General features: G+C 43.7%; 1 protein-coding gene across 1 annotated transcript; it reads left to right on the top strand.

Annotated features, from left to right (window-relative positions):
* Positions 1 to 133,366: 133,366 nt before the first annotated feature.
* CALB1 (calbindin 1) lies at positions 133,367 to 287,672 on the top strand. The gene is made up of 11 exons (XM_069220451.1): positions 133,367 to 133,820; positions 134,189 to 134,265; positions 170,410 to 170,484; positions 212,704 to 212,784; positions 212,884 to 212,940; positions 252,428 to 252,505; positions 268,175 to 268,230; positions 274,478 to 274,517; positions 278,465 to 278,518; positions 285,767 to 285,838; positions 286,213 to 287,672. Exons 1-11 carry the CDS (start codon positions 133,742 to 133,744, stop codon positions 286,324 to 286,326), a joined length of 783 nt encoding a protein of 260 aa, XP_069076552.1. The 5' UTR covers positions 133,367 to 133,741; the 3' UTR covers positions 286,327 to 287,672.
* Positions 287,673 to 288,358: the final 686 nt, after the last annotated feature.

The following is a 288,358-nucleotide window of genomic DNA, read 5'->3' as shown; positions in this document are numbered from 1 at the left end:
CCCATGGTATGCCCCCTTGGCGCTAAGTAACTGAAAGCAGTGCTATCCGCTACTTACTAGTGAATTTCCAGAGCTAATTAGTGAAAAAAGATTTTGTGCCGTTTTGGGTCACTTTTGTGATGCAAACATAGTGCTGAAACTTAGTAAATAGACCCCATAGTGTCCGGTTGAGAGCTGTCGGGCAAAGTATCTCATTGTGAAGAGCCTAATGAGATGGCTTGCTTGGTGTAATTAAGGCCATCCCAGGAACATTGCCACTGTCCAGTATGGTTATGATGTCGTCGGTGGCGGCGATTAAGGCTGTTTTGGTGCTGTGGTTGCTGTGGAATCCAGATCGGGAAGGGTCCAGGGTGTGGTTCTCCTCTAGGAAGCGGGTTAGTTGTCTGTTGGCAGCCTTCTCAATGACTTTTGCCAGGAAGGGAAGAAGGGAGATAGGTCAGATGTTCTTGAGGTCCTTTGGGTCCGCCTTGGGTTTTTTGAGGATGGGGTAAACCAAAAAACCTTTCTGTTGGTGCGTCTATTGGAGGGATTCCTGATTGTGGTGAGAGTATTGGCACAGGTGTTGACCCATTGCTTAGGGGTGATGTGATCATATTTCTTCAGGTCCTTGATGATATTTAGCACAGCTTGTAAGATGCCTTCAGGTATAATCAGAGTCTCAGAAGCTATGGAACAAGCCACTACGATTATCCTGAAGAGAGAGAAAGATGGCTTGAGCAGCATTTCTGAAGTTGCTTTCTAAGAGGAATGGTTTCACGGTGGCACCAGGTCATGGATTTCTTCACAATGTGTTCCTTAAAAGTGAGTTAGGTGTCCAAAGTAAATTTGTGTGGCTTGACTTAAACTGAATGTTGGGGTGCAAATCTATTCGGGTTCATATGATTGAACCTGGTTTAGACTAGCTTTTGCCTGTTCTGCGCAAATAGTAGGAATTATTCTCTCTTGATGTTAAGCTTCAAGTAAATTTTTGATGAGGTACAGACAGGGTTTGAAGCATGGATGTTTGGAACGAAGGAGACATTCAATTAAAGATGTGTGTTATTGTCATATTGATGAATTTTGTTGTGTCTGAAGTAACAAACGACTCAATGTAGATTTAGATTTATTTAAACAATTGCACAATTATTAAAAATCATTGCAGTCAAAAACCCTCAGCTAAACCATTTCTAAAGGTGCACACTCTTCAGAACTTAACAATATCCCATCATGATTCAATCAATGTAATAAATATAATGGCTACTAAATCATAACATTGTCCATTGGCATACGGGATCAGAAGATGGCATAGCTAATATAGTTGAAAAAGTGTTGCAACAGTGAAGCCACAGAGTAAACATATAGAGCCAGATGTAGAAAGCCGTTTGCATGGTGCAAACTGCGAAAATCGCAGTTTGCGCCATGCAAACAGCCTAACGCGATGCTCATTCACAATTTGCGAGTCGGTTACCGACTCGCAAATTGTGAATGCGACTCGCAAATAGGAAGGGGTGTTCCCTTCCTATTTGCGACTCGCATCGCAATTCGCAGTTACCACCTGTCTCACACGTTGGTGGTAACTCATTCGCAAAAGGGAAGGGGTCCCCATGGGACCCCTTCTCCTTTGTGAATGTGGGCAAAAAGGTTTTTTCAGAGCAGGCAGTGGTCCAATGGACCACTGCCTACACTGAAAAAACGAAACCAAATGGTTTCGTAATTTTTTCATTTTGCAACTCGTTTTCCTTTAAGGAAAACGGGCTGCAAAATGAAAAAAAAAACTGCTTTATTTAGAAAGCAGTCACAGACATGGAGGTCTGCTGACTTCAGCAGGCCACCATCCCTGTGAGTGCAGAGACTCGCTATGGGGTCGCAAAATGCGACCCACCTCATTAATATTCATGAGGTGGGTCTTTGAGACCCCATAGCGAGTCCCAGACGGCGTCTGAGACACCGTTCTGCATCCGATATTGAGACTCGGAAATTGCGAGTCGCACCGTCCCGCAATTTCCGAGTCGCAATATCGGATTTTGCTACATGTGGCCCTTAGTTCGGAGGACGGTAGTGAGTACCAAAACCGTCTGAACTATTTAAAAACTTTGCTCTAAGCAATCATAAACGTGCAACTGCAGAGTCTGAATTACCTAAAAAGGGCTGATGTGAATATAGGAGCTGAACAGCGTAAATTAAAACTTTACAATGGATACTACAATTAAAGCACTGATCACGACGGAAGTAAGTGGCTTAACTAGCTGAAGCCAGTACAGAAGGGAGTGAAATTGCAGATGCAGCAAGCTAGTGCTCTACTTGAAGTGCAGATTCAAAGTGGTTTTAAAAAGCAAAACATACAAGCTGTGTGAGATAATCAAGTAATCCCCATTAAATGGAAGATAGCTTAGTTAACTACAACTAGCGCAGGGAGACATGGAACTATGGTGGCAACCGGCTAATACTCTGTTTAATATGCATATTTAAATTGCTTCAGGTTAAAGTGCTACAAAGGTGTGAGTTAAAGTGCTTCTGGCTGCTTCATGAAGTACTATAGGTGCCCACCCAGTGCCTTCTTGTTGGTTGAATGAAATGCCAGGCAGTTAGCTCGGTGGTAGGACTGAAATCCCCTTATCTTTTTTCCCGTGGGTAGCACGGAGATGGGGATGCACAGTGCTTATGAAAAAATAGAGTGTTTCAGGCTAATATGTGATGTTCTCTAAAGACCGCCCACTGCCCTCTCACTAATTCAATGGAGTGCCGAGCAACTGATTCAATAAAAGGAGCTGAAGGCCCCTCTCTCACTTTCCCCTGAATCACCTAGAATCAAACTGCACTGGGAATTGGGGAGGCCTAAGAAACCCATAGTCTCAGAGGCAGCCTGGAGAACAGAGAAAGCGACTTTTAAGAATTTCAGGAAGTGAGCAAACAACTGGGTAGATCTCTCCTATAACCCCTTCGCTGCCAGGCCTTTTCCCCCTCCTGTGCCAAGCCTTTTTTTGGCTATTTGGGGCAGTTTGCGCTTAGGCCCCCATAACTTTTTGTTCACATTAGCTACCCACGCCATATTTGCGTCCTTTTTTTCCAACATCCTAGGGATTCTAGAGGTACACAGACTTTGTGGGTTCCCCAAAAGGAGGCCAAGAAATTAGCCAAAATACAGTGAAAATTTAGTTTTTTTAAAAAAAATGGGAAAAAGGGGCTGCAGAAGAAGGCTTGTGGTTTTTCCCCTGAAAATGGCATCAACAAAGGGTTTGTGGTGCTACAATAACCAGCTTCTCAGCTTTCAGGAACAGGCAGACTTGAATCAGAAAACCCAATTTTTCAACACAATTTTGCCATTTTACTGGGACATACCCCATTTTTACGATTTTTTGTGCTTTCAGACTCCTTCCAGTCAGTGACAGAAATGGGCATGAAACCAATGCTGGATCCCAGAAACCGAAACATTTCTGTAAAGTAGACAAAATTCTAAATTCAGCAAGGGGTAAATTGTGTAGATCCTACAAGGGTTTCCTACAGAAAATGACAACTGAAAAACAAATATTGAAATTGAGGTGAAAAAATCTGCACTTTTTCTCTACGTTTTACTCTGTAACTTTTTCCTGCAATGTCAGATTTTTTAAAACAATATACCGTTACGTCTGCTGGACTCTTCTGGTTGCGGGGATATATAGGGCATGTAGGTTCATCAAGAACTCTAGGTACCCAGAGCCAATAAATGACCTGCACCCTGCCTTGGGTTTTCATTCTATACCAGGTATACAGCAATTCATTTGCTGAAATATAAAGAGTAAAAAATAGCTATCAAGAAAACCTTTGTATTTCCAAAATGGGGACAAGATAAGGTGTTGAGGAGCAGTGGTTACTTGCACATCTATAAATTCCGGTGCGCCCATACTAGCATGTGAATTACAGGGCATTTCTCAAATAGACGTCTTTTTTACACACTGTCTTACATTTGGAAGGAAAAAATGTAGAGAACGACAAGGGGCAATAACACTAGTTTTGCTATTCTATGTTCCCCCAAGTCTCCCGATAAAAATGATACCTCACTTGTGTGGGTAGGCCTAGCGCCCACAAAGGAAATAGCCCAAAACACAACGTGGACACATCCCATTTTTTTTACAGAAAACAGAGGTGTTTTTTGCAAAGTGCCTACCTGTACATTTTGGCCCCTACTTCAGCCGGCACCTAGGGAAACCTACCAAACCTGTGCATTTGTGAAAACTAGAGACCTAGGGGAATCCAAGATGGGGTGACTTGTGGGGCTCTGACCAGGTTCTGTTACCCAGAATCCTTTGCAAACCTCAAAATTTGGCTAAACATTTTTTTTTCCTCAAATTTCAGTGACAGAAAGTTCTGGAATCTGAGAGGAGCCACACATTTCCTTCCACCCAGCGTTCCTCCAAGTCTCCCGATAAAAATGGTACCTCACTTGTGTGGGAAGGCCGAGCGCCCACAAAAGGAAATGGCCCAAAACACAACGTGGACACATCCCATTTTTTTTACAGAAAACAGAGGTGTTTTTTGCAAAGTGCCTACCTGGAGATTTTGGCCCCTAGCTCAGCCGGCACCTAGAGAAACCTACCAAACCTGTGCATTTGTGAAAACTAGAGACCTAGGGGAATCCAAGATGGGGTGACTTGCGGGGCTCTGACCAGGTTCTGTTACCCAGAATCCTTTGCAAACCTCAAAATTTGGCCCAAAAAAACTTTTTCCTCTCATTTCGGTGACAGAAAGTTCTGGAATCTGAGAGGAGCCACAAATTTCCTTCGACCCAGCGTTCCCCAAAGTCTCCCGATACAAATGGTACCTCACTTGTGTGGGTAGGCCTAGCGCCCACAAAAGGAAATGGCCCAAAACACAACGTGGATACATGCCATTTTTTTTTACACAAAACAGAGTTGTTTTTTGCAAAGTGGCTACCTGTAGATTTTGGCCCATAGCTCAGCCGGCACCTTGGGAAACGTACCAAACCTGTGCAATTGTGAAAACTAGAGACCTAGTGGAATCCAAGATGGGGTGACTTGTGGGGCTCTGACCAGGTTCTGTTACCCAGAATCCTTTGCAAACCTCAAAATTTGGCTAAAAAAACAATTTTTCCTCAAATTTCGGTGACAGAAAGTTCTGGAATCTGAGAGGAGCCACACATTTCCTTCCACCCAGCGTTCCTCCAAGTCTCCCGATAAAAATGGTACCTCACTTGTGTGGGTAGGCCTAGCGCCCACAAAAGGAAATGGCCCAAAACACAACGTGGACACATCCCATTTTTTTTACAGGAAACAGAGGTGTTTTTTGCAAAGTGCCTACCTGGAGATTTTGGCCCCTAGCTCAGCCGGCACCTAGGGAAACCTACCAAACCTGTGCATTTGTAACAAACTAGAGACCTAGGGGAATCCAAGATGGGGTGACTTGTGGGGCTCTGACCAGGTTCTGTTACCCAGAATCCTTTGCAAACCTCAAAATTTGGCCCAAAAAAACTTTTTCCTCTCATTTCGGTGACAGAAAGTTCTGGAATCTGAGAGGAGCCACAAATGTCCTTCCACCCAGCGTTCCCCTAAGTCTCCCGATAAAAATGGTACCTCACTTGTGTGGGTGGGCCTAGCGCCCACGAAAGGAAATGGCCCAAAACACAACGTGGACACATCACATTTTTTTCACAGAAAACAGAGGTGTTTTTTGCAAAGTGCCTACCTGTGGATTTTAGCCTCTAGCTCAGCCGGCCCCGGGGGGGGGGCAGAAATGGCCTAAAATAAATTTGACCCCCCCCCGGAGAGCGACCCTTGCCTATGGGGTCGCTCCCCTTGCGTGACGGCGGAAAAAAAATCGTCCGATTTGCCCCCAAGGAGGGCAGAAATGGTCTAAATACAATTTGCCCCTCCAGGGGAGCGACCCTTGCCTAAGGGGTCGCTCCCCATCTCTAAAAAAACAAATAAACAAAAAAAAAACACCAAAAAAAACTTGCCCTGGCGCCTAGAGGTTTCTGCCCCCCCGAGGGCAGATCGCCTAATACCAATAGGCCGATCTGCCCCCGGGGGGGGGACAGAAATGGTCTAAAATAAATTTGCCCCCCACACCCTCCGGGGAGCGACCCTTGCCTACAAGGTCGCTCCCCTTGCGTGATGGCGCAAAAAAAAAGATCCCTGGTGCCTAGTGGCAAGGGGGGCAGATTGACCTAAAATCGGCCGATCTGCCCCCAAAGCAGGTAGAAATGGCCTAAATACAATTTGCCCCTCCAGGGGAGCGACCCTTGCCTAAGGGGTCGCTCCCCATCTCTAAAAAAACAAACAAACAAAAAAAGAAAACAAAAAAACAATTTGCCCTGGCGCCTAGAGGTTTCTGCCCCCCCTGGGGGCAGATCGGCCTAATACCAATAGGCCGATCTGCCCCCAGGGGGGGCAGAAAAGGCCTTAAAAAAAATGCCCCCCTGGGAGCAACCCTTGCCCAAGGGGTCGCTCCCTTATGTCCATTTCCTTTTTTAGAAAAGATATCCCTAGCGCTCCCTCTGGGCTGTATGCCTAAGACGTAATGGTTATGTCCTGGGCACAGCAGCACTGTGCCGCAGGACGTAACCATTACGTCCGCGGCACAGAAGGGGTTAAACAACATTCCAGTGCCTCGTTGCAGGGGCACATATTCAATTACATTAGGATGGGGGTAATTAATATTATTGGTGCAGTAGTAGCATTTTACAAATGAAAATCATATTAATAATGGGACTCTGCTCCCAAGGTGCATAGCCTGCACTGTGTGCCCTTTTCGCTTTTTCGCTTCCCCTCCTGCCATGCCAGTAGGCTTTTAGGGGAATCAACCCAAACCTTATTCTCAGAACCAGATGTTGTTGTGTCAATTTAAATTCTAATCAAACTTGGCCTTAGGCTATTGAGGGCATTTGCATACTTATAGGATGCTAACTTCCCAAATGGACTCTCTAAAATGAACCAAGACCCTCTCTAGGCAATTTCACATCCGGTCAATTAGCACAGGGTTGTCCACAGACAGAAGCATTTTAATTTATGGCCGGCTATCTTGGGTAAGAAAGTTCTTGCTTCTTCCAGATTCTCTTTTAGGTCAGCTAGGTACAAATTATTTAATAAAAGGATGAGGATGTACCCTTGTTTTAACACTTTATTGGCCTGAATTTTGGTGGATGTAGCCCAACTAGAGCTGACTTTTATTTTTACCCATGTGTCTGTATGTAAAGCTACTATGCCATTAACCAAAGGTGGTGGAATGCCCAATTTATTTATTTTTGGCACGTAGTGTACCTCCTGAGAGACTGTCAAAAGCAAATGAGAAGTTGATGAATCCCACTTGCAATAGACTGTCTTTGTGCGCCATAGTTTGATCTACCAAATGAGTAAAGCAGATCAGGTTGTCCTCAATATTGCAGCCCCTTTGAAAGTCTATTTGAAATTGGGGAATTACTTGCTTATTCCCGCCCATTTTTCCTACTCCTGATTTATAATGCTCGAATAGCGGTAGCCCTTGATGTCAAGAAGGGCGATCAGTCTAAAGTTCTTAGGATATGAGATGTCCCCTTTTTTATGGATTGGGACTAGCAGGGACCCTCTCCATCTATTGAGAATTAGGCTAGCTCCCTAAGATGTAAGAGTGGAATAGTTCACCCACTTATTGAGCCCCAGTTTGAATATCAAGGATGACAGACTGTTCAGCTCTGGGGCACCATTGAAGAACATAAGGTGAATTGCCTTCTGCACATACTTCCTAATGACTTCAATGTTAAATCCCTTTTCATCGGGGTCAGACAGGGCTAGCGGGAAGCTTGTGGTAGTGAGATCAACATGTAATTTTTAATGCATTTTTCCCATCAGGAAGGAGTGATGTTGGACACAGCTGAATGGGATTTGGCAGCTACCACACCATTGATCAAAGACCAAAACTTCATTGAGTGATTTTATTTTATTGTTTTGTGAAGTGTGTCCATTTGATTTCATTGTCTTTCTTTTTATTGCTCTGTATCAAACTCCTGCAGGCTGTTCTTAAAGTTCTAATGCCCGGGGGATCTGGTTCACATTTCAACAAGGTGTGATCATTAACCAGAGATAGAAGGGCCTCAAATGTGTTTATTAGACAGAAGTGTGCTATTGATTTCCCTATGTAATCAAGGGTGGCCATTCTGTTACGGGGGACGTGGGTTTAAGCTGCCAGGGAGTCTGTCTTAAATCCACCATTCAATAAACCAGCCCCATATAATTCAGTACATAGCTCACTTTTTGACTGTCGTTGTTCGGGCTTTGAAATTGCATATCAGATGGAGAGATATTTCAGTTTTGATTGTCGTAATCCCTCTAGATGGAGTTTGTACCAAAATCTATTAAATTGATATTGAAATCACCCATATTAAGCCATGTAGCCTTTGAGTTGCTAATTTTTAGCTGCCTCAATGCTGACAGCAAGTGAGCTAGTGCCTCAGATCTTTTGGCTTTTGCAGGCTTCAAATAAATACTACAGATGACCTAGGATAATGGGCTATCATTGTTAGATTGGTTTACCAAATTGAATTTGATGATCATAGAGTTAGCATTTCCCATGGCACATATAATGGCAACCACTGTAAACTTGTTTTTCACAAAAATTGACCACCCACCTTTGATCGACTGGTGAGGGATTCATATACAGCGTGGTCGTGCCAGGGAGATGAGTCAAGTGCCCAAACTTCTTGTAAGGAGATGATGTCCACTGGTCTTAAGTTTATTATTGCCTCTTTTTTCCCTCTGCAATTGACAAACCATTTACGTTCCATGAGGATAGTATGATAGGATCCAGACGATTACAGTATGTTGTCTAGGGATGCTGGGGCAAAGAACCTGGAAGCCAAGCAGAGTCCATAATGATTGGTTGATAGTCTGTGCGTGTTCTGCCTTTCCCAGGCATCTGGGTACTGAGTTTCAATTCACCCGTGGTTACAGTGGGATAGCTAAAGGCACGTTTTGCACTAATTAAAATGGAAACATGATCCTTCATTTTTTTGTTTGTAACTCCGGTCCCTTTCCAGGGGCTCCTGCTTGATGTAGGGGACTCTTGCATGGCATTTTATAATGGACTTTGCTAATTTTATACCCCATTGCTCTTTTTGTGTCTGATGTTCCTCTAGAACTTGCACTGTTTTTGAACTGGTGAAGGTAATTTCTGAGAGCTCATTAGCTTTGCCTGTTGCTGGAGAAATAAATGTAATGGATTTGATATCCTTAGTGCTGAAGACTTCTAGGCCAGCGAGGTTTGAGGAAAGTCTGATAACATTGCCTCTGTTTAACAAGTTTCATTTACCACGGGAAACATAATCTGGATAGACATGTATGAATTCAGAAACAGCCAACACGTGTTTCGTCCTTGCGGACTTTTTCAAGGCTGGAAACAGAAAAACATAGGAACTATTTACAAATAGTAACACTACCATCCGGTAGGTATGAATAGTAGGGATGTTAAATATAAAAGTTGGAGCACGCAAGAGGGTTTAAAAGTTCTTATGCATAGGGCGAAAGTGGCAATGCAATGCAAACTCTATAAATACTTCTACGACACCCCTGCTCAGGCCACTACTGCCGTGTACCACACCCCCAGTACAATGACCATCAGGGATGTTAAGGATATTCAAACTTTGCTATCTATTGAACATAGAGAGGGTCAAGTACCTTCACTTGCGGAGAGTCTCACCGATTTAAATCTGGAATCCAACATTAGGACTCCTAGTGGTCTTAAAACAACTTCCAAATTCACACCTATAATACCCAGGGATTATGCAATTGACTCTTTTTGCAACAAAGTTACACATGATCTTTATCGCATGGAGGAACAATATATTTTGGGACACAAATCCATCCTTACACACAACATCACTTTAGCTGAAAAGCAAGCTATTTCCATACTTGGATCCTGCAACAATATAGTCATCAAGGAGGCAGATAAGGGTGGGAACATTGTGATTATGGACAGGATGGACTACGTATCTGAACTGGACAGACAACTGTCAGACTGTACTGCGTACCTTAAACTTACTTCCAACCCTGTGCCGGGAGTAAACAGGTGCATTCTACAAAAACTACAAACTTGTTTGAACCTTGATCTTATATCTGATATGGAATTTAAATACCTGTACAACAATACGCCCACCTCACCATGTATCTACATTCTACCAAAGATACATAAAACTGGCCTATTTCCCCCGGGCAGGCCTATCATTTCTGGCATTGGCTCCCCTACGGAGATATTGTCAGAATACATAGACATTTTCCTTCTACCTTTTGTCCAGAACCTACCATCGTACATCAGGGACACCAAAGACCTACTATGTAAAATTGCGGACTATGACTGGACGGAGGGCCATTACCTAGTCACTTTGGATGTTGCGTCATTATACACTAGCATTCCGAGATTAGAGGGTCTTACGGCTATCCAACATTTTCTTGACACTAGAGATGCCTCATTATTAGACCATACGAATATGCTTATGGACCTCATAAGTTTGGTCCTGGACAATAACATTTTCCTACACAATGGAGACTGGTATCGTCAGATACAAGGAGTAGCTATGGGGGCCAAATTTTCTCCATCATATGCCAATCTTTATATGGGATACCTGGAAAAAACACATGTGTGGCGTTCCTGCCCTCCGCTTTTAACACAGCACATCCTTTACTGGGGCAGATATATTAATGACATTTTGTTTTTTTGGTCAGGTGATGCACCTTCCCTTACAGCGTTTACGGAGCACCTTAACAACAATACTTTTAACATCAAGTTCACTCACGAGGCCAGTCAATCCTCCATCAACTTTCTTGATCTCACTATTTACATTGAACATGGTAAAATTTGTACAAAACTATTCAGAAAGCCCACAGCATGCAATGCCCTTTTGCATGCCAATAGTTCACACCCTAAGCCACAAATCAATACGATTCCTTATGGGGAAAGTACAAGAATCCGCCGAAACTGTAGTGAGGAGCAGGTATTTCATGAAGAGTTGCAAAATATGAAATTACGTTTTAGAAACAGGGGCTACCACACTCAGACTCTCAGCAAAGCCTGTAACAAGATCATGAAAACCATACGCCATGACTTACTCACCAACACCAAGAAGAACAGTCCACAAAAACGTATCTCTCTTGTTATCAAACACAGTGCACTAAGCCCGCAAATTTTTAAGACTATACGCAAACACTGGTCTTTGCTATTAACAGATGAGACCTTAAAGAATGGTCTTACTGCAAAACCCAGTGTTATTTACAAGAGGGGCACCACCCTACGGGACCAACTGTGCCACAGTTTCATGCCTCCGGATAATAAGGATACTTGGCTGCCAAAACCACCACCTGGCACATACAGATGTGGACACTGTAACATCTGTGGGTATATTAAAGATAAAACAATAAGGTTCCAATACAACACCTTGGTTACACATGAACTAAAGCACTTTATTAATTGCAACACAAGTTTTGTGGTATATTGCATTGTTTGTACATGTGGGCTCATCTATGTTGGAAGCACCATTCGACCACTAAAAGAGCGAATTCAAGAACACCTGAGAGCCATTAGGTCTTCTAACATCAACTATCCTTTTGCGATCCACTACAACGAAACACATGGACACAGGGAAGCCCTGGACATACATGTCCATGGGATTGACTCTCTGAATAGAACACCTCGGGGAGGCAACCGCACTTTGGCTTTAAGACGCCTTGAGAGTAGATGGATCATCAAACTACGAGCGGTAGAACAGGGACTCAACATCCACAAGGACCTCCATGTATTTCTCTGAATAGGGATGTTTTTTACGTATGTTTTTTACGTATGTTTTTTACATTCCTTAGCTTTAATATTTGTATCTTGTAATTCAGAAAAAGTCTTATCCACAATGCTACAACTTGATGACCCAGCTTCCCTTTTTTCGTTTTATCTCTTAAGGAGGACATAAACTAGATCTTTGTGGTATACCAATAAGTCATTAGGGAGCTATTCATGTCTAAACTTTCAAGTCACCAACCTTTTTTCTGTTTCACCATCCTCTTCCCCCCCCTATTTTCGTGTACTACATGACTATCATGTTATATACTATGTGACAACTCTTACATGATGGTGCCCTGATGGAAAGTATATTTAGTTCCTATTGTATTATATAACTCTTGGTGTTTTGGGGATTTTTCTTTGCCCCATAACGTGACCTGTATCGTGCCCAATATCCTGCATTAGTATGGTATATAACGTATGTTTTATGTTTCATCTAGTATTCAATTGTTCTCTATGCTATGTACATTGTGCCTTAATATCTCAAATACCTTTGGAACTTTTTGTCAATTTCATAACCTCTCATATGTGCGCTTTGTGTGCCCTTCCCATCAAAAAAGTATATATAGATATAATGTATGTTTAATGTTTTATCCAGTATTTAATTACTCTCCATGCTATGTACAGTGTGCCTCAATGTCGTGTATACTTTTGTAACTTTGTGCCAAGACTGTAACCTTGCTTATGTATGCTTTGTATGCCCTTCCCATCAAAGAGTATATATAGACATAATTCCTTTCTTAACAAACTCTGGTAATGGGGTCTCATTAATTGTTACTCGTTTTTTTTTTCTTATGCACATTTCCATTCTTCTTGGTGTTTTCATACTCCTGGGTATCTACTTGTGTTTTTTTCACCACTTAACACACACAGCCCTGTTTCTTTTAAACCCTTCAGGCTACATTCCAATATGGCGCCCATATTTATTATCTGTAACACAAGCTTTTCCTGCTCGTCTCTTGCAGGTTTAATACTAGTCCTTTCTTTATTTTTCGGGAGTGCGCGTTTATAGACGCCGACACTCCGTGTGAAACTGTCTTCCAAAAGGAACACGGCAGCCTTATCACGGACTGCGACCCACTACTCGCGCTGTTTTCTCGCCGACTCCCGTAGTCAGGGAGTATCACAGGTAAAGGAGAAGGCTATCTATGCCTTCTCCTTTATTTTAGTACATTTATGTCACACGCTGCAGCTCCCCATAATTATTATTATTTCTACTAAGGTAACCTGATCTCAGAGGACTTTGCTCCATTACAATTCACTACTTGCATGGTTCGGATTTACGTGCTCGAGTAGAGCATGACCTAGGATAATTAATTACTATTTTTGTACTAAGGTATTCTGTTCTTAGAGGACATTTCTCCATTAGAAATTACGACTTACATGTTTTTCGGTTTTACGTTGCTCGAGTAGAGCAGGACCTTGGATATATCACTTTTGTAAGCCGTTTCATGGGCCAATCTTACTTACCGCGTTTTCTTGACATTCACCGCTTCCATTTGTGGAATTTAATAACGCGGTTAATGTCTGGGCCCCGGCCAATATATAGCCATTATTTAATCACTATCCCCACAACATTATGTGGTACTCAGGACCCTTCTTTTCCACGGTTTTTAAAAAAACGCCTGTTTCCTTTTCTTTTTCCTCTCTCGTTTAAAACTACAGGTTGGGTCTACTTGGCCCCTCCAACAGTGTGCTCACATACTACGGATACCTCTAAGGATAAAGGATTAATGCTGCAGTAATAAATCTCTGTCCCGTGACTTTAAGGGACAATTTTTGTACTTTATTGGATTACTCTCTGATATTGGTAGGTTCACTACCACCTTCCCTTTCCCTTCTAGTACTCAGTGCTTTACCTATATATTAATTACTATCCACTGATAGTAACTATGTGATTTGTTTTTCTTTGTACGTTGATCCTCCCTTTCAGATAAAATAATACCATTGGAGGGATAACAGGAGTTATTGTTGTCATCCTTATATGAGTTCTGAGGTAAAGCAATTCAATTTCGGGCGCCGTCTGTCTCACTTATTTTCTAGGGTGTGCACTAGGCATATGCTCACTCTGGTTGTTTTTTTAAGCACACCCCTCACTACATCCTTCCTCCTTGAACATTTTTGGGTTCTTTGCATCACCACTCTTTAGTCGCTAAATAATTTTCTTTCTTATCCACTGCCTGTCTATATTCACTAATTGTATTAGGGTGTTTTTTCTTTTATTTTCTCGCCTCAACAATATGGGTTTCCTCCTCAATGTGGTGTACTATCTAGTCACGCCAAATGGCCACTTTCGCCCTATGCATAAGAACTTTTAAACCCTCTTGCGTGCTCCAACTTTTATATTTAACATCTCTACTATTTATACCTACCGGATGGTAGTGTTACTATTTGTAAATAGTTCCTATGTTTTTCTGTTTCCAGCCTTGAAAAAGTCGGCAAGGACGAAACACGTGTTGGCTGTTTCTGAATTCATACATGTCTATTCTTGTATGTGGACTTAATTTTTTGGAGATGTTATTCGACTAATCATCAAAAAGGATTAAACAATTCTACTGAATTTTCACTCATCTCGGACTCATTCTTTTGGAGTGCCCTGGTTGCTGCCTTTCCTGCATTTTGTATTCTACAGCACTCAACATAGACGGTGTCGCTCCGCCTGTGTTTGTTGTGTACTTTGAAACCCTAGGTGGTTGGGTTTCCTGCACCAGGCTGACACCCATCATAGGACTGCATTTAAAACTCATTACCTGGAACTTTGTTGTCTCAGATGTGCGACGTTTAGCATCAACCACGTTGTTTTTCAGGAACATTTATTATTTGTTAAGTAGATGCTGTCTGCACTCTGTCACTTTTTTACTCTATGTTACTTTGTTTTGAATTCATGATTGCTTCTTAGCTGTACACCTATATATTGATTACTATACACCTCTTTTTGACACTATCTGTATATGTTCAACTATGGCAAACTTTGACGACAATAGAGATACTCTGCTTAAGGAACTATTTCAGACCACTGCTCAGACTAGTGCACATATTGCATCTAATCCTACACAAGAGGGTCGTAGAAATAAATTCATCAAACTTGAGCGTCTAAAAAAACAAGAACTCTCACGTTGGTGGGATTACACTATCCTACAGAAATACATGGAAAACAACCAAATCCCGAGGGGTCTCAGGGTCATCTTATTTCCATCTTTTGATGACCTCAGCCCCGACTTACTTAAAGAGTGGGAACAACTACTTATCACATCATCATATGGCATGATGGATATACTCATTCGGGATGCCAAGGCCAAGCGAGATAGACTGTTACATGACATTGTACTATTGGAAAAAGAAATCAACGACATTGACGCTTCTGACAATAAAACCAAAAACTTTAACATTCTTAAGGAAGTCCTACTGAAACACCAACTTTATATAAAGGACAAAAAACTACGAAAACTTAGGAGAGACGACAATGACTATAAGAATGGGAGGGTTTTTACTTTTGCACGCAAGTATGACAATTTCAAAATAGATAGCAACAGGGAATCCCTAACCACCCAAAAAAATCTTTCTCCTTCTAATCTCACTACCAGTGACACAGACATATCCAGCATCTCAAGTGGGACTAGTGAAGACACAAGGGACCAAACACTACTGTCATCCTCCACACATAGATCACCTTTTTTATTAGAATTGGAGAGATTTCGGAGAGGCCAGAAACAACCCCAGAGGAGAGAAGAAACAACCATAAGACCATTAGACGGGGGAAACACAAGCTCAAATACAAACAGATGACCAGAGGGCGTTGCCACGCGTTCGATAACCCGCAATGCTCAACAATGACAGACAAACATGCCTCTACTGAGGATACTCCCGAAACCATCTCTATTGTTAATCTATCCTCTTTAATCCTCAATCCTGATCAAATTAACATCCTTAGGAAAGGTTTAGGGTTTGTACCTACCACACTTCCAGACTTCACTCAACTACACATCAGTCTGTTCAAATTCATTCGGCAATGCAAACTCTATAAATACTTCTACGACACCCCTACTCAGGCCACTACTGCCGTGTACCACACCCCCAGTACAATGACCATCAGGGATGTTAAGGATATTCAAACGTTGCTATCTATTGAACATAGAGAGGGTCAAGTGCCTTCACTTGCGGAGATTCTCACCGATTTAAATCTGGAATCCAACATTAGGACTCCTAGTGGTCTTAAAACAACTTCCAAATTTACACCTATAATACCCAGGGATTATGCAATTGACTCTTTTTGCAACAAAGTTACCCATGATCTTTATTGCATGGAAGAACAATATATTTTGGGACACAAATCCATCCTTACACACAACATCACTTTAGCTGAAAAGCAAGCTATTTCCATACTTGGATCCTGCAACAATATAGTCATCAAGGAGGCAGATAAGGGTGGGAACATTGTGATAATGGACAGGACGGACTACGTATCTGAACTGGACAGACAACTGTCAGACTGCACTGCGTACCTTAAACTTACTTCCAACCCTGTGCCGGGAGTAAACAGGTGCATTCTACAAAAACTACAAACTTGTTTGAACCTTGATCTTATATCTGATATGGAATTTAAATACCTATACAACAATACGCCCACCTCACCATGTATCTACATTCTACCAAAGATACATAAAACTGGCCTATTTCCCCCGGGCAGGCCTATCATTTCTGGCATTGGCTCCCCTACGGAGAAATTGTCAGAATACATAGACATTTTCCTTCAGCCTTTTGTCCAGAACCTACCATCGTACATCAGGGACACCAAAGACCTACTATGTAAAATTGCGGACTATGACTGGACGGAGGGCCATTACCTAGTCACTTTGGATGTTGCGTCATTATACACTAGCATTCCGAGATTAGAGGGTCTTACGGCTATCCAACATTTTCTTGACACTAGAGATGCCTCATTATTAGACCATACGAATATGCTTATGGACCTCATAAGTTTGGTCCTGGACAATAACATTTTCCTACACAATGGAGACTGGTATCGTCAGATACAAGGAGTAGCTATGGGGGCTAAATTTTCTCCATCATATGCCAATCTTTATATGGGATACCTGGAAAAAACACATGTGTGGCGTTCCTGCCCTCCCCTCTTAACACAGCACATCCTTTACTGGGGCAGATATATTGATGACATTTTGTTTTTTTGGTCAGGTGATACACCTTCCCTTACAGCGTTTACGGAGCACCTTAACAACAATACTTTTAACATCAAGTTCACTCACGAGGCCAGTCAATCCTCCATCAACTTTCTTGATCTCACTATTTACATTGAACATGGTAAAATTTGTACAAAACTATTCAGAAAGCCCACAGCATGCAATGCCCTTTTGCATGCCAATAGTTCACACCCTAAGCCACAAATCAATGCGATTCCTTATGGGGAAAGTACAAGAATCCGCCGAAACTGTAGTGAGGAGCAGGTATTTCATGAAGAGTTGCAAAATATGAAATTACGTTTTAGAAACAGGGGCTACCACACTCAGACTCTCAGCAAAGCCTGAAACAAGATCATGAAAACCAAACGCCATGACTTACTCACCAACACCAAGAAGAACAGTCCACAAAAACGTATCTCTCTTGTTATCAAACACAGTGCACTAAGCCCACAAATTTTTAAGACTATACGCAAACACTGGTCTTTGCTATTAATAGATGAGACCTTAAAGAATGGTCTTACTGCAAAACCCAGTGTTATTTACAAGAGGGGCACCACCCTACGGGACCAACTGTGCCACAGTTTCATGCCTCCGGATAATAAGGATACTTGGCTGCCAAAACCACCACCTGGCACATACAGATGTGGACACTGTAACATCTGTGGGTATATTAAAGATAAAACAATAAGGTTCCAATACAACACCTTGGTTACACATGAACTAAAGCACTTTATTAATTGCAACACAAGTTTTGTGGTATATTTCATTGTTTGTACATGTGGGCTCATCTATGTTGGAAGCACCATTCGACCACTAAAAGAGCGAATTCAAGAACACCTGAGAGCCATTAGGTCTTCTAACATCAACTATCCTTTTGCGATCCACTACAACGAAACACATGGACACAGGGAAGCCCTGGACATACATGTCCATGGGATTGACTCTCTGAATAGAACACCTCGGGGAGGCAACCGCACTTTGGCTTTAAGACGCCTTGAGAGTAGATGGATCATCAAACTACGAGCGGTAGAACAGGGACTCAACATCCACAAGGACCTCCATGTATTTCTCTGAATAGGGATGTTTTTTACGTATGTTTTTCACGTATGTTTTTTACATTCCTTAGCTTTAATATTTGTATCATGTAATTCAGAAAAAGTCTTATCCACAATGCTACAACTTGATGACCCAGCTTCCCTTTTTTCGTTGTATCTCTTAAGGAGGACATAAACTAGATCTTTGTGGTATACCAATATGTCATTAGGGAGCTATTCATGTCTAAACTTTCAAGTCACCAACCTTTTTTCTGTTTCACCATCCTCTTCCCCCCCCTATTATCGTGTACTACATGACTATCATGTTATATACTATGTGACAACTCTTACATGATGGTGCCCTGATGGAAAGTATATTTAGTTCCTATTGTATTATATAACTCTTGGTGTTTTGGGGTTTTTTCTTTGCCCCATAACATGACCTGTATCGTGCCCAATATCCTGCATTAGTATGGTATATAACGTATGTTTTATGTTTCATCTAGTATTCAATTGTTCTCTATGCTATGTACATTGTGCCTTAATATCTCAAATACCTTTAGAACTTTTTGTCAATTTCATAACCTCTTATATGTGCGCTTTGTGTGCCCTTCCCATCAAAAAAGTATAGATAGATATAATGTATGTTTAATGTTTTATCCAGTATTTAATTACTCTCCATGCTATGTACAGTGTGCCTCAATGTCGTGTATACTTTTGTAACTTTGTGCCACGACTGTAACCTTGCTTATGTATGCTTTGTATGCCCTTCCCATCAAAGAGTATATATAGACATAATTCCTTTCTTAACAAACTCTGGTAATGGGGTCTCATTATTGTTACTCGTTTTTTTTTTTCTTATGCACATTTCCATTCTTCTTGGTGTTTTCATACTCCTGGGTATCTACTTGTGTTTTTTTCACCACTTAACACACACAGCCCTGTTTCTTTTAAACCCTTCAGGCTACATTCCAATATGGCGCCCATATTTATTATCCGTAACACGAGCTTTTCCTGCTCGTCTCTTGCAGGTTTAATACTAGTCCTTTCTTTATTTTTCGGGAGTGCGCGTTTATAGACGCTGACACTTCGTGTGAAACTGTCTTCCAAAAGGAACACGGCAGCCTTATCACGGACTGCGACCCACTACTTGCGCTGTTTTCTCGCCGACTCCCGTAGTCAGGGAGTCCCACAGGTAAAGGAGAAGGCTATCTATGCCTTCTCCTTTATTTTAGTACATTTATGTCACACGCTGCAGCTCCCCGTAATTACTATTATTTCTACTAAGGTAACCTGATCTCAGAGGACTTTTCTCCATTACAATTCACTACTTGCATGGTTCGGATTTACGTGCTCGAGTAGAGCATGACCTAGGATAATTAATTACTATTTTTGTACTAAGCTATTCTGTTCTTAGAGGACATTTCTCCATTAGAAATTACGACTTACATGTTTTTCGGTTTTACGTTGCTCGAGTAGAGCAGGACCTTGGATATATCACTTTTGTAAGCCGTTTCATGGGCCAATCTTACTTACCGCGTTTTCTTGACATTCACCGCTTCCATTTGTGGAATTTAATAACGCGGTTAATGTCTGGGCCCCGGCCAATATATAGCCATTATTTAATCACTATCCCCACAACATTATGTGGTACTCAGGACCCTTCTTTTCCACGGTTTTTAAAAAAACGCCTGTTTCCTTTTCTTTTTCCTCTCTCGTTTAAAACTACAGGTTGGGTCTACTTGGCCCCTCCAACAGTGTGCTCACATACTACGGATACCTCTAAGGATAAAGGATTAATGCTGCAGTAATAAATCTCTGTCCCGTGACTTTAAGGGACAATTTTTGTACTTTATTGGACTACTCTCTGATATTGGTAGGTTCACTACCACCTTCCCTTTCCCTTCTAGTACTCAGTGCTTTACCTATATATTAATTACTATCCACTGATAGTAACTATGTGATTTGTTTTTCTTTGTACGTTGATCCTCCCTTTCAGATAAAATAATACCATTGGAGGGATAACAGGAGTTATTGTTGTCATCCTTATATGAGTTCTGAGGTAAAGCAATTCAATTTCGGGCGCCGTCTGTCTCACTTATTTTCTAGGGTGTGCACTAGGCATATGCTCACTCTGGTTGGTTTTTTAAGCACACCCCTCACTACATCCTTCCTCCTTGAACATTTTTGGGTTTCTTTGCATCACCACTCTTTAGTCGCTAAATAATTTTCTTTCTTATCCACTGCCTGTCTATATTCACTAATTGTGTTAGGGTGTTTTTTCTTTTATTTTCTCGCCTCAACAATATGGGTTTCCTCCTCAATGTGGTGTACTATCTAGTCACGCCAAATGGCCACTTTCGCCCTATGCATAAGAACTTTTAAACCCTCTTGCGTGCTCCAACTTTTATATTTAACATCCCTACTATTTATACCTACCGGATGGTAGTGTTACTATTTGTAAATAGTTCCTATGTTTTTCTGTTTCCAGCCTTGAAAAAGTCCGCAAGGACGAAACACGTGTTGGCTGTTTCTGAATTCATACATGTCTATTCTTGTATGTGGACTTAATTTTTTGGAGATGTTATTCGACTAATCATCAAAAAGGATTAAACAGTTCTACTGAATTTTCACTCATCTCGGACTCATTCTTTTGGAGTGCCCTGGTTGCTGCCTTTCCTGCATTTTGTATTCTACAGCACTCGACATAGACGGTGTCGCTCCGCCTGTGTTTGTTGTGTACTTTGAAACCCTAGGTGGTTGGGTTTCCTGCACCAGGCTGACACCCATCATAGGACTGCATTTAAAACTCATTACCTGGAACTTTGTTGTCTCAGATGTGCGACGTTTAGCATCAACCACGTTGTTTTTCAGGAACATTTATTATTTGTTAAGTAGATGCTGTCTGCACTCTGTCACTTTTTTACTCTATGTTACTTTGTTTTGAATTCATGATTGCTTCTTAGCTGTACACCTATATATTGATTACTATACACCTCTTTTTGACACTATCTGTATATGTTCAACTATGGCAAACTTTGACGACAATAGAGATACTCTGCTTAAGGAACTATTTCAGACCACTGCTCAGACTAGTGCACATATTGCATCTAATCCTACACAAGAGGGTCTTAGAAATAAATTCATCAAACTTGAGCGTCTAAAAAAACAAGAACTCTCACGTTGGTGGGATTACACTATCCTACAGAAATACATGGAAAACAACCAAATCCCGAGGGGTCTCAGGGTCATCTTATTTCCATCTTTTGATGACCTCAGCCCGACTTACTTAAAGAGTGGGAACAACTACTTATCACATCATCATATGGCATGATGGATATACTCATTCGGGATGCCAAGGCCAAGCGAGATAGACTGTTACATGACATTGTACTATTGGAAAAAGAAATCAATGACATTGACGCTTCTGACAATAAAACCAAAAACTTTAACATTCTTAAGGAAGTCCTACTGAAACACCAACTTTATATAAAGGACAAAAAACTACGAAAACTTAGGAGAGACGACAATGACTATAAGAATGGGAGGGTTTTTACTTTTGCACGCAAGTATGACAATTTCAAAATAGATAGCAACAGGGAATCCCTAACCACCCAAAAAAATCTTTCTCCTTCTAATCTCACTACCAGTGACACAGACATATCCAGCATCTCAAGTGGGACTAGTGAAGACACAAGGGACCAAACACTACTGTCATCCTCCACACATAGATCACCTTTTTTATTAGAATTGGAGAGATTTCGGAGAGGCCAGAAACAACCCCAGAGGAGAGAAGAAACAACCATAAGACCATTAGACGGGGGAAACACAAGCTCAAATACAAACAGATGACCAGAGGGCGTTGCCACGCGTTCGATAACCCAGCAATGCTCAACAATGACAGACAAACATGCCTCTACTGAGGATACTCCCAAAACCATCTCTATTGTTAATCTATCCTCTTTAATCCTCAATCCTGATCAAATTAACATCCTTAGGAAAGGTTTAGGGTTTGTACCTACCACACTTCCAGACCTCACTCAACTACACATCAGTCTGTTCAAATTAATTTGGCAATGCAAACTCTATAAATACTTCTACGACACCCCTGCTCAGGCCACTACTGCCGTGTACCACACCCCCAGTACACACGCTGCAGCTCCCCGTAATTACTATTATTTCTACTAAGGTAACCTGATCTCAGAGGACTTTGCTCCATTACAATTCACTACTTGCATGGTTCGGATTTACGTGCTCGAGTAGAGCATGACCTAGGATAATTAATTACTATTTTTGTACTAAGGTATTCTGTTCTTAGAGGACATTTCTCCATTAGAAATTATGACTTACATGTTTTTCGGTTTTACGTGGCTCGAGTAGAGCATGACCTTGGATATATCACTTTTGTAAGCCGTTTCACGGGCCAATCTTACTTACCGCGTTTTCCTGACATTCACCGCTTCCATTTGTGGAATTTAATAACGCGGTTAATGTCTGGGCCCCGGCCAATATATAGCCATTATTTAATCACTATCCCCACAACATTATGTGGTACTCAGGACCCTTCTTTTCCACGGTTTTTAAAAAAACGCCTGTTTCCTTTTCTTTTTCCTCTCTCGTTTAAAACTACAGGTTGGGTCTACTTGGCCCCTCCAACAGTGTGCTCACATACTACGGATACCTCTAAGGATAAAGGATTAATGCTGCAGTAATAAATCTCTGTCCCGTGACTTTAAGGGACAATTTTTGTACTTTATTGGACTACTCTCTGATATTGGTAGGTTCACTACCACCTTCCCTTTCCCTTCTAGTACTCAGTGCTTTACCTATATATTAATTACTATCCACTGATAGTAACTATGTGATTTGTTTTTCTTTGTACGTTGATCCTCCCTTTCAGATAAAATAATACCATTGGAGGGATAACAGGAGTTATTGTTGTCATCCTTATTTGAGTTCTGATGTAAAGCAATTCAATTTCGGGCGCCGTCTGTCTCACTTATTTTCTAGGGTGTGCACTAGGCATATGCTCACTCTGGTTGGTTTTTTAAGCACACCCCTCAGTACATCCTTCCTCCTTGAACATTTTTGGGTTCTTTGCATCACCACTCTTTAGTCGCTAAATAATTTTCTTTCTTATCCACTGCCTGTCTATATTCACTAATTGTATTAGGGTGTTTTTTCTTTTATTTTCTCGGCTCAACAATATGGGTTTCCTCCTCAATGTGGTGTACTATCTAGTCACGCCAAATGGCCACTTTCGCCCTATGCATAAGAACTTTTAAACCCTCTTGCGTGCTCCAACTTTTATATTTAACATCCCTACTATTTATACCTACTGGATGGTAGTGTTACTATTTGTAAATAGTTCCTATGTTTTTCTGTTTCCAGCCTTGAAAAAGTCCGCAAGGACGAAACACGTGTTGGCTGTTTATGAATTCATACATGTCTATTCTTGTATGTGGACTTAATTTTTTGGAGATGTTATTCGACTAATCATCAAAAAGGATTAAACAGTTCTACTGAATTTTCACTCATCTCGGACTCATTCTTTTGGAGTGCCCTGGTTGCTGCCTTTCCTGCATTTTGTATTCTACAGCACTCGACATAGACGGTGTCGCTCCGCCTGTGTTTGTTGTGTACTTTGAAACCCTAGGTGGTTGGGTTTCCTGCACCAGGCTGACACCCATCATAGGACTGCATTTAAAACTCATTACCTGGAACTTTGTTGTCTCAGATGTGCGACGTTTAGCATCAACCACTTTGTTTTTCAGGAACATTTATTATTTAATAATCTGGATAGAGTATGATCTTGTTACTGGTCTTGGTGGTATAGTAGCATTTACTAGCGTGTTCCTATCTGGTTGTGTTACTGGGATCATTCATTCTCTGATGATAACATCTAAATCCTCCGTCTTTCAATCTTGTAGTCCCAGGCTCTGTCTCTGCTGGCCTTGCACTAGGCTTTGTATATATGGCCCATGCCCACTGCCAATATTTATACTCGGGCTACTTTTTGGAGACTCTGCCCGGTTCACTACTGGGCGTGCTTCAGAAAATCCTGTTTGACTGCCAGCTACCCATTTACTGATGAGGGTGCTGGCGGTGGTCTCAGGGATCGGCTATGTTAGACCTGGCATCCTTGGAATGGTCTTCCCTCTCTTTTTTGCCTCTGCTTTCCATGTTTTGACTGTGTGCTGGATGCTGTTTTTTATTGTGTTTTGGTACTCTGAGCACTTTACCACTGCTGACCAGTGCTACAGTGCAAGTGCTCCCTGTGTAAATTGTATGTATAATTGTTTTTTCCATGATTGGCATATTTGATTTACTAGTAAGTCCCTAGTAAAGTGCACTAGAGGTGCCCAGGGCCTGTAAATCAAATGCTACTAGTGGGTCTGTAGCACTGGCTGTGCCACCCACATGAATAGCCCTGTAAACATGGCTCATACCTGACACTGCAGTGTCTGTGTGTGCAGTTTCACCCTGCCAATTCGACCTGGCAAGTGTACCCACTTGCCAGGCCCAAACCTTCCCTTTTTATACATGTCAGGCACCCCTAAAGTAGGCCCTAGGTGTAGTGTATGTTAAAGGTGGGACATGTACTTTATGTCTTTTACATGTCCCAACAGTGAAATACTGCCAAATTTGTTTTTTACTGTTGCAAGGCCTATCTCTCTCATAGGTTAACATGTGGTCTGCCTTTGAATATCTTTCACATGAAGTTTCTCTTTGGGAGCAGATAGAGATCTGAAGTTTGGGGTGTCTGAACTCACAATTTAAAAATACATCTTTTGGTAAAGTTGGTTTTTAAATTATCAGTTTGAAAATTCCACTTTTAGGAAGTGGGCCTTTTTTTTCTTAAAGCAATTCTGTGACTCTGCCTGCTTGTATATTCCCTGTCTGGGTCATACTGAAAGTTAGACTGTTTGTGAATCCCTTCTAGGCAGTGACTGAAAGGGAGCTGGGATGTAGCTTGCATATCCTGACGGGCCATCTGGGCTGGAGTGGAGAGAGGAGTGGTCACACCTAAATGGACTGAATGGACTGTGTCCGCCCTCACACAATGCAGACTCCAACCTCCTGGTGTGAGCCTGGAGCCAGGCCTGGGAATGTCAGGATCTTGTGAACAACAGAGACTTTCCTTTCAAGTTGGCCAACTTCAAACATAGAAAGGGGTATGAGCAGTGGACCCAAAACCCCAGATTTTCAGATTACTTCTGGAACCAAGAGGAACCTCTGCAAGTAGAAGAGTTGAAAAGCTGGAGGAGAAGTACTGCCCCTTTTTCTGTGACTGTGCTTTGCTGGGTTGGCCTGCAGTTGCTGCTTCTACCTGAAAGAGGACAAAGACTAGACTTTGTGGTATATTCCTGCTTGTGAAGAATCTCCAAGGGCTTGGAATGAGCTTGCCTCCTGTTTTGAAGTCTCGGGCCTTCACGGAATTCCCTTGCCAGCACCTAGACTCTCTTCTGAGACTCCTGCCCTGCCAAGTGGTGCCCTATCCAGTCCCTGGGCCCTTGAAATGTGAAGCTGGTAGAACAAGTACTGAAATCCATGCACAGGAAGCTGTGCGGGGAAACTTTAGATGCACCACCTGCAATGTGGCTGTAAAAACAACGTTCCACCCGCTTTGCGGCTAAAATCGATGCACCACCTGCCTCACGACTGGGAAATCTAAGCATCACCTGCAGCACGGCTGCATAAACAACCAAAAACCCACTTGCAGCTGCTGAAAACGACGCAAAGACCACGCACTGTGAGGCCGGATTTCTCATGCATCATCGCTGGGCATCAAAATCAACGTAAAGCTTCGTAGATCTGAAATGCCCTGTCCAGAAATCAATGCATCGTTTTCTTGCAGGAGAGAAAAATGACTCATCACTTACCCGACCAGAGAAGAAATGACACATGGCTTCTTTTGCGAGTAAGGAATCGACGCATCGCTGAGTTTTTCCCCCGTGCAGCTTTTTTTCCAAGCAACCCAGGTACTTTGTGTAACAACAATGTTTCTATTGTTTATTATCAAGTAAGACTTGTTTTATTTTTAAAATTCATATCTTGACTTGTGTATGTTGTATTTTTGTTGTTTTGGTCTTGTTTGATTCAGATAAATATTGCCTATTTTTCTAAATTGGTGTGGTGTCCATTTTGTAGTGTTTTCACTATAGTAATGTGTATTTTGGTACATATTCTTTACACATTGCCTTTGAGATAAGCCTGACTGCTTGTGCAAAGCTACCAAGGGGGTGAGCAGGGGTTATCTAAAGTGTGTATCTCCATTGCCTTTTCTAGAGTTAGGGTCCCTGCTTTCACAGAGTGCAAACTGACTGTCAAACAGAGACCCGATTTCTAATAGGCAGATTGATGGGAGCTGACGCAGTTTTAGGGAGAGGCATGTTCTAATTTCCTGCCATGTTCGATGAGCATCAATGAGATCTCTTACAGTACCATCAAGGACCGAATCCTGATTGGGGCTACTGTTCCCTATTGTCGTCCTCTGCATTGGTTGGTCTATTTCCTCACCCAGTGAAGCTGTGCAGACGTTTGTGATTGAGCACATACTTATCTTTTGCTGGTTTGAGGGTAGCCGTTTTCCCTTACTTTTTTAAAATCCTTAAGTCTTTTTTATTTTTCCTTGACAGAAGTGGTGCCTGGTCAGCTGGTATTGCCTTGTTTTGTGGCGAGGATTCACTCCCAGGTCCAGCAACATCTGTTGTCAAGCCCCAAGTTAATGGTGCCAGCTATTATTCACCTGGATTAAACATTCTGTAGTGTCCAAGATGCTGGGATGCTGCATTTGCGCATTTACTTCTACGTCTGATAGTGCAATGGTTGATTGTGTCGCATAGAGGGCATGTGCTCTATTTTGGTTGACACTACCTTGGCTGTTGCCCCAGGTCACCCTTGCCCTTGCTGTTTCATCTTTCAGATCGTAGATCATGGTTGCCATGATAAAGGGTAGGGTTGCCAATGTTTCAATCAAGGGTTGCAATGGCATGTAGCCACCTCTGCCATCATTTTCGGGAGCTCAAATTATCAGTTGATTTTGAATATCCAGTTTACCATCAACAGCCATGATTAAGGAGGCTATGGTTTGTAAAGATGGGATTTGGATGACTCATTTCTCAGCATGCAGCAAGGCAGCCTGCATCATAGAGTTCAGCGTGATGTTCCTACTGTCCAAAAGGTACATCCTTGGGGGCTCCAGGTTCTAGGACTCTTCTGGTTTCCAAGGGGTGGATGCAAAAGCTGACTTGTAGTGACCCCTGATTTGTTTAGGCAGCTGAGCTGTTTGTCTTGGGAGTTGGGGAAATAATGTAGGGGTGCAGGATTTACAGGGAGCCTGCTCAACGGACTATAGCCCCCATCATAGTGGCCTCTTAGCCTCAATTACCATACCAGCTTCTGGTGAGGACGTTAGGATAGAATGCAGGTCTCATTGCAGTCATTGGTGGACTGAGCGGTGATCACTGTCAGGGAGAAGAAGAGTCAATTTCTGATCCTGAGTTAAGCTAACTGGAGCTTGAATACGCTCATTCACTAGGACAGAGGAAGGCATATAAGGTGGCAGGCTTCCCCCAGGCAGCGGGCCCCTTTATACTTGTCTGCATTACATAACAGTGAGCCATTGTTGACCATTTTTACTTTGAGGCTCAGAAGTGGAGGGGGCTGCTGGTTCCAACCAAACCATAGCCACTGGCTGCTCTCTTGACTGGTCATATAAGGATAGTCGCCCGGTGTTAATACTTAAAGTGGAGGGTTAACAGGGAAGGATCCTGGTCCCGGAATCCAGAAAGATTATGGCCCTCATTACGACCCTGGCGGTGGGTGATGAAGTGGCGGTAATACTGCCAACAGGCTGGCGGTAAGTACCGCCAAATTGTGGCCATGGCAGTGATAACAAACATAGACAGCCAATGTACCACACCAACCGCCACGGTAGAAACAACAGCCACCACAGCTGTAGCCGCCAACAGCCAGGTGGGAGACAAAGTACCGCCCACCATATTTTGACCCTGCAATCCGCCACCCTTTACGGGGCAGTACCAACGGCAAAAAAAGCCTGGCGGAAACAGAGCTCATAAGTAAAAGGACTCACCATTGGAGACACAGGGAATAACCATGCCGCCATGGAACCCGAACTGCAAGTTTTCCCGATGATCTTCTACGTCATGCTCCACCTGGAACACCAACACCGACGAAGATGACAACGGTGAGTACAGCCACCTAGCAAACAAGGGAGGGTGGGAGGAAAATGCGAGTGACACACACAAGCACGACACACACCAGAAACACACAACCAGCTGCATACGAAAAACAATTTGGACAACAGGAATTGACTTGAGTGATTGTAATCAGATCAAATTCAAAATTAATAATTTGATTTGTCAATGGAACAGATATGTACATATGTACACAAAGGGACACTGCCCAGTCCAATGTTCAAGGGCCCACATGGCCACAGGGCACAATCTAAGGCCCAACTCGAGTCCTGACCACATCTGGGTACTACTCTGCAGGGGCATCAGTTTGCAAATAGGCAGGCACCTCGGGGGGCACCTCAGCCAGATGCAGGAACAAGCCCACTGGTTCTGGATGGGGCTCAATGCCCATTGCTCTGTCCTGTGGACTGCAAGACCACAGTCTCTCAGGTGGGTGACTTTCCCACTGGTTCTAGAGGGGGAAACATGCCCATTGTTTTGTCCTGGGGAGTGCAAGGCCACAATCTCTCAAGTGGGTGACTTGCCCACTGGTTCTGGAGGGGGCAACATGCCCATTGCCCTGTCCTGGGGAGTGCAAGGCCACAGTCCCTCAGGTGGGTGACTTGCCCACTGGTTCTGGAGGGGGCACCATGCCCATTGCTCTGTCCTGGGGAGTGCAAGGCCACAGTCTCTCAGGTGGGTGACTTGATCACTGGTTCTGGAAGGGGCAACATGCCAATTGCTCTGTCCTGGCAGTGCAAGGCCACAGTCTCTCAGGTGGGTGACTTTCCCACTGGTTCTAGCGGAGGCAACATGCCCATTGCTCTGTCCTGGGGAGTGCAAGGCCACAGTCTCTCAAGTGGGTGACTTGCCCACCGGTTCTGGAGGGGGCAGGCCGCACAGTAGCCCCTGGAGGGTGGAAGACATGGCATCCGCTGACTGTGATAGCTGCACTGTGGTGGTAGTTGGAGGAGGCTCCTGAGCAGACCCTGCACTCACTGATGGCTGCATGGTGGTGGATGTTGGAAGAGGCTCCTGGGCAGCCCCTGCACTCATTGATGGCTGCATTGTGGTGGGGGTGGTTGGAGGAGGGTCCTGGGCAGCCCCTGCACTCATCAATGGCTGCATTCTGATGGTGGTTGCAGGAGGCTCCTGAGCAGCCCCTGCACTCACTGATGGCTGCATTGTGGTGGTGCTGGAGGAGTCTCCTGGGCAGCCCCTGTACTCACTGATGGCTGCACATCTACAGCTGGCAGTGGGGGCCCCGTGACAGCTGGTGGTGGTGGCGGTGTTAGCCTGACAGCTTCCGCTGGCATAGAGTGCCTCGTCTCCTCCTGTTCATGGGTCAAGGGTCCCTTACACCTCCTGGCAGGGATGGATGGACTCTTCCCCTCTTTGCCTGGTAGTGCAGGCTCCTTCCCCTTCCTCAAAGCTGGTGCTGGCTCCTTCCCCTTCCTCACAGCTGGTGCAGGCTCCTTCCCCTTCTTCACAGCAGGTGCAGGCTCCTTCCCCTTCTTCACAGCTGGTGCAGGCTCCTTCCCCTTCCTCACAGCTGGTGCAGGCCCCTTCCCCTTCCTCACAGCTGGTGCAGGACTCTTCCCTTTAATCCCTAGTGGTGCTGGCTCCTTCCCCTGCAGTGTTGTAGTTCTGGTATCCTTACCACCATTAGTAGGTGGTGCTACCACTGTCCTGTGGACTGTTTGGCTGAGGTTCTGGGCTGGGTCCTTGGTACCTTGCCCATATGTGCAGGACGGGGGGTGAGGGGTAGGGAAGAAATCAATTTGGGAAAGGAAACGCTTTTTAAGGGCATTGGGGCAGGAGGAGGGAGGAATAATGGGAGTGGAGGATGAGGGAGTAGTTGTTGGAGGTGTATGTCTGCTGGATTTGGGTGCAGGTGCATAGACTGTATGCTGATGTGAGGTGGATGGCTGTTGGGTGTTTGGGTGCTTGTGTCTGTGTCCTTTAGGAGGGGGGATAGACAAAGTGGGAGAGGACACAGGGGACACGTGCATGGCTGTTGTGGAGGTGTCTGCCAGTGAGGTATGTGTTTTGCTTGGTGTGGTGATGCTGATAGTGGTTGTAGATGTAGTGCATGCATGTGTGAGTGTGAACGTAACTGGGAGGGAGGTGGAGAGGGAGGAGGAGGGGGAGACAGTGGAGGCAGTGAATGTTGTCGTGTCTGAACTGGTATGGTGTTTGTGTGAGTGCCTGTGGAATGAAGTGTGGTGCCTGTGTTTGCCTGTGCCTCTCTTGTGTGTTGCATTGTGTGCATGCTCATCTGTCTGTGTGCTTGGGAGGGGTTGGGGTTGAGGAGAATAGGACTGGGAAGTGGAATTTGGAGGGGGGACGTTAGAAACCGGGACAATGGCTGCCATCAGAGAGGAGGCCGGGGCCTGAATCGATCTTTGTTGGGCTGCCAAACCACCATGAATGCCCTCCAGGAATGCATTGCTGCATCTGGGGTGCCAGACCCTGGATGGCATTCTGAATGGTTGACTGCCCTACAGAGCTGGATCTCAGGAGGTCAATAGCCTCCTCACTCAGGGCAGCAGGGCTCACTGGGGCAGGGCCTGAGGAGCCTGGGGCGAAGGAGATGCCCACCCTCCTGGGTGAGCAGGCATGGGCAACTCACTGAGGGGCTACTGGGAGGGCAGTGCAGGAACTGAGGTGACGGCTGTACCTGCAGCTGGGGTGGTCACAGAGGTGTCTGCCACCATCAGGGAGCTTCCATTGGAGGAGGTATCAGAGTCTGTGTTGTCCCCTCCAGTCTCCGCCGAGGTGCTCCCCTCACCCTCTGTCCCACTGGTTCTCTCGGCGTCGGTGGACTCTGCCTCCTGGGTCCTGTGGGATGCAGCTCCCTCTGTCGCCGGTGCCTCTGCTCCTCCGCCAGATGATGCCAATGCACACAAGGACAGGATGACTTCTGCCTAGAAGTGAATACTAACAAGCTAGGTTACCTGTATTTGCCATGCAACCATTACCCTTCAGAGGACCCATGCTGCAATATCTGGCCTGGCCTTAGGGGCACCCAATAACACACAACCACCGCCCGGATACCACCCCACCAGCCATATGTTGCAATAATGCCCACTGTACTCACCCCCTCGAGGCAGCTCTGATTCTCTCAAGCGCCCACCCTGCTCAGGGTAGGCCACTGCCAGTATGCGGGCCATCAGGGGGGTCTGGGTCCGACGGGCACCCCTTCCTTGTTGGGCAGCCATCCCCAGCTGGGCCTCCGCGGCCTTCCATGCCCAGCGTTTCAGGTCCTCCCACCGTTTCTGACAGTGGGTGCTCTGCCTTCCATAGACCCCCAGGGTCCGCACATCATTGGCGATGGCACGCCATAATCCCTTCTTTTGATTCACGCTGACCTGCAGAGGTAATACACACAGGAGAATTCCATTAAACAAACAGTCCAGCCTTTCACACACATGGCCCACCATACCCGATCCCATCACCATTGGCACATACATACTCCAGCTCACAACATGTACACCGCCAACAGACAATCCTCCCAGCCACCCTTACACAATGCCTTTACACACATCTCCATTCATCCGTGCCACATGCATCGTGCCCACAGTGTACTCACTTGTTGGTCTGGAGGCCCATACAGCTGTCCCTACTGTGGTAGGACCCCATCCACCAGTCGCTCCAGCTCCTTCAAAGTGAAGGCTTGGGCCCTTTTCCCGGTCACATGGGCCATGGTAGGTTCCAGACACAGGTCACAGCAGCACATGCATTGTAGGTCTTCTCTTGTGGAAGGTCAGGAAACAAGTGAGCAATCAGATAGAAAATGGTAGTCACGTCCACGGCGGTGTACACCATCACCTCTGGGGTAGCTCCCCATTGGCCACTGTACCCCATAGGGTCCAATATTATTCAATGAGGAATTGCACAGTGGTTCACGACCGCCTACCGCCACGGTGCACAACGTCGGCTGAATTACATCACTTCCACCTGTCCTTCCACACAGGACAGGCAGTCGCCATTTCAGGACAGGCTTATCGATAATTGCTGCGTCACAGGATGAATAGGCACATACTTTGAAAATAACACTGTCCCAACAAATATATTCACGATGTGGACTGCTGTTGTGGTATAGTTGTTCCAATTGTGACAGCCTTCTCCCTCTTGTGTCCTTTAGATACCTACCGCTGCGGATGAATAGGAGATGGAGACATACCCCTGCGTACAGATCCCTGGTGGATTTAGCTACACTGGAGGAGAGGCACATAATACTCACCTAATCAATGCACAGGGCCACAGTCACAGAGCTGTGTGCCCAGTTGGAGCCTGACCTGATCTCAGCTATCCATCATCCAACTGTAACCCCCTCTCTTGTGCAGATTCTATCAGTGCTCCATTTCCTTGGCATCAGGTTCTTTCCAAGTGATAGTGGGCTTGGCAGCAGGAATTTCACAGCCAATTTTCTCAATCATGCTGGCAAGGGTGTTGTCTGCCCTGGTAAAACACATGTGCAGCTACATTGCTTTCCCCCAGGTGGAAGATTTGGCCACAGTGAAGGCCGGATTCTGTGCAATTGGACATATCCCCAATATGGCTGGGGCAATTGACGGAACACATATTGCATCTTTCACCCCCGGCAGAATGAACAGGTGTACAGGAATCATAAGAGTTTCCACTCCATGAATGTGCAGATGGTGTGCCTATCGGACCAGTGCATCTCCCACGTCAATGCTAAATATCCTGGGTCGGTGCATTATGCCTTTGTCCTGAGGAATAGCAGCATCCCAAATGTGATGGCCCAACTACAGAGGCACAGGGTGTGGCTTATAGGTGAGCCTTGGTCCCCACCCAGTGTATGTTGGTGTATGACTCTGCTGTTAGACAAATAGAATAGTGTGTGGCTAAATGTTCTCCCTCGATACTTGCAGGTGATTCTGGCTACCCAAACCTATCTTGGCTGCTGACCCCTGTGAGGAATGCCAGGACAAGGGCTGAAGAACGTTATAATGAGGCACATGGGCGAACCAGAAGGATAATTGAGAGGACCTTTGACCTCCTGAAGGCCAGGTTCTGGTGCCTCCATCTGACAGGTGGATCCCTGTGCTACTCACTCGAGAAGGTCTGCCAGATAGTAGTGGCATTCTGCATGGTGCACAACCTGGCCCTCAGATGCCATGTACCTTTTCTGCAGGAGGAGGATACTGGAGATGCCCCTATGGCAGCAGTGGACCCTGAGGACAGTGAGGATGAGGAGGCAGAGGATGAGGATGTGGACAACAGAATATTAGTGATCCGTCAGTACTTCCAATGACACACAGGTGAGACAGTGCAACTTCACATTTCTATGACCATTGTTGTATTCTGTGTGGCAGTGGCCTACTGGCATTACCCACTTGTTATCTTTACTTCTTGTCACCTATGGATTATCATTTTACAGATGTTGGCAATATGACAACAATGACCTGATGTGATCACTACAGCTAGCAACAGGTCATTCATCCTATGCTCTCACTATGTACAGTTCCTTTGCAATGGATGTAGCTGTTTCAATCAATACAAATTTGCAATACATGAAATACTAGTACTCGAGTTTTATCCGAGGGTGTTTATTGTAGTGCTAAAAATAGAGGGGAAAGTGCAATGGAATGGGGTGGTGATGGAGGAAAGTCCAGGGTATTGTTCCAGTCTGTTTGTAGCACAGGTGCACTGTCCAGGAGGCCATAGGAAGGGGAGCAATGGCAGTTCAAGGTGGGCAAGGTGACTGAGTGGGACACATGGGGGACAATCAGGAAAGTCTCATTTCCTGGTGGTGGTCTTGGCAAGTGTCTCTGGCTTCTGTCTGGGTTGCAGGGAACATTTGCAGGGTGGTTCACCTTCTGCATGGGGAGGGATCCTGGTGGCCTGTGGGTCCTGTGGTGGGGCCTCCTGGTCACTAGTGGCAGTGGAAGTGGAGGGCTGTTCAGTTGACTGGCTAGTGGTAGGGGCCGGCTGATGTGCTGTTGCCTCCCTCATGATGCTGTCAGCCAGCACCCCTGCTATGGAGATCAGGGTATTCTTAATGGCCTGCAAGTGCTCCCTGATCCCTTGATACATTCCCTTCTGCAGCCGCCTGTTCTCCTGCACATTGTCAAGGATCTGGCCTATTGTGTCCTGGGAATGTTGGTAGGCTCCCAGGATCTCGGAGAGTGCCTCCTGGAGAGTCGATTCAATGGTCCTGTCCTCGTCTTGGCACACAGCAGTCCTCCCAGTTGGCCTGTGCCCCTGTCCCCTGAACAGTGTGCCCACTGCCACTGACCCCAGGTCCCTGATTGTCTTAGGTATGAGGTGTGGCCTGGGGTCCCTTTACAGGTGGGCACACTGCTGATTGACGTGTCCTGGGGACAGGTGTGGGGGTACGCTGGGTGGGTGCTGTGGTGTGGGTTCCTGATGAGGGAGGCTCTGTGGTGGTCTGTGAGTGGGCTTAGGTGACCAGGTGTCCAGTGGTCCCTGATGGGCTAGGTAGGTCCTCCAGATCCAGAAGTCCTGAGTTACTATCATCACTGGGGGCCTCTTCTATTGGGGTACTAGATAGTGGTGGCACCTCCTCTCCAGTGACATTGGCTGGGGTACCTGTGGGGATGTAAATTATGTATCATGATTCAAGTGTATGACATTTGTACTTCTGTAGCTTCCCCTCTATGTCCCCTGCCAGCTTTTTACTGGTATGGTGATGTATTGTGGTTATGTTAGTTTCCCTATGCTGTGCCTGCTTTAGTGATGTGTGTCCATGCAGGGCTATGAGGGGTGTCCATGCATTGGTATGGCATTCAGGGCTTGGCATTGGGATTAGTGAGATGTGTAGGTGCAGTGTGTGGGATGTAGTGGAGTGATGGGAATGAGGGTGAGGGAGTGAGATGGCATGCAGGTACGGGGGTGATAAGTGTTAAATGTGACTTATCAGTGTCCAGTCCTCCAGCTACTCCAGTGAGTCCCTCAGGAAGCAGTAATGCCAGTACTTGCTCCTCCCATGCTGTGAGCTGTGGGGGAGGTGGTGGGGGTCCACTGCCAGTCCTCTGTATGGCAAGCTGGTGTCTTGCTGCTATGGAACGTACCTTCCCCCGTAGGTCGTTCCACCTCTTCCTGATGTCATCCCTTGTTCTTGGGTGCTATCCCACGGCATTCACCCTGTCCACGATTCTCCGCCATAGCTCCATCTTCCTTGCTATTGATCTCTGCTGTACCTGTGCTCCAAAGAGCTGTGGCTCTACCCTGACAATTTCCTCCACCACGATCCTAAACTTCTCCTCAGTGAAATGGGGGTACCGTTGTGGTGCCATGGGTGTTGTGTGATGTGTGTTGGTGAGGGTGTGTTGGGTGATGTGGTGGGGTGTGTGATGTGAAGTGCATGAGGGGTGTATGGGTGTCAGTGGTGTGTGTGTCTAGTTGTCTATGTGCTCTTCTTCTCAGTCTCTTGGCAGCAATTGTTTTTTGTATGGGGTTTTGGGTGATGTGGGTGTGTGTTTTATAGTGGCGTGGTGTGCGTATGTGTGTCACGTATGTGTTTTTGGTATTGGCCAATATAGTGTTGTTTTGTATGTGGGTGTCCATTCTGAGCGCGGCAGCATGTACCGCCAATACTTTACCGCTGTTGAATGTCCACCGTGGTGATTCATGGGTCATAATGTGGTGGGCGTTGTTCTGTTGGTGTAAGAGTATTGGTTTTGGGACCGCCACTTCATCACTGACCTTTGGTGTGGCGGATTTGTTTTTGTGGCTGTATTCTGTCGAATTGGTGTGTGTGTGTGTCATAATATGTTGAACGGATATCTGCCACCGCTGCGGTAAATTGGAGGCTGTTAGCGTGGTGGTAAGCAGAATTTACCACCAGTGTCATAATGAGGGCCTATATTGCTTTCACTCCGAGGGTATTTCTTCATGATCTTGGGATGAGTCACTCTGTAGTCCTACACTGGTGTTGACGTTTTTGGCATGATAGAAAAATATCCCTGAATATCTTTGGCGGTCTTCGTTGAAGCCAATGTCGCCATAATTGAAGTACAGTGGGTTAGTCTATGTTGGACTTTTTTGCTTATGCAGGGTCATCCTCCATCTTTTTGCCTCCTGCTTCCTATTTTTTCTCACCTGTTGTTGGCTTTTGAACTCTGAGCACTTTACCACTGCTAACCAGTGCTAAAGTGCATATGCTCTCTGTGTAAATTGTATGGTTAATTGGTTTATCCATGATTGGCATATTTGATTTACTGGTAAGTCCCTAGTACAGTGCATTAGAGTTGCCCAGGGCCTGTAAATCAAATACTAATAGTGGGCCTGCAGCACAGGTTGTGCCACCCAAATAAGTAGCTCTGTAATCATGTCTCAGACCTGCCACTTCAGTGTCTGTGTGTGCAGTTTTAACTGTAAATTTGACTTCGATTTAGCAAGTATACCCACTTGCCCGGCCTAAACCTTCCCTTTTCTTACATATAAGACACCCCTAAGTTAGGCCCTAGGTAGCCCCAAGGGCAGGGTGCAGTGTATGGTTAAGGTAGGACTTATAGTAATATGTTTTATATGTCTTAACAGTGAAATATTGCTAAACTCGTTTTTCACTGTTGCAAGGCCTGTCCCTCTCATAGGTTAACATTGGGGCTACCTTTAAATATTATTAAAGTATAGATTCCCTTTGGGAGCGGATAGACCTGTGGAGTTTGGGGTCTCTGAGCTCACAAATTAAAAATACATCTTTTAGTAAAGTTGATTTTAAGATTTTATGTTTGAAAATGCCACTTTTAGAAAGTGAGCATGTTCTTGCTTAAACTATTTCTGTGACTCTGACTGTTTGTGGATTCCCTGTCTGTGTCAGTTTGACAGTTGGGTTGGTTGCACCTCTCACTAGACAGTGACACAAAGGGAGCTGGGATGTAGTCTGCATTTCCTGATGAGCCATCTGTGCTAGGAGGGAGGGGAGGAGTTGCCACTCATACCTGAAAGGGCTGTGCCTGCCTCACACAATGCAGTCTCCAACCCATTGGTGTGTTTCTGGGGCCTGGCCTGGGCAAGGCAGGATTTCATAATCAAGAGAGACTTTCCTTTGAAGTAGGCCTACTTCAAAGGGCAAAATGGGTATAACAAGGGCACCCAAAACCACAGACTTAAGAACACTTCTGGAAACCAAGAGGAACCTCTGCCTGGAGAAGAGCTGAAGAGCTGAGGAAGAGGAGCTGCCCTGCCTGTGACTGTGCTTTGTGGAGCTATCCTGCAGTTGCTGCTTCTGCCTGTGCTAGAGGACAAAGACTAGACTTGGTGTTGCCTTCCTTCTTCTGAAGAACTCTCCAAGGGCTTGATTTAGGGCTTGCCTCCTGTTGTTTGAAGTCTCCGGGACAGCAAACACTTCTCTCTGCAAACACCTGGAGTCTCTGGAGAGACTCCTACTCTGCAAAGTGGTGCCCATTCAGTTCCTGTGACCTTGAAAGGAGAAGCTGGCAGCCCAAGAGTGAGAAATTCACGCACCGACCGCCATGCGGGGAAAAGATCGACACGACTCCGATCTGCGGCCGAAAAATCGACGCTCCACCAGCTTCGCGCCTGAAAATCGACACAGGCCTGCAACACAACTGGAAGATCGACGCCCCAAGCTGGATAAACAACACATTTTAAACGCGATCTCCGTTAGCACTGCTCTTTGATAAGTTCTACGTCGGGAATGTAGGTGGTTGGATTTGTTCCATTTGAGCACTGTGTTTAGCTGCATGATGCTTTTACTGACTCAGCGGCACTGCAGTTTATTTATTTATTTGCCCTAAGGCACGGTTTCCATTGTCCTGAGGAGGCCGGATTTATTAAGGCCGAAACGCGTCGACTATAAACTCGGAGGAGTGACTGTTGGAATTTCTGAAATATTGGATTTAATAATTTTGGACTGTATCGGACACTTATGCCAGTGATTGACTTTTCTCACTGATGGAAGATACTCTCCGTGTACAACTGTCATTACCTCCCATTGTTACTGCCTGCCACTGGATGGCTAAGCAGCCTATGCTTTATGTATTACGGTGCCCTAAGGAACTGTTGGCTTAATTGCTTTGTTTGTGTGTAGTAATTGTATATAATTAGCTAATTTGTTTTCATGTTGTATATATTGTGTATTAGTGATTTCTAGGTGAGCAGGTGTGTTTTGGTGACTCTATGATTTAATTGACTTAATTGTAATAAAGAAACCACTTTTCAGTGAAAAATTTAGGTTTTCACTTAGATATTTGGTCGTATATTCATCCCTGCTCGATATCTTTATTTTAGGATAAACGACACACAGCATCGCTGACGGAGGCTGGGTGAGATCGCAACCTCCGCTGCGTGGTTTTCGGACCATCGTGCAGCTGAATTTCTGACACAAACACCGCTGGGCGTGTAAAAACAAAGCAAGGCCTGCCAGGACCCGGGAGTGCTGACCGGATTGACGCATCGCTCTCCTGCGGAGAAAAGAAATGAGGCACACTGACCTGACTAAAGGAGAAACGACGCAAGGTCTCGCTCATGACTGAAATCGACGCATCGCAAGCCCCTTTTTGACACACACTTGCCCGTGCGGGGTTATTTTTGATGCCCCCAAGGTACATTTTAACACTAACAGTGTTAGCGTTGTGTTTAAAATTACATAAAGACTCTCTTGACATTTTTAGTGATAACTTGACTTGTGTATTGTGGATTTTTTTTTTTCGGTCTTTTTTTGTTTAGATAAATATTCTCTATTTATCTAAACCTGTGTTGTGTCATTTTGTAGTGGTTTAATTAAGTTACTGTGTGTGTTGGTACAAATACTTTACACCTAGCACTCTGAAGTTAAGCCTACTGCTCGTGCCAAGCTACCAAGGGGGTAAGCAGGGGTTAGCTGAGGGTGATTCTCTTTTACCCTGACTAGAGTGAGGGTCCTTGCTTGGACGGGGTAACCTGACTGCCAACCAAAGACTCCATTTCTAACTGTCTACTGGAGGGATCCTGTTGACGAAAGAGACCATGGATTGTTGAAAAGTCATGCCTTGTACTTTGCTTAGAAAGGCGTTATTGCATTTTTTGTTTCTATCATCTTACTAGGTCTGGTCATTATTATTATTTATTTATGTGTATGATTAATAAAAATCATTCTAAAACAATTCTCTTATTCTGCATGCAAAAAACATTAGGAGAATGACTTGCATGAAAAATAACTTGCAAGTTAAAAAATACAAGTTAAAAAATGAACATCAAAATGTGCCAAATTGAGCGTGAGTGAGTTGCAACGGTGGCTTGCATTAGAAAAGCGCACATGTGGAGTACTGTCTTGACTTTTATGAGCCACAGGAGTTAAAACGTGTGTCGTAAGATACTGATACATCTCACCATGCATTCCTGGTGAAGCAGTTAAATGACTATGAGTTTAAAAATATCAATGAGAAAACGTGCAAACTGGAGCATGAGTGACCTGCCAGAATGGCTTACCTGGGACAGGAACAGATGTTGCGTGCAATGTATGGTCTTGACCCATCACACTGCAAGTTGCGAGCATTTTCATGAGCCACAAGGGTTAGGAAGAGAATTGTAAATGACTGGTAATTCTCACCATACATTCCTGATGAAGCACGAGTGGGATGCTATATGGGTGAATTAGTCCAAGTGGGCTAGATTGTTCAGAGTTCTCTCAAACACCTGAATGAATTTCAAGAATCTTGAATAGGATGTTCAGCAGAGAGGCAGGCAGTTATGGCAGGTCTGCAGTAACCAATGCCCAAGACCGGGAATTGTAGTTTTAAAAGTGCCCGTCATTCTTTCAGCTGGGCACGGTAACTGCAAGTGATTAACACAATAATTTCCCTGCAGAAGAGGCAGAGCCGGCATAGGTTATTTGATGTTTCCCTTTTAAATGCAGGTTGGCAGTCCAAGGTTGGTAGCCCCCCAAGTCTGTATCCAATAAGCTGTTGTTTAACGTGTGCAGGCAGGCTTGATTTAGCTACCTAGAATCGCCCACACGTGCGAGCTTAAGGCCGTTTTTTGTTTATCGGCCTGCCATGAAATCTGATGCACCATTTTGTTAAGTATCATTTCGAAGTTAGCAAATGAGGTTTGGGTTTCCCATAGTGCAATGACCTGTAGGTTCTTGGCTGACTGGTCCTGGAATCTCCGGCAGTGGAGGGCTAGCCGCTTTGGTTGTTTCAGTCCAGAGTATCTTCTCTAAGGTATCGGAGTCTGCTGAGCATACCTTAAAACAGATTTACAGGAAGGTGGCTTGTCTTTCCACGACTTGACTGTACATACCAAATTTAAGCCGGGTTTAGGCAGGAGAGGGGTGTTTCGGTAAACGGTATACTGTTTTGTAGATGCCTAGGGCCGGATCTGGGCCTCCACTTGCAGTAATAATCGGCTTGTCCGAGTTCTCAAGTCTGTATTACTCCACTGATGATACATTCAAATTCATTTTGATGAAGGGGCGCAGCAATGCTTACATAGAAGAGAGATATCCAATGATGATGTGGCTGGCGGTAGGCTTTAGAAATGCTGAGACTTGGTAATTGCTTGCAGCTGAATTGTGGATTAGCTTGACAAAAAGAAGGTAAAAGAAAGGAGGAAAGAAAAAAAGGAGAGGGGCATCCACAAGTGTCTCATGGGCTGCCAGCCAGGCCTTCCTGACTAAGGAGTTAAAAATGGACGCACACATGGCCTTATGCCGTGACCTTGGCCTGATGCTACTATCCTCTCCCCACCTGGCTGCCCCAGACTCCCAACCCTCACTCACCAGAGCCTGCTCTCCCACAGAGTATCAGGGCAGCAGTGAGGAAGTGAGGAGGCAAGGCAGTGATTTGAATGCATGCGGTCGAGGCACCAGACTGGGGGTGAGGGGTGAGAGGTGCTGACCGGGCCAGAGGAGCATGTGGACTCTGGAGTATCCGAGGCACAGGTGCCACCACCCACTTCCATGGCCCCATGTGTACCATAGAGCCCTCTTCAGCTTCCCCCGCTGCACACAGGCACCACACTTCGAGTTTCATTCTGGAATGGAAGTATCTTGTCTCTCTTCAGATAGTCTGTGACTCTACCTGAGGGAGGAAAGTGTTGATGATGATGAAGAGCAGGGGTAAGAGAGCTTCATAGATGACAGCTTTGATGAAGGAGAATGGTAAGACATCATCTTCATAGAAGAAAACTATGAGAGAGTCGAAGATATTTGCCAAGTCTACAAGAGATAGTAGTTTGAAGGATGACAATTGTCAAAGAAGACGCAGGCTTGGAGTTCTTGATGCACTGTTAGATACTCTGTATTCTTTCACTGAAAAATAGATTGATGCTATTGCACTTGTCTGTGGCGTGTGGGACTTGGGGTTGTCAAAGGGGGCTGATACAGTGGATGATTGTCTTGAAGAGTTTTCTACTTCTGTTAGCAGCATCAGTGTTGTAAGTACTTGGCTTTTGCAGATGTGATGCTTGGAGGGACTTTAGTAGTGTGAGGATGTTAGGCATTGGTTTGTTCTCCCGTTTTATTTCCTGTCTGCAGAGAGAATTTGTTGCTGGCAAGGTCTTTGGAATATCAGAGTGCTGCAATGCTCAGCTTGCACTGTAGTGTTTTAGTTTGAGCATGTGCATTCATGTGGTTTTCCAGAAATGGGATCAACTTGTTTTTAGAAGTGTGTTTATATCAGATGTGGGATGGCAGAAAAACAATGAGTTTGAGCTTTAGATGGCTACGGAGAATTCTTTGAGGGACAATTGCCCCCTTCTGGTCAGACCTTGGTATGAAGGTTGGAAGGTGAACAGCATAATGGAAATGACAAGGTGGGTGGTCTAGCCCAGTTGTATGGGAGTTTTGTATTGCCTGGATTGAGAAGACAACATTGAGGATTTGTCCTTTGGAGTGAATTGGCTGAGTGACAAACTGTAACAAATTGAATGTGTTTGATTTTTCAAGTACCTAGATTCCATGTCTGGGTGTGAATGTCCATCAATCTGGCTGGATTCTGTTATCCACCATCACTCATTTATGCCCCTAGATGGCACATTTCCACCTCTATGTTTCAGATATGAGTTCATACGATAATGTTTTTTTAAAATAAGTGCATCATTATTTTCAACTGCATTTACCTTCCAGTCCTGAGGCTTAAAAAATGTTCTTTTGCATAATTCACCAGATGTTTTTGGTAAAATTTATGTTCCTTTGCCAAACCAAACCTGGACATTATTTATTATAAGCTTTCAGGGTTGGAAATTATCCACTTAATAATGCCGCTGATATTTTGGGTGTATTGTACTGTCAATTTATATGGCAAAACTATTCTCACCATTGTTCCTTTGGTAAATATAGAGCCCAAGTCACAAACTGCATTTTATTGTGTAAATTAATGTAAAAGAATTTGTGGAGCTTGAGCTAATCACCAGTGAAGGTCTCTAGGCACTGAGTAGGTGTGGAGGGTCATGAGTCTCAAACGAAGAGCCAGATCTTCAGTTTCTTGCAGAATGTTTTGAGCATGGTGGCTGTTCAGATATCCTAGGGGAGGGTGGTCCATGTCTTAGCAGCCAAGTAGGAGAATGAGCTGCCTCCTTCCCTGCTTTTGTGACTACAGGGATTGTGTGTGAGTGACAGCGAAGCCAATCGGAGGTTGCGTGTTGGCTGGTGGTAGTGTAAATGGTGGCTAAGGTAGGGGGGTCCATTCTGGTGTAGCGCTTTGTGAGCTGGGAGAGTATATTGAAGTTGCAGCATTTCTGAATTGGGAGGTACTGGAGTTCCCATAGGTAAGGCGAGATGTGAGTCATCAAGGAGTTTGTGCTGTCCAATGAAGAGGGAAAGATGGTTGTTGATGGCTTTTTCCAGGAGTTTTCGGAGGAAAGAAGCAGGGAGATAGATTGGTAGTTGCTGAGGACTTCCAGGTCTGCAGATGGTTTCTTCAGGAGAGGGATGCCCTTAGTGTGTTTCCAGGTGTCTGTGATTGTGGCTGCAGTGACGAATGTGTTGATTATGGACTGTAGTACTGGGCCTATAGTCATGATGCCGAGGTTGAGAAGGCAGTGTGGGCATGTATCCGTGGGGGCACCTGAGTGGGTGGATGCCATGAACGCTGTGTTTTTTTTGCTGGTCAATGGGATCTAGTGAGAGAGGTTTGGTGCTCCTGAGGTGAGGTTCTAAGGTGCAGGCAGGAGGATCATGGGTGGACGTGGCTGGTTGAAATTTGCGTATATTTTGTGGAAGAAATCTGAGAGTTGACTGCGGAGGTCCTGCAATGGGGTGATGGAGTTGTATGTGGTTTTTGGATGGGTGAATTCCTTGATGATTGTGAAGAGCTCCTTGGCATTGTTGTTGTTGGCTTTCATTCTCTGGGACAAGGCCCTCTTCTTGGCCTCTATCAGCTTGTGGTGGTAGGTTCTGAGTGCGTCCTTGTAGGTACTCCTGTCTGAGGGTTCTTGAGAGGAATGCCAATTACTTTCCAGCTGTCTGTAGTGTCTCTTGGGGTTTCTGAGGGTGTCTGTGTAACCGTTTGCCTGTTTTTGTGTTTTCATGGGTTTGTTGTCTTTGAGTGGAGTGAGCCTGTTGCTGCAGCTGGTGAGCCAATTGCTGAGGCATTGGGCATTTCTGTCAGCATCTTAGGGGAGAGTCAGAGGGTGTAGGTTGAGGGTGTTGATCCATGCTTGTCAGGTGATGTTTTTCCAGTTGCGGTTCAGGGAAGAAAGTGTCACTGCTTTCATGCTCAAAAGGGCGAAGATGTTGAAATGGATGACATAGTGGTCTGTCAAGGTGAGTGGGAGGGTGTGGTTGATTTTGAATATGTTGCAGATGGCGAAAATGGGGTCCAATGCGTGGCCTGCTGTGTGTGTGAGGCCGTTCATGAGCTGCGTGAGGCCATCGTTGAAGAGGCTGTCCAGATGGCCGGTGGTGTAGAGGTCGGTGGCATCATCTAGATGGAAGTTGAGGTCACCAGTGAGGAAAAAATTATTTGAGCTGAGGGCAATGGGGGGGTGATGAGGTCAGTGAAATTCTGTCATGGGCCCAGTGGTCAGTAGGTGAGGCTACCCTTGGTAGTTGAGCTGCTGTCTGTTTGGATCTTGAAGTGGAAGTGTTCAATGAAGGTGGTGTCCGGATCATTGACGGTGATGCACTTTATGTTGTCTTTCTGGATTATTACGATGCCTCCTGGGGTTTAAAGGTTCTGTCTTGGTGCAAGATCTTGTAGCCTGCTGGGACAGTGTTGGCGATGTCTGGGGCAGATGGCGGGTTGAGCCATGTTTCTGTGAGAAAGGCGAGTTCAGGTGTGTGTGTGGATGAGGTCCCAAACCTCTGTGGTGTGTTAGTAGAGGGAGCAGGTTTTAGTAGTATGCATGCCAGTGGTTAGTGGTGGATGTTGGGTGCGTGAGTGTGATGGACAGAAGTGGGGCTGGATGCTGGATGAAGGCTGGGATGTGGCTGGGAAGAGAAGTGACAGTGTGAACATGAGAAAGGTCCTGCCGCTGTGTTTAGTTAGCTTTGAGTCCAGGGTTCAGGAGATGGAGTTATGGGGACGAGGACCTGTGGGTGGTGAAGGGACCAGGGTTTCTGGCACTGAGTGTGATCCACACAGATGGGCACTGGCGGGATTGCCTTTGGTGTGCCTTCAGTATAGTAAAGTAGTGCTACATTAGTAGTGTTTACTACTACAAAATGCAATTCATAAATCTAGGAATGTAAACATCCACCTCTCCTTTCTTTTAAATAGGGAGATGGCTACATTTACTACTTAGTAGTAAATGTGGGAGGAACCAGGGGGAGTGGTGGGAATAATGGGACTCGGGAAGGGCAAGGAGGAGTTTAGGTTGGTGTTTGAAAATAAAAACTCCCACCCATAAAAAGTAAGCCTATTGCTATTCACAAACAACACTGCTAAGGTTACTACAGGCCAGAAGATCACACAACAGTCTTAAATGTACACCAGACCAGCCATGTAGTAGATGTACTTACCCATAGAAAATAATGGAGGCAGGGAATTAAAATAACACCCTATAGGAAATAATTTTCACATAACTATATATATATATATATATCTATATATATATATATATATATATATATGGATAGATAGATATAGATATATGTGTTCACTTAAAAATCTAAAGGTTACAGGGACTTTATAGTTAATGTCACATTTTAAACGTACAAAATCACAGAAATTCACCAGTTATAGTTATAGTTACCTCAAGTAACTATAACTCTTGTCTTAAGGTAACTATAACTCATGTCCCCGCCATGCACAACTTATTGATCAAAAATTTTACTGCAAATATTACATTGATATTATCAAGGATGTTATCAAAGATGTCATCAGTGCCGTGTTTTTTTGGGTGGATAACAGTGTATGGCGTGGGTGCGAGTTATAGTTACCTTATGGCACGAGTTATTGGAGGTAACTCTAACTATAACTGTGAACTTCTATGGTTTGGGACGTTAAAAATGTGAGCCTAACTATAACATTCCTGTAACCTTAGATGTTTTAAGTGAATTTCTATTTTTTTTTTTTAAATATATTTCCTAACTATAACGTCCCTGTAACCTTTGTTTTTTTCAGTGAATTTCTATGGTTTTTTAATGTATGGTAATTCTCATTACTATAAGTTAATCTAATCACAGCTGCACAAAGCTTGGGGCCATGCGATGCAAATGTTGCCCGCAAGACCTGGCTTGCAGCCAGACCCTGCAGCCAAACCCCCACTAACCACCCAATCAATTGTTGTGCACGGCCCTATCGGCGTGCACGGCGGGACTGGGTCGCGGAGTCTCTGGGTGTGAGAATAGGTGTAAAAGGATGTATCTGGGGGTGAGAGTGGCTGTGAGAGTGTCTGCCTGTGTGTGAGAATGCATACATCAGTGTTTTAGTGGGTGTGTCAGTGAGCCCAGGTCTGTGAGTGGCTGCATCAGGCTGTCAGTGGGTCTGTGAATTGGTGTGTGAGAGTCTGAGTGGGTCAATGAGTGGGTGCATAACTACCTGAGTGGGTCTGTGAGTGGGTGCATAAGGGTATGAGTGGGGCTGTGAGTGGGTGCAGGAGGGTCTTAGTGGGTCTGTGAGTAGGTGTGTAAGTGTTGAGTGGCTGTGTGAGTGAGAGAAAGATTGAAAGAGAGCAGAGACAAAGTGAGAGGGCGAGAGATAGAGAGTGTTTTAGGCTTTAATGTCTGATACACTTAGAATGTGATATTTCTGCACCATTGGAAAAGAAAAATGCAGTTGTTATTTAAAAAGAGTAAGATCACCTTTCAGTATGAGTCTTTTTTACAGAGAATAACATAGGGAAATGAGTCTGGTTGGACTCAAACTCTGAACGCTCAGCGTGAAGGTCTGTGACCTTCATACTGAGCTATTCAATTTGTGTTTTTTAATCTTTTTTTTAACCCTTTATGGGCTGTCTGGGCTCAAAGGCTCCCCAGCCGTCCCTACATGTTTTTTATTTTTTTTATTTTTTTTATTTTAGAAAAATCCTTTTACAGGCTATCTGGGACTGCGAGGAAAGCCTAAAGTCCTCCCGAGCGGTCCCATTGCTTCAGCATCCACTGAGCTGCTTTAAGTAGCAGCTATGTGGTTGCTGAAGCAAAATTTTAATCTCTGTTACCTGCATGCATACCTGCATGCAGGGAACAGAGATATAAGAGCCACTTTTTTACAGCAGGACCTGCTTTACAGATCCCTCTGTCAAAAAGTGGTGTGTTTGCTATGACTTGGCTGCAGCTTCAAAGCTGCTGCCACGCCACAGCAAACAACTGTGTCCTTGGGAGGGCACCCTGGGACATAGCAGGAACCGGCCATGGGGGGTGGCGGTACCTAGGGCCATGAGTGGCTTCATGAGGGTTGCCACAGGCCCCCCCCCCCAAACCTCCACATAGCCCTAGGGAGGTGGTGATCCCCAGGGCTACTGGGGGACTGAAGCGGACCCTCTTTACATTATTTAGTATGTGCCCTGGGGAGGTGGTGCTCCCCGGGGCTGTGAGGGGGGCAGGTGCCCCCTCCTCCTACAAAAAAAAAAAGAGTGCCCTCAGGCCCTGGCCAATCCTGTTTTTTTTTTAAAACAAGCACGAAAGGACTGCACTTGTTTTTAAAAAACATTTACCATGGATTTGTGACCCCATCGTGATTCCACAGTGAAAATGTTTTAAAAAATGCCCAGCACCAGAGATAAGGGGTCAGGATGTTCATACCGTGGCCATGTTTAAATTTTTTATTCTTTTTTTCTGGGACTCGGCTCAAACTGAGTCCCATGATGGCTGTCAACTCTTCCTGGTTTGAAGTGTTGGCAGCCAATCAGATCTCAGCACCAAATCGGGAGGGATCGCGAAACCTCCGCATCCTTAGATATACAAATTTGGATTTCCCTAGATTTCTCAAAAACTGCTAAATGGATTTAGACCAAATAACAAACAGGTCTCTTTCTTGACCAAGAGCTACTTTTTTGACAAATTTGGTATAATTCCATCTAGTGGTTTTTGCACTATCGCTGTTCAATTTTTTCTGTGGGAATTAACAGTGGAAACGCTCAAAATGTGCTCCCCCTCCCACTTATCTTGGCTCCTGCTTGACAGATCACCGAAAACTTTTCAGACAGCAGCTCATTTGACTGTCAAATTTTTCGGGAGAATTTCGTGAAGATTTATAAAGCTGCACCAAAGCTATTGGCAAGCAAAAAAAACAGCTTTTTCTATAGAAAAGAGGTCCTAAATATTACAATATAACTACCACCACCACTAGGTGTTTTATGTATATATATATATATATATATATATATATATATTAGACTTTTCATCCTTGGCGTGGTCTCCCTTAACTTTTTGCCTCTGTTGCGAAGGTTGCGAATGTTTGCTGTACCCTTGATTTTGCTGTTTTTGTTACTCTGGGCACTTTACCACTGCTAACCAGTGCTAAAGTGCAAGTGCTCCTTTACAAAATGTATATGTAATTGACATATCCATGATTGGCATATTTGGTTTACTAGTAAGTCCCTAGTAAAGTGCACTAGAGGTACTAGGGCCTGTAAATCAAATGCTACTAGTGGGTCTGCAGCACTGGTTGTGCCACCCACATAATTAGCTCTGTAATCACGTCTCAGACCTGCCACTGCAGTTTCTATGTGTGCAGTTTTAACTGTAAATTCGACTTGGCAAGTGTACCCACTTGCCAGACCTAAACCTTCCCTTTTCTTACATGTCAGACATCCCTAAGGTAGGCCCTATGTAACCCCAAGGGCAGGGTGTAGTGTATGGTTAAGGTGGGACATATAGTAATGTGTTTTATGTGTCCTGACAGTGAAATATTGCTAAATTCGTTTTTCACTGTTGAAAGGCCTGTCCCTCTCATAGGTTAACATGGGGGCTACCTTTAAATCTGATTAAAGTGTAGATTCCCTTTGGGAGCAGATGGACATGTGGAGTTGGGGGTCTCCGAGCTCACAATTTAAAAATACATTTTTTAGTAAAGTTGATTTGAGATTGTGTGTTTGAAAATGGCACTGTTAGAAAGTGAGCATTTTCTTGCTTAAACCATTTCTGTGTCTCTGCCTGCTTGTGGATTCCCGTCTGGGTGAGTTTGAGAGTTGGGCTGGTTGCACCTCACACTAGACAGTGACACAAAGGGAGCTGGGGTGTAGCCTGCATATCCTGATGGACCATCTGTGCTAGGAGGGAGTGGAGGAGTGATCACTCACACCTGAAAGGGCTGTGCCTGCCCTCACACAATGCAGTCTCCAACCCCCTGGTGAGTGTCTGGGACCTGACCTGGGCAAGGCAGGATTTCACATTCAAAAGAGACTTTACTTTGAAGTAGGCCTACTTCAAAGGAGAAATTAGGTATAAGAAGGGTACCCAAAACCACAGACTTTAGAAACCCTTCTGGAAACAAGAATAATCTCTGCCTGGAGAAGAGCTGAAGAGCTGAGGAAGAAGAGCTGCCCTGCCTGTGTCTGTGCTTTGTGGAGCTATCCTGCAGTTGCTGCTCCTGCCAGAGTAGGGGGGCAAAGACTGGACTTTGTGTGCCTTCCATCTTCAGAAGAACTCTCCAAGGGCTTGATTTAGAGCTTGCCTCCTGTTGTTTGAAGTCTCAGGGACAGCAAAGAATTCTCTCTGCCAGCACCTGGAGTATCTGGAGAGACTCCTACTCTGCCCTGTGGTGCCCATCCAGTTCCTGGGACCCTGAAAGGAGAAGCTGGCAGCCTAAAGAAAAGGAAATCCACACACAGAGTGCCATGCGGGGAAAAGATCAATCTGCGGCTGAAGAAACGACGCGCTGCCAGCTCCGCGGCTGAAAATCGGCGCTCGCCGGAAACACGACCGAAGAGTCGATGCATGGAGCAGGAGAAATGATGTGCAACATCACTGACGGAGGCTGGGAGATCGCAACCCACACTGTGTGGTTTTCGGATCATCATGCAGCTGGATTTCTGACTCAAGTACCCCTGGGCGTGTAAAAACAACACAAGGCCTGCCTGGATCCGAGAGTGCTGACCGGATCGATGCATCACTCTCCTACATAGAGAAGAAACAACGCGCCCGACCCGAGAAAAGTAGAAACGACGCAAGGTCCCGCTCGTGAGTGGAATCGACGCATCGCAAGCCCTTTTTGACGCACACTCACTGTGCGGGATTATTTTTGACACACCCGAGGTACTTTTCCATGCTAACAGTGTGAGTGTGTGTTTAAAACTACTTAAATACTCTTTTGGCATTTTTAATAATAACTTGACTTGTGTATTGTGGATTTTTGTTGTTTTGGTCTTGTTTTGTTTTGTTGAAATAAATATTTCCTATTTTTCTAAACCTGTGTTGTGTCATTTTGTACTGTTTTCATTAAGTTACTGTGTGTGTTGGTACAAATACTTTACACCTAGCACTCTGAAGTTAAGCCTACTGCTCTGCCAAGCTACCAAGGGGGTAAGCAGGGGTTAGCTGAGGGTGATTCTCTTTTCCTCTGAATAGAGTGAGGGTCCTTGCTTGAAGAGGGGGTAACCTGACTGTCAACCAAAGACCCCATTTCTAACAATATATAAATATATATACATAAATATATTTATACATAAATATGTATAGATATATACATGTATATATATATATATAATAATTGTTGACAGAGCCATTTCCAATAATCCAACCTCACAGGTGCCGATCACGGAGTCACACGGACCCCCCAGGTACAGTACCTTTTAGAAACAAAGAAGCAAAGACCTCGCACAGAGTCAGGAGATGAAGTGTCGCTGAGGCTGGTGCGCCGTCAGTCCCTTGCGGCGTCTAGTGAGATGAGGCATTGGTTCCGCACTGCGAGGCAGGGAGAGGTGAGGAGTTGGTTCTGTCCAGTTGCAGGAGGTGCTGGTGTGGCATCGGTTGCGATGCGTCGGTTCCTTGTGACCTGGTGGGGTCGATGGATCGAGTCAGTCAAGACACAATGTGTCCACTTCGCAGTGTTGCGATGATCCTGTGTGACATCAGTGATTCCAAGGCAACGTCCGACTTGCATTGCAGGCCACAGTCGTTTCGTGCAGCGATGTCCACAGAGCAGAAGCATGCTGCAGCATCATTCCTGGCATCATTGAAGTTGTTCCTTGCATCGCTGAAGTCAGAAAACTAGCTACAAGCTAGCTGCTGAAGTTTTGTTGATCCTGAGACTTCAGAACAGGATGCAAGCTCAATCCAAGCCATTGGAGAGCACTTTTGTAGAAGGCACAGTCCTTCCAGCAAAGTCAGAGGGCAGCAGGGCAACAGCAGGGCAGCAGTCCTTCTCAGCAAAGCAGTCCAGATGAGTCCTTTAGGCAGCCAAGCAGCTCCTCTGACAGAGTTCATGTGTGAATCCAGAAGTGTCTGATTTGATCAGGTCAGATAGCCAGTTTATATACCCAAAATGCCTTTGAAGTGGGGGAAACTTCAAAGAGGGGTTTTGAAGTGCACAAGTTCCTCTTTCAGCCTAGTCTTGTCTGTCAGGATCCCTGTGGAGGATTATCAGTCTTTTGTGTGAGTGCAGGCCACTGGCATTTGAAGTGTAAGAGAGAGCCCGTCCAACCTACATGCCCAAGGAGACCCATTCCGTAGGCAGATGAATGCAAATGTGACTGAATATCCTGTGTTTATGGCTGTCTGGGTGGAATACACAAGGGGAGTTGTCAACCAGCACAGACCAGACGTGGATTGGAGACAGGCTGTAAGGCACAGATGGCAGTAAGTGCAGAGAAATGCCCACTTTCTAAAGGTGGCATTTCTAAAATAGTAATGTTAAATCCAACCACACCACTAAGAAGGATTTTCTATTACTATTCTGGCAATATTAAACATGACAGGGGTACTCCTTCCAGATCAGAATCTACCACTTAAAAGTATACGAGGGCAGTTCTAATGCTAGTCTATGAGAGGAGTAAGCCTCACAGTATTGGAAAATGAATTTGTGAGTTTTTCACTACCAGGACATGTAAAACAAATAAACACCTGTCCTGCCTTTTATTTACATAGCACCCTGCCCTATGATTTACCTAGGGCCTATCTCAGGGGTGACGTATATGTAGAAAAAGAGGAGTTTAAAGCTTGGCAAGTAGTTAGAAATGCCAAGTCGGAGTGGCAGTGAAACTGCACACAAAGGCCTTGCAATGGTTAAGAGGGAACTTATATAGTAGGCACGATAAGTACTGTAGGCCCGCTGGTAGCATTTAGTTTACAGGCCCTTGGCTCATGTGGTGCACTTTGCTAGGGACCTACAAGTTAATTAAACATGCCACTTGCGTATGATCCAATGTTACGATGTTTTAGGGAGAGAACACATGCACTTTAGCCCCGGTTAGCAGTGGTAAATTGTCCGCAGTCCTAAAGCCAACAAAAATGAGGTCAGAAAAATGGGAGGAGGAAGGCAAAACATTTGGGGTGACCCTTCAGAGAGGGACATTTTTCAACAGCGTTCTATAGAGCGCAACTTAGAATTGCAGAGTATTGGAGGGGTGTTACCACATGGTCACAGTAATAACATATGAAGAGTTGGCACCCCAGTAGTACCATGCAGCTTGTGTCAGGGCTCAAGTTTGCAAAGTTTTTTGCTTTACGACATCTTTGTGAACATCACGACTTTTGGGCTATGTTATGTAGCTTACACTCTTAGATAGCAAGAACAGCAAAGCACTGTAAATGATACACTGTTCATTGTCTATACAATGATATTATACATAGATAAGCTCCACTAAAGGTGATCAATGAACATGCAGAGGAAAATATATTTCTGGCACTACTGCATTTGAGTCCTGTGAGCCCAAAGCTTTACTGAAAATGTGGTATTTCCTGAACTGTACGAAAACACAAATACTGCACATTTCTACCACTAAAGAATTGATCCAATGAGCCCACCAGCATACGATCATAAGCACAGCAGCAGCCACTGCAAATCTAAAGGGGAATCGGGGGGCAGTTGGGATGGGGGGAAATAAACAATAAAAAAAATTACCATTCCCAATGCTTTGCTTCTCTTCGCTTCTGGTGTCCCAACATTCCCTGGGACACCAGCACAGGCTCCCCAGCAATCCTGGTGCTACTCTCATGCTAAACCTAGCATGAGATTAGTGCCATGATTGGTCTGAGAGGCTTGGTCTGCCACTCAGACACTGCACTGGAGCCTGTGCAGTTTCTCTAACCTGACTGTCTTGCACGGCTGGATTGGAGAAACCTAAGTGTGCATGTGTGTTGGGCCAGCCTGAGACAGCCTGCCAAACACACATGCGCACTTAGGGCACAGACTCCACACCCTCTCTCCTCCCCCTGTCCCGTGGCCCAGCCCTGCCCCTTCCTGCACATGCTGATGGCTGAGCCAGCAGCTGTAAAATAAAAAGAGACAGAAATATTGTTTTATTTTGCAGCTGCTGGCTCTTAGCCAGGGGAGTCGACGATCCTCTGCCATTGTGGAGGAGTCGCCACTGCATGATAAGCAGGAGTGTTATATCAAGAGAGCGTTAAATAAATATTTAGCGTTGCCAAAACAAGTTCATTGTTGAAGTGAATACTGATGGAAACATAATTTATGTTAAGTTTAGGATCCATAAATCACATGCACAACATACACCACGCCTAAAACAGCAGGTGCAACATGAATGTGAGAAGAGGAGAAACCAACGCCCAGTAAGGTTAAATTCAAGGTCAACATTTAAGTGTACTAACCAAGCTACTGCAAATATGCGTAGCCAAATAAAGCAATGAGAACAAAACAGTAAACTAATGTACAAACTAGTCCGTTACTTAAAAATATTATGTAAAATGCCCTGTACATTCAACCCTATTGTGTTGTTAAAATGACTGTATCGTAGGAAAACATTTTCTTCCAGACATTGAGCATAAAATGCACGTTTAATTTTCAAATAAGTTTGCTGAATCCAGTAATATTAACACAATAGGTCTGGATTATTCATTTTATTTAGATGCCAGAAAATGGGAATATGTTCATTGGGGTAAACAACACTGCCCATTGTTTTATCATTTGGCTGGCCCACTCTCAGTGGTTCAAAAAAAAGTTAAAGGTCCTCATTCCAATCGAGAGTCCAAGACCTGTGATATTTATGCACCACTATATTTTCCCCTGCACAATTTTCGCCGGGTAATACCTGATTAAATTTGTGCGGGGAAAAAAACATGTGATTAAGAGTTTCACATCTCCGATGGGGGAAAAACTAATGGTTTTTCTGTGTGATACCATACGGCGAAGTGTGGAACTCAGAATGTTGTGCTGGCGAATACCGCATTACTTGTAGTTAGGAGTCTGGAATTATTCTAGCAAATAACAGAGGACAGAGTGTATAACGTGTCCATGATTCCCCCACTCTAGTATAATCTAAGAATTGCTGATTGCGAGCTATATGACATCGTATCATGCACACTTTAGCTAAAATTTAAGAAAAGTGGCGCTTCATGTCATGAAGCGCCACTTTTCTTGCGGCCTATTGCAACCCCCTAAGGCCACCATGTGTGCCCTGAATCTAACATAGCATCATAATTTTTGACGGTATTGTTGTACTTTTCAGGACTAACGCCAAAAATGTTGGCACTAATCCTGCAAAGTACAGAGAGGCCCATTAAAAATATTGGTGTGCCTCCTTTTAATGCCTGTCTGTGCAGGCGTTAAAGATGATGCTAAAAATGCTACAGTGGAATTTCATAGATTCCACAGCACCATTTTGCTGGCCCCCTAATGTAGGAACGCCCCCTTGCAAACATTATGCCTGGTGCAGGCATAATGTGGTGCAAGGGTTTACAAAGTGGAGCAAATATGGTGCTGTGTTTTTGCCACACTGTTGCCATATTAGCATAAAAAAATTGATGCTAACATGGCGATACTTGGCGCTACGCCCTTCTTAAATGTGGGCCTTTATTTTTAGGGTCGAGCCTTCGTTGCATGCGCTTGCGCATGCGTTTCGGTTGCGGGACGCTTTAGGAGTTAGAAAAGGGCTCGGAGCCCCGTTCACGTCACGTCACGTCAGTTGTCTTTCATTGGTTCGTGGGCTTGCCTGCTAAAATCTGCTTGCTTTCATTAGTGGAAGGCACGCATACGTCATGCATTTTCCAGTGGTTAGCCCTCCTCAAGCGCAGCGACCAACTACTGAAAACATGCAAGGCTCGCTGTTTCCCGTCAGGTTTGTGGACTACTTTTTATCTGTTGTTCGCAGCGCAATCTCGCTTGGCAGAAGTCGAGCGCTTTGCATAACATCGACCTTGTTACATGGTTAATTGCACTTTTGCCGGTTATGTAGATAATTGCACTTTTGCCGATAGGTTTCATTACGAGTGAATTGCGCTGTTTTTTTCTTTCATTGTGGAAAGAAAAATCCGGTTGGGAGTTTACAACTGCTAATAGCTGTAACTCGGAGAAATGCGAGACCCTAGTGCATTGCAAATGCTTGTTTACATTGTATCAGCTACCAGTTTCTCAGTCACTCCTGCACCTTCACTCTAAAAAATATGAAATTCCTTTTTCCCCTTTTTAGCGAGATTATTATAAAAAAGGGGAATAGTTTGCTTTTGCACATAGAGACACCGAGGAAAAAACATCAAGTGAAGTGTGTTTCCAAGCACTGGACACCAGTAATAAACTGGAAGCACCGAGGCCTTACCAGTAATGGCTGTCTCCTTCCCTCTTCAGACTGCTAACAGATTCCACCACAAGCCTGTCATAAATCCACAGCCCATCTAGCCTCAAAAGCCAATCGCGTGGGAGATTCTGGCTCTTTGTGCTGACGAGTTCCTCTGTCTACACAGCTCCCGGGGAGTCCCACATTCCACAAAGCTGCGCTGTCTATCAATAACCAATGTCTTCTATTGATCCTGTTTTCATATATGTGCCCCTCATTACTCACTCTTCTTCTCTCCATGTCGCTCCCTCCTACTTTTTCTTCACTTTCAGTGCCTAGGGGTAAATGTGTTTTTCAGTGTGTGTTCTCCGTAACTGGTTCAGTCGTGTAATTGTTATCATTTTGAAAGGCAGATTTGGAAATGGGAACATTTTACTCCCTGAGACAACCATGTAGAATAGTGGTAAAGTGGGACAGGGCAAGTAGGTGAGAGGGCGGTGTTTACTGATGGCACTAGGGGTCTTAAAGAAAAAACAGCACTGAAGCACTGTGGCAGGCAGTTGTTGTACTCTGGCCTTGAAAAACAACGAAATACCAGAAGATATATAACATCACGTTCAAAAGAAAATAATACAAAGTAAAAGAAAAGTGGGGCTTTCAAGCTTTCATAGACTGCCATTTGACAGCAGAGATATTACTCATGTTGCACTGATTTCACAGATTATTGCCGTAAACAAAAATCCATCAGTTAAACCACACTGCATTGGGCATCAAAGCTGTTTAAGCACCTCATCTGAAATCCGACATAAAATCAAAGCGCTTCAGAAATGGGACTTTTATTGAACTTTTACTTGAGGCTCTAATTCACTTCTCCATGAAACTCCCAAGCAATGATAGAGGGAAGAGAGGGAAAGAAGGACACTAAACATGCAGGAGATACGAAGGTGGCATCAAGGAGCCTAGGAATAGAGGTATGTCATTGTTTTTCCTGTAGCGTGCAAGTGAGATGAGGCATGGACAACTCAGGCTGAGGTACCTCTTCAATAATCAGAGTTCACTAATTCATCTTCACTGGTTTCCCGAAGAATATGATAGACAAATTGAAAATAATTTAAAACTAAGGGCCTAACTTAAAGTTCAAGGATGGGTTATTTCATCACAAACATGCGGGATATCCTGTATTACAAGTGCCAATGAATATACCATTTGTGATGGAGTAACCCGTTTGTCGAACTCTAAATCAGGCCCTAAATTGCAAAGCTCATTTGCTACTGTAGGTGCAAAGATCATATCACCCTCCAAGTCAGGTCTCCCCTCTGTATGCCTATCAAAATGAGAGACTATTTTAGAAAACTGCTAATCATATTTAATCTGTTCATGGTCATGCACCCATTTACCTGGTAATCTGCTTCAGCCCTGTCATACACCCAGGCACTTGAGGTGCTCCTCTGCTTATCCACTTAAGCTGAAAAGATTTTTGACCAGAGCCTTACACATACAGGGTACCTCCCTCTCCAACTTCCTTCATCAGTTATTGAGATTGGAAGAACGACTTTCTCAAGTTTAGAAGATGTGTTAAGTCTCATCTGTTCTGCTCTATAGTTGCCATCTTCCCTAGAACATCAACATCTTCTGCCAATGAGGCGTCTAAAACTAGGCTATTATAATTCAAGACATGCCTTCAATGCTTTCCCATCATTTCGAGAGATTGTTAGATTTTTATTTCAGGATTTCCTTATGGCAATGTATTTTCTTCCTCAACTGAAAGTCACTTCTTTGCTGTGTAAATTCTATGTCTCTTCCCACCCCAGTTTTCTGAGACAGCAATTTATAGCTTAACTTAACTATGTCCGAATGTCTGGAACTGAAAACAAACAATTCATAGGTGCATACAAAAAAGACACACATATGTGTTTGGAGACGATATGTGAACTGCCATAAGTCATCAGTCGAGACCAACATTATACCACTTAGAGTCGAGGCAGCAAGGTCAAACTCACCTTACCGCTGGGCCTCGTTTCAGGGCTAGGAAGTCATCATCCTTAAAGACTTGAAAGAGATTGCTCCCTAATTTAAGATTCTCGCATTTTGTCTCCACCCACTGCTCTCTATAAGGGGCAATAAGTACTAAAGAGAATAGTGAGTAGAAATAAGGTGGCTTGTGTCTTAAACTTCATGTAGAAATATTTGTGGTTGATAGTAGGGGAAGCGAACTCCATCTTACCAGCTATGCTAACACATCATACGTTTTGGGGTGAAATCAATTCCAATGAGGTTTGACAAAGATACACATTTGAACTGTGAAATGATTTGCTCATATGGTTGTCATTATTATAATTTTAAGTTTATAAAGTATTTGCAATCTTGTTAGGAAAGTATCTTTTCACATAGGTTGTTCAAAAACGTACAGCCCATAATGAAAGCGAAATGTCCACCTGTCACTCCACCTATATAGGTAGCTCTGAGTCACCTACACAGCAGAGGGAACACACATGGAAAACTGAGGAAGCAGCAACAGCTGTGGTTGACACATACCATCACCTTGTGTGTTTTATTTCACTCTGCAACAGAACACTCTGAAGGGAACAACACAGAAGGCAGGCAGGTGCCCTTTACAAGAGCCACCACCCCAAGCTATTTCAAAAACAAATAAGTGTAAGTCAGCATTCAGGTCATTTCATGGACACCGGCAGGCCTTGGCTACTGTATCTGCCAGAATACAATTACGGATGGAAATGGTACAATAGCAAATTAAGTAAGAGGAAAAATGAAAGAGCACTTCCCACATTGAGAACACACAGAATTCAGGATATAGAAAAATAGGAATTGAACAAAGCTGTTTCGTGTTTCCACATTACATATTGGCCTATGGTTTGGAATCTTGGAGTCCATCGAAACAGTAAGTGTTGTTGAAAGGACAGACAGTCTATGAAGGTAACCCAGGGACAGGGCTTGTATTGAACCTGACACTTGATTCCATTTATATAAACCGCCAAGAAGAGATTTTATGAGAGAGGGGGTAAAATTGATGATCATAGCCTCACAAGGTGTTTGCTTTTCACAAATACCCATCCAGGGAGTTCTTCTAACCATAAGCACTTCTGCTAAGAGATCATTAGACCATCCAGAGTTTGATTTTAGCCAGTGAATTTTCTTGTTTTTTAAGGCACAGTAATCTTCCTTCAAAGTCAGTTATACTATCGGAATATCCTTTAGGACTATTATAAACGGGGTACACCAGGAGGGGAGCTGGGGATAACCATTGTTACCGTTCACATGAACTCTCGAATCTCCAGGTTTGACTGTTGTATGATGAGGAAACCTGTGTGTGAGTTCCCAAGAATGAGTGTTGGTGGCCCCCTGCAACCAATGGGCCAAGACGAGCCTTGATGCGCCCTAATAACTAGTTGCATGGCATTGAGGTGATTTTATGAACTCTAAAATGCATGTGTTTTACTATTCGGTAGAACTGACGCAGGACACCGCAATAATGAGAACAACTCCATGGTATGGGGAGTAACCCTGTGGGGGATATTTTAATGGCCATAAAAGCATACGGAATCCCCTATTCCATGTGATTTTACAGCATACATTTACCACTGCTCTGAGCAGACGGCAAATGTATGTAGTTTGCCAGTGCTTAGGAAGGGAGCTGAGGGGAGATGGTAAAGAAAAGAAGAACCTATCTATTTTATCAGTGGGAAGCACTGTTTCCTTAGGAAAAAAGGCAAGGCTGTCGCTGCAGTAAGTCTCAGGTGAATTTTTCGTCAGGGTCAAGTTCTTCCACAACCGGTAAATGTAGGTGTTGAAAAATATAACCACTAATAATCAGGCTTCCATGCATTCATTTTGCTCTGCCTGACTTGTAACGAGACCTTGGCTTCAGCTGCAGCCAAAGTGTCATGCGATTTTTCCAGTCAGTTGTTTTAGCTGGAAAAATCAGATCAGGCTCTTACACACTGGATAAATCCGGTTGTGGAAAAACATAACCACTAAAAATTAGGCAGAGTGAAATTAACTCGTGCTCTTTTGTTCGGAATGAATAATAATCAGACCGATTACGTAGTGGCCCCATCTTTGCATGGTGACTGTAATTATTGGGCGCTAAAACCACCTGTGGTAAATACCATGGATGCACAGTTATAATATACCCCGGGCACCGTTACTGGCTGATTCCATTTTCCCTACGGATCTCTGAATGAGTTCTTGTGTTGATTTATTTTTAGGGAAACAGTCACTACATAGGCGTGATCAGTAAACTTGTTCAATAGTCATTGTTGCAACACTGTCTGCAGTGAAGAGCACGCTGGGCACAAGTACCACACAAACCCACCATGAAGGTTACCATCACCGAAAATGTTCGAAACATATTAAGACTATCTGCTCATTGCATCTGTAGCATGCTAGTAAATTGCTGCCATTTCAGACATTTCATGACTTTCAAGGTTCAAGTTCAAGTTTATTAATCAGGCGTAGTTAATTAGTACCATTACATGTCCATTAAAACACATTAAAAGAATGGCAATGTCAATATAATACATCCACTAAAACACATTAAGAGACAGGCCATATCACATGCAATCAAGTTAAGCTGTGCATGGTTGTATGACAGAACCATGCATGAGAGAACAATGCATGCCTTAACAACTCGGTTGGAACCACAACCTTGTCATTTCCACGCATGCTTTTACCACGCATGTCTTTACAACTAATTTCATTGTAAAAGCATGCCTAGTAAATGCTTAAGTGGAAACGGCATTGTGGTTCTGTTATACAATTCCGCACCTGCCCTGAGGCCGAAAACTACTCCCACCTCTAATAGCTAAACTATCCTGACCCCCCACCCATCCTAAGTCCTAAAAAAAACTTCACCGACTACCCACCCCTGCTCCTAAAAACTAAACTACCCTAACACCCCCCACCAGCCCTGAGCACTAAAACCTTCTCCCACCCCTATTAACTAAACTACCCCAACCCCCCACCCACCCAAAGCCCTAAAAAAATAAAACCACCCGACATCAGGCATTTCTCTTGGTGGACCAGCAGTGTCTTGGGGAAACAGGGTCAGGGAATTGCTGACAGGTAAGGTAACAAGCAGAAATGCAATCCTTTGAGGGCAACAACAAAAGAGCAGTCCAGATGAGATCTATGTGCAGCACAGCAGTCCTTCTGACAGAGGTTCAGCCCCAGTTCCAAAGATGCTCTAAAATCATGGGGTCAGAGACCCTGTATTTATACGCAAAAATGTATTTGTTCCGGGGATGACTTTAAAGGATCCATTTCAAGTGTAACACAAACCTCTTTCAACCCAGCTCTGGCTCCAGACATCAGCAGGGGGTAAATCAGCCCATTGTGTGAAGCAGGGACACAGCCTATTGACATGTAAGTGTGCCCCGCCTTCCTCTCGACCAGCCCACGGAGACTATCAGTATGCAGAGGCATCCAGCCCCTCCTGTGTGGCAGCTGTCTGGAAAGTATGCACAAAGTGTAGCTGTCACTCTGCCCTAGACGTGGATTGGAGTCAGGCTGAAAAGCACACTGAGAGCAAACAGAAATGCCCACTTTCTAAAAGTGGCATTTTTAAAATAGTACGGTAAAGCCCAACTGCACCGGTAACCAGGATTTCTCACTGTCATTCCAAATATACCTAACATGCCCACACTACTCCTTCCAGATTAGAAATTACCACTTAAAATATATTAGGGAATTCCCAATGCTACCCTATGAGTCGAGCAGCCCTCACAGTAGTGACAAAAGAACTAGACTGGCACTACTAGGACATGTAAAACACACCAGTACACATCCTACCTTTCACATACACAGCACCCTGCTCATAGGGCTATCTAGGGCCTACCTTACCGGTGACGTAGGTGTAGTACAAAGGGAGATTAGGCCTTGTCAAGTAGGTTGAATTGCCAAGTCAATGCAGCAGTAAACTGCACATGCAGGCACTGCAGTGGCAGGCCTGAGACAAGTTTGAAAGGCTACTCCTGTGCGTGGCGCAATCAGCGCTGTAGGCCCACTAGTAGCATTTTATTTACAGGCCCTAGGTATATGATATACCACTTTACAAGGGACTTACAGGTACATTGAATATGCCAAGCAGGCGTAAGCAATCATACCACGTTTTAGGGAAGAGAGCACATGCACTTTAGCACTGATTAGCAGTGTTAAAGTGCTCAGAGTCCTAAAGCCAACAAAAAGAGGGTCAGAAAAATATGAGGAGAAAGAAAACTAATTTGGGGATAACCTTGCAGAAAGGGCCATTTCCAATGTTTCCTAAATGAATGGTTGGGCGAACTGTGAAAAGCCTGCAGACAACCTGTGTGAGCAAGTACTTCTAAGGGTTCGAACACCTAATTTGTTCCTTAGAACATAACAAGGACCCTGAGGTGTAAAGGCCTGATCTGAATGGTGTTTATGGTTTATTCTAGTGTCGCTGACCTGATCAGGTGTCTGTGTAAAAGTGTGAGATTGATAACAGGTGCAGGAGTTCAAAATGCTATGTGCTTCCTAAGGGTGTCCATTGTATGGCCCTCGACTGGGAGAACAGATCGGAGGAGAGTCAAGTCAAGCACTGGACTTTTCCAGCTCCTTGGCTGCGAGGTTCAATAACCTCATGGCCTTGCATGCTAGTTGCACCGAGTCCCCTTCCAGTAAGGCTATTACAGCTGGATGGCATGGTCTGATTTGCAGAGATCTTAAAGATGGACTTAAGAGTTTTTGTCTGTGTGTTAGCAAGACCAGGCAGAAGCACAATACGTGAAGAAGCATTTTGTTGATGTATCCACAAAGATGGCACTCAGTGGTGGACCACAGCAGCGCCCAGGAAGGCACTAGGTCCTTCAATATAAAGAGGCCAAGTCGGTTTAGTGTTAGATCATGTTTCTTGGCCTTGGAGAAATGGGAACACAGGTATGGCTGGGGACCACAGGTAGCATATGAGTACCCACATATGACATTTTCTCGCCAAAGTGGGCTTGTCTGTGCTGAATGATAAAAGATTGCCTGCTTTATTGGTAGTTCATTTGAAGATGGCATATTCCATTGAGGAGTGCCAAGCTTCCTCTAATTGCAGGGCTGAGACTGACTGTTGTAATGCAGGGAACACAGAATTATTTTAAAGGGCCTGCTTTTCTATTTCCAGCCAACACTGACGTGCTGCAAGTTCGTTTCAGCTGCCCTCGTCCTCCAGCAGAATTTCACAAGGGCCCAATGCCTGGATGGGTCCTGGTAATGCAGACCAAACTCAAGCCTGATTTGCGATTGCGAGACATACCATGAAATCGTTGTTTGAAGAGATTCGATTGTAAGGTGTATAAGGTTGCTGCATCATTCCCTTAGAGCAATTCAGAGCCTTAGGATATCAAATGGATGAATCTGGCTCCCACAACTTAGAGGAAATGATGAGTTGAGGTGTTTTGTACCTTTTGTTGTAGGAATTTGAATGCGAACAACAGACTGTTAGCAGTGGCTCCTCTTTATTGAAGGTGCAGTTTGTAGGTTAAGTGTGAGCCTAGATGGACTCTGCGGTACTTATAGGTACTTATGGGTTTTTACCAATTCTAAGATGTTGCAAATGGCCTGTTAGGTAAATTTGGACTGCCTGCTGTTGCCTAGGCTTGTAAAGCACAGTACCTTGGATTTACTGTAGTTAAGTCCCAGTCACAAGTTGATAGTTAACCCAAGTAAATGGCCTATCAACTGCAGCAGCCCGATGGGTGTTTTACTGAGTAGGACGATGTGGACTTTTTGTAGACTTCTGATATGTTCCTTGTCCAGCCTAGGAGGATCACCCTAAGCTTGTGCCAGGTGTCTGTTGAGGTCAGCCGTGTAGATGTTGAATAGGCAGGGTGCCAAAACACCCCCCTGTTTTATGCCAGTATTGGTATACATTATTTTGGTGGTACTTCAACCGTCCTCTAGTTTTATTTGTCCCATGTGTCGGAATCAAGGTTAATTATTGCCTCCAGTAGTTTTGTTGGCACCCCCCACCAAGCCATATTTTCTCACAACTGAGCCCTTGGGACTTTATCTAAAGCTCCTTTTCGATCGGTACAGCAAACATATATTGCTGGATTTAGCAATTGCTTGCACAGCCAGGAGAGAAACCCCCAGCAGATTGGTGAGAGCGCTCATTCCTGCTCTGAAGTCAGTCTGGGTTTTTAGGATTAAGTTTGAACGAATGACCCAGTCCTCTAAATCGATGGGCAAGTTTATAGCATAAATCTTGGCTTCAATCTCTATTAAGTTAAGTAATCTGTAGTTGGTGGGATTCGAACACTGGCCCGATTTATATGTTGGCTGGAGGATGCTGCCTCCCCAGGATTCCAAGATGCTGTTTGTTGCCATGGCATAACTGAATAGAGGGGTTAAGTACAAAGACCAAAAGAAGGAATCCTTTTTAAATAATGCATTTTGGAGCCCGTTGGACCCAGGATCCCCCTCGATCTAAGCCTTCTTAGCATTTGGGCAACCTGCTTGTGACCAAGCAGAGGATGGTCCACCTCTGTCGGATCTGGACTTTGTTACACCTCCCAGCTTGCCTCTGCATGTGTTGGCAGAGGGAGGTCTTGGTCAGCCTGATTATAGATAGTGGCGATGTGTGTTGACCAGGCCACTGTTAGCCAATTTATTTATTTAAGGCTAGAAGAGTTCTTATGCTTGCTTGTATGGAGAAGTTTGGTCCAAAGACCCATGCTGAAGTTGAATTTCACAGACCAGATTGCTTTTTGTAGGTTTGTTTCATTTTGGCTATTTTAGAGATTGAAGCCTGGCTGAGGTGACCACTCCGCAGGAGGGCACGCCTGAGCTCTTTGTTAAGTTCCATTTTCATGGTCAGAAGTTGTGAGGTAAACTAATCTGCTCCAGTCGGGCCAATGCTATGTTTTCTAGAAGGTCTGGTAGGAAATTTTGCAGTGAGGGTTTCAAAGAAGTCCTCCCATGCCTGCACGGGTGACACACTGGAATTGAAACTCAGTGAATTTCATGTGATGTGAGAGGTGATGAAGTCCATGATGCTCCCTATCATCATGTCCTTCCATATGAAGCGCATTATGTTGAACAGCTGAGGGGCTGACAGGCCTTGGGCTTCTAAGACCTAGGGTAGTGTGAGCCACAGGGTAAATATTTGGGTGAAGTGGTCACTGTCTGGCCTTGCTTTTATAGGAAGTGAGTAATTCTTGTAAACAAGTGAAGGTTGGCTAAGGTGTAGTTTAGGGTCGTCTAGGGTGGAGCATGGCCTGTCTGACACTCAGGTGAAGGCTGCAGGATGGTCCAATGGGCTTCACCTGTTAAGTGTGTAAAAGTCCAGGGCTTTGAGTGCAGCTATGCATGTCTTGCCTGAGAGGTCACGTCTGGTCTGATTTCTGATTATTTCTGGGATTTGGGTGAGTGGTTTGACATCTGAGCCTTGCAGTAGGTTCATGTTGAAGTCGCCCGCCAGTGTTATAAAAGATTGTGGGGGTTATTCCAACTTTGGAGGAGGTGTTAATCCGTCCCAAAAGTGACAGAAAAGTGACGGATTTACCACCAGCCGTATTACGAGTCCATTATATCCTATGGAACTCGTAATACGGCTGGTGGTATATCCGTCACTTTACCGTCACTTTTGGGACGGATTAACACCTCCTCCAAAGTTGGAATAACCCCCTGTGTTTGCATGGAATTCAAGGCTTTGGGTAGTCCAGTCAAGACCTGGATCTTAGTTGGTTTGTGCTTCTGGGCTGAGTTGATGTAGAGGTTCAGGATTATTAGTAATGAGTGTATAGTGACTGTGAGCTTGACCCATTGATTCCATAGTAGGCCCAAATCCACCTCCTCATGGGCCACAAGATAGATCTGCTACTTGATGACCCAATTTGCTGGTGTCCATCAGGGGTGACTAGCTGATGTGCTTCATTAGGTGGCGATAATGGCCTTGTTAGTTGTTTTCCCTATGCTGCCAGACTTGGGATGCAATACTTTCACTGGACCAGGTGATGGTGGTGATATTGTTCCCTGCTTGGTTGGGGCTGGGTCTAAATTTGACTGCTTCTATGTTGTTGGACCTGATATGATGCAGACCTTGTAATGTTCCAACAACCTTAATACTGTGCTCTAGTTTAAGATGTCATGGTAGCCCCTTGATTTATAATGAGGGATCAGCTCGATCCTTGGTTCTCGTGGGTTGTGGTACCCAGCCCCTGATGCACTGGTACCACCGGTGGCGTGCTCAGATTTGGGAGGGTTGGGTGATGGAGGGATGGGTCTGGGACACTCTTTGAAGTTCAGTATGAGGGACCACCAAGGTGACCCGTCTTTAAGCAATGTTCCCACCCAGAATGAAGGATGCCTGTTTTGTGACTCGGACCTGCCAGTGGGCCAGACCTTTTGCAATTGAGATGGTCGCCCATACTCAAATCACTGTCTTGTGTATCCTGGCTAAAGTGACTACGGAGCTCCAAGGTGAAGCTGGTGGATGGGATGTGTCAGCCGCAGACTACTGAGTATGTGTTTTCGGGTTTGGGCACTGATGAAGCTTGTGGCACAGAGTGGCTCGGTAGTAGAGGCTGGTTCCAAGGCTTCTAAGTGCTCCTCTGGCTGCCGAAATATCAGATACCGAATGGTGTTGGGAGCTGTGTTTTATGCCTGCTCTGTGGCAATATTTTTCTCAGGGTGGTGACAATGTACTTGGTTTTGGGTGGATCTGGTGCACTTGAATATTTTTTCACCATTGCCTTTTCTGCCTTTTCTCAAGCACTTGCGATACCTCTTTGAAGGTGAAGCTTGTGGGCTTGTGGGCAGTAAGACCTCTGCTGCTTCTTCCTGAAATGCTAGATGTGCTCAGGGGCTGCTCCTTCAGCCAGCAGTGCAGGGAGGGGAGGGGCTGGGCCATGGGAGGTGGGGGGGTGGAGAGTGTACCTAAGTGTGCTTGTGTTTCATCTGAGGCCGGCCAAACACACATGCGCACTTAGGTTTCTCCAGCTCACTGCACAGACCCCAGGGCTGTGTCCGCTCAGACCAATCCTGGTGCTGCTTTCATGGAATGTTTTGCATGAAAGCAGCACCAGGATTGCTGCAGAGCCTGTGCTGGTGTCCCAGCAGTGAATGCTGGGACACCAGAAGAAGAGCAGCGCGAGGCGGCAGGGAGGGAGGCGAGCTGAGTTATTTTTATTTTACTTTCTCCCTCGAACACCTGCCCACCTTTCCCTCCCCTTGTGTTATGCGGCAGCCGTCTCTGGATGTGTTGACAAAATGTTAACTAATCCATTCATTTGTGACTCCTCTATTTGCAGGGCTGGGTTAATTTCTGGCTTCTCCTGCGTGGAGAGTAGAAGGGATACTCCTGTTGATGGACACTCGGGAGGGCACTATCCGAAAGTGATTTCAAGATGAAATTCGATGTTTTGACTTATACATCAAGCAACTCTCTGCAAGCAGTAGCTCTCGAACTAGGGGTGTGGAAGTTGCTGCAGCACTTCACATAAACTTAAAAGAGTACAGAAGGTTTGTTTCTAGCAGCATTAGTTGTATTTCTGTCGACCGACTTTCAAATATGGGACACTTCTCCTGACAAACTGTTCCTAATTATTTTAACATTGAGACTGTTTTATTGTCGTTTCTGTGACAACAAAACGAGAGACTTTTCCTAATGTGGACATTGCTACTCAGTGAAGGAGTGTGTGAAAGTAAAAGGGTATAGAAAGGCAAGGGTGTTCCAACAAACCCATGCAGTAATCATTTGTTAGGTTTTCAAACTAAACTTTGCATGTACTTTTAATTATCCTAACAGCATGTGAAGCACACACGAGGCAATGTTGACTTCAGGGAGACCCAAAATGGCTTGGGTTAGGAGTGCAAAGCTCTTCTGAAATTTACAAAGGGTTATTTTGCACATGTAAATAATTACCTCGTGCTTAATAACCTCACAGTATGGTGTAATATTAGACATAAGATCATCGTCTCCTAGGGGTACAGATTGGGCATTCTAGGGCAGGGATGTCCTGAAGATTCAGAAGCTTGCACAAACCCACACATTTGTTGGTATTCTCAAACTTCTCCATCACCCATATCTACCCTGAAAACAATCAGAGATTTCTTCTGTCAATCACTGGAGTTAATTGTTTCCTTGGTAGAGTGGGAAACAAACCAACCCCTCCACCACAAATTTCGTCAGGGATTGAGAAAGGAATTTCTCAGTGGGGATAATATTTTTCTGTGTACAAAAGAATATAAAACTGCAACTGTACTAATGTCGTCATCTTAAAAATGCACAATTATTTATACGCTATCTACAATTAAACATGCAAAGTTGTATTTGCACACACATACTTTGACATCCATATTCTTTTTCCAGAGATACTCCTGTAAACCTCCAACTCTCACAAGTCTCCAAAACTGCTCCAAATCTCCATTCAGTTGAGGAAGTGAACCTAAAAATACTGATACTTGAACTTTCAAGAAAGTGATCCTATATCTTGAAGTGTGAAAGGGGGAAAGAGTCAAAATGTACCTTTTTACGTCAACAACCATGTGCAACATATGGCTGTCATACAATGCCATTTCTCATCCTTCATGCATGATGGAACTTTTATAAAGTGTTGCACAATACGTGTAAACATCCACTATCTACATATATTACCATTTGGCCGCATTATGTATTTAGTGGTTAAACTGCTTTTATGATACAGTTTCATCACGTCAGTGGCAGGGTCAAAACAAGCATTGACAAAGCCAGTCGGTCTCAGCAATGCCCAAACTATTGGCTTTGTCAATGGGACTGTCTTTTAGCCATGATGTCTAGCAGCACCTCTGCTGTTCACCATGTTTGAAAGTCACTGAAAGCCCAGAATCGCAGGATGTTGAGCTGACGCCGAGTCTCTTCGCCCTCCATGTTGAGTTCATTGTCCTGCCCCTTCTGACACACAATAAAGCGATATGACATGGCCTGCACTAGCCCCGTCGTAGGATTTTTTCAGTGACTTTAAGCCATGCTAAACAGCAGATGTGCTGCTAGACAAAATGGCTAAAAGACATTCACTTTGACAAGGCCAATAGATTGGGTACTGCTGAGACCTCTCAGCTTTGCCAATGCGTATTCAATGTTGACGGTGTCTTGCTGAACAAATGTGCAAGTGACAGTGAGAAACGGTTGCGGCGCTTTGAATTGAAGGAAGGATGTGGTGTAACTGCCAGAGCTGCCGACAGGGGAACTGGGGAACAAGGTTCGAATCTCAGCATCGGCTGAACAATCTGTGATTCTAAGCACATCATTTACTCTTCCCCCTGCCTACGACAATTAATGTGTCATTGCGTGATGTTAGTGGTGAGCACTTGAAGCACTTCAAAACTATTGGATCATGCAGAAAAAAATAAAAAAAGAGCACCAGCGTCGAGGGAGGTAGTGGGAGGATGAGTCCAACAGAGAAGCTGGAGGGAATGGGGAGACAGGCAAGCAACAAAGGGAGGGGGCAGTAGGAAGAAACAATGAACGGGAAAAATACCTCAATCGAAACAGGATCAGCAACAAAAATGAAGGTGTCATAGTGTAATGTAACTGGTGAGCACTTAAAGCACTCTATTCCCATCAGATCGTGTTCACACTATGGTGAGACGGAGGACAGAGCGAGTGAAAACATGAGCACTTGTGTGGCGTGCTCAAACACAAATAAAAAAAGCTCCTAAAACGGAAGCAGAGGATGGACACAAGTACTTAGTCTATTCTCTAGTGAGTACTAAACACAGGAAGAGGTATGGCACATGCATGTCTTGCACAAATGGGAACAAAGGATATGAGAGCGACATTGGATGGAGCAAATGGTAAACCTATGAGCAGGCTGAAGCCCACAGACTGAACACAACACACCTCTGCGAGACAGCGCATGCGCTGTCTAGCCAGGAGCTAATGACATCACACCTGGTTCCTATTACCATCTGCAGACACTGATGCTAATTGTAACTGTGAGATCTCGGATTATCAATATTATTAAGTGCATCATATGTTATGTGATTTCTTTATACAGTATATGTAATTCATCTTTTCCCTCTGAGATAGTGTACAGCGTACATAGCAAGGGGCTTAACCCACTGAACTACTTTACTGTTTGTTGGCCCTTTATTGCTGGTTGAATCCTGGTACTTCAGTCCTTTTTTTAAATGGCTTTAAACCTCCTTAAATTTGTGATATAAATAGGATGGAAGACATATGATGCTTTCCAGACCCTGGACACTGGTGCTATTAAACATAAAACATACTAGTGTCTCAATTTTCCTATTTGCTCATAGAGAAAGCAATCTTAGGTATTTGAAAATCCACTCTTCCATTGCTCAGTGTAAAATACTACTCTGTGGGCTGACTAATGGCCACATTGGGAATAAATGACCATATTTCTGATATACTGCAAGTGCTTCATTGGCTGCAAATAACCAATAGCTATTATTGTTGAAAAGCCACAGTTACCAAGGTCCGTCTCAAATCATGCCAGTAACCCAGGTAACCCAGGTTTGTCTGTAAATCATGCCATCCTAAACTCTGAATGCAATCAAGGTTTTGCTTTTCCAGGTCAAAAAGAGGTGTGTGTCAAGGAAGTCATTTTGATAATATTACACCTCCACACAATCTTACACCACATATTTATGACAACGAAGTTCAAAAGATGTCACCAGACCCTCCAGAGTATCCCCATGTTGTCACGAAACGAGATAAAAAAGCTATGATAATGATTGTGGGTGACTTTCACATGCATTTGATACCCTGTCAAGAAGACCTAAGCTTTGGAGAAATAATTCAGGCATAGTCAATAGGGTGTGCATGTTTTCTTAGGTGTAAAGACTCATGGATAATTAAGGGCTTGATTAAGATCTCGGCAGAGGGGTTACTCTGTCACAAACATGACAGATAACCTGTCCACCATATTACGATCCCCACAGTCTATAATGGGATCATAATACGTGTTCATGGTAGGGAGGTGAGTATATACCCACAGAGGATAAGGAAGAACATCTAACATCACTCTATGCAGGGAAAAATAATGCAGGATTTAAGAAAATAATCCCTACTGACCCTGAAATAATGGCTTTATTCTCAGAAGCTGAAATTAGAGATATTATTAAGCATGTAAACTAACTAGAGCAGCAGCACCAAATGACCTCCAGGCAATTAAAAAAAGACTAATGTAAACTGGTGGTTGACACGTTATGCAGATGTGTTTAAACAATTTACATCTGCTTGCACCTTCCATGAGAAGTGGAAAGAGGCAATAATAAAACTGATTTTTTTTAAAGGGAGCCTGGCAGACCCCATAAAGTATTGCTTAATTAGTCTAATTGATGTTGGCACAAGCATTTACACTAAACCGCACAGAGAGAGAAAAAAAGTCAAGGTTTTTTCGAATACCCTATCTGCCTTTAATTTATCACACACAAAAGGGATGCGGTCAGTGCTCCATAAGGTACTACCATCTTTTTTGGGCAGTACGTGCTCTACTCATATCTCTTTAAATTCGGCAATGTTGAAGAAAAGAATGAAGTGGGCTCACTCAAGTAATGTAACATGCTTCATCACTGCCCACCTCATCCCACCCTGGAAAGATAATACTACCAGGGTGATTAGACCTCAAGGGGAAATTTTCTTGAGGGAGTTTTTAGAAATGTACTAGTCTGGATAATTTTTTGGCGATCCGGTTGTATCGGTTAAAAATATATATTCTTTATCAGGTGGCACCCTTAGTATGGATGAAAAATACCATACAGTATTGTATTGTTAAGGGACAAGCCATAGTATAATGGCCCTAATGTCCCTTTCCTACACCAACATGTTTCTGCCCTTTTTAATGCCAAATCTGGTCTCAGGAATTCTTGAGGGCTTATCAGGATCCCTATTTCCAAATGTATAGATGACGTAGGAATACCATAGGAAAGGAGCTATCTCTCCTTCTCAAACAGAGGTAATTTGCCTAGTCTATTGAAACTCAGTGCCTCATAAAGTATTGTTGAAGGAACAAACCAGGGTATTGTGGACCTAAAGTCCCTTTCCTATACTGAAATGTTTCTTACCTTTTAAAGCTAAATCTGGTATAGGGCATTTTTCAGGGCTTATTAGGATCCCTATTTCTACATTTATAGATGATGTAGGAATATTTGAGGAAAGGACCTATCTATTCTCTTCAAACACAGGCAATTTACTTAGTTTATTGAAACCCCATGATTCATGGTCTGTAGGGGGTTGGCGCCTCCTGTAGTCACACATTCATCAAGGAGTGGCGCCCTCTGAATTCCTACCCTGCCCCCTTCTGCAGATGTCTCGAACTCACATTCAAAAAGAAGCACAATTCAACCTCCTCACTCACAATTTCCAGGCACTACATAACACTGGCCCAGCGTACCTCAAAAATTGCATCTGCTTTCACAAACTTTCCAGGCATCTCTGCTCGTCCGGACTCCTACTTGTACAAATCCTAACCATATGGAAAACCAGATATGGCGGTTCAGCCTTCTCCTACATCATTTCTTAAAACATGGTATGACTTGCCTCTACACATGAGAGCATCCAACTCACTTCTTTAATTGTGTAAGAAGTATTTGAAGACCTGGGTTTTTGCTCAGAGCAAAGATTCCCTCATGGGTGATAGTGCGCTCTACAAATCTGCATAACATAGCAATAAGAATAGATTTACTATAACTCCATGTATATGTACTTTGATATGTATATAATATATAAATATATATATTAACTAAAAAAACAAAAGTTAAAGTAACATAGTAAGGTGAATATGTTAGTGATAACATTAAGGTTTTGAATTACAAAAAAACACAAAAATTCACCAGTTATAGTTAGCAGCGCTAACTATAACTTATGCCCCACTATGCACTGTTTATGACCTCACATATAACATCACTCATGACATGTTCTATGACATTTATGGCATCACTGTTGACATCTGAAATAGCATAATTGATGACATTACTGAGGTATATGAATTCATAGCATCTGATCCGGCCCGAGGATGGGGCTCCCAGGGTCATTAATGGCATGTGGTCCACCTTCCTTAAAGAAATCAGCCAAGGGGTGGCCTCCCTAGGGCCTTTTCCCATTTCCCTATATTTTGGCCCTGTGGATGGGCTCCCCGAGGCCTCTTGAGGCACAGGGAGGGGGATTACACAACCCCCTCCCCATAAATTGTAATGTCAGCCCTGGGGTGGGCTCCAAGGGACTTCTAGAGGCTCAGGGACGGGGGTTGCGAGGCCCCCTCCCGATTTTCTTACATTTTGGCCACTGGGATGGGCTCCCCAAGGCCTTCTAGGGCTCGGGGAGGGCATGGACCCCTCCCTATAAAAAGGAATGTTGTCCTTGGGGACGGGCACTGTGGGGCCCCTTGCAGCTCGAGGATGTGGGCCACATGTCTCCCCTCTTCATATGGTCAGTTTTTGGCTGCAGAATTGGGCAGCCTAGGGCTTTTGGAAGTTCAGTACAGGGGGCAGCAAGCCCCTCCTCCCATATGTGAAATGAGTTCCAGGGATCGGGTCCCCAGGGCATTAGGGATTTAAATGTAGCCCTCCGCCATTTTTTTTTTTATCCCACAATAGTGTTGCGGGTGTTAGCAGCATTTTTTCCAGCTCCTTTCGTCTTTTTTTGGCTCCAGGGAGGGTCCCTCTGGGTTTCCCCCATGGGGTCCAACATGTTGCTGACAAGCAATCAGAGCTCTCACTCTTGCGGTAGTCTGACTCCTGTGGGATTGAGGTGGCCCAAAGGAAATAAAGCTGCCTGGGCCAATAAGAATACTCTATTATAACCCGAATATTTTTTACTTTTAATTTCCCAAAGCTCACTGAACAGATTTAAACCAATTTACAAAAAGCACAAGCTGCGGGCCAAAATCTTTTGTAATTTCATTCAGCGGTTTTTGCTGTAGCCTTATCTAAAGAAGTCTATGGAAAATGCATGGAGATATTGCGTTTTGGGAACCCCCTTTTTCCTTGGCTACTGCTTGACGTATCACCCCAAAACATTCTAGGAGAATGCTGAGGCAGATGAACTATTTTCTTTTTTTTTTTTAATGTTTTGTGAAGATTTGTCAAACGGGGCCAAAGTTATTAGCAAATCAAAATACACACTTTTTATGGAAAAGCAGGCCTCTATGTGTGTGTGTGTGTATTCACTTAAAAAAACTAAAGTTACAGGGACATTATAGTTAGGTTCTGAATTTACTCGTACAAAACTTTAGAAATTCACCAGTTATAGTTATAATTATTTCAAGTAACTATATCTCATGCCCTGAGGTAACTATAACTCATGCCCTCGCCATGCACAGGCTTTTTATGAATAATTTTACAACAAATGTTACAGTGATACTATCAGTGATGTTATAAAAGTTGTCATGAGTGCTGTAGTATATGGGGTAGTTGGCAGTGCATGGCAAGGGCACGAGTTATAGTTACCTTAGGGCACGAGTTATTTAAAATAACTGTAACTACAACTGGTGAATTTCTAAGGTTTTGTACAAGTAAATTCAGAATCTAACTATAATGTGTCTGTAACCTTTGTTTTTTTAAGTGGATTTCTGTGCTTTTTAAAATTCTATTTCCTAACTATAAACTCCCTGCAGCCTTTGTTTTTTCAGTGAATTTCAATGGCCTTTTTTTAAGGTTTAGTAATGCTAATTACCAGCCCGTCCCTACAGCTGACCCCCTATAACCAACCAACCTTGTACCTGCGGCCAGTCCCCCAATCACCCAACCCTGAGAGAGAGAGAGAAAGTGAGAGATTGGGAGAGAGAGAATGATTTAGGCTTTGATGAATGATGTGCATAAAATGCGATATTTTAGGGCAAATTAAAAAGAAAAGTGTATTTGTCATTTAAAATGAGTGAGATCACCTTTCAGTACGAACCTTTAACTTTTAAAAGTTTAAAATAAATTAAAGAAGAAAAAAGACAACAAGCACAGAGTAGAAGCCTTAACTTTCAGTGTGAGGGTCTGTGACCTTAGCCATTACACCACAGGTGACTCCTTACCATGCTGTTTCCAGAAATACCTATGACATTCAACCCATGCATGTGATAGGAAAGAAACATGAATGTTACATCACTGGGAAGGTTTAACAGTCAAAACACTACTGAATAAACAAACACACTGCCAGGCGATTCTAGACTTTGAACCTTCAGTCTACTGAGTGACAGCACAAGACCTTGACCATTAGGCCAGAAGTGACTCTGTTCTGCTCTGCATCGAAACGTAACTATAACATCGGTACCAAACATCTTGGTAGTCTGACTTTATGAAGTCACTGCATGAAGAGACCATTACAAATGCAATATCTCTTACTCCTCCATCCCTTTATGGGATGGAAGAGAAATAGAGAGAGAAAGACCTGTGGGGGGAGCCTCAATGCCCCCACTGTCCTAGCTGGCTCCCCACATCCTGCGGGAGCCAGCATTGCTCACACAAGCAGGTAGCTGCTTAAAATGGCCACAAATATTTGAGTACAGGAAAACAGCTGAAAACTTTACTTTCTTCAAGTGAGAGCTGTTAAACCGACAGTGAAGTGTTTACTCTGACGTGGTGGGAGCTGTCAAAGCCCCCGTCAAGCCAGAGCAAACATCTATGTCCCAGGGGTGGGTACCCCGGGACATAGCAGGAGCCGGCCCTAGGTGGGCCGGTGGTCCCCAGGGCAAACTATGGCTCCTCAAGGAGGGATGCACAGCCCCCCTCCAGTGTAAATAGCTCTGGGGAGGTGGTGGTTTTAGGAAAGTACCCTCTTTTTGGCATGTTACCCCCAATTCCTGCCTGATGTCAGTGTGTTTTGACTGTATCAGTGGGATCCTGCTAGCCACGACCCCTGCTTATGGCTTTTGGCCTGCTTGTCAGTATGTGTCACTGTTTTTATCATTATGCTTGATTGTGTCACTTCAGTCCTGCTAACCAGGAACCCAGTGCTCATGCTCTCTCTTTCCTCAAATTTGTCACTACATACTGGTAACCCAGTATTTCATCCCAAATTGACATACTGGTCACCACTTATAAGTCCCTAGTATATGGTACTTAGGTACCCTCGGCATTGTTGTTCCAGGGGATCCCTATGGGCTGCAGCATTACTTTTACCACTGATAGGGAGCCCATGCAAAGACTTCTACAGGAATACCATTGCAACCTGTGTGAAATGGTGCATGCACCATTTCACAGCCATTTACACTGCACCAGGTCACTTATAAGTCACCTATGTGTCAGGCCTTCCAACCCTGAAGGCTGCACTAGCAGAGGTGCCCCCACGTCATCCAGGACCATTTTCCAGGACTTCGTGAGTGCGGGGATGCCATTTTACGGGTGCACTGGACATAGGTCAATACCTATGTCAAACTTCAAAATGGTAACCCCAAATGTGGCCGTGTAAGGTGTCTAACAACTGGAAATTGTACCCAATACTGATTCTAGTATTAGTTGTACAAACTCATGCACTCTGGGGGCTCCACAGTGGACCCTCTGCACTGCCAAACCAGCCTTCTGAGGTTTTCCAGCAACCCCAGCTCCTGCCACCTCACAGACAGGTTTATGCCCTCCTGTTGCTTGAGCAGCTCAAGCCCAGGAAGGCAGAACAAAGGAATTCCTTTGGGAGAGGGGTGTTACACCCTCTCCCTTTCGAAATAGGTGTGACACACATTGGAGGGGTAGCCTCCCATAACTTCTGGAAATGCTTTGAAGGGCACAGATGGTGCCCTCCTTGCATAATCCAGTCTAGGATGGTTCAGGGACCCCAAGTCCCTGCTCTGGCACAAAACTGGACAAAGGAAAGGGAGTGACCACTCACCTGTCCATCACCACCCTAGGGGTGGTGCTCAGAGCTCCTCCAGAGTGTCCCTGGGTTTTGCCATTGTGGATTCCAAGGTGGTTGGGCACTCTGGGAGCATCTGAGTGGCCAGTGCCAGCAGGCGACATCAGAGCCCTCCCCTGATAGGTGCTTACCTGGTTAGGTGACCAATCATCCTTTCAAGGTTATTTAGGGTCTCTCTCCTGGGTGTTTCCTCAGATTCAGATTGCAAGACTTCAGCAGGAATCTTCTACATCCTTTACTTTATCTTCTACCAACAGAACCACAGCTGAATCCTCAAGGAACTCTACAAACTGCAACAAAGAAGCAAAGATGACTTCTGCAACATTGTATCTTCAGCTCCTGCCAGCAACTGCAACTGTTTCCAGGTCGTGCATCCTCCAAGGACTGCCTGTCTTCAGTCTGCACCAGAAGAACCGAATGAATCTCCCCTAGAGTGACAGAGTCACTTCCCTGCTTCAGCAGGCACCTCTCTGCAGCGATGACCGGTGGCGTGGGTACCCTCTCCAGACGACGAGCCTGGATCCAGCAACATAGGTTGTGGACTAAAGTGACCCCAATAGTCCCAGGTCCAGTTATCCAACTTTGATGGAGGGAAGAGCTTGCCTCCCCATGGAAGACAGTATACCTATGCACTACGTGATTTGCAGTTGCCAAGGCTTGTGTGCAACATTCCAAGAAGTTCTTCATGCACAGCACAGCTTAGGCCCCCAGCACTCCATCCTGTGATGCACAGCTTCCTGAGTGGTTCTCCAGCAGCGTGGGATCCCTTTGTGTTGTGCTGCATGGGCATCCATTTGCACCTTCTTTATCCCCAGAGTGTGGGAGTCCTGTATGTGCTGCCTGGTCTTCTAAGGGCTCTCTGAGTTGCTGAAAGCCCCCTCTGCCTCCCCCTCCTGGGTAGAGGCCACCAGGTCCCTCCAGGTCCCAGGCACTGCCATTTTCCGCTAAGAGCGATTTTTGCATATGCCAAGGCTTGTTGGCAGAATCCAGTGACACAAACCAGACTGCAATCATCCATCCGGTGTGGGACATCTTCTGCACCAACCAGGAACCTACATCTGTCTTCTTGGGTGCATAACTGACTTTGTCTTCCCACCGGTGGTTCTTCTTTTACAACTTCATCCAGGTTAGCAGGGGCTCCTGTTCTCCATCGACTCCTCAGTGCTTCTTGGACTTGGTCCCCTTTTTCCACAGGTCTTCAGGTCCAGGAATCCATTGTTGGTGTCTTGCAATCTCTTCTGGTTCTTGCATAATCTTCTATCATGACTTATTGTGTGTCTCAGGATACTTACTGTGATTTACCCCTGTTTTCCTCGGCTCTGGGTGGATTCTATTACTTACCTTTGGCGTTTTCTTACACTCCCAGCGCCCCTTTACACACTACACTTGCCTATGTGGGAAATCGCATTTCGCATTCCATTATTTTGGTATATGGTTTGTGTTCCCCCTAGGCCCAATGCATCCTATTGTGATTTTCACTATTTGCACTGTTTTCTACCTGTTTTTACAGGTATTTCTGCACTCTGGTGTATATACTGTGTATAATACTTACCTCATAAGGGAGTATTGTCTCTAAGGTACTTTTGGCACTGTGTCACTAAAAATATAGTACCTTTATTTTTGTAACACTGAGTATTTTCTTTCATGTGTGTGAGTACTGTGTGACTACAGTGGTATTACAAGAGCTTTGCATGTCTCCTAGGTCACCCTTGGCAGCTCAGCTATAGCTACCCCTAGACAGCCTGGCTGCTATACACTTACTACATTTCACTAATATGGGATAACTGGATCTGGTATAAAGTGTAAGTACCTTTGGTACCCACTACAAAACAGGCCAAACTCCTACCGTCATCCAAAGAACTCCTATCTTTTTTTAATTAAACCACAGGGAGACAGCGGTCCCCTGAGCAGTGGGGAGCCAGGTGTTCTCCCGAGCACTGGATTTAGAAGATGTGCCCCAGAGAGGTGGTGTTCGCCGGGGCTGCAGGAGAGCCGGTCCCCCCGCATTTGACGTTGAGTTCACCCCAGGGAGATGGTGATCCCTGGGGCTGTGGTGGGGCGAGTATTCCTCTCATTTCATTTGTAATAGTGCCCTGGGGAGGTGTTGGTCCCTAGGCTGCAAGGGGGCCACACAGCCCCCATACATTCAAAATTTTAATGCCCCCAGGACCTAGCTTACATGGGGGCTGCAGTTTAACAAGCATGGGATTCTGCGCTTTTTTTTTTTTTTTTTTTTTTTGGGTGGATCCACAGATCTGTCACGCTTCCTGTGCTGAAAAATGTTTTTAAAATGCTTTTTTGCTAAGAGGTCAGGGTATCCCTACCCTGGCCCCTTTCGCTTTTTTTCATCTTTTTTGTGGGACTCAGCTGAAGTCAAGTCCCAAGATGGCTGCCTGAACTTCTTGATTAAAGTTTTGGCAGACAATCTACGCTCTGCATTTTCATCCACAAGCTCATTATTATTCGCAAACCCTTCATGCCTCTAGATATCTATGTTTAGTTTTCTTTTAATATTTCAAAAAGTACTGAATGGATTTAAACCAAAAAGCACTCTTTCTGGACCAAGAGCCAAATTTGGTGTAATTCCATCCTGCAGTTTGAGCTGTAGTTGTGTCTAAGGGCCAGATGTAGCAAGCAGCTTTGCCCATTCTGTGTCTATGGGAAAATGTGTTCGTAAATATGGCCCTAAAATCCCTAAAGGAATTATAACGGGAAACACACGTTTTTTTTATCCCCTTTTTTCTTGGCCTTTGCTTAACGGACCACTCCAAAATTTCCCATGTACAACAAGAGTCACTGAAACACTTTTTTGGAACGTTTTGTGAAGATTCGTCAAGCGGCGTCAAAGATATAGGCAAGTTAAAAAAACGCTTTTTTAATGGAAACATGTTCTTAGATATAACTACCTACTGGCGGTAGGTAATATATAAACATATATATATATGTTGTGGCTTTAAGAATAGTAAATCTATATATACACGTACCTCCTCAATATTTTGGTTATGATGGTTATGTTGTCTTTTTTCCGATGTTATTCTTGAAGCACGATATTTCTATAGTAAGTATTGTAACAGACAAGGACGATAGCTCTGTTGTCAATATTCTGGCAAACAAGAACGATATTTCTATAGGCGATATTCTGACAGGCAACCAACCGGTCGCTGATAGCAGTATGTCTTCACGTACTGAACCCTATGAGGGACACTGACTACCAGTCGAATGAGTGTAACGAGATGTTTCACATTGGCAACTATCATATGCTTATACTTCCCAAAATATATGTGACTATTAGCAGTGAAGACAGGCGAGTTTTAATTAAATGCGCAGACACAGTATGTACCTCCATAAGACGTGATGTTCATTCTCCTTTTTGGCACAGTATCAAAACAGAGTTAGGAAAGTGCACAATAATTACTTCCTTATATATGATTTACAGCTAATAAAATATATGTAGCCGTTTCTGAAAAACATGTTCTGACATTGGGTATAAATTGCTTCATAAAATGCCTTATGTCGGTCGTTGAATAATTCCACACAAATAGTCCACCTGTGTTTAGTGTCAGCCATCAATCAAGCAAAGGAGAAACATGAAAACGCCCAGGCAGGAGCTGCAATTGACGCACAACATCACTGTCACGTGTTCTGGCTTCTCCCTCAATAGGCCACTCTTAAGGGAGCAACAGGGAAGGTAGCCTTTACTAGTACCACCACAAAAGCTATTTCAAAACCAAATAAATATACGTTTTTGGCATTGATGCCATCCTCCATTTCGATCTCTCCTGTCATCCCATTTCTTTGAATTAATTTAGGAAATTGTTTTGCAGCTGGCAACACCATTGTTTTAAATGCCAGATTTATTCATTTTGCATGGCTGCAAGGCGATGAGAATGTTGAAGGGGGCCTCGCACAATTCATCAAATTGACATTTATGTATGAAGTAGGTCATAGGTGCGAAGTCAACCCAAAGAAAGCATCCGGTCACTGTTGCGCCTGAGCATCAGCGTGGTCCACAGCAACAGTGGTGCTTGCTTGTTTCAAGCTTACATTCTCCATTTACGACCCGCAGAACAGGACCATGCTGTTTGTGACAAGTTATACTACATCAAACTCATGGTCTAGTGGCATTAAGGCCCCCATGTAGAGAAGGAAGAAGTTGAAAGTGCTGTGTTACATTTCTGGTAAACGGATTTCTACGGAATTAACATGATTTTGTCATTTAAAGTCACGATGTGTTAATGCATCAAAAATGAGATAATGCCTCTTCTTAGCATAAAAATACACGTTTTTTAGTAGAAGCAAGACTTCGCACCTTATGTATTTTGAACAGACTTGTAATATAGTCATTAGAAGGACACCAACCTGAAATTTTTACAAATACTACGGATTGCAGAAACTGCCCATACTCTCGTGTGTCAAGCTGGTTAACAGTTCCAGTTTCCGCAAGTTTAGCCTGGCTCCTTCCTGGGGACTCCCTTACCCGGCACTAACCTGCAAGTGAATTTCATTGTAACGTTTAGGATGTAAATATATAGCAGTACACCCAGCAGCCCACATTTACATTTTTGATATGATGGAAAACAACGCAGCGCCTTCTCTTAAATTACAGCTTCCTTGCTGGGCTCCACAAGTTTCTTGCCCGTCTCCTCTAAGCAGCTCAGGCAAACGGAGACAGATTTATCATGATTGGAAGAAATATGTATTAACTAACATGTACTACCCTAGCGATACAGTTCCGCTCGCCAAGCACTCCGGACAGTCTATCAATTCTAATTCCCTAGCATTGTATAAGAAACTTTATTGATGTGGACACTGCGATAAATATTTTTTTTTAAAGTTACACTTGAAAAATACTCAAATACAGTCAGGATAAAATCACTAATAAAAATAAAAATAATTTTAAAAAACGGTGCAGCAAATGAGATTCCCTGGTTATTTCTCCTTGGTACTGCCCGATTCTGTGCTGGCAAAATTAATCTACAAAAGGGAATATATGGCAGTCATTCTGTTCTTTCTATTTAGAGTTGCAGATGGATAACCAGGCAAACCAGATGTAGGATGGTACTGCAAAGTATACTGATGTTTCGTTAGTTCAGTAACAAAGTGTAAGTGCATCAGTACGTTTGAAACAGGGGTAACAGCCATTTTTAATAAGGGAAATGTGTCTTTGCACATTAAAGCATAAAGGGGGTGATTCTGACCCCGGCGGTACAAGACCGCCGGGGCCAGGGTCGGCGGGAGCACCGCCGACAGGCCGGCGGTGCCCCGCAGGGCATTCTGACCGCGGCGGTTCGGCCGCGGTCAGAAGAGGCAAACCGGCGGTCTCCCGCCGGTTTACCGCTGCCCTTAGAATCCCCCATGGCGGCGCAGCTTGCTGCGCCGCCATGGGGGATTCTGACACCCCCTACCGCCATCCTGTTCCTGGCGGTTCGCCCGCCAGGAACAGGATGGCGGTAGGGGGTGCCGTGGGGCCCCTGGGGGCCCCTGCCGTGCCCATGCCAATGGCATGGGCACGGCAGGGGCCCCCGTAAGAGGGCCCCGCAAAGTATTTCAGTGTCTGCTAAGCAGACACTGAAATACGCGACGGGTGAAACTGCACCCGTCGCACCCCTGCAACTCCGCCGGCTCAATTCTGAGCCGGCGTCATCGTTGCAGGGGCATTTCCTCTGGGCCGGCGGGCGCTCTTTTGGAGAGCGCCCGCCGGCCCAGAGGAAATGTCTAAATGGCCGCCGCGGTCTTTTGACCGCGGTGCGGTCATTCAGCGGCGGTACCTTGGCGGACGGCCTCTGCCGTCCGCCAGGGTCATAATCAGGCCCAAAGTGTGAAATGGAGTGTCTCCATCCCATTTTACAATCACTGAGATCCTAGTTGGTTTTTGACTTATTCTTTTTGTCAAGGGTGATCCCAGTCTAAAATTAAGGTATAAAACATGTCATGCATCTGGTTGACCCCGATCCAGCTAGGATTCAAGGCAGGAGGCAGTTGTTCAACAGGGAGTCATGTTTTGTTACAGATGCTGTCCAAGTAGGGACCACAATCCTAGTCAGGGTAAGTCAGATACACAACCTAAATTAATCTGTGCTCACCCTCTGGTAGCTTGGCACAAAGCAGACAGGCTTAACATAAGAGGCAATGTGTAAAGTATGTGTGCAACACTTAAATTACAGTAACACAGTGAAAACACCATATAAAGGCTCCACACCAGTTCAGAACAATAGAGAATATTTATATGAGTCAAACAAGACCAAAATGACAAACATCCAATAAATAGAACTTGAGATATGAATGTTGAAAGAATAATCTACAATATAGTTCTTAGAAGTCAATTGTGTTAAAAGGTTACTTGAAGTCGCTCTAGACTAGGGTAAACCCAAAGTTCAGGCTGACTGTGACGGAGAACAGGTCAGCTACAGGACCCAGGCAGAGTCTGCTGAAAAGTACCTTGGAGGGTCTTGTCAACGTCGAGGAGGCGATGCGAAGGTGATTCGTCAGTTTTGATCCATGCAGTCCGGGGGATCCATCATTGTCAAGCCGCACAGTTGTTGAAGCAATGTCGTTAAGATGCAGCATCGAACCCCTTGTGATGAAGGTGATGCATCATCATCGAACTGCAAGCGTAGGCGATATTAAGTCCTCAGCTTCAGCGGCGATGCATTGTCTTCGAGGTAGGATACAGCAGTTCTGATCGGCGCAACAGCATTGGTGCATTGACTTTTGCAGCAAAACAGCTGCAAAGTCCCCTTTCAAGGCCAAGGACTGGATTGGCACCTCTTGGCAGGACAGGGTCATAGTAGGCAAAGTCTAACACCTAAAGCAGAGTTGGAGGAAGTCTTTGATGACCCTGAGACTTCAGAACAGGAGACAAGCCAGCAAGCCCTTGACATCATTTGGTTCTTGTGAGGATGTAGAGAGTTAAGTCCAGTCCTTCTCATTCTCAGGCAAGATGCAGCAAGCCAACACAAAAAAGCGGCACAGCACCCCTTCTTCCTGGCAGAATTACCTCAGAACCAGAAGTGTACTGATTTATTGAGGCTTGGGGTTAAGTACTTATACCCAGTGGTGCCTTTGTGTACTTCAAAAGTACGTGCCCTTTCTTCCCTGCCTCCAGACACTCTACAGAGGTTTATGCAGCTCGTTGTGTGGGGACAGGCACAGCCCTATTCAGGTGTCAGTGTCAGCTCCTCCCTCACATCTAGCCCAGCAAGGCCCATCAGCCTGGTGATGGACCATCAGGAAGCAAATGTCACACCCACCTCCATTTGTGTGTGATTGTCTAGAGGTAATGCACAAAGCCCAGCTGTCACCCACCCCAGACATGTATACAGAGACAGGCAGAGGCACAGAATGGTTAAAGTAAGAAAATGCCAATTTGCTAAACGTGTCATTTTCAGATTACCAATGTAAAATCTGACTTCCTCATAAATTGTGAGTCCAGGGACACCAAACTCCAAATTCCTGTCTTTTCCCAATTGGAAATTATACTTGATAAATGTTTCAAGGTAATCCCAATACTAACCTAAGGGAGGGATAGGACTTGCAGTAGTGAAAAATGAATTAAATAGTTTTTCACTACCAGGACATGTTAAACTTAAATGTAAATGCCCAACTTTTTGAATACGCTGCACCCTGCCCTTGGGGCTAGCTAGAACTTTAGCAGTTACTAAAAAGGAAGGACTGGGCCTGACAAGTGGGTACAATTGCCAAGTAGAAATCGCATTTTAGAATTGCACACACAGGCTTTGCAGTGGCAGGTCTGAGACATGTTTAAAGGGATACTGTAATGGGTGGCACAATCAGAGCTGCAAGCCCAGTAGTAATATTTACTGTAGAGGCCTTGGTACATATAATTCACTTTATTAGGGACTTACAAGTGAATTAAATATGTTAATTGTGAATAAGCCAAGGTTATCATGTTTTGAGTACAGAGCACCTGCACTGTAGCACTGGTTAACAGTGGTAAAGCACACAGAATCCTAAAGCCAGCAAATATGAAGTCAGCAAAACACAAGGCCAGAAGGCAAAAAGTCAGGGGAAACCACACCAAGGATGCCAGGTCTAACGGGGACTCTTCAACAAATGAGTCCCACTCCAACCTTTGATATTTTTAGAGCTCAAGAGACTGCTCTATTACAATATTTACTTTCTAGTGCAACTCAGAGCAACGCACACAAAGTTTCCCACCTCTTACCACTAACGAAAGCCAGACCTATTGCTGATTAAGAAAAGAGAGAGCTATTAGCTTAGCCAATGCTCATGTAAGGGAAGAGCCTAGTGTAGGCACACTTGTTCTCAGTCAGGAAAAAGAGCCCCGGTCCTCTCAGTAGGTAACTTTGGATAGGCCGAAAATGTTATCAAAATTATAGTGGAAATGTTTTTGCTGTGTAACTGGGGGTTGTTCCCACGCCTATACTTCAATCCTCTCAAACCAATGGGGCATGTCCTCTGTGAGTGTTTCTTGTCACCTCTTGTTTTCTACTATTAACTCTTTTACATTTTTTAGTTGGCTTGATGCTGTTTTCTTCGCAAAAGCTGCGGTTCTGCTGTGAACTATAAAAAGAAATGAAATGCTTAAGAGTTTCCACTGTGAGAAGGCAGGGCCTCTGATTAAGGTTTCTTATCTCAGATTCGGTGGTTAAGCACTGCTCAAGTACACTTCCTCCCTTGAATTATATTGCTGCCTGCCGCAATGTACCGAACACACTTGAGTTCACCTGGACTAAACGATAAACTCCTTCACCTCCTCAAGTTATTGCTTTTTTCCATCTTAAAGTTTTCACTGACTCTAGTCATTCTTGTTGATTACTTGTGGGTCACGTGACGGGGCCTGTAGCTGTAATAAAGGCATTTAGAATGAGGTCACGGTTTTCCACTATTCATTTAAGTGCTGAGACTATCAATTAAAGCACAGCCTATGACCATAAACACGCTGTAATGAATGCTTTCTCATTCTGAAATTATAGTTTCTTGGGTTCCGATAGATATGAATTTGGACGCTAGCACTATGGTTTCAGTTTGTGCACCCTACAAACAACTAGAGCCCTATTTAAGGCACGTGTTTCCCAAATGCAGACTCTGTGGCACAGTCTGGGAGTAAACAAGGCTCCAGTCCCTGTAATATGCGGTGCTAATACTAACATATGCACGCTGTGTCTTGGTGGTGTCTGCCGAGCCGCCATTGTTATGATGGACTGTGAGGCTGTGGAAGGCAGAAACCCCTTCCCCAAAGTGAACATATATTTAGTAGAGTAGTTAGTTACTAGTTGCTCGGCTAGATTCTGAAACGTAAATAAACAAGCAAGCTATGCGTGCAGCCTAGTACAGAGGTCTGCAAACTTGTGTAGGGGAGGGAGGGCGGCTCTCTTGGGGGAGGTAGGGGCGGAGTTGATGTCAGGGGGGGTACCAGGCTGTGGCCAAGTAAAGATTTTAATACGCACCTGTCGAGCACAGAAAGACTTGCAGGAAAACAGCTACTCTGTGATGGGCAATGAGTACCTCTTGTCAGTCATGTCCATGGGAGTAGTAGGTGTCAAGAGGGGCTTCCAAATACCACCACCCCCAACATAATTTCTGATAAAGGATCACAGTGACGCTTTCCGTGTTCAGCTCTGCTAATCGCATGTTGGCAAACATGTTTAATGCACTTTTAAAAGTGTTAAGTGAAAGCAGAATCAATTTTTGAATTAATGTTCAAATTGTTAAATATTGCATAGGTACCTTCAGTGTTGGTATATGCAGTCTAGTTTAACACTCAAGATGGGCTCAAGTACAAGAGGTTTCTAAGTGTTTTTAGCTAAAATTCTAGAAGGGGTTGGCTGTGACACTCATGCCAGGATCACTGACAGAATAGTCAGGGGAAAAGTATTGTGTGGACAGAAAATTGTGTCAAAAATAATGAGGATCGATATATCAAGATGGTAAACGCAAATAGGGAAGTATAGATTTACTATTCTTAACTCCACATCTATGTACCTTGACGATATATAAATATAAATATCGTCAATACAGCCATTTCAGGTACTTTAAAAATGTATTTGTGTTAGCTGAAAGCGAATCAATGTGTTTAACAGTGAAAAAAATAACAGAACACTATATTTTTATACAATACATGTGAAAGATAGCGAACTATAAGTGACAGAAGTGTAATGCTTGAGTGTGCTTTTCAGGTGTAAAGAAGGTCCTCATATTTCTCAATAGAAGGAATTCCTCAGAGGGGGGAGGATACATCCTGAGCCAATACCGTATCTGTGACAGATGAAAGCTCATCTGGCCTAATCCATGATGTGGTTAACAATCTCACCAAATAAGAAGGCAATGGATAGATGTGAAGTTAAGCATAGTAAAAATCTGCATACCCATAGAAACGTACTTTCATAATATTTTTGTCTTCGATATTCTAGATACACTATTTTTCCACACAATATTTAGAGCTAGATATTTAGTCCAAACACCCACATGGCATGGGACCAGTTGTCAACAAGTTATGATAATATGACAAAAAAAATAAAGTTCTGTAAAAATGCCTTTGACGCCATCTTAATTCACAACCCGTTTGGAGTCCTTTAAGTGAAATATTTACCCAGTTTGATGTACAATAATGATTTACCCAGGGAAAGAAGTACAGAATACAGAGTCTGGAACATTCTCATCTGAAGTGCTTGACCTACCCTGTTTTACCTTTCATATATCTAGTGTTCCAAGGTGGAAAGTGCTTCTGCAAATCCACTGTGTCTGCATTTCTTAGAAAATGTTCACTCAAGTCCCTTAAATTATTTGTTTGCAGTATTTAACATTTTATAGCAAATTTGTGAGAATATTTTTGTCATTTTGCTGGGCCCCGATGAAATTATCCGAGGGTCAGACAGTGAAAAGCTGGAAAACTACTGGCTTAGCAGAAGCCTCTGCATTTCCCCCATATTCTGTTTTTATTGGAGGTGATGCTATTTAGCGTGGAATAATCTACGGGGGTGGGGGAGGGGTCTGGAAAATAAAATAGACATTCCAACCCCTTCAATCCATATTTTAGAATCTCAACCGATGAGAGTTACTCCTAATAATGAATGAACATTCTGCAAATGTGCTTTTTGGCTTTTTGTTGTGAGGTTTACTAACATTATAGCATGAGTGTTTCGCCTTCTTTTAAAACTTGTTTGATTTTGCTTTTTAGGCAATGCTTGCAAACAAGGCTGCAGTAAGGCTTAAACTATCGGAACCCCAAATCGATCAAATGTGAATGGAGGCTATACTAATGTTCAAAGGCAGCAGTCTTTAAACTTTGGGGTTTGCCCCCATCCTTGTGGGTTGGCAGAAATATGCCAGTGGGAGGCACAATATCAAAAGTATAATACGTACTGGCAAAGGTAATCGGGCTGAATTAGAAATTAGAGTGTTTGTGTGCCTGTCTGGTATTTTACACAATATGGATGCAACATGTCAGCAGTCATGGTCAAATTGTTTAGAAGCTTCTGAAAATGACTTTTAAAGTACCATAATATAGTGACTGAAGCCTTTAAGAAGAAGCTAACATGCCATGATGGTGGATGCTGAGTGCTCTACATGTATCTTTCTATCTCCCAGAAATGAGACAGATGTAATGAAGAGAAAGATAAACTAGATTAGATGCTTGCACAGTGCACAAACCTCATGAGCTTTTGAAGAATTGGAAGTAAGAAGATTTACAGAAGTCCAATGTGTTACTGGTGGCTACAAAGGAATCAAGTTATAGATTGTGGTAAAGGAGAGGCTGTCAGTCTACAAAGCAGTAAGAAGAACATGGTTTGGAGTTATAGAAAGATAAGCAGTGATTGTGCATGAATTGGGAAAGTACATGTAGGAGGCTGGACTGGCTTGTAGTGGGTACCAAGGGGTACTTACACCTTGCACCAGGCCCAGGTATCCCTTATTAGTGTAGAGGGGTGTCTAGCAGCTTAGGCTGATAGAAAAGGTAGCTTAGCAGAGCAGCTTAGGCTGAACTAGGAGACGAGTGGGCTCCTACAGTACCACTAGTGTCATATGCACAATATCATAAGAAAACACAATACACAGATATACTAAAAATAAAGGTACTTAATTTTTATGACAATATGCCAAAGTATCTCAGTGAGTATCCTCAGTATGAGGATAGCAAATATACACAAGATATATGTACACAATACCAAAATATGCAGTAATAGCAATAGAAAACAGTGCAAACAATGTATAGTCACAATAGAATGCAATGGGAGCACATAGGGATAGGGGCAACACAAACCATATACTCTAGAAGTGGAATGCGAACCACAAATGGACCCCAAACCTATGTGAGCTCGTAGAGGGTCGCTGGGACTGTAAGAAAACAGTGAGGGTTAGAAAAATAGCCCACCCCAAGACCCTGAAAAGTGGGTGCAAAGTGCACCTAAGTTCCCCAAAGAGCACAGAAGTCGTGATAGGGGAATTCTGCCCGAAACAACAACACCAGCAATGCAACAATGATGTATTTCCTGACGAGAGAACCTGTGGAACAAGGGGACCAAGTCCAAGAGTCACGATCAAGTCGGGAGTGGGCAGATGCCCAGGAAATGCCAGCTGTGGGTGCAAAGAAGCTGCCACTGGATGGTAGAAGCTGTGGATTCTGCAAGAACGACAAGGGCTAGAAACTTCTCCTTTAGAAGATGGATGTCCCACGTTGTGAAGAGTCGTGCAGAAGTGTTTCCGTGCAGAAAGACCACCAACAAGCCTTGCTAGCTGCAAAGGTCGCAGTTAGGGTTTTTGGATGCTGCTGTGGTCCAGGAGGGACCAGGATGTCGCAAATTGCATGAGGGGACAGAGGGGGTTCCCAGCAAAACAAGGAGCCCCCTCAGAAGCAAGAAGCACCTGCAGAAGTGCTGGAACAGGCACTACAAAGTGGAGTGAACCGGAGCTCACCCGAAGTCACAAAAGAGGGTCCCACGATGCCGGAGGACAACTCAGGAGGTAGTGCACTGCAGGTTAGAGTGCCGGGGACCCAGGCTTGGCTGTGCACAAAAGAAATCCTGGAAGAGTGCACAGGAGCTGGAGTAGCTGCAAAACACGCGGTTCCCAGCAATGCAGTCTGGCGTGGGGAGGCAAGGACTTACCTCCACCAAACTTGGACTGAAGAGTCACTGGACTGTGGGAGTCACTTGGACAGAGTTGCTGAGTTCAAGGGACCTCGCTCATCGTGCTGAGGGGAGACCCAGAGGACCGGTGATGCAGTTTTTTGGGGCCTGCGGTTGCAGGGGGAAGATTCCGTCGACCCACGGGAGATTTCTTAGGAGCTTCTAGTGCAGAGAGGAGGCAGACTACCCCCACAGCATGCACCACCAGGAAAACAGTCGAGAAGGCGGCAGGATCAGCGTTACAAGGTCGCAATAGTCATCTTTGCTACTTTGTTGCAGTTTTGCAGGCTTCCAGCGCGGTCAGCAGTCGATTCCTTGGCAGAAGGTGAAGAGAGAGATGCAGAGGAATTCTGATGAGCTCTTGCATTCGTTATCTAAAGAATTCCCCAAAGCAGAGACCCTAAATAGCCAGAAAGGGAGGTTTGGCTACTTAGGAGAGAGGATAGGCTAGCAACACCTGAAGGAGCCTATCAGAAGGAGTCTCTGACGTCACCTGCTGGCCCTGGCCACTCAGAGCAGTCCAGTGTGCCAGCAGCACCTCTGTTTCCAAGATGGCAGAGGTCTGGAGCACACTGGAGGAGCTCTGGGCACCTCCCAGGGGAGGTGCAGGTCAGGGGAGTGGTCACTCCCCTTTCCTTTGTCCAGTTTCGCGCCAGAGCAGGGCTGGGGGATCCCTGAACCGGTGTAGATTGGCTTATGCAGAAATGGGCACCATCTGTGCCCATGAAAGCATTTCCAGAGGCTGGGGGAGGCTACTCCTCCCCTGCCTTAACACCTTTTTCCAAAGGGAGAGGGTGTAACACCCTCTCTCTGTGGAAGTCCTTTGTTCTGCCTTCCTGGGCCAAGCCTAGCTGGATCCCAGGAGGGCAGAAACCTGTCTGAGGGGTAGGCAGCAGCAGCAGCTGCAGTGAAACCCCAGGAAAGGCAGTTTGGCAGTACCCGGGTCTGTGCTAGAGACCCGGGGAATCATGGGAGTGTCTCCCCAATACCAGGATGGCATTGGGGGGGCAATTCCATGATCTTAGACATGTTACATGGCCATGTTCGGAGTTACCATTGTGAAGCTACACATAGGTAGTGACCTATGTGTAGTGCACGAGTGATATGGTGTCCCCGCACTCACAAAGTCCGGGGAATTTGCCCTGAACAACGTGGGGGCACCTTGGCTAGTGCCAGGGTTTCCCACACACTAAGTAACTTAGCACCCAACCTTTACTAGGTAAAGGTTAGACATATAGGTGACTTATAAGTTACTTAAGTGCAGTGGTAAATGGCTGTGAAATAACGTGGACGTTATTTCACTCAGGCTGCAGTGGCAGGCCTGTGTAAGAATTGTCAGAGCTCCCTATGGGTGGCAAAAGAAATGCTGCAGCCCATAGGGTTCTCCTGGAACCCCAATACCCTGGGTACCTCAGTACCATATACTAGGGAATTATAAGGGTGTTCCAGTATGCCAATGTAAATTGGTAAAATTGGTCACTAGCCTGTTAGTGACAATTTGGAAAGAAATGAGAGAGCATAACCACTGAGGTTCTGATTAGCAGAGCCTCAGTGAGACAGTTAGTCATAACACAGGTAACACATACAGGGCACACTTATGAGCACTGGGGCCCTGGCTGGCAGGGTCCCAGTGACACATACAACTAAAACAACATATATACAGTGAAATATGGGGGTAACATGCCAGGCAAGATTGTACTTTCCTACAGTACATAACAATAGTTTGGATGTTCGAGGATGCCATTCAGCAGTGTGGATTTTCAAGCATGATCTAGATTTAAGCATGTCTTAATGCTTCCTGATCATTTGTGGTAATGGATGCTACCAAATTAAGTCTCAGCTTCGCTGATTATCCAGACAGAAAGCACCATAATGCACAAGTTATATATTTATACACTGCTGAGGTAGCTTAGTAGTTTGAATGGATACAGATGACTAGCTTACAAGGGCTAGAACAAAGTGTGTATTTATAAGTCAATGACATTTCATAGTCTCAAAACCTGCTTCACCTATTCCTCGTCTGACTGCGTGCATTTGTGCCTGCCTGTGTTGCCATGCAATATCACATTTAAGCCAGAGCTGTTGAGTTCGCTGATACTTGTTGCAATTGTATTTGAGATCTCTTGAGTTTACCATTTCCTTCTCCAGTTTTGCATGAAGAGAGTGGGTGAAGGTCAAAATGTTGAAATGAATAAAAACCTAGGGCCATATTTACAAGTAGCTTGTGCTGAGAGTGCATCACTTTTTTGACACACCGACAGTGCAGGCTGAGGGCCCATATCTACAAGGTCAGGCAAAGCAACTTTGTGTGGCTTTTCATGACCTTGTTGATATGGAGTAATGTAATGCATTGCAAGTTGCTGCGTTGCCTTACTCTGCATGAAGACGTTCCATGGGGATTGCAGTGGGTGTTCCCACACAACACCCATGGATTTTGATGTATAGGGTTTGTAAATCAGGGAATGTGTCAAAAGTCTACACCTCCCTAGTGGAGGGATGAGGAAGGTGCAAAGAGGAGAAATACATGTATTTTAACTTGTTCTTTAGTTTTTCAATGTATGGTGCATTCTGCAGCACACATATATAAAGAGGAAAACACCTCTCATATTTATTTTTGTGCAGGAAGGTGTCCCTTTCTGCACAAAAATAATCACCTCTGCAACTCAGACCCCCTTGCACTATGGTGCAAGTGTGCCTACATTGGTGCAGGGCAGCCCATTGTGCTTCAGTGCAGGGGAAAAGGACAGGAATGTGCCATATCTTGAAGATACAGCGCATTCCTGCCCTTTTCGTTTGAAGCAGGGCTGCGCAGCAAAAAGGCTTGCGACCCTGCACCAAAAAGTAGCGAAGATGCCCCGTATTATAAACAATCCAGTGTGAGGTGGTTAGAAATGTGGTGTGGCTTGTAGTGGTGGTTGAATACTTATTTTGGATAGCGAATGTACAGTGGTATTGTAAGTTGTTATCTGATAGCAATGAGTTGAGGATACATGTGTGGGGATCTTTCTCATTTTTTAAGTGGCGATTGAAATCTAGGAGAATCTGATCCTGTGAGGAGGTGAATTCATAGTGCTGTAACCAAGTAAACCATCAACAAACTATTTTTTACTATTTAGCCAGTACAAGACGTTCATCCTCAGTTGTTTTTTCGTTTTGCACTTGGTGGACTACTTCTGTGTAAAGGCAATTCCAACAATTTTTTACTGCTCTGTTGAAGGGAGTTCTGTTCTGGTTGTGAGATGGTAGTTTAGAAGATGAGGAGAACCATGTTTCTGTAAGTGCTTTTGCATCAAGGTCAAAGATTTGGATGACAGGAGATAAAGATGTTACATTAGAGAATATACACTTACAGTTCAGAAAGGTATCTTTGACAGGATATGTAGGAGATGGTTACGAGGCTGCTGCATGGAGTGCCATTTAGGAGGCACATTCAGATGTCATGATGTCCTGAATTTAATTTGGGACTTTCTTCTTCAATCCCTGTAGTATTTTATCCACAGCTGCTTGCTTTGTCGTGATGTTTCCCAAAAAATGTTTCTAAAGCTATCCCTTACATTTTGTAAAGTGCTTTGAAAGAGTGCATTTATGTGGTGCACAGATCAATGTGCACGCTTGATATCAAAGAATGGCATACAACATATCACATATTGTGGGCACCGACTGCAGTGTGAGAAAGGGCGATGACAATTAATGTTCTTCAGAGTGCATAGCCTGGCCAATGACTAGGAAGATTGGAAAAATTATGTGCTATTTCAATGCAACAATGAAATACGGGTGCCACAGCACAGACTAAAGGATATATAAGGATGTATGTAATATGAGCTATCCCCTCGACCGTAGCCTACGCCACTCAGGGCAACCCAATGTACTCCATCATAGGATATTGCGATTTCATTTTCCCACAGCCACATTCATAGACCATTACAAACTTATCAGCAGGCCAGAGGCTAAATATGGTTGCTCTAGATATCGAAAGAATCTTCATCTAATTTACAGACAGCCATTTCAGGTACTTTAAAAATGTATTTGTGTTAGCTGAATGCGAATCAATGTGCTTTACAGTGAAAAAAATAACAGAACACTATATTTTTATACAATACATGTGAAAGATAGCAAACCGTATGTGACAGAAGTGTAATGCTTGAGTGTGCTTTTCAGATGTAAAGAAGGTCCTCATATTTCTCAATAGAAGGAATTCCTCAGAGGGGGGAGGATACATCCTGAGCCAATACCGTATCCGTGACAGATGAAAGCTCATCTGGCCTAATCCATGATGTGGTTAACAATCTCACCAAATAAGAAGGCAATGGTTTAAAGGGGTTGATCTAAAAGCCCACTCTGTGTACTGGGCACAAGACTTTACAGATCTAAAAAGAGATACCAGTTTCCACATACTACAAGGTGAAGACAGCGTGGTGGCATCCACTCTTCCGTATGCACAAAGTAATTTGTTTAATCTTCCATCCAGTAAAACAGGAAGTGATTTGCTGATGTGGAGTGTTAGCACGGACTTCCCTCCTCCGCTGCTCAGACTCCGACACTAACAGTGAAGAACGAGATTCCCATAACAGCTGCATTAACTGTGAACTACAGGTGCACTCCTATGCTGCAGAGGTATTTTCACACAAAACAGGGTTAGTGCACACAATGAATAACAAATCATTTGTGAGCTTCGCACATAGAAGATTGCATTTACAAAACATTTTGTGCGACTGTTACTTAGTATTTCAAATTCAAGTGTCAAATGAATGCCATCTTTAACTGCAAAAGACAGAAATTAATTTATAGAACCAAATATTAGAAGATATTTACGCTCTCATATAAGGCGAACAAATGCAACCCGCAGTCTTTTATTGCACGTTCAGTAAACCACAATTATACATTTAGCGGTACGTCCAGGACAATGCGTGTGGCTAGGAGAGGGCAGGGCCAGTTGGGTATGTGGTGGGTGATCAACAGCCCTGATAAGTGATCTGATTTTAAATGCAACTGTAATAGCTGTGATGGCATTAACACTCGCAGAGGCCACTGCTGCCGCATGTTGAAGTTGCCTGAATAACACGGCGAATGGTCTATGGTAATTAGGTTGCTGCTGGTCATTTCTGGCTTCTCAGCGAAAACCTGCTGGTGACATCTCCGGTAATTATTAAGTGTGATGGGAAACCCACACCCTCCTGGTGATCACCAAAAATATTATCAGCAGCCTATTGTTGCCAGGGCACACTGTCACACAGCTTCTTAATTAATGAACATATCTAGAGCAGTTTTTTGCTGCCAGAGTGAAGACGCAGAAAGGACTGATGGAAACACAACTCTTGATAGTAATCACAAATATGTCACAGAGGGAAAATGTCGGGTATTCTAGTAACCTGGCATTTGTTCTAATGTGACACGGTATCATTAATTTCTTGATAATCCTAGAGTTGTAACTTGCAACGTATTCACAAATATGCCCAATGATTTTCTATAATCAGTTCCCACACTCAAATTCAGTTCCAGCTGCAATAAGTGTGCTTATTTGGTGTGAAAATGCCCCCAGAAGCCTTCAGAATTTTAGCAGCTTCATTGGCAAGGGACAGCTCAACAGTATAAAATAGTTTGTAGATGGAGTATTTTTTCAAAAATAAAAACAGTAAGCCACAGAAAGCCATACAGATGCATGTCCTCGCCATCCATATTTTTTAGTTTTACTCACTGCTGTCAATCCGTATGAGTAAGTGTAGGTAAGTAGATGGAGCCCTGCAAACTTACAACTACATTATGGTGTTCTTCCCCGCCAAGAGTTGGACCAGAATAGTATATGCTCATATCCTGGTGACAAGAGTTGTGCATTTCACCCTGCACTCATGTCCCAGAGACTCCATATACATTTTGTTGCAGTAACCACTCTTACCCACATACATTGGGGACCCTTATGCCTTACCTGGAGTATTGGCTGTGAATCAGTGTCTTTCAAGAGGAAGGTAGCACTACTACTCCAAAATGATGAAGTGGGCAGGGCATATGTTGATGGCAGGCTTGAATGGACGGCATCCCTCCACTATTTTTGGAGAGTGGACCCTCCTCACCCTAATCTGACGTTAATAGAGGAAGGAATTTATTCCCTTTGTTGTGAACCAAGTCTTCTTGCCTCCGAGTAATCCACTGTCTCAGCTCGTCACATGAGCAATTGCATACTATCACATACACTTAGAATATGTCCCAAGAGGGTATTTTAAACACACTCCCTCTGTAGCATTCGCTGTAGCTTTGACAATCAAGGAGTTGTGTTCTTGGCCCTCCGCTGCCTTTAATGTGTCCTTTATCCCATAATGAGGTGTCAATGTCTCCAAAGGGTTGAGGGTGGTGCTTTATTTCTTTAAAAAAATAAAACAATACACCAGTGGCTTTTATTTTCTCAATGAAAACAGCACCCCAGTGTCAGCTGCCCACCATGGTGCCCGGCACCAGCTTTGTGCATCCCACTAATCATGATTTCATACTGTACTTACTACACTACTCTTGTGCCTCCCCGACATCTTTCCCCTACAATATACATTGGAGAAGAGTGTTGTTGGAATTCCGAAGAAGGGGATGTGAGGCCCATGAGAGGGCACCGCACATGATCCTTCACCGCAAGCCCTAGAAAAGCCCCTCCCCATCCTCCGGGCTTTACACCCTCCCTTGGGCCTTGCAATACTAGACCATATCTAGGAGGCAGAGGGGACGGGGCACTTTCAAGGGCATAGCTTTGAATAGTACAGCAGCATGTGCATTTGCACTGTGGCCCGGGGGTGTTAGGTGCCCAATGCACCCAGATTATGGCTATATTTTTCTGCCCAGCTAACTGACAGAGGGGACTGATAATTTCAGAATTTTATGGCACAGTAAAATGGTGAGAATAGCCGATGTTTTAGGAGAAGCCAACATAGCTCGTGTATGAATAGCAAATGTGGAATTGGAGGCCATAAGAAACAGTGAACAAAGAGGAAGCAGTAGAAAGACAGGGAGGCAAATGCTTACTGAGAGAAGAGGAACTTAAAGCTAGGAGATGATCCCTACTTATCCGAGTAGTGATACTGCCAGTGTTCCTAGCCATTTGCTTGGTGGGTCATGGATGGGTGAAGATAGGCTTCCTTTTATTCCACCTCCGGCAAACCTCCAGCACACCCACTACAGGTCTGCACTTCTCATGCCATTAATTAGCCAAAGTTGAGGATGACCATGGTGGTGAAGCCCGTGTAACACCTAGGCAGCGTGGTAGAGCAAGAAAAACAGGAAAAGATGTAGTCCAGTGTCCTCTGATGCTGCTATGAGCAACTGCTGGCAACAAAAACTGAACTGAAGGAAAGAATAAAAACAATAAAGAACTTTAAAAAAACACAAAGTTGTATGGCAATTAAATTAACACATTAAAATGACAAACAGAGCAAGTGGGTCAAGAGACCCATACTTACAAAAAAAAAAAATATTGTGGACAGATAAACAGAATAAAAGTCCAATCCAATATTCTTCTATTGACTTTTCAGATGGCACTTGGCCATGTTCATTCAACAAAGATCTGGGTTGTTGTGCCTGAAGCACCTAAAAATGTGTGCTATACTAAAAAAAACAGTCAACATTCTTTTGCTACAAATGATTGATTGAAATTGTGCAAGATTTATAACTTATTGTACACATCATTTGGTCTGGGTTGAGTACCTGCTAGTATTAGGTACTGAGAACAAAAACTGAGCTAAAACAGAGACTAAAATCAATAAAATAATTTAAAAGACATGCAAAGTGGTGCTGCAAATAACAAAACAAAATAATGAACGGCTCAAGTGGCAAATAAACAAAAAAGTCCAACTCAGTTGTCATGTAGTGCTGTGTGTCTGCACTGCAGAGGGCAACTCGCAGAGAGACGGTGAAATGGCCTGAGAGTCCGTTAGAACAAGAAAGTGGACTGTGATCTACTATGCGCTAACAGGATTAAAGTGAGTCCAGTCCCGTGCCCTTCAATGCCTCTACTAACTGCTTTTGGGAACAAGTCTAATCTAAAACAAACAATAAAGGTAAATAATATATATATTTTTAAAAGCAGAAAGCTGTGTGGCAAATAACAAGACAAAATGATAAATTGGGAAAGTAGGCCAGGCAACCCAAATGTATAAGGAAAGAGAATTCTAGGCAAATTAACAGAATTAAAGTCATGTAGTGACTTTTCAGATTGCACATGGCCAAGTCTGTTCAGTAAATATCTGATTTTTGGGTGTGGGTAACTAAGTATCTAATTATTGTGCACTGCTAAAAGACATTCCACATATTTTACTAGAAATGATTGATTTAAATTGTGCAATATGCATCTTATTATACAAAACATGTGAACTGGCTTGAGCTGATGGTGTTCACTGAACAATAGGACAATCCAGTCATCCAGGTTTTTTAAAATATATCTGGCTGGATTTAAAACAGATAAAAGTTATATTCCACAATAAATATTTAAGATGTTTTCTCTAATGAGAGAAAAACAGAAAATGATGGGAGGGGGTGTTTAAATAATCTTGGAAAATGTATAATTACTTGACTGGAATCCAGTCTATGTTTTTATTGACAGTGTCACTACTGAAAGGGACCAACCTTATGCAACTCAACCTTGGTCCTGCTTAGACAGGAACAGTCCAGCCATGTCATGTCATCTCTCCTCTCAACAGAAACACAAGCAAGTCCAAACTGGTCTTCAGTGAGGTACAGATTGCTTCCTTTGGCCTGGTAAGAAAAAGGGGCAGCATTTGGGCATACCTGCTGCACTTAGGGAGTTTTACTAAGAGGAAGAAAAGGTGAATGCTGGAATGCTTCAACAATTTAATTCCCTTAGAAATATTGTTGTTTTGGTCAGTGTGCTACAGATGAGGAGCAACACGATGCAATTCAAACTTGGTCCTCCTGTAGACAATTTAGAAAAATAGCAGCTTTTGCTCCTTTTCCTGAATTGTGTATTACTATAGATATGAAAATACAGGCCATGCTTGTAAATTTCTGCCCACATTGCACCCCCTCACAGCCATGACTTAGCACCGTGTAGTCAAGAGAAGGGGGTCAGTTAGTGAGCCAGGCCACAGCATCGTTTAATAACATCTGGTTGTTTGCTATTCAGGTATGTTGCAAAATTAAATCTGCATGCTAGGTTACAAAAGGAAATGCACTTTTTAACCTCCTAAATGTATACCGGTAATTAGTGTTAGAAGATTTAAAGTATGGAGTAGAGGTTATAAGGGCCTTGTAGCCAAGTCTCAAAGCAAATCATATTTAACCCTTTTAGCCTCCCTAACATTGCATAATATTAGCTTCACATTTAACAATGTACGATTGAGCTGAAAAATCCCAGAATGCTGATCATTGCCGCAGAAACCCCTAAATGTTAATGCTTGGCCTGTGAACTTTAGCTTCTGCAGCAGCTTACCTAGGCTGGCATGTGCTTTACTTGACTCTCATTTTAAAAGACAAGTATATCAGAGCTCATATTTATATCACTAGCCCTTTTTACTTAATATTACAGTGACATGAGTGATACCTTCAATTCAAAGTAAGCTTTTTCAACTATTTGCTTTTTATATCTGGCTCAAAATGTGTCTGTGTTGCACACCTTTTATAGCACTTTGTATATGGGAAAACATGTTGAAATTTAAAGCATTCTGCCTTCCCCCTTTACGGATTCCTACTTGCTTCGGAATATCTGCTTCACTTACAAAGACACTGCAAATAGCAATGCAGTTTAATTGGCAGACAAAAGCAACAAAGCTGAGAAGTGCAAACAAACAAAGAAACAAAGCAGCAGGTCATCCCCTTCAAGGGACCTAAAAGCTGTAACAAAATATCCATCAGGGCTTCCACTACCTTTCTCCAATTTAGGAAAGAGTTGAAAACTCACCTCTTTAAAGAACGCTGCATCATGATGCAGTAACAGTCCACAGACCAGCTGCACTTCCTACCACACGTTGACTGTGTCTCTGCCTTTCACTCTATACAATGCCCATCCCCTTAGATAGGTTTACACTGCCTAAATAATGCACTATTCTGTAAACCAGAAGTTGGCATTTCAGTAAGGAAATCAGGCTTGGAGAGACCTGGGCCAAGCTTTCCACTCAATACAGAGGTTTAAAATACATGTACTCATTTTATTAGGCTAGTTAAATTATCTCATGATGATTTTTGGATGGTCATCCAGGAAAGTTGTTTCATTAAACCTGCCTCAACTATGTGAGGAATTTAACGGTTAATGGATGTCCCATCCTGTGATGTCATTTCATGTGATATTTAATCATTTGCAAATTAGATGAGGCTCATATGTTTTCTTTTAGCCCGGGATTTCTAAAATCCTAACCCTGGTCATTCTCAGTCATCTCTAAACTCAGGCGGTCCTTTTTTGTGGTAATTGTACATCTGGTTTACAACAAAGTGAAAACACAGTCTAAAATGTTTTTTCATAGTTTTATGTGTGTCAGTACTTATAATAGTTGATGTTTTTGTCAGCGTTCATGCGGTTAGAAGGCCACTTCAGAACAGTAATCAAAACATATTCAGATCACATTTGTTTTGAACCACAGCATATTTTAATGCATCAAAAATAATTGCCTTTGACAACATGTCATCCCTACTATCAACCTTTTAAGTTTGAAATATAAATAATAACATTCTGGGTACAGAGTTTCTTAAAGTTTTCTCTGTATTTCTCAATATATGTTTAATTACACAAAAGGAAGGTGCATGATTTTAATTCTTTCTTACTATGCAAATGGAATTTTTTTTTTTTAGAAAAACCTACAATGTTCTTGATTTCTGTATTCCAAAGTTTGTAGGGTGGTAGCACCAATTTCTCTGGCATTGCTTCCAGTGGCACATCTCCCTGGGAGGCCATTTTATTTATCTACTTGGTTAGGTATTCATTTAATTCACACTAGTAATAAGGGCTCATTTTGAGCTGGTGGTTTCTGGTGCTCAGCACCAGCACTTAATTGACAACAACAGCACTTACAACAGCTGGCACATGGTGGTGCTGTTTGTCTTTTTTAGAGATAAGGAGAATAACATTTGTTGATTGTTTCAACTTACATTAAAAACAACTTATACCTGCTGCCTAAGCCATTCTTAAAGCTATAGTCTATATTCTTATAGTCTGAATTGTCACACTTGTAGCAGTGTGATAGTAGGTAGTTGTGCAGGTACTGTCATTGGCAATGATGGCAGTAGCAATGGGTGGTGCAAGCTGTGGTGGCCTCTTGACGAGGACCCTGGCACTTATCTTTTTTCTTTACAAAATAAAAACTGCTAGTAATATTTTTTAGTCCTGTCAGCCTCAGGGTGGTCTTCCCCCAAACTTTGTGCCCGCTCAACTCCTATTTTGCTGATTTTTTTTAATTGACCTTAAGACTCTGAACACTTTACCACATCTCAGAAGTGCTAAGTGCATGTGTTCTCTCCCCTAAAACATGGTTTGATTGGAACATCCACAACTGTCATACTCAATTTACTTATAAGTCCCTAGTTAAGTAAACTACATGTGCAAAGGGCCTGTAAATGAAATGCTACTAGTGGGCCTGCAGCAAAGCTTGTGCCACCCACTTAAGTAGCACTTTAAAACATGTCACAGGCCTGACAGTGCAGCCTGGGTACAGTGTTACACTGCAATGTCAACTTGGCATTTAAGAGTCTTTGCCAAGCCCTAAACTCTCCTTTTATTACATATAAGTCACCCTTAAGGTTGGCCCTAAGTAGCCCATAAGGCAGGGTGCTATGTAATTAAGAGGTGAGACATATACTTTTAGGTTTTGCATGTCCTCTTTAAGGGTAAAGACAGAGTTATTGTTACTATTTTGAAAATGGCACCTTTTCAGAAAGTTGGCATTTTCCTGCACCTATTCCTGTGTGCCTGCGGCCTGTCTCTGGGGTGGGGTGACAGATGGGCTTCTGCATTCCCTTCAGACAGTCACACACAAAGGGAGCTTAATTGTGACTGATGGGCCATCTGCACACTGATGGGCCATACAGGGCAGGATGGGAGGGAGGAGTTGGGCACAGCCTGACACGTACACCTGAATAGGCTATGTCCTGTCATCACACAAAGGGCTGTATATCCCCTGTAGTGAGCCTGGAGCCAGGGCAGGAAAGAAAGGACTTCTGTGCACTTCAAAGACACTTCTTTGCAATCACCCCACCTCAAAGGCACAACTGGGTATAAAAACTGGACCTTTGATCCTACCAACTCAGTTAACAACTGGACCTGTGCAAAACTCTGCTAGGAGGAAGGACTGCTGTGTTGCTAGAATAACTGCCATTCTGAACTGCTGCTGTAGAAGAGCTGGTTCTCTGCTGTGCTGCCCTGCTGCCTGGTGCCTTGCTGAGGAAGGACTGAACCCACTTCACTTGATCCTAGAGTGACTCCAAGGGCATGGTGTTCTGAGTCTCAGGGACATCAAAGACTTCTCATCTTCCTGCAACAGCACCTAAACTTTGCTTGCTGCAAGTCCTGCCCTGCCAAGTGGTGCCAAACCAGTCCATGGCCTTGGAAGTGGGTATAAAGTGCTGAAAATGCCAGAAACCTGCACATTGATGCTGTTGCGCTCATTGGAACCAGCACATCTCCTCCGACGCTGACTGCTGCTGTTAGGATGAAGGACACCGCATCGTCAGTGATACTGGCTCACCACCGCTGCTCCGAGGATCTGGAACAACGCATTGCCGACTGCACGATGCATCAACCCCATTCCCGAAGCATCTCCAACTTTCTGTGGCTTGGAGCTGATGAATAGCCAACATCTTCGGTATCAACACCAACGCATTGCCTCCTTTGTTCCTCACATTGGATTCTCGATGTTGACGCAATTCCGAACAAAGGTACTCTTTCAGCGGGCCAAGGCTGGACCCTGAATCCAATCCACACTCCATCGCCATCAGCCCGACTTTCCAGATTTGATCCGGTCTACCGTGACCAAATAGCTCCGGTTGGTGCTTTATGCTTCTGAGCACTACAACAAAGTTTATTCTTTAAAAATTCATATCTCGGCTCCCATTTATTGTATTTTTGGCCTTGTTTTGTTCATAAAAATATAATCTATTTTTCTAACCTTGTATGGTGTTTTCACTGTACCACTGTTTGAAGTGTTGCATAAATTCTTCACACATTTCCCTTTATGTTAAGCCTGCCTGCTCTGTGACAAGCTACCAGAGGGTGAGCACAAGTTAATTTATTGTGTGTATCTTACTTACCCTGAAAGGAGTGTAGTTCCGGCTGGGGCTGGATGCATAACTGTGCCAACTAGAAACCCAATTTCTAACAATATTCCAAGCGACCCTTGACCCTGCTTCAGGCAGGTCGCTCCCCTCACCGCTGCCTCTGCGCCAGGTGCCCAGGTTTTGATTTCTTTTTCATTTTTCTCCTCTGATTTCTTTTATTTTCTCTTTTCCCGCTCCGCCGGCCCCTGCCACTGTGCCCCCGTGGCTCGCCCCCCTCCCTCCACTTCAGTCTTCGTTTTCCCGCCTCTGCGTCCCTGTGGCCCCGCCCCCCTGCTCTCCCATTCGCTGGTTCCCCCACCTCCTCCCTGCTGCCACTCACTCCCACCTCCCTCATATGGCAGCCGCGGCACGGTAGGGAGAGCGACCCTTGACCCTGCTTCAGGCAGGTCACTCCCCTCACCAATGACTTTGCGCCAGGGGCCCAGGTTTTGATTTCTTTTATTTTTCTCTTCTGATTTCTTTAATTTTCTCTTTTCCCGCTCCCCTGGCCCCACCGCTGCGTCCCCACAGCCCCGCCCCCTCTTCCACTTCAGTCTTCATTTCCCCGCCGCTGTGTCCCTGCGGCCCCGCCCCCCTGCTCTCCCATTCGCTGGTTCCCCTCCCTCCTCCCTGCTGCCACTCCCTCCCACCTCCCTCATATGGCAGCCTCCATCTGCTTCCAGTCCACTCTGAAGCATACCAAAGGACCCTTCTCCTGCAGAACCTGCAACTTCACCTGCACACTAACCACCAAGCTCCGACACAGAGCCGCAGACAACCACCTCAGCTGCATTCTGCTCAGCAACCGCTCCGTCCACAAGCACACAATCGAACTATGGGACCTACTGACCTCATCATCACCTGACGTCGCATTTCTCACCGAAACCTGGATGAATCCGGCCTCGGAACCAGACATAGCCACAGCCATACCTGAAGGCTACAAGATCACTAAAAGAGACCGCACCAACAAACCAGGAGGAGGAATCGCCATAGTCCGCAAAAGCACCATCAGAGTCTCCACCAGCTCCCACAACACCATCAACTGCGCTGAGCACCTCCATTTCAAAATCCACGTCAACACCACCCTCAGAGGGACATTGGTCTACAGACCGCCGGGCCCCCGACCTAACTTCTGCGCCGACATCACCGACATCATCAGCGCCCAAGTCCTCGCCTCAACGGACTACATCCTCCTTGGCGACCTGAACCTCCACCTAGAAAACAACAACGATATCAACACCACCAACCTACTCGCCAACCCCGCCAACCTCGGCCTCAAGCAACTCGTCACGTCGCCCATCCACACCGCAGGACACACACTCGACCCCATCTTCTCAGCCAGCAACTATGTCTCCTTCAGCCACACCACCGAACTCCACTGGACCGACCATCGCTGCATCCATTTCTGCTTTCAGAAGCCGGTCACTCACCACCTCACCACTCAACCCCCCCGCCGCTATTGGAACAGAATCTCGAAAGAACAGCTTATCTCCACCCTCGCCCAGGCACCTCCTCCTAGGACCCGGGACCCCAACTCAGCCGCCACCAACCTGCATCAATGGATAGACGACTGTGCCAACACCCTCGCGCCACTCAAACAACCCTCCGACATTCACCACAGATCCAAGGCCAGCTGGTTTACCCCCGACCTACAGGCCTCCAAACTGGAATGCGGAAGAATGGAGAAGACCTGGTGCCTTGTACCTACCGAATCCAACCACATCGCCCTCAAGACTGCCATCCGCGCACATCACCAGTTGATCCGCACCACCAAAAGAACCTACTACAAAAGCCGCATAAACACCAACATTCACAACAACAGAGAGCTCTTTGGAATCATCAAAGAACTTTCCAACCCCAAGCCCTGCACCCACGATCCCCCACCGTCACAGGAGCTCTGCAACTCCCTCGCCACTTACTTCTGTCGAAAGATCGAAGACATCCACTACAGCTTCAAACCCCAGACCCACCAGCCAACCACAGACAGCCACGAACCCAACACACCAAGCAACGTTAACCCTCTATGCGCCTGGATCCATGTCAACAATGAAGACACCATCAACACCATGGCCTCCATCCACTCCGGCTCCCCCTCAGACCCCTGCCCACACCAGATCTTCAACAAAGCCAGCGACATCACCCCCCCCATCTCCGCGCCATCATCAACAGCTCCTTCGAGACAGCCACCTTCCCGGAGAGTTGGAAACACGCCGACGTCAACGCCCTGTTGAAGAAACCCAAGGCGGACTCGGATAACCCCAAAAACTACCGGCCCATCTCCCTCCTCCCCTTCCCAGCGAAGGTCATTGAAAAAATCGTGAACAGCCAACTATCCCGCTTCCTGGAAGACAGTAAAGCGCTCAATACCTCCCAATCTGGATTTCGCAAGAATCACAGCACTGAGACCGCACTCATTGCTGCTACAGATGACATCAGGACCATGTTCAACAAAGGCAAAACCGCAGCGCTCATCCTCCAGGACCTCTCCGCAGCCTTCGACACCGTTTGTCACCACACCCTTCAAACATGCCTCCACAACACCGGGATCCGCGGCAAGGCCCTCAAATGGATCTCTCCATTCCTCTCTGGCAGAACCCAGAGAGTCCGCCTTCCGCCTTACCTGTCCGAATCCTCCAAAACCATCTGTGATATCCCCCAGGGATCCTCCCTCAGCCCAACACTTTTCAACGTTTACATGGCTCCTCTCACCAACATCGCAAGATCCCACCACATCAACATAGTATCCTACGCAGATGACACCCAGCTGATCACCTCCCTCACAAAAGACCCTACAACAGCAAGAAACAACCTCCACAATGGACTCCACGCCATCACCAACTGGATGGAATCAAGCCTCCTCAAGTTAAACACAGACAAAACAGAGATCCTCATTTTCGGCAGCAACCCCTCCACTTGGAACGATTCCTGGTGGCCTACCTCTCTAGGAGCCGCACCCACACCCACCACCCAAGTATGAAACCTGGGAATCATCTTGGACTCAGCACTCAGCACGACTCAGCAGCTCAACGCAGTCTCCTCTTCCTACTACAACACCCTTCGCATGCTCCGCAAGATCTTCAAGTGGATTCCCATCGAAAGCAGAAAGACTGTCACCCACACCCTGGTCAGCAGCCGACTGGACTACAACAACGCACTCTATGCAGGAACCACGGCAAAACTGCAAACGAAAATGCAACGTATCCAAAACACCTCCACCCGACTCATCCTCGACGTCCCACGCCGGACCATATCTCTGCCCACCTCAGAGACCTACACTGGCTACCAGTATCGAAGAGGATTATCTTCAAACTACTCACCCACGCACACAAAGCCCTCCACAACACAGGCCCGGCCTACCTCAAAGACAGACTCACCTTCCACACTCCCGTCGCCTACGTCCTCCGCATTTGCCGCACCACCGCTGGAGGAAAATCTTTCTCTCACCTCACCGCCAAGACCTGAAACTCTCTACCGCTCCATCTACGCCAGACCCAGGACCTACTTACTTTCAGGAAATGCCTCAAGACATGGCTATTCAACCAGTAGTTCTCCCCCCCCCCCATCACCTTGAGACCCTGACGGGTGAGTAGCGCGCTTTATAAATTACGTGATCGATTAAATTACGTGATTGAAACAGAAAACATGAGAAACACTAGTGGAACATAGCACAATGGATAAAGTGGTCAACATTAATCCTAAGTGAAAAGCTGTAGGTTGGATAATTGCACCATTTATAAAATTACATTTACAAATGACGCTATGAGTCAAAGAGACATACAGGTAAAGAATAGCCATAAAAGTGAACAGTTTACATTTTACAGCAATGGGTATTAAGGCTGGCAGCGGTCTGAAAGTCAGCAACTGACTCACTCAGGAATCTGAATCTGTGATTTGTGAACCTGTCTCAAATGTTTCTAAATCCTTATTCGATAAATGGTTGCATCAGGTCAAACAATAGAGCCACAAGCGCAGCACTAATGTGGCAGTGTTTGCCAAATTAGTAGAGCAAAACTGCTTTCACTTCTCAAACATCAAAGATAGGAATGAGGATGTTGTAAAATCATAAATTTACATAGGATGTTACAGAAGCATCTAAGGTTGTACGAAATAAATGTGGTCCATTTTTTAGGAAATGTATTGCGTTGTATTGCAACACTTATGTAGAGCTTACTACCTATCTGTGGGGTGCTGATGCACTTTCCTGCATGGGTAGCATGCTACACCAGTTAGGATGTGTGTTTCAGGGTCTTTGCTTTGATCCTGTGTGGGAAGTGTTTCCATGTCATGCGTGATCACCTTTGATGTATGGTTATCATGTTATGGGACACAGCAATTAGTAGCTTGATGGATGAAGAAGTTTGGGAGACAGGCACACAGTTTATAGTTTTCAGTAAGCTGGCAGCTTTGAACAGCTCTGTGGTTCCACTTATGGTATTTTTTGTGATCTTAGTTCACTCAGCTGTTTACTGCACTGGGTTGTGTATTCTGTTATATTTTATTTAACGTTTATGGTCCTGAGCAGGCTTAGGTTTAAGGGAAAAATGATGGAGAAATCTGCTGGGATGTGATTTGTTAATGTTATCCCATATCTGCTTTTCATTGTGAGATGCCCAGAAGCAGTCATAGCATGCAACTTGTTGTGACCTGCAGTGATGAACTTAGATAAAATCATCCATTAGCCAGTGGCCTGTAGCAGATCTCTTCATTTATTCCATGTCTGTGCAATTTGTGATGCGTGATTTCTTTGCTTTGGACTGCTACATGTTTCGGTGATGGACAAGAGCCTTAGCAGTTTTGCCTTAAGTGTAAGGGTGGCAAGTAATAAAGGGGAATTATTATGCAGTCTGCATGAACAACAATTGACTGCTCAACAGCTCAATGTTAGACTAGTAGTATTAGTGGAGGTTATATATTGTTCTGCATGGTAAATGCATTTATATAGCATTTACCAATAGGCTAGGCCAAAATTTTAATTACGCCGGAGTAATTGAAGTAATTTCAGTAATTTTGCGCTACTCTTGAAATTACCAAAATGACTCTATTATGCCAACTTGAGTAATTAAGAATAATTTGGGGCAAAATTCCTACCAAAGGAGCACAGGAACAATGAACTAAGGGAAAACAAATGGCTGCTAGCTACTGCTGTCTGTAGCCTATAGCATTTTGTGCTACAGGTGATGAGAACACCATCAGACACACACACCACCATCACCCACAGGTAAATAGAATTTGAATAAATATGGTTTAATTTTATCATAAAATTAAATGGAAGGAAAATGCACAACAGGACTGTTGTATTTTAAATGTTGGTGCTAGTGATTTCCTTTTCTTCTGGTAATCGGAGGGTAATAAAGAAGAACAGAGTCTGTTTTAGTGAGTTTGAGTAAAGTAATGCATCTCAGAGCAGGTAGCACTGCAACTGTCTCTTATCTGAAGCACTTAGGACATAGGCAGAATGAAGTGCTAGGTCTTCCACCTTCCTGTCATTCAGCCTTATTATAGGAGTTAACAGACAAACAAAAGGAAGAGCCCTGCCTTGAAACTTCCCCACCTGGGCTATAAAAACTGCAGCCTCCCCCCCTCCACCAAACACCTACCATCTACCAACCTACAGCACTCAGGAAGAACAAGTATTCAGCGGCCCCATCCTAAGAAGGCCCTCATTGAATTTCTAAAGGGGGTCCTTTCCCATCCTTTCTCACTTCAGTGTCGCCTTTGCACCCTCAAGCCAAAGGGTTGCAGACAATACACCAGTGGTGGCCGGTAATTTTAGGAGGGTAGGGGCGGGCGGGAAGCGCACTCACTCATACATTCACACATGCACGCACATCCATTCACAACACTCATCAACATTCAAACATACACGCATGCACCAAACATTAATTTAAAAAACACACGCACTTACCTTCAGCTCAGAGCTCCTAGGAGGGTTGGGAATGCTGCCTTCCCTCTCTGGCTGACCTTAGGTCAGCCAATGGGGGAAGGCAGCAGTCCCAACTTCGTCTCAGAGTAGGATGGGGTCAGTGAGACTTCTGACCCCATCCCACTCTGTGTCGAGGTGTCACTGATTGACACTCTTCCTTGGCGCTTCAGGGCTTAAACCTGAAGCGCCCAAGTCAGAGTCAATGGGTGACGCTTCCCCTCGTCACCGAGGGGGAGGGCCTCCAGGCACCTTTGCTGAGCTGAGGAGGTCACGCCCATAGGAGCTGTGACCTCTTCAGACCAGCAAAGTTCAGCTCAGGCAGCCAGGAGTCTGCGCAAATCAGGCACGTCTAGCTCCTGGCTGCCTGAGTTGAACATGAAGAGTGTCTGTCAGGCCGACCTTTGTTCAGCCTGACAGGCACTCTTCATGAGGGGCAAAATTTGTTGGGGCATGGCCCCTCTGCCCTAAAGGATGGGCTGCGGCTGCAATACACTTCCACCCTCTGGGAAGCTGACTGCAGCTGTTACTACAGTCACATGTCTGCAGAAAACCCAATGTTTCCTTATCAAGGTTTGCGCTGTGTCCTTTAACCTTGGCTTAAAATCAAACTTGTGTACATGCAACCTCATTAAAATGTCTCTGGTGCGCAGGCTGTTGAAACATTGGACTCTGCAGGGCCAATTCCTATTATGTTGCCCTTTTACAGCATTTTAACAAATTTTAACTTGCAGTGTTGTGTGTTTTTTCAGGGAGACCTTAGAGCCAATAAACAAGGGGCCCGAGCAGCTACTCAAGAAAGTTGATTTATTAATTCATGCATGTTAGAACAAATTGACACATCCACAACAAAGCAGAAAAATTGAAGTACAGCCTAAAGTCAAGCAGCAGGACTGATATTGGGCTCTGTGTTGTTCTAAAATAATTATTTCCGGACCAAAAGGAGGAAATCTGCATTTTATTTCATGCCTTCATGTGAAGTTATCATTATATAAATTAAAAGGCTTGCAACAACATTTCCAAAAGAGCTAACAATCAGTCTGAATAAAGACTCTTAAAGGTGGAAGCACAGGACAGGTATGCGGTATAAAGTACATCTTAAAGTCTGCTGAAGAGAATAAAAAGCTGAGCGCATTAACAGGAGTTAAGACAAATGTACCTATGTACCTGTGGCTGATTAGAGACGTCGGTACATCCTACAGGGAAGACTGATACCGTAAACACCAGAAAAGGTGGCTGGAAGGAGATCTGAAGCTGCTCACAGGCCCAGGGTGATCGAATGACAATCAAAATGGGTTTTTCCATGGAGACTTGGTTATACATATATTTATATTCGTGAAGATCTGTCAAGCAGCACCAAAGATATAGGCAAGTAAAAAACATATTTTCTATAGAAACTAGATCCTAACTATAACTACCTAACTATATATTATATATATATATATATATATATGTGTGTACATATATATATATATATATATATATATACCTAAAAAAGCAAAAGTTACAGGAACGTTATAGTTAAGTTCACATTTCAAACTTGCAAAACCATAGAAATTCACCAGTTATAGTTAGAGTTAACTCTAGTCACTGTATTTCGTGCCCTAAGGTAACTATAACTCGCATGGGCACGGGCATGGCAGGAGTTGGCCGCAGCCTCTCTGAGTGTGAGAATAGGTGTGAGAGGGTGTGTCTTGGGGTGAGAGTGGCTGTGAGAGTGTCTGGGTGTGAGAGTGCATAAAACCAGTGTTTTAGTGGGTTCATCAGTGAGTGCAGAAGTCTGTGAGTGGGTGCATGAGGGTGTCAGTGAGTCTATCAGTGAGTGTGCGGGAGTCTGGTTCTGTGAATGGGTGCATAACGGCCTGAGTGGGCCTGTGAGTTGGTGCATGAGGGTCTGACTGGGGCTGTGAGTGAGTGCACAAGGGTCTGAGTGGGTTTGTGAGTGGGTGCATGACTGTCTGGGTGAGTCTGTGAGTGGGTGTGAAAGTGTCTGAGTGGATGTGTGAGTGGGAAAAAGATTGAAAGAGAGAGAGAGAGAAATATTAAGGCTTTGATATATGATAAACTTAGAATGAGATAATTCTGGACCAATTAAAAAGAAAAATGTATTTGTGATTAAAAAAGAGTAAGATCACCTTTCAAAATGAGCCTTAAACATTTGTAGTAAAAATAAAAGAGGGAAACAAGTCCGGCTGGACTCCAACCCTCAACGCTCAGTGTGGAAGTATGTGACTTCCATACTGAGCTATTCATTTTTTTTCAGCCCTTGGTGGGCTATCTGGACTACGATGGGGTCCTCAAAGGCTCCCTCGCGGTCCCATTGCTTCAGCAACCGAGGAGCTGATTTAAGTAGCAGCTCCGTGGTTGCTGAAACAAATCTTTCATCTCTGGACAGAGGTGAAAACTCCAGTTTTTGATGGTGGGACCTGTTTGACAGATCCCGCTGTCAAACATCAGAGTGTTTGCTGTGGCTTAGCTGCAGCTTCAAAGCTGCAGCCAAGCCACAGCAAACAGCTATGTCCTGGGTCATAGAAGGAGCCCACCCTGGGCAGAGGCGGCCCTCAGGGCCTTCAGTGGCTCCTTGAGGGGAGCTGCATGGCCCCCCTCCAATGTAGGCATAGCCCCAGGGAGGTGGTGGTCCCCAGGGCTAATGGGGCTCTGAAACAGATCCCGTTTACATTATTTAGTATGTGCCCCGGGGAGGTGGTGATTCCAGGGACCGTGGGGGAGTCCATCAGGCGTCCCCCACATATTAAAAGCATTTTTGCCCTGGGGGTGGTGGCCCCTGGGTCATGGGGGGATCACGCAGCTCCTCCTCTCATATTTCATTATTCGCCCCGGGGAAGTGGTGGTCCCCGGTACGACCACGAGGCCCCCCATTAGAAAGAAAAGAGTGCCCCCGGGACCTGGCCCACCCAGGAGCTTATTTAAAAACAAGCATGGGAGCCCATGCTTGTTTTTTATTAATGTTTACCATGGATTTGAGACTTCACCCAGTAAAACATTTTAAAAAAATGTTTTTTTTAGCTCTGTGGTTCCTTTGAGACCCCAGAGCTAAGGGGTCAGCGTGTTCATACCCTGACCCCTTTTGTAATTTTTATGCAAGAGTCCCAAGATGGCTGCCAACACTTCCCTTGTTGAAGTGTTGACAGCCAATCAGATCTCAGCACAAGATCGGGAAGGGTTGCGAATCCTCTTTGTACCTAGATATACAAATTTGGATTTCCTTACATTTCCCAAAAACTACTAAACGGATATACACCAAATAACAAAAAGGCCTCTTCTGGACCAAGAGTTAAATTTGTGCTAAATTTGGTGTAATTCCGTACAGTGTTTTTGGTGCTATCGCTGTTCAATTTTACCTATGGGAATTAACATTGTAAACGCCCTAAAATTCACCACCTCCTTTATCTCGGCCCCCACTTGACAGATCACTCCGAAATTTTCTAATCACAGCTAACGTGCCTGTCAATTTTTGGGGAAAATGTCATCAAAATTCGTCAAGCGACGCCAAAGATAGAGTCAAGCAAACTTCTAAAGTCCTAACTATAACTACCTAGTGGCGACTGCCACTAGGTGATATATTCATATATACATTGTATATATATATATATATATATATATATATATATATACACACAATGTATATATATATATATTCACTTAAAAAAGCAAAGGTCACAAATACATATATATGCATATATACATACGCATCTATATAGACATGTACATATAAATATATGTATTTGTTTCATGTTAAATGGTATACTTACTAAATAATTATTATAACTATATAAATATATATAATAAACATATTTTATAGTTCAAGTCAAATTAAACATTGAAAACATTAAAAAAATAAAAATAAATTAATTCTAGACATATCTTTCAGTACATTTTAATACAGATGAAATAAAAATACACATTTGATGGGAAGTGGGATTGTTAGGTATTTTAAAAATATATAATTTAAAAACTACATATATTTCAATTAATTATTTTTCAATACTATACATTGAAATATATATTTTTTTTTTAAAGTTTCATAAAGCTTTTTATTGTTCCCTAATCATTTTCATAGGAAGACCTCAATTACAGCGGCAGAGGTCTCTGCTTCTGTTTGGAAAGTTACAAGTAGTAACTATACACTCAGTCACAAAATTTTATTTTATTCTAATGAATCATAAAAGCATAACATAAAAATCTAGAAAAATAAATACGAAGAAAAATCCCATACACAATAAATAACAAAAACAAAGCAAATAAAACTAGATGACTCAAGTCACAAATTTCAATAATCGACATCTAAAAAAGCTCAATGTTAGCAAAAATCAGAAATAGATACAAATTTTATGACAAGACCGGAGCCTCTATTATGCGTTCTTTTCTTACTTTAATTCAAACAGCAGCAGTCAAGAAACTACAACTCCCAGAATGGTTAGCTAATGTCTAACCAATGGGAGCAGAACAATAATCCGAACTGGACCAATAGGAAGGGGCCATAAACCATAGAGAGTACCCTTGACTGCAAGCAGTCCTCTTTTCTTGCTGCTCGCAGTCAAGATAAGTACTCTTCTTTTCGACTCCTACGTATTTCTTGATTTTCTTAACTGTTTTATTTCAGGCATTTAAAGTTTTACTGCAATTTTCTGTTTACGTATTTATCGTATAATTTACCTTCTGCTTACCGCTTCGCAGCGGCTTTATCCCGCTTCCCCCCCCCTTCCAGCTCCGGGCTCCCATGCGGGCGCTAAGTCGAGCGTTCCATCGCGCAGTTCGTTTTAACTCGCGTCTGACAGAGAAGCTCTTACCCGTCCAGCGCGTCTTCGCCTCGGCTTCTCCTTTTCTTGGCTATTCACGCGTGGCCCCAGAGCATAGCGTTCACTCCGCTGTCGCTCCTCGGTGCCGTTGCGTTTAACAATCGTCTTCCTCCCCCTTCAGGTCTCCGCCTTAGGGAGGAGCCAAAGTTTAGTTTCACGGAGCGTGTTGCTCCTGTTAACCCTTTCTCAGCCTTGCATCTTTGATACTCATACAACACATTTCTGGGACCTCGCATTTCTGGCAATTTTAATTTTATTTTGCCATGGAATCAGGGAGTTCTCCCTCAAGGTCTACCTCTCAGGAGGATGAGGAATCTTTTCAGGATTGGAACAAATTTATCCAGTCCTCGGTAAAACACGCTATGAAAGCGTCTATGCAAAACATTAAAAAAAATATCGAAAATTCTGTCTTGTCCATGATGTCCAAATCTATGGCCTATTCTGCGGGGGAAAGCAGAAAACAAAAACTATCCTCTTCCAAATCACGTAAAGGCGCACAGACAGGAAGTGAGCTTGACTCACACCAGACTGAGGACTTGATTCCTCCCAGGCCTCCTTCAAAGGAGGGGATTTCAGCCAAAAATACAGCTCCTCAATCAAAATGCAAATCTAAACTGAAGCATATTACTGTGCCTAAAAAGATTGTGATTTCAAAGATTTTGGACACGGACGATGAGGACATGGATGAGTTATCTCAGTCTGACAATCCGAATGATACGTTGTCCCCACCTTCCCCCAAACGTATCAAAACTGCGACAAGTGGTCCCTCTACCAGCGTAGTCGACTCAGAGGGTGTTCCTATGTTCGATCCCTCCCTCATTCACCACCCTAATTCAACAGAATGGCTTCCGTTAGACCATGTAGGTGATTACATCTCTTCCCGCCTACGCCTTCCTTTAGACAAGCAAACCAGATCCAAATTAAAATCAGAATGCCCCAGACCATCATTAGACTCTAACATTACAGCAACCCCAACTATTGATGATTCTCTCATCACTTTCTTTACCAAATTCGGTAAAGATCCCCGTAAGGGAGTGGACAAGGCCTGGACCACTTGTCAGGACAAGCTCCTAGACGTGGTGGGCCCTCTGGCAAGGATCTTCGATATAGCTGAATCAGCCAGGTTAGAGGAATCACCTATTGATCCCTTGGATCTTTCCCTCTGGACTCAGCGAGCCTTTTGTTTTTTGGGCAATGCGAACTCGGCTATTATCCACGAAAGACGCAAGGGTCTTTTACTCAAAATGGACCCCAAGTTAGCTAACTTGGCCACTCGAGACCCCGGCATCTAGGCCGACGGGAAACTCTTTGGTGATAATTTTATAAAAGACGTTAGCCGTTTCGTTTCAACGTTCTCATCCTTGGACAAAGCCCAACAAAACCTCAAAAAAGTTTTTAACCAACGTGTTTTTGCCCGGGCCGGTAGAGGTAGGAGCCACTTTACCGGCCGTACATACAGGAATCAAGGCTCAAGAGGATATGCCAATTCATTCAATTCCTACACTCACAAGTTCAAACCCCAATTCTACCCACAAAGAACTAGGGGTTTCCGCAACCGTGGCCAGCGCTCCTCCAGACCGCCCATTAACCAAGGTAAGCCAACCTTCTGGCCCTCCCGTAGGAGGTCACCTACGCTTCTTCCTTCAAAAGTGGAAGTCAATCTCTGCAGATCCTTGGGTACTCTCAACTGTTCAGGGATATCAGATCGAACTTTTTCCCCCCCTCTCCAATCTTGTCTTCCTCCTCTACCAAAATTTTCTCTGGAAATGTCCTCTCTAATCTCTTTGGAAATACAATCCCTCTTAAAAAAAGACACCATCCACTCTTGCACGCCAGACCCATCCGGGAATACCAGTTCTATATTCCTCGTCCACAAAAAGAACAAAAAACTAAGACCAGTAATCAACCTGAAATCTTTCAATCAGTTTGTCATCTACCGACACTTCAAGATGGAAACCATTATCCATCTCAGGGATATCTTGCTCCAGTTCGACTGGTTAGTCAGACTAGACCTACAGGACGCATACCTGACTGTTCCTATTCATCCTTCTCACAGAAAGTTTTTGCAATTTCTTTGGAACTCTAAAACTTATCACTTTTCCTCTCTTCCTTTCGGCCTATCAACCGCTCCCTGGTGCTTCACAAAACTATTGAGACCGGTTGTAACCTTCCTTCGCTCCCTAGGTATCAGACTGATTATTTATCTCGACGACATTTTGATCATGCACCAAAGCAAATCATCCTTACTATCTCACCTGCAGATAACGTCCACTCTCCTCTCAGATCTCGGTTTCATTATAAACCACGAAAAGTCAGTTCTTCTACCTTGTCAACAAATAGAGTTCCATGGTTTTCAAATAGATTCCGTTTCGGCAGCTCTGTTCCTTCCCCGGTCCAAAGTTTCCGCAATAAAAAAAGAACTAATCTTAACTCTTCAAAAAGATGTCATCTCTCTCAGAGCCCTCACGAGGGTCGTCAGCCTTCTCTCGTCCTCCATCCAGGCCATTTTTCCCGGCCCCCTCCACTACCGCGCCCTCCAGCGCCTCAAAATCCTTCATCTTCGTCGAGGGCTGGCTTATTCCGACCTCGTCTCATTAGATCAGGAATCCCAGAAAGAAATCCAATGGTGGATATCCCATTTAGAAGCTTGGAACGGCAGATCCATCTTCCCCTCTGTGCCCGATCTTGTGTTAGAATCAGATGCAAGTCTCACGGGTTGGGGCGCCCGCTGTGGTTCGATATCGACTGGCGGTATATGGTCCACAGAGGAGTCCAGATTGCATATAAATTGTTTAGAGCTTCTTGCAGGCTCCTTTGCGATCAAAAGTTTCACAAAAAACAGAGCACGATGCTCCATTCTGCTCCGTATGGACAACATTTCAGCGGTGCGTTACATCAATCGTTTAGGGGGCACCAGGTCCAGACTGCTGGCTCTACTAGCCAAGAGTCTCTGGGATTTTTGCCTGTCCCACAAGATTTCCCTCTTAGCAGAATACCTTCCGGGATCATTGAATTCCAATGCAGACTGGCATTCTCGCCACCTCACAGACTCCAGCGACTGGAAATTACACCAGTCTGTCTTTCATCAGATAGAAAGGAAATGGGGTCCTTTCCAAATAGATCTCTTTGCGTCCAGACTCAACACTCAGCTTCCCCACTTTTTCAGCTGGCGCCCCGATCCACTGGCTCTGGCTACCGACGCCATCCTACAAGATTGGTCTGGTTCTCTCAATTACGCTTTCCCTCCTTTTATCCTGATCAACAGGGTCCTGAACCAGGTCAGACGCCAGAAGGCATCCCTCGTCCTGCTAACCCCCTTTTGGCAATCTCAGGTTTGAATCCCTCCCCTTCTCGAACTGACAGTAGATTTTCCTATTCTACTCCCGACATTTCCATCCCTCATTCTCGATCCTTTCGATCGCCCTCACAATCTGATTCTCGACCAATCTTTAACACTCGCAGCCTGGCTCATTTCCGGTCTACCCAACAGACCCATACTATTTCGGCAGAGGCTACAGAGTTCATCAATAACGCCTGGGCACCTGGCACGAGAAGAGCCTATAAATCAGCTTGGGCTCTTTGGTCAAGCTAGTGTCTGGGAAAGTGTTCCAATCCCTTTTCAGCGGATCTAAGTCTTATTATTAATTTCCTAACCGCCCAAGCGGGTTTAGGTAAGTCATACCGTACAATAAATCTTTACAGATCGGCTATTTCCATGAACCACTCAAATATTGACGGCAACCCTATTGGGTCTCACCCGTTAATCTGTCGTCTCCTGAAAGGAGTCAAACTCTCCAAACCCCCTTCTGCGAAGTATTCATATCTCTGGGATGTCTCCCTAGTTTTAAATCTCTTCCTCTCCTGGACAGATAACCCAAGCCTTTCTCTCAAAATGCTCTCTGCTAAACTTACCATGTTGCTATGCTTAATTTCTATAAAAAGGACTTCAGACGTTAGGTCTTTAGATGTCTCTGCCCGACAATTCTTACCTTCAGGGGTCCTATTTCACATTTCCAAACGCACCAAAACTAACTTACACTCAGTTTTCTACCCTTTCTTTCCGGACAAGCCAAAGTTATGTGTTGGTCTTTGTTTAAAAGAATACGAAAAAAGAACCGTTAACCTGAGAACGTCCTCTTCCAATCAATTGTTGATCTCTTTTTGAAAACCCCACAATTCAGTGACTTCGGCAACTTTAGCCCGCTGGATCAAATTGATTATGTCCCTAGCGGGAATAGATATTTCTGTTTTTGGAGCCCATTCCTCCAGGGGAGCTATGGCCTCAAAAGCGTTCGCCGTTGGGTCCACTTTAGAGGACATTCTCAGGTCGGCTGACTGGTCAAATGATAATGTTTTCAAAACTTTCTATTGTAAACCTGTTAGAACTGCTTCTTCTTTAGTTATTGACCAGCTTTAAACGTGCATAATAGAGCCTCCGGTCTTGTCATAAAATGTAGATTTTCCTAGTAATTTATGACGGAAAGTCTTAATTTTATTAAAGACACGGATGCGAATATTATCCCACCACAGTACTTCTATTAATATGTACTTTTTATTTCCCTCCCAGCGACTCCAGCACTGCCTCCAGCTTCCGGGTAACTCCGCTAGTTCTATCGGTTCCATCCTCAAGAAGAGACTTCTGGAGGCGTCATAGCAACCTGTCCAGGATCAGCTTCCTCAAGCATCGCCCTGTCGGCTCATCGCTGTGGTTCAAGACTTGTGCTCCATCGTTTTATCTCTAGCAATTGTTAGTTTTATTTATCCTTTGTTCCATGACTCTATTTGACTTGCTTGCAGTCAAGGGTACTCTCTATGGTTTATGGCCCCTTCCTATTGGTCCAGTTCGGATTATTGTTCTGCTCCCATTGGTTAGACATTAGCTAACCATTCTGGGAGTTGTAGTTTCTTGACTGCTGCTGTTTGAATTAAAGTAAGAAAAGAACGCATAATATTCGCCTACGTGTCTTTAATAAAATTAAGACTTTCCGTCATAAATTACTAGGAAAATCTACATTTAAGAAGATGTGACTATACACTCATAGATTCTGGAGCAGGAGGCTCCAACAGGGGGTTGTGACATGTATAGCTCCGACTATAAGGAACTTTACCCTCTGAAATATATAGCAAAATGGGTAAAGTTCCTACTAGATTTAATTATAAGTATATATGTGAGTGAATCTGCATGTGTATATTTACCTTTCTAAATAGGGCCCTTCATTTCTAGTGATTTAAAATTTAAAAGTCTTGCAAATTCAATACTGGCTGACTTCTAAGCTGTATTTTGTCCTGTGGACGGATTTATCATCCATGCTCACATTTCACACAAATTAGATAGTTCTAGTGATCCTGCTCTAACTCTCACTGGAAGTGTTACCGCCTGCCCGTCACACTTTATATTACTATTTTGGAATGACACTTTTAGGAAGTTGTCATTTTCTAGACTTAAACCTAAAGGCCTACCAACCAGTGTCCAGCTGTAACCTGGCTCCTTATGATTCCCCTGTGGTGAGATGAGTATTGCTCTTAGACAGTGGACGGGGGCTCTGGGTGTGAGGATGGATCCCCCTCCCTTGACAAGATGGCTTGGGGAGCTGTGCCAACCTTCTTCCTGTGCTCACACCTAGGCCTGGTTACCCCTTATGCCTTTAGTAAAGCTGGCACCAAATCCAGTGGGAGGGCAGGAACTGACTAGAACTGGTTTAGGAGGTGGACAAAGTGTTGCCCTCCACCCACAGGCTGGCAATGGGCACTCCTCAAAATACTCCTAGACCTGTGAAGATCAGAAGAAGGACTACCCTGAGGCCTAAAACCTGAAGGAAGACTGTACCTGCTTGTGGCTCCAAGGTCAGTTGGCTGACCTCCTGTTTGAGCTACAGGGACATAACAAGCTTCTGGATGCCCTTTCCCTGTACTTGAGCAGCTGACCAGTACCATCTAGAGCTGCCCTGGACACTGCTGCTGGGCTGAGTCCTAACCCCCAAGTGTTGCCCCTAGGTCCTGGATCCTTGGTTCCTGCTAAAGTATACTCCACCTGCCCACACTGCAAAACAGGGACTTAGAAACTTTTTGCCTAATGTCTGCCCACAGAATCAACGCAGTTGAAGCCGCAGCCATCAATATTGAATCACCAGTTGACCTCAGCTTGCTGCTTTGCCCAGTTTAAGAAGATGTGACTTGCAGAAAAGTACAACCATAGGTGCCTCAATCAGGAACGATGCTGAGCAACAACCTGTCAATGCTGAGGAGCTTCCTGAGCACAGAATTTGGACTTTGGAGCTTTCCCTCTTTCATAGATGACCAAATCACGACCCTGTGCTTCAGGAATCCACTGTCGATGAGCCCTTCTTCGTATCCAGGTTGTCCTGTCAAAGAGTTGTCAGTGACCACTTTTTCTCCAAAAACATTTCTATGTCCAAAGGTAAACTTTCCACTGGGACAAACCTGATCCCTGTATCCGACCCACGCTCATTGCAGTCGGCTTTAGCTTTTGATCTGACTTGTTCTACCACAACATTGTCTCTAAGTTAAGCCTGACCGCTATGTGCAGAGCTACCAGAGAGTTAAGAACAGGTTTATTAAGAAACTTTAGTGGTTCACCCTGACAAAGACTGTAATTAATAATTGAGTTGGGTCCTCCCCAACTAATACTCCAATTTTCTTTAACTTCTGAATAGATGGAATAGTTGTTGGGTGTTGATGAGTGTAGGCAAAGTGAGTGTAGATCAGTGGGTGAGAGAAGCTCTGGGTGATAGAGAAAAAGGAAATGAAATAGTGAATGGCTATAGTGTGGCTTTGATAAACTGAGAGTTGGGTGGATTAGAGTGAGAAAAGTTGTGACCATTTATTGGTTTTGTTAGGGCAGTGATTAACTATGGATGAGCGAAATCTTGAGTAACTGGACTTTGCTCACCAAAATGTGCCTAAGATCAAGATTGCAATGGATAGTAACATGTTAGGCATGAAATTGTTTGTTCGGTCTGACTACACAGACAAGGAGTTATTTTTGTGTATGATTGGAACTACTAACTCATTGATGAGCAAAGAGGCTCTCATATACCTTTGCAGCTTCCCATCAAATTGTTGACAAGCTTGGACCCCACATGAATACAGCAAAACAAAGAAAGGAACTTTGGGAATTATGATAGCACATCAATAATCTCTGAGTGAAACGCTAAAGTGCACGCTCAAATGCCTATTTCACAGCAAAGCTTTAGACATATGGTAGTTTGAGTAAAAAATGAATGCTAAGCTGGTAAATAAAACATTTGACATGTTGCAGTGCCTATAATGCAATTGTCAAAGCAGCAGATGAACCACTGGTCTAGAGATCCCTACTAGGTAATAATCTGTAATTATGTCAGGTGGTTTTCATTAGGGAGCAGAGATACAGGAATCCATCAACTCTGCAACCGGCTGGGCCACCCATCAAACGATACATCAATTCCTAAATTACTTCTACAAGTATAGTAGGTCAAGGATTGAATCTGATAGAGGAAGTGGATTTCTGAGAGATTAGGAAAGCCGTGCATATGTTTCCTTTCCTGAAAGTTCTCAATTACTCCTAATTTCTTTAGAGTTGGACCCTAAGGAGTCAGGACAGAAGAGTGAAAGTCTATGTCGTTCCCAGAATGGTCACTTTCTGGCTTGCCTTTCTTTAGGTCTTGAGGGGCAGATGTTGGTGGTCAGGAGAATTGCTTAATCTCAGAGATATGTGAATAAATAGCCCTCTCCATATCAATGGAGAAACAGAGAATGAGAGGGAAAAGCCTACCTACATCTTCGCTAATTATCACACTTTCTCACAGTAGGTAAGTGGGCCCTTAACAGAGATTGGCCTACTTGTCATAGAAATATAAAATATATAGGAGAAGACCCTTTCACACAGTTTGTAGTGGCTTGCTTCATCATTGGTGTCTTCTCCTCATCCAGGTAGGCAGGTACCACTCAAGTGGACGCAACCTCTGTTAGGAGCTCATGATAAATTATATTCTAAATAGAGGTAGGGAAACAGTTGTTTTTGTAAAAATGTCTCAAGGCATATCCTAAAGATTATCTCTTTTTGTTCATCGGATACCCTGGGCATGGTTAAAAATAATTTTCTATGGATGTGGCGCAGCGTAGATATGCTGCCAACCCTGAGATAACAATGTTGATCTATATGTGACCATTATCTAGAGCATTGCATGTGAATTAATATTTGATTAATGCAAAATGGTGCATTTGAATCCTATAATAGAGTTCATTCACTGTAGTGGTAGGAGAATATGTACTGTGTGCCTTTATTGTATTAATAAATGTAAGCATTGAGTATGACTTTTCAACCATCCTCACGTTATTTGAGAGTATTTACCTTTAAAACAATAACAGTTCATGTAATGTGTGCTAATGTTTTTGAGTTAATGTTGACAAAAGCAGTTCCCCAATATATTTGCATACAGTTTTATTTTGTTTTATTAACTGTAACATGGAGTTTAAATGAGAAAGTGTAACCAACATTGTATAAAGGAAGAAGTTAAATGTGCACCTTATAACATTATATAAATGTGTAATTGAGAATAGTATCCTTAGTTTGAATTTACTAGGCCTGAAATTCTTTAACGTGAGAAACTGCTTTCCATTTCTACTGGTGTGTCATTTCATTCCAGGTAGTTTCACATGAATTGTTAGTTTGGAAATAGGTCTGCTATTGTTTTACTCATTGAGAGCCCTTTTCAGGAGTGTCAATACTGAACAGCTGGGTTCCTCAGGAGCAGAAGCTAGACCCAACGCCTCTTCACCAATATCCACCCCGACCCTATATTACAGTCTGTGTGAGATATCAACGAGGGGGAAAGGGGAAGTGGAAAAAATAAGAGAGACTACCTCGAGGGGTAATTCTTCGCTGCTATGCTTCTCCGGAGTTACAGGTAACAGCTACCTAAGGGAAGACAAATATAAAATACCATTTGCATTTAACTAGATGTTAATTTCATGAAATGCTATTTCTATTCAATATACATCAATGTTTCATATCCCATAGAGAAAGACATGAGCTACTCGCTTTCTCTTAATTAATTCTGTCATTAATCAATTCATTTTTACATCTCTACTAATGTAATAGAGGATTTAACATTGCGGCAGTGCAACACAGTAGTATTTCAGTGAGTGGTACAGTCTGAAAGTGAGGATTTCATTGCTGTTAATGTATTTTTCCTTCAGACATGGAAACAATGTCAAATTGTGAAAATATTACAGTCTTCAATAAAATGAATGTTTTGCCAGGACAAATAGACTGTAAAGTTTTCTATGAATATTTTGTCATAATGCTGAAAAACTTGTTATCTTCAAACTGAATGTCTCTTGCAAACAGATTTTCTGTTCCAGACCTTCTAAATGTATTATATGCTGAACTGAGACTCACACTCCCTATGAACGGTGAGTGCTGCAAGGTACAGACAATGCTTGCGGTACAATGAACTGAGACACTACTCCAGTATGCATGAGCCTCTAGACAAGAACATGCCCATAAGTGTTCCTGGCGACGGAAGTCTTTTCTGTGAGGAAAAACACATGCACTGAAGAGACGCTACCGGCGCCTTAAAAGGTACAATTGAAGTGCGCCGCCTTCCAAGGGGAGCACCTGCATCACGAGCAGGATATCCAGCTCGCACTCAAACACTAGACTGCTGACCTCCTTGGGACATCCACCATCTTTGAATTCTCGAAGTCAAAGATTGTTTCAAACATGTGAAGAACGGCGTTCAACAACAGTTTTGTGAATGGTTTTCCATGCCATCAATGGGGATATCGACGGGTTCTTGTCAGTCTTTGGTGTGTTGGACTTTGAAACAGGTAAGTTCTAGTTCCTGCTATGGAATTCCTGACAGTCCTAGAGAAGAATTTGATAAGAAGAATGAATGAATGATAAACTTACAGAATGCATCAATACCCTAAGTCATCTAGGCACTGAGTACCAACCCTGAGATATTCTTTCTCATCCCCTGATGCCTTTACAGGAGCTAGCGAAAAATGAATAGCAAAAATGCCATAGAGACATATCCCAGCTTCTTAACCTAGGCACTAACCAGGATATTACAAAGGGAAAAGCCAGGTTTTTAAGGCATTTCTAAAAGGGAGATGAATTTGATCCCAGATAGGTGACTGGGGAGGAAATTTCAAATTTTGGCAGCTGCCACCAAAAATGCCATTCCACCCCATTTCTTCCTGTATGATTTAGGAATGACAACTAGGTTCTACTTTGCTGATCTGAGAGACCTTTGTGGTGAGGCACATTTAAATATATCTTTAATTCTCCCCACTCTGCACCAAATAGTGCCTTATACACAATTCACTGGGCCTTAAAAATCACTCGCTTCTGAATAGGAAGCACATGAAGTCTGCCTTGCATCAGCATTTTGCCAAAAGTTAGAGTTTGCCAAGGGTGGACCTTTTAGCTTCTGGTAGAAAAGCATTACAGTAATCCGTTCTGGGTGAAGTAAGAGCAGGGTTCACCAGTTTCCAAGCCGGAAGGGGAATATAAGGACAAATCTCCCATAATGTTAGAAAAATTCAGAAACTGGTTGCCACTGTGTGGGAGACCTGTCACTCAAAAGTTAGTTCCGTGTCCATCCAAATTCCTAAATTTTTTGCTGAATTTGTAGGGTCGGGTAATGTCCCTAACTCCTCTAGCCACCAGCTCAGCTCCATATTAATGAATGCCTGCCAAACAGGCAGACCATTCAACTTTGGGCAGTTTTTAGTTATCCATTAGGCCACCCCTCTCAAGCAGTCCTTAAAATTGGCTACAGTGGCTTCCAAGTCCTCCGAGAAAGATACAATGATCTTTGTATCATCAGCATATGACACTGCTTAAAGTCCAAATGACCGAATCAATCTGTCCAGTGGAGAGATATATAAATCAAAAAATCATTGGGCTCAGGGAAGAGCCATGTGGCAGTCCACAATGCAGTGAGAAGAGGTCATATCAAAATTTCTCTATGGTTACCAATTGGGATCTGTCCGTCGAGAAAGATGTCAGCAGTTTTAAGGTCACACCCACAATCCCCATGGCCTGTAGGTGCCCTATCAGCAAGGTGGGGGAAATGGTGTCAAGGGCCGCGGACAAAGCCAAAAGGATTAGAACTGTGGCCTGGCAGAGATCACAAGCTGCCTAATGCTCTCAAATGCAGAAATCCGGGTGGTTTCTGTGCCATGTTGGCTTCTAAACCCAAACTGTGGGTTGTCCAACAGTCCCTGTTGCTCCACATGCATCACTGGATGCTTATTGAGATGATCCTTCAGAATTGTAGCTGGGAGCAACGAGACTGGCCGATAGTTTTTCAATTCACAGGGATCAAGATTGGGTTTCTTGAGGAGCTGCCTGACCACTACCTCTTTCCACAGTCGTGGATAGCATCCAGATTTATTTGCTTTATTAGTGACGGCAATTAATGCTATTGTACTCCCAGCCAACTTGAGAGTCTTGGAGGAACATGGCTCCAAAGGAGATCCTGACTTCAACTTCCAGAGAAAAGCCTCAGTCTCCTTGACAGATATGGAGGGAAATTCTGATAAAGATATAGGATGTTCCTCCTCCACCACACTGCCCGCTTGCCCTCTTTGCTGCTGCCAAGCATTACTGTGGCATTCTGGAAGCCCCTCTTTCTTGTCTGAAGTAAATTATTTGTAGATTTCAACCACTTTAGACTGAAATAATCCTGCCAACATGTTACAAAACTCGGTTGAGCCCTCAACTTCCGAGGATGCTATAGGGGATATAAGCTACTGGATCAACTTCAAATGTTATTCGGAGGAACTAACAGATTGAATTTTATTTTTACAAAAGAGAGACTTTTCTTCTCTAATAGCCAATTTATATTTTTTTATGAGGTCCTTGTGAACAGTTTTTTCACAATCCTTATACAGCTTCCTCCAACAGTGCTCTTGCTGCCAACACCCCTGCCTCTTTATTGTTAGCCTTTTGGTAAGGCAGGGGGCTGTAGATTCCTTCCTATGAGTTCTGCTGCTATTAAGGGGCACAACCAGCTCGGCTGCAGTGGTAAGCCATTCCACTACTTTTGTAGCTCCAGAGTCCACATCATCTGCTTCTAAGCAAGGGGTACGACCTAAAGCATTTGAAAAGGATACTGCCCATACCCCTTTTCCCGTATTTTTTCAGGGTCACAGTGATGGATACATTATTTTTTAATCTGGATTGAGGAGGGTTCCAATTTGAAAACTATTGCCAGAAGATCTGACGACACACGTGCTAAAGCTTTCTGCACCAACAACCTAGCATTATTTGAGAAAACCCCATCCAGGGTATGTCTTGCTAAATGAGCAGGGATTCACACCAATTGTTCAAGTCCCATAGAGGCAAGGGTACTTATTAGTGCTTTTTCTGTGCACTTGGTCTCTTCAAGATGAAAATTAAATAGATTTTGCTCTTGGTCAGATAAGAGTCAATCACATTAGAGAAGTCAATTGGAAAATCAGAACGAGGGCCAGGTGTCCAATATATTGATTTGCCAACAAACGATTCAGTAGCTGAGATTTTAATAGAAAAATAGAGGGCCCCACATAAACTTGCACACTTGATCAATTCCACGTAACACTGATACTTCAGTTTATGTACCAATGCTAAGCCACATCCCTGTTTGTCTATTCTGTCCAATCTGAGAATGGCATAACCTGTGTGAATAGCATCCACCAGGTCTGGGCCTGAGGATGATTTTGCCCATGTCTCCATAATAAAGGCCCAATCCAAATTCCATGTGAGCACCAAGGTCCATATTTATACTTTTTTTGCGCTGCATTTGTGCCATTTTTTTATGCAAAAGCGGTGCAAACTTTCAAAATACAATTGTATTATGTAAGTTTGTGCCGCTTTTGCGTAAAAAAAATTACTCAGATGCAGCGCAAAAAGTATAAATATGGGCCCAACTCTGAAAGCTCTGTGTTGTGCTTTCTCAGGACCTGGCATTTATTAGGACTCCTTTAAGCTTCTCCTTCTGAGGTTTTGTCACAAAACAGCCCTCTCTTACTTGTAGAACCATATTATCCTCCCTAGGTACTTCCTCCTTCGTAGATAGTTCTTCCTCACCATAAAAAAAGGAATCCTAAACCTACAGGCCAGGCATGTACCATTAGATTGGTCATATGAATCCTTTTCGTCCACCTGTGTACAAGAAGGAGACAAGCCCTTCTGGCTCATAATCAGAAGAAAAGCTTTCAGGTAACTCAGAGGGGAAAGTGTTTCTGACATAAAAGAACCAGGGGTCCTGGCGCAGGCATGGACAGAGGCAGACGGGCTTGCCTTTGGCACATCCGCTGTGCATCCGCATACACATGTGCAATGTATATGGATACCCCGAAGGCCAAAAGACTACCCTGCTAAACTCGCAAAGCAAGAAATCAGGAGTCCACATAACATGTTCTCCTTCTACTCTCCCTCTGCAACAATCGACTGTTAATCAGTTGTGGTGGACCAAGGAGACAAGGAGCAAAAGGACCCCAAGTGACTGAGTATGTATACACATTAACAATCCCACCAATGGTGGTTAAAATTAACAGCCCTGAGGTTCAAATCACAATAAAAACATATTAAAACCAGCTGAATTAACATTAAAAGAAAAAGAAAATGCTGGCAGCTGGGTCACAACACTTCTGGTACACTGCGCATCCATGCACATATGTGCAATATATAGGGATACCCCGATGGAAGGAACATTGGGAGACCAAGAGAGAGGTGATTGTATTCATACATGGTGTAAAAGATGTACAGGAGACCAAGGACAGCAACTTTCCCAAGACTGCCTCAGGAGGGCAGCGTGATGTTTCAAATTACACTGTGGGACACGTTTAAATCCATGAGCATGTGATAGCATGATCCCCTACGTTGATTGATTCAGAAGTTGTGGTATCGAGTAGGCTTTCACTGATAGACAGCAGAGCAGATTCCTTTGGACTTGTGCGGTACGGACCCCTGATATTACCCTTCACCCCCCAGGCTTTGCTGAGGGCGGCTTAAGCTTACACTTGAATCACCAAGAAGACTTTAGACTGAGTTACTGAAATTCTGACACCTTCCCTTTTATTTTTTTATTGGACCTTCCATTCCATTTTCCCAAATCCTTTTCAACCTATTTTTGCTTTTTACTTTTTACCCTTATGTCTTTGAGTTAGATTTCATTCTTGCATTTGCGTAGAAAGTAGGAGGATTCCTACTTGCCCATAGTTTTACTTTGATAGATGACTTTAACTTGCACTAATGTGCAAGAGAATAGATTGCTGTGTATTTTCTGAGCATCACATACTTTTGCTAATATTTTGTATTACTATTAGAGAATTGTTGGTTTGCCTTACGCTAACTCGTCTAAACATTTTCAGAAGATTTAGTTACCCTATGGTTACACTGTATCTTTACAGTATATTTTTTAGACTAGTTTACATTAACCTGAGTGTTAATTTGTAAAAAACGCTTTAACTTTATTTCCGATTTGGGTTTTCCTTGTGTGGCCACATTGGTTACAGTGTAAATTGAATGTTAATTAATTGTTTACTAACTCTCTAATTACCTCCCTCAGCACGCATCTAAAGATTCATCATCCTCGAATTAAAGCATTCAAAATGCTCCAGCAGAAGCTTACTGAAATGAATGCTTCATACATCTATTAGAATGTTTGACTACATGTTTCAGCTGCTTTTATCTTCCCAATTTTATCACCAGCTTTCATTAGGACTACATGATCCATACCTAAATGGTTGAAGGTATCATGCAACTGTGGTAGAGGTATATTCTTCTCATTCCTGTTTTTTTCAGTAAAGATAATTAACCTCTTTTAGGGTTTTTTCCTATTTCATTAGCGTGGGGAGGGGCACTTCCCTTTAGTCACACATTTGTCAAACCTATATTGCTACTGCTTCACCTGTTTGGCCCGATCTCCACTGCATTGACCCCTCTAAAGAGCCTTTGCCTCTACATGCAACATCACTTTCTGTGCCAAGGCCTCGGGGTCAACAGTGTGTGTACCTTTCTGCAGAGCAGCATTTGAAAGATGAGTTGGTGAGCATGGCTTCACATGAAATAGGGGGCAGACACCTTTTACATTCTGAAAATGATACCTGCTTTTGAGTGGTGCCACTCATGCCCACGTGCCCTGGCTACAAAGCAATATACAAGCATAGAACTCCATGGGAGGTAAATATAGGTGATTCAAATTGGTTCTAAAGGGAAACCAGATCAATCCAAAAGTCAATTATGAATCACCCTATGTCATTCAGAGTTATTTTGCCTTATACGGTCCCTAAGGTGCCTGGTTAACACCTAGAAAAACACTCCTGGGGCCCAGGTATGGGGATTGGGAATTCACATGCATAATGACATGCAGTCGCATTTCCAATGGAATCCAAAAATCCATAAGGGAGAATTGGGCAGCAGTCCTAGCACAATTAGGCCTCCCAGCACCAGGGTTTCCATTCAAGCAAGGACAAATTTAAGGCAATCCCTAACGTCCCTTATTTGAGCCAATGGCCATGTGAAAGAACCCAATGGGATATTAGGGAATCTTCCAGAGGTCAGAGGCCACTTTAAATGTGGTTCATGCTCAGTTTGTGAATTCACTAATAATAGCAAAGAAATCACTATTTACGGAATTATGCACAGACAAATCTTTCACCAACTGTAACAGTTATCATATGGTTGATGCTATAAGATGTCCTTTCCAGAAAACATATATAGGGATGATCACACAAAAGATTTTTAAAAATGCATTATTCAGTAAAGATCACATCTGACTTGCAAAGAGCAACTGTTGTAGAACACTACATGGAGAAAGGTCATAGCTCAAATGACACACATTGGACTGTAATAGGCAATGTTAAATGAAAGAAAAGAGAGGGCAATGCAGACCTTTTACTAAGGAGAATGGAATCAATATATTTTCAGGTGTTAAACACTATTAAGATAGACCTAAATTTTGAGAGCACATACTGACCAGAATCAAGCTGTATTCTTCCGATGTCCCCATTAATTTCTATGAAAAAGCGTAAGACCGGGACAAAAAGAGAATTGTTGAGTCCTTCATGCTATATTTACATGGGAATACAGTCTCTCCTGCATACATCTTCATGAGGTAGAAGAGACATTTTGCATCTCATACATACATCTGATATTCAATATGCTTCAACACATATTTTCCCTATTGATTTGATTATTGCTGGTCCAGACGTGGCTCATAGGCTTAATTTTTGGATTTGGAAGGGACCTAAGTTTATGGTGTTGATATTTGTTTCTTACACTATTTATTACAGTTTTAGTGGTCATGCCCTGGTGATTACCTGGATTAAGAGACCACTATTGACATTTGTGAGGGAGGACACATGGTTTTAACGCATTTTTTCAGGCGTTTTACTTATCTTCTAACTATGGCTCACTCCTTTCCCATCATGTGGACAACCCCAAGGCCCAGGCATTATGTGGAGATGAAACACTGATGGTTTTTGCTGCCTATGCTCATTGCTGCCAAGTGTCCCAGGTCCATGAGTGATGTGCTGCTCCAGTTCAGGGTTCTTCCTTTTAATTGTTAGACTTTTAGTCTTATTTTATAATGGAATAATCAAGACTACGAGTCCCAGAATTCAAAGAAAAACACTGGGCTGGAGAAGCACTTCACGCATGGAGTTTGGAAACTTGGCGGGGCTGCATGCTCTGCACAACTCTCCCCCGTTACCCATACCACATAAATAGGTGGTGAGTTCCGTTAATTATATATAAAAAAGGTCCTCGTTTTTGTCTCATGAGGCCCGTAGTCGGGAATTTAGGTAGCTGAAATGCGTCGACCTTGTGACATTGAATCCCACCGTCCGTACAGTAATGGACACAGAAATGTATCTATGTGGTGTTCATGGATAAAGGCAAATTAAAAGGGTCCCCGTGAGTTATGTAGAGGCTTCGTTTTTTGTAGAACGAGTAGGAACTCAACACACTGAGCTTCATCAAATCATATCTCTTCACAGGGGCTGTGTATACATCGACTGATTCCACATATGTTTGTATATTATACAGGGTATTGTGATCAACGTATCAGGCATCTGTGTTTTGTACTCATTGTTTTCTTTAAATGTTACATGGAAGGTAATACAGTCTAAGCAATCGTCACAAGATGTGTATAATGTGCAAAAGTAAATCAGAGCTTACGAAAGACATGAGCGGGGATTGTTGTTGGTGGGACTATTCTAGTTGATCTTTATACCTCATAAGGGAGCAGCAATCTTGTATGGCACATGGTGATTCATGATTGGCTTTTGAATTGCTCTGGTTTCCATTTAGAATAACTTTGAATCGTGTATATGTACCCCCCAGGAGATCTACGCGTGTATCTTACATACTTGTCCTGCCCCTTCACTCCAGGGGTTACCGGGAGAACCCCAAGCTTGTTTTACATTATAATCATCCTACAATGTACTCATAAATAACCATGCCGAGTGACCCCGGCCCCAGTAGCCTGCGTTAACTAATGGAGCTCGATGTCCATGAATGAAAGAGCGTCGCGCCTGTTATCGAGTCGCGATCTTATGACCTTAGATGTCGTTCTGTCGATACCAGGTAGAATGTCACGCACTCCGCCAGAAGAACCAATTAAGTATGCCATCGCGTGTGCTTGCCAACCATCACATCCGGCGTAGGACTGGTTTGGACTGGACACAGCAGTGCACTCCGCTACCTCCCTAGGACATAAACCGCTGGGGTTCGCGTTACCTTACCCCTGGGTCGGAAGTTGGCGGGGGCAGCTCTCCTTGCTCCATAATTAATAACATCCGGATGCCCCGGGTGCCACCAGACTGTGGTTTCACTCGGTCACCCCACAGCGTCGTGGTGGGGAGAGAGGTAGCGCTACAGAGTAGGTAATTCAAGCCGGAAGAAGCGCTATAAAGCAGTCGTCGCCTTTCAAGATATGTCTGGCTTCTGCACTTTACAGTTTTCAGTTTCCAATGTGGTTTGCTCCTCTGGATGTTATTTAAAATGAGCAGATTAGTTGAGAGTATCACTTCAGCCTTTCGCCACATGTGCATCTTTTGCGAGCATTGGCTTTTGGCACGTCATACTAATCCACAACTCATTGAGTTAACGCTCACCACTGACAACTGTTGTGATTTGGTCAAGGCAGTCCTTTGTACAGGCACTGTCAGGTACTCGGCTCCTACACTCCTTTCATGTGAATGAGAGAGTGTCAGCACTCCTGGGGAAGAACGACTGGGGAGAGTGCATGCACTTCTGGGTCGCAAGCTGTTACTCTAGGACAGTGAGTACCTGCGCTTCTATATTTCCATTGAAAGCACTGGTGTTGAGTTCTAGTCAGCCTTTAACCTCCCGATGATGGTAAATCGTGCACGATGACATCGTTACTTGTAACACTTCCTATGTATATCGCTTACAAACTACAGGAGTGTGAAATAAAGCGCTATAGTAAAACAAGGTATTGCCTTTTGTGTAACATTTAATTGCATTGGATAATATGATTTAGAGCAAAATATGTTGTTGTCTCCTGCCAGACTTCTCCTTCCAAACTGCTATTTTAGGTCCTGCATGCAGGCATGTTTCTGTACATGGGTCAGAATAAGGGTCCTCGTCATCAGTGAGGCGTGGTGTGGGCGAAGCTTGAAATTAATTTATAATGTAATAAGTTTATAAAGCACGTGGCTGCTACGGTAGGAGCGTCCCAGCTCTAGGATACTGCGTAGAGAAGCACTTAGCAAATTAATATATGCTGTTTAGAAAAGTCAGGTTTTAGGGTGTTCTCTGAAAATGTATTCAGAAAACACCTTAAACCTGTTTTTTTTATTAAAATTTCGTTCTGTTCACCTGCTTCTGCGAGAAAATGTCTCGGGCTATGCTGCTAGTGCGCCCCGATGCGTTTCGTGGTAACCCGGAGACGAACTTAAAAAATATCTATATATTCTTCAAGACTCGACATTAGTTTTGTGAATAAACAGACTGCGTGCACTTCAAACTACGGCCTCTGCGGCCTGTAGGCAGTTGCCACCCTGTGTTTCCGGGCCTTCCGAGAGTTACAGAGCCAGGGGTTGCGTTAAGTCAAGTACTTGTACAACTCCAGAAGCGTTTAGTCGCGAACTGGGTACCCTTGGGTACCCCCTCGCCCCACTCCACAAACCAGTTGGAAGTGGAATTTTTAGCAGATTTTGGTTGTGAACTCCACATTATTCCGGCCTTGATCAGAGAGGACGGTGCCTTGAAGGCGGCAGAGTTTCGGGGGGCGGGGTGTCGCTAGTGGGTGAAATGTGTGAATGGTCACGAGACTTGCTCTTCTGTGCATAAACCTGTTTGATCCACTAGCACACGCAACAGGATTCGGGGTGAGAGGTGCGTGAGCAGTTAAAACGGAGAAACGCCTGGATGTGGACCAGGTAAAGATGGGAGAGCTGACACCCTCTCTTTTAGGCTCAGGCGGGGCTCGGGGATAATGACCAGGAGGGGCTCGGGGAGAGTGAGCGCACCTGCTGTGTTGATGGAGCCGTGGGGGGTGTGTGCTGCTTTGTTCAGCAGGTGGGGGTGGAGAGGGACTATGTAGACAGAAACAGAAAGGGTTCTGCACCTGTTGCAGCGTGGAGCTCACGAGGGTGCCTGGATGGAGCTTGAATGGTGTACGTGCAGAGTGGAGCCCACATGTAGTGAGCGGATGAAACCAGAAGGGATATGTGTGCACCAAGCTGCAACCTGCACCCAACTGGGGGTAGGGGATTGTGGACGGAGTCAGAAAGGGTGTGTGGATCTACTCCAGTGTGCAGCCCAAAGGGGTACGTCACGTGGATGGAGCCAGAAGTGTATGTTCACCTGTTACAGCTCACAGGGGTGTGTAGGTGGAGCCAGAATGCTGTACCTGCTACAGTGTTAAATCCATTGGATGTGCCCGGGTGTAGTCAGAAGAAGTGTGTGCACCAGCTTCACTGTTCAACACACAAAGGATGCACGGGTGAAGCCAGAAGGTGTTTGTGCACTAGCTGCAGCGTGCAGGCCACGTGGGGGAGGAGCGGATGAAGCGGTGTGTGCACCTGTTGCAGTTCACGGGGTGTATGGATGGAGCAGAAGGGTGTGTGCACCAGCTGCAGCGTGCGGGCCACGAGGGGTGGCGCGGATGGAGCCAGAATGGGTGTGTGCAGAAGGAGCAGAAGGGTGTGTGCACACCTGCTGCTGGCTGCATCCAACAGGAGGTGCGCGCGGGGCGGGGTTGTGACCGCGTGTGGGCGGGGACGCATGGTACGTTCCCATATATAGACCGCAGGTGCAAGAGGCTGAGAGCAGCGGCGACACTGTGGATTCTCGGTCAGCACCGTGGACAGCTCCCAGCGCAGCTCGGACTACCCGCCGCCCTGCTGACACCGGGACAGCCGGAACCCCCACTCCACGCAGATACCGCCAGCCACCCAAGCTCCTTCACAGACACCTCTAGACACTAACCCTCCATCACAAACACCAACCGCATTGAGGGTTGCCCCAACTCACATCCTGAGCTGCTTCCCCTCACAGATACCACCGGCATTCAGAACTCCCTCACCTGACAGATAGCCAAAGCCCTCCAAGCTCCCTCACAGGAGACGCCTTTAGCCTGCACCCTCATCCTCACAACAGACCCCAGCGCCTCAAACCCTCGTACTCCAGCCCCACAGCAGCATGGCGGAGACACACCTGCAGGGAGTCGAGATCTCGGCGTCTCAGTTCCTGGACATCTGGAGACACTACGACACGGACGGTGATTATAGACTCTCTCTCTTACCCACACAGGTGGAACACCAGGTGCACGCGCCAGGTTGTCTACCCGGCCGGTGCTAACTTTGGTTTTCTGTCTATTCAAAACCGTTGTGCATTTTATTTATTGTAAAGTGCTGACTCTTCAGGCTAATTTATGTACCAGGTGGGTCGTGTGAAAAAGGACTGTTGCGTTCCAAAAAGCTAATGGAGAGGAAATGACGTATACCGTTTTAATAGATTTGATCATGAAATGAAATAACTTATTAGAAGCATTGGGCAAAAATCAGCGAGACAGTTGTGTCAGGGCTGTGGGTGTGCACTATGTAAAGTTATGTTTGGCTCTGACATCAAGTTCATTTTATGTTCCAGGAAATGGGTACATCGAAGGAAAAGAACTGCAGAGTTTTATCCAGGAGCTGCAGCAGGCGCGGAAGAAGGCGGGCTTGGTAAGAGGACGGTGTGTTTATAATCCTAACAAGCAAGATGCGCCGTCTCCTGTGAGGCAGACACTTTATCACAGGGGGTGAACGAATGAGGGTTCTTGAATGGCGCACTCTCAGAAGCACATCGCTTCTGGCAGCTACACTTTCTTTTGGGGCTATGGAAAGTGAAGTTCATAGAGATTAATTCATTTGCAACCGATTACGCATTTGGTCGAATGGAAGGGCACAACTGATACCCAAGTCACATCGACCCGAGCTTTGCAGTGAAGTCACCGCACATCTTGCTAGCAGGTACATTTATTTGACTGTGGCTTAAACCAGAGTCTGCCACTCCGTATTCAAATACTGCCAAATTCAGAGAACTTTACAAAGGAAATGACGTCTACAGCTATAGAATCGTTTCACGTGTTTCTGCGCAGGTGGGTAATTTTGAGCACCAAGGTCTGTGTTCACCATGTGACACCACATCCCGCCGGGTAGCACGGGATCGTGTCATGCACGCTGCAGAAAGCAGGTCTTGGATTTAGGGAGAGCTCTGACTGGGCGTGTAGCACGCGAAACAGCACCTTCTTGGAGGTGGGGGAGGGCGGGGGCTCTGGGACGCTCTTTTCTTTGACTTTCCGGAATGAACTAGTAGAGCTGTCTAAGCGCTACATGTTCTTACAAACCCACACTGAAAGTTGACTTTAATCTTATCGCCGTCGTGTTTCCGTTGCATGGTGTGCTGCCGTGTTAAGAGGCCGTGGGCCGTGTTTAATGTGCTGGATAAAATTTGTAAAAGCATGCCGCGCTCCCTTCATAAGATGCCGTGCTCCATACACCACACTTGATTAGTCGTGGTGCACTTCACATGGCCGACGTATAGACAGAATAGGGTTTATGGCCTGCCTTCACGTGATGACAATACTACTTGGAGAGGTATACGGAACGCATCTGAAGTGTATTAGTATCATGGGATATGTACATCATAAGGTCATAGAAAATCCAGAGTTGGGACAGAGAGAAATTAGTGAGAGAAAGATACGAAGACGGGAGGGATGGAGGGAGAGTTGGGAGTGGAATAGCTAGACCGACAGATGTACAGACAGAAGTACTCAAACGTTTCTCGTGACTGCATCAGGGCTTCTTTCCAAAGATTTTCCACATCACAGTCAAGCCCGCAGATGAGATGCACAGACCATTCCTGACTGGGTCAGCGTGGCAAGCGTCCCTGTCGGTTCCTCACTACCAGATGTGCTTTGAAACACGGATTGTGGTTGCCAAGGGACCCGCCCGCCCGTCTCCTGCTGTCAAAGGCAGCTTAAAATCGCCCCGTAGGTCCTCCCGAGGAGCCTAATCCTGTGGTTGTAGTGTGGGTAGAATAGCCCGTGGGCGCTAGTGTGGCAGTGCATCTTGGTATTTTAATGCACAAAGAAGCGCGTGGCCTGAAGAGCAAGTGATGCGATTGTTGGGTTGTAGTGTAGGTAGACCGTCTTGAGGTTTGTAGAGTTAATGGAACACGGTCATTTTATAGATCCTACTAAACAGGACAGCCTGGGCCGTGTGCCATAAAGTAACAAGTGCAACGCGGGGTTTGTAGTGTAAGTAGTGGAGCCAGTGCAATGCCCTGGCTTTCGTTTACGTTGAGGGGCGGTGAGCTGTAGTGTAGTCAGGCGTGTGGGCTGTAACACAAGTGGGAACAGCACGTGCGTTGGGACATCAACAGAACTTCCTTTGGGTCAGTATAATGTCTGGGGGTTGCAGTGTAAGGAGTGCAGCCTAGGACTGCAGTGTACGTAGTGTAAAGATGCAGTGAACGGCGAGGAATCCGGCAGGGGGCAGACACAGCTCTGAGGCTGCATTCCTAAGAGCCCGTTAATCAGATTTCAAAGGTGCCGTTAGCCGCGTGGAGGTGTGCTCCTTGACAGGAAGCGATCAGTGCGGCCGGTGACGAAATACGTACCAAGCCACCCCACCCTAGTACTGGCCTCAACCCAGGGGCGTAACAAAGGCTCCCGCAGTTCGGGGAGAGGGCTCCGGGGTGCCGACTCAGCAGAGCTCCTGTCCTGTGTGAGTCGGGAGGGGGCGGGAGGGCCCCGGCCTGGGTGGGCCCTTCATGTTCTGTACAGGGGTATCCCTTCCAGTTTCGTTACGCCACTGCCCCTACAGGCAGGCTCCTGGAGAGGGGCAGGTTCGGACGCACAGGCTGTGAGAAGTCGGCGCGTAAGGCTCCTGGCACTCCTCTTCCATCGTAGGAGGTGCGCCCCCCACACACTGAAATATTGATGACGGGCGCCGCAGGCTGGGCCGTTTCATGTCCCACACTCCGCAGAATAAAACTTGCTGCCGTGGGGAGGAGGATTAATTGGCTGTCAGTACAAACACTCTCTGAAATACCACCGAAAATAATGTGTGTGCGAGCGAGCAGCTAATTGAGCGCTGCTCTGCGGGGGTTTAGATGTAGGTCAAGCACAGATAGCTCCAAACAGGGTAGATGACAGTCTGTGTACAGTGATATTCTGAGGCCGTGCGGCGCTGGGGCTTCACTGATGTGTACCATGGGAATGGGATCGACTGGTGACCCCCTGGCAGCGGACATCTACCTACCAATGAGTTTGTAACGATTGAGATTCCCACGTCTTTCAGAATGCTTCCCACAGTCGGGTCCAAATAATTTAAATAGGTGGATAACTAGCAAGATAAACAGGTGTAACATCAAGGTCACGCGTGAACTCCGGGGTGCTCCTCCACACAGGTGCTTTTAGGTGGATGTCTGCGGGGGCAGACTCTTCACAAATGTGGTGCAGCAAATATTGACCCTGCATTTCGGTGGTGGTTACACACACGGGCTTGCGTGTGGATGCGGCAATGTATGGGCTCTCGCCTCTCAAGCACCAGGGTGACAGTGCGCCATGGAGGTGGCTGCACACAGGGCCGTGAGTGTGGTGGAGGACTCTTCACACATATGCACTAGAGCTTGACGCTGGACAGAGCTGTGTGTGTTTGGGTCGGGGGATCTACACATATGCACCAGGGGGTAGCGCTGCGACCCGAAGGTGGCTGCGCACTGGAGGCTTTATATGTGTATGTTTGGGGTGGGAACGGGGGACTCTATACAAGTGTGCCCTAGAAGCTCACACTGCACCCTTGAGGTGGATCCATGCATAGATGTGTGTGTGCGTTGGCGCTTTTCACACATGTGCACCGCTGGATCACGCTTGGCCATCGCGGTGGCCGCAGAGAGGGGCTTGGGTGTGAGTGGTGGGAGCTACTTGCTCTACACACATATGCACCAGAAAGTGACCTACACTCCGGCAGTAGATGCACACGGGGTCAGTGGACGAACAAGCTGCTGTGCACGGTGCAGTAGAGCAGCAGGTTAACTTTCTTCTAACACGTCATAGAGTCTACTTTGCGCTGCCAGCATGAACGCTGTGCTGACAGTTCCTGACCAGGAGACCCCAGTCACAGCGCACGGCTGGTTGGCTAAAAAGCTCCTCTTCCTCGGATATCCTCGGCTGAGGTTCAATCGGTCACCGGGAGCTCCACTTTTCCTTCCGCATTCCCCACAAGTCTCGCGATGTATCTGCTGTCCGGACCAACAGACTGACTGTCCTACACCTCTTTGTGCTCGCTCCTCAGTGCCACTCAGACACATGCCCGTGGACAATAGCTCTGGGAGCGCATCCTTGCGCACGTCAGCGATTGTGGTGCGCATCTTGCTTGGGTCTGAGGGGCCTCCCTCCTGCTATTTAGTTCCCCAGTGTGCCTCGCTGCCCTCGGCTGTGATTCATAACCGAACCGTTTAATTATTCATTGTTCCTTCTCGTGTCATGATTTTCATCAGCCCTGTCTTGTGAGCATCAACATGTCCCTGATTCAGCGCTTGTGCCAGACGACAGACTATTTCCAACAATTGTCTCTGATTTCCATTCATGCCCCCCCCCCCCACTCTCCCCCACCCGCAATGCCATCTTCCTATTACCCCACCTTATTTTATTAACTAAGAGTAAACTGCAGCCATTCTTTTTTTTACCCCAACCCCCTGCAAAAACACGTTTGATTGGGATGCAGAAACAGAAGTTCCAAATAGTATTGGGCTGAAACAACAAAGGTTGTGTTCCGCGCTCCGCTTGGTTTTTGAAGGTGCAGTAACAGGTTCTATTTACCGACTACATACACCAACATACAACTGTCATTTCTGCTTCCAAGCGCTATGACCAAAAGGATATAAATAGAGAATGAAACATGTGCCACAGACCTCTGCAGTACTTTTTAAGATCTAGTTGCTTGCAGAGGAACGGGAGGGAGAAAGATAAAAAGTGTGGGCGATCGCCCCAAAAACGCTTCAACGTCGCAGTGTGAAGGGGCAGTTGTTTCCGAGAAGCCGTCAGACCCCGTTCAGAGGGGAGTGGGTGGGGGGCGAGTGGGATACAGAACAGCTAGGGGCTACCAGGCTCCATATGTGGTGGTTGAGGTCTTTTGCTGCTGGTGTTCTGGGGTGCAAAGTACAATTATTTCTACTCTTGGTTCTGAGGGTAACGAACAAGAGCAGTCACAGGCTTCTCGAGGAGGTACCGGGGAGGCAAGAGCTGAGAACTCAACAATCAGCCAAAAGACGCTATAAAGTTTTGTCAGCCCAGTGCTAGTATTGTGAGTAAAAGTTTTTCTTCACACAGCGTTTCTCAATACTAAAGCGCACAATTAGGGAAATGCATTAAAGGATTAAAAATCTGTTTGTGATCCCAGGTCTACACTCTTCAGTGCCCACCCCCGCTTATGGAGTTCCTCAGTGCCCATGACCCCTGGCGTCTAATCGAGAACATGGTGCTGGCTAGGCTCAGGTGCAGTCACTCAACCACCCCAGGGCACATATGCACCCAGCAGTTCACTTCTCTTTTCCCTTTATGGAATACTGGTTTGGAAAAAGTCTTAGTTCATGCATCAGGCTTCAGCCAACTTTTCAGTCTTTGCCCATAGTTTACCTAGTTTTGGCAGTTGGAGCCACGTCGGATGCAGGAAAGATGAGTATAGCAGTCCTGCCCCTGCGCGTTTCAAAGCTGTTGGGGCCATGGTGTCACCCTCACTAGGAACGTGAAGATTTTAGGAGCTCTCCATATGATGGCCTCCTCCTATCTTTACCAGTTGTAGCATCCCTAGCCCAGGTGCAGAAGGGATGTGGGCTTTGCAGGTGTGACGTCTGGGCCAATCTTGACCTCACAGGTAAGACAGACAGTTGCGGCCTCCCGGCCTATCAAGGTGCACACCTTACTATTGATGAAGAGCATGGGGTTTGATGTTGGCAGTGGCAGCACTTGTCTTTCAGTTGTGGCAGACTGCTGATCTCACTTGATGCTTCCCTCCAGTAGAAGATCTCAAGTGGTTTATGATGACAACTGTTTAAAGATACAAGGGAACCCATTCCACTCAGGGATTACTCCTAGCTTCGCTCCCTGGAAGTCTCTCTGGCCATTCCCTAAACTGGGAACTTGCTAGCTTTTCTTACTGGCTAGTTTATCTCTCTGCAGGGACAGGCACAAATCTTCCCCTTGCTGCAAGAAGGTGGGCTGCTATGTTCCTAGTAGACAGTCATCTCCTCCAGCATAAACTGCTGACCTTCCTTGGTGATAAACAATTTGGAAGTGGAACAGAGTGGGGTGGTTTGCATCCTCTTTTATACACATCTTCCAGATAAAGAGATATGGATCCACTGCCTAAGGTGTCAGAAATGGTTTGGTTCCTTCTCAAATTTTAATTTTCAGGCTGGTGTCCAGACACAGCCATTGTGTAAATTGATGGTTCTCTCAGCAGGTAGCATTGGGGCTGGCTCCAAGCACGAGTATCCCAAACATGGGCACATTGAAGTGTGGGTTCTCTGCACCCAGCTTCTATCACCTTCCTGAAACAGTAATAAGAGAGATTGAAGTGCAGGCCCTGCCTAGGAGCTTACACACATTGAACAGAAACGTACTCCCAATTCTCCACCTGGTTATCTAAAAAGTGCAGTGCTCATGGAGAACTAATGAGCAGCTCTTTGCTAATAAAGACCTCATGGAATTTTTAAATGTCACCTTGTCTCCATCCTCCTCACTTCAGTGTCTGGGTCTCCACCCTTAAGGCACAGGAATGCAGGCAATACACTTCCACTGTTTGGTGACGCTGTCCTCATCTCAAAACTGAGAAATTTACATAGGAGAAGCCAGTAGACCACGCTGTCACTGACACCAAGAAACAGTATCTGGTCACACTACACATTCACAAAATATGGTATGTAGTCACCACCATTTTTTGTGATGTATCAAGGGCAAAGACAGTAGTCCACAGCCTAGTATGAGTCCACACTTGTCCATCCCTCCAGGTCACAAGACAGGTGCTGTGCCTCACGTTGTCAAGGATGGGCTGAGGCCTCTGCACATATTCTAGATTAGGGTTACACCAGAGCAAAAATAAAAGTCAGGTACCAGTTTCATAAACAGTCTGGCAATCAGGGCGGGGTACATCCTTGTTAATCACGCAGGAAGCATTCCTGTCCCAGCAGAAGTGAGCCATAGACTTCTGGTGTTGGGAGTGCTAGAAGTGTCTGGTGAGATATTCCTGTTTGTGCCCAAGAATTTCTTTGTGCTGTAGGCATAAGATTTTCAAGTCTGACAGCTCATGTCTCAGGATCCATTTCACCTCTGTTCCAGCTAGAGCAATGGAGCCATTTCTTTCTATTACAAAGATGTGTCGGGAAGCATGTTTTGTGCTGGTGAAGATTCATCGTTCTCTTGACTGGGAGCCCGGTGTAAATGGCATTACAATAAACCTTTCACATGTGTTATCATGACCTTTAGGGATAGCGCTGCCTGATCAAGCAGCAGTAGCAGAGGGAGGACCCTCTTGGGAGGTGCCAAAGAGACAGGTATTCTTGCTAATGGCATTTATTTGCAGAATAAAGGGAAGAAGTGGAATAGAGCATAAATAATGCATACCTTACCTTACATGTTGCTGGGAAACCAGTAGTTAGGATGATAGCCCTAATAACAAAGTAGAATATTTCTGATGAGAACTACACTGAAACAACTCTTGACATATAGTCCAGTCTTATAAGCAAATAATATTGTTTCAGTACTCATTAGTACCTTCAGACTGTGCCCACTGTTGGGCTTTACAAAGAGTAATTTATATCATCTTTAATTTATGCCATGACTAGGTTGAAAGATACAACCATATTCATGAAAGAAATATGAGTTTTAGAATATTTGTGGCTCAAATTCTGCTTATGTTCAATAATTTCACTGAACCAGTCCTTCCACCTATCTCTTTTATGATGGTGTAGTACTCACGAAATGTTCAATAAGTACTGCAAAAGGAGATATCCACTGTAGGGATTATGAAGAGGAAATGTGGATGGAAAAATAGAAGCAAGTAGATGAGCTATATTTGGGGCCTATTTTTCTTTGATATTCATTACGCACATGGTCACCAAAAAGTCTTCTTAGTCCTGATACCTGCCTGACATAAAAGGCTCCATACATGGGTTAATGAGTGTCAGACTTGCCAACTCACACAACCTCTCTGTGCCTTACACAATATCGGCTTGCTTCATGCAATCACCTGTTGGCAAGCCAACATCACAAGGTGGGAGAAAACGTGAGCTGGAAATCAGTGCACAGAGTGGATTTCCAGTTTCTGAGAGAAGGCTGCACACAGCTGCTGTCGATTGGGGGCTTTGCAACCTCCCCAGGTAAACAGATAGCACCAACCTCAGAAGCTTTTGGTTTGCTTAATTAGGGGGAGGGGAGGTTAATAGTGATTTTAAAGAGTGCTCAGCAAAGAACAATGCCCTCTCGCCAAGACTCTGCCCCCTCAGAGGCTCCACAACAATTTGTTTCACAATGAATGACTGAAGGCCCCACCCTCTCACCAGATCCAGACCCTTCCTCTGAAGTCTAGAGATTCGATTTGTATGGTTCTTGATATTCTGGTGCACTGGTTCTAGAAGGTGTTCCTGCCTACTTATACAAAGGACATGAACAAGTATATACTCATTTAAAATGAAAATAATGCAATTCATCTCAGGTGTGGGAAAATATTTTTCTCCAAAAACCATTCAGAAGTTCAAAAAAGCATTATGGTATTTCTTACCTATATTCTCTTTTTGGCAAACTCTAAAGACACTAACCAATTTACGGAGCACAGATGTGATTTAGCAGTAGGCATTAAACAGGAATGTCATCTTGCTTCCAGCATCAGTTATGATTCAGCTATACCCTGCAGCAGTGCTTAATTTGTAAATAAAAGCGTGCCGTGCCAAAAGCCCTCCTCTTGAACACGTGGCTGCTGCAATTAAATCTAGGAACACGGAATACTGAGGCAGCGTAATCCTGAAGCCACCTCGGGCCTCTTCAATTCATTTAAAGCCACTCCCTGCCCCTTCAGCTCACTCTTACAGCTTTCTGCTTTCTCCCATTGTGACGCTTTTTCATTTTTCTCTTTCTCCGTCTTTCCCATATGTGTCTTTTGCACGCAGTAAATGCCTGAGGCAGAAAAACAAGCGCCAGCCCTCAAAAATAAGTGTTGGTGCTCTGCACCGGAAACAACAAGCACAAATTAAGCACTGCCCTGCAGTATTGTTATCCCGTTAACTGCTGAGCCTTTTTCCCCCAGTGCTGAGCCCTTTTCTGGCTATTTGGGGTAGTTTGTGCTTAGGTCTCTACAACTTTTTGTCCGTATAAGGTATTTATGCCAAATTTCTGTCTCTTTTTTGCAACATCCTGGGGATTCTAAAGTACATGGGGTTCATGGATTCTCTTGGAGTGGACCGAGAAAATAGCCAAAATATAGCTGCATTTTGCGTTTTCTGGTGGAAATAAGAAATAAGTGCTCAGATAAAAGTGCCTGCTTTTTCCCTAAAAAAGACATCAATGAATGGTTTGCTTTGCTAAAGTAACCATCTTCCCAGCTTTCAAGAACATGCTTAGCTGAATAGAAAAAACGATTTCTTTACCACCATTTTGGCATTTTTTTAAAGAGGTAGCCCATTTTTCCTATTTTTTGTGCTTTCAACATACTTCCAGTTTCTGGTGGAAACAGTTTGAAACCCATGGATGATCCAGGAAATCTATATATTTCTGAAAAGTAGACAACAATTTGAATTCAGCAAGGGGATATGTGTGTAGATTCTTCAAGGTTGTGCTAAAGAAGCTAACTGTTGAAATAAATAAATACTGGAGATGAGTAGAATAAAACAGCAATTTGTAACTATATTTACATCTGTAACTTTTTGTCAAGGTGGCTGATTTAAAAGAGCATTGTAACATTACATTTGCTAGACCCTTTTGGTTTTGAGTTATATAGGGTTTTTAGGTTCTCCAAGAACCCAACGTACCCAGAGCCAGCAACTTAGCTGCACTGTACAATGGTTTTTCATTGTGTACTGAGTATAGACCAATTCATATAGGGAAATATGTAGACTGAAAAATAGGTAGGAAAAAAGTAGGTTTCATGAGCGTAAGATATGGAGTTTAACAGAAGTGGTTATCTGTACATCTCTGAATTTGTGAGTACCCAATACCTATATGATATTGGGGATATTTTTTCAAAATGACTTCTTTGCTTACACTCTGGCTTACATTTGGAAGGCAAAAATGTAGCGAAATCCAGTGGGTAATAAAAAATATTCTACTTTTCTATGCTCCCACATGTCTTCTGATAAAAATGGTATGTCACTTGTGTGGATAGGACTAGTGCCCACAACAGGAAAAGGTCCAAAACGCAACATGGATACATACAATTTTTCCACTCTAAACTGACCTGTTTTTTGAAAAGTGGATAGCTGTGGATTTTGGGCCCTAACTCAGGCAGCACCTCGGGAATATACCAAACCTGCACATTAAAAAGAAAAACTGGTCACTCAGGGAAATCCAGGGTGGGGTGGCTTGTGTGGTTCTCATCAAATTGTTTTACCCAAAATAACTTACAAATCTCATTCATTGACTAAAAAAAACATTGTTCTTTCATTTCTGTAATGGAAAGTTCTAGAATCTGTGGGGAGCCACAAACTTCCTTCCACCCAGCATTCAATGAAATCTTCTGTTAGAAATGGTAACTCAATTGTGTGGGTAGGCCCAGTGCCCATGACAGGGAATTGCCCAAAATCCCAACAAACCACATCACATTTTTCCACTCAGAACTAACCTGTTTTTTGCAAAGTGGATAGCTGTGGATTTTAGGCTCTAACACAGGCAGTACCTAAGGAAACCAAGAAATCTAGATAACTAATGGAGTCCAGGATGGTGTGCCTTCCCACTCATATTGACCTCAGTTTGATCCAGTCCCTGTTGTAAGCACCAGACCCAACTACACATGTGGTGCAGCGTTTTTATTGGCACAAGTGGGCCAATGCTGGGTGGTAGGAAATTTGTGGATTTCTGCAAATTCCAGCAATTTCCATCACAGAAATGCAAGGGAAATGTGTGATTTCAGGTAAAGTTTGAGGTTTGCAGGGCACTGCATGTAAGAAAACCTCTTGGGATTCACACAAAGCACACCACCCTGGAACCCCCTGGTTGTCTACTTTTCAAAAATGTCTGTAACTGGTAGGTTTCTTTGGGTGGCAGCTGAGAATGGCTCCAAATCCTGCAGCTACCCCTATCACTGATCTCTCAACATAGCAGTTTATGGCCTTTTGTGTCAAGGTCTAATGGCCCACTGTTGGAGATGAAATGTTCTGGTTGGCTGAGGCGAGGCCCTAGCCAGGCAGAATCTACCATTCCCATCAGGGATGGGTGATTGAATCACCTTATAACCTGCACTCACCCTTGGGTAGGTTGGCACAGAGCAGTCAGGCTTATCATGGGAGCAATGTGTAAAGCAATGGCACAGCACTTCCACACAACAATTACACTTAGCATCATAAAAGAGACTTCACATGAGGTGTATGTAAATAAGATTTGATTTTAACACACACATTATTAACACAGCATGATTACCATGTAAATCTGGGTATAAATCACATTTAGAATTATTGCTCGCAGTACTAGGCCCAACTGTGTTAAAAACCATAAACAGTATGTACCGGTGAGAAAAATAATACTTTCCCTCCCAGCACCCTCATGCAGTGCCAAAAGTTGTCAGCACAAGACCCACCCTAGAGATTACACCAATTCAATACCACACTGTTGCAGGGTTCACCCTGGTTCACACCTTTAGCAGCAATATGTACATACTAAGACTTGCAGCACGTTTAATTAGCTCCGTGGTCTGCGCCACAGAAGTAGAACTCAATGTCAACAAGAAATAACATGTACAGCAACACCACCATGTTGTTCTATCAATCACCAGCAATCACTCCCTTACGTTCATTCTGCACTACTACATGGTACCAAGGATATCAGGTGGCTTGTATACACACACTCACATGCACTCGCTCCTAACACCCTAATATGGTGGACTGCTATCCGGCCGGTTAATGTCACTGTGTTTGCAGGTACCCAGGGCCCCAAACCAGCCTCCACTCGCCAAACAGTTCTTGCTACTCCACCACCCCCAAGAGCTGGAGATGAAGCAACCTTTCCCCGGATACTAGGCCACTTGCGGCTGAAGTCACACTTCTCAGGGTCCCAGAGGCAAGGTGGGGAGAAGATAGAGATATTGGTTGATTGGGCAACAGTTAACTGATAGAAGTTTGGGCACCAATTGGGAGGTTTATTCAGAGGTCTGCAAAGCACAGGCAGAGGGCCGCTGGAACCACATGCTAGTTACAGCAGTGCCCAGACAGGCACTACAGTACCTAAATAGTTACTAAATCTGCACCTCCCAGAAAGGGGACACACATCTGGGGCATGATGATTTGAGCTTCCCAAAAATTCCCGTTGTACAGGAAGAATGACCAGGTCCGTACCCCCAGGGAAGGAGGCATAATGTCTGGTGCGCGATTATTTGAGTTCACCAGACAAACTCTGATCCCACAAGTAAAGTGCTCAATGCCATGTATCCCTGGAATAGGACACAACGCCTGGGGCTCGATGACTTGAGTTGCCCCAGACAGTTTGATCACACATGAAAAGGGTTCCAATGCAGTACCTCCTTGAAATGAGGCAGTAGTTGGGTGCACAATGACTTGAGCCACACCCGACAATTTCAGACATTCACATGAAGAACTCTGATGCTGTACCTCCCTGGAATGAGACACAACATCTGAAGTGCGAGGACTTGAGTCTCACCAGACAATCTGATCACACACAAGAAACTCCAATTCTGTACATCCTTGGAATGAGGCACAACATCTGGTGTGCGATGATTTGAGTCGCACCAGACAGTCCGTTCACACACAAAGACGCAAGTTTAGCAGTGCCACACGAGGTAGACTAGGGCACTGCTCCGGACACACCCCTACCTGCGAGCGTCATAACCTATGAATCAGGCATCGCAAACAATGAGCACGCAGTTGGGTGTCACACAAGAGAAATGCGATGCACTCGACAAAAGCAGATCACGTAGGGTCCCGCAGAATGTGCTCACAACAAACAAGAAGTTGATTTGTGCAGTGGCCCCACAATGAAGGGCCACACTCCATAAGTGTGGGCTGTACTTTGAAGGCTCCACACCAGCGATTCCAGTCTCCAGGGGAAATACTTATTCTGTGCTCACACTGCTGCTAGCAGGTTGAGTCCAGCATACAATGTAGGTGTGGAGGAGGGCACTTCTCTCCAGATGACACCAGTAGATGGTGTAGGTCCTTCTCAGGAGGTCTTTTATGCCCCAGAGACAACCAGCCAGAACAGGGGGGCAAGGCAACAAGCCCTTGGAGAGCACACTTCAGAGTGCCACACAGCAGCAGGCAATCTCCCAGGTCAGCCACAATGCAGGAAGGGTGCACAGACCCTTTCCAAGGACAGTAAATACCCCTGTGCACAACAGATTCCTCTTGCAGTGTGCACCACACGGTCCAGCTGTACCGGACCCACATCATATCTCTAAGTTGCTCAAGTGTGGCACTAGTAATTATACTGAAATGTGCCTTTAAAGTTGGGGGTGGTTCAAAGGGGTCTCCTTTGAACCACTGTGGAATACAGGTCTTTATCTTTAGTGGTGCCATGATCTGGCTCTGAGAGACCAAGTGTCAGAGTCTCTCCCTGCAATCTATCCAGCCAGGTCCTCAAATGGCAGAGGTCTGTCGTTCCAAGTACCTAAGTTTTAAAGCTGTCGCTGGGGGATGCACAGATGTGCTCCCCCACTTCCAGTGGAATGAAGCTGTATTGAAAGACACACAAATTGAGTTTTTAGATTATAGAAATGCCCAATTTCTAGAAGTGCCATTTCTAGGTTATTATTGATAGAACCACCATTACCATGAGAAAGAGCTTGTCGTTGTGAATCCAATAATAGTAAACATCATGAGGCTGCTCCACTGCAATCCACTTTTGCAGACAGGATTAATAATACATGTCCTCCCATGTTAACTTATGGGCAGAGCAGCTCTCATGGGTAGTGAGAACACACATGTATTCTACACTCTCTGGACACATGTGCTCTGGGACACGCCCCCACCTGCAGGGGCAGGCTGGACACAAGTTTAGGGTCACCGAAAAGGTGCAAGTGCACCCATACAGGCCTGCTGTGACTGGCTCACTATTTATAAAATCACCAGTGTGCAGGTGTGCGCATATTGGCTAGCTGTGCCAGGCTCAGTATATATGAAAACACCATTGTGCAAGTGTGCACATATTGGCTAGCGCCACTTCCTAGTAGATGTAGGAAGAGCGAATGCACTTTCACACTGTACATTACATTGGGAAATTGCTGCTTAGGCATGTAGGCGACTCACAGAGAATCAGCAAAACCTCCCAGAAAAAAAGCAAAAAGGTTTGGGTAACCACTAGCGCAACTTGTCAGGTCTAACATGTGTCTCCCCCTGCAGAAAGTGTTGGGGGGAGGGGGTTCTACCCAGCTTCTAGGTAGTCCTCCTCACTAAGGTGGAAAATTCTACACAGACCATCTGTATTTCAGTGGTTTCCCCCTGGGCAGTGCTCCACCCTAAAGTAAATTCCCTGTAAGGAGATGAGCCACCTCAACACTTTTGGATTCTCACCCCTCATCTACATCAGCCACCAGAGGGGTCTTGTTCCGTTTGGACCCAGAAGTGAGTGCCAAACAAATACGACCTCAACTTCTTTAGGGCCCAGACTACTGCAAAGGATTCTCTTTCAATAGCACTCCACCTCTGTTCCTGGGGGAGTATCCTCTGGAAGATGGAGGCTAACAACTGGTTGAGGCCCTCTTCTTTCAGCTGTGATAGCATCTCCCTGAGACCATGTTCAAAGGTCTCCATCTGAATGATGAACTCCCAGGAATAGTCAGGGGCCCGAAGCACCGGTGCGGTGAGCGTGGTCTACTTGAGGGCATCAAATGCAACATGGCAGGCCCCAGTCCATATTACATTTGGGGGCTGCTTCTTTGGAGTGCAGAAGATAGTTTGTCCTTGGCTTTCTCAGTGAGGGCAATCTGCCAATGCCCGGAGGTGAGGTTGAAGGTACTTAAATGCTGGGCAGCGGCAAACCTATCAATCAACTCATTTGCCTATGGAATTGGATGGACATCCATGTGGGTCACCAAATTCAGCCCCCTATAATACTCACAGAACCTTAGTTCTGGGGTGGTGTCCACTGGGCCAGATTCTTGTAATAGCATCACCAGACTGGACCTGGGGTTGCTAGAGGGTTCTATGATCCCCATCTCTGGCATCTTAGAAACCTCCACCTGGATACTGAAACTCACTTTATCCGACAACCTATAAGATTTTCTCTTGACGGGAAGATTGTCACCTTTGTCCACCTCATGGGTTCATAGATTTGTAGTCCCCAAGATAAGGAGAATAGTGAGGGGGACTGCCCCAAAACTCAGTGGCAGTCCCTCTGCTGATCAAGAGTTAGGGTGATGGACAGGATCACTCCTTCCACCGACCCATCTCTCCTCTCTCCTCAAAGGTCAGGAGGTCAGGGAGTGGTTCACTCTCCTCCTCTCCATCCATCACATTAACATGGTGACCTCAGATCTCTCAAAGTGTGGTTTGGGACAATTGACATGTACTACTCTAAGGGGCTGCCTCATGATCTTGAGATTCACTAAATAGGTGGTCTCTTCTTTTCTCTCGATCACATCAGAGGGGCCGAACCGTTGGTCATGGAGGGCCCCTGGCTCCACAGCCTCCATCACTTACACTTTCTGTCCAGGTGTCAACTACCTGGGAGTGATGTGCAAAGAAGAAAAACCACGGCACATCCCAAGCGGTTATAATGTTCCAGTTTATTCCTCGTGATGTCTTTAGATGAAACAATAATCTGTGGCCCAAGGTAACATCTTGGAGCCAGAGTCAAGAGATGACAACAGAAATCCTTTTCAAATGAACATCAGCCCAAATAGACAACAGCCGACACGTGTTTCGTCTGGGTAGACTTTATCAAGGCTATGATGCAGATAAATAGCTCAATATTCCAAAGTACCAGAGACAAATTGATGTCTTATGTTTTGAGAAGGAGGTCGAGTAAGAAGAGGCTAGAGGACCATGGTAAGCCTCAGATGTCTCCAAGCGTTTCTTTCGGCGTGGTATGGACGGCGCTGCAAATTGCAATCGCAATCCTGAGAAAGCAGAAGATGGCGCTGAGTCTGGGGACAAAGAAGAAAGTCTGTTACTACTATGACGCTCTAGCTTTACAGTCCCTTTTCCATTTCCACTCCCTATTGGGCTTCAAATAGAGGGAGTCCGCCACCGGCCCGCGATTGCAATTTGCAGCGCCGTCCATACCACGCCGAAAGAAACGCTTGGAGACATCTGAGGCTTACCATGGTCCTCTAGCCTCTTCTTACTCGACCTCCTTCTCAAAACATAAGACATCAATTTGTCTCTGGTACTTTGGAATATTGAGCTATTTATCTGCATCATAGCCTTGATAAAGTCTACCCAGACGAAACACGTGTCGGCTGTTGTCTATTTGGGCTGATGTTCATTTGAAAAGGATTTCTGTTGTCATCTCTTGACTCTGGCTCCAAGATGTTACCTTGGGCCACAGATTATTGTTTCATCTAAAGACATCACGAGGAATAAACTGGAACATTATAACCGCTTGGGATGTGCCGTGGTTTTTCTTCTTTGCATATCATAACTGCAACCCTCTCTTGGGGCAACAGTTTCCGCACTCTGTGGCTGGGTGCATACCACTTCGAGCACTCCCCCCATCGTTCTACGTCATCATGGACTTTGTAAACAAACAATAGCTTATATTTGGAAAGTGCGCTCTTTCCTTTACACAGCCACCCTTTTTTCTTACCTGGGAGTGATGTTCTTATTGTACCACTCTTTCATGACATCCTGGCTAGCTTCTAAGTTGTGAGAGGCTTGCTTCCACAACTTGGCCATTTGGCTCCGGAAGGCCAGCATGTAGCTTACTACATCCCTGGGAGTTCTCTTGGGAGACTGCTCCTAGCCCCTCTTAAACCTCATTAGTGCATGCTTAAATAGAAGTCCTGTAATGATGAATGTTAGAAACCTGGGTTATTAGTTGAGGGGGGCAAGTAACGACCTTAAGTAATAATCACAGTTATTGTCAGGGTGAGCCATTAATGCCACTAAACACATTTGAGCTCAATCGTCTGGTAGCTATGGCACAGAGCAGACAGGCTTAACTTAGAGCCAATGTGTATCCTACTTATGCAGTACTAAAACAGGAATAAAGTCAAAACAATAAAAATCCTAAAATTCATTAGATAAAAAGAGTCAAATGTACTAAACAAATTGACACAAAATGTCAAAAATCCAATAAGGAGAACCAGAAATATAAAGTTTTAAAGTACAAATAGCACCAATAAGCAAAAAGTGCCAATGATAGTCAATGGTCACAGTACGGCCTGATTTAGATGTTGGCTGTAACAGCCCCACTGTCAACTTTTCGACTGAAAATCCATCTGCCGCTGTGGCGGTCCGCCCACCATATTTAGATGTTGGAGGTATCATAGACAAATCACATTCAGATCACCACCTCAGCCAAGAAGCACTGTCTGCATCTATGGCAGGAGAGGGAAAAGTGGATGCCAATGGGAACCTAGCCACCCTTCCTGCCATGGAGATTTGGATGTGCCTTATCACCAAGAAAAAAGTGTCGATCTGACCTCCTTGTCCATGACATCACTGGACAACACCTGCTGTCACCGGACCCAAAGGTACGGGCACCGCATTGCCTTAGTATGTTGGGTGGGCACTGCACAGGTGGTCGAGACCACTGCAGGCATGTACATGTGACAGTCATTTTAAAAATTTACCATGACATGAATATGTGGGGGTACACAATGGTGTCACACGTGGCTGGTGACACACAGTGGCACAACACACACAGCATACACATATACAACTGTCATTATAATGCCCTCATTCATTGCCAAATGAATGCTGACACCACAGTGATGGCACACTCACACTGGACGATGGTGGCTATGAGTGCGCATTGGAAGGGAACTTGTCCAGGTAGGTTTGTGTTACTTTCTGTGAATGGGAGTCACTACATGTATCTATGTGTGTGTGGATTGGCTGGTTAAGGGGGGGGAAATGGTGATGTGGTTGTGTCTGTATGTGTGCCACTTACATGTGAGATCAGATTTGTTCTATATGTTGTGATGCTGTGTGACACATTCAGGTGTGCATTGTTCTGTGGCAGACGTTGTTGTGAAGTGTGTACTTGTGCATGTGTTTGAGTGTGTTTGTGTAGCTGAGGGTGTAGTCGTGTTGGTTGTTGTGGTTGTGTCATGTGTGGGTGCAGTGTCAATGGTGTGTGTATGGGGTGTATGTTGTGTCATGGGTGTATGTCTCTGTGTATTTTCAGGATGTATGGGTTGTGTTGGAATTGTAATGGATGATGGTGTGTATGTGGCATGTTGTGTAGTGCAGGGGGGCACATATGGCTAAGTCCATTGGGTCCCATCGCCATCCCTCTCCATCAGCAATCCGCTGTCAGTCCTCCGCTTGTAGAGCTGTAACATCTAAATATGGTGGGTATAACACAGTCAACTTGATGGTCTTCTTATATCATCCATTGATACTTCTTGGTGGTAACACCATCAAGATCTCAATCCAGCCCCTAGACTCAACTTGAAGCTGACCATGATGGAGTGTGGGTCAGACACTCTAACAAGATTTGTCCTGAGCAAGGGTGCAAAAGGTGTTACCTTCTGAATTAGTACTTTAGCCCTAATCACCACAGGAGTACACTTCTAAAGGTCACAAGGACCTCAGGGGAGATGTTTGAAGACTCACTGGGTATCAGGTAGAAGCCAGCAGTTGAGTCTATCCCAGGTCCAGGGGCCACTGGTCAGCTAAACATTTGCAGGAAGGATTCTTGTAGCTTGTTGTATCCATGTAACTTGAACAGGAAGTCTGCCTTATGACCCTTGGATTCCATATCTTTGTCTCGGGCACAAGAGGGAGAGCAGATCCTGTCCTTTAGAACTCTTACCAGGTCACAAACAGCACGTTCAATTCTCTCCTGATCTTCCACAGGTCCAGGAATGCTTAAAAATGGTTGTCTGGAGAGGCCACATTTATGCCTGGTATGAGCTAGTTGATGGGATGAGCCCTGGGTACACCCTAACCAAAGGGAGAAAGGTTCCCAGGGCTTCTGACACTTGCAAGATGGTGAAAGTCTTCAGCCCCTCTAGACATGTGCTCTGTGGGCTAGGATTGTATGTGTGGGGAGTGTGCTACAGTAATCCCTGTGCCCTTCCACATCTCACACTTAAACTCTAATTTGAAGCATCCACAATACTCCCGCAACAAAGCCAGAGACTGAAGTCTGGTGGAACAAATAGTAGGGAATTCAAAAACCAGTAAGTGAGTACCCAACAATTGTTATATGATCCTGCTTCCCTCCTGTGAGAATCTGGGTTTTTGGTTGACTCGATTGTGAGCCCTGGTTTAACAGCAGCCACAATCCCTGTCATGGTGAGGCACAAGCTAACCTTAATTAACATGAGACCAACCCTCCAGTAGCTTGACACAGAACAGTCAGGCTTAGTTCAGAGGCAATGTGTAAAGAATTTGTGCAACTCTTTAAACAGTAGTAAAGTGAAAAACACCACCCAAAAGGATCCTGCACCAAGTTATAAAAATAGAGTTGGTGTTAATAAAAAAATAAAGACCAAAACAACAAAAATGCAACCAGTAGAACCAGAGATATGCAATGTTTAAGATGTTAGGTGGAATAAAAGCTCCAAAAAGTACCAACTGTGGCTATCTGGTTGCACCAGACCAAGGCAAAGTCATACATTCAGGTCAACCACAATGGAGCATGGGCCAACTACAGGGATTCAGTTAGATTCGCTGAACAAAATACATTAGATCCCGATTTGTAGAGCGAGGATTTGCATCAAAGATTCGTTGCACAGATGAAGCGATGCATCAGTTCTGAGATGGTTTGAGGCTGCAGTGCGAATACAGTAATGTAATACATAGTTTTTCCTTTTCCATTCTTGTCATATGGCAAATTAATGTCTTTTGGCCTTACTCATTATTGGAAATGACAATTTTTTACATGTACCCCCAGATTTTTGTCTTGACTGTTTTTCCCTGTACTAACCAGTGATAAATTACCTGTGACCCTCCCTTTTCAACATGAAATTTCATCCCACTAAATGGGACCTATAACTCCCTAGCATATGATAAACAAATGTATACCCAAGGCCTCCAAGTTAAACCCATTGTGCCATCACTACAGTGACACTGTAAACACACTCTGTAGCCTCGCTGTGCACTTTCAAAACTGCAAATTCAACCAGTCACAATAACGCCATTTGAAAGGCCTAAACATTAATTTAAAATATTCATAGGTCACACCTACATAAGCCTTACCGCCCCTAAGGCAGGGTGCATGGATTTTTAAAAGTAGGACATGTAATGGTTTGGCATTAGACATGTTCTACAGTGAACAGGTCTGTTGGGTTTTTTCTTAATACACTTGTGTTCACTTCAAAGAAGTGTTAGACCTGGTATCCTTGGCATGGTTTCCCCCCTAAATGTTTTGCCTCAGGCCTCCTATTTTGCTGACTTCGTTTTGCTGACCTTAGGACTTTGCCTACTTTACCACTTCTAACCATTGCAAAAATGCTTATGCTCTCTCTTTAAAACGTAGTTGAATTGGCTTATACCCAACTGGCATATTAAATTTACTTGTAAGTCCCTAAAAAAGTAGCAGTATCTGTGCATAGGACATATAAATTAAATGTTACTAGTGGGCCTGTAGCACTGATCTGGCCAGGCCCAAACCTTCCTTTTTAATACACATAAGTTACCCGTAGGATAGGCCCTGGGCAGCCCAGAGTGCAGGATGCTATTTAATTAAAAGGTAGGAAATGTATTTCTAAGTGTATCTGTCCTGGTAGTGAAAAACTCTTACATTTATTTTTCGATAAATAATCAGGGAGCAGGTAACCAGTTCATGTTTGGCGTCATTGGAATTGTGAGGAAAAATCCTAACACATGGTGGAGTAGGATTTTAAAGGAACATTTTGAAAATGCAACTTTTAGAACGTTGGCATTTTCCTGCCTTATCCATTTGGTGCCTGCAGTCTGTAACCTGAGTCACATGACTGGGTGCAGTTGACAGCTGGGCTTTGTGTATTCCTCTTTGACAGCAACACACAATAGGGAGCTTATGTGTGACTGGATAGGCCATCAGAGGCAGGATGGAAGGGGGAGCTGGGCACAGCACCACTTTCACCTGAATAGGCAGTGTCATATCTCCACACACAGGGCTGCATACCCCCTGTAGTTAGTCTGAAGCCAGGGCCAGAAACACAGTGCACCACTGCACTTCAGAGGCCTGCCTCTAGAAGCGCTTCTCCTTACTTCATAGGCACAACTGGGTATAAATACCAGACCTCAGACACCAACTCTTCAGTACACTTCTGGACTTGTGGATACTCGGCCTGGAAGAATGACTGATGTACTGCTGAAAGAACTGCCACTCTGCTGGACTGTTTCTCTGAAAGACTGCTGCCTTGTTGTACTGACCTGTCATCTGCTGCACTCCTCCCTGATTTAGAAGGACTAGACATGCATCTGTAGAACCCAGGACTCAAAGGTGGCTCCAAGGGCTAATTGGTTGGCCTCCTGACTTGAGCCTCATGGACAGAAGGCTCCAACAACCTTGAACCCAGCACCTGGACTCTGCCGTCTTTGAGACTACCCTGCCAAGTGGTGCCATCCAAGCCCTGAATCCGTGGAAACCTCTGTGGATCCAGTGGAACAGATGCATCTCCTCTGCTGTGCGGCACAATCCCTAGCAAAACAAACACATATTGTATTAAATAAACTTAGCACATATAATTCTCTCACTAAATAGCTAACTAAAATTAATAAGAGGGTAGGTTTTGGAAACTTTGTGGGAAAGATGTATTAAGACAACCAAACTATTAATTAATAATGGATATTTTAGGTTATGTGAATCCTTACAGGGTTGGTTCAGTCATACCCCACCAACCACTACCATAAAAGTGTTAATTACTCGCCACTTATATCAATTATTAGAGGCATTTACAAATTACTATAAGTCATTTGTCAGCAGTTTGAATAGCACCAAACAGGATCCTGGAACTCCTAAAATGTATGTTTCACACAGAAAACCTACATTTCTTAAAGAAAGGAATATAAGGCATAAGCAGATAGGGAAAATGACACACGTCTGTTGGTATGTTGATTGCTGGAACAAGATGAAGTAAAATCTTAATAAAACCACTCATCTAGTCCCTTAGCACACACAATGGGGGTCATTACGACCCTGGCGGACGATGGTACTTTGGGGAAAGGTGCTGCCAACAAGCTGGCGGTACCTTTTCCCAAATTATGACATTGGTGGTTTGGCTCAAGCCAAACCGCCAATGTACTACTCCGTCCGCCAGGGTGGTAACAGCCGCTTGGCTGGAGACTTTGGTCTCCAGCCCGGCGGGCGTCACATTCCCACCCTCGGGATTATGACCCACCTACCGCCATGATTTTCGTGGCAATCTGACTGCCACGAAAACCATGGCAGTAGGCACTATCAGTGCCAGGGAATTCCGCCCCGGAGTCTTCCCCCACCCCTCCCCCTCCTGACCCCCCTGACATCCACACACCCACACGTACACACATGCAAACTCATGAACACACGCATACCCACATCCACCCACGCATGCACACATACATACCCACACACCGCAACACACACTAACATACATTGACGCACACACGCATTCACAACACACAACAGGCATGTACACTAACATTCAGTCATTCATGCACGCATTCCATGTGATTCACACCCGCACGCACACATAAAAAAACAGACACACACCCCCACACACACACAACACCCCCACACACGCACACAAAACCCCCCACCCCTTCTCCTGTCAGAGAACCTAACTTACCTGCTTGCAGGGTGTCCTCCGGCAGAAGATGGGACGTGGCGCTGCTGCCAGCAGCAGCATCCGCCAGCAAAACACCTCCAGGCCGTATCATGGAACATGTTACGGTAGGTGGTGTTTTGCTGGCGTGGCTCTGCTGCTGACAGTATCACCACCTTGCCGCCATGACCGTCGACGGAATTCCGCCAGCCTTCTGGTGGAATTCTGCTGATGGTCATAATGCGGTTGGCGGCTGGTAGCCACGGCGACAGTATGTTGGTGGCCGTCGCCATGGCGGTAGGTGGCATTTGCCGCCAATGTCATAATGATGGCCTATATTCTTTATCATAGTATTAACTGGACCCAAATATGCCTTAGGAAGATACAATGAACTTCTTACTGAGCTAGTTCGATCGCTCACATAATGTATAGCAGTGCCTTTATCAGTTTTGGCATAAATTATGATGGTATTTCAATTAAATACTTCCCCAGAACACATCCTTGTCCCCCCAGAACATCCTTTCATGACCCTTATGGAATTGGTCTAACTATCAGCTATTAAAAAACTAAAATCTAGGTGTAAGTATAGTAAATGGGTAATGTTTGTATATAAGGTAATGATTCAAAATTGGAATTTATTGTGTTGTGACCTTATATGAATTATCTTTCTTAGGACTTTGTGTCTTTTTAGATTTACTACACTTTAGTAAATAAATCATGTGCATAATATATTATTTAATCTGAACCTCTACCATGAGATTGGAAGCCTTACTATTACTCTAGGCTATTCATCTGATTTCACAAAACTACATTATGATTTTATTGGATTGTTCTTTAATAAAACCGTAATACACATTTACTACACAAAAACAATCATACACAGACACATCAGCCACTCAGTTGAGCCTTTATGATACATTAGTCTTAGGTGTGCAATTGCAATTAGTTTTGACTCTTTCTGGTCGATTTTAAGAGACTCAAGGGCTGATTTAAGAAATGTGGCACAACACCCAGTGCAGCCCCACTTTTCTTGTGCCCCCTAGTGCCCCCTAATGCCACCATGTGTGCTCCGTATCTAAGATATGGTGCACCATGGTGGTAGTTAGGCAAACTAGCGTCAACATTTTTGGTGCTAGTTTGGAGCTTTGCAGGATGCTAATCCTGCAAAGCCCATTGAAAACAATGGTGTGCCTCCTTTTAATGCCTGCTCTGAGCAGGCGTTAAAACTGCCAAAAACAATTATGCAAAGAAAACTCTTAGATTTCTTTATGCCATTTTTTTGGTCCCCCTAACAGGCGAATGCCCTCTCTGCACACATTATGCTTGGTGCAAGCATAATGTAGCACAAAGGGTTACAAAGTGGCGCAATGCATGCATTGTGCCACTTTCTAATTTGGTGCAGTGATTTTTGCCTCATTAGGTCACTTTAGTGTAAAAAACAATGACGCTAATGTTGCGCAAGGAGGCACTGGGGGCTCTTAAATCTGCCTCTCACTGAAATGGTATTTAATTAAACTCTAATACACATTTAATCAAAAACAATCACACACACGCACATCCGCCTCCCAGTTGAGCCCTTAAGATACTTCAGTCTCAGTTGTGCAATTGCAAATAGTTTTGACTCTTTCTGGTCTGATTTTAAGAGACCAGAGAGAACACATTTTGTTCACAATTATCCTCGAGTTGTGGCCTTGTTCGCCATTTCTCTCGCCAATGCTGTGAGCTGTTCTATATTCAAGAATGGGCAATTATGCCATTATTTCATTATTTATATGTTCATCTCTGGATTCATATGATGTGATACATCTATGATCAAACATCTGTCTTTTCCAGCCAGGCAAGTGTCCTGCAAAATGTTTGCCTCTCTTCTTTGAACCCACCTTTTTCATATCACTGCTGTAGAGAATCCTAGACTGGCAGCTGACCTGACCCTAGCACTGACATGGTCACCATTCCGTCGCTGGATGACACCATGGGGCATATTTATACTCCATTTGTGCCAAATTTGCGTCATATTTTAACATAAATTCGGCACATAACTAACTCCATATTTATACTTTGATGTTAGACACGTCAAACGTCAAAATATTGGAGTTTGCACCATTGTTTAGATACGTGAACCTACTTTGCGTCAATGAGATGCAATGTAGGCGTTCCCATCTAAAAAATGGTGCTAACCCCATAGCCCCATATTTATACCCTTGTGCTAAAATGATGCATGGGTGGGAGGAGGGGCTAAATAATTATGCAAAGGTTACTTTGCACCATTATTTAACGCCAGGGTCAGACCATGCGTTAGGGCACCTGTGGACCCATTTACATGGTTAAACACTAAGGAATGGGTCCACAGGTGCCCTCCTCAAGCCCCAGGAATACCCCCACCCACACCAGACAGACACCAGAGGATGGGGGACCCCACGCCAGGTAAGTAGGGTAATTATGGGTAAGTATTGTTTTTTATTTAAAGTGCAATTGGGGGCCCAAGTTAGGCCCCCTCAATGGCACAGGGTGCAATGGCTATGCACAGGGGACCCTTGTCCCCTGTACTGGCCACTGGGTAGGTAGGCATGAACCCTGTCTTTTCTAAGAGAGGAGTCATGCGGTATGGATGGTTTTGCATCAGAAAATGACGCTAGGTTGGTTAGAGGCATTTTTTTGCCTCTAACCAGCCTAACGTCATTTTTTTATGCAAAACCCCTTTCTCCCATAACGCCACCGGCACCCAGCTTACGTCATTTTTTTTTACGCTAGCCCACCCTTTACACTGGCTTGCGCCATTCCATAAATATGGCGCCCAGCTGGTGCACAGGAATGGCGCAAGCCGGTGCTAAACGTTTTGATGCAAAACTGCACTAGTGCAGTTTTGCATCAAAAAGTATAAATATCCCCTTATGTGTTTTCTTGATGATGAGCGTCCCTGTTTTCTGCTGTTACTGGATCTCGCTGCTGCTTTTTGATACTTCTCTTGATACATTGATCTTCAATGGGCATCAATACTGCAATTTAGAATAGTTAACAGATTTTTTCATTTGTGATCAAAGTTTATCCGTATGGCGGCCTCCACATCCCGCCACATTCTAATAACTTGTCTTATGTTTATGGAGCCAGTTCTAGCTCCTCAGGTAATCACCATTTACATTATGGAGCCAGTTCTAGCTCCTCAGGTACTCACCATTTACATTAATGCTTTGGGGATTTGTTATTTGACTCAGGTGTCTTTGTTCAACTGTGAGAAATTTATATCTAGTTACTTTCTAAGGTGTCATCAATGGAGGGCACCCATCACCTGAAAACTCCCTTAGTATCACTGAGGATGAGTTTATATCACTGTATAAAATGAATTCCCATATTTATACTTTTTGACGAAAAACTGAAAATGCAGTTTTGTATTTAAAAGTATAGCACCGGCTTGCGTCGTTCCCAAGTGCCAGCTGGGTGCCAAATTTATTGAACCCCGCAATCCAGCGTTCAGGATGGGCTAGCGTCAGAAGAAATGATGTTAGCTGGGTGGGGGTGGCAGTATGGGGGAAGATGGTTTTGCCTAAAAAAATGACGCTAGGCTGGCTAGAGACAAAAAAATGCCTCTAACCAGCCTAGCGTCATTTCCTCATGCAAAACCATCCATACCACATAACTTCTGTCTTAGAAAAGACAGGAGTTATGCCCACCATCCCAAAGGCCAGCACACGGGACCAGGGTCTCCTGGCCATGGCCATTGCACCCAGTGCCATGCAGGGGGTCCCATGTCAGGGCCCCCAATGGCACTTACAATTTGTTTTTTTGAACTTACCTATACTTACCTGGGATGGGGTCCCTCATCCTCTGGTGTCCCTCTGGTGGGGGGGGGGAGTTCCTGGGGTTTGGGGTGGGCACCTGCAACCATTGAAATGGGTCCACCCAGGCATTAACTAATGGTGCAAAGCAAGCTTTGCACCATTATTGAGTCCCTCCTCCCACCTGTACTTCATTTTAGCACAAGGTGGTAAATATGGGGCTATGGGGGTAGCACCATTTTTTACATGGGAATGCCTACTTTGCATCTCATTCACACAAGGTAGGTGCATGCATCCAGAAAATGGTGCTAACTCCAATATTTTGACCCTAGATGTGTCTAGCGTCAAAACACAAATATGGAGTTAAGTTTGCACCGAATTTGCGTAAAACAAATGATGCAGGTTCGGTGCAAACATAATATAAATTTGCCCCTTAGTCCTACTAAGGCTGGAGTTCATTCATCAGTTCACTGCAGTCCTCTCACTTGTCTGTGGTGCAGTCTGGGCTTCTGACTTTTGATGCATGCTACCTCCGGCCTACAGTTTTCTGTAGCACACTCTCAGGATGTCGCCTTGCAACCTAGTCCCCTGTTTGATAGACCCAAGTTGGTAATTCGATTCTAACCTGATGTTTTTAATGAGCCTTTCCGTAGGCAGTAAAATCACTGCTGCTGTCTGCTGTCTCTACTTTGCGTGCGTCAAAACTGGATTGTGAAATTGCAGCACTTTTTGGGCTTCCTCTTTCTACTCTTGATTTTCACTGTCATCTTTATTGTTCGCACTGTGCAACAACTGAATGGTGGTCACACAAATGTGATCACGTCACATTCTTTGCTCTAGTTACATTGACTTCTTCTTCTATGCTGGATCATTTTGGACCTTAGCATTTAATCATCGTGGCTCTCGTTGTTACACAATTTATGCACCTGGTGGAAAAAGTATTGGTTGCTCATTGATATAGCGACACATGATATAAAGTGTTATATAGGCTGGATTTCCTGAAGCCACCATTGAAAACCCACCAAGCCTTCTTAGTTAATCTGCTAACCCTAGATATATCTTTCTGTGGGAAATCCACATGTTTTCTACTCTTACCTTTTTCACACAAATTATCAACCTTATTTCTTTCAACTGGCCTTTCCTTTTTCTTTGAGATGTTATTTCCCTGCCTGCTTCTGCACTCTGTATTTGTTTCACTCATTAAGTTATCTCTTGATTTTAATAGAATAATGTGTATTCATCCCCATCTTTTGACTTCTCTTTCATGCTTTTCATTGATATTATTTGTATGTAAACCAATTGGACTGCAAGTAGTTGACTGTCAACTTATTCAGCACCCTGCCTTCCAGGTTCAAGATAAAATGTTCCTAAGTTCGGGCCTCTACAATTTGCATTTAGTCTGTCTGATTTACCCAGGGGCCCAAACAAATATCCTCACTCTAACTTCTAAGAATTTTGTAAAAAATTGGAAGTAGCTCACCTGTGGAAATATATGTTCCAAATTATTTGTACCAAAAGTGGCCACCGCATGTGGAAAAAGAATGGACTGGTGTAAAAAGTTACTCACATTCTGCAGCTGATTCTGTGTGTTGTCGGCATCTGCATTCGTTAACTTTTCAATCCATGTTCTTTAATGAGTCAAATAGCATTTCATGCAGATCTCAAAAATGACTGCGAAAAATAATTTAACATTGTACAAATCCACAGTAAAGTGAAGAGGGTTGGAAAGCCAAAGTGCTATTTTTAATCAAACGACTAATTCCTCGCAGCAAGCATTGTGAATAAAATATGACCATTTGCCATATTAGGATTATTGTTTTTAAGGAAAAGTAGCAACATTAGCTGGTTTTGAGTTGCTTTCTGAATTGCAGTCATGGTTTCAGCTTGATGTATAGAGTACATAGCACGAGTTCTGAGGTACCTGTCAACCTATGGTTTGACTACCATATTTTCTATTCTGCGCTTCATGATCTTAGTCTATTGATAATGTCACTCTGTATGGCCTCTCAGTGGGGCAGTGCAGTGGCAAGGACACCTGCGAACATGTTGTTAGTGCCATTCATATGGGACATGATCACTGCTTAGACTCCTGCTTTGAATTTATATTCAGAGATAAGGTTACATTTTCTTTAGCAATGAGAGTCAGCCTGTGCTGCTTTGCTCTTCTTTGTTTGCAGTGTGTGTTTTAAAGAGGATGCCCGTGACAAGGGTGAATGAAACAGTTTGAAGTTACAAGCGAATGAATGAGTAAATTCATCTATCTTCCCGCTGGTCAGTCTAAGATCTGGGCACATCTCTTGTGAAGAGGAGCTGCTTAGTTTGGGTATAGTTAAACTTCAGTTAGGGCTTGATATCCAGGTATTAATGAAGCCTAACCTCTGCAGCTCACTGACGATGCCAAACTAGGCTGGTCTGTGCTTAGGTTTGCATGCGTTCCTTTTCATAAGCAATGTGGCCTAGCTGTATAGATGGACTGACCTTTTCGTGGTAGGTCAAAACGTATTTGTATTTAGCAGCAGCCCCCTGGTTGTTGTTTGTAATAGCCGGCCCCTTGTTAACCCGCTCCTTGATTTTCCCCTAAACCCCTTTTATTTTGCAATAAATATTTCTCAATTTTCCAGTCATTCCCTTTGTCCTTTCCACATTTACTACATTAACTACTAAGATACAGACTTACTAGTACGGAGATCTCCACTACCAATTCGGATTTCTCTGCACATAAAAGGTAGTAAAGGTGGGGGCTTCCGTCCATAGGTTACCAAATAATTGTTTTTAGTTAAGTGAGTAGTACTACTGTAGTACTACTTCAGGTGCTACAGAATGCAGTTTGTGGATAACCCCTCTTGCCCCTGCGGCCCAAAATTCCTGCCCTGCAATGATGTATAACAGAGAGTATGTAAATAAATCCACATCTGAAATGTTACAAACAAAAACATGTTGAACCCATCATACATGTCACACGAAGTTTAGATGTAAAGCAACGGTGGGAACCAAGAAGGTGACTTACAGTGTGTTTATAAATAAATCATTTATGCTGCACAGCAGACATATAGGGACATAAGATGCTGATGTGCAATGCCATCATCTTTGCATACATGTTTACATCTGGATTCAGGGTATAAGCTGGCCTATTTCAATTGTTGTACGTTATCTGAGAGGTTGTATGGTGGAACCACGCATGCCGTAACAACAAATGCCTTAACAACGTGGTCGGAACAAAGACCGCCTCGTTTCCACGCATGCCTTTACCACTCATGCCTTTACAACAAATGTAATTGTAAAAGCATGCCTAGTAAAGGCATTTGTGGAAATGGCATGCAACGGTATGTGTGGTTCTGACATACAATCCCCCCACATCCCTGAGGCCCAAAACTATCCCCACCCCTAATACCTAAACTACCCCAATGCCCCACCTGCCATGTGCTCCATTCCATCCCCCCACCCTGCCTCTAAAAACTAAACTACCCCCACCTGCCCTGAACCCTAAAAAAACAACTATCCAGACCCCCACCCCACCCCTAAAAACGAAACTACCCTGATGCCCCCACCCGCCCTGAGCCCAAAGAAAAATTACCCGACCACCCCACCCAACCTAAGCCCTAAAAAAAACTACCCCAACCCCTGCCCCTAAAAACTAAACTACCCCAACTCTCCCACCAACCATGAGCCCTAAGGCCTTCCCCCTAATAATTAAACTATCCCGCCCCCATCCACTCTAAGCCCTAAAAAAACTAAACCTACCCCCACCCGCCCCTTAAAACTAAGTTACCCTGGCCCCCATCGCCCTGAGCCCTAAAATAAACTAACCTGACCCCCCAAACACCGCCCCTAAAAACTAAACCACCCTGACACTCCCCACCCTAAGCCATAAATCCTCCACCACTGCTAAAAACTACCCACCAACCCCACTTACCTCACTGTGTCCTCTCCCGATCCTTCCTCCTCTTCTCTCCTTCCTCCTCCTGCCCTCCCTTAAACCTACTGCATCCCTTTAAAAATAAATAAACTACCCAGTCCCCCCAAGCCACAAATAATAAAAAACACAAACCCCCAACTCCCGCCCCTTAAAAAAAAAATAGCCAGACCCCCTACCCTAAGCCTTTTAAAAAATATCCAACACCCCCACCGCGCCACTTAAAAAAATAGCCCGTCCCTGACCCCCAACCCACCCCAATCCCTTAATCCACCCCTCAACCCCACCCCTGTCCCAGCCTCACTTACCTCACCGCATTCTCCGCATCCTCTCGCAAACAACGCATAGCTTTTTCTGTACCTTGATCATGCATATGTGTAGTTTAGCACATGTTTGGTTAAGGCACAAAAAAAGCCATGCGTTGTTCAGGCAAGCATGGTTATACTTGCATGGGAAATGTCCACGTTGTTTGCAACTCGTTTTTAAGGATGTTTCCCTAACTGAGAATCATACTCAGTGCAGACAGCCACAAAATGATATAACTTGTCATTCAATATAAGTATTGCAAATTCACAGGAGATCTGCAGCAGTGAAGTGATGCATCCCTAATTCTAGAATAAGTTTAAAAGTAAAATAAAAAAGAGTTAGCTGAAATATCCATCTATGACCATATGAAGATCGTAAAGGTGAATCGGGGGCTCTTCAAGTGAAGACTCAATATGTCATTAACTGATTTTCTGAGTCTTCAGACTAGTGCATATGAGGGGTACACTAGCCATACTTCCGTAGGAAAATAGACAGGAATGAACTTAATGTCAATATTGTGTCCTTGGTTATTGCTTGTGAGGATGTTAGTTAAGTTGAATGAAATTCTGACTGCCCATCATGGTTGCCTGGTTTGATGCGTAGTCTCTGAGAGTTGATCAGTCTATACATCAAAGTCTTAATGAAACATAGGCTGGATTTCCTTCAGGATCCATCTTGTCAATTCACAACAGCAATTAACTTCAGAGTTCACTCCTGCAGATCCACTCTCCTTCAGTGACACACTATGTTGCCTGTCATTTAGCTTCAGGTATTTGTAGCTGTTCCACGGGAGATTGAAAGGTATCCCTGAAAACTAATTCAGAACAAAAGTCCTCTCTGAGATGCTGTATTCTCTCAGTGCTGAAAAGGTATGGCCATGATTGGAAGAATCCATTCCACGTAATTCTGATATTTGATAACTGGGTGTTGCCATTACCACACTTAGCTGATGAGCGAATGTTGACAGCGCATATTGTGGTGTTGAAAAAGGAATAGAAAATACCTGGATTTGGAAGCTGTTCAGGGGATGCATCCTAAAAAGTCTCACTTTTTCTACTATTGAAATTCGCAGTGTTATAAAACAGCCAAAATGGGACATATCTGTATACCTTTCTTAGCTGTGTAAGAGAAATAGATAAGGGTCCAGAACAAGGTCTCTCATGGGCCAGGTAGCAATGTGCAAGGCTGATAAACAACAATAAAATGACTGAGCAGCTAGGAGAGACCAACTTCCACCAGTCTTGAATGATGCTACTGAAGAGGTCATCCCCAAGCCAGGTAAACCCGGATATCAATGTGCCTCATATAGGCCTATCTCTCTCATGCATACAGAGAGTAAGATTTTACTTATGATAATAGCTATTAGACTGGCCAAAGTAATCTCCAACGTGGCACATGAGGACCAGACAGGATTCATGCCAGGTTAAACAATCCGTCTCAATCACAGACTGCTTCAGGTATGGTTGGACATAATAAAAAGGGGCTGAGAGCCTGGAGCAATTCTTTCTCTAGATGCCAAAGAGGCCTTTGACTCCATAATTGGTCTTAACTCTATGCAACATTGTGACAATTTGGTTTTGGGACCAAGTTAAGCGAATGGGACGCACCGCTCTATACAGCTCTTACATCAGCCATGAGAGTGAATGGGGTGTTGTCTGAGCCATTTAAGTCAGAAAGGGGAATGAGACAGGGGTACCCACTCTCCCTGTTCAGTTCGCATTGTGCCTGGAACCACTGGGGAGCTTGGTGTGCTGCTGGGTGGATGTCACTGGGTTCCTGGAGCTCATAGGAGAATCTGAAAAAATCTCACTCAGTGTTGATGACATATTACTTTACTTCACAGACCCAGCAATTGTGATGCCAGTGGTCATCTCAATATTTAGTAACTTTGAACAATACTCTGGATGATGCACCAACTGGAAAACATTGATCCTATATTATTTGGGAGATTACAGAGGCTGGTAGGATGGATATGAGTCTCAGAGGCCGGGTTCAAATACCTGGGTATTGAAATCGCCACTGACATGGATGGATTCCTGGAGAGAACTTTAGGGAGAGTCCTGGAAGAGTTTAAATTGGATTGGATGCAAAGAGGTGGAGGACGCTGCTATTGACGATCTTGAAAAGAGGCTCTCTATATAAAATGATAATTTTTCTGAAATGACTGTATGTGTTGCAGAACACCCCTTTTGAAATATCAGAGGCTTACGTCCTTAAACTTAAAGATATTGGGGGTGAATGATACAAGAGCTAGAGGCCATTATGGACTAGGAGATCCTGGAAATGGCCCAATTTTAGGGATTCTGAACGATGTTGATGTTCCACTGGAAAAAATCAACAATTTGTTCTCCTACACTACTGTATGCTTGGTTTTGTGCCTGTAAAACTAATAAAGAGTTATGAAAAACAAAAATAAAACTACTGAATGAGAAATTAAGGCTACTGAGTGTGAACAAAAACATAAAGGAAGAGTAGCTACACTTGTCATCGTGCTGTACCTAGAACTCATTTGTAAATAGAGACAAAACATTTAAGGGGCACTGCTTATTGACAGCAGTATTCCTAATTGTTGTCTGGAGAAGCAGTTGCTACTAACTGTAACTCACTTCCTGTCATCCGAAGGTGAGTACTTCGAAGTACATGAGACTCTTTTTTAACCAGAGCCCAAATTTGTTTTGCTCATAAAAGCATATCAGTAGTTATTGAAAAGTTACTAAGTGTCTCGTTATGCAGTAACAGGTGCTGCACACGGCTTTTCTTAATAAATGCGGTGGACAACCAATAAAGAGCTATAATTATCAAATAAAATATATGGAACCAAGCTTGCAGAAATGGAAGAGCAGGAGAACTTATCAAATGTTATTTTTGACTGAACCAGGTTGGAGGGAGGGAGAAGGAGGGAAGAATACTGACAATAATAAGGAAGCACATATTTTCTAAAATGTTTTAGCCCTTAGTCTTTTAGATATTTAGATAAAACTATTGGAGGGGAAGTAAAAATGTTATTTTACATGATGATATGGTAATGCCATTTGTTCACGCTCTGAATTAAGGCTCCAAATATCACATGTAGCATGCTCATGGCAAAACCTTCAATATGTAGATCTGCAAAACTATGGCCCATATTTATACTTTTTTCAGCGCCGCATTTGTGTCATTTTTTGAAGCAAAATCGGCGCAAACTTACAAAAAACGGGCCTATGTGGCAAAAAGTGCATTCAAGATTACCTTGGCTGAACATTAAACATTATTTGGCAATGGGGATTTCCCACAGTGGAAACCCAGAATTTGTTGGCTCTTATTTTGGAGGATCAAAATGTTTGCCCTACCTGCAATGAATTAATGAATTCAAAATTCAAAAACGTGGATCGCTTTGAGCCCTCACATGCCACCATTTCAAGGGAAATGCTTGACTATAGCAAAATCAACAGTTATTATGGATCATTTAGGAGATCCTCGCAACATAATCACTTACTGCAAATGGAGAAGCCAATATAGAGTAGATATCACAATCAAAATGGGTTGTACCTCCAAAAAGGATGATTGTGGGCTGGTTCTCTGGCCTGTCTGTAGAGAACTTGTCCACCGATAAGCTACACAAAGGGTCATCTTCAACTACTAGTTTTCCCTTCTTATCTCCGTTATTATACGAGCCTCACCAATGTCCACGGTACAGCATGTATCATATGCATTTCTCTAATTTTGGAATTTCGGTATGCAGGAGTGATCTTCTCCTGAGATCCTACGAATGACTTTTAATTTACTCACACACACCTACAAGGCCCTCCACAACATCAGACCTGCATTCCTCAACCACTGCCTCACCTTCCACACGTCCACCAAGCAACTCTGTTCCGCTTACCAGGCCGTGGCCATCATCCCACAGATCCGCAAGACCACAGCTGGTGGAAGATCCTTCTACTACCTCACCACTAAAACCTGGAACTCTTTTCCTCTTCATCTCAGCCAATCCCTCTCTCTCTATGCCTCAATTCAGGAAGGACCTCAAGACCTGGCTCTTTGACTGACTGACCAACCAGCAATTGAACTGAGCCACAGAATCCTCCCTCCTTCTATGCCCCTTCTCCCCAGCACCTTGAGTGATTAGCTGCACTCTAGAAGAACCCATTGATTAATTGACAGGAGATTTTGCACCGTGGAATATAGCCAAAGAGAAGAAAAAAGAGCCTTACAGTTTTCCCAACCTCCTTACTCGTATTCTTCATGTCTCTCACACAAGACATAGATACCCATAGTTGAAACAGCCAGCTTCAGTGCCAGCTCCATGGAGAGGCATTTGAAAAATGCCATAAAAACAATTTAAGTAAAATGTCTTGCTTTTTATAGTCCTACAAAGTTAAATAAACTGTTGTGGTATGTGTCACTACCACGGCTCGCGAGGGGTGAAACAGAACTAAAAAGTTCTAAGAAGAAGCAACAGTGTAATTTTACTCCAGGTATAGAAACAGAAGAGCTAAAGCCTGGCAAACATGATTTGGCCAGCACCACATGTTCCCAGTGTCTCTTGCATCACCTAATGATGTACCCATGCTGTAGCAGTGTTTGACTACCTTACAGGAAGTGCATGGTATTGGACAGAAAAATTGGTGCTGATGGAAGTAATCTTTCTCAACAGCTTTGAGGGAATATTCAGTGGATGCTCGGGCTCTTTCTATCAACAGCTGCAGTCATTGTTAGCATCAGTCCTGGAAACTGAAAATGTGAGCACATCAGAGCACAGTTAGTCAGTGTGGTGGGAGGTGTTCATGGAAAAATCTATGGGTATTTAAAATGAACTGCACAGCTCAAAGAAATATTAGAAATGACACACAAAAGAGAGCCTCTGACTCTGTGCTTTATTCGAAATCTGATTGTAAACAAGTGACTAAAAGTGTTCATGCTGTCATGTAGCACTTTTGAAGAAGAATTAAATCAGAGCTGGGCCCAGGTCACTCACAGTAACATTTAAATCCATCACTGTCGTCCTCGGCTTCTCAGGCTAGAAACAAGGTTAAGTCGCAAAAAATAGTTCTCACACAATTCGTGGTAATACATCACAAATCTTAGCAAAATATGTATTTGGATTTATGTAGTTTACACATATAGCAGCAGGTTAGCTCAGTATTTTTGTCTTGCAATGTTTAGATGTTGCACCCAAAATGTCTAGCATCAGCACTACACAAACGTTCATACATTCAGTAGATGAAAGTTGGATGAAACTAGGTGAGATGGACGAAGTTAACAGGAAACCTATCGTTGGAACTCACCTACCTAGGCAATAATGCAATATATTTGTGGTGCCTAAACATATCAGAATTTCCCTGCATCTGTTATGTAGCTGCTATGGTAGATTTTATTTAAAATTTCATATCTTAGAAATATTACTTGTTGTCAGGTTTATGAAATGTTCTTCCTGTACATTTTTGGGTTAGATCTCATGGTGGTGATACGCAAAAATGCTACTGAATAGCTATCCATATATGCCTCCATCCCTCACACCCCCTGATCATCTTTAAAAGTGGCATTATATCCAAGTGACCCCCCCCCCTGCAGCGATCTAGATCCTCCTGGCCGATTGCAAGGTGTGGAGGGCGGGAGACTCACCACCTTGACTGGTTATCAATTGCTGTCAACGGCTTCCAATGTGGAACAAACGCAATTAGACAGCAGTCTTCAGACCCTAGTCATTTAAGGGTCATCGAGTCGCAATTGATGATAGAATGTGCTAGTGTGTCGGAAAACTAATTAAGGTTTTGTTGTAAATCTTAGGACCTGTCCGACAAAATGAAGGCTTTCGTGGACCAGTACGGAGAAAACACCGATGGGAAAATAGGAATAGTGGAGGTAAGCTTCTTTTTACACATTTGGTTGTTTAACGTGCCTGTCTGTAAAAAATGTCACTGCTAAGACAGCTGTTACCCAATAGTAACCCACTTGGCTACTCGTGCGAAGAGGCCACGGGCCAGCTATTTCTGACTGTTTATTCCCTGCAGCTGAAAATACAAGGCATTTTCCCTCTCAGATCTCTTTGTGGTGCATGCAACTGTAAAGGGAAGGCCTTCCCCGCTCTCCCTCTGGAAGGCATTCAACGCACATGCTGAACCTTGCAGCTTCAAGTCAGAGACATTAATTGGGAGCGTTCCCGGCCAAGTGAAAGCAACTATAGTACATTCGCCCGTGATCTGAAATAATGTTCATCTCAGACCTTGCTCCAGAGGCCCAGTGCCTTCCAACTTTGAGCTACAATGGCTATAGCTGCTGAGGTGACCATGAGCAGTACACCGCATGGTTGCACAGAGATTACTTTATTTAAAGGGTCTGTGTTATTATAGCCTTAGAACCCGCCGTAGCGGGCTCTGCCGGCTATTAAAGGCCCGCTCCACGAGTTAAATGCCCGAGCCGAAGGCGAGGGCATTTAACAAGGGAGAGGGACTTTAATAGCCGGTAGAGCCCGCTACGGCGGGTTCTAAGGCTATTAGAACATTCTGCCACTCAGGGCAGAATGTTCTCTTTGGCTCCGTGAGGCTTTGTTCACAGCTGCTGCTGTGAACAAAGCGAACATTGGAATGTTGGCGTGCGGGCTTTTACCAGCCAGTAAAAGCCTGCAGCACTCCATTGTCTTCAATGGACATGCCAACATTCCAATGTTCTAATATAGCCTTAGAACCCGCCGTAGCGGGCTCTGCCGGCTATTAAAGGCCCGCTCCACGAGTTAAATGCCCGAGCCGAAGGCGAGGGCATTTAACAAGGGAGAGGGACTTTAATAGCCGGTAGAGCCCGCTACGGCGGGTTCTAAGGCTATTAGAACATTCTGCCACTCAGGGCAGAATGTTCTCTTTGGCTCCGTGAGGCTTTGTTCACAGCTGCTGCTGTGAACAAAGCGAACATTGGAATGTTGGCGTGCGGGCTTTTACCAGCCAGTAAAAGCCTGCAGCACTCCATTGTCTTCAATGGACATGCCAACATTCCAATGTTCTAATAAATGTTCTAAGCTGGCAACTTGCTTTTTCCAGACCATTTCAAACGCTGCCGCAAAGCAAAGTTTCAGAATTGGAGGGATAGGTTGTTTTTCTTCCCAATGAGCGCCAGAGCAGCGAAGCAATTAAACGGTGGACAGTAACATTTATCTACATGCGGATTTTAAGAGCTGTCATGTGTAAGCAGACCTGCAAAGCGTGCTTTTGTCTTTGTATTTATGCTTTTAGAAAACATATCAAAAGCCACAAGCTCATAATGCAAAGAATAATAACAGGATGAAATGACCCAGGGCCAGAAGTGCAAAGCTTTTTTCTTGTAGCAAACGGTTTTCGACAAGAAAAAAGCATTTTGCGATGCACAAACCCAATTCTGCGATTCCGTAATCTATTTACCGAAGTGCAAAAATGGTCTGCGAGTCGCAATTAGGAAGGGGCGATGTATGATTGCTTTATGACCGTAAATGTGGTCACAAAACAATCGTAGTTAGCACTAATTTCACATTGGTGCTAACCCATTCCCTAACGGAAAGGGGTCCCCATGGGACTCCTTCCTCTTTGTGAATGGATGCGAAAATATTTTTTCAGAGCTAGCAGTGGTCCCACGGACCATTGCCTGCTCTGAAAAAATGAAAAGAAAACTTTTCATTTAAAAAAAAAAATGTATTCCTTTTCCCTTTAAAGAAAATGGGCTGCATTTAAAAAGGAAAAAACACTGCTTTATTTAAAAGCAGTCACAGACACGGTGGTCTGCTGTCCCCAGCAGACCACCATCCCCGTGAGTGCAGCCATTCCCAATGGGGTCCAAAATTGCAACCTACCTCATGAATATTTATAAGGTAGGTCATTTGTGACACAATTGGGAATTGCAAACAGTGTCATTGACACTGTTGTACATCAGGTTTTGCAACTCGCAAATTGCGATTCGCTTAGACTAGTAATTTGCGAGTTTCAAAACCTGGTATTTGTACATATGACCCCTACTCACATCCAGTCATGGCACGTGCCACTTGGAAGGGGTGGGTCTGGGGTGGTGGAGTCTGGTTGGAATAAAAATGAAACAAAAAAAATAATAAACAAACACTTACCTCCTCTATCGTGCCGTTCCTCTCCGCCATCACTGCAGGCAGTCACAGGCCACCAGCCTGACCTGCAGCCGATCCTGACGCTGCTCAGAACTGTGTTGCTGGGCTGGAGAGAGCCTACTGCACATGTGTGTTTGGCCGGCCCGATACGGCTGGCCAAACACACATGCACTCTGAGGGGAAGTGCTGTGCATTCCTTCTCATTCCTCGTTACCCCTGTGGCCCGCCCCTTTATATGTAAACAATAATAAATACTGTTTATCATTGTTTCCTTGTAAAGGTTTGCAGCTACCGCTGCAGGCGGGAGCGGGGGGGGGTGATGCTCCCCCACCCTAACAGAGGAGCCCCCCTGCTCACATCTAATGCATGTCACTTTGAGATCTGTTGTCCATATTTTTCATTATGGAATAGATAATCTCATAATCTGGTTCGTTTTCCAGGGATCTATTCCTCTGTGTTTAGCATAGCAAATGTGCCCTCGGAAAACCTTGAGGGTGAGATAATACCACATATCTAATTGAGGCAAGTGTCAGAATTCCCAATGCTTAATTTATACCGGTGGTTCCAGTTGGGATCCACCAGCACTCAGTTTTGGAGGCCCGCACTTCTTTTTCTTCAGCAAACTTTGATCCAAAGCAAGAGAGAGAAAAACACAGAAGGGGGAAAGAAGGAAGAGAAAGACAGAAAAACAGTCACAAAGAAAGCAGGGAACCTACAAGAGTGAAATAAAGAGACAGAAAGCATCTGGAGAAGGCGGAAGCAAGCCACCGCAGGCTTGGTATTTGATGCCCTGAACTTCAGTTCTACCAGCAGAAGATTTCTGACCAAATCTGTGGGCACCACCACTTATTCTGTTACAGATTAAGCACTGAGAAGTCTGAACTGAGACCCTTGTTACTAGCAGTGAAGGGAAACTGCTTCAGTAACCCTTCAACCAGCTCTACCAATTCAATAAGTCACTATAATTCGGTGGTACAATATTACAATGTCAGTCTGAGTTTTTCACTAGAGAATGGGGAATTCCAGTAGCAATCTAATAAGTTTTTACCTAAGCCAGGCAGTTTCCCCACTCACATTTCACCAGGCCTTTGTACAAAATGTAAAGCACAGGTTTCCATCACAGAGAAGCTTCATATTCAGCTCTATATTTTAAGGGTGTGTGAAAATGTGTAATTGGTTTCATGATATTTCACAAAATTCCATGAAACATTTCCACAATTTCACTTTCAGTGCAAAATTGGGTGTGCCACTATCTTGCATGGCTTTCTTTTTCCCATAAACTTCGAGTAAAAACATCTCAAGAGATATGGGCAGGAAACTGGTTTGAGCACAAAATGTCTTAGGGCCTAATTTAGAACTCAGCAGATGGGGTACTTCGTCACAACGGTGACAGATATTCCATCCACTGAAATCTAAATTTTATACGATGGAATGGTGTTAGAAATGAAGTCTTTGGTTGACAGTCAGGTTACCCCTTGTTCAAGCAAGGACCCTCACTCTAGTCAGGGTAAAAAAGAATCACCCTCAGCTAACCCCTGCTTCCCCCCTTGGTAGCTTGGCAGAGCAGTAGGCTTAACTTTAGAGTGCTACGTGTAAAGTATTTGTACCAACACTCCCAGTAACTTAATGAAAACACTACAAAATGACCCAACACAGGTTTAGAAAAATAGAGAATATTTATCTAAACAAAACAAGACCAAAACGACAACAATCCACAATACACAAGTCAAGTTATCAATTAAAAAGCAAAAAGAGTCTTTCTGTAGTTTAAAACACACATTAACACTGTTAGCATGAAAATGTACCTTGGGTGCATCAAAAATACCCGCATGGGTGAGTGTGCGTCAAAAAGGGCTTTTGGTGCATCGATTTCACTCACAAACAAGACCTTGCATCATTTCTCCTTTTGTCGGGTCGGGCGCGTCATTTCTTCTCTCCACAGGAGAGCGATACAACGATCCGGTCAGCACTCTCGGGTCCGGGCAGGCCTTGCGTTGTTTTTACATGCCCAGCGGTACTTGCGTCGGAAATCCAGCAGCACGATGATCCAAAGACCACGCAGCGCGGGTGGCGATCTCCCAGCCTCCGTCAGTGGTGCTGCGCATTGTTTCTCCAGCTGCGTGTGTCAATTCTTCGGTCGCGTTTCTGGCGAGTGTCGATTTTCAGCCGCGGAGCCGGCAGCGTGTCATTTCTTCAGCTGCTGATCAGAGTCACGTCGATCTTTTCCCCGCACGGCACTATGTGCATGGAATTCCTCCTCTTAGGCTGCCAGCTTCTCCTTTCAGGGTCCCAGGAACTGGATGGGCACCACAGGGCAGAGTAGGAGTCTCTCCAGAGACTCTAGGTGTTGGCAGAGAGAAGTCTTTGCTGTCCCTGAGACTTCAAACAACAAGAGGCAAGCTCTAAATCAAGCCCTTGGAGATTTCTTCTCAAGATGGAAGGCACACAAAGTCCAGTCTTTGCTCTCTTACTCTGGCAGAAATAGCAACTGCAGGATAGCTCAACAAAGCACCGTCATAGGCAAGACAGCACTTCTTCCTCAGCTCTTCTCCGGGCAGAGGTTCCTCTTGTTTCCAGAAGTGTTCTAAAGTCTGTGGTTTTGGGTGCCCTTCTTTTACCAAATTTCTCATTTGAAGTAGGCCTACTTCAAAGCAAAGTCTCTCTTGAATGTGAAATCCTGCCTTGCCCAGGCCAGGCCCCAGACACTCACCAGGGGGTGGGCGACTGGATTGTGTGAGGACAGGCACAGCCCTTTCAGGTGTAAGTGACCACTCCTCCCCTCCCTCCTAGCACAGATGGCTCATCAGGAACTGCAGACTACACCCCAGCTCCCTTTGTGTCACTGTCTAGTGTGAGGTGCAACCATCCCAACTGTCAAACTGATCCAGACAGGGAATCCACAAACAGGCAGAGTCACAGAAATGGTTTAAGCAAGAAAATGCCCACTTTCTAAAAGTGTCATTTTCAAACACACAATCTTAAAATCAACTTTACTAAAAGATGTATCTTTAAATTGTGAGCTCAGAGACCCCAAACTCCACATGTCCATCCGCTCCCAAAGGGAATCTACACTTTAATGTTATTTAAAGGTAGCCCCCGTGTTAACCTATGAGAGGGACAGGCCTTGCAACAGTGAAAAACGAATTTAGCAATATTTCACTGTCAGGACACATAAAACACATTACTATATGTCCTACCTTAACCATACACTGCACCCTGCCCTTGGGGCTACCTAGGGCCTACATAAGGGGTGCCTTACATGTAAGAAAAGGGAAGATTTAGGCCTGGCAAGTGGGTATACTTGCCAAGTCAAATTCACAGTTCAAACTGCACACACAGACACTGCAATGGCAGGTCTGAGACATGATTACAGAGCTACTTATGTCCGTGGCACAACCAGTGCTGCAGGTCCACTAGTAGCATTTGATTTACAGGCCCTGGCACATCTAGTGCAGTTTACTAGGGACTTACTAGTGAATCAAACATGCCAATCATGGATAAGCCAATTACATACACATTTTGTAAAGGAGCACTGGTTAGCAGTGGTAAAGTGCCCAAAGTAACAAAAAGAGCAAAATCAGAATCCAGCACACATCAACAACCTGGGGAAAAGAGGCAAAAAGTTAAGGGAGACCATGCCAAGGATGAAAAGTCTAACAAATGGGATTTAGATTTCAGAGGACAGCTTGTCTGTCACTTTTGTGACGGCATAACCTGTCCGCCAAGTTCTAAATCAGACTCTTAGTAATTTTTTTCTGCATCCAAATTATGTGGAATTCTATAAATTCCTAATGCAACATTTTGACAAATTTAGCAAAATGTAGAAAAATGTGAAATTCTGGAATTACTTAAACTGTGCGATCCATAATTAAAGTCTCACCCAGGCCTACCAAATACACATATTTGCCATAAAATCAGGATCTCTGTAATTCTGGTAATGAGGCTCTCGGCTGGTAGCTCCTGCTATCCTCAGAACTTAAAGAAATTCGGAATGAGGGTCCAGGTAGTTGGTTCCCAAAAGTGTGTGGAATCTTATTGTGTAGGCTTGTTCCACTTTCTCTACAGATTTTTCCTTCACTGTCATAGTACGACAAAGGTCGAATTCTAATTCTTAGCAGGATTGCTCGGATCTCTGCAGTGCATGTCGTGCCATTTGTTATTTCACCCTCTCCACTGCCTCTCTTCACATCATCTGTGACATTTTCAGTGCTTCCTCACGAGAGCAGTCTGCAGAGCATGTTCAGGTTATTTTTCCATATGATTCGGATACGTGAAAGCATGTCTATAATGTTCATAAAACACTAAATCAGCAAGGTATGGCAGTGCAGTCGTTAGAGGTGAGTCCCAAATATCAGATGAGGATTATAGAGCAGGTATGTTTTTCTCTCTGTGCAATTTAGGGGCTAGTAGCCTGGAAGTATATTCAGATCTATTGTTGAATGGCAATCTCATCTTTGTCTGGAGTATAGACAGGTGCAGCGAAGTGGACGTTTTCTGAAGGAGAATAAAGGTTTAAACGGAATCTCTGCCTCAGCGTACGTGTGACTGTAATGGTGTATGGGGTTCCGATTTTCAAAACACTTTTGCACAAAGTTTGCAAACAGTTGGATTTTATGTTGCAATCTTCAGATTTTACTGTCTGCAGAGTTCAGTTATTACAGAAAAAAGAAGTGATTCTCGGATGCTGAGGAATATACTACCCCCTACTATTTCTGGGTGTTGGGGGACGGGTTTCTCTAATTGGAAAGGTATTTTTCAGGTGAAGAAACCGATGAATATTTAAATCGTGCACACTTTTGAGAAATGTCTATCAACCAATCAAATGATGGGAAAAATTATAGAGTAGGAGGAGTAGACATGGAAACTAATGATTTGAGTAGATCCACACCTGGACTTTTCGTTGTGATTTGAACCTTCATTGCTTATGTGGTTCTACCCCTATGTTAGAAATTGCAATCTGTAACCTTTGTAACTGAACCCAAACTGTGTTGGGGGCTTTGATATGAAAGGCATTGCACTAGCCAGTTTTGGGCTAATTATTGATCTTACTGTGATGTCTAGAAGAGATTCATCAAGAGAGATCCAAAGAGATGAATGTAATTGAAAGGACCTTTGGCCAACTCCCTCTTTGGCTTTTAATAGTGAGACTCCAGTGTAAAATACCCTTTAAAGTGTTTAGGATTATTAAAGGGTTTTGTTGATGTAACTCCAGTTCTATTCATACCCAAACATATATGATTGAACTATGTTTGGTGTGCATCCGCATCAGCAAAACAATTTCTACATCCATAAGACGTCCAGCGGTCGGTCACATGTCAGCACATAGTTAACATGATTCTTTTACTTATCCGTATATACTTCTAACTGGATGATTACGAGTCTGGTGTGCATAGCGATGTGGTAATACCACAACCAGAATTACTGGTACCCCCCAAAAGTAAGGTAATTACCCAGTTTGATATGACAGCAACGTTATGTGTTTCGAACATTGTAATACAGAATAACTGCAGCAGTTGCAGTTTGTGAACTGCTTTCTTCAGGGATTCCCCTCATTCGGAGCACTTTTCCATAGGTTTATTCTGCCTGCTTTTAACAGGTGAAATGTGTACTGGGAAAAAACATAAGACAAGTTTACTGCAAACTCCTTAATGTGGATTCAGTTCAGGGATCGAAATGGAAAAATAGAAGTGCAGGTACTCTGTATCAGAGTACCTGCTTGTTTCTGAAAAGTGCCAGTACTCTCCTATGAAAAGTATTAAGTTTTTCTTGAGAAGTGCAGGTACTCTCCCTCTCAAAATAAAAAAGTGCCGGTACTTAGTACCTGAGAGTACCAACCCATTTAAAGCACTGATTCAGCTAGCAACTGTTGTGTCTGCCCGAAATTAGATTGCTGGCAACCATATAATGATGACCTTCGAAAGGTACACAGGGAACTCATGTTTTAGAGGAATTTAAAAGGCTACATAATATTCGTTAAATTGACTAAATTATGTAGTGTTTCTTCATCTTGAATCTTTTTAGGGGAAAGTGCAAAGCACTCCGTCCCTCTTCTAATCCCTCGTTAGGGGATTTTAACCACACTCATGTTACGTCATTCACTTTCGTGGGCTTGCCTTTTAAAATCTGCTTGTTTTCATTCATGAAAGGCATGCATGCGTCATGCCTTTTCCGGTGTTTAGCCCTCCTTTAGAGCACCGGTAAACTACTGGAAACATACGAGGCTCCATGTTTTCCATATGGTTTCTGAATTACGTTTCTCTTTATTTTGCAGCGTGGTCACACTCGTTTATTTTTGTTTTTTTCATTTAATGTGTCAAGAAAAGTCCGGTTAGAAGTTTACAACGCTAATAGCTCTAACTTGATGTAATTGAGATCCATTGCATTGCAAATGGTTGTTTAAACTGCTTTGTCAGATGATCCAGGGCTTGTCAGTGGCACTCACATAGGTTTTGTCTCTACAAAGTTCATATAATCTAAACTTCACTTATTGTGCTAATAGTGATATGTGGCGACGACGACCTCTATTGCAAATTTCAAAGGGTTTAGTTCAAAGGCTTCCTTAGTGAGCAGACACAACAGTACAGTGATTTTGCTGAGACATCTTGAGGACTTCTGACAGTCTGGGGCTTTATCACAGCATCACCGTTGACACTCCAGCGCCTTACGAGTTAACAGTAATCCTGAGATGACTGTTGTATAGCTGTGTAAATAAGCAGCCTTTTAGCCGCTGGCACTGGTGAGGATTGCGCTGAAGGAGTGCGCTGGTTTTAAGTAGAACGTCAAGGCTCAGAGCTCTTTGGGTTTCAATGAGTTGCCCGTGGCTCTACATAGCGAGCTTGAGTTGCTACTTACTCTCAGTGTAATACACTTTCATTTTATATCCTTTCAGGTCACTGCTCACACTGATCCAGAGATCTTGAAATCTCAGCTGTTTTAATCTTAAACCAGGCTGTTCTGCATTCAAATGATTTTGTAATGCCTCACCGCCACAGTGGATGTGAGACCTTTTCATGCTAAATGTGCCCTTTTCAATTCGTTCATGTTAAGATTGCAGAAAAGCACATTAGCTTTAGAAATATGGACATTTTGGGGTGTGCTGTGGGTTTTCATATTTGCTTCATGGACCTGAAATATTTCCTTTAGCGATCACCATTCATTAGTGTTTCACATCAAAAGAACTTTTTTATTAATTTATTTATTTATTACAAGTCTCTTTTTTGTCAATTTGCTTTATTCATTTTTCAGACAGTCACTGAGATGGGGAACGAATGACCATCCCATGCGACAAAGCTATTTAGAATGTTATGTTTCTTTAAGTTGCTTTGAAAAGGACACGGGGACTATGCATATGAATTAACTTAAAGTGTTTCAATGTAGCATTGGCTCAAAGTCTGCAACTTTCCAACTTTAACCTCTATTAATGTGTTAACACCCCGCTGGGCCTTCAAGCTTAACTATCATCTTCTGGCAAATTCGCCCTGTATTTCAGTCAGTCAGTAAAAATGTGGAAATACTCATAGAGATACACCACAGGCACACATGAGCATGCATGAAGAGATGCTTGCAGATGTAGGGCAAGACTGCTACAGGCACACAAGCACATACCTTCCTGTCCCCATTATGGACCTATGTGCACGTATGATCATACTTAAAGGCCTCTGTACAGAGACCGATAGACATACACATACAGACACATGCACATGTGCACACACAATCCACACTCCCAGAGGTATCCATATGCAGACAAACAATACACATGGATACACACATACATGTAATCAGAGACAATGCACACATAGGCAGACACACATACAGAGGGGTACATATAGTAATATTATGTTTATATAGCATTCCATACGACACATATGTTGTTCCTAGCACTTTAGCTAACAGATGTTACTATTATGCAAATTCACAGGATTACTTTGTTCAACCTGGAAAGGATGTAAGGCAGACTTGCCTTTGTCAACACTGAAACTCATGGTTTTCAGATTACATCAGATTTCTGGTAGCCAGGTTCTTTGTCCATTGGAACATCTGCTCAAGTGGAAGAGCGTACAAGGTCTTGACAGCGAGGAAACTGACTCCACCTGGAAGAGATTTAGTAGAATAGGGGCAAATGAACATTTCTTCAGCTAGGTCATGTGAAAGTACTTACCTACTTCTGCACTAGGCAAAGCTCTGCTGATGGAGGGAGCTGAAGCTGCTGTAAAACTAACCCATAAAGGGGTTGCGTCTGGACATTTTGCTGTGGATCTGACTGTGAGTTGTGAGGCTGCGTAGCACAACCTGGACCATTGCTGGGTCTCAAAGAATACTTTTTTATTAGTTTGAAGGCTTTTGGAATAAAAATACAAAGTTTCTGTACTTTTCCTGAAGGCAAATGCTTTTCGTCCCTCAAAAGCTGCGTGAAAAAGATGTGACCTTGCCAGCTACATTTTCTAGGTTTGTCCCAATTGTATCTCTGGACTGTGAAGTTGAAGACTGCTGTGGGACTGCAAAAAAATATTATATCGGACCATAGAGAACCATGTTTAGCTACCACTTTCAGACTTGCCTGAGTTCTTCAACTTCTATAAAAATTTCTAAGCCTCAAGGTAAAACAGTTAACTGGGATGAGCCAACAATCCATCTCCGATAACACTCCATTGATGCTCAGTCACATTGAGTGCCTAGGTTGGGGTTGTCGCTAACCTTTAAAAACAGAGTGAAACAGCCTCCCACCTACATCAGTCAGCCACAGAGACTGCCTACTTCTCTGTGAACTGCACCCCAATTACTTAAATTGGCTTTTACTTCCCATTTTTTTTTGTTGTATTGTTTTTCTAATTTTTGAATCATTTGAATCCTTAAATTGTATTCTTTTGTGCTAGACTGGACTAACTTTAATGTTGTTTTGGTGTTGATGTACATGTACCATAAGGAATCATCCCTGCAGGAGGTCTTGCTCTTTTTAAAGTTACCATTAACGAGTAAAAGGTTACTCAGAAAAAACCTGCTCACCTTGTAGGAACTAGATAGTTTTTGCTTTGGGAGCTCAGTGGCAGCTCAAAGCTAGACGGCTGTCCCTCTCTGTCTTCCATAGCTTAATAACTTGTTTTCCTACACTCAGCACATGCCGCAGCTCTCTGATCATGGCAGCCAGTATGTGTAGTTTCAGAGTGTGCTAGGGGTGCTTCACGGGCTGCCGAGCCAGTCACACAAATAACTATGCCATTTGGTAAATCCCCTGCTGTTCTTTCTCTTGCAAAAATAGATTTACCTGCAAATTGCTTATTAGTAAATGTCTTTTCGAGCCCAGTGAATAAAACATCCTGACATCTTTACAAACCTTTGATTCTATTTTGAGCAGAAAAAAGTGTTGGTCACACTGAATTTGTGCCACACAACATTCCAAACATATGTTATTTTGAGGGTGTATTTTGCCACAAGCATAACTGGACGAACAATTGATAACTTTGCATTTTCATGAAGTTCATAATTATGAACTAAGGTTATTACTTCAGGCATACTCAACATTTTGCATACCTCTACCCTAGTCCAGACATAACTATGCATACAAGGTCTGTCCAACCACGTTTCTGTTAAAACAAAAAGGGTAAAGAAGGTTTTAGAGGGAAGATACTGGGGTGGCTGCGAGAAATAATGCGCATCCTGAGATGACTTTGATTTATATTTTGAAATGAATTATAATAAGCTTATACATACTAAGCGAAATACCACTCACACACCTTTTTGAACAGGGCAAGTCAAGTAGGGTAGTGATTAAAAAATGTGAAGGGTAAATGGAAGTGGACTCTAGGGCTAAAGGTTTTGATGGACATGTTCAGAAATTCAGGTGCACTCAATTCCATTACAGCCTTTTCACTTTTCTGATTTCATAGCAGCTGTAACTAGGACGGTAAAGGTTTGGGAAATAAACAGAAAGTCTTGCTTTTTCTCTTTAATGTCTTTGCTATTTGTAAGTCACTCTATTGTTTTTTTAATCCGGAATGCCCAAGTGCAGTATTCCTGCACTTCTGTGGATGCCCTTCACAGGCTAACATGGTCATCATATATGCTGTTGGGTTGAAAGGCCAGCATAGATTTAATGAGCGGAACAGGGCACTTCCTCGTATTTAGGAAAAAAAATAAGAACTGAACAGAGCACTAAACTCCAATTAGAAATGCAAGCATGAGATTCTAATCCAGAAATAGAAAAATGCCTGTACTCCATAGCCATTTTTACATCGAATACAGATATTTATAACAGGCTTTCTACATTTTTCTTTTGCATAATATTTTCATGTATTCACATACATGGAACATTGCTTTTATGCTTTGATTTGTAGCTATACTGCTATGCAGTTTGCTAAGGTATATTAAATGAATGGTTCCTATGCTTCACAACTGACCAAATGAACCATCCACATGTATAGGAGACCAAGGACCTGATTACAGTTTTTCTGTGCAAATTGTGCATCTTCTAATTATCACTGTTATGGTGAGTTGAAATTAGTGTGTGCCAAATATATTTATTTTATATGAAGGTTTTATGTAGTACCGGGTCGCCAGAGAGAAATTAGAACACATTACATAGAAACATGAATAGACATATGCATATTAAAAGTTAACTAAGGGTTGCTAAGGAGGAGGGGAAGAGGCAGTGGGATGAGTATGTGGAGAGGGTACAAGGACAGGAAAGAGGTGGAAAGACGGAAAGAGAAAGAGAATAAAATTGAACTACTCCAGATGGCGAAAAAGATATAGGGAGCAATTATCAAGGCTCACTTCCGACATTAGTAACTGTTACAACATTCCAGGTCCCAGTTTGATAGCAATGTTGGAAAAACCTAGTCCTCCAAGGTAGGTCCAGGAGTAATGAGGTTTTAGCCCCTTCTGGAACGACAAGACGTTAGATGCTGTTCTCAGGTGCTGAGACAGGTGGCTTCAAGAACTTGAGGCAGAGCTAGCAAAGGGCTGTCAAGGCTTGAAAATGTTTGAAGTTCAGTTTTGCCAGAGTGAGAGAACTCTTACTTCTGGATTGCTTCAATCCTCCTGTTATGGATAGGAGACATGCTAGGTATCTGGGTCTGCCATAGTGTGCATCTTTAAAAGTGAGACAGCAACGTTAGAACTTGATACACGCCTCTAGAGGCAGCCAAGGAAGTTTCCTCAAGATGGGAGACATGAGGTTGAATCTTTTTTTCTTTGCAAAGAGGCATGTTGTGGAGTGGAAAATAGCTTTGAGAGGAGACAGTGTGGAACCAGTAAGCCCCCTAAAATGGCATTTCCTGAATCCATTCTAAATTTGATGAGAGTGTCAGCTGCTGTTCTAAATTTGTTGTTTCGAAAGATGGTGCTTCATTACCTTTATTTGGTGGAGATAGAAGTTAGCAGAGTGTGCTAATGTATGTATTTGAGGAAGTATTGTCGATTGTGAATCCTAGGGACTTGACTTTTTGCATTTGACGCTGGCACGTAGCTGAACCCCGACAGTTCAATAAACAGGGAGGGCCCAATTTTATTTTTACATATAGAGGGGAGTAGCAGAGTCTCTGTTGCATTCAAATAGCATCAGAATCAAAGTCATACTCCCTGTAATGGGGAATTCCACACAATTTGAATATGACTTCACTCGGTCAGGGGGTGCGCAACCAGAAATACACGCCAGTGATTTGCATTAAGTTTTACTTGCTCGAAAACACAAAACAAATTGTATTTGCTCATGAGGTGTAATTTATATTTGGGTACAAGTGGGAGACTGCACTCAAAACAGGATTATTTGTCCAACCAAATCTAGCATCGAGCATTTTCAGCATTTTTTCATTTGAAAACCTACCCTTGCTTCTCTTAAAAATCTGTACTTTTTTCAGGTATGATGCACCTGGAGTTTCAAAACAGTTATATGTTATGTAACCACTAAGAAAAACCAGTGTAGACTGTTGACACTGTCTTCTGCAGCTAAATCGCTCAAATACAGAGCTACAACTAAAAAGAAACAAAACTCTTTAACCAATTGAGATGACACTCATGGTGCAAATCAGATCTGGGGTCAGCACAGCACAGGTTACCTCTACCTATTCCAATTAATCCTTACCGTGGCCCACCACAGACAGTAGCAGGACCTACTATGAACTCAGCAACATCATCAAGTGGTTAGGTCACATACATACGCCCAAAGGTGATCTGGACCTTGAAAAGCAAGAGAAAAGATGCAGATGATAAAAAGAGATGTTTTTGCATTTCTTTCCTAATTGTGAGTGAGCTTGTGGTTCTGGGCATGACCCAAAAAGGAATTCTGTAAGATGCCTGTAAACATGGTGAAGGAGAAACCTCTGACCTCAAGTGGGGGTTGGGCAGGAGACACTCACCTTCAGAGTGCAGAGGTTGGGATGAACTGTACTGTCTAAAATATTTTCAAGAAATCTGGGGATATGCTGCACAAGGCCTTAAGAATCACTATGAAGCCTTAAAGGTGAATGCTTGCATGAACATGCATCTAGGTGAGATTCTTTAGGACATGATAGTATACTCCCTATAAGGAGGATTTCTTACTTATTATGTGGCTGATGTGAGGATGTTCAACAATTTCAGGATGTTCTCTTAGTGTAATCACTCAGGAGAGCATTGCCCTAATCATTACTGGTGCAGGTAATAGATTTGGTAGTGGTGGCTCATTAAGCTAGTAATGAATGAGGACACTACAGAATTAATGTGGCCTTCCATAAGCATGTCAGCATTCAGCTCTGCTTCCAGAATTTCAACTTTAGAGGGAGGTGTAGTGAGACCCCTTCTACTGGGGCATCAATTTATTATTGAGCGTTGTAGAGTCCACAAGTAAAAATTAAGATGTTCCTCATTTGGGACTCATCCAAATCTTGTTCATTCATTTTTGAACTGGTGGAAAATCTAATTAATTATGCTTAAAATATGAACAATTGGAAGCTTTATAAAGTACCCCAGTACTGAATACATAGTTATAAAACTGTCCTTGGCCTAAAAGGAATTGATCTAGGGACTCCACATACATTTTTAACAGTAACAAGGAGAGATAGCTCTGCTGCACCTGCCAAGTAACCGAAGAAAGCAGGGAATAAAAAGTCCACGACTATGGCCAATTACTGCCTGTTATTCAGAAATGAGTCAAACCATTCTGACTGAAACCATAACATCTCCTCAATCCTAGAAAGGAGTAGGTGATCCGAGATGTTCAGGCATGAGACGGATTAAGTAAGATCTACATTGTCCAGTTTGTCCAGGATCACAGACCGAACCTCCATAAGGGCAACTTCGGTCTCTGTTTCAGGGCATAGTGCTCACCTGCCATTTATCTAAGCTATTAAAGGTCTATTGAACGATCCTGCAAGTTAATATGAACTTCTGTTATCAGATTGTGTTACAAACAGATTGATAGTTCTTAGGCTCTATATTAACCAAGGAAGATTTTTTTAATAGCTATTCCTCCATGAGCTATAAATATAATATGTATGACACAAACAATTAACGGACTGTTGTTAAAGGTTTGTTTTAATCAGCTAACAGGACAATCCAAACACTTTTTAAACATGTTAGTAGTTCAAAGATCATCTGCAAGGTTGGTAAAGTTCAAGTCAGCTCTCAAGAAATGCACAACTGTTATAGATACTTCCTGAAGGTCAACCAAGGACTTGATCCCTGGGTGCTTATTGCGGTGGCTTTTCAAGCGGAGCACAGTGTCATGACAGACAGATTAGCTATACATATATTTAACTAAATCAACTTGACCTTTTTGACAAGGTGTCTTGTCTACAGATACATCATCCCTCCCAAGAATGATTGATGGCCCCTGTGATTACAAGGTTGACCAAATACCCAAGAGATGAGACCAGCTACTTTGACAATTTGGCAAACTCGTTCATTTGACTGGAAACTGTACCTTAAGAATTAGAGATCTATATCACTTGCAGTCTCCTCACTTAGGATAGAGAGTATTCCGAGGGCTTCTAACAAATTTGTTGTTTCTTCTGCAATTTAGTTTTCAAAACATTCATTAAGAAGAGCATCATTTAGTAAAGAGTTAGCTAGGTCTGATATTTCATTTGTTCTTTCTTCACACACACACACAGCATTTTGAGTTATTTGCATGTTGCTTTGATTATTCAAACGATTCAGTGGTTCACCATTCTATGTATTCAATTCTAGTGAAGGAAAGGTGACCAAATATTCCATATCCAACCGGATCTAATGCAGAAGCAAGGCTGCCAACTTGGAAATGATTTGAGATTCGATCTCTGTGGCCATGACCACAGTCCATTGGCTCCTAGTCAATAACAGTTGATATTTTAGTCCTTTCTCTGTCCTATAAATGCCAAAATGTCTCCCCGTAAAATAAAATACAGAAGCTTGGTCCAGGTTCAATTGCCAGTTGTTCGCTTGCACTTTAGTTTCTGGGTTTTTATCATGTAGTTACCATATATTATATTGTACCTTCATCTAAAGCTCTAGTAGAATTGGTATTCAGTACAAAATGTACATGCATAGACATGAAATCGAGAACGAACACAAGGCGGATGAAAACACAAGCAGATGAAAGCAAGGACACACTTTTTTAATTTGATCAGTGACAGAGAGAATGGTATGGTCTTTGGGGTCCATTCCCTACTTTAGGGTTGAACAGTGCAAAGGTCCTAACTGGGATGCAGCACAGGGATGGCGAGGACAGGACAGAACAACTCTTCCATTCGAAAGTTTCTAGCATCATCACATGTTTTGGAGAAAGAAGTATATGCCGATTTAATACTTGTAAAACTGTGAACTTTATGTGGCGAGAAGCAAAAATCACAGTACTAAAAAATATAATAAATTAACCACTAAACAGTGTTAGGCACCAGTACCTTATTCTAAGAGGCAGCAGGAGTTAACTGGAATTTTCTGTGCAGCTGATCATGGTGGATGTACTTCCTAAAGAAAGGTTCTGAAAGTCAGATATCAATGAACTGGACTCTTCATCTTATGATTTGTGGACATTGCTAGCTTGCAGCACAGTCATAGTACAACCGACAAAAATGTGCATGAAAATCTATGCAAATTGTGGATTCCTATGCATGCCCTTCTCTGCACTTTTTCATGAAGATTTGTCCATAGAACAAACAATACTCAGGAGTACGCATTAGTTCATTTAAACGTTTTCAATTTTCTTTGTTTCTGTTTTTTAAGCGTTTTCCTCGGTGGAAAATCTCTGCCCATACCACTATGACATATGGATGATTTGTTGTGAACTTTTCTATCCCTCTTACTTGCCCTATCCAAAAGCTTTGGGAAGAGATTGATATGATAAAACAAAATGGGAAAAACACCGGAGCAGTACGTGTATGACTTTGTGCTCACTAACTTCCCAAACCCAATTCCTCATCAGAAAGCACCTATGTCCCTAAGTCTGCCACTAAAGAAATGAGTTTTGGAAATCTGCAACACCTGCAGATTTTCCCCAGCTGCAATTGGAATATGAGGTCAGAAAAATCAAAACCTGTAAATCCTTATTCTACTAATCAGGATTTTTTGATTAATGGGTCACAACTTCCACATTTTGCACTTCTAAGCTGCACTTGGTGGTGCAAAATGTTTTGAGAATGCAAAAGATTTAGTAATCAGACTTATACGTCTAAATTCCAATATATTACAAACCTTACCATGTCATAACAATGGTGAGCAAACTTGAATTCACTATGGAAATGCTCCAAAACAAACAATGAACATAAGAATGTGCGTACCACAGTTAGAGCGAGAGGACTGAGCATGCATGTAGGGAAACTGCATAGGGGAGATGTGCCAAGGGAGTCTATGATTCTAGTACTATAACTGTGTGTAAACATGTCTTAGAGCAACAAGCAAGATGAAAACCTCAAGAGTGTTGTGCCCAACTAAATGGACTGGTGATAGTGTAAATTTGAAACTATGAGGTGGCATCTATTTCTACCCCTGTATTTGAAAAGATGACTAAAACTACTTGGACTCCCATCACATGGAAAGGTTCTCCTTTGATCTCAGGTCACAAGAAGGGCATTAGAAATATTCATACTACTTATTGACTGGTAGGAAGTCTGTATCATAGAAGAACAATTGTTGTGAAGTTGCTACCCAACATTCACGGATTTCCATAAGGACATGTCAGTAGCACAATATGTTGTGGTACCATGTGTGCTTGGCAAGAAAGGTCACACAAGGAAGGACTCCAGCATCTCATGACTACATCTGACAAAGTTGTCCTTGGTTGGTTATGATTGAAACAGAATACCTGGGACCTCTCTATGGCATTATTGCTGCAATTTTTTTTAATAATAAGATTTGTGTCTGTAAGCTGGGTAGATAAGGACTGTAATTTTGAGAGGGTATGATATATGAGGCTGGGATGAAGCAGGAGTTTACTCTTGTTCATTTCTGTTCAATTTGTACATCCCCAAATTGATTGGTGAAACCGAGCAAATATATATTTTTGCTCTAAAGATGCTGATATGTTTTATGTGGATGATGTTGTATTAGTCTAATCTCCTTTGGATTTAAAGAGGCTTTAAATGACATTAAGAAACACTGAAAGGCTATTCCTATGGATTTAAGGATAACAAATGTAAAAAAATAGGGTATTTGGTTCACAAGATAGCATTGGCTGCCGCAGGTCAATGTGTTTCATCTTGAGAAAATAATGTCAGCTAGGATGACTGGTTAATAATCTGTCCATTACTGCTTAATGAAAGAACTGTCATTGCTACTAAGAATTACTTGATTCCTTAGAATAAATACTATGATACCATGAAGGTGTCTCTTGAACCAGCGAAGATAGCTTACCAGGCAAAGATCATTCCTTTATTAGCATATGTTGTCCCAATATAGTTATTGTGAAACAAATGTAATTTGGGTCAGAAGGAAGGTGTACTTTTCATGCTACTGTATAAAAATTGCAGGATTTTAAAACCAAGAAGTCCTCTGGAATCATAAGCGTTGTTTCTCTTTTGCTCCGTCTGTATTAGTAATGCCTCAAAACTATTGTTGAGAAACAATAAATTGGGTGCTTTATCAATGAGTTCCTCTGCCCTGTCTTGATGACAAATACAATCTCCTAGTCTGGATGTGATTGATGTTGCATATGAGTGGAGGTACTCAGAAAGAGTGGAGGCACCAGTAAATTTCATTAAACATTGGCAAAGCCGCCTTTTAGCTTGCCAATGCAAAATGATTGGCTTGACTAATGCTTCTTTGTAAATGTTGTTCAGCATGGGAAAAAAATATGCTTGCCTATGTGGCGTGTGCAGGCAGATGTGGTTCCCAGTCTCTTCACATGTAAACAATGCTAGTTGGCCAAGTAATGGCTCAGATTGTCAGTGGTGAAGTTCATATTTTGGGAAAGTTTGATTTCCAAAAAACATAAGTAACTGGTTTCTCAAAACTTTGTTGAAATGCTTCAGCTATAAGGAAGTCAAGACATGGCATGCTCACACACAGAGCAATTTGATGATTAAGCAGTAAGGGAGCGGAGCAAAATGAGTGATGCTGTAAGAGATGTGCGCAGCCTGCAGGTCATAATGTTGATTTTCAATATACGATATATTACACGCTACGGAATTGTCAGGCTCTCATTAGTGTTATACACAGACTATAAAGTTATGAATATTCATCAGAATTATAGTGTCTGTAAGAAAAAGGGTTATTGGTTGAGGGGGGTGGAAGCTGCAGTCAGACAAGCCTTGTCGGGGTGAACCACAAACAGCACTAAATTAAGCAGTGCCCAACCTTCTTCTAGCTTGGCACAAAAGCTGTCAAGCTTACCTAAGAGGCAATGTGTAAAGTATTTTTGCAGCACACAAACAGTAACAAAGTGAAAACACAGCACAAGAAAAATCACAAACCATCTCAGTAAAATAGAATACATTTTAATTAATAAAATTACACTAAAACAAATTAAATCCAATCAGCAGAACCAGATGTATAAATTTCTAAGGTTTTAGTGAAAAAATAGAGCCTAAAATATCAAAGCACCAACCGCAGGGATCTGGTCGCTCAAGACGAAGTCAAAGTCAAAAGTTACGGCCAACCGTATGGAGTGTGGGTCAGCTACAAGAGATGGTTTGGGCCCGGTCTCTTCTTATCTTCGGACTTAGAAGAAATTTCAAAGAAATGTTCCTGAGAAGGTAGAGTTCAGCTGGGCAAAGCAGCAGGCAGTGTCCAAGAAGGGAGTTTTATCATCAGGGGGCTTCTGGATGAAGTTGTGGTGAAGATTTTCACCTTCAGACTTAGTCACTTTTTTTTAAAATCAAAAATCTACCATGTAACGAAGTTGCAGGCTGTAGATGATGAGGGCTCCACAAGGCCGGACACCCCTGCCAAGAGGTCCTGCTGAAGAACATCTGCTGTGACTAAGAAGGACATATCTGGAGCTACTGTAAAGTCAGGCTGACTGGCGAAGCCCTATTTTGGTGGATGAGCTGGCAGGTAGGTCCCAGTCTTCTGTCGATTTTCAGGGCAATTTTTTGTTGAAAATGTTTTTTAAGTCCCAGCTTTTTAGGGAAGTACCATCAACAAAACTTCCAAGTGTCCAAGGCCTGGTGGCCATCACTTAGGTGATTAGGACACATTCCAGCAGAGGCTAGCAGAAGGTTAAAGGCCCCAGGAGCGCATTATGTCCCTGTAGCTCACACAGGAGGTCAGCCAACTAGCCTTTGAGGTCACTCCTAGTGGTCCTGGGTTCAAGGAGATGGTCTTGGTCTCCTTCAAGCAGTAGGACAGGCCTTCAAGCAGTCCTCTGGTAGCAGAAGGGCAGTTCTCTTGGGGTCCTGCTAGTCCTTTTGAAGTCTTCAACAGGTGAGAGAGTGTACCGAAGAGTGGTTCTCGAAGTCCAATATTTATACCTGGTGTCAGCCTTTTATGTGGGGAAATTCTGTATACTACCCCCCACATCTGTTTCTGGAAAGTTCTTCCCTTCCCCTATCAAGTCTTCTAGAAGTCTAGGGTGACAAAAGACTAATATCATGTTCCTTTGTGTGTGTAGGTGGCAAAGCCTTTTAAAATGTAAGTGTGAGAGGGTATGGCTCCTCCGCATTTGTCCTGACAGGATAGCCTATCCTGTCTACACCTAATCCCCTGTGGTGTCACCATCTAAAAGGAATACACAGACACCAACAGCACAGGCACTACAACCAGGTGACTCAGGATACTGGCAGAAGGCACACATGGTCAGAGCAGAAAATGTCAACTTTCTGAAACCGGCATTTTCAGAATTGTGACTTACAATCCTACTTTACCATTACAGAGGATTTTAAATTACAATTTAATTGAGTCTAAACAGCATACCTCTATCTGCTCCTAATCCAAATAATAATTGTAATAAGGTAACCCAGTCAATGGGAGAGACAGGCCTTGTAACAGTGAAACACGACTTTAAGAGTTTTTCGCTGCTACGACATATACAACTTAAACCATGTGTCCTACTTTTAAAAAACAATACACCTTGGCCTATGGGCCTTTGAGCCTGTTCCAAGGGTGACTAATATGCATTACAAAAGGAAGATTCAGGCTTCGTAAAAGTGTCATTTTGCCAGGTCAAAATGACAGTTTAAAAACTGCTACATAGGCTGCAGTGCCAGACCTGAGACAAGTAGTAAGGTGCTACTTTAGTCGGTAGCAGAACGAGTGCTGCAGTCCCAGTAGAATCATTTAAATACAGGCCCTGAGGCCCTGACTACCATGTAGTTCCCTACACTTGGGACTTATAAGTGCATTAAATGTGCCAATGGGGCATAGCACTGTTCAGCAATGATGAAGTGCACAGAGTCTAATGACAGAATTACTGAAACTATAAAATTATTCTCCTTCAAATAGAGTCGGATGGACCATGTAACAACATTTTCCAGATGAGTACTCTAGTGTTTGATACTGCTGTTTCTTTGGTCTTGTTAGGGCCAAAGTAATGTTTTAAAGTGTATTACATAAAACAGGAGCCAATCATTAAAATTGCCATGGTCATGAAATGCATCAAGATCCTAGAAGTGGGGAAGACAGCTGGTCCGATATTTTCTAAATTGTGTTTTGCAATTAAAGTTATGCTCACGTAATTGGAATTCGGTTGACCATATATGAATTAATTATAATCGTGTATTCAAGTGTTCAGTATCACTGTTTTTTAGAATAGGCAGACTATACACAAAACAGGAGCCACTCATTCACCTAATCATCAACCACAGACGAACATGAACAGTCAATCAAATACTCTTTTGACTCTTGTAGTGTCAATTTCACTATGGCAGTGTTCAGCACTTCGAGTCGGACATAACTGCCTATCTTAGTCTTAGTTCTAGAGTCCCTGAATCAGCCTGCACCTCCAGTACCTGCTCTGTCAGTGGCCGGGGACCAAGACATTCATTATAAAGGGACACATATCGCCATTTTGACATAGGACGTTGGCATAGGCGGCCTGATGTTAGTTGCTGTCCCACCAGTGAATTCCATAGAAAAAAGCCCACATGTGACAACAATGTAAATCGTTAGGGTCAAGCCCAAAGCACTCTGTCCCTGGTGTAATCTATCTGTAGGCTTTTAACCACACCCATGTTACGCCCATCAGTTTGGTTGGTTGGTGGGCTTGCCTTTTAAAATTTGCTTGATTTCATTAGTGAAAGACATGCACACGTCATGCCGTTTCCGGTGGTTAGCCCTCCCCGAGGGCACCGGCCAACTACTGAAAACATACAAAGCTCAATGTTGTCCTTATGGTTTATGGACTACTTTTTATTTTTGTTTCGTAGGCAGCGCAATCTCACTGGGCAGTAATCGAGCGCTATGCATGACATCGACCCTGTTACATGGATAATTGCACTTTTGCCGGTTACATGGATAATTGCGCTTTTGCCGATATGTTTCACTGCACAGGAACTTTTGTTTCCTTTTGTGTGTCTGCTTCATGTTCATGGCAGCCATCGGCTCGCTTATGTGAAACTGTTTTACTTTTCAGTTTATGTGGCAAGAAAAGTCCAGTTAGGAATTTAAAACTCTAATGGTTCTAACTTGAGCAAACAGGAGACCCAATGCATTGAAAATACTTGTTTTTATTGCAGTGAGTATTTCAAGTGCTGTGGGTCATTTGAGCTGCAGCTAATGGCCATGAATACCATTATATTAAATGTTTAAATGCTTATGCATTACTCACTAACTCAATCACTCATTGATTCCAATTAACACATTACTCTGCATGAGTGAATACATATTTAATAAGAATATAAAGCAAAGTAAAAGAAAAAATATATATATTTGTTTCCTTTTGAAGTGTAAAGGAAATGGCATTTGTATTGTGAAGTTAAACTTATTGATATGTTTTACAATATCAATAGCAGCACACATAAAATAAATGGGAAATATAGTGGGATGTTTTACACAGCGCAAAGTATTTATATCATAGTTCCTCTTTCTTCTTCCACCGATGGCCGCAGGCAACACTAATTGACGCTCTTTTAATAACAATTACACTGTAGGGAAATCATGTTACCCTTTCTCAGGTTAATAACATAATATGAACTAATTAGTATCATCATAAGCTGATTGCCACTTGAGATATGAAATTAATTTCAAGGTGGCAAACTCCATGCTGGTTAGTATATCCATCTTTTAAAATATTTAAGTTAATCACACATCTTACACACACATGCACACACATGGGGTATTGGGTTCATCATCCTGATGACAGCCTTCAAACCACTCTGCAGAGCATTACGATTGTCAGGGACACTAGGGTTAGGTAACAATCAAGGACCAGATAATCTGGCAAGGTCATCTAAATTATGCAGAAAGAAAAGGTAATGTGGTAGTGTGCAGCAAATATTCTCTGGCAGGATTATTTTGACTCACGTGTGTTACAAACAACATTTTTGTTGGTTGAAATCTGCCAACCATTCAAAATATGTGGAAATGCTGTTGCAAATATGTTAAATCCATAATAAGGCAGTAAATGCTGCAACAAACTAATTACATTATCGTATCACATAAATGAATAGATCCTCACCGCTTTCATTTGCTTTATCAATAATTTACTCAAGAAAGGTAAGTAGTACCTAAATATTCTCACGGTAATTATCCTTCGACTTTGTGGTTTATGATGTCACCACAAGCTTTCAACGGCACAATTGGACAATATTAGAGTGTTACCCATTATGTATTTTCTCTCTCTCTCTCTCTTTCTCGCAATATATATATCATATATATCAGGAGCGCCTCACAGGTGCGGAAGGGGTGGCGCGTGAGGGGAGGTAAATTAAAATTAAATTAAAAAAAATTACACTTACTTCCCTCTCCACGCCACACCACTCCATCCGCTTCTTCTCTACTGATTGCAGGCACAGGCTCACAGCCTGCCCTGCGGCCAATGCTGACGCTGCTCAGGATTGGCTGGGAGCACCCAGCCAGGGTGCTCCCAGGCAGACTAGGAGCCTGTGCAGGCTCTCTGCAGCCCGGCAAACTGATTTGCCGGGCTGGAGAAAGCACACTGCGCATGTGTGTTTGGTCGGCCCGAGGCGGCCTGCCAAACATACATGCGCAATGAGGGTGAGTGCTGTGCACTCCCCCTCACTGCTTGTCACCCCCATGGCCCTACCCCTTAAAAGACAACAATAACAAACAAAATGTATTATTGTTTTCTTTTAAAGATTTTGCAGCTGCTGGCAGGGAGCCAACGCTCCTCCGCCCTAAGGGAGGAGCCACCCCTGATTTTCTACTGGCTAATTAGTAAGTGCTACCTCGTTCGTTAAATGTATAGTGCAACACCTGCATTACAGCTCCGTGAACCATGCCAATGTAATGTCACCAGCTACATTGTGTGTTTTTAACTTTGAAAATTTGATTGTTCCGTGAGCCTCTCAATGAGATCATTTTCAAGGTGGAACTGCAGATCTGCAGTTCTACCTTTCTATTTTTTTCTCATTTTTGGGGACCACTGGGGGGCCCCAAAAGCCCAACCGGGCCCCCACTGGCTCCAGTCTCCTGCAGGAGCTGCTTTAACTAGTAGCTCCCTGCTTGCTGGAGCAATGTTTTCATCTCTTTCCTTGCTCACATTTTTGCTTGCAAGGAAAGGGATGAAAACTCTGCTTTCAGCAACCGGGAGCTGTTTGACAGCTTCTGTTTTGCTGAAAGCAAACAGCTACCTCCTGAGTGTGGGCACCTTCCAAGGCAGCAGGAGTCAGCCCTAAGGGGATGGGAAGCCCCAGGGCAATCTATAGCTCCACAAGGGGGGCCATGCTGCCCCTCTTTCAAATTGGCTCTGAGGAGGTGGTGGTCCCTGGGGCTGGAGGTCTATGGCAGACCCCCTACATTGAGTTATTGGAGCCCCGGAGAGGTGGTGTTCCCCAGGGCATGAAGGGCCACACAGCCCCTCATATATTGTACTGACTGCCCTGTGGAGGTGCAGTCCCCGAGGTTGCAGGGGGGTCTGTGCGCACCCCTATTGAGTATATCCATTGCCCGGGGAGGTGGTGGTCCACAGAGCATGGGGCCACGCAGCCCCCTCCATACTTTATAATCATTGCGATGGGGAGGTGGCAGTTCCCTGGACTGCTGGGTGGCAGTGCGGCCCCCCTGCATATTTTAGAAAGCATTAACCCTGGGGAGGTGGTGGTCCCCGGGGCGTGGTGGGGTATTGCACGCCCCAACATATTTTTACAAGTTTGCAACATTTCCAACATTTTTGGAGGTTTTTTGCTCGTTGTCATGCGGTCCCCCCAGCAGGCCGATTTGGTTGCGGTGTTGTAGGATTGCTTCTACACGAAGGCCAGTCAAATCCTAGAAGTCTGACGCTATGGTGCTTTCAGCGGGATGAATCTGAAATCCCAGCCGGGTCGCAGTTGAAGGTAGTCAGTTTGACTCTTGACGTCAGATCAGTCCCATTTTTCAAAAAGTTACAAACTTTTGGAACTTCTTCCTGAAGTTCCCCTTGAGGGTTCAAAGTGTCCAAAACATACATCCAAGGGTCTAGAAGCTCTGATGGTCCTTGAAATTCTGGAACTACAATTCCCACAATGCACCTGGCCAAATCCTTAAAAGACCACTGGACGCACTCCAGGCTGGAGACGTCTTGAGGGAGATTGGGCAGTGAAGCTCTATTAACCTGTTACTTTCAGGGAGTCCACTACTTATTCCTTTTGGAAGCAAAGCAAATACCTCAAGGCTAGAGTTCCCAGTGTGCAGCAGCAGCAGCAGTCCTTCAGAGTGCAAACCTTTGAGGTGCAGACCAGTGTTCCAGCAGGGCAGTCTTTCTTCTCCTTGTAGTTTCAGGCAGCAGATCTGATTTACTATGCAGCCCTCACATATTTATTTAATGATCTGAGGTGACAAGCAGGGGGCACCCAGTCCCATGAGGTACAGGGTGCCATCCAAAGGCATGACAGGTTCCTCCAAAGTGTGGTATATTCTTGTGTCACAAAGCACTGCACTTTAAAATTCAAGATGGGGATTCCTATCCAGGAGAATAAGACCTTACTGGTGTGGCTTATTTCCAATAAACTTCCCCTCCAGACCTTCTGCAAATTCCATTCCTGGGCCTGCCATCTGGTTGGGGGTGGGGTACAAGAAGACAGGCTAAGCCTGGCCGGCATTCCTTACTGTCCTGTTCTCTTTGAAGTGCAGTTTGATTTACCCACCCCTTTTTCTGGCCTGTTCTCTGAGCTGCAGAGCTCCACCAACCAGATAACCTCTGCTCTATGCAGGCCATTTATCACCTCATCAAAGCAGCTTGGCTAAGCCTGTCAAGGCTGACCAATCAGGAGAGGCTGCTAGAAGGCTGGCTTTTGGCTCACAGAAAAGAAAGTCCCATAACACATTTTCTGTATTAGTTATGATAACTTCAACAGTGGCAAGTTGTTGGATTTATCATTACCAATCTTTTAAGTCCTTGAATACCATTTTTTAGCTCCTTCTTAGCAATATTTAACCTTAAATAAATTATTGCAATGTTAGCCTGTGGAGCTTAAGACCAGATATACAAAGCCATTTAACATTTGTTAATGGTCCTGATCGCTATTTTGGACCATTTGAAATGCTAAATGGGCTTTTCAGATGTACTAAGCCCTTTAGGGAATTGCAAATTGTGATTTCTACTCGGACGTACAAACCATTTCCTAAATGTTAATTGTGCATTTAGGACATGCAATTACCATAAACTTCAAGTCGATGGTAACCATGTGCAATTTTAAAAAAGGCCCCAAAGATGCTTTTTTTAAAGTGCAATAGAGCACAGTCATGTCCTTAGGGCATATGTGTGCTCTACATGTGCACCACTATTTTTGGGGTGCATTAGAGGGGTCCTTTTGCCCATAGCCATCCGTGGTTTTGCATTTCCAAAATAGCAATTTTCGAATAGGAAATCGGTATTTTGATGCATATCATTTTGTTTTTCGTAAATAACGATTTCTAGTCGCTATTTATGAAATACAAAATTCCATCTATGTACATCTGCCTCTAAGTATCTACAATGGGGAAAATTAAATGGGCAGCTTTTCACTTACCAGGATATATAAAACATATTTTTAATGTCCCTGCCTATAGTTACATGGCACCCTACTGCTGGGGCACTGAGAGGGTAGTTAGTGGTGAATTCTATGTAAAAATAAAGTAGATTACTACTTTGGAAGTACCTTTAATTCCAAAGTCAAATATGCATAGATTGTACTGTTATGGACAGTCTGCAAAGCAGGGTTGCACATACAAATGGCAGCAGGCTGCAGAGCAGTGCACATTCCAGTGCAGGAAATATACTGGGCCTCTAAACCTCCCTGCCCTATGTTATACTGGGGACTTATAGGTAGTTTGAATCCCCCTTGACTTATTATATACAAGAGACTTACAGGGTCTGTCATTGCCAATTGTAATTATACCTAATTACCAAGTACCTCTTTAATCAGAGCACTGCTCTGGGCCTGGCGAGCAGAGTCCAGGGCACAGCCAGACTCAGTTACCACCAGTATCGGTAAAATAAAATGGGGGTGAACAGGCCTAAAAGTATGCCTTTCTCACAGTAGGGTAACAGTACCCTGCCCCCTTTAATTTATTTTTTGTTTTATTTTTATACTCAGCTGAATCCAAGTGTCAAAATGGCTACCAACCCTTCCTGGTTGAAGTGTTGGCAGCCAATCAGGTCTCTACATAAGATTGGGGGGGATTTGCAATGCTTTCGCACCTCTAGATATACAAATTTGGTTTTCCTCTAATTTCCCTTAAACTACTGAATGGAAAGTGTAATCTGCATAACAAAAGCTACCTTTCTGCCATATTTGGTGTCATTTCATCCAGCAATTTGGGCTCCAGTCATGTTCAAAACTCCTGTGGGAATTAACATGAGAATGGTCACCAAAAAGTAGTTATAGTCAGGACCTAGTTTCCGTAGAAAAGGCGTTTTAACTTGCCTATATCTTTGGCACTGTCTGAATCTTCACTAACTTTTTCAAAAGATGTGTGCCCAAGAAACTTGTTGAACATGGGAAGTTTTGGGGTGATCCGTCAAGCATGGGCTGAGAAAAATGGGAGGAGTGCATTTTCCATGTTAATTCCCATAGAAGTTTTGAAAACGCCTATATATAAACATATATAAAACAAAGATTAAAGTGATTTTAGGTAACAGTTAGTTAAGGTGATATGCTTTTAGCTTATGGTTAATAAAACATACAAATTAACTGAAAAAAACAAAGGTTAAAGTGATATTGCAATTAGGCATGGTAATAATATTAAAACTACTGTTCAAAAACAAAAAAATGTAGGACAAGACCAGCTCAACTTTAGTACTTGCAATAAGCCTCCCCATATTCCAGATTTAGTCAGCCAGATTTAGATCTGCTTTAGGCATGACAGCCCATGCCTACTCTTCTCTCTCTTCTGCTCCCTTCTCCTGATGATATATACTTCATTTGTTTGCTTATCAGTTGGTTAGCATCTAAGGAAGAAACATGGAATGCCCAAAATCATGTACAGGGCGTTGAAGTACTTACAATGCAGTTTCTTTTCTATAAAGAATATGTAGATAACCGTGGATTTAAGCAGGGGTGTAGTTATCAATAGAGCAGCCAATGTAGTGGCATTAGTGTGCAAGGGTCTGAGCAGTCTATTGCACCCCACATACAGTTGTTATTTACTGCCATGGGATGGGGGCCTATTTTCTTTGTTTGCAATGGGGACTGTAGCACCCTTGTGATGCCACTGGATTTCACTCAACATACACACCATACACACACATAAGGTTTAAGGATGATTGCCTTTATAAGGTCACAAAGTTTCAAACTCGTTTAGCTTGCAATATCCTGGTTATCTGTATTTGGGGGTATTTTATTCCATGTGAACTACTGGATGTCCTTTTAATACAAATTACTATTTTTTTCAGCTTTCTTTTCACTCTCATTCTTTTTTAGGTGTTTTCATTTCTGTATTTCTAACAAATTGTTGATAGAAACATTGGGCCTGATTCACAAACGTAAAATTACACTTAGAAATCTACTTACGTGTAAATCGACTCCTTCACCTAGGTATAACTCTCTGCTCTTTTGCTCTTTATCATGTATGTCTCCAAGCCCTTTAAAGAGAGGGGGAAGCCTCCAACGACTTTCAGTCCATTTGCACCTATTAGTTGAAGTCTCCACTATCTTGGTGGACACCCCCTATGATAGGATAGGGAACTTTTTTATATGTCTATATATATATATATATATATATATATATACATATGTCTATATATTTATAAGGACATACATGTAAAATAATTGTATATAACTAAAATTAACTTGGAATTAATAAAATATACACACATCATCCCCTCAAATTAAAATGTGCATTAGCTTATAAAATAAATTAACCACTCAAGGAGTAAGACAAAATAATAGAATACAGGTTTTAAGCCTCACAAAGGCAGGAAGAGCTGGGGTAGAGCCTGTTACACTGTTGGCTGGCGCACACCTTTTTCTGTTAAATGAAGTAGAAGGATCTGCCATATCTTCCTGGTTATGAGGCTATAAAAATCCTCAGGTGTACAGATAGTTCAAACAAGTAGAAGAAAATGGTGGTTTCAAGAGTCCTCGACTCCATCTTCACAGCTTCTAGCAGATGTCCCCCAAAAGGCATGCAAGTCCAATTGAGCTCTTATTGCAACCTCCTAGCTCTTTTAGTCTGGGGCATTCACTTTTCATTTCGCAGTCTATTGGAACCCCTCAGGTCCATCATGGCTCAGCAGACTTCTTAAGGGTGTGCAAGCCTAGCAGCATGGCAGTCCAGGTGTTCCACTCGTCATCTGGTCTACCCTCAAACCTTATAGCAAATTTACTCCTCAGTGACACAGAAGGAGAATCAGGACTGTGATGCAACCTTTCCTAGCAACAGAGTTCACTGCAAGTTGAGATGTAGAAGCCAGGACAGTGATGATCCACTAGTCATCCTGGGAGGGTTCTACTTCTGCCTCCTTCCCAAAATTCCAAGAAGACCAATGGATGTAAAGGATGTTAAGTCTATTTCATTGTGATAGGTCAAAAGCAGGACAGATGCCACCTTGGCTTCCAAGCCTTTGATCTGGCTAAGACTTACCAGTTGCCTTTCCTTTTAAATTCAAGAGAAATATCTTGTAGATAGATACCGCAGTTGCACCTTTCTGGCTAGGTTCAACAAGCTAGGTTCAAGTGGATCAAGACCTACAGAGGGACTCCGCTCTCCTGGGCTGGTCATTGGGGAGAGGTGGGTACCAAGTCATCTTGTTTGTCTTGTAGGAGATGAAGGTCCCTGGAGCATTCTTACCCTATAGAGTCTTTCTACAGTTATAACCCCAATCTCTTGGAAGCCAGAGGTCTGACTTCAGAGAAAGTTCACATAACATCCATGCAGAAGGGTCGTTGGGCTGATTAAGAAGCCGGGTAAGCCACAAAACATGAGGTAGAAATATCCCATCTTGCCAGAAGTCATATTTGGGGCATGGATGCTGCAAACATATGTTCACCAATAATTTAGATTTGCACTAAATAGTACACTGTCACAAAAGATGGAGTTTTTAGCATGTTCCTGTCATTCCTTTGAAATGCGTTTTCCTTCTAGAAGCAGGCTTTTAGACCTCTTAGAACCCTTTGACCAAGGTAATTGTTAGAGATTTGGACCTACAGCAGCATAGGCTGCAGTGGAAAACCAGAAGTCATGTTTTTAGGTCATGCAGGTCACCCTTGTAAATCTTCACTGCAGCCCACATCTTACCTCCACTGTTCCCCACTTTCTGTGCATGTTAATAGCGGTTGTTGGAAATGGCCCTTTCTGCAGGGTCATCCCCAGACTTTTTGCCTTTCTCCTCCTCTTTTTCTGACCACGTTTTTGTTGGCTTCAGGACTCTGTACACATTTTCACTGCTGACCAATGGTAAAGTGCATGTGCTCTGTGTCTAAAGCATGATAACCTTGGCTTCTCAATGACTGGCAAACTTGATTTACTAGTTCTAGATTTACTGTGTTGCTGGGCTGGAGAAACCCTTCTGCGCATGTGTGTTTGGCCGGCCCGAGATGGTCGGCCAAACATGCATGCCCAGTGAGGGGGAGTGCTGAGTACTCCCCCTCCTTGCTCGCCACCCCGTGGCCCCGCCCCTTTTCCACAAAAACAATAATAAACATAGTTTATTATAGTTTTGGGGGAAAAGGTTTGCAGCTGCCGCTGCTGGTGGGGGCGACACTCCGCCGCCCTTATGGAGGAGCCACCCCTGTGTCTCCTACTTGACGTGACTAGGACCGTGGCCCCTACTTGGACAGAGTGCAAACCTTTGCTAACTAGGGACCCGATTTCTAACAGTAGTCTTACAGAAAGGTCAGCTACACCAGTTGCAGTCGACCAATTACCCTATTTAGGAATGGCACACACACAAACTGGAAGGTCTTTAACAGCCTCCCATTGCTCAAAGTCAAACTATACCAGCAATCTAATTCCACACAAATAAAAAATATCAGACCACGTAAAATTAGGGAATCCCTCCCATCATTATTCCTCAGTGTAATATGTCCTCTTCGGAAGGATGAAAGGCTGAGTTGACCTTGCCCGTATTTTAACTTGCAAGTCACAACATATTAAAGCAACAAGCGCTTACCAGTCCTTAACTCCCTGATACAAAATCACTCAGTTCTTAAAATGAAAATCCTTTGGTGACAGGAGGACACAATTAGAAAAGGAAAATCAGAGTATTATGACGGTACGTGGTTAGTAGAAGTGACGTTTACTGAAAGAATGTGCTGTAGAGCCTGAATACGGGCACAGAAGTACCAAGTCACATCTTCACTGCTCCGTTTTTATTGCAGAACAAATTGTATGAAGCTGATCACATGCATTACTTGTCTGTTTAGTGCTGGTATGCTGACCTTTCCGGGAATGTACAATCAAGAATGCTATTTAAGAGACCAAAGTGAATGTCTTGCTCACTTACTGTGCTGACAGTGTTTATAATGGGTTCCTCCAGGGCTTTACTCGGACAAAAAATGAGAGCGGCATAGATTTGCCCTGGCAGCCATCATTCGGAGAAAAGAACCACGAAAGAATACAATGACAAAACTAATAACAAGCACATGAAAACGGACAGCGAAAAATGACAGTAGAGGCCAGAAAGCCATTTTTGCCCACAAAAGTACACTTTAGATGCAATAAAGATATTTACAAATGAAACCTTAAGCGAGGTCACATGGATCGCAGTGGTAGAGTGTAATTTTGCACGGACATTTCAATTGATTAATGACTGCAAAATATAGTTTTCACAAATGTGCCTTGATGCAAGTGTTGTTTTTGCGGTTGTAAGGAGGTTCAAAACAGGGACTTAGGAGACAATACATTTCTGGGAGGACAGGGACAGCCTTGGGGACATTTTCAATCGACCCTATACTACAAATCGCTCGTTGTTTTCGAACTGCAAGCTCTGATAAATGTACACAATCATATATATTGGAAGTGAAATGGGGATAGAGGAAGGCATGTTTTCACAGTCTGAAAGTATCTTTTATTGTTATTTACATTCACAAAGTAATCAGCTCAAATCTGAAAATATCGTTGATTAAACTTGCATCTTCATGCAGCAAGCAAATAAAGGTAGGAGGGTAAAAAGGAAGAACATAACCTTTGCATCCCACACCCATCATGCTCCTCTCCTCATGCCAATTGGAACCGCACTGGAGATATCAAAAGCGATAAGGTACAACAGCTGTAAACTGTGATCAGAGACCATAGTTGTAATAACACTTCTACTCCTGTGTGTGATCTTCGGGAGCTCAGCTCCACATCAGTCATAACTAGAAACATTTCAACTGAAGAAGCTCTTGGAGTTACAGGCTATATAAACATGGATTCTTTAATCCCTGTTTAAACTGCAGTCACTAATTTCTTTAGAATCGGCTATTTGTGATGCACCAAGTCACTGAGTATAAAGAAAAGACATTCACTGATTAAAAAAAAAAGACATCAATTAATGCAGCTGTTTAAAGCAAAAAATTGAATGTTGCTTTTCTTTCTTCTGCTCTATTTTAATAGCTTGCAATGACAGAAGTTATGCACTAAGGGTTTAAGTGGTTTGTGGGAAAGTTGGTGGTGTGACCATGTATTATATGGGGTAAAATACCCCCTGCGCACATAAGGATATTGCAAGTCACCTTGAAGTTCATACCTTATAAACAAGCATTGGCAAAGCCAATAGGTCTTGCCTACGCAAGTTCTATTGCCTTTGCCAATGTGTTTTAGCCATGCTGTACACTAGTAAGACTACTATTCAGCATGGCTAAAAGTTAATGGCATAAAGGAGAATGATGTGTTGACTGGTGTGGCTTAGTGTCATGGAGTACGTAGAGTGTCCTAGAATGGAGTAGTAAACTAACTCTAAAGGAACAGGGGTCCCTTGAATAAAATGCAACACCACTCCAGTAACAATTACATTAAAGTAGTATCCAAATGGAAGGTTTCATGCATTTATTCAATCAAAATATAAAAGATCAAACGTAGTGGGAAAACATCAACAAGGGAAATTGAGAAAGACTTCGGTATTTGGGCATTACACAAGTTATCTGGATGACCCAATATCACCAATTACAAGAACAGTGTAGTACAGTGGTTTGTAGGAGATTGGTCTAGTTCGTAGTGGGTACCTATAGTACTTACACCTTATACCCGGTCCAGTTATCACCTATTAGTGAAATGTAGGCAGTGTCTAGAAGCCAGGCTCTCAAGGGGTAGCTGTAGCTGAGCAGCCAAGGCTTATCTAGCAGACATGCAAAGCTCATGCAAACCACTGTAGTCACACAGTACTCACACACATGAAAGAAAATACTCAGTGTTAAAAATATAAAGGTACTTTATTTTCGTGACACAAATGCCAAAAGTACTTTGGAGACTACACTCCCTTAGGAGGTAAGTAATACACCAATTATTTACACTAGTGTGCAGAAATAGCAAACAAAACAGTTAGAAAACAGTGCAATTAGTGAAAATCACAATAGTTAGAAATGGGCCTGGAGGAACACAAACCACATACTAAGAAAGTGGAATGTGAATATCGGTTTCCCACCTAGGCAAGTGCAGTGTCTAGAGGAGCACTGGGAGTATTAGAAAACTCTAAAGGTAAGTAATAGAACCCACCCAGAGCCCAGGAAAGCTTGAGTAAATCGCAGTAATTTTCCTAGAGTACAAAAGAACACGAGAAAGAAGATAATGCAAGAACCAGAAGAGACTTGAAGACACCAATGGGTGATTCCTGGACCTGAAGACCTGTGGAAGAAGGGGACCAAGTCCAAGAAGCACAGAGGAGTCCAGGGAGGACAGGAGCCCCTGCTAACCTGAATGAAGATGCAAAAGAAGAACCACCAGTGAAGAACAACAGTCAATACTGCATCCACAAAGATGAATGCTGGTTCTTGGTTGGTGCAGATGATGTCCCACACTGGATGGATGATTGCAGTCTGGTTTGCGTCGCTGGATTCTGCCAACAAGCCTTGGCAAATGCAAAGCCCGTGGTTAGCAGAAAATGGCACTGCCCGGGACCAGGAGGGAACTGGTGGACTCTACCCAGGAAGAGGAGACAGAGGGGGCTCTCAGCAACTCAGGGAGCCCACAGAAGACCAGGCAGCACACACAGTAGTCCCACAGCATAGGGACAAAGGAGATGCAAAAGGAGGCCCAAGCAGCACAAGAACAAAGGATCCCACGCCGCTGGAGTACCACTCAGGAAGCTGTGCGTCGCAGGAAGGAGGGCTGGGGGTTGGAGCTACATGGTGTATGAAGAAGTTCATGGAAAGATGCCAACAGGCCTTGGCAACTGTAAAACACCCGGTGCACAGGGGTACTGTCTTGCGTAAGAAGGCAAGCTCTTACCTCCACTAAAGTTGGACAGTAGGACGTCAGGACTGTTGGGACCACTTCAGCCCACCACCCATGATGCAGGATCCACGCAACTCATCAGAACAGGGGACCGACGCAGCCGGTCATCATTGCAGAGAGGTGCCTCCTGAAGCAGGGGAGTGACTCCTTAGCTCAAAGGGAGATTCCTTCATTCTTCTGGTGCAGGCTGTAGGCAGGCTGTAGACAGGCTGTCCTATGAGGATGCACAACCAGGAAACAGTTGCAGTGGCTGGCAGGAGCTGAAGATACAATGTTGCAGAAGTCGTCTTTGTTGCAGTTTGTGGAGTTCCTGGAGGGTCCAGATGCAGTTTCTTCAGTGAGGAGGTGAAGTAAAGGATGCAGAGGATTCCTGCTGAAGTCTTGCAATCTGAATCTGAAGACCTCCCCGAAGGAGAGACCCTAAATAGCCCTGAAAGGGAGATTGGTCAGCTAAACAGTTAAGCACCTATCAGGGGACAGCTCCGACGTCACCTGCTGGCACTGGCCACTCAGATGCTCCCAGAGTTCCCTGCCAACTTGGAATCCAAGATGGCAAAACCCAGGGACCCTCTGGAGGAGCTCTGGGCACCACCCCTGGGTGGTGATGGACAGGGGAGTGGTCACTCCTCTTTCCTTTGTCCAGTTTCGTTCTAGAGTAGGGACTGGGGTCCCTGAGCCGGTATAGACTGGATTATGCAAGGAGGGCACCAAATGTTCCCTTCAAAGCATTTCTAGTGGCCTGGAGAAGCTACCCATCCCAAGCCTGTAACCCCTTTTTCCAAAGGGAGAGAGTGTAACACCCCTCTCCCAAAGGAAATCCTTTGTTCTGTCTTCCTGGGCTTGAGCTCCTCAAGCAACAGGAGGGCAGAAACCTATCTGAGAGGTGGCAGTAGCTGGGGCTTTCCCCAAAAACCTCAGAAGGCTGGAATGGCAATACTAGGGGGTCCTCTAAGGAGCCCCCAGAGTGCATGGAATCATACAATCAATGCTTGCAAAACCCTTGGGGTATGATTCCAACATGTTTGATACTAAACATGCCTACGTTCAGGGTCACCATTAAGTACCTGGACATAGGTAGTGACTTATGTCCAGTAGGCACGTAACATAGCGTACCCGCAATCACGAAGTCTGGGAAAGTTGTCCTGGAGGTCGTGGGGGCACCTCTGCTAGTGCAGGGGTGCTCTCACACACAGATATTCTGCACCCTGCCATCAGGGATGGAGAGCCTGCTATAAGGGTGACTCATAAGTGACCTTTTGCAGTGTAAATGGCAGTGAAAGGGTGCATGCACCTTTTCACGCAGGCTGCAATGGCACTCCTGCAGAAGCCTTTGCATGGGATCCCAATGGTGGCAAAAGAAATGCTGCATCCCATAGGGATCCCCTGGAACCCCAATGCCCTGGGTACCTAAGAATCCATATACTAGGGGCTTATGAGGGGGTACCAGTATGCGAACTTTTGGTGAAATACTGGGTTACCAGTATGCAACACCCATAATTTAAGGGACAGAGTATAACCACGGGGTCCTGATTAGCAGGATCCCAGTAGACACAGTCAAACACACTGACAAACAGGACAAAAGTGGGGATAACTAAGCTAGAAAGAGGCTACTTTCCTACATGGTTAGCATCCACAATAATGATCTACAAGCTTTTATACACACACTTTTACATGAATGACTCAAATAGTGAATCAAGAAGTCATTAGCTCATAGTACCTATGCTTATGCCAATTTGTACACAATATCACAAATTCAAGTCAAGGTACTTTGACCGACGATGTTTCGACCCGTAGACAAGCATCAGGATCATCCTAAGCCTTAGTTAAGCTTGAGATAAAAGGGTTAGAGTGCTTATAACCAAAAAGGCCAAGATAAATCTGATTCATGTCTCATATGAGTGAGAAGGCAATCAATGAAAATCTGAATATCTAATCAAGCGCCAATGCCATAAAGTAGTTGTAGAGTGGAGTAGTGACAGAGTGTAATAGAGTGTCGTAGAGTGGAGTGGCAGAGTGATGTAAAGAGGAAAGGCATAAAGAAGAGTGAAGTGCCATAGAGTGAAGTAAAGTAACGTGAAGTGGCATAGAGAAAGTTGGGTAGAGTGTTGTTGACCATAGTACATTGTTGTATAGTGGAGTGGCATAGAGGGTTGTGCAGTGGTGTAGAGTAGAGTATCATAAATTGAAGTGGCATCGAGTGGCGTGGAGTGGCATAGAGTGGAGTAAAGTGGAAGGGAGTGGCGTATAGGGAGTTGTGTAGGGAGTTACAGAGTGTAGAAAGTATTAGAGTTTAATGGAATAGACTGTCAGAGTCTAGTATCATGGAGTGTAATGTCAGAGTGAAGTGTCATAAAGTGGAGTTAGGTGGTCTAGAGTGAAGTGGCATAGAGTACAGTGGTGCAAAGTAGATTGGCGTAGAGTGAAATGGTATAGAGTGCATTGGTTTTGAGTGAAGTGGTGTAGGGTGCATTGGCGTAGAGTGAATTGGTTTAGCATACAGTGCAGTAGCATAAAGTGGTGAAGAGTAGAGAGGAGCAGAGTGGATTGGCACAGCATAGATTGCAGTGGTGCAAAGTGCTGTGCCATAGAGTGATGCAGTGCATGGTAGAGTGGAGTGGCGCAAGGTATAGTAGACTGGTGTAGAGTGCAGTGGTGGAATGCAGTGATGCAGAGTAGAGTGGCATAGAGTGTAGTGGCATAGAGTACATTGGTGTAGAGTGCAATAGAGTGGCATAAAGTTGAGCAGTGCAGAGTAGAGTCCTGTGGTGCAGAGTAGAGAGGAGTATAGCTCAATGGCAAAATGTAGTGTTGCAGAGTAGAGTGTCATAAAGGGAGGTGGTGTAGAGTAGCATAAAATGCATTGGTGTAGAGTGCAGTGATGTAGAGTGATGCAGAGTAGAGAAGAGTGGCATAGAGTACAGTGGTGTAGAGTAGAATAGAGTTGCACAGAGAGCAGTGGCATAGAGTAAATTGCTGCAGAGTAGAGTATAGTGTTGAAGAGTGGAGTGTTGCAGAGTGAGCATAGAGATGTAGAGTGCAGTAGCATAGAGTGGTGCAGAGCAGATTGGAGTGGCGCAGGGTACATTGGAGTAGTGCAGGGTAGATTGGACTGGCATAGCATAGAGTGGAGTTGCGTGGATTTCAGTGGCATAGGGGAGATGGTTTCAAAGTAGAGTGAAGTGCCCTAGAGTGGAATGGTGTAGAGTAGATGCAGGGGTGCAGAAAGAGTGCAGTGGGACAGAGTACAGTGGCATTGAGTGTAGTGGTGCAGAGTAGAGTGGCGTGGAGTTCAGTGGTGGAGAGTGCAATGTTGCAGATTAGAGGGTCGTAGAGTACAGTGGTGCATTGTAGAGTGGCATACCGTGCATTGGCATAGAGTGCTGTGGTGCAGAGTACAGTGGCATAGATTGCAGTGGTATAGAGTGCATTGGTTTTGATTAAAGTGGTTAATAGTGCTCTGGCAGAGTGCAGGGGTGTAGTGTACTTTGGTTAGAGTAGAATAGCGTAGGTTGCAGTGGCGTAGTGTAGAGTGCTGCAGAGTAGAGTGGTGTAGAGTGGAGTGACACAGTATAGATTGCAGTGGTGTTGAGCAGCACAAGGTGAAGACAAGTGGCATAGGGTGCAGTGGCATAGGGTAGATTGTTTCAGAGTAGAGTGAAGAAAAGATAGAGGAAAGATAATATAGTTCAATATGCTTAAGTATGTAATGATAACAACAACATAAATGATAACGCTAGGCATAACAGGCCAAAATGAAATATGGCTTCTCTCGGTTAGCCACGCTGTAATCAAGCCCTTCATTACCTAGATAGCTAAATTGTTGTGTAAAAAGGTAAAATCTGGGCTCAATCTCAACTTCACTGTTTCACCAACTAGTTTGATCTTAGGCAAATACAAATAATGTGTTTCACAGTCTCCTGCCTAGCCTGCAGGCGTTAGGCAGAGTGGGACTCTGTTTCCTCTTTAGATCTTCCTCATTGTCCTGCAGCTCCTCTTGAAGGTGTCCTGCAGTGCTCCTCTTCAAGGTGGCAGGTGATGCAGACAGCAATCATCAAAAAGTATTTTCTCCTCCTTGCACTCTTTGTTCTGATGTGCACCCTTAGGGCCGTATTTATACTCTGGTTGCGCCGAATTTGCGTCGTTTTTTTCGACGCAAATTCGACGCTAAACTAACGCCAACTAACGCCATATTTATACTATGGCGTTAGACGCTTCGGGCGCCAAAGTGCCCGGAGTGAGCGTCATTTTTTAGCGTGAACACCTTCCTTGCGTTAATGAGATGCAAGGGAGGCGTTCCCGTCTTAAAAAATGACTCCCAGGCCTTTACGTGGTATTTATACTCCCGGGCAAAAATGACGCCCGGGAGTGGGCGTGGCCAAAAACGGCGCATTTGCGCCGCTTTTTAACGCCTGGGTCAGGGATGGCGTTAAGGGACAAGTGGGCTCAAAATGAGCCCACAGTGCCCTCCCCTGCCCCCAGGGACCCCCCCTGCCACCCCTGCCCACCCCAGGAGGACACCCAAGGATGGAGGGACCCATCCCAGTGAAGTACAGGTAAGTTCAGGTAAGTATAATTTTTGTTATTTTTCAATTTTTTTTTGTGGCATAGGGGGGCCTTATTTGTGCCCCCCTACATGCCACTATGCCCAATGACCATGCCCAGGGGACATAAGTCCCCTGGGCATGGCCATTGGGCAAGGGGGCATGACTCCTATCTTTACAATGATAGAAGTCATGTTGATGGGGGATGGGCGTCGGAAAAAAATGGCGCAAGTCGAGTTACGACGATTTTTTCGACGTAACCTGACTTGCCCCATTTTAAGACGCCCATACGCCATTTTCCCCCTACGCCGGCGCTGTCTGGTGTACGTGGTTTTTTTCCACGCAAACCAGGCAGCGCCGGTCTGCTTGCGCCGGCTAACGCCATTCCATAAATACGGCGCCCGCATGGCGCTTCAGAATGGCGTTAGACGGCGCAAAAAGTTTTGACGCTAAACTGCGTTAGCGCAGTTTAGCGTCAAAAAGTATAAATATGGGCCTTAATGCCCACAGCTGTAAACAGGACTAACAAAAGGACAGAGGGCGCAGGAGGCCTCCTGACTCATCTTCATTCTGTTACCATCAGATTGGAGGATGGTCAGTACAGGGCTATTACAAGTAGCGCTTTTGTGGGCTAATGGTCCTCTGAATAATAGAAGTGAGAGGGAAATTATTTTGTCCCCTTGTCCCCCCACCCTCGTCCACCGTGTCCTCCACCCTCCAAAATCTAGGGGGGATACATCCGCTGCATCCCCCACACTTCCTACGCCCATGGTTCAAATGTTGGTGTAAATTACATTAGCAGTAGTAGTCTATGTGAAAACAATATTGGTACCACATTCCACCTGCACACAGGTAGTATTTTTTATATTGATTTCTATTGTATGATATTAGGTTTTTCCTATTCATAACCAGTTACAACCGCATAAAATGTATGCGCATGGAATTTGCTACTTCCCTACTAACGGGCGGAGCTTGGTCACTAAAATGGAGGGAGAGGGATTAGGTGAGCTTCAGATTTCTCGACAAAAACACTGGCGTTTAATGTTGGAATACATTATATAACAAGCAGAAAGCATGAGAGGGGCTTAAGTGGCAGTGGAAAGGGAAAGCAGTGCGGATTGGTAGGAGTACTAAATGAGAGAAAGAGAATATTTTGTAAAATATTGCACATTTATTAGGGCTTTGAAAACAGAGGTGAGAGAGAGTGTGGAATTTTTGGTCAATGTGTGCATGCAGAAATCCTTGGTGAAATCCGACAGACATGTCACCATACCCCACTGAAAGAACCTGTACCCACTATTTATCAGAAAATCATCTAGTAGCAGGGGCTAACACTCAAAACACTTCCCAAACCTCAAATGCCCCATTGCCTACCCCCTTCTTCTCCCCCCCTCCACGGAAGCTACATCGCTATCTACAAATGTACCCAGGATTACGGAGAAAAGTCTGTACTCGATCGAATGCAATTTGCCCTAACACCTCCAGAATGCTTAGATTGCATCATACCTGCCAAGTTTTCCCATGACCAGGCTTGATGTGCTGCTCCAGTCCTGCTTTTGTCCTTTGAATTCTGGGACTTGTAGTCGTGTTTTATAATGAAACAAGCAGGCCTACAATTCCCAGAATTAAAAGAAAAAACTGGGCTGGAGCAACACATCACGCAAGGACCTGGGAAACTTGGCAGGGCTGTTGCATAGGTGAAGGTGCAATTTGGCGGCAAAGTCTGCACATTTCAGTAACATTTTTCACCAGTCAGCCAAACCAAATATTGGTGCAAAAGTGCACCAGTGCCAATGCAATCTCAGCCCTGACATGTTTTCCAGATCCAGGCGGATGTGCTGCCCCAATGGATTTTTTTTTCTTTTTCTTTGAATTCTGAGACTTGTAGTCGTGTTTTAAGACATCGTATCAGGATTACAAGACCTAGAATGCAAAGGGAAAAAAAACGATTCGAGCAGCACATCACGTATGGACCTGGGAATCTTGGCAGCCACGAAAACCACGTAATCCGAGAATAGTGTTCATAGCACTAACTCAATCTGCGTCATCCTGTCCTGTCTGAAAGTAAGTCTGCTTTTGGAAATGCCAACCGTGTTTCTAAAATGTCGCTTCTTTTCACTGTTTCAGCTCGCTCAGATCCTTCCCACAGAAGAGAACTTCCTGCTGTTCTTTCGGCAGCAGTTGAAATCGAGTGAAGAATTCATGCAGGTATGAATGCACGCACTTTTTATGTGGAACACTGGACTTTCAGGGAGACCTTGGGGGGAGTGTGGTGTGCCTGACGCCTCTCTCCCTTGTCCCTTGCAGGCATGGCGGAAGTATGACACCGACCACAGCGGCTTCATCGAGACGGACGAGCTGAAGGTAACCTGCACAGCATGCTGCTTTACAGCCTGTAATCAGTACATTCAGGCCGCTGGGAAGGAAAACAGCGCGCAAACGGCAGAGCCGTTTTTTAGGGCGTTTAACAAAGAGAATTGACGGGCAAAAAGTAAACTGACGAAGCCAGCGGTGCACAACCGGAGTATCAGCTATCTTTGATGAAGAAGCTGTAACGGTGGCGCAAAACATTGTGTAATCCTAATACTCGTACTGTCTGTTTGATGATGACAAATTATAATTGGCTGCAAGTACAGATGGAGCTAGATAGACAGATATAAAGATAGTTTTTTAAAAATCATTTTATATTCCCATAATATTCCTCCGATTTCACTATGGTGTGGAATCGCGACCACTGTGGTGTCTAAATATATCTTTAAGGGCCAAAATTCCCATGTAACAAACCCTGCCACCCAGCAGCCATTCCAAATTCGGAAAATAAGGTGTTCGCGTAAGTCTATATTATTGTCAATTTAGTAGCAGGTGGGAGAGATACATTTCTTTGTAACTTCTGTGGGGCTCAAAGCTCATATCTTTCCATTGTCTATGCATTCTTACCAAAGCGCATGAATCATAACACACCCTTACTAGCGTGCGAGACTCACAGAGACACTATAGTGATCGATAGCAGTAAACCCACCAGACAAAACAGTAAGTAAATACCATTCCATTACAATCATTTTCACCTCTGCGTGATTGTCCTTGACTTCAGCATACTGTATGAACACTGGAGCTTGTCCCTTGTCCCCAAAGCACCTTCTTAAAACGTAAACTACACAGGGCCATCTGACAAAAAATTGAAGATAAGCATATACTTAATGCTTTAAAGGATTTCATGACATTGGATTTGGTAAGGCAGATTCTCTACGAGTTCTGAACCTTAGAAACAGAATAAAGAATAAAAGGACACATCTCCATTGATAAAATCAACTAAAGTGCCTTGTCATGATATGTATATTTTTGGTGTTTTTTTTTGTAGCAACAGACAAGTGGTAGTTCAGTAGTGCTTTGGACCAGTGGTTCAGCAGCGTTTAACAAAATAAATAATTCAGAGGACACTAGAAAAAATGTCTCTGGGCCTGATTGAGAGTTTGGTGTAGGGGTTACTCCATCACAAGAGTGATATACATCCATCTGCGGAAATATAAATCCCATTATATCCTATGGGGTTTATATTTTGGTGGACAGGATATCAGTCAACGTTATAGCGGGGTGACCCCTCTGCCAAACTCTCCATCAGGCCCTCTGTTAGCTAAAAACATGAAGGGAGAGCCCTAGACCTAAGCAAAGACATATCAGACCATAAAGTTTGGCAGACTGGATACTCCATCACAAATGTGGTACTACAAATGCATTATTTCCATTGGCACTTTTAATATAGAGGACGGGACATCAACCACATTTTAATGGAGTGACCTGTCCACCAAACTCTAAATAACACCCATAGTCTTGAAGTTCTCTTTGCTTGTCTGTGGTATACATCTGACATGGTCAGTTATTTCCCTCACAGGCATGAGATCATCATTCTGTCATATTCTCAGGTTAGTTACTGACAGTAGTTAGTAGTCCTCAAACACTAAATGAAGTAGCTCCCTCAGTATATGATCTTTTAGTCACATGGATGGACTCTTCAGCCTTGCTAGAACAGAGGAGTGCTCATTGCATAGGGTTTTTGATTAAGAAAAATAAACCATATGTTTGAGATCCCAAAACCTTTAAACATACTATGGAACCACCTTAAAATAATTCTGTGTCTTATTCCATTATTCCATTCTAAAATGTTACTTTGAGGTCATTGGCAATGGCCATTTACATCCTTCAAATGAATATGACTTAACGTGAAATTGGTGAGCTTGGATTATGAAAAATGTGCCCAGTGATTGGTTTCTTTGTATTGCTTAGCTTCTCTTATCAGTTTTATCCTGACAATGCAGCTCCAAAACCTGTACAACTCTCTTTCATTCACTGTAGTGCACAGTGCCAGAGGATAGTAGTGATGTGCATTTTCTTTTATTTTTAAATGTTGCTTTAATTTGGAGACTCACCTAAAATGCAGTGCTGGAAATGGAAACACTGTGCTCTGGGTATTCATAAACTGGGGTGCTAGGTGGGAGAAAGAAGATAGACTCTGCCAGGGTGGATTCATGAGGAGCAGAAGCAATTACACTCATCCAATGATCTGTCAGTGCTTATCCATCCTTTTTACAGCATGCTCACAGAGAAATTAGCAAGTAAGATTGTGATTGAAAAGCTGTTCTGGCTTACCTTACCTACTGTAAATAGACCAATTTAAGACAGCTTAGGAAGATAACCTGCCACTGATGTCTATGTGTGACCAGCAGATGTAAGGGTGCATTACTAGCAAAATAGTTGGACAGAGATCTGTGCAATTGTTGGTTTAAGAAATTGGGTTGTTGGTTAACTGGGGTGTGAATCCTGGTCTAGTCAGGATATTACACAACAAAACCCCAAATTAATCTGTGCTCAACCCCTGGTAGCTTGGCACAGAGTGGTCAGGCTTAACTTAGAGGCAATGTGAAAAGTATTTGTGCAACATTTCAAACAGTAACACAGTGAAAACAGACCACAAAAGGTGCCCACAACACGGTTAGAAAAAACAGAGTAGATTTTATTAAATAAAACAAGATAAAAAAACCAAAATTCTAACTAGTAGAACCAAAGACATTCAAGTTAAACTTTAAGTAAGTAAGAATTGAGCCAAAAGGCACTGTTGTGTGGGCTCTCATTATCCTAATGAGTCTGCTGGATTTGGGTGACAGAATCACCTGAATTGTGGGGAACTGAATCCAATCCCAAACCACGGGACAACTGTTTGCCTAAACCGTTTCTGGCCAACTAGCAGCGCCTCACCTCCACCCAAAAACAGAGATGATTTTGTGGCAACCGGTCGCATGACAAGAATGACTTCTCAGGGAAATCGTGGTGGATCAGATCTCATTTTTTCTCTCAGTTACATTAGTCTCACACATGTAAAGACAAACAGAGGTAGAAAAATGGTTCAATAAGATTTATTGAATCAACTGCACCTTAGATAAAATGGCAGGAATTGCAATAATTAGAATGATGAAACATGCTAGAAACAAAATGCTGACAAGAAAAGTGAAACACAGCAAAAGTCCCATCATACTGTCACTATGCACAAGATATGTGATTCCTACCTAAGCTATGTTAGAGCACAGCATGATAAGCCCTAATCCACCATTCAGGATTGCCCTCTGGGAAGACATCATGCCCCATACTTGAGCAAGGAAGCCTGTTGTGGATAGAAACACCATCCCCATGTAAGCCAGGGAACCGGTGGTCTCAGCAAGCAGCTGTAGCAAAGTCAATCAGTATGCAGTCGTGGTCATCTGGTTGGATTCTCCCTCTAACGTGCAAGGGACAGAGAAGTGTTTTTATAATAAAACAGCTGCTGTTCTGAGAAAATGTCCCCACGTTAGGATATGTGTGTTTCTTTGAATGTTGAAGAAGCAGTGTACCACTTTTCCGGAAACACTATCTTGCTGCAGCCTTGAGGAAAGCACAAAGTGAAAAGAATGTCTTGCTAAGAAACGCAATGCTTACCTAGGCGAAAGAACAACTAGATAAAGAAAAGAAAACAGCACCACGAATGTGGCCGATTCTGAAATAATAAATGAAGCAAAATAAAATGTAACTGGGCTAACGGGCACAAGTGGCAGGCCCAGAAGCTAAAATAACATAATAAAAATTGCTATACAACAGCACAAAGCACTATTGGGGAGATCTGGTTGCGGTGGACTTGGACTAAGTCACAAGTTCTGGCTGACCGCAATGGAGCAAAGGCCAGCTACAGGGACCCAGTTACGTTGCTGACAAATCACCTTGAATCCTGGCTGAATGGCATTGTGTGGATCCACGTCGATGATGCATCACGCAGCCGAGATAATATATTGGTTCTGAGATGTGGTGAGGCTCCTGTGAAAGGTCCTGTTGTGTCAACGATCCCTTAAATGGGGCTTGCCATGGGAAGGCTGGTGTCGGGGATGTGTTGTTCAGCCAAGATGATGCGTCAGTTCCAATGGGCAGGGAATCTGCAATGCAGAGCTTAAGCATCATCTTCGAGGCTGCTGTCAGCGAGAGATGCAAGGATCTGCTCCAGGAAAGCATAGCGCAGCAGCTGTTCCACAGGTGATGCATTGAACTCAAGATGAGGGATTCAGCAGCAATGCAAATCTTTTGGGACAGGTCCAATCCATGCAGCAGCAGTGATGCATCGGTTCTGCTCGAGGATGTGCCGCACAAACAAGGAGATGCAACCGTTCTGCTCAAGGATGCACTGCTCAGCAGAGATGGTATACCGTTTCCTCTGGGAAGCATCTTAGGCCCACTTCCAAGGGTCCAAGACTGGGGTGGCACCACTTGGCAGGTTAGACTCACATATGGCAGAGTCCAGGTGCAGAAGCAGAGTGGTTGGATGTCTTTTATGTCCCTGACACCTCAGATCAGGAGGCCAGCCAACTAACCTGTGTAATCACTCTAGGTTCTGGGTTCAAGAAACGAAGGTGCAGTCCCTCTCACCAAGGCAAGAAGGCAGCAGGCAACAGGTCAGCACAGTAAAGCAGAAGTCCAGCAGAGTGGCAATCCTTTCAGCAGCACATCAGTCCTTCTTCCTGGCAAAGTATCCACAAGTCTATAAGTGTACTGAGGTGATGGTTATTGAGGGCTTTTACATATTAAAAAAGAAGGTTTAGGCCTGGAAAAATATTTTTCGCTTTGCCAGGTTGAAATTGCAGCTGAAAATTAAACAGGCTGCAATACCAGGCTTGAGACAGGTTTAAATGGCTACTTAAGTGGGTGGCCAATTGGGTGTAAGCCAATTTTACCATGTTCAGAGGAGAGAGCACGAGCACTGGTTAGCAGTGGTGAAGTGTGCAGAACACTGGAGCCAACCAAAAATACATTCAGTTAAAACAGGAGGAGTAAGGTAAAATGTTTGGGAGAAGACTACCCTAAGGCTCAGATGTCTACCAAGGTTGTTGAGTAACGATGCTATGTGTGAAAATCCAGCTAGGCTCCCTTTAAGATTTTACATCTACTCCTAGCTAGGACATGACTCATTGAAAGGGAAATTTGGAAGCTGGACGTAGGTAGCAAAGTACCTGTTCATGGTGGCTGCACAAGAGTTTTGATCTTATTGGCTCTCTCCACTGTGTTAGGCCCTATCGACCATCACATTTTGGTCCAAGCCTTAAGTGACTGTGCGATAAAGGGCATGCTATTAAAGTGTGTAGAAAGTAAATAGTTCAGCTAGCACTCCTCATTTCAGAGCCTAAAGTATTATGTTGGGATATTTTCACATGTATCTATATTTGTTCCATTCTTTTCAACATATTCAACCACTAGCCAGTTTGATCTAGCAGTTTAATGTCAAATGTATACATATGTGAATGATACACAACTTATTTTTAATTTAACAGAGTTGCCTTGTGATAAAGGCTGGATGGAGGAGAACTTTTTAAATTAAATCCAGCAAAACGAAAATCCTTTCCATTTATATCCATAGAGATAAATGGAATGTCACACTAAGGCTAAAGTCTTTGGGTGTAGCTTCTATGCTAGTCTATGTTGCTCTAAATTTAGTGACAAAGTTCAATTTGGAACTAGATTATGACTGCCAACTGGCTTGTGTGCTTTTTCCGTCTTTACATTATACTTTTCCTATCCTATTCTTTGCTTATAGTATTTTACTGTGCATGCCTTTGTGCAATCCTATATTGACTATGGTGACACCAATAAAGTAAATCCACCTGAAAAAAGCAGCTTGAGGCTTAAAAAATACAAAATAGTACTTGTAGAACACTCTTCATTCTAAAAACATGTGATCCTGTTTAGAAGAATACTTTATTTAAAGCGAACCCTATTAGCACATGATCGATTATGGTACGGGCTCACATGTTAGACTTGTACATTTTGATAAATATTCTTCTACTTGCAACTTAAGGTCCAGGCCCCAATTAAAGCTTGTGATGCCAAAAACTAAGTATAAACAAGCAGTGATTTTTGCTGGTGGTGTTCAGTACTGGCAAAAAAAAAGGCACAATGGCATGGCCGATGTTGGCGATCGCGTCATTCTGCAGGCGCGTACACTTGTCATCGTGCATATAGGTGCCATTTACTTTTATTTTTTATCAACTGGTCTAAGATGATGGTCTCCATTTAAATCAGTCAACTAAAAAGAAAAAAAAAATGTGGAGGGCCCGTAGTAATTTGCTACCTAGCCATCCAAAAAAACAACAGCAGGGCTGGGAGTGAAACAGGAGTGGGTGTGTGGAGTGTGTTGGTGGATGTAATGGGGAGCGGCTAGGGACATGAGGCAGTGAGCAACTTGGGGGCAAAGAAGAAGCACACGAGGGAGACAGAAAGATGAGGACAGGGGAGAGACTGCAACAGGAGGGTAGGGGCAGAAGTGCCAAATGGAGAGAACAAACAACAAACAAAGGGGCAGGTATTTGGTGGTGGAGTGGGGAGAGAAACACAAAATGGAAGGAGCTGGACAACATCTGCACTCTCCTATAATTGAGCAGTGAAAGGAAAAAAAGGCAGCTAGTCAAGAGAATTGTAAAGCGGCTATCCTCCAGGGGAGAGATAAACACAAGATGGACAAGTAAAACTGTTCAATAAGCAAGATTAAAAAAAGATAACAGTAAAGCCAACTAATGGTAATCAGTGAGTGGGCTGTAAGCGCCTGTAAGTTCTTGGTAAGCACAAAATAGCCCTTTTGAAACCAGACAGCTTATGTTGTCTGATAGGCTCAGCCTAAAAATTGGACACGGAGCTCACTGATTTAGAACATCATTCCAATCTAATCTGTAAAAATTCAGAAAGAGCCTGAAGACATGGGTTTTCCGATACCAACTTGCGTCACGGTAGATTTGTGTTAATCTGTTGAGGGATGATGGTCAGCGCAAAGAGTCATCTTGTGAGTGTGTGTTGCACTATATACACAACCCGGAAATAAGAATAACATGCACCTCACTTTCTGCACATTGTACTGGGACAATACTATGATTGGCTGGGCCAGTACTGTAGTAATTTCCGCCAGATGGCAGGTTGGGACGCCTTGTAATACTGCAGAGCCCCTGAAAAGACACCGCTGTAAAGACAATGAACCTTAAAGTTATGTTGCCATGGTACCCCCGGCACGTGAAAAGTCAGAGGAGGCAGAGGCAGATCAGGAAGGACAAGGACAAATGAGCACGTCTTGCAGTGTCAGGGGTTGTGCAGCCGCCTAATAAAGACAGTCGGCAGGTAGCGCATGAAATTTACAGCCAAGCACCTCTCACAGATGCATTGTCCTCTCAAATGGACTTCTTTCTAGCTGACAGCCAATTGCTTTGGGAAAAATATTGCATGGACTGAAATGTTTTCTTTCCCGCTGTTGATTTTATCTAGACCATACGTTTTCACCTGAATAATGCTTTTTAAAATACCGTCTCCTTTCACTTGCTAAGAATTAGGATGTGCACACTGTAGCAAATCATTCTCTGTGGGCGCCACACCTCTTGAATCACACAGACTTGTAGATTCATTATTTTCATAGGCTACTCAGATTCCATTCATCAAAATAGTTTCGCATCTCCTCACTGGGTAACCCAGTGCCATCGCCCTGCCTCCACCCGGCCTGGTTCATGTCCACTCTGCCCCAAGCCACTGATATGGCATCATCAGAGACTGTCAGGTAGATGCAGAACTAAATTAACAGTCGAATCGGACACGTGTTTATTGTATATGTGTGGCAGCTTTTTTAACGTCATTGCCTACTTAAAGTGACTTGAGTCAAAAATGCACAAAGAAAGGTTGCACTGAGCAAGGTAGTAATGTCAGAGGAAAAGAAATGATACTTTCCAATCTCACGAGTATAAGATCTGCTAACATGGGGGCACTCATGCAGCGCTGTCAGAGGGTGTGGCTTAAAGTGATAATGTTCTTTAGAAAGTTTAACAGATACCCAGGGACAACTATGCACTTCCTATGCTAACCCTAGAATCTTGGGAGATTTTAATTTTCATGTGGACGATCCTCTTAATAAATTGGCTCAGCAGTTTGTGAATACTCTTGAAGGCTTTGACCTTGAACAGCTGGTTAAAGTCCCTATGCACCCTGCTGGCAATACCCTTGATTTGATTTTGGCCAATCCCCTTCTTGCTAAGATTCAACCTGTGGTTTTCGTAGTCTGGTCTGACCAAGTAGTCATTAGAAAGGCCTAGGAGAATTAATTATGATGATGATGATACCAAAACACAGTACCAGTCCGCCCTTAAGGAATATCATAGAGCTATTCATGAGGCACAAGAAGCTTTTATCTCTTTTTCCATATCGAAAGCAGATAATGCTCCTTGAGAACTGTTTAAAGTGGTTAGTAACTTTCTAACTCCCTCTGCGTGCAAAAATATGCTGTTTCCAATGTCACAAATGTGTGATGATTTAGCCAATTTCTTTTATTAGAAAATCTAAATCAGAACTCCTTTAGTCATTCCCCTTCAACTCCCACGGACCACCTTCCTTTCTTGATGCCTAGTTCTGTTCTGCTATATTTTGCCCGAATCTCACATGAAGAATCAGCCATTGATCTGGCCAGTTGTAAGTCAGACTCCCCAGATGACTCCTGTCCTCTCCTGAATGACTCGTTGGAACAGGCATCTGTACCGTTAAATTGGAAGAAGGCTTTCTTACTTCCTTTGCTGATAAAGCCGGCGGCAGACCCATCTATATTAAGTAACTTCAGGCCCATTTCACTGCTCCCTACGATGGCAATTGTCTGCCTTTTTGGGAAGCAATCATATACTCCATGATCCTCAATCTTGTTTCAGGCCAGGTTATATCACTGAAACCTCTCTCCTTGAAGTCTCAGAATTTATCAAAGCTAACCGTGACATAAAATCTCAGGTGATGCTGGTGTTGTTAGATCTTTCAGCTGCATTCGACATGGTGTCACATTCTGTTTTGCTGGAAAGACTGGAAACCATTAGTGTCACAAGCCTGTCTTTGTGCTGGTTTAAGTTGTTTCTGGCCAATCGCTCTCAGGTAGTTTTCCTCCCTCCATTTACATCTGAGGTTAAGCCGCTGTGTTGCGGTGTTTCCCAAGGGTCTGCGATTAGCCCTACTCTCTTAAATGTTTATATGGCATCCCTGACAAAATAGGTAGAGCCGTTGAGAGTAAGGCTGATATCATATGCTGAGGACACTCACCTTTTCTTGACCTTTCAAGAAAAAGTCCAGTCGATACTGTTTGAAATCTGTCATGGACTGAATCAATGTCAGTTTTTTAAACTTAATTCAGTAAGAATGAGGCACTTTTTTGGCACCAAATCCAAAACAGATTCTGGTCTGTGGTGGCCCCCTGAGTTAGGACTTCCTCCCAGCATTGCACATGTAGTAAGGAACCTAGGTATCAAATCTGACTCTGAGCTTTCTTTTGAGCCTCAGATTAAGGCGTTGTTGAGTTCCTGTTTTTTGACTCTGAGAGCACTTAGACGTATGCTCTACCAGATTCCGATGGCCGATCAAAAGACCATTGTTCATGCTTTAATTACCTCCTAGCTGGATTATTGTAATCGTCTTTACCTGGGCCATCCTACTTATACAAACACAGCTGCCCATCTGATTCTTAAGATTCCTCCCTGGATTTCCATCTCCAGCCATCTGCACCAACTTCATTGGCTCCCAGTTAACAGCAGGATACAATTCAAGGCCCTAAAGTCCCCCGGTATCTTCGGAACCGGTTTCAGCTAACGGGGCAAGCTCGCTCCCTGTGCTCCAATCATCTCAAACTATTTTTAACTCCAGGAAAGATAAGTCAAGGTGTGGCAGTCGTTTTTTCCCCCTTTTTGGTGGTTAGACTGTGAAATACTCTGCCCTTTGTCTCTGAGATGCTGCACTTCTGAGCGGCTCTACAGGAAGGGTTTAAAAACTCACCTGTTTGGTTCTGCATCATGCTTATACTCTGGGTTCCTTGGGCAATCTCTGCAGCAAGCACCGTTACAGCTTTTTGGTAGCCAAGCGCTCTTCAAATGCATTGCATTGTATTGCCGCACTCTGATGAGCTAGCCTCATGGGTGCACCTTGGGGCAGTGAAAGTGTGTGTAGTTCTTGCCTGAATAGACCAGTTGCAGACATATATCAGTGGAAAAGGAGAGTAAACTCCGTCTCCTTCACAAGATGGTCATGCTATGCCTGTTCTCCAGCTTTGACTCATTCCAAAGTGTACTTCTGCTTAATCCTCTTGGAGAGGTGGCGAATATATTAATGGCATGAAGAAAGAAAGACATGGGGCACTTTGACATGTTAGTACACCAGGGGCCCAGTGGTCGAAGTGGGTGGGATCAGAGGCGCACAATGCGCCCCTACTTTTTTAATTTATGAAAAATTGTTCCCCTACTTCTTAGTAAAAAACAAACATCCCAGGATGGTAAACTCCGACCGTGCAAATACCTCAGCTTAATTTTCATTCAGGGAGTCTCCTTTGCCAAGAGACCGAGGAAGGGGGCGGCAGCTTAACAATAAACAGGCCTTTTTGCCAGGGTGCCTCCTCCCCTAAAGAAATGCAACTATGCACAACTGGTTAACCTGCAAATGTAAAGGGGGCTTGGAACAGGTACTGGTTTAATTGATCAAATCACATTGTTTTCAAGTGGTAGTGCAAAGGAGCTACCAGCTGAGTTGTGCAGCATGTGCTTTTCAGGCCAGTTAAATAAAAATAAATCATTACCTACAGTGTGGGTGTTACTAAAACCTATATTTTGGAAGCACCATTTTATCTGAAACCTTTTTGCACGTTTGGTAGCAGTGTGTCTTATACTGTGTTCAATGCAAGTTTAACATAATGATTTACATTTTCTCAGTGTTTCCTGTCACAGGCTGGGCCCTTGTAGCACTAACAACACACAAATCACAATTATCCATTGCACCAACCAAGATTTCATTCTTTGGCTTTCTGTTTACACACAAACTTCTCAGTGTGTTAACAAATAGAAGTTTCATAATGCACATTTTATCCGTGAGTTATTATATATGTAGCTACCATAAGGATAATATTTTGTTTTTTTACCCATACCTTTAACCCCGTCCCATTGCATGCAGTATCACAGTTCCCATACTTTTTTAATGCACTTCAACTGCTGCAGAGGTCACAGTATCATAAGTGCCCCAAAGGCACAACAGAGACACAATAGGCATGTACGCCTGCTTTTTGTGTCTCAGGGCATTTGATATTACAAAAGGGGCATAAGATACTTTCATGAATGTTTCTGCAATACAGATTGTGTCGGCTCTCAATGTGCAGCAGTGTGACCAGAAGGAGACTTTTCCTTGGAGTCATTCATTTGAAATGGCAATAATTATAAATATCAAAACACAACATTCCGTTAATTACTTTATTTCATTGTGGGATTCAACACACACATCACATAGGGATCGGACAGTGTGTACTATGCAACCACATTCACTCCTTACTGATAACCCAAAACAGGAAGTTTAATATTATCTCGAAAGATGGAGCTGGCTAGGTTTCTACTGTTGTGTTCAAAGACGTTTTAAGGCATGGGCAAAGTGGGCTCTGGATCAGGGTCCCGGTCGTTTAGTGAGTCCCCTTATAGGGCCAGCTCTATTCTGCAGAGAGTATTGTCCTAATTACCTTGAGTAATTGTTTTATTTACCATTTTCCTTTAGTATATTTTTAATGTTGGTTATGTGTCAGAGTCTGCTATGGACATTTTGCAGAGCCATTCTGGGGGTCATAACAACCTCGGCGGTCTTGGAAAAAGAGGGCTGCGGGAGACAGAATACCGCCATTGCCGGCGGTATTCCTGGCTCCCTATTATGATGTCACATCAACATTGCTGCCGGCTCGTAATAGAGCCGGCGGCAATGCTGATGTGCAGCGGGTGCAGTAGCACCCGTCGTACATTTCACTGCCGCGCGACGGGGCTATGCCTGGGGGCCCCTGCACTGCCCATGCCAAGTGCAGGGGCAGTGCAGGGGCCCCCAGGGGCACCCCAAGTCCCCTTACTGCCAGCCATTCCATGGCGGAGTTTACAGCCACGGACAGGCTGGCGGTCGGGGACTCATGATCCCCAGGGCAGCGGTGCTTGCACCGCTGCTCTGGGGATTATGACCGCCAGGTGGAAGCCTGGAGGTATGTTGGAGGGGCCGGCGGTATGGGCGTGGCTATAGCGGCACGGTCATAATTGCTGGCGGAACACCGCCAGCCTGTTGGCGGTGTTACCGCCACCTTACCGCCGGCCGCCAGGGTCGTAATGACCCCCTCTGTGTTTATGTTTCATGTCACATCCATAAAAAGTTTTTTTAGATCAAAACAGGACCTCAAATATGAGAAATCAACGGGCGTCACATAGATTATTCGCAATAATATTAATGAGCTGTTGCTGTGTTAAATATTGAAAACACCAGTCACTATCCCTGAATATTAGATGTAAACAGATTGCAAAATTTGCATGAGAGTGTCTCTGCACTGTCAGTGACCTAGCCAAGGAGGGCATGAAAGGGCTGAAACTGGATCATAAATGTAAATCTGTTGTGGTGGGGCCCCAAAATCCGTTTGGCCCAGGACCTGAAAAATCCTTAAGATGTCCCTGGTTGAGTTCCTGTACACGTTTAAAGAAAGTGAGTGCCATAATTGAATTTCTAAAAGGGGAATACCTCAGATTTTACAGATAAACTGATACCAGTGGATCTAGGATTTATTCCTTCTTCAAATTAATATTAGGCAAGTATGCCGTGACTCAGTTATTTCTAACAATCATCATAAATGTCGATATGTCTTGATAACAACGAGAGGCATACCTAAACAACACATTTAAGTCCCCTGAGTAGAGCCACCCACCTAAAAGGGTAGACATTATAGACATCAAACGCTAGATTCCCATAATTATCTCAATTAGAAGTGTGATCCAACAAACATCTCAGTTAACACTTGGGCAGCGTACATTAAGCAACCACCATCACTCTACATTTTTAAGTCGAAAACAGCAGGGTATTGTTTACCACAGAAAAGGAACTAATTGGACTTTTTCTATGACATACGTTTGCAGTTTGTAAAGGTGGGCCTATTCTGTCACCACAGATGCTGGGACAGAAGAGCTTTGTGGGCCTAGTCTTGCACCACATCTGCGGGGGGAGAAGTGTGCTGTGGCTACATTTGCTCTCAGAATCTGTGTTTGCTGAAGTGTGTTGTGGGTTTGTTCTGCCACAGAATCTGCGGGGACACCAGCCTTCACCCAAAAATAGATAAGTACATGCGATTCCATTAATTTAAGGATTGTTTCTGCAATTCTGGTGCTTTAAATCAGTTTTCAAGTTGTGTTCATTTGGAATGATACTAATCTGAAAAGTTTTCTGAAGCTTGGGGTAAATGTTTAGATATCTGCCCCTTGTGTCTTTTGGTGGATTGAGCTTCCTAACAAAAGCTTCTTAATTGGTACAGGATGATTTTTTAGGTGTAGAATGAGAAAAACTACCTCCAGGGTGCTTTGTTTTCTTTTAGTACTGGGAATACAACATACAGAATCAGAGGTGTACATAGCGATCACAACCAGTAGGCTCTTGCTGGTCTGCTGTTGGGGGCACAGGGAGGGGAGGCTGGGGAGCTGAACATCTTTGTGGTGCCTTTTAGAATAATGGTAGTGCACCACCCTCCAAAAAGACATGATGGGTGCATTCGGATTTTTGGGGCTAAGTCTCACGAGATAGTAGCTGACGTCATCAAAATTTCATGAATCCAACTGTTGCCTTCCACTCTTTGCTCTTTGAAGACCTATGAAGTTGTTTTGAGCTCCACTCAGTAGCCTGGAAGGCAACTGCATCAGTGTTCAATGTGGTTGATGGTAAAGAATGTTAGACTCTTTGTTTGATCAAAAGGATATTGAGAAATAAGACAGTCTAAGATGGCCGCCACGAACAGAGCTAATTTGGATGAATGACGTCTTCTGATATAGGGGTCCTCTGCTCCAAGATGTATAACGGGAGATATTAAGGGCACAAGAGAAAAACAGGATATGACAAACCAATCTGAAATTGATTAGCCCTGAAGAAGTCCTATTTTGGAGGACGAAATGTGTTGGCTGTTGCTGTTATAATTTTATATATTGCTGAAAAAGAGAAAGAGAATAAAGAGAAGATTTTTTACAACCTCACATTAAAGAATTGGACTTTTAAAATAAAAATGTCTTTTTGAAGGGTGGTGCACTACCAATATTCTAAATGATGTGTTTTCCCCTTTTTTTCAAAAAGGTTTACACCTTAGCAGCAGGTGTTTGGTTTGAGTGCACACAAAGGATAACAAATCTCTTTTGAATTCTTTTGTAGACACATTGGGGTAGGTGCGTGGTATATGAGTCTGCTGCTGTTTAGTTCTTAGGAGATTATCTTTGTGGTGCCCTTGGTCTTTCTGAATGACGTTTACGATATGAAAGTGTGATTTCTATATCAATTAAAGTATGAGTGCGTCGGAACGTTTCCTCCAAGTCATCCTTGTAAAACAACGTTCCTTATTAAATTAAAGACACATGTGTTATGCATGGTTGGTGAAATGCCTGGGAAGTGAAGTTCTAAACAGTTGCATAGTAGAAGTTATGCAAAAATATCAACATTGAAAGGAAGAGGATAAAATAGTGCCATTCAACACAATGTTTATATTCTACTTCTGTGTTTTATTTTATAAATGCCAGTGTTGCTTTTTGGAATTGGCTGGGGACAAGACTTTTCCTGTTTATACTTACGCTTTTTAGGTATTACCTACTGTTAGAAGTGCTCCTTCTCTTCCTGGCAGGCACCTGGGGCACTCTTTCAGGCTCCGGGTCCTCCTGATCACCCTTACTGGCTGCCATACACCAAGCGGTCACACATGCCCACTCTGAGAGACCAATCATCTGCAAGTGTGACCTGCATTCCACCTCGCGCCAGGGGGAATCTTCCATGTCATTACCTAGCGGACAATCAACAGGCATGGTTGGACTCACAGCTACCCTCAAGGAACCTGAGGACCCCCCCCAATCAAAGGGAACCGGCACCACCTTATACTGGTGCTCAGAGTTGTCACCAGCAACTACTTGATGAGCCACACTGGCGACCACTTGCTCTTCTGACATCAGGTGACAATTGACAGTAGTCATGCTGGCTCCTGTGTCTCTCAAAGCCTTCACCCTCTATCCATTGATGGCCACCCAGTGTCTGTACTCCTAAGTGTTCTCAGGCACGAGGGTCCTCTGGACCATCTCACTGTCCTCTAACGAGACAAGGGTCATCTCAGCTGGCTCCCACCCTGCTACTGGAACCAACTCCTCCCCTAGTGCTACAGTGGCCAACTGCAATGACTGTGCACCTGTAGGTGCCGGTATCCACTTGGGACAGTTGGGGTCCCCCCTCATGTGACTCTCCGGATCACATGTGTAACACTTGCGGGGACCCTTCTCTGAAGGCTTCCCTGTAGAGAACCAAGGCTTCTTCTCACCTCGGGGACTGGAATCCTTACCCTGGGAACTAGGCTGGAGCCCTCTAGAGAACTCCCCCTGTTTACCCTTGCCCCTCCACTTCTTCTGATGGGGACCCTGACCACCCTTGGTGGAGTCTCCCCCAAGAGACCCTGGTGCTCTCCCAGCAGTCTGCTTCCTAGGCAAGCTTCCTGGGATCAGCCAGCTTGCTGTCAGTCAGATGCTGGCACAGCTCTGGAAAACAAAGACTAAATTATGCATCTCCCCATAATCTGTTACCTTGCTGCCCTTCACTCATCCTTCTAGTGCTCTGCAAAAAGAATCAACACACTCTAACCAAGTTTAGGAATCTGACTTCTTGTAGGACCTAAACTTTTCCTTGTACTGTTCTGATGTGAGACAACACAACAAAAATCTAATCATTAGAAGTCAAGATATGAATTTTTAAAGCTTAAGGGACATATTTATCAGCCCCTAGCGCTACCTTGAGCTACATTAGCATCATTTCTTTACGCTAACATGGCCCAACGAGGCCAAAATCCTCGCACATATTTACAAATTGGCACAATGCATGCATTGTGCCACTTTGTAACCTCTGCGCTACATTATGCCGGCGCCAGGCATAATGTATGCAAAGGGGGCGTTTCCACGTTAGGGGGGGTGTAATAATTGTGCAAAGAAAACTAAAAGTTTTCCATGCATCATTTTTTACGGCACTTTTAACGCCTGCTCAGAACAGGCGTTAAAAAGGGGCTTCATTATTTATAATGGGCCCCTATGTACTCTGCAAGAGTAGGTGCAGGTGTTTTGGCACTGCTCCTGCAGAGTACATCAGTAGCATCAATAAAAAAGACGCTATTTCCCCCTACCCTGCGCCATTGCGCAACATATCTTAGATATGGTGCACACATGGTGGCAGTAGCGGGACGTTAAGGAGCACAAGGAAAGTGGCGCTGCACTAGGTGCAGCCCAACTTTCCTTAAATATACCCCTAACTGTAAAATAGTGCTTAGAAGTCACGAGCGGTCAAAAGGTGACTTGAGGTCATGAGTGACTGGTGCAAGTCCAGTGTTCAGGCCAACTGCGATAGAGTGTACGCCGGCTACAGAACCCATGCAGAGTCCACTTAAAAAGTATCTTTGATGGAGTAAAGTGTTAATGTTGAGGGCACGCTGTGTCAATATTTTCCAGCCGTCGGATCACTGCTCCATTGTTGGGCTCCGTTGAAGAGAATGTGATGCATCATCGTGGCGCAGTGCAGAGTGTTATTGTCAGGCTGCGCAGGCTGTGAATGCGTTGGCGTTGAAGGAGCGATGCAGCGAAATTGTAAATACACTTGATGCGATGCATGGGTTTTTGCAGGAATCAGCTGTAGAACCCACTTCTGAGGCCCAGGACTCAGGAGCGACACCTTAGGCAAGGGTAGGAATCGCAGGTGGCAGAGACCAACAGCGCCAGGAGAGTTGCAAGCATTCTTTGGTGTCCCTGAGACTGCAGAAGAACAGGGAGCAAGTCAACAAGCCCTTGAAGATACTCTGGTCAGCAAGATGGGTCCAGTCCATGTCCTCAGCAGTGCAGAGATCAGCAGGCAGCTCAAAAATGCAGAGAAGCAGCTCCTTGGAACAGTCAGTCCAGGCAGAGTGACAATCCTTACAGCACAGCAGTCTTTACTCTAGCAGAGTTCTTCCCAAGTCCAGCAGTGATCTGATTTTAGGGGGTCAGAGCCCCAGTACATATACCCAAAAGTGCCTTTGATGTGAAGGTGACTTCAAGGGTTCGCTCTAAATTGCACAGGTCCCCCTTTCAACCCAGCCCTGGTTCCAGACTATCAGTGTAGGGTAATCCGCCCTTTGTGTGGGGCTCACACCACTACCCTTTGACCCATCAGTATGTAGATGAATGTAGATGCAGTTGAGTTTCCTGTGTTGTGGGTGTCTGGAGGGAATGCACAAATATAGCTGTCACATAGCTCAGACCAGATGTGTATTGAAGACAGGCTGCCGGCCATTCAGAGCAATGAGAGCAGAGAAATAACGACTTACTAAAAGTGGCATTTATAAAATAGGAATAATAAATCTGACTTTACTAGTAAAGAGGATTTATCATTACCGTTCTAATGATATTCCCAATGCTGACCTATGAGAGGAGCAGGCTTCACAGTAATGAAAAACGACTTTGGTAGTTTTTCATCACCAGGACATGTAAAACATAAAAGTACATGTTCTGCCTTTTACTTACATGGCACCTTGCCCTATGGGCTACTTAGGGCCTACCTTAGGGAGATGTATATGAAAGAAAAGAGCAGTTTAAGGCTTTGCAAGAGATTTTAAATGTGAAGTGGCAGTGAAACTGCACACATGGGACCCGCAGTGACAGTCCTGAAACATGCTTACATGGCTATTTGAGTGGGTGGCACAATAAGTGCTGCAGGTCCACTAGTAGCATTTAATTTACAGAGATTTACAAGTAAATTAAATATGCCAGTGGTGGATACACAAATGTTACCATGTTTAGGGGAGAAGCACATGCACTTTAGCACTGGTTAGCAGTGCTAAAATGCTCACAGACATAAGACTAACAAAAAGATACAGCAACAAAATGGGAGGTGAAAGGCAAAATGTCTGGAGTAAGACCACTCTAATGATGCCAGGTCTCACAAGCAGCAATGCTAGCAAGCATTGGCACAGCCAGTAAATTCACCTTTTATGGTGGGGATCAAATTGATTTGCCAGTGTTTCCTTGAAAGGGAAGCCCCTTATAAAAATGTCCCTGGTCCTCCTATCATTTTTTCTGTTGCTTTGTGTGCTATTTTGACAGTGCAGTGTATTTTTTCTCTCACACATAACCTTAGATAGTTCTGTCTTTGTGCTCCCAAGGCAGTTTCTTACCTTTCTCTCAATGGTAGTTTTACTTCCTAAAAATATAGACTTTAAAAACAGTTTCCTTTTTTATTTTTCAGTTTTTTTTTCTGATTCTTTGTTCTGAAAATATTAGATGCTGAGACTTCAGTTTCTATCCTTTCTATGAGGTTTCTTGCTCCTCTCAGCGTGCATTCCTCTTATTCGATACAAGAGTATGGTGAAAGAATAGTCTATAGAATCTTCTCCTTGCAAGAGGTTTTGGGAAACAATATAGATAATTGTCTGCATTTTGTGGAAACTTTGGTGCTGTCTTTTTCAAGAGGCAGCAAATGGCCCAGTGGTTCATAGGGGGCACCACCCATTATCTACATCCCATCCAAAACCAGGTAAGGAGGGAAGCTGTCTTTGCAACTTTACATGTGTATGATGATATCACACCGTGCACTAGGAAAACCGACAGCCTACTGGATTGTAACAATATTCAATCTTTCTGAAACCTATTGGAGCAACACCAGGGCAGAGAAATGCTTACCTTTCTGGAATATGACAGCAAGGTGTTGGTTTCGAAGTCTGCTAACATCTGTTAAAATCTCAAATGCTGTTGTACTGCAACCTACTTTCACATTTCAAGAAAGAAGTATGAAAGTCAAGGAGCCAAAAATCTTGTGAAGGGCACTGAGCCGCAGAGAAAGAAGAGCTCTGCTAAGACTACCCTAGGGGACTGCAGTTAAAATTAGTGAACACCTATTCAGGTCTTATATAACCTCTCCAACAATTAATTATAGAAATTGAACAATAGCACAAGGCAATCCCACATTATTTTCACAACACAATAAATGAGTTCTGAACTCACATGATTTGTGGTTGAGTCCGCCATCTTTGACTTTAGTACAATGAAGGAGCTATCTTTAAAACTGTCTCAAAATGCAGCACATTCGGCTGTCGAGACAAAAAAAATGCATTTTGAGAGCAGTCACGTGACAGCGTAAAAATAAAGGGATTCAATGGTGATCCAAAAACAAAGATCACACTTACCGACTCATTGGTCTTTCAGAAAAGTTTAGAAATTAATTGATTACAATGCAGATCTTACTAGATGGAAACCTGGCTATCTGCCTTTTAGAGATCCGGCATGTTCAATCCACTACTTTACATAAACCTTAAACTGTAACCATTCCATCACCGGCCGGAACACCGCACAATGTAACAAAGATTTTATCATACAACACTACAGCTGATACCGCTCTCTTAATGTACTTCCCTATGAGGTTAGAATCAGAGTGAGACTGGCATAGGGCAGCGGCTTGCACTTGCAACTCTTCTTTGCTGCAGCTCACTTTCACAATTCCGGAACTGGAAATCAGAGAAAAATATGGTTTTGTTGAATGTTCTCATCAAAGTGGTTTGCCATTACCATAATGATAGTAGTCATTATGATCATATTGGATTCCTTTGGCTTATGTGTTTTCCAGATCCAATTCAAGATGTGTTGGCTTTCTGCATGTTTATTACAAGCTACAACAAACTTTGTCAAACATTCAACCCTTAGGTGCAGGTCCTTCCCCTATGCCTGTCATTGGTTTGTGTGGTGAGTGGGCAGCCATACAAGCAACAGCGATACACCACCCGGAAATGTGGTTACTCCCACCTGCCTGTGTGTCCAGGTGCATTCCCCTTCCAATGCTCAATTTGTAAATAAAAGTGTGCCAGTGTCCAAAGCTCACCTCTGAAACACGCGGCTACTGCAATTAAATGTGTGAGCACAGACTACTGAGGCAGAGTAATTGTTAAACCATCCTGGGCCTCTTTAATCCATTTATAGCCACGCCCTGCCCCTTCAACTCACTCTTGCAGCTTTTTGCTTTCTCCCTTTGTGATGCTTTAACGTATTTCTCTTCCACCGTCTTTCCCATTTGTGTCTTTTGATTGCAGTAAATGCCTAATACAGGGAAATAAGTTCCAGCCCCCAAAAATAAGTGCTGGTGCTCCCACTTTAACATGAAAGAGAATTCCATACACTGAAATTGGCATTAAGGGGGTCATTCCGACCCCGGCGGACGCCGCCCGCCGGGCGGAGACCGCCAGAAGACCGCACCGTGGTCAAATGACCGCAGCGGTCATTCTGACTTTCCCGCTGGGTGGGCGGGCGGGCGACCGCCAAAAGGCCACCCGCCCGCCCAGCGGGAAAGCCCCAGCAACGATGAAGCCGGCTCCGAATGGAGCCGGCGGAGTTGCTGGTGTGCGACAGGTGCAGTGGCACCCGCGCGATTTTCAGTGTCTGCTAGGCAGACACTGAAAATCATTATGGGGCCCTGTTAGGGGGTCCCTGCACTGCCCATGCCGGTGGCATGGGCAGTGCAGGGGCCCCCAGGGGCCCCACGACACCTGTTCCCGCCATCCTGTTCCTGGCGGTTTTTACCGCCAGGACCAGGATGGCGGGAAGGGGGTCGGAATCCCCATGGCACCGCCATGGAGGATTCTTTGGGGCAGGGTTAAACCGGCGGGAAACCGTCGGTTGCCCGTTTCTGACCGCGGCTTTACCGCTGCGGTCAGAATTGCCCATGAAGCACCGCCAGCCTGTTGGCGGTGCTTCCGCGGCACTCTGCCCTGGCGGTTTTCAACCGCCAGGGTCAGAATGACCGCCTAAGTGTTCAGGGAGCATTTTCTTTTATAATATTAAAAAAAGAAGGGATTCTAAACTCAGATGTAATAATGTAAAATGTAAAGAGTTACATACAAGTCAACTGTCAGGTTGCATGCGCAGATGGCAACTTTCAGCTTTGTCTTGGCCTATGGCACCAGGTAAAGGCAACCATTTATTTAGGCCTCATTCATTCTGCGGTGTCTCCCCCAAGAGACCCTGGTGCTCTCCCAGCAGTCTGCTTCCTAGGCAAGCTTCCTGGGATCAGCCAGCTTGCTGTCAGTCAGATGCTGGCACAGCTCTGGAAAACAAAGACTAAATTATGCATCTCCCCATAATCTGTTACCTTGCTGCCCTTCACTCATCCTTCTAGTGCTCTGCAAAAAGAATCAACACACTCTAACCAAGTTTAGGAATCTGACTTCTTGTAGGACCTAAACTTTTCCTTGTACTGTTCTGATGTGAGACAACACAACAAAAATCTAATCATTAGAAGTCAAGATATGAATTTTTAAAGCTTAAGGGACATATTTATCAGCCCCTAGCGCTACCTTGAGCTACATTAGCATCATTTCTTTACGCTAACATGGCCCAACGAGGCCAAAATCCTCGCACATATTTACAAATTGGCACAATGCATGCATTGTGCCACTTTGTAACCTCTGCGCTACATTATGCCGGCGCCAGGCATAATGTATGCAAAGGGGGCGTTTCCACGTTAGGGGGGGTGTAATAATTGTGCAAAGAAAACTAAAAGTTTTCCATGCATCATTTTTTACGGCACTTTTAACGCCTGCTCAGAACAGGCGTTAAAAAGGGGCTTCATTATTTATAATGGGCCCCTATGTACTCTGCAAGAGTAGGTGCAGGTGTTTTGGCACTGCTCCTGCAGAGTACATCAGTAGCATCAATAAAAAAGACGCTATTTCCCCCTACCCTGCGCCATTGCGCAACATATCTTAGATATGGTGCACACATGGTGGCAGTAGCGGGACGTTAAGGAGCACAAGGAAAGTGGCGCTGCACTAGGTGCAGCCCAACTTTCCTTAAATATACCCCTAACTGTAAAATAGTGCTTAGAAGTCACGAGCGGTCAAAAGGTGACTTGAGGTCATGAGTGACTGGTGCAAGTCCAGTGTTCAGGCCAACTGCGATAGAGTGTACGCCGGCTACAGAACCCATGCAGAGTCCACTTAAAAAGTATCTTTGATGGAGTAAAGTGTTAATGTTGAGGGCACGCTGTGTCAATATTTTCCAGCCGTCGGATCACTGCTCCATTGTTGGGCTCCGTTGAAGAGAATGTGATGCATCATCGTGGCGCAGTGCAGAGTGTTATTGTCAGGCTGCGCAGGCTGTGAATGCGTTGGCGTTGAAGGAGCGATGCAGCGAAATTGTAAATACACTTGATGCGATGCATGGGTTTTTGCAGGAATCAGCTGTAGAACCCACTTCTGAGGCCCAGGACTCAGGAGCGACACCTTAGGCAAGGGTAGGAATCGCAGGTGGCAGAGACCAACAGCGCCAGGAGAGTTGCAAGCATTCTTTGGTGTCCCTGAGACTGCAGAAGAACAGGGAGCAAGTCAACAAGCCCTTGAAGATACTCTGGTCAGCAAGATGGGTCCAGTCCATGTCCTCAGCAGTGCAGAGATCAGCAGGCAGCTCAAAAATGCAGAGAAGCAGCTCCTTGGAACAGTCAGTCCAGGCAGAGTGACAATCCTTACAGCACAGCAGTCTTTACTCTAGCAGAGTTCTTCCCAAGTCCAGCAGTGATCTGATTTTAGGGGGTCAGAGCCCCAGTACATATACCCAAAAGTGCCTTTGATGTGAAGGTGACTTCAAGGGTTCGCTCTAAATTGCACAGGTCCCCCTTTCAACCCAGCCCTGGTTCCAGACTATCAGTGTAGGGTAATCCGCCCTTTGTGTGGGGCTCACACCACTACCCTTTGACCCATCAGTATGTAGATGAATGTAGATGCAGTTGAGTTTCCTGTGTTGTGGGTGTCTGGAGGGAATGCACAAATATAGCTGTCACATAGCTCAGACCAGATGTGTATTGAAGACAGGCTGCCGGCCATTCAGAGCAATGAGAGCAGAGAAATAACGACTTACTAAAAGTGGCATTTATAAAATAGGAATAATAAATCTGACTTTACTAGTAAAGAGGATTTATCATTACCGTTCTAATGATATTCCCAATGCTGACCTATGAGAGGAGCAGGCTTCACAGTAATGAAAAACGACTTTGGTAGTTTTTCATCACCAGGACATGTAAAACATAAAAGTACATGTTCTGCCTTTTACTTACATGGCACCTTGCCCTATGGGCTACTTAGGGCCTACCTTAGGGAGATGTATATGAAAGAAAAGAGCAGTTTAAGGCTTTGCAAGAGATTTTAAATGTGAAGTGGCAGTGAAACTGCACACATGGGACCCGCAGTGACAGTCCTGAAACATGCTTACATGGCTATTTGAGTGGGTGGCACAATAAGTGCTGCAGGTCCACTAGTAGCATTTAATTTACAGAGATTTACAAGTAAATTAAATATGCCAGTGGTGGATACACAAATGTTACCATGTTTAGGGGAGAAGCACATGCACTTTAGCACTGGTTAGCAGTGCTAAAATGCTCACAGACATAAGACTAACAAAAAGATACAGCAACAAAATGGGAGGTGAAAGGCAAAATGTCTGGAGTAAGACCACTCTAATGATGCCAGGTCTCACAAGCAGCAATGCTAGCAAGCATTGGCACAGCCAGTAAATTCACCTTTTATGGTGGGGATCAAATTGATTTGCCAGTGTTTCCTTGAAAGGGAAGCCCCTTATAAAAATGTCCCTGGTCCTCCTATCATTTTTTCTGTTGCTTTGTGTGCTATTTTGACAGTGCAGTGTATTTTTTCTCTCACACATAACCTTAGATAGTTCTGTCTTTGTGCTCCCAAGGCAGTTTCTTACCTTTCTCTCAATGGTAGTTTTACTTCCTAAAAATATAGACTTTAAAAACAGTTTCCTTTTTTATTTTTCAGTTTTTTTTTCTGATTCTTTGTTCTGAAAATATTAGATGCTGAGACTTCAGTTTCTATCCTTTCTATGAGGTTTCTTGCTCCTCTCAGCGTGCATTCCTCTTATTCGATACAAGAGTATGGTGAAAGAATAGTCTATAGAATCTTCTCCTTGCAAGAGGTTTTGGGAAACAATATAGATAATTGTCTGCATTTTGTGGAAACTTTGGTGCTGTCTTTTTCAAGAGGCAGCAAATGGCCCAGTGGTTCATAGGGGGCACCACCCATTATCTACATCCCATCCAAAACCAGGTAAGGAGGGAAGCTGTCTTTGCAACTTTACATGTGTATGATGATATCACACCGTGCACTAGGAAAACCGACAGCCTACTGGATTGTAACAATATTCAATCTTTCTGAAACCTATTGGAGCAACACCAGGGCAGAGAAATGCTTACCTTTCTGGAATATGACAGCAAGGTGTTGGTTTCGAAGTCTGCTAACATCTGTTAAAATCTCAAATGCTGTTGTACTGCAACCTACTTTCACATTTCAAGAAAGAAGTATGAAAGTCAAGGAGCCAAAAATCTTGTGAAGGGCACTGAGCCGCAGAGAAAGAAGAGCTCTGCTAAGACTTCCCTAGGGGACTGCAGTTAAAATTAGTGAACACCTATTCAGGTCTTATATAACCTCTCCAACAATTAATTATAGAAATTGAACAATAGCACAAGGCAATCCCACATTATTTTCACAACACAATAAATGAGTTCTGAACTCACATGATTTGTGGTTGAGTCCGCCATCTTTGACTTTAGTACAATGAAGGAGCTATCTTTAAAACTGTCTCAAAATGCAGCACATTCGGCTGTCGAGACAAAAAAAATGCATTTTGAGAGCAGTCACGTGACAGCGTAAAAATAAAGGGATTCAATGGTGATCCAAAAACAAAGATCACACTTACCGACTCATTGGTCTTTCAGAAAAGTTTAGAAATTAATTGATTACAATGCAGATCTTACTAGATGGAAACCTGGCTATCTGCCTTTTAGAGATCCGGCATGTTCAATCCACTACTTTACATAAACCTTAAACTGTAACCATTCCATCACCGGCCGGAACACCGCACAATGTAACAAAGATTTTATCATACAACACTACAGCTGATACCGCTCTCTTAATGTACTTCCCTATGAGGTTAGAATCAGAGTGAGACTGGCATAGGGCAGCGGCTTGCACTTGCAACTCTTCTTTGCTGCAGCTCACTTTCACAATTCCGGAACTGGAAATCAGAGAAAAATATGGTTTTGTTGAATGTTCTCATCAAAGTGGTTTGCCATTACCATAATGATAGTAGTCATTATGATCATATTGGATTCCTTTGGCTTATGTGTTTTCCAGATCCAATTCAAGATGTGTTGGCTTTCTGCATGTTTATTACAAGCTACAACAAACTTTGTCAAACATTCAACCCTTAGGTGCAGGTCCTTCCCCTATGCCTGTCATTGGTTTGTGTGGTGAGTGGGCAGCCATACAAGCAACAGCGATACACCACCCGGAAATGTGGTTACTCCCACCTGCCTGTGTGTCCAGGTGCATTCCCCTTCCAATGCTCAATTTGTAAATAAAAGTGTGCCAGTGTCCAAAGCTCACCTCTGAAACACGCGGCTACTGCAATTAAATGTGTGAGCACAGACTACTGAGGCAGAGTAATTGTTAAACCATCCTGGGCCTCTTTAATCCATTTATAGCCACGCCCTGCCCCTTCAACTCACTCTTGCAGCTTTTTGCTTTCTCCCTTTGTGATGCTTTAACGTATTTCTCTTCCACCGTCTTTCCCATTTGTGTCTTTTGATTGCAGTAAATGCCTAATACAGGGAAATAAGTTCCAGCCCCCAAAAATAAGTGCTGGTGCTCCCACTTTAACATGAAAGAGAATTCCATACACTGAAATTGGCATTAAGGGGGTCATTCCGACCCCGGCGGGCGCCGCCCGCCGGGCGGAGACCGCCAGAAGACCGCACCGTGGTCAAATGACCGCAGCGGTCATTCTGACTTTCCCGCTGGGTGGGCGGGCGGGCGACCGCCAAAAGGCCACCCGCCCGCCCAGCGGGAAAGCCCCAGCAACGATGAAGCCGGCTCCGAATGGAGCCGGCGGAGTTGCTGGTGTGCGACAGGTGCAGTGGCACCCGCGCGATTTTCAGTGTCTGCTAGGCAGACACTGAAAATCATTATGGGGCCCTGTTAGGGGGTCCCTGCACTGCCCATGCCGGTGGCATGGGCAGTGCAGGGGCCCCCAGGGGCCCCACGACACCTGTTCCCGCCATCCTGTTCCTGGCGGTTTTTACCGCCAGGACCAGGATGGCGGGAAGGGGGTCGGAATCCCCATGGCACCGCCATGGAGGATTCTTTGGGGCAGGGTTAAACCGGCGGGAAACCGTCGGTTGCCCGTTTCTGACCGCGGCTTTACCGCTGCGGTCAGAATTGCCCATGAAGCACCGCCAGCCTGTTGGCGGTGCTTCCGCGGCACTCTGCCCTGGCGGTTTTCAACCGCCAGGGTCAGAATGACCGCCTAAGTGTTCAGGGAGCATTTTCTTTTATAATATTAAAAAAAGAAGGGATTCTAAACTCAGATGTAATAATGTAAAATGTAAAGAGTTACATACAAGTCAACTGTCAGGTTGCATGCGCAGATGGCAACTTTCAGCTTTGTCTTGGCCTATGGCACCAGGTAAAGGCAACCATTTATTTAGGCCTCATTCATTCTGCGGTGGACAGAAACGCTCAGCAATGATTGCCACTGAAATTCCTGAGAGTATACAAAGTATTGCACCTAATGAACTGAATCTATTCAAGCACTCATAAATCCAGTTTGTCAGAAATTTGGCACTTCCACGCTGATTTCATTGTGAAGAGCAGCATTATTGTGGCCTGCATATTTTAACTGCTTAATCTATATTTTATGGGCTTATTTGCAACTTTCAATATGTTTTTCTGACACTTAGTAAACAAAGGAAGGGTGTTTTTTTATTAAATTTGCTGTGCAAGTTGAGTTTAATGTGCGCTGGGGAATGCAGTCGTTTTTAGTGCTGTGACGGGTACACTTCTTATTTATAAATTGCTCCATATTCATCAGTATGTTTCTGTGCTACCTAGAAATTGAAATCAGAATGTTATCAGGCCTGGTACACAGGAGAGTGGAGCACAGTCTGGGAATGGGAGCGATTTCAGTACTGTGGTGGGGCGCTTTAATGTGCACACCATACATTGTGATTCTGTGACTCCCCTGAAAACCACGTTTGATTAAGAGAAGTCCTTTCCATATTTAAATCACCAAGCGCGTGTGTCTGTGAGTCACGAGCCCTCTATATTTGCCCTTCCTCTACTTGTATCATACACTCCACACCTCCTTTTCAGCAACAGGGAGTACTGCCTGTATTGAATCTGTAGTCCTTCCCAGCTGACATCATTCGGTCTCTACCCCTGCTGTCCTGACCCTAATTTTCACTGCTTTTGTGTGTCTCCCATTTCACATATCAGTGCATCTCTCACTACGTCCTTACACGTTTGTTTCTCTATATGTCCAGACAGTGTTTGTATCTAGTGTGTGGGTGTCTGTGTGTGTGTGTGTGTGTGCGGGGTGGGGGGCTGGAGGATGGGGTGAGAGGGGAGGCGTGGAGTAGGGGTGTTACCATGTAACCATCTGATGGTGGTGCTACATCTAGTTCCACCTGGCAGTATTTGAATATCATTCATCGTCTTGTGGTGTTACTATCTCTGTGTTGCGTTTATCTGCCTTTGTGCTATGTCTTTCCAGCTGCTATCAGTACCAGTGTTATTAACCATTTCTTTTACTCCAAGACGTGCTATCATGACACTTCATGTCAGTGACTAAATCTACAGCTGTCCCTCTAACAGCTAGCCCACATATTATCCCTTTCATTCCCATCAGTGTCAACCACGTTGAGGTTGGTGCTCCTGTGACCTCCAAAACACGCTATACCAATTCTCCTTACGCATCCTTACTGGACTCCCACCACAGCCACCTTGAGACCGTCTAGAATTAGGAACGGTTGCTGACTACTCCAAGGCCTTGAAAAGTAACCTTCATTATATTGCAGTTCAAGTCACAATTGATTTCAAAATAATTTGCCTTACATACGGGTGTCTGCCAGGTAAGTCACGTAGCCCACTATCTGTAAATTAAACATTCCTTGCTCCTCACAAAGAACCTAGGCTTCCTTACTATACCCTCGATCAGACTCCTAAACCCTAGTGATTGTCAACTAAATCGGCGTGGATGGCATCAAACTTGTAGATCCTTTTGCCACGGGATCTTCTTGCCTTCAGGAAAGCCGTTAAAGCATCTGCACGTGGTATGTTAATCATAGCAAGGCAACATTTGCATCAACCGGTCTCTTCTCATGAGAGCCTCTATCTCTCTGTCATGATCTGCTTTTTGTAGAGTTCTCTTTCAGTGTGTCCAGTGTTTATCACTATCAGCTCCTATCAACATTTTCCCATATTTATCTATTTTTCTAATGCATCATGCAATATGTCCTACCCAGAACGGGCAAGGGTGTGTGAGTCTCCTATCATTATAAGATTGCTTGGTGAGTTAAAGCGCAATCCATGAGTGTAACAGTAACTATTTTTCAAATAGGCAAAAATGTAATACTTTGAACATGTTCAAAGTATTACATTTTTGCCTATTTGAAAAAGGTAAGAATATAATAGATTTTTTGCTGAGTACATTTCTCTCTCGCCTCTTGCAACCGATGTTTTGTATGCCTTCCTTGAAACTGAAACTTTGTATGCCATGAATAGCTTCATGCAGGAATGGGCGCGGCCTTTTGAACTCTTCTTTAATTAAACGTTTGCACCTATTGCAAAGTCCACTACATTTTCTCGCCGAATTCCAAAAAACATATGAGATGTTTGGCGATCGAGGAATACCAAGAAAATGTGGATAACCAGTAGCAGCTCTGTGAAATTAGTTTGCCCAGGACTTCTGTGCCATTCCGTCATTCCATTAAGTCACCGTTGTCAACACCCTCAGTCTGCTGTTACAGTGGCTTATACTATGTGAAAGTGATGTTTTAGGAAGAAATGTTCTTTTAAAGTTTACTTGTTGTAAAAAACATTACAGACAGGTGGAGCTCAGCGGCAACGGGTTATTGCACTTTTTTCATTAACAAAGTGATGTTATGTCGATGACTGTTTAGAGCACGTTGTTGGACTAGGTCTGGCGGCCCTCAGCCTTCGCCCTGAGCATGTGTTCTCACGCTCTTACACCATGCCCCCCCCCCCGTGCCCCCTGATGCCATCTTCTAGTTATAGAATACTAACAGAGAAGGCCAAGTGGCAGGCTAGCTTTGTGGCTTACGAAACCCCCCCCATCAGGTGTGCCGGGGTACACAGAGGTGAAGGATGCGTGCAAGGGCATCGGTTTACCTATTTCGATGTGGTTAAGGGTGTGCATCTTTTTATTACACACAAGCGATTCATTTCTCAAATTGTTGTTAAGAGTTTCCCCAATGTTCCTACATCTGGGTAGTCACATGTTTTTCTCCAAACTGGATGTATTTCAAACAAGTGCAAATATTTCTTTGAAAGCACCCATCACTGTGAATAAGGATGTGCCACGTTTTCCCTAAGTTCACTTTCAAACCGTTTTCTTCATGACAGTGGAACTGGGTGAATATTGGTGATCTTTTTATTTTTCTAGAAAAAACAAAAAATGATGCAGAAGTTCCTTTGTGTACATGATAACCCCCATGCAGGAAACGTTATGCACTATCGATAGAGTTCATAGTACGGGCAAGAGGTATGGAAAGTTTGCAAGTGAAGATCCTTTTAAACTTCACCTATTTGGTGTAAATCCATTCAGGCATTTCAGAGAAATTAGAGTTTAAAGTGGGGGCTCGGGTTGAGCATGTAATGGTTAACCCTCACAAAAAGGTACAGACAGCTGGATGGTTGGTACTGCAGGAGTACCATGGTATTCTCATGGTACCAACAAATAAAAAAAACTCCTTCTTATTGACTGCAGGCGCGTTTCTCCTGTCAGCCATTTTGGTACTGCACTACTGGAACAATGTGACTGGCTGGCCCCAACATCTGAGAAAATGTGCCTTCTATTACCGGACTTGGGGACTCAGTCCCTATGTCCTTTAAAATAAAGAAAGGGCATTTAAGGGGAAGGGCGAGCACACTGTATCTGCCAGCGCCATGTGGGGTGTTGTTCCAGAGGACACTCTCATTAGATCAAGAGGAAAAAAATGTATGTATTTGGTTGCAGAAACCACAGGTCCAGTGGCTAGAACTGTGGTACCCAGCAACACCTCCTGTGTGGGACCTTTCCAGTACTGCAGTACCAAAAAACCTTTTAATAAAATAAGGGATAGGCTGTAAGCTTTGCACAGTGGGGTTTGGCTGCTGGGATTTTGGAGACTTGGGAGCATATTTATATATATGTATGTATGTAGATGTATATGTGTGTATATATATATATATATATATATATATATTTATATCCGTGTGTGTGTGTTTAACCTTTTAGGGACCTGATTTAAGGAAAGTGACGCTGCACCTAGTACAGCGCCACTTTCCTTGCCCCTTAGCACCCCCTAACACCACCATGTGTGCACCGTAGCTAAGATTCTGCGCACCAGGGCGGTAGTTAGGGAACTAGCGTGAAAGTTTTAGACGGTAGTTCAGAGCTTTACAGGATTTGCATCAAAAGTTTTGATGCTAACCCTTCAAAGCCTGTTGAGGCCCATTGTAAACAATGGTGTGCCTTCTTCTGAGTAGGCGTTAAAAGTGCTGAAAAAGTACTGAAAAAATGACGAAAGAATGACGCAATGAACTCTCTTAGATTTCTTTGCATCATTTTTTCAGCCCCCCTAATGGTGGAACGCCCCCCTTTGCATACATTATGCTTGGCTCAGGCACAATGTAGTGCAAAGGGTTACAAAGTGGCGCAATGCATGCATTGCACCACTTTGTAAATTTGGCGTGGCAATTGTGGCCTTGTTGAGTCACATTAGCGTAAAACAAATTACACTTAACTGGCAAAAAGAGGTGCTAGAGGCGCTTAAATCTGCCCACACGTTTTGGCTTGTCCTAATATTATTTCCGTCTGGTCTGGATGCTTTGTAATGAAATCTGAGCGTCTAATTGTGTCTGTAACAGGCATCGAAATGGTTATTAAGCTTTAGGCCATTGATGTATCCGAATATCAGATCATTACCAGGAACTCTTTCAGCTTTGCTTTATTTTTCAAGTTTTCAACAGTTCATTGTAAATCTTCATTATTTGATCTTATCCTTCCTTGTATCCTTGTCAGTAGAATGAAAAGATAAAACTGCTGAGCAGACCTCGACGGGTTTTGGAGATTACATTTTTGACCAAGTTAACTTTTTAAACTGGGACAAGAGGATAAAAGGCGAGATACAATAGCCTAATAGTGAGAGGGGGCCATTTCGTGGAAACGAGCTGAGCCTTACACAATGCTTAGTACTTTTTCCTTTAAAATATATTGTTAACAAAATGCCCAAGACAAATCCTGACATCAAAGCAATTTTTGTTGTCAAATGTACTTTCCTTCAAGCAGCATGTGGCCTTTCCACTTTAAGGAAAGTAAAACACCTAACAGCAAATCAAAGTGCTCATTTTCTTACTTAGGGCCAGATGTATAAAAGGGGTTTTCCCATTCTGTGTCAATGGGAAAATGTGTTCTTACATATTGCCCATAATATCTTTATTAGTGTTGCAGATAAATTTTACAGCAATAATTGAGACTGGATTCCAGTGCATACAACAAACACTAGCGGTGTGTGACTGTGAGAGCGTTTGAGAGTTTGGAAGCCTGTGATTTATTCATTCAGATTATTTTAAGGCACTGTATGAACCCTCACAAGGAAGGCCTTAGATTAGGGTTAAACATGAACCATCGCATCGTGACTAAAGATCCCTTATTGCATCCAACCCTGCGACCTTTCCGGGCGCAACCACTACTCTGATCAACATCACCTAGAATGACCGAGAGATATGACGGCTGCAGGAACACCACAGTGTGGCATTAAAGTCGCCACAGTTCCCTATTGGGCCGAACGTATTCGAACTAATTATTATTCTTATTTTCGTTATTCCATACACAGAAAAAAAGTCGAACTTTCCTAACTGAAATGGTCCTGAACATCAGCGCAGTATAACGTTCCTGAGAAAGATTGTTCTTTATGTTAAAAATCCAGATTAGAAATGATTGTAATAAATGGGAAAAGGTGGAGGGGAGTAGATTGCGAAACTCGATCTGGAGCGTAGTGTCTCTAATTGTAGGGTGAAGGCCTCAAATGGCTTTGAACAAGGCGAGAAGTTTAAACTTGGTCTGTTGTGACTAATTTCGCCAACTAGCCTGTCTGCAGCGAAGTGATAGATAGAGGGCAGTTGTGGTGTTGAGGGAGTCCGGTTGCAGGTGTGGATCAACGAGTACACCAAGATTTTGCTTTTCTAGAGAGAATAACTTGCCAGGTGAGGACAGCAGCAGAGCTGTTTTGGTCATCCACGTGGAGAAGGTGGGTGAAAGCAGAGGGGAGCACAAAAAAGACAAGGAAAGAATGAAGTAGGAGCTATGATGGAGGTCATTCATGAGGCGTGCTCATAATGCCGAAACAGATAAAGTTTAACAGCATTTAATGATTACCACTGAATTGGCAGGTGAGGAAGGCTCGTTCATTGTATTTTAATATAGATAAGACTTTAGCCATCTCAAGTATTGACATTTGTTTTTTTGAAAAAGGAGATGCCAAATGCCAGAGTGAGAGACAATGCAGGAAGAGAGCGTGACTGGTTCTAGGATACAGAGACAGAAAGGATTAGAGGGTGCATAAGGGACAATTACATCCTTATTCACCTCATGCCCAGTGCCTCACGAACTTTATCAGCTCACACCAAAAACCTCCCCTTGGGTTCCCCCATGTTTGACACATATTACAATCAAAGCTCAACCATGGCTTATAAACATTCTCTACAGAGTGCTAGATGAAGAGATTTAAAGAGAACAGTATTCCTCTTTTGGTTTCAACAACACAAGAACAGATCAATTTTCTTGACCCATGACTCCCAGTAATTGGGAGTGATATAGTTGTCGCTACTAAGAAACAGCCCTATTTCTTGAGCACCAGGTGGGGCAGTGTTCTCTTAGGTATGTGACCTCATCACAGTAGTATTTATCATCTCCCCACAAATCTTGCTAGACTTATAAATGTTTTCTCCCTTTCATTCAAATTCCCTGTGACACCACTGCCGAAAAAGACATTGGTGGTCATTCTGACCCTGGCGGTCTTTGACCGCCAGGGCGGAGGACCGCGGGAGCACCGCCGACAGGCCGGCGGTGCTCCAATGGGGATTCCGACCGCGGCGGTAAAGCCGCGGTCGGACCGGCACCACTGGCGGGGTCCCGCCAGTGTACCGCGGCCCCATTGAATCCTCCGCGGCGGCGCAGCTTGCTGCACCGCCGCGGGGATTCCGACCCCCCCTACCGCCATCCAGATCCCGGCGGTCGGACCGCCGAGATCCGGATGGCGGTAGGGGGGGTCGCGGGGCCCCTGGGGGCCCCTGCAGTGCCCATGCCACTGGCATGGGCATTGCAGGGGCCCCCGTAAGAGGGCCCCTACATGTATTTCACTGTCTGCTGCGCAGACAGTGAAATACGCGACGGGTGCAACTGCACCCGTCGCACAGCTTCCACTCCGCCGGCTCGATTCCGAGCCGGCTTCATCGTGGAAGCCTCTTTCCCGCTGGGCTGGCTGGCGGTCTGAAGGCGACCGCCCGCCAGCCCAGCGGGAAAGTCAGAATTACCGCCGCGGTCTTTCGACCGCGGAACGGTAACCTGACGGCGGGACTTTGGCGGGCGGCCTCCGCCGCCCGCCAAGGTCAGAATGAGGGCCATTATTCAGGGAGTAGAAGAAATGATTGGTTTACGTATGACTTTGCTTTTGACATCAAGCCATGGAAGACACACAACAGTGACCATTCACTAGATCTTTTGTTCACTTAGCGTCCAAGCATTTTATAAAATATATAAGGAAGAACAAAGTAAAAAAATGCATTATTGCCCAAATAAATGGACAAATACAAAAAATATATATTATTATTTAATTATTCATTTGGTTGTTGTAGTATTTCCGAGAAAGCTAGGAACATGCTGACAGGTCCTCGGCATTGCCTCTAACAGGTTAAGGGCATGTTCTCTGCGTTTTAGACCATACACTTTGGGAAACACTATAGAGTACATATTAAAGAGATTTCCCACCTTCAGCTGATAGCAGACTTGCTACCATCACAGTGTGAAGCTCTTTTAATTTTTCATTGCAGCTCCTCTTGTTTTGAAAAATCTGTCCCTGTACTACATGCAGAATATGTATGACGTTCTACTGTTTCCTATACATATTTGTGTATGAAAGTATTTCAGATATAGACATATACCTGAATAACAAATTATACGTCTGCTAACACAGTTTCATTTCGTTCTTCAATATTTTTCTTAGCTAGGTTGATATTGGATTTAGTTAATTTCCCAAGTGTTTATTTTCATTCTCTAGAGAAAATAAAGAAAATACTATGGGCCTCATTAAGAGTTTGTCAGTCCACTATGGCAGTGGCATCCCCCCTGCCCTATTACAATGCTCCTGCTGTGCTGACCAGCAGGAACATTGCAATAGAGTGTTTCCACCAGACAGAGCTACGAGCTAGTACTCAGCTTCCTTAAAGGAGGTGAGTGCTATCTCATAGCACAGAGGGGGGGGGGGGGGGGCGACCATGCGCATGGGCAGACCAGGGGACCCCAGCACATCCTCACTGTCAGCCTTTCCATGACGGTCAGATCACCATAGAAATGCTGGCAGTGAGGGGAGTTGTAATCAGCCAGGCGTTGCTGAGTTCAGCACTGCCCTGGCTGAGTACAACTCTGACCACTGTCATGCCATCGGGAACCATGTTTCCCAGCGAGGGGGCGGGGGGGTCGGTCCACTGGCGGGTCTGCCCAACAGGGTTGTAAATTGGGTGGTCAAACCACCTTGAGTGTGGTGTCCGACCATCAACATGAGTGTGGCGGTCCTCGGACCGCCACACTTATAATGAAACCTTTTATGTACTTGGTTTTTGTTCATATCTTTAATTTAACCATGCAATAAAAATAGATCAGAATGCGTCAACTAACAAGAACACGTTTTAATTGACATTTTAAGAGATAAAAAGAATTCAAGAAAACAGGCCACTAAGGTAGTAATTTCATTTCTTGGCATCCGAATGTGAAAAACAACTTTCGTTCATTAATAGGTTTTATGTCAGAATGTTGTGTACTTAAATATCATTTGGTATAATTATTGTGTGCTAAATATCATTAAAAAATATTGGCCACTGGGTAATGATTTTCTAATATTAGCTCCAATGGGAAGATATTTGTTTAAACACTAATGTGGCCATGATAATCTGGCAATCATATACTGGTAACAAATCCATCAAGGAGCAAGTTGAGTAGAGAAAAAAGAAGAAAACATATGATTTGCCCAGCAACAAAGGACATAGCTGCACATGGTCAAAGATGCTGAATTCGGGTCACCTCCTGGGAATAGGTATATAAAATTTGCCAAGAATAGTAGAATTAGATTTCAACAGTTTCTGCCTGACACTAGTCAGGCTGCTATTTTCTGTACGTTTTGTCTAGAAAAGCAACACCTGTTTGTGGCACAGAACACCAGGGAAATCAGCCTTACAGTTTAATAAAAAACGTTTTGGCCTAATTAGCAAAGAAATGAAAAATCTGTTTAAAGTAAAGTAAATCAAATTAAGATAATCTAAAATTAGGGTATCCATAGAGACATTTTTTGTGTTTCTGGTGATATCCATTCTTCATGCAGTGTAGGAATATCTGCGGGATTCTAAACAGACTAATCAAACAGGCCATCACTTGATATGAGGTATATTTTGCTCTCTTATGTTGACAGACCACAGTATTGTTCCACAAAGGAAGAAGTTTACAATCTTGAACACCTAATGCGACATCTATTACATGGCCATCTTTGTAGGAGCATTGTGATCATTCACCTCTGTGTTTTCAACATACCTTCAATTATTTTATGTGACAATGTAAAAGATATTATGAAGAAACTATAATGCTGAAAATAAAGTTATGAAAAGTGAAAAAAGAGTATTTGTTTTTGAGAAAGAATGATGATAATAACCACATCTTTTTATTAATATTTAATGTATATGTTTATTAGGAAGTTTTATAAAGTACGTGTGGCCTTTTAACTTCATAGTGCTTTACCAAATGAAGAAAAGGAAATGCAATAGGTGGTAGGAAGGAGAGGTTAGAGTTCAGTACAACTCTTGCAGCAAATTAGTACAGTTAAAGGCAAGTCTGAATAATTTTGTTTTCCCAGGTTTCCTGAACTGCATGTAGTTTAGTTCAGATTGAGTGTAGTCAAGAGTGCTTCAACACTTAGGCCCAGATTTATTAAGATTTGGCATCAGGGTTGCATCACTTTTGTGGCTATGCAAAATCCTTTTTGGCATTTACTAAGTCATGCAAAGCCACTTTGCGATGATTTGTGTAGCGTAGTAAATACAAAATAACACAGCACAGCTCATAGTGTTACTTTGTGTTGAGTAGGAGTTACATGGGTTGAGCATGGGTGTTCCTATACTTTTACCCATGTATTTTGACCAAACCAAGATTTACAAAGACTTTGTTTTGCCTGGGTATGCATCAAAATTGTGCACCTATGTAACAGAGGTGTAATAAGGAGAAATATCCTAATTTCTCCCTATTACTTCCTCTTTCCATGTGCTCTGCATTCGGCAGCACACATGGAAATGGGAAAATACCTTTATGGATTGTTTTTGTGGAGGAAGATAACCCTTTCTGTACAAAAGCAATCCTGCCTGGTATGGAGGCATCTTTGCACCATGGTGGTAGGTAATCTCAGTGTGCCAGTGCAGGTAGAGAGCTAAAGAGCGTCTTATGTTTAAATATGATACTGCTCAGTTCGCTCCGATTCACGCAACTCAGCACCTTTGCTTGCTGCGGTGCTTTGTGTTAACCTTTAGTAAATATGCCCTGTTAGTGCCTGCCCCAGTCTTTTATCCTCTTAACAGGGAAAGAGTGCAGGGAAATGGTTTTTTGGGAGAGGAATAGTGAGGTGCCAGTGTCTTCTAGTAAACAGGACCTTTACTAAAGAAACCTTTATGGACTTTGCACCAAAACTTACATTTAATCCTGGAATCTAGCGATATCAAATTGAGTACTTTAGGTGTGGGGTTGTGTAACCATCATTGCATCAATGTATTCCCTTCTATTCATCAATTATATTTGAGTTTTTCAATCCAGAAAGATAATTCTTCCCAAAAACAGTTTTCACTCTTTACTAAGAGGACAATGCATGTATCAATATCAAACCTGCATTTCAAACCTTGTGTGAAATGTTGGGATGCACCAGTTAATTATCTACTTAAATAAAAAAAAAAAGAGTTTAATACTTGTTTAAGAATGCCTGGTACCCTGATGTAGATCACTGGGCATTATCTGGCTATTTCATCAGGTTTACAGGGAGTGTGCCTGAATCACACTTGTGAATTACAAGGGGGTAGTACCAAATGCCATAAGTGGGTGGAATGTGTGCAGATTATAAAACACCACCTACCTATAGCTTGTGGTACTGCATACTTGATCATCCAGTGATGAGTAGCTGTGAACAAAATTTCTATTAGAAGGATCTGCTTGTAGCCAGAAAGTGCAGTACAGTAGGTGATAATGTTACCACTTAAACATTTCCCTTTGTTAAGTGCTGAGCAGAACAATGGCAATAAACGTGGCTGCACAGCAGATCACAGGGAGGCCATGCTTCTACACCCACATTTTTACATAAACATTTGCTGTTATAACCATTTTCCTTAATTTCTACTGGCTAAACAAAAATTCCAATCATGTGTTTCAATGGTAATAGCAACTATTGTGGCTCTGAGTGCATACTAGAAGAAGAAGGTAAAGATACCCTAATATTTACAAGTATAATCATTGGGACGTTGGGAAAGTACCTTTAGTCTGAGCATCACTTTATCTAGAACTTTCTTGTTTATTAAGGTGTCCCAATGTCAGAGAAGCTGCTTGGACCTCAAACCAATAATTAAAAGCCTCCAAAAAAGATGTTCTGCTTCAATTAAGGACGCAAGACTGTGGATGCATGGGCAGGTAACGCATTATGAGTCCCAAAAGAAGCACAAACTGCCAACAAATAAATGCTTGGCCCCGCCAGCAGGGGCAGCGAATACACAAGTGTTGTACTTGCTTTTGAGCTAGCTAGCAGGGGAAGAGCCTGTTGTTACAGGACGTCAACACTACGCAGCAGCTCAATTGGAGGGTCTCCTGGCTAAAGCGAGGAGCACGTCGCTGTGATCAGGAAGAGTAAATAAATAAAAAATCAAGGTTAGAAAAAACAAGAAGCATAAAAATCCTGAGTTTGGTTTTCAGGGGACTCAATGCAGACAGCAGCTCTGTAAGAAACCGCTTACATAAAGTATGATTTAGAGAAGTAAGTAAAAATACTAAAATACTTGTTAGGCCTTGTTTGTGAATAAAAAATAATCTTGTTTTGTATAGTTCATCAAGTGGTGTTTTGCATAAAAAAACAAATGTTTTTCTTGCAAAAATGCTTCATACTACGCACAGCCTTTCGAACAAAGAGTCTCCTGAAAATAACAGCCCCTATGCATTGCAATGACAGCACGACTTAGGAGGCAGAATGTTGCATCCCATTATCTATAGCAGGACGGTGAAATGACTCTTCTGCCCTGACCTAAGATGTATCAAAACAATGCTTAAGGCGGAGTCACCTAGAGCAACAAAGGGGCTCACGTAAAACCACCTATGTTCGTGCCTAGCAAAAGATGTCTTTGTCTACTGCCAGACCTAAAAACGGGGATTTGGGAAAGGAAAGGAACTCAACAACATATTTGAAATTAAAATAACAATTTCTTTATAAGAGTGTGGAAGAAATCTGTGGTGCTCCATTTTCCACTTTATGTACTTGCTGATAACAGTCTAAAGTTGTTACTCCTGCTATTTTTATTTATATAATTAAACATAAATATTTTCTTAGTTTTGAACATATATACAAAAAATCCTCAGCTGAATCAAACTGCACTTAAAGGACTCCTTAACATTCGTTCTTGCTTGTATAAGTAATGTGCATTTTTTCCTTTTGTTAAATTAAAAAACGCTTTTGTTTATAAATGTGAAGGCAGTCAATGAACTGGGGTACACTGTTATTATTATAGTTAGTATTGTATGGTAATTTCCTTTAATGTCCATTATGTATTACCAATAAGGCATTCCAATCCCTTCTTGGCATAATAGAAAGCTGTGCTAAAATAGATGTTTATTCCAGCTAAGCTTAGTTATCAAATGCCTTTGTTTTGCAGAACTTTTTAAAAGACCTCCTACAGAAAGCAAATAAGACCTATGATGACAAAAAGCTTGAAGAATACACTCACACAATGGTAAGGCTTTTTCTCTATTAGAAGCGTCATACATGAACTGTAAAAGGTAAATACCTCAACACAAAGAAGTCCTTCTTCGGAGACACGTACTGCACAGTCAATGTTAAACAAGAAATCCTTTTCCGAAACAAGTGCCAAGAATGCTGCGTGGTAGTAAAGCGTCTGCTTCACTCATTGAGTATTTACAAAATTTATAGCTCGGAATGCTCGCTACACAGACTTCGTGCTTGGGGCTCTTTGGGGGCTTAAAAGTTGAAACGAGGGGCTAGATGTACTATTTAGTGGTCACAATTTGCAACCAGCATTTTAGCAACCAGTAAATAATTTTCTAAACTGACCTAGGTACATATAGGTCAGATTCGAATATTTCAGATTGAAGCTGGGTTGCAATCCAATTTACCTTTTTAATATACAGGGCATAAGTTGCAAATTGCGACTTACTCTAATTTAAGGCCATCTCAGGGGTGATGAGGTCAGCAGATATGTGATTGCCTTTCAACAAAGTAACCATTTTTTAAATGCAGACCATTTTCCTTAAAGGAAACAGGACTGCATTTAAAAGAAAAGTTAACTATTTTTTTTAATGTTTGAGAGTTGGCAGTGGTCCTGTGGCCCACTGCCTACTCCCAACATACTTTTCCTTTTAACATTCCCCAAAAAGATGGGGCCCCAAAAGGCCCTCCTCCCATTTGCAAATGGGTTACCACCTCAACTTCGGGGTTGGCAACTTTTCAATAACTTTCAATGACTTACAACCACTATTTCTGTTCTAAATCATTGATACATATGGATAGGAATCCCCATTTGTGCCTATGACATGCTTCTTCCAAATAGTGATTCCTTATCCACTTATATACCCATTTTAGGAGTTGGGAAAAAGTTACCTATTCCTAAAACATATTTAGTACATTTCAGAAAGCGTTTTTGCGGACCTAATCTCAGAATCGGAGCGTTTTGACCAGAAAAATGCTCTGTATATCTAACCCTATGTTCCTCTAAACTTTGTGTGACAAGTCATTGGGTGAATAATTCTATATCAGTGATAAACGAAAATACAGGGTGCTAAAAAATAGCATCCCAAACCTTGTGTTATTATGATCACAAACAAACATGTGACCTAGCTATTACAAAGTAGTCCAAAATCTTTAATCTGCCATCTATGGTCTTAAAAGGCACAATAAATACAGTCATATATTAAGTATAAAATTACACGAATTAAAACAACTAAATTAATCAAAAACATAATACTTCTTGAAACACTACTATATAGCTACGCAGTTGCAATGGGTGGCCTGTTGGCTCCCATCGAAGCAGTTAGTGGACATGGCCACAGATCTTCCAACGTGGCCACAAAGTAAGTTACTACGCTTATTTTATCCCTGTGTGAAATCCGCAGTGCCAACCCCTATTCTACCGAATCTAGCATATCGTTGTTGTTACCTCACCAGAGACACCGTGCCCCATGCACCAGCCATACCCTTGTTGGGAACACCACGTGGCGCATGTGACACATCGGCTGCAGAACTAGCAGCTTGGCATGTGGTAGTAATATACACACTAGAAGACCTCTACACTGATGGCAACCTCAACACTCATGGCACACTGATGGAGGCCACCAGACTGCATCTCTGTAATTTTATGTTGTACAACTCCCTTAAACAAACATTGCAACAAGCATGGAGAGACCTCACAGAAGAACCCCGTATGCATTACACACTACAGTACCTACATATCTTCGGGGAAGGAGGACATTTAATACAATGGATAGCAGACTCCCTATGTCTCCATACGACTAGCCCGCTCGTGCCTCTCCGCAGGAAGTGGGAGGGAGACAGGGGGGAACCGTTCACAGACAGAGAATGGGTAGCAATACTAGAGACCCCCACAAATGTACTTCGCATTATCCGATTTTGTCTTATTCAATATTATATCACACAAAGGGCATACCTTACCCCCGATAAGATCAATAGATATTTTAACCATGTGGATGTGGCTTGTCCGTGGTGTCAGTACTTAGGGTCGTACTTGCTACACATGATATGGTTATGTCCCCCCCTGAGTCAATATTGGACCTCAGTCCATGCATGCTTGATGTATTGTGTGGGCCGACCCTTACAGCTGACCTGGGAGGCGTGTGTCCTGGGAATGTTTCCTAGGGGTAAAAAATTGAAGCAACGTCCCGTAATCTGGGGTTGTTAGTGGCCAAACACCTTATGACTCGTAGATGGCAATCTTCTGAGCCACTAGCCTATGAAGCATGGCTACATTCACTGGCTATTTGGGCGAGGGTGGAGTGCTCGGCCCTCCAGTGCGAGGAAGCGTTGGGACTGCAAAAATATCCCCTTGAGGGGCAGTGGGAGCTAATATTAATAGACCTGTATACGCCGCTTATGCCGGCACTTGCTTCACTTTGATTTCCCGGAAATTGGTGATGGAGTTTTGGCAGCGATCACACTCGGTTCAGCATGCTACAAATCTGTATATGTAACTAACACAAATGCACACTCACTTCAGATGTGGGGATTCTGGACTGATTGAGGGCCACATGGTATAGATGTGTGGAAGTGATGTGCTAGATGTTTATAAACTGTACAACAATTTTACTGAATTCATAATGTGGGTGCTCAGATTCATGTTGCCAGCAATTTTGTTTTCTACCTCTATGATTGTTGTTACGACTTGTTATTGATAATGACCAGATGGGTCAGATGTATTATTACTATGCAATATGTCATGCTAAAGTATAAAAGCAATAAAGAAATATAAAAAAAAAACATAATACTTCTTGAATTGTTTAGCGCGGTGGCCCATCAAACAATGAAACCCCCCATCGATATATAAAACAACTATAAAATAACAAATATAATAAAACCAACATTAAAACAACAAAGGCACACAAAGCAAAAGCACAATGCATGACAAAACAAAGGCAATTACCTCTCCATACATTTATACTGGCTCAGACTGCTGCTTTAAGGAGTGAGGACACCCTAAGCAGATATCAGGGGTATTTAATAATTGCAGACAAAACAAGGCCTCTCTACATCTGAAAAAGCATGGTTTTATAATAGGTTTAAGGAATAAACTGTGAGAATAACTGAAATCAGTGCAAAAAAGCATGCAATGCAAGAGCGACTGAGTAGAAGCCCCATCACAAGCACAGAGCGGAGCAGGTCCCCCGAAGGCTCCAAATTAACTTCCAGAACACAGGAGCCACCAAACCAGGCTGGTTCTAAAACAAAAAAGAAGAAACCTATCCCATTGTGTAAGTTCTAAAGAGAGGTAAAATGCAGAATCCATGGTGGCAAAAAACTTATAGTAGACCTGCATGGTGTTCTTTGCCTACTAGGTTTGCAGCCTTCTTTCCTCACAAAAAAAAAAACAGAAAAGATTCCTCACACTCAGATCCTTCTTTATGTTCAGGGGGCGTGTATAGGGAACATGACCCCAACACCTTGAACATTCTAATGATATAGCTCAGCCAAGGAATGGCATGCCCTCTGTCCAGACTGAGGCAGACCTGAATAATGTCTGCAAAATTGTGCACTCTGATTAGCCCATAAAATAATCCACAGTAATAAGGGGGCCGATTTTACTCTGTCCTCAACATACCGCTGAGTTAGTTCTGTATGAAGGATGTAACTGGGAGTGGTCCGCAGAAGCGGCAAAAGCCTCCAACAAATACAGTTTTCCTCAAGCTGGAGAACTGAGCTATTACGGCAACTCCAGACCCATACACTGCAGCAGAGACACAGTGTGCTTTATACACCATTAGCAAAGGGGTAATTGCCCCTTTTCTTCTTGCTGTGGGAAGGCTAAAAATAGCACCAGCTGCCCTGCTAAACTTTAGGCTTGAGCTAATCAGCTGCAACTGCTAGGAGCCCAAATGATTTGGAACCACTCCCAGAGAGTTCTAGTATTTTACGCTAGAAAATGACTGAGCCTGAATGGTAAGTCTACTAATATCTGAGCTTCCTGGGCCACAAGCCATGACCTGGGATTTGCCGTAATGAAGGTTACCCATAAATTGTGAAAGTCAGTCCACAAATACCCGTAAAGCATTGGGAGTCTGGGCCATTAAGACTGCATTGTCCGCATATAGCAATGCGGGCACCTGGGTACCGGCAATTCTTGGGGTATATACCAGGGAAGTAATTAGTGAAGGCAGAGCTCATTAATGTATGGGGTGCAAAATGAAGCCAAAATGAAGCCTTGGCACACCCCACATTTCAACCCATATACAGGGGACATTTCAACATTTGGGCTCAGGAGCACTATGGCTTCCATATAGGTATGCAGAGTATGCATGAAATTCACCGAGGGTACCTCTACACCCATATCTAATATCCTCAGCCACAACTTGGCCCTATTAACTGAGTTGAAGGCTCTTGAGAGGGCCATAAAGGCCAAGTACAGTGGACAGTGCCTTGCATGGATGTACTTATTAACAATGAAGCTCAAATTGAGGCACTGCACTTAGCTATTAAATATAGCGTCTCATTTAACATTTTGGCTAAATTGGGCCGTATAACCCTACACCACAAATATAGTTTATACCAGGTTTCGTTACCAAGGGAACTAACAGATACAAATTAAGTTTTTCATTTTTAGGGTCGAGCCTGCGTCGCATGCGCTTGCCCATGCGTTTCGCTAAGCGAGATGCTTTAGTAATTAAAAAGGGCTCGGAGCTCTGTCCACGTCACGTCAGTGTCTGTCATTGGCTTGTGGGCTTGCCTGTTAGAATCTGCTTGATTTCATTAGTGGAAGGCATGCACATGTCATGCCTTTTCCGGTGGAAAGCCCTCCTCGAACGCATCGACCAAGTACAGAAAACATGCAAGGCTCGCTGTTTTCTGTCCGGCTCGTGGACTACTTTTTCTCTATTTTCCCAGCGCGATCTCGATTGGCAGAAGTCGAGCGCTTTACACAGTTAATTGCACTTTTTCGGGTTATGTACATAAATGCACTTTTGCCAATAGGTGAAAAGTCGGGTTAGGAGTTTACAACGCTATCAGCTCTAACATGAGCAAACGCGAGCCCCGTTGCATTGCAAATGCTTGTTATTTTTGGTGGTGTTATTGTTCAGTTTTGCCTCTAGCTCACAACTGGTGATAAACCCAATGATTTAAAACAAATGCGCTCTTTGCGTGGTCTGACAGTCATATTTTGTTGGCAACTTAAATTTTGCAACAGGCAGAGCCATATTTTAGCTTTCTAGCATACTCGAAGAAGGTTACTGGGAAACACAAAGTTGAAACCTTACACAGGTATATACAGTGCTGTAAATGGAAAAGAATTGCTCTGGAATCCCGTAAATTTATAATCCAGGTGTAGCCGCAGAAAATGGGTAGTCTCAAGAGGAGTGGAGTCATGAAAAGCCAAACCTGACAGTCAACATATACCTTTATTTTTCTATTTTAAGGGAATGGTTCCAACTTCAGTTGATGCCATGGAAAGAGCGTATTGACTAAACAGACAATTATACAAAAAATATACATATACAAATGAAAAATAGTTGATCACATTTTTTATATCAACTTGACCTTGTGATGGATGCAGGATGATGCAGTCTTCTCCTCAACACAGATGGACATAACATTTTAAGTTCGTTTTTTTAAAGTTCAATAGATCAGTTCTCGGTCTAGTAACATATCCACATTTCCCCAGTAACTACAACATACACAAAGGCACCTAGCAAACTTGAAATAAGTGAGCACTGGGCAAATCGCCAGCATCTTGCATAAAACCACCACAGGTTCATGGAGACGTTTACGAAGGATTACTGTAATGTGTATTGTTGTTATATCCTGAAACATGTCCCTTAATACAAAATCCAAACACAGCATACATTACTACTTAAGCCAAGCCAGCGTCCTTCCTTTAGGGCGTAAGGCGATTACAGGGTGAGGCAGAGAGCAACAAAAGTCATAACAGCTTTCTCCATATTTTATAAAACTATTGATTCATTTACATAGTTTTTATTGTGTCTTTCTAAAAGAACAAATTGTCAGTATTTTACTTATAAGTGGCTGTGTGGTAGATTGTTCAGTGAGTGGGAGAGTAACAGGTGGGAGGCTCACATACCTATCCAAGCAATCTATATAAATGGTCTTTGGTGCTTTTATCATAGGACGATATCACAGAGACAAAATAATATGCACCACACTGGGATATTACCAAAGCTATTTCACACCCCATACACATTTTAGATCTAAATACTTATATCCACAGCGCGCTGTTTACCAAAGTTTACATAAAACTGACCTCCACAAACATCAGGTTTCATGTAGGAGTCTGCACCCATCCATGACATAATGAAACAACTTATAAAGGGAAAATGTGTGAATTCCTAGAAACTGTAGCCAGAATAATTATTGCCACAATGAAAAACTGGAACTGGCATAAGGTGTTCAAATGAAAGGCTACTCAGATTGGTTGCCAAAAAAGCACTTAGAGAAGTCTGAAAGAAAACTCCCAATATGATTTTTCGCAATAAATCATTTCTATATTATGATGAAATTTGAAACTTCTGGAGAAAAACTAAAATTAAGATAGTTGAAGATAAATCACAATATCTTCATAGTCTCCTTAGACTTTTCCCTTGTTCTGAACTGATTTTTACTGTTGTAATACGCAATAGCCTCTTCTAAAGGTAGGAAGAATAGTGTAGTGTAAACTCTGACTACTTAAATATGAAGGGTCATTTGAAAGGGGCAGGGATACACTTTGGCATCATAAAGGACTGCAGCAATGGCCTTTTTTATATGATGATCCCAGGAGCAGACTTAGGTGACAGAAGCCTTTCATCCAAATAGATTACTCAGACATACATCTTTGCCCTCAGCAGGAGAGGAGGCTGTTCCTAGACCATGAAGATAAGGTGGTTGCTTATTTACATAGGGGTGGATTTTAGAGATGACTCAGAGCTCCCGAAAAGGAATTTCACTTCAGCCACTTTGAATGAGAGACTCTGAGAACATTTGCAGTGAGGTGAGAAAGAGAATGCTGAAAATGTGGATGAGATTTTGTAGGAATCTTGCCATGACTCAGCCTAGGGAATCAGGAATCTTTCATCATTGGCTAATGTGCTGGAAAAAAATTGTACCTCATACTAACTCCTCAGAATATTCCCAGACCTGAATAAAAATCTGTAGAGAGAAGGACACTGCCTGCAGATAGAAATCTGAAGGACTTTTAATCTCCATTTGCACTGAGGGACTGTGTTTGCTGTGTGCCTCTGAGACACAAATGGCTAGAGAAGGGCTACAGTTTTTACCTCTAGACATTTTTAACCTTTCCTATTCCAATCCTCGTTTTCTACTTTTGACCGGTACGCATTTTCACTCTAAAAGATCTCCGGCAAAGAGCCCCCGTGTGGGGCCCGTCAGGCATTGCAGCGCTGGCTTGACGAGGAGCACAGCCCTATGATGAAGCATGTCACCAAAAGGTGAGTGAGGGCTCGTGCTTACAACCTTTTGGTTTCCCTGATTTGCAGAACCGGTAGATACTATTTCCCGCCTTTTGGAACTGTGTGTGCACATTTTTTGGTTTATAGAGAAGGGCTACACCTTGCATTAAAGAACCTTTGGTCCATTTAGAAGTAAAGTTTACTGGGCTCTCTAAGAGCCTTTGCTGAAGAGAGACCTAGCCCATAGACTCCTGGCCTAGCACCTCAAACCTCTAGGGGACACCAAGAGTAACTTTCCTGCCAGTAGGGACCGGTAATTTTAGGAGGGACGGGGCGGGCGGGAAACACACTCACACTTATTCATTCACACACACACACGCACGCACGTCCATTCACAACACTCATCAGCATTCAAACATACATGCACGCATGCACCAAACATTCATTTAAAAAACACACACACTTACCTGCAGCTAGGAGGTCCCAGGAGGGTTGGGGCTGCTGCCTTCCCTCACTGGCTGACCTTAGGTCAGCCAATGAGGGAAGGCAGCAGTCCCAACTTCGTCGAGGAGTGGGATGGGGTCAGTGAGACTGCTGACCCCATCCCACTCTGTGATGAGGTGTCACTGATTAACACTCACCCTGGGTGCTCCTGGGCTTAAAACTGAAGCACCCAGGTCGAAGCCAACAACAATGTCTTAGAACAGTGGTTCCCAACCTGTGGTCCAAGAACCCCTGGGGGTCCGCGAAGCCTCCTCAGGGGGTCCATGACTGCTTAGAAAATGTAATAATATTAACAGAATGGGTCCCCAGCTTTCAGTAATGACTTATTGGGGGGGGCTCCAGATTCCAATAATGATTCAGTGGGGATCCCCGGGTTCCAGTACTGATAAAGTGGGGGTCCACAGAAGTCGAAAGGTTGGGAACCACTGTCTTAGATCATACTTGCCCCAGGGTATCAGTGTTACTCCAGTGGTTGTGGCTCCCCCTAGTCAATGTTTCACGGTAGTGGCATTAAGGGGAGGAGATGTGGCTAGCGTTGCTGATTTTGGAACCTGAGAAACTAGTTTTGAACCCCAGCCTGAGCGTAGTTTACAGTGATTCTGAGCAGATCACCTATTTTCCCTGTGCCTAAAATGGAAAATGAATGGACAACATAGTATGGTTCCCTTGTGAAGCACTCTAAAGCCCTTGGACAGCTTCCCACTGCCAAAAAAAATGCCCAGTATTTACTTGTGTTTTTTTTGTCTCCAAGTCATTTTCTCAAGTCTTTGTCTCCACAGATCTATGTCTTCCCAGGTATGTTTATTGTAGTGCCCAGACATGTGTCTCTGTTACTGCTTGGCCATTTCACTGCTTGTCTGTGTTAGACTTTTCATCCTTGGCGTGGTCTCCCTTAACTTTTTGCCCCTGTTCCCCAGGTTGTTGATGTGTGCTGGACTCTGATTTTACCGTTTTTGTTACTATGGGCACTTTACCACTCTAACCAGTGCTTAAGTGCAAGTGCTCCTTTACAAAATGTGTATGTAATTGGTTTATCCATGATTGGCATATTTGATTTACTAGTAAGTCCCTAGTAAAGTGCACTAGAGGTGCCTAGGCCTGTAAATCAAATGCTACTAGTGGGTCTGCAGCACTGGTTGTGCCACCCACATAAGTAGCTCTGTAATCATGTCTCAGACCTGCCACTGCAGTGTCTGTGTGGGCAGTTTTAACTGTAAATTTGACATGGCAAGTGTACCCACTTGCCAGGCCTAAACCTTCCCTTTTATAACCTGTAAGACACCCCTAAGGTAGGCCCTAGGTAGCCCCAAGGACAGGGTGCAGTGTATGGTTAAGGTAGGACATATAGTAATGTGTTTTATATGTCCTGACAGCGAAATATTGCTAAATTCGTTTTTCACTGTTGCAAGGCCTGTACTTCTCCTAGGTTAACATGGGGGCTACCTTTAAATCTGATTAAAGTGTAGATTCCCTTTGGGAGTGGATGGACATGTGGAGTTTGGGGTCTCTGAGCTCACAAATTAAAAATACATCTTTTAGTAAAGTTGATTTTAAGATTGTGTTTGAAAATGACACTTTTAGAAAGTGAGCATGTTCTCGCTTATACCATTTCTGTGATTTTGCCTGTTTGGGGATTCCCTGTCTGGGTCAGTTTGACAGTGGGGCTGGTTTCACCTCACACTAGATAGTGACACAAAGGGAGCTGGGGTGTAGTCTGCATTTCCTGATGAGTCATCTGTGCTAGGAGGGTGGGGAAGAGTGGTCACTTACACCTGAAAGGGCTGTGCCTGTCCTCACACAATGCAGTCTCGACCCCCTGGTGAGTGTCTGGGGTCTGGCCTGGGCAAGGCAGGATTTCACATTCAAAAGAGACTTTACTTTGAAGCAGGACTACTTCAAAGGAGAAATTGGGTATAAGAAGGGTACCCAAAACCACAGACTTTAGAAACCCTTCTGGAAACAAGAGGAACCTCTGCCTGGAGAAGAGATGAAGAGCTGAGGAAGAAGAGCTGCCCTGCCTGTGACTGTTCTTTGTGGAGCTATCCTGCAGTTGCTGCTTCTGCCAGAGTAAGAAGGCAAAGACTGGACTTTGTGTGCCTTCCATCTTGAGAAGAAATCTCCAAGGGCTTGATTTAGAGCTTGCCTCCTGTTGTTTGCAGTCTCAGGGACAGCAAATACTTCTCTCTGCCAGCACCTGGAGTCTCTGGAGAGACTCCTACTCTGCTCTGTGGTGCCCATCCAGTTCCTGGGACCCTGAAAGGAGAAGCTGGCAGCCTAAAGACAAGGAAATCCATGCACAGAGCGCAGTGCGTGGAAAAGATCGATGTGACTCCGATCTGCGGCTGAAGAAATGACACGCCGCTGGCTCTGCAGCTGAGAAACAACACTCGCAGGAAACGCGACAGAAGAATCGACACACAGAGCATGAGAAACGACGCGCAGCATCGCTGACGGAGGCTGGGAGATCACAACCTGCGCTGCAGGGTTTTCAGACCATCGTGCAACTGGATTTCCAACTCAAGTACCGCTGTGCATGGAAAACCAACACAAGGCCTGCCCGGACCCGAGAGTGCTGACCAGATCAACGCATCACTCTCCTGCGGAGAGAAGAAACGACGCACCCGCCATGGCGAAGGGAGAAACGAGGCACGGTCCCGCTCGTGAGTGGAATCAACGCCTTGCAAGCCCTTTTTGACACGCACTTGCACGTGCAGGGTTATTTTTGACACGCCCAAGGCACTTTTTCATGCTGACAGCGTTAGTGTGTGTTTAAAACTACTTAAAGACTCTTTCTGATTTTTAATTGATAACTCGACTTGTGTATTGTGGATTTTTGTCCATTTGGTCTAGTTTTGTTCAGATAAATATTTCCTATTGTTCTAAACTGGTGTTGTGTCATTTTGTAGTGTTTTCATTAAGTTACTGTGTGTGCTGGTACAAATACTTTACACCTAGCACTCTGAAGTTAAGCCTACTGCTCTGCCAAGATACCAAGGGGGTAAGCAGGGGTTAGCAGAGGGTGATTCTCTTTTACCCTGACTAGAGTAAGGGGCCTTGCTTGAACAGGGGGGTAACCTGACTGTCAACCAAAGACCCCATTTCTAACAGTCTGTATCACTACTGATTACCCATGTCCACATCACCATGTGTCTGGGTCTCTCATTGTCGGTGTCTTCTCATGTCAGTTTTAACAGGGTCCATGTTTCCCCCTTGTCTTCTGTTGCCCCTCCAGTGCTTGCTAATATCTCCCATGCATGTGTCTCACCAGGTCCATATCTACCCAGTGTCATCCAACAACATACTGGTCTATTTCTTTCTATATCAGCACCTCCCAGGTTGTGTGTCCCAGTCTATGTGTCTTCCAAAGTCAACGCAAGGTTCTGTGCTATGGATCGAGTGTCAATTTGTTTCATATTCCGCCTGCGTTGAGTAACTTTGTAGACATGTGTGCGAGTATGTACTACAATGAGTCACATTATTGGTATAAATGTATCCCGGGTCCCTAATACAGCAGGTTGCAATTTTAAATATTTTGGTCTTCACCAATCTTCTGTTCTGTAGAACTAAAGTGAATGTAGTAGAGATGCTTTCCACTTCATTACCTTTTTTACAGGGCGTTAAAGAGATACAGACAATTAAATCCAAATATTACCTCATTTCACGTAGCACATACAATTAATGTATGAAAAGTCTATAAAATAGAAAGGGTGGAATATGTTTCTCAAAGTTCCAACACGTTTATTTGGACTCTTTATTTTCATTTTTGTCTGGAACTCTCCGGGGCTCTCTCAAGTTGGAGTCAAAACTAAAAATGTACATATTGAGTTCCTATACTACTTAGTCAAAGCAAAGCTGACCAAAAACAGTGGCGACGTTTGCTTATCAGTTCCAACCCAATACAGAATGAAGATAAAACAAACATTTTTTCTGAGATTTGAGATGTAACTGCTTGTTGTTGTGAATTGTATTAGAGATGGCATGCCTCGCTCCTCTATTTAGCCATTATCTTTCTTAGGACATTGTTAAGTATGGTATGCTAGTAAACAGTATATAAAGTTAACACTTGATAGCCACTTACAACCATAAAGTTTTTTTTCACTTTGGCAAACTTCCTCCACCTTTGCAGAAGGCCAGTACGCACAAATTCGGACACAGCCTCCAAACAGGATGACACCAGACTATGCAAAATATGCCTGGCTCACTGAATCATCTGTCCCCGCAGCGGCGTGTACTTGTGTGGATTTCTATCGCCCCTAGCTCACTATTAGATTGAATGGCTAATATCAGTTGTGCAGATCATCGTTGCCTGTCTTTGACTGTAGCTAGGCGGACAGGTATTATCCACCGATGTATATTTGTTCAAATTGTGCAGGGAATGTGTTCTTTCGGAAAGTGCAAAATTACCTCCGGAGGTATTTGACATTTATTGGCGGCACTATGATTACCATTCTTTTTGGAATGGAGTCTGTTGCCCGTCATGGCATTATTCTGTCTTACTATAAGAAGCCTATTAAATCTCATTAAACTATGTAAAGCATACGAACATATTAAATTAAAAGTGATTACAATTTGTTTAATTATTTTACTGTCCAGAAGATGGGCAGAGGCGAAAGAGGTTGTTTATCGAGGTGGAATAATAACACTAGAAAATCATTCTCGATGCTGAATTGGCGAAGGAATATTTGTAAATACTCAGGGGCGTAGCTACCATTAGTGCAGCAGGTGCAGTTGCTCAGTGGTTCAGGAGTGTAAGGCTCCCTCCACCACAGTTATGGCTGTCGTTTCCTACCCAGGTGGGTGGCAGAGGACACATTGTTATTGTTTGTCCATGGCATCTTTGCTGCCAATACAAATATTCCAATTTTGACACATTTTGCACACTATTTGCAATGCAATAGGTCTAGCATTTGCTTGATTTAGAGCTATCGGCATTGTAAATTTATAACTGGACTTTTCTAACCACATAAATTGGTCAGCCCTGCCTCATAATTTTTTATTTTCCTACCATATAATTCCAGTGGTCCTGCATATACCTAAAGCACTTCCATTTACCTTCTTCCTCTATCTGCAGCAAAAAATGAAAATGTTGCCACTTAGCATCCTTACTTAAATCTGCCATGCTAATTCCAATACAATACTACTTTGAGCACCCTGCCATCAGAGCTGCTGGCTGGCTAACATAATTTCTCAAAAAAAACCACAAGACAACTGCGGAGGAGAAATAAACTAGAATGGTCACCCAAACATGTCAAGAGTGTTCAAACAGTCATAGTGTAATAAGGATGTTAAATTGGCCTGAATCGTGGTCATAATTGTATAAGGAGAGATTATTAAAACATATACAATTATCATACATACCTTTATCAGAAATAAACTTTTGGCATTAGAATGTAGTGCTCAAAGAAGCCCCTAGAGAGCACCATAAGAAAAATATAATTTGTAAGAAACATGGTTATGTAACCATATTGTTAGCCCCTAGAGGGCATAACCCAATGAAAAAAACAGGAGAAAGTAATGCAGTGTAACCATATACTTAGCCCTTAGAGTGCAATTTTAGGGCTAGCAGGCCTACTGTAATGATATTACAAACAAGGCCTTCAAACAAAACTTCTCCTAGCAGTAAAACAAAAGTTCTAGCCACGAGAAAGCTTAAAAGACACTGAATGGTGGTAGGGTTATTATTTTGGGGTCCCCACTAACCTAGTGTGGGGAACCAGAGATGACGTAAGTAGAAAGAGCGCTTTGAAGGTGGTCCCATTGTCCTAGGACCACCATAGCCTGAGTTATGAGCAAAAATGTTTTGTGAAAGTAATGCCTTGCAAAGCATTATGGGGCAAGTTTCCCGAATGTGGTGAATATTGTAGTATCGGCTCTCTCACTGTGCCGGGAGAGCCGCTTTTGCTTTGAGGATTTCTGTTTTACTTAAAGCATTTACCAATTTCACGTGTTTGAAGGGGAGAGCCACAATAAATGACTGTGATTAGGTAACTGCGAACAGTGTGACCAGAAATCCAATACTGCTGATCGAGTACACGCTATTGTGCCTGTTCTGCTCTGTGAGCATCATGGCCACCATGCAGCATGAAGAGGAGAGACAAAAGAAAAAAATAGTTTGCCCGCGTTGAAGTATATTGGCATTCGTGCAATAATCCATGTAACAGGGGTAGTCTGCAAGGCTTGACAAAAACAGCCTCAAGAATGCACAAAACTAAAGTATTTACTAATGATCAAGTGATTTTTGAAAGGCAAGCCCACGAATGAGTGAAAGTGATGGGCGTTGTTAAAAGCCCACAATACTTACAACAGGTGAAAGCGATTGCGCGTTCGACCCAAAAATGCCTAGACCAACACAAACATCTTCAGCTTCGTAGCAGTGAAGGTAACGAGAACAGATGTGTAGCCTCATCTGCAACTTGATGAAGCTGTATTTGTCATAAAAATGCACAAAAGTTATGCGGCACTGCTTCTATGTAAGATAGCTGAACCATTGTCACCAAATTTTCCGAAGTCACAAGCATCTGAGGAAATATGTTTGTCATTGAAACTTGGCATTTTCCCTAATTATAAAACCTCAGATTCCCCACATGTACGAGGAGCAAATCTCTGCACCACTATGATATGAAAATACTTTAGAATAAAGTACACTCCACTTCCCATCATTTCTTAAGTGTGGCACCTACAAGTAGGGGCACCTACTGGTAAAAAAAAAGATGAAAATGATTAACTGTATTTATTATCTCTTGGAAAACTTATCAACCCAAGTGCGAATTGAGATTTTACCTTCTCCTTGCACTAAATTTGCAGTAATGTAGGGGTATCTAGTGTAGGCCCACAAGGTTTGCATTTATGTCAGATTTGCAGCATATTCATAGAAGATAAATTTAAATGCAGTGAATGTAAGTGGGAGATATTTACATAGTTAATGGATATCTTGAAAATATGGCATGGATTTGACCTATGAAGGGCTATAATTGGTTTGACAGTTTTAACGTTAATACACATTTTATACATATTGCCTTAAAATAGCAGTGCTTAGTGTGACCACCTAACTACAGGTCATTAATTGTACTGTTTCCTGTCCTGGATGTTTGTGTGATAGCATAATGCATTCAAGGTGTTGTGTCTTGTTCTTTTCTATTCAATTAATTAGACTTTCACACCCAAAATCAATGATGTGCAAGTGAATAGTTTGGGACTGGACATATGGGACCTGAATTACAAAGGTACAATTACAGTTTTGTGTAAGTTTACTCTTTGTGGTATTTACAAACTATGACTTAATAGTAAGTTTATTACTGCAGAAACTCCACAGATGGGGTGGAGAATGCCACATACAAGATAGAATATGTCTATCTTTCATGTGTGAAGTTTTCCACCCCGAATGCGGGACTCCGCAGTCACAAAATTATAAAATTCGTCATTTGTGAATACCAAAAAAAGAAAATGTAAACTTAACATGACATAACACATAGGGCCTAATTACGACCTTGGCGGATGCAATACTCCATCCCAAATGTGACAGATATCCATCTGCGGTATTACAAGTTCCTTTATATCCTATGGAACTTGTAAAACAGCGGATGGGATATCCGTCACGTTTGGGACGTAGTATTGCATCCGCCAAGGTCGTAATCAGGCCCATCCGTGATCTCCCTGTTTTAAGAAACAAAAGTTGCTTTTTCATAGTCAGTTTAATGCAAATGCAATTTAACTTTCTGGTGCATGAAGCTTAATCTATTATTATATTTTACTTTCAGCTCAGAATATTTGATTCCAATAACGATGGGAAGCTGGGATTGACAGAACTTGCCAGGTAGGCTACCTCTTGTGATACACTGGCCTCACACAAGGTCTTTGCAGATTCAGCCAGTTCAAGGTCCTTCTAATCTCATCCTTTCACAGGCACCTTTCCCTTGTTCTGCAACTGCTGTGCTATCCGTGTCATATGATACCGACTTTATGTTTGCTGCTACAGATTTAAGGATTTTTCAAGGCCCTAAACTGACCCTGACACAAGAAACGATAAATCCAGATTCGCCCTCGCAGGGTTATTACCGTAATCCAATAAGAGTGTGTAGGAGTGAGCAGGTGGTAAGGCTGCAGTTAGTATCTCGAGGCGTATACATTACAAGCTAAGAAACCAAATGTTAGAATTCAGAAGATAATGAAGTTCTACATCCCTAGAGAAGATCACATATATTATTAACCTGTATAATGGAATACATTTAAAATGTGACAATCTTTGACTTTGCTATTTAACCTTGCCAAGGTGGTTGTTGGATAATTTTCGTTGACTGGACACTGGGCATCTTATATTTATAGTTTTTCGCAGGGTTATAAAGGTAGGGAGGCAAAAATGTGTAGCTATTACATTGCACTTTAAATAGCAGGAGGTGTTTCAATAAGAGTTCAGGCATTCATGAAGGGGAGGGAAAGAATACTTAGTAAAGAATGAGATGATATAAATACTGTACAGCCCTGATCAAGGGCATGCCAGGGTTAAAAAAAATCAACTTCATAGAAAAGAAACTTTGAACTGCAAAAAAGATGGAGACTCTAATGCTGTAGAGCACAATAACACATTAACAGTACGTACAATCAAAAGTAATGGGAGGGAAAGAAGCAGTGAGGAGGGCTTTACAAAAGAGTCACACAGAGCAGAAGGTACGTTCATCGCAGGCTCAGTGCCAAGGACAATTGGGAGGGGAGTTGAGTGGTGATCAGTACCTATTTGAGTCATATATAAATGTCAGGTTCGATGGAGTTAAGTGAAGGTAAAGTGGGAACAGAGGGCAGTTCCATGGACTGTGGGCATTTGATGAGAAAGAAGGCTTGGAAGCACGGTGTGATACTTAAAAAAACATGGATTTTAAGGCGCAGCATTTGAGGACCACACAAGGTTCTTCCTTGACTCCCAAAAAGGGTATAGTTTTCAGCTTTATAGTGAGGACATACTGGATATTATTAGTCAAACTAGCCCATTTGTAGAAGCATTTGGTATCAAAGGTAATAATGAGCATTTCTTTCTAGATTCCCTACTTATTCACAGCGGGATATAAATGTGCTTATCAAGAGCAGATGAAGATGCACCAAACCACTAATGTATACATTCATGAGCCTTATAAAAATACATCCTTAAACAGACATGAACATTGTGTTGCTGTACACACAAAAATATCTAATTTATTTTATGCCATCAATTTAGATATTTTACATAAGATCAAACATTTATATTAAAACATTCCATACATTGTCCCCTTATTGATGCATCTTTAAACTTCAACCAGAATTATTACACATAATTAAAAAACTGTTTTCACCCCGTTTAAAAATCATACATGAAATCCAATACCAAAAATTACTTTGACTTTCATTGATCAAACTGCTTCTTTCAGTTACGCTACCCATTAATTTACTCACTTCCGGTTTCCTAAGCTCCAGAAAATCATGTTTAATATTGAGTGAGCTGGCAGCCAATGCTTTTTGCAGCAGTCTGCGTACACCGCTTCACATTACATAGCATGCTGATCACTTTAAATGTAGGCTTGCATTACCCTGCAAATCCTCCTGCATGAACTCTTGAAATTGTCTTCTTCTCTGCTTCTATTTCCTCCTCATCTAATGGATCATCCCATCTCTGATCACTTCTCCTTACTTGCTCATTCTCTCTTCCTTGTTCTTCATCTGCTTCTGTTTCCCTCCTTCTAACTTTTTTCACTGTGATTTTTCCGGGCCTCTTGGCTACTCTTCTTATTGCTTTCCCTTTAGTTGAATATTTGTATCAATTTTTCTTTAAAAAAATATCCTTATTTCTAATACTGTGTCTGATTCACCAACACTCGTATGAGTTTTAAATAATTTAAAAACCTACTAATAAACCTCCTGAACCCTGGCTTACTCCTGAAATGTCTTCATCACATAGGTCAATGCTTTAAAAATGGTGCTTTTACCTACTCAATGAAGAAATTGCAGAGTTAGTTCAAAAGATGGTTCTATTAAAATAAAGTTCTATTAATCTCTAGGGTATTCTATAATTCATCTTACTCTGCAGTGCAGTAGTTTTGGACATGCTAAGCAAATTCTAAAGCTGCCAAGATGGCTTATTCAATCAATCAAGGATTTGTAAAGTGCATTACTCACCCGTGAGGGTCTCAAGGTGCTGAGGAGGGAAGGGGGGAGAAATTAGGGGGAGGGTGGTGCTGTTACTACCTCAACAGCCAGGTCTTGAGAAGTTTCCTGAAGATAAGGAGGTCTTTGGTCTAGCGCAGGTGGGTGGAAAGAGTGTTCCACGTTTTGTCGGCGAGGTGCGAGAATGATCTACCGCCGGTTGTAGTTCTGCGGATGCGTGGGACGGTTGCAAGGGCGAGGTTGGTGGAGCAGAGATGCCGGGACGGGGTGTAGAAGGAGAGTCGTCTGTTGAGGTATTCTAGTCCGGTGTTGTGCAGTGCTTGGGTGAGGAGTTTGAAGGTGATTCTCTTGTTGACTGGGAGCCAGTGCAGGTTTTTCAGGTGGTGTGAGGTGGCAATGGCGGGGGATGTCCAGGATAAGGCGTGCTGAGGCATTCTGGATGCGTTGCAGCCTCTTTTGGAGTTTGGCCTTGGTTCCTGCATAGAGGGCATAGCCGTAGTCCAATTTGCTGATTACGAGGGCTTGGGTGACTGTTTTTCTGGTTTCTGTGTGTATCCTTTTGTATATCTTTCGGAGTATGCGGAGGGTGTAGAAGCAGGATTGAAGCTTATTGATATAACACTGGCTGTTGGCATGAGTGGCGGTCTCTGTCAAAAGATCACATCATTGCCAAGTTGTTGAAGAATCCACCCTTCTGTGATTAGTAAATTGAGTGCCTTCAGTTTGATAATGATAAAAGGTATAATTTACAGCACTTAGATAAAGCAGTCAAGCAGGTGTGAAGTGCTGTAAACAATCAAGCTATTCTTTTTATTATTATGTGGAGATGATTATTCAATTAGACCAAGCAGCACACTTGAAGATCCCAAAGAAAACATTATATGTGAACTTGACGTAAACAAGAGTAACACCTGGTCTAACAACACGTCTGCACTGAACCATTTACTACTAATGAATGGCATTCATCGGGCTGTTGAAACCAGCCTTGTGAATGTTCTTCTCAACAAAAAGTTTATATAAACCAGTTTGTTCCCTCCACCCCTACATCGTATCCTTTCTTGGTTTCTTGAATAATCCATTTTCTCTTTACAGGGGGTTCCCTCCATACAATCTCGTCTTGTTTCTGTGTCCTTGTCTTTTTGTCTCCCACACAGTAACTAAACTCTGCATCTCACATTACTTTACAGTTTTTTTTCAATTTACTGGGGGTTCCTCTAGGAAACTCTTTACTTTTTGTTTTTCACTATTCCCGCCCCTGCCCTGCTCCCTTCTACTGACAGAGAGGCACTAGCTCCTCCATCCTTGTTGTTCGTGAAAGCTTGAATATCCCCCTTATCACCTTTTCCCTACCCATCTAGTCTTGCATTTGCTTGCTTTATACAGTGCTTAATTTGTAAATAAAAACGTGCCTTGCCCAAAGCTCTCCTATTAAACATGCGGCTACCTCAATTAAAAGTGCGAGCAGGGAATACTGAGGCAACGTAGTTCTGAAGCCATCTCGGGCCTCTTCAATCAATTTAAAGCCACTCCTTGGCCTTTCAGCTCACTCTTTCAGCTTTCTGCTTTCTCCCATTGTGATGTTTTTTTGTTTTTCTCTTCCTCCGTCTTTCCCATATGTGTCTTTTGCTTGAAGTAAATGTTTGAGGCAGAAAAAAAAAAAGTGCCGGCCCTCAAAAATAAGTGCATGTGCTCTGCACCGGAAACAACAAGCACAAATTAAGCATTGGCTTTAACGTGTTTCGCTTTATCCTCAATGAGTCTCTTTCTCTGCTTCTTACTTTTCTATTTTCTCTGCTCTTTCCTTCTAGGTCACTGTAGACATAGAAAAAAAACTTCATAACCGTTTTTTTTCTTTACCCACTTTATCCATGTTTTTAAATTAAATACTCTTACAATTCCAAATAATTTAGGATTTGTAAGAAGGTTTTAATTTTTTTAATAGAATATGGATCCGGGATTCTAACCTTGGATCTAGTATATTTTTTTCTATGACATTTTTAACATTTCAAGGAAATTGCTTTGCCTCATAAAGCCAATTTAAGAAAATGGAGTTCTATCTGCCTTAATTTGTCAGAATTATTTTAGAAATTTGTCTGTGTGAAGTAAAGCAAGAGAGAAAACAGTGTTGCTGGTTCTGTGAGGCAGAAAAGAAAGTAAATATGGCAGTAGGAATATCAAAACCGAAGGAGGATAAGCTTAATTAGCTTGCAACATAACAAGTAAAATAAAGGCAGACACGTTTGAAAAACAGACAGTTACCAAAGTCACAAGTGAAATAAAAATGAGTCTTCTCTTAAATTAGACACTAGTGCGTAGGCTAAGAAGATATATTGTCACTGGAGAGCACTTTTCTCTTGGTATGGTAGATAAATCAGTTAGAGCTTTTGGTTTTGTGCTTGTGGGACAGCATGCTTTGTGATACGTCTTTGAGATATGTGGCACAAGAAGGCTTTCCTACTTCGAGTCATACCTCCTCCTGCTCCCAGGGACACCATGACCAAGTAGAGCCAGAACTCATCTGGTACCACAGCTTATAGAGAAGGACCTACCAGCCTTCATGATGTAATAAATCAATCACACATTGTGGCTCCTTATGTCTCGCCTGCAGACACATTTATATGTCTGTTGCTGATTGGCTTATCGTGTACAATATGCTTTGTATCAGCCTATTGCTCATCATTGGTTGGCTTTCTTGTCAAACTTGTTTGCTTGCTTCTTAGGTGATGGTTTCCCTTTTTAGGGTCGAGCCTGCGTTGCATGCGCTCGCGCATGCGTATCGCAGCAAGACGCTTTAGGGTTTAGAAAAGGGCTTGGAGCCCTGTCGACTTCACGTCAGTGTTTTTCATTGGTTCATGGGCTTGCCTAATAAAATCTGCTTGCTTTCATTAGTCGAAGGCATGCATACGTCATGCCTTTTCCGGTGGCTAGCCCTCCTCCAGCGCATCGACCAAGTACAGAAAACATGCGAGGCTCGCTGTTTTCTGTCTGGCTCGTGGACTACTTTTTCTCTAATTTACTAGCGCGATTTCGCTTGGCAGAAGTCGAGCGCTTTACATAGTTAACTGCACTTTTTCGGGTTACGTACATAAATGCACTTTTGCCGATAGGTGAAAAGTCGGGTTAGGAGTTTACAACGCTATCAGCTCTAACATGAGCAAACGCGAGACCCGTTGCATTGTAAATGCTTGTTCATCTTGTGGTTGTCCTTCCCCTACAGGATAGTTTCTTTACTATCATTTTGATTGGATCATTTGTATACGTGCATGGCTGGCAACAGGAGGCTACTTGTTTATTTTTATTTTTTCAGCACTTCATGGCTGTGCATGTTTTCTTGCTCCCTTTCCTGTGTGCGGCTTCCCTTCTCACATCTCTGCCCCACACACTCTTTGTATTACTCCACCCCAGCTAGTCTGTTGCTTCTCATGCCTCACCGGGTACCACTCGGAATATTTCTTCTGCTTTTCATCTACCCCACCTACTCTGCTACCCACCCACTTATACGTGCTAATCTTGTTTACCCCTATGGTTGTTCTTCAGCCCTTCCCATCTTGTTTTGCAACAGACAGATTAATATATACAGTTTTAAGATTTCTGTGTTCACTGCAAAGTGCGTTGCCTATTATAACAAGTTGCTAACATGCTTACTCTTATTTAAAACAATTCCATTAGACAGAATAACGCATTTAAATTAAAGTGGATAAAAAAAAAGTGCGTAGTATATATTACTATCTGTATATCAACCAGCATGCCTGGGCATTCATGCGCTAAGCACACACATCAATCTGGAAATGTAGGTAACTTGCATTGTATTTTATCTTAGACCAAATAAGGTAAATCATCTCGGCCAAGAAGGTTTGTACATTTTGTGGCACATTTCGTTTTTTAAATGTTCATGGCTGTTAAAATTGTATTTGTTCATGTTCACTCTTAAGGTTACTACCAGTGCAAGAAAACTTCCTCCTTAAATTTCAGGTATGTGTTCTTATACTGTCATTTATTAAAATTTGAAATCTAGTAAAACAGTATTTTGTAAGTGATCCAATAGTGCACTTGACTGTTCAAACTGAAACACCAAGCCACAGTATTGTGGGTACGCATATCAAACACGACAATACATTTGCGATGTCACCAACATACTTGGTCACCTGCAGGCATCATCCTTTAGAGCAGGAAACCATTTGAGGGAAGTAGACTTCCTCAAACCTCTACTCCGTCCTCTATTATATACCTGGACACCTTTGAATCATCCAGAGATGGATAACTAAATCCAACCAATGTACCAAGTACACTGGCTGCCTGTGCACAAGAGATGTAAGTTTAAGGTCCTCACTGCCACTTTCAAAGCCCTCCACAACATCAGACCCAACGTTACTAACCACAGACTCTCCTTCCACCGGCCCACCAGAGAGCTCTGATCAACAAACCTCACCCAAATCCCGAGATATTGTTGCAGCCACAATGGTGGTCGCACCTTCTCCTATCTCGCCGCAAAATCTGGAACGACCTACAAACACACCTGCTGACCATGCACAACCTCATAGAATTCAGGAGAAAGCTCAAAACATGGTTCTTTGAGGAATAACCAACCAGCTCGCAGCAACGAAACACTTAGCACCTGGATACCCCCTGGGGTGATAAGCCGTGGTCTATAAATCGTTTTGGATTTGGATACTTACTCAAAACCCATATGTACAAAAGCTTCCATTAGCAATAAGAGCAGAAAATTAGAACCCCTAAAACCTGTGAACTACAAATTGAGAGTTATCACTCTTACATTAACCAGTTCTGCTGCTCCATTATACCATTATCCCATCCACTGCATGCAACCTCAAAGAAGACAACCCTTCACCTCTCCTGAGATTATAACTTTATTTTATGTAACACTTCTACAGTTTCTAAGTGCTGCAAATCACAGATGTAACTATTAACCACTTTTTGATACTCAATTTAATGACCTTGAAAGGATGGAAGGTTGGGTCTCACTTGCCTGGATCTTAATTTATAGCCTTCAGATCACTGCATTTGTCAGCACTGAACATTCAGCTCTGAGTCATCGCCTCCGCAGCATTAACATATCCTCCTAAATTGGAGATAACCCACTCTAGTCTCTCTGCCCACACTTGCCTCACTGTTGCCTATATTTATGTCCTTCCTGCCTCTACAACAATCCTGTTAATTCTTACAAACATCCTAACAGTTCCATCCTTTGTTCACTGCAATTCCTAAAGATTGTATATTCTTTAATGCATCTCTTTCTCCTCTATGTCCCCCACACAACCTTTACTCATACCGCAGACAACAAAACCTTCCAGTGACATGTCCGACCCACACAGCCCCATTCATTCAGGCCTTTCCCCCTTATGCAATACCTTAAATCTAACCCACACATGCAAAGCTTCTAGTCCTACCATTGCTAAAGAAACCTACAACTGGCCCCTTCTCGATCTCTAACAGCTATTATCATAGCTTCCTTTGTTCTCCAAACTGTGGTACACCTCTGTTCTCAGCATCCTTCACTCTGGTAGCTGAGTTTGTCATTACGTTGAGTCAGCTGTCATGCATGCTTTTAAGTTCATCACTTGCCTATCTTCTCATTTTCTTGGTAGTGTATAACAACTTTGATAACCTCAGGGTGACCTAATATGTTACTATCCTATCTCTCAAATCATTGCTCTCGTAATTTTTGTTCCTCACCCCCTCCTTTTAAGGCTCAGCCCTTAAACTGATCCATTTCGCTAGTATGCTGCTCGATTGTCTCCGATTAGCTGCTGCTGTGCGGATGCAGGTACTAAATACTTGCAAAATCTGCTCCACCGTCCTATCTACACAGCATATTTAGGATGAATAGTCTTGTAAAGAGAAAAATCAATTACTGTGACGTGGTGCTACCAGTCCAACTTTGTAGAAAATATGTCCATTGAACAAGAGCAGAAAGGTCACCACATGTACGCTCTTCAACTACCACCCACTATCGTCAAGAGCCTGGCTGCTTCTCCATGGAGGAACGAGCCCTCTTATTTAGTTAATCAATGTCATCTATAACTCGGGTTTTATGTAGATCACACGAATACTAACTAAATGTACTACTGCTCAGAACCTTGTACACCAAGGCGAAACCCTTAAGTTTCTCTAAAACCATTTTGTACGTTTTCCCGATGTTGACCCCTTAGCCTGCTTAGGTACTTCATTGAAGCACTTTTGCCTTCTTTCTGCAGACAACAACTTCTCTCCCACTGTTGAAGACAACTCTAGACGCTCACCTATTTTAAAAAAAATGCCTTATTGCTGCAGCTCTCCCTTGATGTTATGGTCCTTTGTCTTAGGAATTTGCCTCATATAAATGGGGGAATATCACTATGCGCTTTAAGCTTCTGTTGTCACTGTTAGGTTCTGTTGGACAATCATCTATTTGACTTTGTATGTGTCCACCCACACTTTTGCAGTGTGCCTATTTGACAGCATTTCTACGAGAAGTGGTAATCAATAAATTACTTCTCAAGCTGCGAAGAAGCTGGGCTCCCCAGCCAACAGGTACTGATTATCAATTCTTCATGATATGGGCAGTCCAACAGGCAGATTGCTCCATCCACTGCTGCAGAGTATCAACCGTTGATGTTGTAGTCTGGGAATAGGCCGCTCCAGTCTGGAAGCTTTTATTCAGTCTATTGGGCGTGATTCCTGACAAGGGAAAGTATATGAGTTTGTTAGCGTACCTAAGTTTCACTGGCATCCATGGTCTTGGTATGACATTTCTACATATGCAATAGTACATCATAATGGAGTACTAGAGTGCACGTGCATGTCCACATTTTGTGAATTGCTTGCACTCACGAATTTATAACGTGCAGGTTAAACTTTCAAGTTTGAATGCGCAGGGGCATTTTTCGAATCAGACTTTAGTCTCTGCTGTTCAGCAAGCAGCACAATTTAACTTTACAACTGTTTGTTTAAATAATCAGGCTGCCTTGAATCCTGTCAGGCCTGTGTTTAAAGGATCTTCATTTCCACCAACCAAATAGGATTTTTTACAGAGCAACAGGTCTAAATACTTACTGGGTTCGAAATGGGAAATTTCCTCATTAGTATTTGTTGTCCCAGTCCATGCGTGATGAAGTATGTCTTGATACACAGATTTTATCTATCTTACTCAATTTTTTTTTTAAAACAAAGCTTCCCTAGGCTTTTCATAACCTGGTAGGACCTATGTGCCGCTATCAACACATAGAACATGTACTTGTAAAGTGCAGGTTCATCCCTTGGGACATCTTGGCACTGAATAATAGCTATATGATGTTACACAAATGAATGGTACTCATTTTATCGACATCGGAAAAATGAAAGGTTAAACCCCCCGGCATCTGAACCTGTGGCCATGAGATCAAACACAGGTTTATGGAGTGGATGCATTGGTCCACTGAGCCACAGATCTGGTCTACCTCTTCCTGTGTGACATAAACCAGGATTCTACCCTCACCCCTGCCGGAATATTAAGCATTTCTTTGAGCATCCAGTGTTTTTTTCTTACATATGGCTAAAAAGGAACACAGTACTGTGATGAGAAAAGCCAGGACTCAGAGTAATGATGACCAGTAAGTAAATTAGGGCGTTAATCAGACCTGTGCTGTTTGTGTTTATTGTTTTACTCTTGTCAAAGCACGAATACATATTTACACAAATCCTTTAACACATGCTTCAGTTCAAATTGTATTTTCCAGCGTGCTAAATTATTTCATTGCTTTTAAAATTCACACCATCTAGTAGCTCACCTTCATTTTTGTTTTGAGGGTCTTTTTAATTGTTAATCTGAAAAATCAGAAACATGAAAAAAATGTCATGCTACTTCATTTGACCAGAGGACATTTCATGAAAGTATGTAATAGTGCTTTTCTAACACCATTTCTAAATGTCTTTTTCTGCAGGGAGTCAAAATGTGTGGGAAAGAATTTAATAAAGCCTTTGAGCTATATGACCAGGTATGTGTATTTGGCATTGCTTCAGTATAACAGAACCTTGCTTCTTATTTGGAATGTAGCCGTTTTAAACGTACAAATTATTTGTTAATGTGAAGTGGCAGGACAGCGAATGCATCAGGTTTGACTGGTGTTCATGAGCAAAAGGGGCATTGTCCTGCCACCCTCCAGGGTGAGGCAAGAACAGAGAAATAAACACAGAGCAGCTGAAAATAAGTCACTGCCTTGAGACAGTATGCTGAATCTCCTGGGTAAACTCTAGTGAACTTTGCAGTTGTCCTACTGCACAAGTGACAGCCCAGCGATTGCTTCGACCTGCAGGCACAAGCTACAACAGTGACATCATATGAGAGGGAGTGCTGAATTAGAAAGCAAGTGATCTGGTTGCTTTTGGGGTGCATACACAGTGGCCCTGCGAGGAGTTACAAAACTCCATCCACTTGAGTGGCAGGGGTGCGGCAGGCCGATAAGGACAAGGAGGGAGTGGGTAGCAACAATTTGTTGGTTATCACAGAGGGCCAGGCTGTGAAGGGGTTCAGGGGATGCTCTCCTAGAAGTAATATGTGTTTAGTACTGCATTGTTTTCACTTTGAAAAAAAAACATTATTGAGTTGAGCAGACTAAGGGGGTCATTCTGACCCTGGCGGCCGGTGACCGCCAGGGTCACTGACCACGGGAGCACCGCCAACAGGCTGGCGGTGCTCCCGAGGGCATTCTGACCGCGGCGGTTCAGCTGCGGCCAGAAAGGGTAAACCGGCGGTCTTCCGCCGGTTTACCACTGCCCTACAGAATCCTCCATGGCGTGGCGGAGCGCGCTCCGCCGCCATGGGGATTCTGACCCCCCCTACCGCCATCCTGTTCCTGGCGGGTCTCCCGCCAGGAACAGGATGGCGGTAGGGGGTGCCGCGGGGCCCCTGGGGGCCCCACAAAGTATTTCAGTGTCTGCAATGCAGACACTGAAATACGCGACGGGTGCCACTGCACCCGTCGCACCCCTGCAACTCCGCCGGCTCCATTCGGAGCCGGCATCCTCGTTGCAGGGGCATTTCCGCTGGGCCGGCGGGCGCTCTTTTGGAGAGCGCCCGCCGGCCCAGCGGAAATGTAAGAATGGCTGCCGCGGTCTTTTGACCGCGGTGCGGTCATTTGGCGGCGGGACTTTGGCGGGCGGCCTCCGCCGCCCGCCAAAGTCAAAATCAGGCCCTAAGTGTCCCTTATCGACTGTAGAGGCTCAAGAGAGGGAAGCAACCAGCTGAGGACAGAAATTGCACTAGTTCACTAAGTGGGCAGGTAAGCATCTGTCTGCATCAGGGGCATTGTCTACCCCCTTGCTTTAGCAGCTACTGTGGGGTGGGGACCTTGATGGGCCTGTTCTGTCTGCAGATTGGCAGACAAAGGCTCATAATTAACTTGGGAGGGAGAGTGAGTGGATTGGTGGGTGGATGGATGGATGAAATGGTGGATGGATAGATGCATGGATGAATGAGTGAAAGGGTGGACATAAGAATGGAAGATTGAAAGGCAGGGGGTGTATGAGTGAAAGGGAGAATGCATGGATGGATGGATTGAAAGAATGGGTTGATGGATGATGAGAGAAATAATGGATGGATGGTAGAGTGAGTAAAAGGATGGATGGATAGATGAGTGGAAGGGTAAATGGATAGATAAGTGGATGAATGAATGGTTGGATGGATGGAGTGAAAGTATAGCTGGATCGGCAAAAGGATGGATGAGTGAAAGGATGTATGGAAAGATGGATGAGTGAAATGCAGGGTAGATGATGTCTGGATGAAAGGATGGGTGGATGACTGGAAGGGTGAATTGATGGATGGATGACTAGATGGATAGACCAAAGAGAGTGAGAGGATGTTTGAATGGGTGGATGGACAGGATGACGGGTGGATGGATGGTTGGTGTAAGGATGGATGGCAGAGTAAAAGGGTGGCTAGACGGATGAGCCAAAGGGAGGATGATGGATGGATGGAGTGAAAGGATGGATAAATGGAGCAAAAGAATGGATGGATGAATGGATGATGGGTGATTGAATGGATGGATGGATGAATGGCTAAAGGGGGATGGATAAGTGAATGGATGGATGGTTGAGTGGATGGATTAGTTTGATAGATACTTGCCCCTAGACCAGTGGTGGTTCTCCTTTATGGGCTTCACACCTACACTACATCCTCCTTGCTTTGTGGTCCATTTGTATTGTATCAAGAATGAATAATAATTCACTCTTGATATAATAAAAATAAAATGCAGACCTGCTGTTTGGAATTCGAGCCAATGATTATGCTCCACCACTTTTAAGGGTCACCAGCCAACACTGGAACGCATGGGTAGCACTCCAAAAGGTGACATTTATAAAAAAAAGCCTGCAAAATATTAGCTAATTTCTATGGATTCGGTAAGAGGAGTTAATAATCCCATCATAATCATAAAATCCATAGGGAGACTGCAAGTGCCCTGTGTTTCACCAGGAGAGATGACTGCTTTAAGCTGCCAAAATCTCCAGGTAAAATGCCTTGGGAAAATTAGCGACTATAAAGGGAATTGGGTGCAGAATTAATGATTCTCCATAGTAACTCCTAGTTTCTCAGTGGAACTTCAGGGTATCATATGAAATCATGGTAAACCCTAACCTTCACCGAATTTTGTAGTACTTTGGGTATTGGTAATTTGGGGGACAGAGTTAATGCCTCAAACTTTAGGGCACTCATGATCATAAGACTGATATCAGCCCTCAGAGCCAACAAGGATCCCAGTTTAAACCTTCTGTCACTGCACCAGAGATAATCAAATGTCTAGATATGTTTTTCCCAGATATGTTTAATCCCCAGAGAAATACAGATATTTCGGGTGATTTCTAGGAGTTGCAGCAATAATGCCAGCCATATAATCAAGAGGCATTTGCTGCCAGAGGACATATGCAGTAATGCCCAGACAAATTATGCTTCTGCTGGTTGGCATTCAACATTTCTGAACCTGTTAAAAATACCATAGACATCATTGGTGGCAATGATGGCAATAGATCAGCCATTTCCACAATATTTTCTGGTTAGATTATACATCATGGCCTGTTTGATTTTAATATTGGGCTGCAAAGGACAGTTCATAGATTGTTGTGTATCTACAAAGGTGCTTCTGTGAGGCAACCCTGAAGCTGGCAAGGGCAGTAAATTTCCTCCCCTCACACATCAACCCACCTCGGCCCATTTTCAGGTCAAGCCTAGGCAGCATGCATGCACTGTCTTCGAGACATGCTCTATTCAGACTGTGGGGGAGGGGTACAGTGACCGAATTGCCATTTTCTTCTTCCCTTCCATTGTCCATCAAAAATGCTTGCTTGGTATTAGTTAATCCTTCCTCTTTCTCCCGCCCTTTTGTCTTTTGTGTACTCCCACAGCATCCCACCCAATTACTGATCACTTTATACGTTTGTCTTTATGTGTTTGTTTTGGAAAAACTCTTTTTTAAAACGGTTTCCTGCTTGTGTTTTGTTCTGATGGTTTTCTGCTTCTGTCTTGCTTCCGCACTTAATCTTCCTGTGCGGTGCCATCCCCACACCACCACCTCCACCTCCCACCCATCGTTGTTTGCCACTCTAAACCCCTCCTACCCGCATCCTGCTTTAGCCATTTTTTCTCAGTAAGTGCTTGTGTTTTTACAACCTTGGCCTTCTTTATATTTTCACTGTCAGATTCAAATTGGTTAATTTTTATCCTGCTTGTGTCCTGTTCTGATGGTTTCCTGCTCATGTCTTCGGCACTTAGGGGGTTATTACAACTTTGGAGGAGGTGTTAATCCGTCCCAAAAGTGACAGTAAAGTGACGGATATACCACCAGCCGTATTACGAGTCCATTATATCCTATGGAACTCGTAATACGGCTGGTGGTATATCCGTCACTTTACCGTCACTTTTGGGACGGATTAACACCTCCTCCAAAGTTGTAATAACCCCCTTAATCTCCCCATGTGGTGCCATCCCCACACCTCCACCTCCCGCTCGTCGCTGCTTGCCGCTCTAAACGCCTCGTCCCCATCCTATTTTAACCATTTTTTTCTCAGTAAGGACTCATGTTTTTATAATTTATCCATTCTTTATTTTTTCTCTGTCAGATTTGAATTCGTTATTTTTTATAACTAAACTTGAAACTCCAGTTTCTGTTTTCTTTCATCACTGTTTTGTTTACTGTGATGCATATGGAATAATATCCACCTTTAAGAGACCAATGGTTACGCCCATTGGGGGTCATTCAGCTTTCTTTGTGTTGTATGTATATGACGTGCTAGATGCCCCGCCTTTAAAGGGTGTCTTAGCACTACTCCCTTAATATTGGTTCTGCATGTTTCCTTTCATTTACGGAGGCTTTGGATCACATTCTATGTGGCAGGTCTTCTATTGAAAAATATGATGTGGATAATTGAAATCTATAAAACATAGGAATTTCTCTTGTGTCATAGAGCTCTTTCCCTTTAAGGAGAGTTGGTTCTCCTCCCCTTTTAGGGGTGTATGCATACACTCATTTAAGGGATGTTGTGATTCTCCTCCCCTTTAAGGGCTATTTGTGTGATGTCAGCGCGAGAGCGTTGAGCCTAGCTTGAGAGCCCCGTACCAGAGCCATGCTGCCCAATCGGCCCTTCAAACAGTAGTACGTCTTCAGTGAGAAGCCCTGGTGGGGCTTGAGTCCAGGACTGCTCCTCCTGCCTAGATAGATGATCTTCCACACTATGTCAGCAGTCCCCAGCCCGCATACTGCAATGTCTGTATAATCACCTAGGTTTCCTCCACATTATGGCAGTGATTTGTGTACAAAGAGACCTGCTTTGTGTGGCTGAGGGTCGATTGACCATAATCTTGTTTGCTGTTTAGCGTTGCATGCTTTTTACCAGTGTGACAAGGTCAGGACTGGTTCTGCGGGTGATTTCCTATTTGTCCAGCTCATTCACAAAATGCCTCCTAACTTCCATCTGTGGGCAACTAGTGGCATCTTGTGCAGCAGCATCTTATTAGAAAGTCTCTCACTTTTACCTACAAAGCATTTCACAAGTATCCAGCTGTACTCAAAGGTCTTCCTTTTAGCCCTCCCCATTGTTGAGGTTTTGCCGACTGGTGCATAACTTACATTTTTACTCATGTTTTGGAGCCCAGTTCATTGCAAATATTATTCTGTGGTGTGTGACTTCCTGTTAACTTACTCCTGCATCTCCAGGGCAAGCTATACCATTTGCAAATTGCACATGTGAACCACAACCTAGTCTGTAATCCTTTCTGTCCGATATACACACTTCTTCCCACCTGTAGATCACACTAGTACATCTTGAGAGGAGCCAATGTTCTGAGAAGGTGCCGGGGAGCACATGCTTTACAGGCGCAGCATTAAAACACCTGACACATAAATCAATAGTTGACAGGTTTTGTTGTGCACAGGAAAAATATGTTATTCTGCTTGAATTGCACCCCAGATGCATGCTGGGTGTCTCTGTGTGCTGAACCAATGTCTCTGTGTCTAGCACTTGTACTCCATAACATCTCTACCCATCTAGTGAAAGTGTCACCCTTGCAGTTGCTCGTAAAATCCCTGCCTTGGGAGACCAGGGACAAAACCGGTGAGAGGGTCAGTGCTAAGTTTGTAAAAGAAAGAGTGCGGGTGGATGGAGTGCTGCTCAGAAGCCTGCAGCATGAGCTATTACATGTTGGTGCACCTTATAACAAGGCAAGTAACAGAAAATAAATTTTTTAAAAAAACTTACCCATTGCAAGAACTATTGGCTCTGTTGTCATCTGGTGGGTGGACATTGCCTCTCTGAAAACCTGCCCTACTTTGAGGTTAATAAGGCTTCTTGGGAAGAGCAACCAGTGCCTCTCTCTCTTTCTCATGACTCTTTGTCAGCCCTCTCTCTCACACGCTCGTCCCGCCTCTCTTGGTTGACTTCAGGTCTTTGAGCATAGTTTCTGTCCCGTGACTTTTCAAGGTTTCCGTCCCTCAATCCCATGCTCTCCTCGTCTTCTTGGTGTGTCTCCTGCGTACACAGCCGCTCCCTCTTTATATGTTATGTGCCTGCTCTCCCATTCTTTCTCTCTTTCTCACACACTTTCTGCTCCTCTGTCTGGAGTTCCTTCGACACTTCGTGCACAAACTACCTATTCCTCTCTGTCTTCCTATCTATTCTGTACAGGTCACACCCCTATCTGTCCACAATGCCACATAATTCCACTGTGAATCAAAACACACGCGTAAGAGACTGTCGCAAATGCGAGGCCTTTTGCTTTGCAAATGCTTGTTAAACCTGGCAGCAGTTTCCTCTGACATCTCCTTAGTTGGTGGTAGCCGAAATTGCTAGAAAGGAAACCGAATGTGGGCATTAGAGGAGAAGTGGGGGATGGCAGAGGAGCAGTGAGCAGAGAAAAGCTGAGGATTTTACATTTAAAAGACTTTCGGAGAAGTGAGCAAAAGGCTGTAATAGGTCACTAGTCAAAGAGCAAAATGGGCACCGCCGGCTGTGAAGAAGGGGTGGAAAGGAAAATCTGCCATTATTCACATACAAACAGAGGTGGGAGGCAAAGCCGGTCCGCAGTGATGTGTTCAAGAAAACTATCCTACAAAATCTAAGGTTCCTGATTTGACAGTTACTACACAGCTTCCTTGTCGCAGAACTATTATTGCTTCTATTCTTAAAAGTTTTCTTTTTTGTTACATACATTTTCATTTTATATTGAACAGAACTTCACTCTAGCCCGCATTTAGAAACCAGTTCATCGCCAAGTGGGGATACCTCACTGTGATAATGTTACTGCAGTACTGAGGTGTGGTTTTAGCGTTGAACTGAGGCAATTCTGCATACACATGTAGAATAGCGTGCAGGTTTTCCTGCATTTGTGTACACAATTAAGAACAGCTTTTTGCTAGTAGTACAGTAGGCTACGGCCATCGCATGCTGTTGCACGGTATTACCAGGTTTAAGGGGAGCATGGCACACAACGGGGCTGCATGAGAAAGTAGGGTACAGGTGACAACCATCACACACCTGCCACACTCCCCACTGTGTCTCTTCAGCATGGGGAACATGGAAAAGGCACTGTGATGGCGAAGTGCAAATGATTTTATTGATAAATTCCATATAAGCTTTATTACTGATCAAGTCTGAAACTTACCGGAAAAACATGTGAGCGCTCACTGAGGGGATTAAAACACAAAGATCTACCTAGGTTTCAACGCACCCCTCTCTGTCTGTGTCTTTCTCTGGTTCAGGATGGCAGTGGGTACATTGATGAGAATGAGCTAGACGCCCTGCTGAAGGATCTGTGTGAGAAGAACAAAAAGGTAATGCATGAGGTTATTTTTGGAGATGCAAATTGGATTCTAAATGCGATTTAAAACACGTAACCCTTTTATGCAAGGAGCTAAAGATAGAGCAGTCGGCCATAATTCCTGAAGTGCACTAAGAAGTCTTAGCAATAGTAATGTGGATGTAAGTCTATAATTGCATTATTTGCGATGTAACACCAGGGATGCCTTTGGACGACTAAAACAATGATACATACTTTTAATAAAAAAATGCCAATATTGTGTGAATAGTGATATATTTGAAATTCCAAGGGTCCTTTACTGTTAACTAGCTTCCTGTACATATGCAAAGTACACTTTGATTTGTAGAATTTAAATGGATTATCAAGAATTATCTGTTCTGTTAATAGGACTTAGACAGCAACAGCATCCCTACATACAAGAAGAGCATTATGGCCCTGTCCGACGGAGGAAAGCTGTACAGAACAGAGCTGGCCCTCATCCTCTGCGCCGACGAAAACTAGGGACACGCACTTACCACCAACAGGGGACTCAACGTAGCTTCACATCAACTGTGCACTATGAGGGAGTAGGCCGTGCTTTCTTTTTATATCTGTAAATTTGATTGCAAATAGAGATACATAGCCAGGGTGTGCGGAAAATTCTTTTAGGTTTGTTTCTATACTGTTTGTAATGTACAGTTTTTGTAACAATAAGGAGAAATCAAAAGAATGTCTGCACATAGGCCACTCTGTATATTCAATAAAGAACTTTAACTTTTTTGGCTTTCTTAAACCCAATAGCGACATTGTTAAACTACATGAACTGCACCATTTCCAGGTATGGTCTCCCAGAGTTGTATTTGAAATGGTTAAGAAAAGCAAGGAGTTCACAGCCACCCTCTACCTTAGAGTTCACTAGTGGAACATAAACACAACACTGTGAGTTAGTGTCCCAATTATTCAAGAAGTTAACTATTATTTGGCATTTAGTTTAGAGAGATAGACACAGGTGTATTTAAAGAGCTATGCATCCCAAATGGTTTTACATTACCCTGTATATCCAGTGGCTCCAGCTACAAAGGACAGGACACCCTTTAAGATAGCACAGACAGGATTTGTGAAATTCAAAGGTTTAAATGTCCAGCCTTGCAATCTGCAAATGCTCCACAAGGGAGCGACTGCTCGTGGGTTTCTCCTAGCTTCCATTTTGCAGACCATTCAAACGTCTTACCACCTCGGTGCCAAATACCGGCAGGCGGGACAGATTCCCCGGTATCACGGAATGAAAGACACGCTGCCCGGGGTGGGGCACACACTTTGGATAATGCATTCTGGGTCTAACGACAGCCCTTTTTCTCCACACGTGCAGGTGTTTCTTGCAGTAGGTGTTTGGGATCACTGTTCTTTGTGTGTATCACATATTGGCATTATAGTACCAAATACATGTCTGTTTCAGCTTTAGAAAACATACACACAATGCATTAATCAGCTGCCTGGTGTCTGCATCCAATGTGATATCTGCTAACCCTTAGACCTTCACGTTTCTGGCATCTACATATGATGTGATGAGTGCCTTTTGCCAGTATTTGTTCCAGAGTTTCACAGACGCCTAAACTCATTCTGTTACTTTGATAACTGATGAATCATGGTCAGGTTACACTAATGAGGTGGCTACCATTCAGCACCGTGCATACATGTAACGTTACAACCACTCTAAAAGAGTATATAAAGTTTATACAGCCGATAAGTTTCCCATTTTACTGCTGTTTCTCACCATACGCTATGTAGCCAGCAGTTCTGCTGTCTAGTTCATGTACTTCCGATATTTCATTGTGATGAAAGCAATAAACATGTTATCCCAAAAAATAGACTCATATGTACATGTGTATTTTTGTGGTGTAACAAAATCCACACTGTAAGGTGGTCTTCATTTTTACAGTAGAGAAAGCCTTCCATACGGAGGAGCAAGAGACCAAGGGCCAGATAAAAATAAAGCGAGCTCTGAAAGAGCTTCTTTAAGGCATGGTCTCTGGCACCGCTTTGGGCTGACTGGTGTCTTAAGGGAAGAGACGGGGCAATGGTATGTGGGAAACCTAGAAAGCGGTAAATGGATGTTTCTCATTGAAATTTTAAAGGAATGTGCTGCTTTTTACAGAAAGCATATTACAACACAACATAAAAAAGCTGATCACAACAGCACAATCACACACAACACCCACAGTATAACTCAGTAACAGCACAATGCAATAATGTGGCACAAAAGCACCACTGAGCAAAAAACAGAACATCACCAAAGGTGCTAAATGATACACGATAGGACAAAGCAACAGCCCACCCACTCGACATAGCAACTTAACCCAAAACACAACAGCACAATGCAACACAAAAATACAAAACAATATCATTTCAACAAACGTAAGCAGAACAATGAGACAATAGGATATAGTAAAACAACAAATACACCATAGTATGACAGTAGCTCACTTTTACAGCAGCATAACAATGTGCCACAAAGAAATACAACATACTTTACCACCTTCAAAAACGTGCTTTC

The sequence above is a fragment of the Pleurodeles waltl genome, chromosome 2_2, assembly GCF_031143425.1.
Source record: "Pleurodeles waltl isolate 20211129_DDA chromosome 2_2, aPleWal1.hap1.20221129, whole genome shotgun sequence".
Lineage (NCBI taxonomy): Eukaryota > Metazoa > Chordata > Amphibia > Caudata > Salamandridae > Pleurodeles > Pleurodeles waltl.
Note: the sequence above shows the minus strand (reverse complement) of the source record. Positions and strands in the feature narration are given on the sequence as shown.

What these genes read in the sequence shown, in the direction of transcription:
- CALB1 (XM_069220451.1), top strand. Translation starts at nt 133,742, where the DNA reads ATGGCGGAGACACACCTGCAGGGAGTCGAGATCTCGGCGTCTCAGTTC. An exon ending in AAGAATACACTCACACAATG is followed by an intron (nt 252,506 to 268,174) that starts GTAAGGCTTTTT and finishes TTTTACTTTCAG; the next exon opens with CTCAGAATATTTGATTCCAA. An exon ending in TGTGTGAGAAGAACAAAAAG is followed by an intron (nt 285,839 to 286,212) that starts GTAATGCATGAG and finishes TTCTGTTAATAG; the next exon opens with GACTTAGACAGCAACAGCAT.